Source organism: Molossus molossus, unplaced genomic scaffold (genome assembly GCF_014108415.1).
Source record: "Molossus molossus isolate mMolMol1 unplaced genomic scaffold, mMolMol1.p scaffold_m16_p_12, whole genome shotgun sequence".
Lineage (NCBI taxonomy): Eukaryota > Metazoa > Chordata > Mammalia > Chiroptera > Molossidae > Molossus > Molossus molossus.
Window position 1 is genome coordinate 94,449,111 of NW_023425347.1, and position 232,434 is coordinate 94,681,544.

The 232,434-nt window shown below is 47.3% G+C and overlaps 6 protein-coding genes and 1 non-coding gene across 9 annotated transcripts; 3 read left to right on the forward strand and 4 right to left on the reverse strand.

The window, feature by feature from the left end:
- Positions 1-17,335: 17,335 nt before the first annotated feature.
- FAM131C (family with sequence similarity 131 member C) lies at positions 17,336-28,976 on the forward strand. Its single transcript, XM_036256982.1, has 7 exons — positions 17,336-17,533; positions 24,494-24,606; positions 25,436-25,471; positions 25,740-25,830; positions 27,561-27,743; positions 28,005-28,115; positions 28,696-28,976. The coding sequence occupies exons 1-7, from the start codon at positions 17,512-17,514 to the stop codon at positions 28,974-28,976; spliced, it is 837 nt and encodes a 278-aa protein (XP_036112875.1). The 5' UTR covers positions 17,336-17,511.
- A 1,437-nt stretch (positions 28,977-30,413) lies between these two features.
- Positions 30,414-41,796, reverse strand: LOC118626406 (chloride channel protein ClC-Ka). 2 transcript variants are annotated; one of them, XM_036256072.1, is made up of 19 exons: positions 41,697-41,796; positions 40,930-41,058; positions 40,013-40,141; positions 39,281-39,420; positions 38,939-39,016; positions 38,777-38,855; positions 38,174-38,299; positions 37,866-37,950; positions 37,656-37,757; positions 36,951-37,035; positions 36,553-36,726; positions 36,143-36,212; positions 35,870-35,980; positions 35,342-35,555; positions 34,372-34,505; positions 32,103-32,191; positions 31,628-31,711; positions 30,817-30,903; positions 30,414-30,461 (listed from the first exon to the last, which is right to left on the reverse strand). In XM_036256072.1, exons 1-19 carry the CDS (start codon positions 41,794-41,796, stop codon positions 30,414-30,416), a joined length of 2,064 nt encoding a protein of 687 aa, XP_036111965.1. The 2 variants fall into 2 exon arrangements, with proteins under 2 accessions (XP_036111965.1, XP_036111966.1); XM_036256073.1 differs by lacking the exon at positions 40,013-40,141.
- A 5,025-nt stretch (positions 41,797-46,821) lies between these two features.
- On the forward strand, positions 46,822-50,627 carry HSPB7 (heat shock protein family B (small) member 7). Its single transcript, XM_036256435.1, has 3 exons — positions 46,822-47,085; positions 47,634-47,767; positions 49,001-50,627. The coding sequence occupies exons 1-3, from the start codon at positions 46,890-46,892 to the stop codon at positions 49,178-49,180; spliced, it is 510 nt and encodes a 169-aa protein (XP_036112328.1). The 5' UTR covers positions 46,822-46,889; the 3' UTR covers positions 49,181-50,627.
- Positions 50,628-56,479: 5,852 nt separating this feature from the next.
- Positions 56,480-59,219, reverse strand: LOC118626827 (steroid receptor associated and regulated protein). The gene is given in 3 exon segments (XM_036256836.1): positions 56,480-56,705; positions 56,707-56,905; positions 59,138-59,219. Coding segments are annotated over 3 exon segments (507 nt in total).
- Positions 59,220-65,142: 5,923 nt separating this feature from the next.
- On the forward strand, positions 65,143-97,441 carry ZBTB17 (zinc finger and BTB domain containing 17). 2 transcript variants are annotated; one of them, XM_036256487.1, is made up of 16 exons: positions 65,150-65,248; positions 75,918-75,980; positions 90,041-90,247; positions 91,908-92,096; positions 92,637-92,777; positions 93,077-93,202; positions 94,041-94,279; positions 94,367-94,509; positions 94,593-94,893; positions 95,241-95,328; positions 95,415-95,531; positions 95,615-95,735; positions 95,971-96,101; positions 96,420-96,629; positions 96,735-96,824; positions 96,907-97,441. In XM_036256487.1, the coding sequence occupies exons 3-16, from the start codon at positions 90,043-90,045 to the stop codon at positions 97,188-97,190; spliced, it is 2,385 nt and encodes a 794-aa protein (XP_036112380.1). In that variant the 5' UTR covers positions 65,150-65,248; positions 75,918-75,980; positions 90,041-90,042; the 3' UTR covers positions 97,191-97,441. The 2 variants fall into 2 exon arrangements, with proteins under 2 accessions (XP_036112379.1, XP_036112380.1); XM_036256486.1 differs by lacking the exon at positions 75,918-75,980 and having other exon boundaries at positions 65,143-65,248.
- Positions 97,442-98,600: 1,159 nt separating this feature from the next.
- SPEN (spen family transcriptional repressor) lies at positions 98,601-193,907 on the reverse strand. Its single transcript, XM_036256485.1, has 15 exons — positions 193,768-193,907; positions 169,213-169,533; positions 165,637-166,113; positions 130,928-131,088; positions 129,284-129,484; positions 125,297-125,448; positions 116,967-117,092; positions 116,525-116,638; positions 115,192-115,305; positions 114,081-114,181; positions 101,980-110,194; positions 101,056-101,559; positions 100,693-100,887; positions 100,199-100,357; positions 98,601-99,734 (listed from the first exon to the last, which is right to left on the reverse strand). Exons 1-15 carry the CDS (start codon positions 193,848-193,850, stop codon positions 99,603-99,605), a joined length of 11,055 nt encoding a protein of 3,684 aa, XP_036112378.1. The 5' UTR covers positions 193,851-193,907; the 3' UTR covers positions 98,601-99,602.
- Positions 146,949-147,055, reverse strand: LOC118627325. The gene has a single exon (XR_004959086.1). It is a non-coding gene; the product is annotated as a U6 spliceosomal RNA (small nuclear RNA).
- Positions 193,908-232,434: the final 38,527 nt, after the last annotated feature.

Genomic DNA, 232,434 nt, shown 5'->3' on the forward strand with positions numbered 1-232,434 from the left:
CCTCAGTGTGCCAGATCCATCCGGGCACTGGGGACCACCTGTGCACAACACCGAGGCTGCCCTGCCCCTCGAGGCGGGGGATAGACAGTTGGCGGCAACCCAGTGGGAGCGAGTTCGGGAGGGGAGAGCAGAGGGAGCCATGGGCACATTGCAAGGAGATCCGACGAGAGGAGACTTCCGGGGTGAAGTCAGATCCACGCTGAGGCTTGAAGGATGGGTAGCGATCACCCGGCAAACGGCGCTGGCGGGGAAGGGCGTTTGGGCAGCGTGAAGATCACCCGGGGAGGCACGGAGTGCAGCCGGGAAATAGAACGGGGTTCCCAGGGAGAAGGGGGCCAACGGGTGAACCTGGGAGGCAGGCCCAGCACCCCTGTCTGACTTGACGGGTTCTCCTCTTCCCGTCTCCCCTCCTAAAGGTGAGGCTCCGAGGAGAGGAGCCTGCACTCGAGGGCACGCGAACTCCCTTGACCTGCACTGAACAATTCCTTTCAGTAAAGGTCACCATCCTTGGCTGCCTCCAGCCTCAGCTTCACCTCCTTCCTCTCCTCCTTCCTGGGGCAGGACGGAGAGTGGCCACATCCCCTTTTTGCAGGAGAAGCAGGATGTGAGCTGAATAGAGCCACAGAGACTGTCTTTTGTGACGGCCCCTGCCAGAGTGACTGCCGCACAGGCCCCGAGGCCCTTCCTGCAGCGTCCTCACGTCCTCACCGTCCTGTTTGGCTTGGATGTGGTCCCTGGTCTAGGGAGTGGGGTGGGGTGGGGTGCAGAGGCACTGAGCCCTGAACCCTTAGAAACAGTCCCAAGAGATGCTGTCTACCCATCCAGGATTGTAGTGATGGGGGATATATAGGATCTCCGGCCTCTCACCTGCTCCCCAGGTCACCCCAATGTCAACCCTGAAAGGGGAAGATTGGTTAATCCTCAGGAAACCAGGAGTTGGGGGCTAGGGGCTAGATTTCTGTTCTGACCCCCGAGGAAGTTGGTAAGTCATTCTGCCTGGGGAAGGGTTCCTTTGATCCCTTATCCCACTCAGTCCCCCCCACCTTGTTGAACCAATGGATAAACTGAGGCTCAGTTCACATGGCAAATGAGAGAGGCAAGACCCGAACCCAGGTCTCCTGACTCCTGGCCCAGAGCTCATTCCTTCTTGGGCCCTGTCCATGCAGATGCCCGATGCCCAGCCATGGTGGCCGCGGGGGTTCGAGGCTCACGTTTGGGCTTGATTGACCAACGCCCCTGGACAAATGTGGTCTTCCACGTTTCGTCCCTGGGGCCGGCAGGTACTGCAGGAGTTAACCAGGGAGTTAACTGTTTTCCAGCCCAGGAGCCTGAAATTCAGCCTCCTGGGAGCGGAGGGAGACGAATGACTCCCCCCCAGTCACGCTCCAGCAGCGGCTGACACTCCCCTGGCCTGCGGCGGCGGGGGCATCAACAGAATGGGCTGAACAAAGCATGTCTTGTTCAGTTGTCCTAAGACTTTGCCCACACCTTCCAGACAGAGTCCCCCAGCCACACACCTGGACAAAGGTGGTTCATCGGTGCGAGGAGGGGGCGACACGCACCGTGGGCAGCGCGGGGCAGCTCAGTGAGCGGCCGTTAGGAGGGACTGCCCGGCGAGTGGGGGAGGGCTCAGGGAGTGGCGCTTTGCCCTGGGTCGGATGCCATTGTGAAGGGGGCGAATCTGTGATTGCCTATCTTCATTTTAATCTAAAAGGGAAGAAGGAATTGAAGGCAGAGCTGTGATTGGCAAAGAACCAGCCGTCACACATGTAGCCAGGACAGAGGGGCACGTGGCCATCTCTGTGGTTTGAACCCTGCTCATTGCTTCCCGGTGCTCAGACATGACCGCAGAGCGGTCTCGCTTTCTGTCCCGATCCATCTCGGTCATGGAGCGGCCTTGTCGGAGGCTGGTGATCTGTGGCGCTGCCTGTACTTCACAGGAGCACAAGCCTCGCTGAGGGCGCGAAGCCCTGGGAAGCTGGTCACGTCACACAGGGCGCCACGAGGGCACGTGTCCGCCGTGCCTTGTCTGTTGGTCCCAAGGCCGCAGAGGAAGCTCAGCTGAGGCAGGGAAGCCAAGAGGCTTCTGAGTCAGGCCTGGGTTCAAATCCTGACTCCGTGCATGCTCTTGGACAAGTCATTTCCCCGGCTGCCACTTGATCCACTCGACAAATGCCTAGCGTTCACTGGGGACTGGGCTCCTAGGGCAGGTGCCTGAACTCTCCTGGACTCTGTTAGCTCCTCTGGAAAATGGAAATAGTATCGCTGCCTAAGATAAATGAGTGCCTATCTCCCAGGATTGCTGACCTACACTTCCCAGGGGTCCCTGCCTCCCTGACCACCCCACCTTATGGCCCTTTATTAGCGGGGAAGCAGGAGGGTGCTGCCTGCTCTGGCGTGTGAACCCCCCGCCCACCTACCTAGAGGCCTGAGACCCCGGCTGGTCTCCAAGCTCATCTGCTGCTGTACAAAACACAAGGAGGTCCTGGGCCCTTTGGTTTACACTCTCAGCAGCTCCTGGGGCTGCACTACATGACACGGAAGGGAGGGAGCCCCAGATTGGAATTGCCCTGACCAAGGCAACCAAGCCCCTGACTCTGCCCAGGTACCAGCTCCACCACCGTGGCCGGGGTGCTGCCCATTCCCTGCCCCAAATCTGACCATCTGGACACTGTGGGTGCCCTCCCAGCACTGACATCCTGTGGTCCCCTGGCCTTTTCCAGAGCATTGGTGTCAATGTGATTACTGGGGCCTGAGGAGGCAGAGAGGGAGGGTGCCAGGGCTGTGGGGGTGGAGGAGGGCATGCACCATCCTGCTTTCTTCGGGCGTGGAGGAGGGGTGGTGACAGAGGAGGGTGTGAGGCCAGCACAGAAGGAAGTTGTGAGCCTACTGGAGGTGGCTCCATGGGCTTGGGTGGTGTGGTGGGGGGCTCCCGGCTGAGGGCTGTGTGGAGTGTGGCAGGACCCTCCCAGCCAGTGGGCACACATTCACGTGTGCATGTGTGGTGCCCTGCTTTTGTGGTGGGTCTCAGAAACAGTCTGGGTGTAGGGTTCCAACTGGCCTGGGTCATTTCCCAGTGGAGTGGCTCTGGCTGTGTGACTTTGGCCGAGCCACTGCCCTCTCTGAACCTCATCCGTCTACTCCACAAGCGTACCTTGAGCTCTTGCTGTGTGCCAGGCATTGAGCAGACAAGAGCACACCAGGCAGAGTCCCATCACTCATTCGACTGCTGGTCTAGCCTCCGTCGCCCCATCTTCAAAGTGGGGTGGCCAGCCCCATCCCCCAGATAATGTCTGTAAAGTGCAGGGCATCGGGTTAAGTGCTCCGTGGGAATTTGTTTTCTTCCTGCTGGGAACCTCGGAGCTGCACCCCTTCTCAGCTGGGGGGAACCAGAGCCACGAGGGCCTCCTTCGGGCACCACGCGCTCCCGGACGGCCTGGCTCTGCTGTGGAGTGGGCCCTGGGAATGAGTGGCAAAGGCATGTGGGTGGGGTGGATGAGATGGGGGCCTCGCATTCCAAGAACCCTGGCGCCTTCCCAGCAGCAGCCGAGAGAAGTCGAGGTGGGGGGGTTGTGGAGGACAAAGCTCCTCTGTGGGCCCCCTTCATTCACCCCCACACGCTCACCCAGTGGGCACAGGTGTGGGATGGAAACTCCTCCAACAAGTTAGGACACCCTCTTTGGCGGGCGGGGCTCATGGGGAGGGGGCAGGGGAAAGGGCAGAGGAGGTGGCTGCCAACTTCCCACTGGGCTGCTGTTTACACACATGCGATGAGCTGGCTCTTGGCTCCACTGGCTGCTCCCTCGGCCAGGAGAGGCCGGGGCTCCTGCCCGGCTCCTGGCTGCATCCAGTGCTCTGCTCCCGCTGGGTCTGGGCACAGGAGGGATAGTTGGGGAAGGATGACTGGACCCCTACTTAGAACCAGAAGCCTGCGTTCCCCTTCTGCCTGAGTTCTCTCTTGAGCCCCCAGCAACTCCTCTGGGCCAGAAAGAATAGTGCCCTGGAGAAGGGTTGGTGATCACTCTCTCTCTTCTTTTTTTTTTTTAAAGAGGGATTTCTTTTCTTTTCTCTCTTTTTCTTTCTTTGTTGATTTTAGAGAGAGAGAGAGGAAGGGAGAGGGAGAGAGAGAGAGAAACATCGATGAGAGAGAACATAGATTGGCCGCCTCCTGCATGCCCCCCACTGGGGATCGGGCCCACAACCTGGGCATGTGCCCTGACCGGGAATCGAACCGGCGACCTCTTGGTGCAGGGGTCGACGCTCAACCACTGAGCCACACTGGCTGGGCTATTTTTTATTATTATTTTCATTTTAATTCTCACCTGAGGATGTGTTTTTATTGATTTAAAGAGAAAGGAAAGGAGAGAGAGAGAGATCTGTTGCCTCCCGTATGTGCCCCGACCAGGGATCTAACCCACAACCTCTTGGTGTATGGGATGATGCTCCATCCAGCTGAGCCCCTGGCCAGGGGGGCAGCCTCTCTTACATCAGGGGCCTGGGGTGGGGTCTCAGTGAGGGGGCTGCCACCAGCCAGCCCAGACGCAGGTGGGGAGGAACAGGCTGTAGCTAAAGTGGGAAAGATCCACGTGAGACCCAAGCAAGTCGGGGTAGCCCAAGGAGGGATGCTAGAATCAGAAAGGGATGCCTACGAGGCAGGGGTGAGGAAGCAGACCAGGAGAGCTGGAGGAGGGGCTGGTCCTACCTCCCCACCTGCCCATTCCCTCCACGTCGCCAGCCATCACCGCAGAGAGAACCCCGGCTTGGGAGTTGTCCAGTCCAAATTGCAGGGTGATCATGGGCAAATCCCTTTCATCTCTCCGAGCCTCGGTTTCCTCTTCTGTATGGTGGGCAGAGGGCATTTACCTTCCGGGACCCATGTGAGACGACACTATGTCACACACAGCCTGCTGTGACAGGTCCCATTGGCCCTCGGAGGAATCCCCATGATAGTCCCATTTTCTAGACAAGGGAGACACGTGGTGAGCTGGGAAATATTCGTCCTCTGAGGGCCCCTTCCTCTCAGAGAGCAGAGGAGTGAGGCAGCTTGGGACGGTGGCCTGGGAGGGCGGCAGCTTCAGGAGGAGGGGCCCCGAGCTAAGCCCAGGGCTGCGCGGGCGCATCACGGGGCCTTCTTGCCACCAGGTGGGATGTTCCCATCCAGTCCCCTTCCGGAGTCTCATTTCCTTAGCAGTGGTCACAGCTGCACAGCTGTTCCTCTCATGACATTGATTGGCATCCAGGCCCCTGGCTGAGGTTCTGCACGGCACCAGCCACCCCAGGGCCCAGGGCCACCGTCAGACCTGGCCCAGTGGGACCAGCAGGGGACACCAGCTGGCGTTGGGGTGTCCAGAGAGAGAGGCTCTGTTCTGACCTAGGTCCAACCTCATTTTTGTTTTATGTTCAAAGAACAAGATGAATGGGATTTAATACACCTGTGTGACCCAGGTGAGGGGGCGCCAGGGCCCGGCCCCAGGCAGGCACTTCCAATTTCATCACTTCATTAAGCCTTGCTCCCCTCCCTCCTCTTCCAGGCCCCTGCTGCTGCCCCCCTGTGGCCCCTCTGGCTTCCAGCCTCCAGCCCAGCCCTTCCCAGCAGCCTGTCTGCCCACCGCCCACCCCTGTGCTGAACCCTTCAGCCCTGGCGGCTGCTCTAGCAGGCAGTCCACCCCCCCCCCACCAGCTCCCTGGCCCGAGTCAGGCCTGTGTCTAGAGGTGAGGGACAAGGTGGTCCCTGGTGAGCCCCAAGGAGGTCTGAGGCACAGAGACTCCGCCTTTCTGCACGCACCTTGGCTGGGCAGCCCAGCCCAGGACGAGGTCCCCAGCACCGGGTTGCCCACCCACATCCCTGTAAACCAGAGCTGATAGGCAGATGGGCAGCCTACACACCTCACCCCCAGGTGCCAAGGGTTCCCTTGGGCCCTGCTGCCTACCCGCATGCCCACTCCTACCCCGAGCTGCCTTGTGTTCCGTGTAGGGGGAGTGGTGACCTGACCAGCGGCCCCCTTGCAGGCAGGTTTGGGGCACAGGGCCCTGAGGCCACCTCCCAGCCCTCCCTCTCCAGGCAGGAGGTCTCCACCCTGGTGCCCACCCCACTGGCCCTGCCCTGGCGGCCCCAGCAGGTTGTTTTCCGGAGCTGGGCCTGGCTCAGCCTCCAGGGCCTGCGGGTCACGTAGCCAAACTTGTTCCTCCTCTCCCGCTGCCCTGCTGCTGAGCACAGCGGTTTCCTGCTGGGGAGAGCACAATGGGCCTGCCTCGAGGGACCCACCCTGGGGAGGCGCCAGGCCCGCTCTCTGAGGGCTGTGCTACTCCGATGGCCCACGCCCTCTCTGAGCCTTGGTTTCCCCAGAAGTAAGGAGGTAAGACAGGTCAGGTGAGGCCACTCTCCAATGATAACAGCAAATTTCCTTGAGCTCTAAGTACATAAAGGTGCAGCACCCCAGATCCTCACAGCCACCCATAAGGTTGGGACAGAGCCAGGCTAACAACCACAGTGGAGTCCCCCTTTCCCACCCAACATCCCGGAGCGTCTTCCTTCCCGACTCCCCGAGATCTGCTCCCCTCCCCACCCAGCCTCGAAGCCCCCTGTCTTCCCATCCTCCCTCCTCAGGAGGCCTGGGCTGCTGTCAATAGAGAAGTGTTCAAAGGTCCAAAGGAGACCAGAGGCACCTGGGCCGAGGTGGTCCGGGCCTGCAGCTGGAGGGGGGAGAGAGGAACTGGAAACGGGGAGTTAGAGGAACTGGGGACAGAGGCTGAGGTTGAAAGGGCCTGTGGGCTGGCCTGGGAGGGAGCCAGCCAGTTAAGGGTCAAGAATCAATCGATGAGCCCCTAGCAAGGGAACTTGAGGTCCTACAGAGGCTTGCTCCTGTCCCCCCACCTGTCTTTCCCTCTCCCACACCAATACCCTCAGCCCAACATTTGGATCAGGCTGTCCAATCCAAAGCCTGGAACCAGGCCTGACATGAACTGAGACTTCTGTGGTAGGGAGAGGGGTGGTGGCTACACTCTGCACAGTGACTCTTCCCCGGAGGCCCCTGCCTGGCTGCCCGGGTCAGGATCTGCATAGCTGTGTCCCAAAAAGGCAAGGGAGGGCCTTCCTCAGGGCAGGGCAGTTTTCCCCATGAGACCCAGGGGACAGCAGGGCCTGGGCTGCTTGCAGAGAGAGGACACTATGACTCCCTGGTGAGAGAAGTGACTACTGTCCCCAAAGACATGTCTCTCCACCTTGGGCTCAGTGTCCAAGCCTGGCAACACCCCTGATGTCAGCCCTCCAGGATCAGAAGGCTGGACCTCACCCCTGCTCAGCTACGACCTCCATCCTGCCCCCTACCAGAGAGTGTCACAGCGGCTGCTCAGAAACTCAGGGTCCCCAAAGGGACCAGTCCCAGCCAAGGCCCCAGTGACCCATCCTCGCCTCGTGTCTCCATCTGCTCACATGCAGAGCCCTGGTCACCCCTCACCCCTGCTCATGCTGTCCTAGGCAGATGGGTAGGGAATCCAGGCACTTGCTTCTGAGCCTCAGTTTCCTCATCTGCACAATGGTCCTCCCACCTCCTCGGCTGGTCAGCTGGTCATGAGGACCAAAAAGACAATATGCACAAGGGCCTTCACCCAGCGAGGTGCGGAACCCTAAGAATGTTTCTTTTCAGTTGGATTTTCTGTCTGTGCCCACCCACCCAACCCCCCTTTCCTGCACGTCTGATTTCCTTCTTTCCCCATACTTCCTGGATGGGGAAGTATCCCCATCCAGACAGGCCCGCCCCGAGCCACTTCCTCCTGCCCCTCCCGGACCCCTCCCCAGCATGCCTTCTGCCTTTCCCAGCAGGCCTCAGAGCCCAGCTGCTGGGCCTCCCCCAGCAGACACCTGCACTGGGTCTTCACCAGACCAGGGAGTCAGACCCTGGGAGTGTGTGGTGGGGGGTACGGCAGGGCTCTGGAACCTGCCTAGTTGACAGATGATATTTTATTGGTTTCAGGTATACAACCCAGTGAGACATGATATCACTTACTAAGCGATCATCCCAATAAATCTCGTCCCCATCTGACACCATGTGTAGTTATCACGTACCATTGATGATAAATACCGCGATGATATTCCCTGTGCTGTGCTTCACACCCCTGTGGCTGTTCTGTGACTACCAGCCATACCTCTCGGTCCCTTTACCTTCCACCCATGGGACCTGTGTGCTGAACCTGCTCCCCAGGGACTGGTGCCCACCACCCTCCCTGCTGGGATCGGGACGTTTCACCCTCCGGAGGGTCCTGGGGCCCTCGGTCAGCCCCACCCTGACCCCAAGCTGGAGAAAACACTTTCCCAGAGTGCTCATCGCCCCGCCCACCCACCCCACCCACTTCTCGGGCTGGGAAGGCAGAGTGGGCAGGGCAGGGCTGGGCAGGGCTGGGCAGGGCTGGGGAGATGAGCTGAGATGTGTTTGTTTTGGGGTTTTTCCTTTTGGGCTGGTTTTTCTAAACAAAGGCCTGGGTGATGGTGGGGACAGAGCCAGCCCAGCCCCTCATGGCGCTGGGGGGCTACAGTGAGGGGCATTTACACACCTCCCAGGGCCAGGCCTTGTCAGGAATCTCTGAAGCCCTGTGATGCAGGGCTATTTCCCCATTTTATTATTTTTTTTATTTTTATTTTTTTTTAGAGTGGGAGGGAGAGAGAGGAAGGGAGAGAGAGAAACATCGACGTGAAAGGAACACATCGAGTGGCTGCCACCCGCACGACCAACCAGGGCCGGGGACAAACTGCAACCGAAGTACGTGCCCTTAGCGGGAACCGAACCCGGGTCTCTCCGGACCGCAGGCCGACGCTCTAACCGCTGAGCCAAACCGGCCAGGGCTATTTCCCCATTTTAGAGAGGAGGAGACTGAGGCTCAGAGAGGCCCAGGGACGTGCCCGAGGGCACACAGCTGAAGAGGGGCCAAGAGGGGGTGACTCAGCAGAGCGTTTAATTTGGGGTACACCAGTTGCCTGACAACTCTCTCCTCCTCCAAACTCTCCCTCACCTCACTGAACCCCCCCCCAGTTCTGTGTTCCCCTACCCCAAACCTCTCAGCTGTGCATCTCCTCCTTTGTCTCCATCACCCTCCCCCAAAGTGGCAAGAAGTCGCCAACGTCCAAACCATTGACTCCAGGTCACTGAGGGGTCAGGCCCTATTCTAGAGGTGTTACCGCAGAGTAGCCAATGTAATCCTCAGACAGCTGTGAGGTGGAGGCTGTTATTATTCCAATGTTACAGGTAAGGAACATGAGGCCCCGGGGAAGTCACTGGACTATAGGTGGTAGAGTCAGAATTCGAACCCAGGCAGCCCGTACTCTTCACTTGTCCATGTTACCCCTCTGGCTCTCCAGCCCAGAACTCCGACCTGAACTGCAGGCTGGACATTCCTTCCTGATTTCCACGGACCCCCAGCAAGGAAGGGGTCCTCATCCCTGCCTGGCCCCCACCATAGCTCTCATCTGTGTTTAGGCCTATTTGCTCCATGTCTGGGAGCATGTGGGGTCCCGCTCATTCACAGCCATGTCCCCACACCCAGCACTGCAGGCTTGGCACACAGTAGGGCCTGGATGTGTGTCCTCCAGCTCAGGATCCAGCCTCAGCTTCTCCACAGTGTCCTCTGCTGGTCAGACAAAGCATTGCCCTGGGGCCTTTGGACCATCAGCCCATGCCCAAATCCCCATCACCCTAATAACCCCCTGGGTTTATAGAGCTCCTTTCTTCCAGGGACCTCAAAGCATTTTCCCATCTGTGATCTCCCTGGCCTGGGACCAGCCCAGCAGTGTGGGAGGGCCGGGCATTTCTCTCCCCATTTTACAGATCCACGCGGAGGCCCGAGAGGGGCGGGCGAGCCCCAGCGTGCCGGCAGGTCCGGAAGGAGTTGACAGGTCCATTTCTCCAGCCCTCTCGGTTACAGATGAACAAACAGAGGCCGAGAGGGGAACGGACTTGCCCGAATGAGTCCCGGGCTGGAACCCTAGTGTCCCAAATACAGTCGGGGCTTTCCCACGACATCGAGATCTCGGCCTGCAGCTCAGCAAGGCTTGGCCAAGTCCTTAAACATAACGAGCCTCTGTTGTCCTTTTTGTAAAAGGAACTTCCCTCCTGCCGGCCTCCCAAGGGACTCGAGATGGCGGACGTGGGAGCTATGAGGCCCTAGAGGTCAGGCGATGGGACCCAAACTGCAGATTTCAGCAGGACCCTCCCCCGGCCTGGTATAAATGCAACCCAGGAGGCCACTCCAGTCCAAGGCTTGCCTTCAGATGGGCCAGCATGTTGTCGGGGTCGCAGGAGCGGGTGGTGAGAAGAGACGGTGACCAGACTAACCCTGTCTCAGCTCCTGCTCTGTTATGTCCCTCCTGGCATTCCTCACACTTTGTTGATTCGTTTATTTATTCCAGTGATTTGCTAATATCTGTGCTCTCTGGGACTGACTTTAAGCCAGGTGTTGGCAAACTGTTTGCAAGGGGCCAGAGAATAAATCTTTTTTTAAAATTTATTTTTATTTTATTATTATTATTATTTTATTTATTTTTTATCAATTTGTTTTTGTTACAGATGTTTCTCCTTTTTCCCCCATTGACACCCTCCTCCCCATCCCCCCTGCCCCATCCCCAGCTTTGTTGTCTATGTTTGTTGGTCATACATACATGCACGTAAGTTCTGTGGTTTATCTCCTCCTCCCCCAACCCCCCTTCTCTGAGGCTTGTCAGTCTGTACCCCACCTCTATGTCTCTGGGTCAGTTTTGTTCATCAGTTTGTTTAGTTTATTATATTCCACAAATAAGTGAGATCATGTGATATTTGTCTTTCTCTGCTTGGCTTGTTTCGCTTAGTGTAATTCTCTCCAGGTCCTTCTATGCCATCTTAAAGGATAAGAGATCTTTCTTTCTTACAGCTTCATAGTGTTCCGTTGTGTACATATACCACAGCTTTTTTATCCACTCATCTACTGATGGACACTTGGGCTGTTTCCAGATCTTAGCTATTGTAAATAGCACTGCTATGAACATGGGGGTACATGTATTCTTTCTGATTGGTGTTTCAGGCTTCTTAGGGTATATTCCTGCAAGTAGGATCACTGAGTCAAATGGCAGTTCAATTTTTAACTTTTTTGAGGTAACACCATATTGTTTTCCATAGTGGCTGCACCAGTCTGCATTCCCACCAGCAGTGTACTGGAGTCCCCTTTTCTCCACACCCTCGCCTACACTTGTTGTTTGATGATTTGTTGATGGCGGCCATTCTGACAGGTGTGAATATTTTCATCTTTGAGGGCTACATTATTTCTGTTGAAATTATACAACTGTGTCATTGGAAGGCAAAGCAAACAAAGACAATAGGTGAACAAATGAGCATGGATATATTTTAATAAAGCTTTATTTACAAAAACATACTAGGGACTGAATTTGACCCTGGGTTCATAGTTTGCTGACACCTACTCTAACCTCCAAGACAGCTGGGACTTGTCTGGTTACTCCCAACCGTATGCCATTGTCTGGGCAGACAACACATTGCAGGTGCAGATTCGATCAATGTTTGATGAGTGAGGCAGGGATGAGGGCGTGAAACAGGGAAGACCTCTGTGGGTGGGACTCAAGGGACCGGTATGATGTGGCCTGACGGAGGGGGAGTCACAGCCAGCGCAAACAGCCAGAGACAGGAATGGGGAGGGTGCTGCCTGCCCCCAGGAGTGACCAGGCTCAGAATCACCCCCAGAAGTCAAGATAGAGGGGATGCTGGAGGGCTGAGGCTGCCCAGGTGTGGCCAGCACTTGGACCCCCCTGCTAGGGTTATTGACAGAATCAAACAGGATGGGACCATGCAGGGCTCAGCAGGCACATGGGAAGGTCTCCGCTGCCATAGTTATTATTGTTGTCATTTACCCAAACACCTGACACTGCCTCCCAAGCCCCTACTAATGGCCCCAATTGGGTCAGCAGGACTCTCCCCCACTGGGGGTGGGCCTAAGGTGAACAGGAGAAAGCCTGTCCCTCAAGGATCTGGGGGATGTCTGTCTAGTGCTGGGGACACCCCACCACCTGTTTGCTCACCAAGGTGGAAGCTTCTTCGGAGCAGGGACTCTTCACTCCCCAGTATCCCAGAGCCCAGAAGAGTGGCTGTGTCTCCTCCATCAAACCGAGGGCTCACCCTTCTGTCTCTCCCTTCCCCCCTAGTCCAGCTGGCTGCCTGCCACCCTCCTCCAGCTGGAAATGCCCACTCTCGAGTCTGGAGAGTGCGCACATTCTGAGTCCAGCCTGTGACTTTCTCAGGTTTCCCAGCAAGGCCCCAAGCCTCAGGCCCCAGCAACCACAGGCAGGGCCTGGCCTCCAGAGGGAGCACCTAGCCTCCGAGCCCTCCACGTAGAGCAGAGTCCCACTGGCTTGTCAGGTTTCAGTCCTGGCTCTGCTCTTAACTGGCCTTGGTCGCTTTCCAGGGTCAGTCTCCACATCTGTGGCAGGGGTCAGGACCAGGCGATGTTTAGCGCAGGATATTGCGAGCCCAGGTGGAGACTTTCTGCAAATCTGGATGGCTGCAGCCTTGTAGCTCACAACTTAGCAAGGAGATGACACCTTGGTGCTGGAAAAGGCTGCCCTGTACCCAGGCTGACACAGCCTATTCCAGAGCTCGAGGCTTGGGGACCAGATCACTGGCGGGGTTTCAATGCCCTCCCCCTTGGCTGGGCACCTCTGTGCAGGGCGCACAATGCCCAACCTTGAACCATGTGGCTGGGTCTGAGTGGGCAGCACGGGACTTTCTGGATCAAGTGGCCCAGGGAGAAAGGAAAAGGAAAGCAGTAAAGATGAGTGCTGTCTTGGGCTGCCCCCTGGTGGCCACATGCTGCATGACGCTCACGGCTCAGGAGAAGCATCTCGGGTGAAATCTTAAAGCTTTATCTGAGTCTATGTTTAGTCCTAGCAGGGGGCCTCCTTCCTGCCTGCAGACACCCAGCACCCAGGAATACCAGTCTCTGAACCCCGAGAAAGGGATTCTGTCCTGAAGAGCCACTGTGGACTAGGTCTGGCCAGGCATTTTAGAGATGAACTCAATGTACCTACTTACTCCCCGGGCTATAAGCTTCCCGAGGGCAGGGGCTGGTCTTAGCCCAGTGTCCCCAGTGTGTAGCACAATGGTTGTGTCTCCTCCATCAGACTGGGGCTTACCCTTCTGTCTGTCCCTTCCCCACCTAGTCCAGCTGGTCGCCTGTGAGGAACTCTGTCCTGTCACCCCACTCCAGCTGGAAGCCCACAGTCTTCTCAGACAACCAGGGAACTGGCCTGGGAACCCCATGGGGCATCGGCCCCACCTGAGAGTGATGGGAAGGAAGCTTGGTTTGCAAATGAGCAAACAGAGGGTGGAGCTTCCATTGCTCTTTACACAAAGACCAGATCCAAGTGGGGGCCCCGGGGAGCTGGCTCCTGCCACCTCCTCCCTGTGCTCCAGCCTTTGTGGCCCTGTGTTCTTCCTGGGGCTGAATCCTTCCTCCCACCTCCAGACCGCTGCTGTGCTGTTCTCTCTGCCAAGCCACACCCCACTTGTCCATCAGCTGTGAACCTTGTTATTGTCACTTCCCCTGGACGCTCCCTCCACACCCGCGGCCAGATCAAGTCCTTCCCTCCTACACCCTCCAGCGCTTCCCCAGTGCTTCTCGGGGCTGTGATTGTCCATTTTCCTGGGTTGTTACTGGCTGAATGCTTTTCTCCCCAGGGACCTTGTCTGGCTCATTCATGCTGTAATCTCAGCAATGCACAGTGCCAGATGGACAGCAGGTGATTAATAAGCATTTGCGGGATGAATGAAAGATTGATTCTGTTGGTCCAGGCTGTAACTGCTTTCCAGATGTGTGACCTCGGACCAGTCTCACTTTCTTGCATTCAGTCAACAAGTATTTATTGAGCATCTACTATGTATTGAGTCACAACCAGATGTGCCTGGCTCCCAATTCTGTTCTCCTTCTGCATACCCAGTTCTGCGTTTCTTTAGAAAGCCAGTGCTGAGGAGATGGTAGAGGCCCGGAGGTGGGCAACCCCAGTCTGAAGTCTCACCCTCTCCCACTGGCCCCCCAGATGTCATATACACCAGTCCCCTGGTGCCCCCACATCCTTGCCTCCATAACTGTGTGTATAAAGAGCCTCCCACCATCTCTGCCTGCCACATCACACTCAACTTTCCAAATGCCATTGCAGGTCGCCGTCATCTTGAAGCCATTTCCACAACCCTTGCCAGAAGCAACTCTCCATTGCACTTGGCTGGCATAGATGCTCCACAGTCTGCCGTAACCCGAGTTATTTATGCACATGGCTCCTCCACATTGCGTCGCACCCCCAGCCCCCCAGGACCGCCGGGCAGGGACTGAGTCTGATTCATCACTGGAACGGCTCCGTGGATTAATCTTTCCCCGGTCAGACACTGCAGCATCTGCTCTCCGCGCTCCAGTGCCCAGCTCGGGGATGGGCACTCAGGTCTAGTGAATGTCTGTCATTGAGTAGGAGAGTGGGGGAGATCACAGGACTGGGGGCTCTGGCTGGATCCCCAAAATCATGACAGGAGAATGGGATTTGGGATGTGAAGGACACAGCCTGTGCCCTCTCTCCGATCCCTTCACCCACCAGGGGTCCTCTCTCTCCTCTCCCCCATGGATGGGTGGGGCAAGGAGCATGCTGGGGGAGGGTAGTGGAAGGTCCCAGGGCAGATAGGCTATGGGCTGAGCTGGGAAAGGACAGCCTGCCCCGGGGAAGGACAACCACTCATCTTGGAGCTGTCTGGGAATCTGGGATTCGTCTGCTTCAGCAGAATTCCAAGGACCAAGAAGGTGAATGTGGGCGTCCAAGGGGGAGCTGCCCACCGTTGCATGGCCCAGTCTCAGGCCAGTGCCAGGGCTGGACTGACAGGCAGGAGACCTGGGTTCTAGTCTCCACTCTGCTACCAATTTGCTGTGTGACCTTGGGCAAGCCCCTACTCCTCTCTGAGCACCAGTCTGCAATGAGAGGACCGAGTCAGTGTGGAATTGACCAGCACGAATACCAGAGGCTGGGATAGGCAGAACCCCTCACCCCACCCCAGGGATATCTCTGAATTGGTGAGCAAGTGACTCTGGGAGGGGCCACTGCCCAGGTTCATCCACCCGTCTGTCTTAGGCTGACGGTGGCACAGTGGGCTTCCCAGCATCCTTTCTCTCCCCAGTGACCTGCCCCATCCTCTCTGTGGGGGTCCACTTCCCTGTGCCCCAGAGCCGCCAGGCTGCCAGCTGGGAGCATCAGCAGCTGTGACGGAGTGTCCTGTGTCATGGTGAGTCAGAGCTCTGCATCCCAGCCAGGTCCAGTCACTCCACAAAAGGAAGAAGAGAAAGGACACCTCTATCTCCCCAACTCTGGGCTACACAGGATGGACCGGAGCCTGGCCACAGGCAGACCCGTCTTTCCTCCTCCACCCACACGAGGGCAGCAGGCAGCTGGCCCTGTAAGGCACTGGGCTTCATGGTGGTTAGGACACACTGTCGTTCAGAGCTATCCTCCCCCAGGCCAGACTTGGGGGCAGGACTGGTCTGATGGGGTGGAGTATGAGGGTACCTGAGCACCCAACTGAATACAGTACTGACTCCAGGGCTAGCACATCTTTGTGTTCACACGGGCACATAGTAGGTGCTTCATAGATATCCATGAATTGGAGTTTCTTCAGGCTTCCTGTAGGTGTAGGGAAGATGGTGAGATAATAGATGATCGTACCTTGTTCACTGTCACTATTGTTTATTTTTTAGCCCTAAGTACCTAGTATGTGCCAGTCATCTTGCATATATTAATCCTTATAGCAATCCCAGGAAGTGAGATTTTTGCCCCCAGTTAATAGATGAAAACACTGAGGCTCAGGGAGGTGAAGCACCTTGCCCAAGGTCACACAGCTTGTGTGAACTGAGTCCACATTTATGCCAGGTCTGCTGACATCAGTGCCAGGGCAACTGTCCACCCGGACTTTACTCCAGAGAGGGCACCGGGCCTGGGGAAAGAGAAAAAGGTCAGCACCCACCCCCATCCCCCTCCCCTACCCCCTCCCTACCCCTGGAAGGTGCACCAGTTCAGATCCTGCCCCGTAGAGGCCTTTATTTATTTATTTATTTATTTATAATCCTCCCCTGAGAATATTTGTCTATTTAAGGGAGAAAGAGAGAGAAACATCGATGTGAGAGGGACACATCGCCTGTTGCCTCCCGCCTGACCCAACCAGGGCCTGGGACGAACAGCAACTGAGGTATGTGCCCTTTGCCAGAATCAAACCTGCAACTCATTGGTCCACGGGCGGATGCTCTAACTGCTGAGCCAAACCAGCCAGGGCCTGCAGAGGCCTTTAGCTCTGACCCATGCCCCTGCTTCAAACCTGACCCATCCTTTGAACTCTGCAGGGCTGTCACCAGGTTTTTTAAGGGAACCAGTGAACCTGGCTTCCTCACCTGCCTGTGTAAAAGGGACACGATGACACCTGCCCTTCCTGGTGCACAGGTAGGTGTAAGGATGCAGGGAGACAAAATATGGGAAAGAGTGCTTTGGCCACGGAAGAGCTGTGCACGAGGGGAGGTTTGCTAAGGAGCTGTGTGTGTGTGTGTGTGTGTGTGTGTGACTGTATAAACGTCAGTGCATGGCTGATAGTTTGTGGTGTGTGCTAGTGTGTGTACCAGTGTGTGGGTGTGCAAGGGTTCACATGTGTAAGTGTGTACACGTGTGAGTTTGTCCGTGTGTAGGCATGAGGATGTGCGTGATCAAAGTGGCCACTGTCGCTCATTAGACAGGAGACCAGGGCTGAGAAGACCTCGTGCCTGGGTTCTCATCGTCCTGGCTAAGCCCAGAGAGGCAGGTGCTGCCCTGTCCAGGCTCTGCGGGGGACCGGGTGCTGGAGTGATGCCACTAGAACTCTGTCCCCACACTCTGACCTCCACCCCGGGCCAGCATCCCTCACAGCTACGGGACCTCGGGCAAGGCGTCTAACTTCTGGGGGCCTCTCCTTCCCCTGCGAACCGGGCCTGTAACAGACTTGTTACTGCTCTCCGCCAGGTGTCTGGTCCTGGTTGTTAAAAGAACGCGTCCTAAATGCCGGAAATCTCCCCGCCCCCACCGCCCCCTTCCCTGACCTTCAGCCCCTGTCACCAGGTGGCGGGAGGCGGGGGCCAAGAGTACCCCCACCCGCGCTCCCCTGACCCCCAAGGCCCCGCCCCCGGCCCGGCGGCCGCCACAGGTGCGCGGGGCGCGGCCCGGGGCCCGAGGGGCGGGCCCCTCGCGCGGCTCTGCGCTCCGGCTCCGGCGCCCCGCCTCCCTCCGCGGTGCCGGCTGGAGCTGGCGCGGGAGGCGGCGGCGGCGGCGGGGACGACCCGGCGGAGAGGCGGCCGAGCTGACAGGAGCCCCGGCCCCTTCCCGCCCGCCCTGCAGCCGCGCCCGCGCCGCGCGTGAGCCCCAGGCCGCGGAGACATGAGCGCCCGGCGGCCCGACGCACCCAGGGCGCAGCGGCCCTGCCCCGCGGCCCCGTGATGGGCTCCTGCGTGTCGCGAGGTGAGGGGGCCGGTGGGGTTGGGGGCGCGGGGCCCCTCGCCGAGGACGCGCGCACAGTCCCTCGGGCCGCTCCAAGGAAACTGGAGAGTGGGGAGGGAGGGCGACCCGCCCCTCTGACCAGCGGCGCCCCACCCTACCCCGCCGGCCCGAGGAAACGCGGCACCCTGGGGGACGGGCCGCGGGAGGATGGGGTGCAGCGCGGAGAGAGCGCAGGGAGGTCACCAAGCCCAGCCCCGCTCGGAACCACACCCTGGCAGGTGGCCTGAAGCAGGGTCGCTTTCTTCCCGGCGCACGCGCGTGCACACACACACACACACACACACACACACACAGTCGTGTGTCTTGAGGGGCAAGAAGCTTCTGGGTGCTCCTGACTGTTCTGGAGGGACTTCGGGGTGGGGGTGGGGCACCAGGAGAACACTCTCCTTCCCATACACCCCCCCAAGATACAGGCCTTACTAACTCAACACCCCCAATTTCTGTCCCCTTATCCCATGCCCCTCTCAGAGCCCTTGAACCCCATTGGCAGCAAGGGGTTAATGATGGTGAACAGGTTATAAAGAAGGTTCTTCGTCCTCTACCCTCATCTTAACTCCCAATCCCCACCCCCATCCTTGGCCAGGGGGTGGGAAGGGACAGACAGCTGATGCTCCCAGTAATCCCTGGGCCTTCCTCTGCCTCTCAGCCTTAGAAGCCACCCCGAGCTGGCACCCTGGCTCTCCCCTCCTGTGCTCCCCCAGGTATCGGGAGCTGGAGTGAGCTGCTCTGGAGGGTGGCAGGTTGGTCTCTGGACAGGCTGCTGAGCAACACTTTAGTTGAGGTTTGCTGGTCTTCACCCAACAGTGGAAGGGGGTGGGGCTGGGTGGGGATGATTGGCCAAACTCACTGACCCCAACCACAGATCCTTGGGGGGCTGCCACCCCACCCATCACCCCCAGTAGCTTTTTCAGGTGCAGAGGGATAAACAGGCCTTAGGGAGGGGCTGGGCAAGCCCTAGGGGGGTGGGGGTGGGGAGATGTTGAGGAAGGAACACAACACCTCTCCCTTCATCCTGTGGCCTTCTGTGGCTCACTGGTCCATGTGGGACATTCAGGTAGGTGGCTCAGGATGTCTCGGGAGGGTGTCAGGACTGAGATCATGGGTGGGGGTGGGGCTGTGTGAGGTTCATTCACTTGTTCATTAAGCTAATAGTAGCATAACACCCACTGTGTGCGGGCAGCCCGGTGATGCACCTGCCCTCCTGACCCGCAGCTGGCTGGAGTGGGAGGGGGGTTTTAAGAGTGAGGAGTGCTTAGGTTTCTTTAGGGATGATGGGCTCTGTGTCTGTCCAGAAACCCCGCTCGGGGCAATCTCTGGGTGTTGGAGGATCTGGGACCTGGTGTTTCCTTGGTGTGTCTCTTCCCCATCTTGGCCATCCCATGTGAGGGGCTAGGGGCCTTGCTTGTGAGCTGTAGACCAGCTGAGTGCTGTTCAGAGGCTGGGAAGGAAGGGACACCTGCCAAGGTCACTCAGGGCAGTGCCAGGACTGGGGCCCAGGTCCTCAGACAAGGAATGAGGCCCGTCAGCCATTGTCTCAGACTCTGGGCGGTAGAACCACTGAGCGGAGACCACACGCCCCTCTAGTTGGCACTAATGCTGAATGCGTACAGCTCACCAGGTACTGGTTGGAACCTTTCAGGGACAACAAACTATTCAGTGGTATATACTCTCACTGTCCCCATTTTACAAATGGGGACACTGAGCAGAGGGGAGTTGAGTGACTCGCCCAGGAGCTGCAGATAAGGAATAGCAGAGGCATGTCCTAGCTAGTTTGGCTCAGCAGTTAGAGTGTTGCCCACGGACCGAAGGGTTGCAGGTTCGATTCCCGGTCTAGGGCATGTACCTGGGTTGCAGATTTGATCCCCGGTCCCAGTGGGGGTCGTGCAGGAGGCAACCAATTGATGTGTCTCTCACATTGATGTTTCTCTCTCTCTCCCCCTCTCCTTTCCACTCTGTCTAAAGAGCAGTGGAAGAATATCCTTGGGTGAGGATTTTTTTAAAAAGAAAGAAATAACGAGGCAGAGACAGGATTTGAACCCAGACAGGCTGACTCCGGAGCCTGGGCCCTTAGCCTCTGTACCGCACCGCCAGCCCCGGGCACCTGTCTGCCCCTTTCCAGCTGCGAGCTTCCATGGGTTTCTGAGCCTCCAGAACCTCGTGTCCACACTCACACCAACTGCTAACAATAGCGTCCTTGCTCCAAACGCTTCCCTGTGTCAGGGGTGCAGCCTGAAGCCAGGCCAGGGATTGGAGCCTCATGGTGGGACAGCCCCGGCCAAACACCACCCCCGGGGCACAGGCCGCGCGGGGACAGCTGTCTCCTTGCAGCCCAGGGCAGCAGTTAGCTTCTCTGAGCCAGGCCCGAGGGGTCAGGAGTGCAGGCTCTGAGCCAGCCAGCCTAACTCTGTGACCTCAGCCAGGTGCTTAACCTTGCTCGTGTATCTCAGTGTTCTCGTCTCTAAAATGGGATGACACCAGTGTTGCTGTCCTAGACTTGCTGGGAGGGGACTAAGTGACTTAGTTCATGCCAAGCACTCGGACCAGCACTTGTGCGTGTAGGCGACTACTTTCGTTTTGATTATTACCCTCCTGTGCAAACACCTAATCAGACCCTCTTACTGGGAAAGGGGGAGCTACAGAGGCTTCAAACCCCAGCCTTTTCATGGGCAAAGTTGGGGTGACAGGCACTTGAGGTGCTGAGGACGTGGGGAAGGTGATCGGCACCAGAGTAAGGCACAAATGCTGTTCCCAGGAGCTCTTTGGTGTTCATTATTTATTTTTAAGCCATTGTTTGCTGGGCGTTTCTCCTGAGCCAGGAGCCTTCATCCTCCTGACCTAGTTAGTCCTCCTTCAACCCTGGGAGGGGGGACGTAGGGCTCAGAGACGGGGAGAGTCTTACCGGAGGACACACAGCCAGGCCACGGAGAGGCAGGATTTGCCTCCAGGTCTGAGTGACCCCAGGCCTGAGCCCAGAACCCCTGCCCCCTCACATCCCCCACATGGAGAGAGGTGCTGAGCGCGTGCCCAGTGCCTAAAAAAAGCAACCCTCCGGAATAACTCAAGTGGTTAGCATCTGGTTCGGGCTTTGCTGCCTCCGCTGGTGAAGATCCATGTGGAGCAGAGGGGAGTTAATATCTGCTCCCCGCACCCTGATTCTCTCCAGTGCCCACCCATGGCCCTAGCACTAGAACCTCTCTGCCTGCCCCACCCTTTCCTCCAGACCAACCCATCGGTGTCCTGGCCCCACCCTGGGGGTCTCAAGGCACTGGGCACAGGGGGAGTGAGGGCAGAGAGCAGAAATTGAAGATGGAAGACTTTCTTCTGGGAGGTCAGACATCTGATCATATCTGGGAGAAGACAAGCCCTAAAGGGGCTGACCACAGCCACCCACAGTGCCCAATGCCCATGGAGTGATCCCCCATCCCCAGTTCTCCAGTCCTGGCTCCCTGGACCCTAGCGGTCAGCGAGCAGTCTGACGCTGAGCTCTGTGGGGAGACCAAGGAAGGAGTAGATGGGCCCTTGTCCTTTGGAGCTCACAGTCTGAGGAGGGAGACACAACCTTGCCCTCGAGTGGTCTAATGGGGGAAGCAGCACGTCATGCACGTGCACACACACACACACACACACACACACACACTTGGAGAAACGGCCTGAGGACCTCTCGGAGATCAGCACTGGTTAGTGGTTGGAGCACAAGCTTTGGAGGTGCGGACTGGCCCAGGTGTGAACCCCATCTCTGCCACTTACTAGCTGTTGAACTTGTAGAAGTGAGTTAACCTCTTTGAGTTTTAGTTTTTCCATCTGTAAAATGGGCCTAACAGTGTCCACTTTGCAGGGTTGTTGTGAGCTTTAAACAAGAGCTAGTGGATGAAACGGTCTAAGACAGTACCTGACACATAGTAGGTGTTTAATAAACAAGCAGCAAATCACTGCAGACCAGACTTTGCCCATTAAGGCTGCTGGTAAGGGAGTAGCTTAATACAGCTCAGGCTAATCTAGGCAGGCTGCCTGGAGGAGGTGAGGCTAGAGCAGTGTGCTCAAAGAGTTTGGGCCACAGGATGGCAGAGGAAGTAGAAAGGAACAGGGGTGTCTAGAAGGTCCTGGAGAGGATCCCATTGTCTCTCTATCCCTGGTTGGGCATGGAAAGGGCCCCCCTTGGGAAACTCTGAGCTGCACCAACTCACTGATAAAGGGACCACTGTGGCCCTGGTGACCTGTGAATAAATGTCCTGGGAGTAGGGGGCACTCTGTCTACTCAAGGCTGAGCCTCTGCCAAGCTCAGAGGGATGGCCTGCTGCCATGCAGTGACTCACCAGGCAGAGAGGCCAAGGGCTCACCCTGGGTGGCCTCCCTCTGCAGAGCCCCCCAAGCAAACTTTAGCACTGGGGACAGGACCAGAGGCGCGGTGATCTGTTCCTTGGTCCAGAAAGAGGATCTGAGGTCTGGCACAGGAGAGGGACAGAGCAGGTGTCGTTTATAGAGTGCATCCTGCGGCAGGTGCCCCATCCCCATGGTAACCCTTTCCGGAGGTATGCAGTATTCCCATTTCACAGGTGAGAACCCTGAGGCTCACAGGGGCTGTGTCATAAGCCCACAGCCCTGGGGCTGGCAGTGAAGAGCTGGGATTTAAACCCAGGGCAGGAACTGTGAAAGAAATGCCTTGCCCACTGTGTTCTCTTCAGAGCCAAGGCGAGCCTGGCACATGACAGCCAGGCAGTAGGCACCTGGGGAGGCGCTGGCTGGAGGGACTGCACCATGCACTCGGCTTCAGGGTCCTGAGCAGCTTAGCAAGGAAGCCAGCCGCTGCCCGAGGCGGGGCTTCTCAAGGGGCTTTGGACACAGGCTGCTGCTCAGTTACTGTGTGGTTTCAAGAGGACATTTACCTTCTCTGGGCTGCTGGGAAAGGGCAAGGTTCACCATGGGCCCTCCTGCCCTCCCTCTGGGGGAGATGGCAACCATGACGATTAATGGGATGGGACACAGAGCGCCAAAGAACAGCAAAAGGGACTAGGAAGCAGTGTGAGGAGTCTGAACACTTATGCTGCAGACTCACCAAAGAAACTTAAGCAGAGGAAACCAGGGTGGGAGCTTTGCAGCAGGAGGGGTTTAGGTTAGACACCAGGAGGAACCGCCTGGGTGGTTGGGCTCTAAAGATGAGGAGCTGGCATGGGGAGGCAGGAAGCACCCTTAGCAAGCAGAGGAGAGGCTTGTCTTCTGAAGGAGACATCTGCATGACACCCTTCTCCTTGAAGGATCAAAATGGTCCCCTCCAGGTTGCCATGGCAACCAGAGGCCTGTCACTTCTGTGGTCAGGGGAGGTTGGGGAGGAAGCAGGCCTGAGAAGGGGCCTCAGACCTTGAGGTGAGGGGAGTAGGGTGTAGGCTGAGAAAGGAAGGAGGTACCCCCACATACACAGCTCCCATGGGAGAGAGAGGTGCCCACAGGAGCTGTGGTTGGGGGCCCCTCAGGGAGCACCCCAGCCCCCACCCCACATGAAAAGCTGTGTTTTTCCAGTTGCCGGTGGTGACGTGGCTAAGGTCCCAGCTGGGGGAAGAACAGCCTGTGATTTCACCCTGGGCTGGTTCATTACCTGATGTCTCCATGGCAACGGGCCTGTGACCTCAGGGGGCCAAAGTCCTGAGGGGACAAGGCAGCTTTTGCAAAGGTGCCTGCCCCTCAACTGAGGTGGGGGCAGGAAGGCTGGGGAGGGGCTGGGAGCCAGGAGCCCTTCATGTCCGCCACCTCCTCCTTGACTGATGACCTTGTTCAAGTCTTGGCTCCTCCGGGCTGATGATATCACCTGCCGGCTTCCCGCATCTGCGCTCCCCTTCCTCCCCTTCCTCGCCAGGTCTGTGGCTGCAGCGTTCTGAGCCAGCTTCAGATGGTGGCCAGGGGCCCTAGGAACACCCCAGCACCTTTCCTTCGCGGAGCTCTCGGCTGGTGCTCTGGGTCAGCCTTGTGTTTGGGTGAGGGGCTTCGGGGCAGGTTCTTGCACCAGACTGGGGGCTCCCTGAGGGGCTTGCACAGCGTAGACAGGCAGTAGGTGGGTGCAGAGTGGGTGAAGGAGTGAATGGAGTCAGGGAAGGAGCAGGAATGCGGGCTGAGCCCTGAGCGGAAGAGGTGTCACAGCGAGAGGGCGACCCGGGACAGAGGGCAGAGCTGGAAGAGGTGTCACAGCGAGAGGGCGACCCGGGACAGAGGGCAGAGCCCCTGCGTGGAGGGCAGGGCCGGGACCCAGCTCTGGGGGAGCGGGGACAGGCCTTCATTCATCACAAGAGGGAGAGCAGATGGTGTGGGCAGAAGTGCAGGCAGGGCTTTGAGGTGCAGAGCATGGGGTGATGCCTTTGGAAGACTCTGGATCTCATCAAGGAATGGGGAGAAGCCAGCAGCAGGGGCGGGGGGGGGGGTAAGGTGGTCACCTGGCAGGAAGCAGACCCCGCAGGAATAAGAGAACCGTGGGAGGACCCTGGGCAGTGTCCTGTAAGAGGCGGGAGTGGGTACCGAGTGGTGCAGGTTAGGCAGAGGCCTGAGGGGCTCGAGGCGTCTCTGAAGGAACGCTCATAGGAAATGTCGGGGGGTCTTAGCTGTGCCAGGAGAGGAGGGAGGCTTACGGGGCTAGTGGAATGTGGGATACATGGATTGGAGGTCTCCCTGAGGTCTCCCTGAGGTCCACCCTGAGGTCCAAAAAATGCCAGAGTGTGGGTGCCAGACGTAGGGAACATGGCGTAGCAAGAGATGGACAAGTAATTCCCATCGAGAGGACCAAGCCGACTCCTCACCTGCTGTGGCTTTGAGTCTGTTTTCTACAGAATGACAAGGGGTGAGAAAGAGTTACGCCCACCTTTCAGCCTGCACCGAACAAGCTTGGCGAGCCGCAGAACACGGAGTTTTCTAAGTTCCTCCTGTCCGTCTTATTCCCAGATCTGTTCACGAGTGTCCACAAGGACTGCCCCATGCCCCAGGGCACAGACCCCCTGAGCCCGTTGCCCTCCGGCGGCCCACCCACCGTTCTTCCAGACTTTGTCACTGGCAAGGTAAACTGCTCACGCTTCCTCCCCACCTTCACCCCTGCCTACCTGGTTCCTACCCAGCGCCCTCCCCTCCCTGCCAAACTTGGCTGCTCCTTGTGGGGTCAGGGCCCCTAAGGTTTGGTGGTCAGCTGGACGAGGGTCTGAATCGGGCTGGGCATTCAGGGACCGGGCCAGGCTTGTTTAGAAGAGAGAGCTCCACCCTGAAGGGCTTCCTGACCCAAATCAACTCAACCTTGCAAATAACAAGTTTTGTTACCAGCCCACAAGACCCAAGCAGCCTGCACTGCCCGCTGGAGAGCACCAGGAATAGAATTCTTCTGTCTTGCCAGGGGCCTCACATCCTGGTGCACAGCGGTTGTGACTTGAACCTACCAGTTGATATAATTACCTTTTTTTTTTTTTTTAACCTTGAGCACATACCACATGCTAAGCATTGTGCTAGACCCTTTGCCCACATTATCTCATTTATGCGTCGCCACAACCGAGAGGTAAATGGCCTTGTCCCATTTTACAGAGGAAGAAACTGACGTTCTGAGATGTCACGTCGCTAGTCTAAGGGCACCCAGACAGAAGTGGCAGAGTCAAAACTCGAACCTAGGTCTGACCCCCCCACACACACACCCACTGCCTCCCCTGGCGGAGCTAGCATTGCCCCTACACACCCTTCTTCCTCTGCTCGCCAGGGCACAGCAGGGCACAGCCCAGGAGCAGTCAGACCTCACCCTCAGAGAGACCAGAAGGTGACCCGCACCTCCACCCGGGCTCCAGGATGCCTGGCATCTGCTGGCAATGTGCCAGGCCCTGCCTGATGCTCTTTCTCCTTTTATTTTAGGACAAACAGATGGATTTCTGTTGGGATCCTTGGCAGGTCAGTGTACTTCCCTCCCCCAGGGTGGCCACTGCCCCTCCTTCCGCTGGGCCCGGCGTGGGCACAGTCCTGCCGGCCCTGAGGGCGGGGCAGGGAGCAGTGGTGATGAAGTGGTAGGGTGGGGTGGTCCTCTGGGAGTTGGCAGGGTCGCCCTGGCCATGCCCACTGCCTAGCAGCCCTGGGGAGGGTGGACAGTGGGGATGGCAGGGGTGAGGGGACCTCCTTGGGCAGGTCTACCCCACCTGCTCACCCCTCTCCCCTCCTGCAGAGGTGCTTCCAAACCAATGGCTACCTGTCCGACTCCAGGTCCTGCTCCAGCAACTACAACGTGGCAGCCCTGGCCACCTCGTCCCTCGTGGGTAGGTGGCAGCTGCTCGCTCCTGCCCTGGGAGTTTGCACGGCCCACCCCAGACACGAGCTAGGTGTGAGGGGTGGGGACAAAGCTGCGGCTGGAGGCTTGTAGCCTCGTGGATTCACCATTTTCTAGACGCCAGGCTCCAAGAGCTGGGTTCCGCAGGGAGTGGTGACTGAGGTCCCCACGCCCAGGGTAGAGCCTCGGGGCCTCCAGCAGCTCTGAGGCGGTGGCCCCAGCCTCGGGGCCTCCAGCAGCTCTGAGGCGGTGGCCCCGTTTTTCAGATGTCTGCCTGGTGTGGTCTCCCCGCCTCTCTGCAGCAGGTGACACCTGCCCGTCAAGCCACCTTGCTGAGGGATTCTCTCAAGGGCAACCTGTAGCGGAGGGCAGCGGAGCAGGGCAGCGGAGCTCGGCAGAGTGGCGGCCGGGAAGGCGCGTCCTCCTGAGCCCGACCCACGGGAGCTCAGAGGCTTGAATTGCACCGCAGAGCTCATGGCACTGGGGAGTTGGCTGCCTTGATCTTATTCCACCTGTCACTGGCTGCCCCGGGGAGGACCCTGCCCCTCTGGGCATCGCTGGGTGAGGCAGCTGCCAGAGCTAAGGGCCAGTCTCCAGAGAAGGGTGCAGGAGTGAGCACCGGGGTGGGCACGCAGGCCAGGAAGGGAATCTTAGTGGGCCATCCCAGCACCTGCCCTTGTCTCCCACAGCACAACCTTCTGGACTCTTCTCAGAGGTCTTTTTGCTCACAACTTTGCTCAATACACCTTGGGCTAGCCTTTCATTAAATCCCTCCTCCCGCCCGGCACCCTGGTTAAAGGAGATGCTGAATCATTCTTGACAACCCTCTCTGTCAGCCGCCACATCCAACGGGTCTGCTCCTATGAACCCCTCCAGGGCCTCCTCCCCATCTGCCCAGCCCTCGTCCTGCCTCCTGCTGGATGCCTTCGGTGGCCCCTAAGGTCCCCGTCTCCACCCTTGGCCCCTAATCCCCTAATCAGGATGCTCTTCCCAAACTACCTGCCACTCTCCTGCTCATTACCCTGCTGTGGCTCCCCATGGCTATAAGGAGAACACCGGCGCCCTCCGACTGGCTCTCTCAGCCTCCAGCCTGGCCCCTGGCAGGCACACGAGCCTCTCCTGCTGGTCCTGGAGCCACAGGACTCCGCCACGCCTTCACCTTCTCATCTCTGAAATAGCCTCTGATTTGGCTTCAGAGCCCCACCTCCAGTCGCCCTCCTCCAGGAAGCCTTCTCTGCCTGCTGCGCCGGGCAGGCCTCGCCCTCAGCGGAGCTGGTGTGGCCTAGGCGCAGGGCGTGCTCTCAGAACCTGTTATTAACGGAAAAGGGGAGGGCTGGCTGGGTCTTGCGTGGTCGCTGAGCAGATCTTGGGCAGAAGGCTCTGAACTTGGTCAGAAGAGAGTGAGGGGTGTAGCAGGGCTAGGAAGGCAGCTCCGAGTGCACAGGAAGGTTGGCTGGGAGCAGGATGCTGGGAGGGTGTGGGGCAGGCAGGGAGTGAGCACAAGGCTTCGGCTGGGCGTGAGGAAGTGGATCGGTACCGGGCCTTGGTGGACACGGAGCTCTGAGGACGCAGAGCATGGGTTGGGTACAAGGCATTGAATGAATGTAGGGTACCGGCCACTGGATGGGCCTGAGCTGTCGGGGAGCCTGGGGTGTTGGGGTGGGGCTCTGAGCTGGGCCTTGTGTCGGACAGTCACTTGACTGCTCTCAATGTCCCCAGGGGTGGTGCAGAGCATCAAGGACCACATCACGAAGCCCACGGCCATGGCGCGAGGCCGCGTGGCCCACCTCATCGAGTGGAAGGGCTGGAGCGCCCAGCGGTCAGGCTGGGAGCCGCCCCCCGCTGAGGACGAGCATTACTGCTGCCTCCCAGACGAGCTCCGAGAGGCCCGCTTTGCTGCCGGTCAGTGAGGGGCAGGAGCTGGGAGACAGGCGCCGGCCAGGGCGCTGGTCCTCCGGGCACACTGTCAGCACAGGCGCATTGTCTGGGCAGGGAAAACCGTGCATGTGGTGACCAGGGCATTGGGTGGGCACTCTGGTCACCGGGGCCTGGATGGACAGCCCAGGTAAGCCCCAGGCTGCCAGGTACCAGGCCATCCGGGCACCACGGCACCCCTGCCCTCCACCGTGCCCTCTCTGAGCTGGGTCCCGCTGTCCCCCACAGGGGTCGCTGAGCAGTTTGCAATCACAGAGGCCACACTGAGCGCCTGGTCCTCGCTGGACAGTGAGGAGCTGCACCCCGAGAACAGCCCCCAGGACATCGTCCCGCTGCAGGGTACCGCCCGGGGCGCCAGGGCGGGTGGGTGGAGCGGAGCTGGCGCTGCACGTGGCCCTGTCACCAGATGCACTGTGACCTCAGACGAGCCCTTCCTTCCCTCAGCCTCAGTTTCTTTATCTGGAAAATGGGGCTGGTGGTCCTTGCCCTGCCCGTTGCCCGAGGAGTACCGCAAACATAGAAATAGTAGTGACGAGGGATCATGTGCACTGAGGGCTGCCGCGGGCCCCAGGGCTACTCCCGAGGGCCTCAGCAGCCTGGTGAACCCTCCCTGACTGGAAGGGAGGGCAGGCTCTGGGAATGCTGGTTGTCCCGGTTCTCGGAGTGCGGGGTTCGATACAGAGCCTGCTCTTAACTCCACGCCCCGTTGTCACCACGCCCTGTGGCTGCAAGAAAGAAACAAGAAAGAAACGGGGGCTCAGAGACTTGCAGCAACTTGCCTAAGGTCACACAGCTTGTCAGGGACAAAGCGGGATCTGGAAGCTGGTCTTCTGCCCCTTGCCCACACTCATACGCCAGCAGAGGGTGAGAAGTGGGGCCTGGACTCCAGCCCTTACCCCCACCCCCTTTGCTTCCCCAGACCTGGACAGCATCTACCTTCAGGACAGTCTTCTGAGTGGCCCCTCGCAGGATGACAGTCTTCTGGCCTTCTCCTCCCCTGGCCTCTCCCCTGACGGCTGGCCCTCACCGAAGGAGGCCCCTATCTCGGCTGCTGCCCCCCAGCCCCCCAGCCCTGAACAGCAGCATCGGCCCCGGCTGCCCAGGGGCCCAGGGCCCAAGGGTGGGGCCTGCCTGCAGGGCTCCTGCCCCTCAGTGGACAGCAGCTCCCTCTCGGAGGAGGACGAGGTGTTCTACAGCTGAGGCCCGCTCACACCGTGACCTCGCCTGGGGGCAGTTCAGGTGCTCCAGGACGTGGGGTCAGGCTGGGCCTCTCTGCACCCTTCAGAGCACACGGAGTGGGAGGGGGTGGGAGGCCAGCACCCCTGTGAACCACTCCGTGCCTCCGTGGACCTGCCCCCGCAGTGGGAGGCATAACCCCCTTCTCCCTTCTTGGCTCATGGGGACACCTTCCCCCACACGGTTTCTGCCCTCGGTGAGCTCAAGGACTAAGCAGACACCAGGGCAGGCTGCCCAGAGGAGCCAACAGCAGGCCCCCAGGCCGACAACCTTGAAAGGGCCTGGGAGACCCACTTGGAGTCGGGCCTGGGGACCCTGCCTGATCCCTCCCCTGTCCCTCCCCTCTCCCTCCGTGCTTCTGCCCCCCCTCAGAGGTGGGGCAGCCTCTCCTGGTAGCCAAGCATCTGTTCCAAAACTGTCATCACGAGGACACCTGTCTCCGTGAACGTCTGTCTGTCCCTCTCTCTGAACCCTGGTGCCCCTGCTCCCCACTCTTGCACCCTTCTTCCATGTCCCTGAAAGTTCTCTGAAGACATTAAAGTGGTGGGTTCACCCTTGATGAATTGGCCTGGTCTCTGCTGGGGGAGCCGTGTCCTTGGGGCTCCTGGGCCGAGGGGGTCTAGAGGGACTTAGCAGAGGGCTGCTACCTCTCAACACACACACAGCTGGTCAGTGTGCTGCCACCCAGCGGGGAGAGTCCTCGTAGCCGACGCCTGAGGTTCTGCAGACTCCCTGAGGAGCCGCACCGGGGACCCTGCTGTATCAGCTCTGCCTCAGCCAAGGAGGAGGCTGGGGCTGGGGTGAAGACAGCTGAGCCACGGGGTCCTGCTATGCGTGAGGATGAGCATCAGAAGACACAATGGAGGACCATTCCCCCCCAGACCTGCTTGCCAAAGGGGGGGGCATGAGGAGGAGTGGGAGCCCAGGAACCCAGGCTTGCAAAACCCATGTGACCACTAGCAGCCCCAAGAGCCAGGACAGGTCAGGAGCTGAGATGAGGAAGGAACCGAAGCTCTGGGAAATGGCTTTATTTTCCTCGGGAGCTGCCGGTTGGGCATCGGCCCACGAGGGGGTCTGTGACTGCCCTTGGTGACAGCCCACGGCAGTCTCTTCACTGGGGAGTTTGAAGAACAGGTGTCGAGTGCCCGCAGTGTATGGTTCTCTGCTGTCTTGCATTCTGAGCTCAGTCCACAGTGGGATGTGCCCTTCCAAGCACGTGGCACCTGTCCCACCCAGGACGTGACATGGTAAATGTGGAGCCCTCTTAGGTGCCTGCTTCACTGGGGAGCTGAGCTGGGCTGGAGGGGAGGGGTGTGTTGTGATGGGCAGAGGGGGGCAGGATGTGTGCCCCATCTCCTTCACTAGGGCAGCGGAGGTCCCTGTTCATCTTGCCAGGCTGGCTCACTTCGGGGCCGGTGGGTTTGTCAGGTTGGAAATTGCTTTTTTCAACTAAAACAGAGAGAAACGGGGGCTTTTGGAGGAAGGAGGTAGAGGAGGTTGAGAGTGGGGGGCCCCGGTGTTATTTGACTCCCCTAAGGATTGATTCTGGAGTGAATATTAGAGCCAGTGCTTCTCCAGGGCACCAACGGGATCGTTGAGGCCCAGAGACTGGCAGGGCTGGCCACTGGTCACAAAAGAAGGTAGGAGTATCCAGGCCAGTGGCCACAGTGAGCCAGGACATGGGGCTCATCAGGGTCCCATGAGGTCCCTCCAAGTTGGGACAGGAAGAAATTGGTGCTGTCCTCCTCCCCAGCCTGTTCGAGCGTGACTCCTCCACTCTGCTCCACCCTCAGGTCCCTGGTACCTCCACCCAAGACACGGTGCCCACGGCTCTGCCCCGAGACGTCACGCAGAGGGACTGAAGGTTCAGCAGCTCAAAGAGGTTGTGTGCCTGGAGGAGGGGTTGTTAGGAAATGCTGGAGGACAGGTAGCCCCCACACCATCCCTCTGGCTTAAATTTATCCCTAACCTGAAGGCTTTGAGCAGAGGTGGGGGAGCGATACCCACATCTCTATGTCTCCCACCCGGGAAGGGGTTGGTGGGCACCAAAGTGATGGTGGGTAGAAGACCAAGACCTGAGCCTGCAATGTCCAATATGACCACAAGGGGTCGCCAGAGTCCACACAAGGGACCAGTAGGGACAATCTATTATTCAGCATCACAGTGTCACAAAGGGTTTGGGACCACCCCCAAATCCCCAACCTGTTTCTTCCCATCCCTGACCCCATACTCCAGGCTCTGTGTTTGTGTGGGGGAGGAGGACGGGGTGGGTATCAGCATTCAAAGCAATTAAATAATTTTCCCAAGATCACACAGGGAGAACGTGGTGGATCTGAAATTGAAACCTATGTGTGCCTTGGGGCACAGACAATGTTAACCGCTGCCTCTCCTGCCCAGAGGCTTCTATTTGCAAGCCCTCCCACTTCCCTAGTCTCTGCATCATCCCATCAACTCTGGAAGTGGGGTTTGGAGAGGGCAGGAGCTGCTCTGCCCATTCTGCAAAGGAGGAACAGAGGGCCACTGTGTGTCTGGAAACAGGAGCCTGTTTCCCTCTGGGGCTCTTCCCCTCTGCCTCAGGGTCCCTGTCTGCCCCATGTTCGAATTCTCCCCATTACCTCGTGCAGGGAGGTCTCCGGAGACAGCTGCAGGGTCACTGGCTCCATGGGGCAGCCCCCCGCCAAGACGTCCTGGAGATACCTCTGGGGACAGGGCAAGGATTATGGGGACCTGGGCCAGCCCCCCCCCCTCTCCCAGGCTGCCCCTCTCTTATTTATTTATTTTTTAAGGTTTTTTTCCTTTATTGATTTTAGAGAGAGAGAAGGGGAGAAGGAGAGAGAGATAGAAACATCGATGAGAGAGAAGATCAATTGGCCGCCTCCTTCATGCCCCCCACTGGGGATTTGGCCCACAACCTGGGCATGTGCCCTGACTGGGAATCGTACTGGCAACCTCTTGGTGCATGGGTCAGTGCTCAACCACTGAGCCACACCGGCCGGACAGGCTGCCCCTCCTCTCCCACAGATCAGCTGGTCCCTCCGCTCACACCCTGCTGACTCCCCAATCCCCCTAATACCCCACATGAGTACCCACTTGGTGTCCTGGAGCCCAGGAAGGTGACTCAGACTGGAGGGCCTGTAGCAAGTGGGCCCTTTGCATGGTGCCCACCAGGATCTGAGACTCTGGGTAAATGGAGAGGAGAAAGAGAGGGAGAGAGCTGGTTATGAAGAAGGAATTTGCATTTCCTGGGCACCTACAATGTGACAATAACTGTGCTAGGTATTCTCATGTCTCTCAGGAACCTACAGCAGCCTATGGGACAGGAACTATTTTCACCCATTTTATAGATGAGGAAACTGAGGCTCAGCAGCACAGAGAGGTTAATTGTCTTGCCCAAGGTCACTCAGCTTTGGCATGGAGGTGTGGTAGCCACAAGAGGCTAATGCTACCAGGGGGCCAGGAGGGAGCTTGCTTACCCTGAGGTTCCCTATGTGGCAGAGCAGTTTGGGGACACCTGCGTGAAGATGTCTGTGCCCCAGTGTGGGTCTTGTCCCTCACTCCCCACAGGGAGATTCACCTCTGGCTCAGCCCAGTGAAGGCACGAGCCTGGGAGCCCACCATGTTCTGAGGTCCTGCTGTGCTGGGGGCTTGGCAAGTCTCACTGGACTATCACTGCAGTTGCAGGTCTTGAGGTGGCAGCCTGGTATTTTTCTTCTTATCCAGTAAAATAAAAACTTTACATCTAGACCTATCTGTGCTTCTCCTTTAAAAACAATTAGCCCAGCCGGTGTGGCTCAGTGGACTGAGTGTTGTCCCATGGACTGGGAGGTCCCGGTTCGATTCTGTCAGGGCACATGGGGTTGCGGGCTTGATCCCCAGTAGGGGGCGTGCGGAGGCAGCCAATGACTGTCTCTCACATTGATGTTTCTCTCTCTCTCTCTCCCTTCCTCTCTCTCTCAAAAACCAATAAAGACATATTTAAAAATAAATAAATAAAATAAAAACAAACAATTAAAGCTATTTCTTGAATGAGCAGCAGGGTCCCGCAGCCCGGGCCTGCGGGTCGGGAACTTTTTGCTTCCGGTGGCTCTAGGAGCAGCGTGGACTTGGTCTCGCAGGCCAATCCTGCCTTTGTTCCAGGAGCTGAAGCCTCTTGGGGGTCCTCCCCCTGCAAATGCGTTCAAGTGGGATACCCGACGTACTCTGTGGGGTAATGTTTAGGGTGTCCCACTTTTGGGGGGGGCTTGGCATTTGGGATGAGGACCTCTGACAACTCCGCGCTGTATTGACCCCCCTTTTTCAGCTGAGGAAACCGCAGCTCGCAGAGTGGTTCACCCCTGGCTCTGCTGCTCATGGGGCTCTGTGCCTCTCGGGGTGGTTTGCGGGTGGCGGGCACCCACATGGCTGTGCAGTTGCTCACTCCACAGGGTCCCTGCCCAAAGGACAAGTGAGGACCAAACCCCAGCTGTGCTCTGCTTCCGGGGGCACACCAGGTCGCACTTTCACAAAGGAGACGTAAAGGTTGGCAGTGGCCCTGAGTGGACACGGCTGTGCCCCCAGCGTACCCTTCCCACTCATACTGTACTGTCTGGTGGCAAATGATGCTCTAGCTAGATGCTTTCCCAAGATCCCACGTATGTGTTTTTTAACAAGGGCTGCTGTTCATTTTCCTTTAAAAGGATGTTTTTCTCATGACATCGGGGATTGTGGCGGGGACTCAGCGGGGAGTGTTTGAAGGGGAGACTGAGGGAAAGAGCCCTTCTTTTTTTTTTTTTATCCTCACCGGAGGATATTTTTCCATTTTTTGTTCAGGTAGAGTGGGAGGGGGAGAGAGGAAGGGAGAGAGAGAGAAACATCGACGTGAAGGGACACATCGAGTGGCTGCCACCCGCACGACCAACCAGGGCCGGGGACAAACTGCAACCAAAGTATGTGCCCTTAGCGGGAACCGAACCCTGGCCTCTCAGGACCGCAGGCCGACGCTCTAACCGCTGAGCCAAACTGGCCAGGGCGGAAAGAGCCCTTCTGAATGGCCCTGGCGGCGCCCCCCTCACCCTGGCCCTCCCCAAGCACAGCCTGGGTTCTAGAGTTCCAACATCTGTCCATGGAGAGCTCCCATCCCTCGTTTAAACATGGAAGCCACCCGAAGTAGGGTGGAACTAATCTCCATGTTAACGATGAGAGAACAGGCTCAGAGAGGGAAGTGATTTCCCCAAAGTCACACAGTTACCGAGCCCGGATTCAGATGGAGGTCTGACAGGTCCGACATCCTGCTTACCCCTTCCTGGGCCTGCCCCTGCTAAGGGGGAGGTGGAGGGACTGCACCTCCCCACTTGCCCCCCCACCCCCTCCTGATGAGCACCTGTGCTTTCCACCAGGGGGTACTGAGCCTTCTCGGTGGAGGTCAGGACCTTGGCCACCTCCTCCAGCGGCATGTCCTTAGCCAGCGTGGTGATGCCACAGTTCATGAAGTGCTCCACAATGACCCGGTGAGAGCTGGGGGCAGAGGGGTGCCCCGTCAGGTCCTGGAGTGGGCACGAGGCGGGTACCCCGGAGAGAGTTGTGCTGGCTCTTGAGTGTAGGCAGGGACTGAGAGGTTCCTGGGGTGAGCAACCCCCAGAGCCCCGAGGTGGAGGGGGACCTGGGGATGGGCTCACTATGGCCTGGCTCTGAATTCGCAGCACCTGGGACCCCTATTTCCCTCCAGACTAGATTTAGTCTATTTTGTTTAGAAGCCTTCCTTGGAGAATGTCATTTGGAGAAAAGTTTGATGGTGAAAAGGGGGGGAAAAAAAGCTTTAACGTTTGAAAAACACCCCATTTTCCAGATGGGGGAACTGTGGCCCAGAGCAAGGGGGCAGCTCGCGTGTGTTCGGAGCTGGGCCCGGACCCGGGACTCAGCCTCTCAGTCCTGCCTCTCAGCGGGCAGAGGCCACTCTGGTCCCGTCTGGTGGAGTGGGGACCTCAGCCTGCACCTCTTCCAGCAGAGCAGCCGTGGGGGGCGGGCAGGGACCTCCCAGGTCTGGGGCTGACTCTGTGTGACCTGGAGCAAGACAGGCACCTCTCCGAGGCCCCGTTTCCAACAAATGGGTGGTATCTGTCCTGCTGTGAAGACAGACTGATGGCCAGTAAGACACGAGGGCCCAGGAAGCCAAGGACTTGCCCAAGGTCAAGCAGGGAGCTGGGGAGACTAGAGACAAGGGAGCAGCTGTGTCGGCCCCGCCCATACCACCCAAGTCCAAGGTCCGCTGCAGTGAGGTACTGGGGGGAGCCCCACCCCAGCCCACCTGACACCATCTTCCTGTCAGTCAGCCTGAGGCAGGCGCCCGTCACCTGATTTTTCGGCCCCGGATCCACGGAAGATAGGGCAGCTTCTTGACAATGATGGTGCCGTCGTAGAAGGAGGGCTGGCAGCTCTGGGCGATGGCGTTGGCGGCCAGCACCGCCATCAGCACGGGCAGCGCGTGCACGATCTGGCCGGTCAGCTCAAAGGCCAGCAGCGCCGTGGAGATGGTGTGGGTCACGGCCCCCGAGAAGGCCGCAGCCCCTGCAGGGGGCAGAGCCAGGGCAGGGGGCTCAAGCCAGGGGCCTGCTTCATGCAGAGAGCAAGGCTGGTGTGCTATGGCCATGGGCTGGGGTGGGCGTGGCCACTGTGGGAGTGCCCCAGTGCCTGGGCTCGGTGACAGAAGAGCAGGGAGGGAGGGGAGGCGGGATCAGGGACAAGACAGGAGCGAGAGAGAGTGCTGGGGGCTCAGGGAAGGGTGGGAGCTCATTGGGGGGCTCAGTGACCATCCCCTGCCCTGCAGAACCACTGGCTGGTTCTCTAAGTCCAGCCCACTGGTGGGGAGCTGGCCCACTTACCTGCCAGGGCATAACCCCCAGGCATGATGGGGTTGATGACCCCTCCGGCCACGATGCCCTCAGGGAAGGCAACAGAGAGGGCCTCCCCTATGAGGCGTCCAGTAGCAGCTCCTAGCCACCGCAGACAGGGTGAGCTGGGCTGGGCCACCCCCACCACCCTCCGTCCTGGAGGACCAGCCTTAGTACCATCCTGGGAAGGGAGAGGGTGGACCAGGAGCCATGATCTGCCCCAATCACCCCAAACCTCTAAGACCCTCAGGACCCCACACTCACCGAAAATGAATATGGGCATAAAGTAGCCAGCAGGCATGGGGATCGTGGTGGCCAGGATCAGCATCCAGAACTGGGGGGGGGGACCCAGAGGGGCAGAGGCTAGAGGCAACTGGGCAAGCGTGGGCAAGGAGGGGGTGTCCAGGGAGAAAGGACGCCCAGGCTCATGCTCAGTGTTGGTGTCTGGTGTCAGAAAAGGAACCTCACTGTGACACAGTGCCTACTGTGTGCCAGAGGCTCACCTTCCTTCCTTCTCAGCCGTACCTTTGAGTAGGTACAATAAGGGTCCCATTTTAAAGACAAGGAAACCGAAGCTCAGGGAGCCCAGGTAGAAGACCCAGGCTTGTGCTGCCTGCACCTCCCACCCCACCCATGACTCTGAGCACACCCCTAGGGGCCCCCGGGGTGCCCACCTTCATAACTAGGAAGAAGGCAAGAGTCCCAAAGACGGTGAACCGTGGGTGGTACCACTCAAACCACAGGTTCTGGGGATCAGGCTCCGCGGGCCAGGGTGGGGACGAGTTCCGGGTCATCAGTGCCCACGAGTTGTTGTCAAACAGAGTGTCCAGGTGCTCTTTCATGGACAGCTGCAGCAGGGGTAGGTGGGAATTTGGCAGGAGGGGGCTGAGCAGCCATCCCTGCCACCCTGTCCCAGCCTGACCTGGCCTCCCCTCCTCTGTGCCATTTCCCACGGAGGGGGGAACTTGGAGCCTCCCCTTCTAGGTGTCATGGGGGTTAAGCGAGATGACAGGAACTAAGTGGGCAGCAACCGGGTTTCGCCACTCCCGCCGCCCCAGCTCAGGGCCCTTACCCGAGAAGCCATGAAGCGGCCCACGCCAGGGGGGTAGGTGATGGAGGCGAGAACCAAGGCCGCCAGGGCGGAGTACAGCGGCTTGCTGTGGGGGTGGGGGAGGAAAGCTCAGGCCCGCTCTGCCCTCTGCCCCCACCCCATGGCCCCACCATCCTGGGGGCTGGCACTGAGGCAGGATCAGGAGGAAGAGCAGCTGAAGCAGAGGCACAGGCCTGGCCCTCTCCAGAGCAAGAGGGTTTGGGGTCAGTCCACCAGGTGTCTGAAACAGGGCGGGGCTGAGCCCTGCTGGGGCCGCACAGAGCCCAGCCAGGCCGGGGTGGGCGGTGTATGGGCCCGTCGAGGGCTGACCTGAAGGGCCAATGCCAGGGGGCAGACAAGGTCTAGGAGGAGGGGGGCTCAGTAAGGGGCTTGGAGCTCATGGCAGTTGGGGGTTCAGTGAGGAAGTGAGGACTCAGGAGAGGTAGGGGTTACATGGAGGGGTTGCTAGCCCTATAAACAGGGGAGCAGTGACTGTGGGGACCTGGAGAGAGGTGTGATGAGGGAATGGGGGCTCCATAAGTGGGGTGTGGGCTAAAGAGGCTTGGGGGCTCAGTAGGAAGATGGGTGCCGTCAGGGGTGGGGCTCTCTATATGGAGGAGTTGTGGGCTCAGAAGGCTGAGCTCCTGGGAAGGGTCTCCCTGGGAGGTCGGCCCGGCCGGAGCCCACCTGGTAGCCAGCAGCTTGGAGGTGACAGGATTAGTCTTGACGAAGGTGAGGAATGTTCGCTGACAGAAGAGGTAAGCACAGCTCAGGATGCCACAGACGGCCCTGCGGGGAGGGCAGGTGAGTCCAGAGCCCCTCCCGGAACCAAGGGCAGCAGTCCAGGCCTGGGGGAGGCCCCATGTTGGGCTCCAGGGGCCCCGGGCACCCACTCACCCTAGCGCCACAAAAAAGAAGATCTCTGGCAGGTCGAAGGGGACGTCCACCGGGAAGCTGGTCTTGAAGAGGGAGGTGATGGTCCCTGGCAGGGAGGGGCGTGGGGGTCACTCCCACCCCAGCCCTGGCCCTGCCCCCTCCCAGCCTTGCCCTTTCCACCCCCAGGGCCCCCCACCATTCATGCCCAATACAGGGCAGCTCCCTCTTATCCTCCTAGGAGACGGGGGAATGGGAGCGGAAGAAAAGGGGAGAGGGAAGAAAAGACAGGAGGAAGGATGGGGGTGCCAGGTGACCCAGCGGGGACTCACCCTGCTCGCTGTTGAAGACCGCCAGGAGGCGGAACATGAAGGCCCCGCAGGTGGCGGCGAAGAAGCCCCTCCAGTAATCCCAGACGGAGAAGTGGGAAGACATCACCTCGATGCTGAACAGGACACCTGGGGGCGACACTGAGCTTAGGCAGAGCCCCACCTCCAGCCACCCGTGCCCTGACCCCCAGTCCTGCTCTCCGTGGCCCGGGGCAGGGCGGCCCTTCCCTCGGTCCTGCAGAAGCCGAAGCGCGGGGTGGCAGGGCGGGCGCTGGGCTGCCCGCGGAACATGCCCGGGCACCCTTCTCAGCCACCGCAACCCTCGCAACAGCCCTGGGGTGGGACTGTTGTGATCCCATTGCCCAGATGAGGAATAAGGTGACTCCCTGGTCCAGGGCCACGCGGAGAACTGGGTCTCACCGTCTGTCCAAGGCGACCTTGAAGCGCCCCCCTACACCGGCTTCCTCACCCCCACCCGAGCCGCAGGACTGCTGTAGGAACTCAGGCCCCTCAGTGGGCAGAGGAGGGAGCTGGCCAGTCTGGCCCCTCCGGGGGAGGGCTGCGGGGAGCCCCAGGGTGCGGGGCAGCCCGGGGAGAGGGTCTCACCGCTGAAGGGGGCTGCGAAGACGGTGGCCACGCCCACTGCCGCCGCCGCCACCAGCATCTCGTTCTGCTTGATCTTGTTCTGGGGAGAGCCGCAGCCCGGGCTCAGGATCGCCGCCTCCCCTCCCCCTCAGTCCTCCAAGGGGGCCTCCCCGGGCCCCTCACCTCAGATTCCCCGGTGGTCTTGGTGCGCACGCGGCCCAGGTAGGCAGCCATCATCACACACAGGTGCACAAAGGGGCCCTGCCGGGAGGGGGACACAGCTCACCTGGCTCCTCCCTCTCAGGGCTCAGGGTTGGGGCAGAGGGAACCTCACAGCGGGCTTGCCCCACCTCATTCACCTCTGCTGTCTCCCCAGCCCCTTTGTCACACTCTGGAGACCCCACCTGCCTCCTCCCCAAGACCGAGCCCCACAAGGCAGGCCTTGGCCTGAGTCCCATCTGACCCAGCTTTGGGGAGGAGACAGGGAAAAGGCAGAAGTGGGGGTGCTCTCAGGCCTGCTCATACCACTTTGCCCAGGAAGATGGTGCTGCCGCTGGCCAGGGTGCAGGTGAGGCCCACCACCTTGGCCCCGAAGTTCTTGATGTCCAGGTAGTCCTCCAAGACCACGCCAGACAAGATGGTCTTCAGCTCCGGGATCCCAGAGCCTTGGCAGCAGGAGGGACAATCTTTGCATTAAACTCAACACTCTACCCTGCAGTGTTTCTCACCACCCTCGGGTCAGGTCCTTTTAAACCCTAGGGATTAAGATTCCTAAACCCATTTTTCAGATGAGGAAGCTGAGGGTCAGAAGGGGGCTGTGAGTGGTGCGTATCCTTCCCGCTGGGCCTGGCAGATGGCTGTGAAGACCAGGGCGAGGGGGAGACCCAGGGTAGAATCTCAGGCCACCCTGGACGCTCCCCTGGAGTTCCCATCTGCTGACCTGGAGCTGAGGCAGAGCTGAGAGGCCCTGGGAGCTGTGCCCTCCCTCGGCCCCTCCCTAGGAATACCCTTGGCACCAGCCCTGCCGGGGAACCTGCCGCCAGGTCTCCCCTGTTACGGCCCAGAAAAGCTCTCAGAAAGGGACCAGAGCCATCAGCGATCGGTGTGACTTCTCGCGGTGTGAATTTGGGCAAGTGAAATGACTTCCCTGAGTCCTGCTTCCTGCCTCCACCATTAAAAGCCCGAGGGAGATGAGAAGGTTTGGGCCAGTGGGGAGGGACGCAAGGCGCACAGGCAAGTGGCGGCGACTGGGCTCACCTCCCGAGAAGGGTGTGATGCTCTGCGAGAAGCCCGAGGAGAAGGAGACCAGTGCCATGGGGTACACAGTCCAGGAGAGGTATCGAAGCAGGTGGCTATCGCCAATCTCCCGGTACAGCCACTTGTGTGCTGGGGACAGCCAGAATCAGGGACCACCCACAGACTCTGCAGCCCTCGGGTGCCCGCTTACTGACCAACAAACACAGGCTTGGAGCGGGGAGGCCCTGGCCACACAGGGAGTGGCAGATCCCCAAGAGGAGGCAGGAGCAGGATGCTGGGTCCCTACCCAGCTTTGCCACTCCCTGGCTGAGGGACCTTGGGCCAGCAACTCAACCTCTCAGAGCCTCTGTTTTCCTGTCTGTCAAATGGGCTAGTGATGGTACCTCCCTCTCAGGGTCATTGTGAGAAATAAGGGTGTAAAGCTCCCCAGACAATGTCTGGTGCAGAGCAGGTCCTCGTGGTGACACCTGAGCAAGTCTCCCAGAGAAGGTGTGTTACACCCTTCCGGCCCCACACCTCCTCCTCCAGGGAGCCCTCATGGTGGAGAGAGTTCTGCTGAGGCCTAGTGGTCTAGGCAAGTGCCCTCCCCCAGAGCTACCGAGTTGAGAGCAAGGAGGGAGGGAGGAGAGGGAGCCCAGTGGCAGGAAGAGGGGGACAGAGTTCTGACGACAGAAAAGCCTCTTGGGAACATTCTGGTTTCTCGCCTCACTGTGCAGTTGAGGAGACTGAGGCCCAGAGATGGGCAGGAACTTATCCAGGGTCACACAGCAAGTCAAGAGCAATGCTGGGACCAGACCCAGGCCTCCTCCTCATGGACCCCTCCCCCACCCCGCTGCACCTGGTGGTGCATCAGGCGTCCCCGAGAGCGTGCTCAGCAGCTGGGTCCAGAGCAGGCATGCGTGCCAGGGAGTGCTTACCTCGGACCACACGCCCCACCATGAAGCTCATGGTGTAGCTGATCAGGGCCATGAGCACCCCGAGGGTCATCAGGAAGTACCAGTCCTCACCCACACGGAACAGCCTCTGCTTCAGCCACTCCAAGCCTCCTGGCACAGGGGTACAGGGTCATGCCCAGAGCCAGGTGGGGCATGGACAGCCCCTTCCCTGGCAGCCTGCTGTTCAGGGCAGGCTGGGGCAGGTAGTCCAGTCCAGGGTCGCCTGGAGGGGGCTCTGCCTCACATGAGGGGCAGAGCGGGAAGGTGGCAGCACAGGGGGCCTTTGACAGGTCTACCCTCTCCCCACCCCTGCTCCGTATTGGGGTACTTATGGAAGCATGATCAAGGGGCAGGGGTGTGGAGGGGTGCTGGGAGCTACAGCTTTCTCTGGTATCGCCTCAAGGTCCATGGCTTAGCGAACACAAGCGTCCAGCAAGATCCTGTGTTATGCCAGGACCTGTGGGGCTGGTGTTGGGCCGGAGAGCACCCTCTGGGCCCCTAACAAGGCCCCTCACACGGTGATCAGGCCTCGGGACTGCATTCCCAAAAGGCAGAGGCAGGCGTCTAGCATGCCTGACCCACAGACAGATGGACAGACAGATCCCTTCCCTCCCTGCCACCAGGAGACTGGGCAGCGATGTCCAGGGCAAGCAAAAGGAGGGCTCTCAGGGGGTGGGAGAGGTGCAGCCTGCAGGGGGCGATGTCCCGAAGGGTCTTCCATGGGGAGAAGAAGGGGACCTAGCTCTCACCTCGGATGCCTCGGCGGATGCGGGGACACGGGCCCCACAGCTCCTGAAGGGTCACGGGGTCCCCCGAGGAGCCTTCACGCAGCCCTACCAGCTCCTCCATCTGGTCCCTGGAGCAACCACAGAACCGGACTCTCAGTGAGCTGCTCGGCGCCCTTACACTGCCCTTGGCCCTTCCAGTGTTGCCAGTTCCCAGATAGAAAGGAGAGGTGGCCTTTCCCTATGCGTGTGTGTGCATGTGTGTGCGTGTGTGCGCGCACCTGTAAAGCTATCAGGAGGGACATAGGCCCTGGCATGTCACTGAGGGTGTGCATGTGTGTGTAATGTGTGGGGTGGGGTGGGGGTTCCTATCTGTGCCCCTCCTGTGCAGCTGCAGATTGGTTAAAGCAGGTCCCCAAGTCTCAAGGCCCCCTTCCCCCTCCTGTGGCCACCGCTCCGACCCTCCCCGACATGTGTCTGCTTCCACCGCTCGGGACAGTCTCCTTGCCCAGTGAAGTCACTCCCACTGTGAGTCCCCCTGGACTGCTCTGACTCCTTGTGCCCCTCCCCAGCCCCCTCCCCCTCTGCTCAGACCACAAAGGCAGAAAACCACCAAGCCCATACGGAAGGTCGAAATGAGATGCTGGCTCCCTGGCCCCCACCCTCCTGCTCCTGCCCTGCTCGACCGGGCAAACTCCCTCCAAGTCCATCCTCAGCTCTGCCCCAGCAGCTCCTCACCTGTGGCCGGCTACCCTGCTGTGCTGCCAGGCTGCCCTTCTCCGACAGACCCCGTCGCCTGCAGCTCAGTGCACCTGCACAGGTGTATGTTCCACCAATCAACACCCCTCCCTCCCCCACCCCGCCCTGCCGGGGATTACTGTGGCCATTAAGAATGCCCTTGACAAACCAACTGGAACCGCCCAGGCCCACTGAGCCGCGCAGCCCGGAGCAGCCAGAAGGAGCCGGGAGCAGGGCTTCCCGACACCCACCAGAGCCGCAGAGCCTGCTGCAGGCGGGGTGGCCCTGGGCCCTGGTGGCAGACTTCATTCACACAGCAGGATGGCGAGGGTCATCTGGGGGGCTGAGGGTCAGGGCTGGGGATGGAAGGGGTTTGAAAAGGCAGAGAAGGAAGAGGGGAGGAAGGGCAGGGCAGAGGTGAGGGCACTGCCATCACCGCCCCTTTGCTGTGTGTCAACAACCCACACTCCGTGAGTGCTCACGGAGCCCGAGGGGGGCGGCATTATCCCCACATACAGAAATGGAGTCTCAGAGACGCAAGGCTGTGTGTCCAAGGTCACAGAGTCAAGCGGCGGAGCTGGGACTCCCCCGGGTAGCCTGGCTCCGAAGCCTGCACAGCGTCCGCGGTCCTGCCCTGAGCCCACCTCACTCAGAGGTGGCGAGGAGGCCAACAAGCTGAAGCAGAGGTGAGTCCCAGCGGCCAGGGCCTGGGAGGAACTTAGACTCGATCCTTGTGTCCAGCTCATCCAATCTCAGGAAAGTGCCTCTATCACAGCACTTCTGGGTACCCAGACTCTGTGGCACCCCAAACAGAGGGTAGGAGCCAGGATGGGGTATGGGAGTGGGGCATGGTAAGGGAATAAGCACACCTGGCTACGTCCAGGACTTTTTTTTTTTTTTTTTTTAATCCTCACCCGAGGACATTTTTCCATTTTTTGTTCAGGTAAAGTGGGGGGGAGAGAGAGGAACATCGATGTGAAGGGACACATCGAGTGGCTGCCACCCGCACAACAGACCAGGGCCGGGGACAAACTGCAACCTAGGTACGCGCCCTTAGCGGGAACCGAACCCGGGTCTCTCAGGACCGCAGGCCGACGCTCTAACCGCTGAGCCAAACCGGCCAGGGCCCAGGACTTTTAAGTCTAGAGCTCAGTTCACCCTCCCAGCGGACTGATTCAGGGACAGCATCACCATTTTGCAGATGATAAATGGAGGATCAGAGAGGTACGGTCACTTATCTAAAGTCACACAGCAGAGGCTGAACCCAGACCTGGACTGTGTGGCTTTTCCCCCACCTGGAGCTCCTCAAACTCCCGTGGCTGAATCAACCAGGGCAAGGTTTGGCTGCAAAGCAGAGGATTTTTGTCTGATGCCACTTTCGAGAGATTTGGGCAAGAGATCTGGGACAACTGCCTTCTCCCCCTCCCCTAAGAAAACCCCCTCCCCTCTGAAAATCATGATGACTCTTCAATGACTTGTTAAAATCCCGAGCCCCCAGCCATCCTCTGCCCCTAGGTGCCAGGCCAAGTCAATCCCAAATAGGGGCATGTGTGTGTGTTGTGTGGGATGTGGGGTGGGGCCCACCTTCACCTTGGCCACCCCAAACTGTTGACTGGCCACCCTATTGACATCCCAAACCCATCTCTGGCCTCCAGCCGCTGCTGGCTACAATCACACAGCCAGTATCACCAGTCAGCAGGCACGGGACGCCCACACCCTCACCCCCGACCTGTGAGCACCAGGAAACTGGGAAGAGGGCAGCAAGGAGGTGTGGTGCCCGTGGCAAGTCCCTCGCAAAGCCATTTCCCCCACATGCCAGTCCCTCAACTTCTCCCCCTTCGTCACTGAGCGCCAGCAGCAGGGAAGAGGAGAACAGGCTCGAAGCCTGAGCATCTCTGCCCCCTGCAACTGGTCCCCCACCACTCAGAACCTTGGTTTCCTCTTCTGCCCAACAAGGGTAGCCTGGGAGCTATGGGGGCAGGGGCCTCCCTGCCTCATTCATACCAGACTCCAGAACCTGGAACGGTGCCTTGCACATAGTAGGTGTTCAATAAGTAACTACTGAGTGCCCAGCTGGTGTGGCTCAGTGGTTGAGCGTCGACCCAGGCACCAAGAAGTCTCCAGTTCAATTCCCGGTCAGGGCACATGCCCAGGTTGTGGACCCAATCCCCAGTGGGGGGCATGCAGGAGGTGGCCGATTGATGATGTTCTCTCTCATCGATGTTCTCTCTCATCGATGTTTCTATCCCTCTCCCCCTCTCCCTTCCCCTCTCCCTAAAATCAATAAAGAAAAAAAACTTTTTTTAAATAACTGCTGAGTGGTTTCCAAACACTGGCCTGTGGGCTGGCTGTGTGGGGAGCTGATGGAAACAGACGCCCTCCCCAGAACCCTAAATTAGAATCTTGGGGTGCAGGGTAAGACTCTGTTTGTTCAAATGCCCCCGGTGGTTGGGATGCCCTGGCAGGTTTGGGAATCAAGCATCTGATCATCTCTGAAGCTCCTTCTATCCCTGTGAGCTGAAGGGAGAGCCAAGCCCAGAGACAGGGGAATGTCCTCGATGACCTTTCAGGGTCCCTCCTGGCCACTGAAGCCAGTGGATGCAGTATATGTGTGGGTGACGCCTAGGGGTGGGGGGGAGGGGAGGAGGCACGGTGGGCAGGGGTGGGGAATGAGGTCTGACTCCAGGAGCAGTGACTCAGGCCCTCAGCACCATGACAGTGTGTCTGCATTTAGCCACTGGCTCCTGTTTCCCTGGCGGGCGGCAGGCTTCTGGGCCCCCCCACCCCACCCCCACCCTCTTTCCATCTTGCCTCAGTGCTGGTAACTTCCTGGCAGCCCCCTGGGCCAGGATGGGTGCCATGGGACAGGCAAAGTCTCCACTGGGGCGACAGACCCCTCTTTCTCCAGCCAGTGCTTTGGCCCCACTTCAGGGACCAAGCACCAGAATTACCCCATAGATGGAACCACAAGAGTGCAGTTCTGTGGGAGCCAGAGAAAAGAGAAACAGTGTCCACCTTCAGGAGAGCCCAATCCAATGGGGACACAGGTGAACCCCTGCCCTGGAGGAACGGCCAGCCTGATAGACGAGGGGACAGCAAAGAAGTCATAGACACAGGAAGACCAGGTTACACTGCCAGGTGCTGGGGTGGGCATCGGGACAGGGCTGCAGCAGTCAGAGAGGCCTGCATGGGGGGGGAAGGCAGGATTGGAGAGGAGAGCTGGGCAGCAGCTAAGGACCCTCTCCCCTCCCGGAATGGCCTTTCCCTGCCCCACCCACGTCAGTCCTGGCTCTGCTGAACCGTGGGTGACAGACAGAGGCTTCTCGGGGTCTTCCGGGCCAGTGCATCTCCAAAAATGTATGTTCAGGTCGCCCGGCCCCCTAGAGGGCTTTGGACCAGATGTGTCTGGTTTGAATTCCAGTTCTGCCGCTCACCCAGTGCAAGCCCGCCCTCCCTGTGCGGCTGCTTCTCCGTCTATAAAATGGGAACGACGCCTCCTTCCAGAGCTGTGTGGGGGTCAAAGCCAGAGCTGGAATCATTGTCTTCCGGGACTCTGTCTCTCACGGACTCCTGCCCCTGCAGTCCCCGACGTCTCCTCTGAGCGGGAGGTCAAGCAGAGTTCCCAGAAATATAACCTCCTAGGTCTTTCAGGACAATTACCAAATTACCTGAGTTGGGGCCCAACTCCCAGCCCTGCCTCAGGCTGTTAGCTTTCTCCTCTTGGGGCCCGTAATGTTCCAGAGTGTGTATGGCAGGGAGGGGGTGCAAGCATGGAATCTGGGTCCCAGTGGGAGCTGGTAGGGGGACAGCTGCACATTCTACCCCCCCACCCCCAGTCCTCCTAAGAGATGCAGTAAACAGCATCTCCCCTGAGGGGAGGACCCCTCACCTCACACACTCTTGACCTCCTGACCAGGCATCTCGTGCTGTCCCCAGAGCTATGGCTTAGGCCCCTCTGCCCTGACCCTCCACCACCCAGCTCCCCTCTTTACCAAGGGCTGGAACTTTGGGGAGAGGGGACAGGAGCTAGAAAAGCTGCAGGGTTTGCAACCTGGTGGGGGAGGCACGGTCCTTGAGAGCCCCGGCTGGTGGGGAAGATGGAGACAGAACTGCCCCCCACAAGGGCCTGGGCACGGGGGTCTGAGTGGCAAGGGGACAGCTCTGGCCCGCTCCCCGCTGCGGTGCCGAGGCCCCAGGCTGGCGTTATGGGCCTGGAATGCCAGGCTATGAGCTCAGCCTCACGGGCCCGCGTGTGTTGGACTGTCAGCAGGACCGTCTCGCTGGAGAAGATTTCCAGCCCCCTCTGGGCCACAGCGAGGCCTAAATTTAGCTAGTAGACAAGGGGCTGGCCCCGAGCCCGGGACGGTCGGGCCTTATAAAGCACCGGCAGTCAGGGCCCTGCACGCTCCCCCGGAGCCTGCCGCCCACACCCTTTCTGTCCACCCCTGCCCGCCTGGCCAGGGCCCGGCTGCCCCGTGGATGAGCCACCGGACCTCCTCCAGCTTCAGAGCGGAGAGAAGCTTCCACTCCTCCTCCTCCTCCTCCTCCTCGTCCTCGTCCTCTGCAGCCCGAGCCCTCCCAGCCCAGGACCCACCCATGGAGAAGGCCTTGAGCATGTTTTCTGAGGATTTTGGCAGCTTCATGCGGCCCCACTCGGAGCCCCTGACCTTCCCAGGCAAGTGCTCGGGCTCTGAGCGAGCGGGAGACGCTCGGGGAGGGGACACCAGCTCCCAGCACCTCTGAAAGTTGCTGCGGTTGCTGAGCTGCCAGGAGCAGGTGCCTCATTGCTGCAGCTACATGTGGCCACTAGGACAGATGTGGCCACAGGGACAGATGTGGCCACGAGAATAGGCAGGCCTCCAAGGAACGGTTGTGACCAGGGGTCAGCCTATGGTGTCAGTGGCCACACAGGGCCTGTGGCCAGGTCCTTGCTGGAGCTCTGGAAGGCTGCGTGAGGTTGAGGGGTGGCATGCATCCTCCACTCCAGGTGTGGGTGGGATGCTACAGACAGTGACACACACACACACACACACACACACACACACGGCATCCTGCCGTGGAGAAGGCAGGCTGCAAGAGGTGAGGAGGGGTGGGCAGGGCGGTTAGGAGCAATAGGGAAGTTAGGCCTGGAGGGCCTCCCCTCTCCCCAGGAGAAGGAGCCAGAAACCTGAGTTCTGGGTGCGAGCCTGCTCTGTGCTCAGCTCACGGCAGCCCTCCCCACAGCCCGTTCTGGGGGGCCGGGCAACATCAAGACACTGGGAGATGCCTATGAGTTTGCAGTGGACGTGAGCGACTTCTCCCCTGAAGACATCATCGTCACCACGTCCAACAACCACATCGAGGTGCGAGCTGAGAAGGTGAGCCTGCCCACCCCACCCGGACCCCCGGTTCTGCACCTGTACACTCTGCCCTGTGTCCCCATTCCCATGTCCCCTCAATTCCCTAGGGCAAACTGGAGACCTTGCTCTTGTAGCTCATGGGCCTCGGGATCCCCGTCTCTGCCTCTCTCTGCCCCAGGACCTGTGTTTCAGGAGCCAGCGCGGCTGAGGGAGCCACAGGGGGGTGGGGGGGTGGAGCGATGCAGGCATGGGCACTGAGCGGTGAGGTGAGGGGGGGATGAGAGGAGGGAAACTGGTTGAGTGGGGAGAGATCTTCTGGCAGGCATGTGGGGGGCTCACCTGGGAGCTGTGGGAACAGCTCCCCCACTGACTCCCATCACGCCCTCTTCCCTCTGGAATCCTGAGGCCCAGCCCCCATCCTGGGACCCCTGATTTAGAGTCCCTGCAGTTCAGGATCATACACTCCAAACCCCACACCCCCTCTACCTATGGGTCTCAGGGTCACTGGGTCACGGGGGTCTCTGTTCCAGCTCCCAGGAGGCCTGCACCCTGGAGGAAGGTGTGGCCCAACCGGGGCAGGGATGCTGTGCCCCGTGGGCCACAACCCAGGTGCCCGTTAAAGGAGCGGGGCTGCCTGAGGCTTTGGCTAGATCCCCGGTGCCCGGCGCCCTCCCTGAGCACAGGATGCTAGATGCCTGGGCACCCTGTCAGAAGCCAGGACTGCGGGCACCAGGACCAGTGGGCAGCATGTTGTTAGCCCTGCCACCCCCACCAGTGACTCAGCCACCCGAGGCTCCTCTGAACACTATGTGCTGACCAAGCCGTGGGGGAAGGGCCGCCAGCCCAGCCCTGACTGTGGACACCCAGTGTGTCTGGGTGTCCCAGAGGGCCGGGCTCTGCCCTGTGCCACCTTCTCCTCATTGCTCAGGAGCCCGATTCTGCCACCAAACCTCCTCTGTTTCTGAGCCCCGGCCCCCCAAGCCTATTGCCTACCTGTTGGGACCTTTGGACTCATCTGAGCACCTCTGCACCTGTCCCTGCATAGCCCTCAGCTTGTGGCCGCCCTCATCCTAGCCAGACCCTCCCCCGGGCCTCCTCCACACCTCACAGCGGAACCCCACGTCGGGTGTGGGCCCAGCTGGGTTTAGACTGGGGCGAAGCTGGGCTTAGACTGGGGAGAAGGGCCTGTGGCTTGACATGAGCCACACAAGGGTGGGGGGCAGCCTGCCCTGACCCATCGCTCTCCCCCAGCTGGCAGCTGATGGCACGGTCATGAATACCTTCGCCCACAAGTGCCAGCTGCCGGAGGACGTGGACCCCACCTCGGTGACCTCGGCCCTGAGGGAGGACGGCAGCCTCACCATCCGGGCGCGGCGACACCCGCACACAGAGCATGTCCAACAGACCTTCCGGACAGAAATCAAAATCTGAGGGCCTCTCCCTTCCCCGGCCCTCCCCCGGCTCCCCCACCCCCACCCCCACTGGTCTGCCAGAGTTTTCCTAACCCCCTAATGACATCTTCCAGGACATCTCAACCCAAGTTCCAGCCCTGACACCCCAAGATCCCAACCAGGCCTTCTGCTCTGCCCAGGACAGGCCGGGCCCCCTTGCCTACCTGTGGCCCCAGATTCCAGATGTGGCCTTTTGCTCAATCTAGAACAGCAACTGGGGTGGGGAAAGGAAGATCCCAAGGAACCCCCTTGGGGAAGGGAGATGAGGAGAGGCAGGATCTCTGGGCAACTAATCTGCGGGACAGACAGGTGACCTGCGGAGTCTCTGCAGGGCAGGGGCGAGAAGGGGACCTGGGACCCCACTGGCCAAGGGCAGCAGGAGAGGCAGAAGGTGAGGCACAGGCAGATCTCCAGGGGGCCAGGGGGGCCAGAAGAAGACAGCCATAATGGAACCCTCCCCTTTTCCACTCTCTAAGCCCCAAACCAGCTGTCAGGCTGCCTGCCCACCTGGTGCCCCCATCCCGCCAGCTGTGCCAGGACAGGGCCACATTGTGTCTGTATACAGATGGGGTTTTTCCAATACAGCTGGTTCGTGATAAACCTTGTGAAACTCCTGCCATCTGTCACCTGCTCATGTCCCCAGGCAAAGCCAGGCTGAGGGCGGGGCTGGTCCTTCAACCACCCCACTGCTCCCCCAGGCCTGGCTCCTGGGGCGTCCCGAGCAGAGGTGGGGGAGAGAGCATGGTGGGGCTTTGGGTCTGAAGGTAGACCAGTGTCTTGCCGACCTTCCCCATGGCCAGTGGCCTGCTCCGTCCTTCCCCTCCAGTCTGTGCATCTAGGGTTCGGTGTGTGTACCACACAGCGGACACGCACCTGCCGCCCTTCAAATGCTAAGCATTACCATCGGCTGAGTCCAAGTTCGGAATTCTAAAATCAGATTGCAATTTCCTTTTTATCAACGGGGAAACTGAGTCTCTGAGCAGCTGAATGTCCAACTTGCTCACCAAAGGTTGGATTCCAACCCAGGAAGTCGGAAGCTGCTCTCAAAATGCCCCCCACCCCTCTGTGCCCTGGGAAGTAGTTCCCCTCTCTCTGCCTCCCTTGGCCTATGCCCCCTGCCCCCCATCTTTCTGCTGGAGACTGCCCCCAACCCAGTTCCCTCCGAGTCCCCAGGCCAGGGCAGGGACCTCCAGACAGCCTTCATTCTGGGGCGCCTCTGCTGCCCGCGGTGAGCCTGGCTCAGTCTCCACACACAAAAACTGGAGTAAGGGGCGGGGTGGTTCACAGTTAGTGGGGGCCCCCTGGGGCCAGCCTCTACTCTCTGTGCCCCGGTCTGTGTTCTGTAGGGTGGCCTCTCACCCCTACCATTCTGAGGCCCCCAGGGGATGACTGGGGGAGGGGGCACGGGAGGGTCCTGGCATTGTACCCTGCACACATAATAAAGGACAGAATCACAGACTTCTGGAGACCACCTGGCTGAAGTTCTCAAACTTGGGGTGGGTTTGGAGGCAGCTGGGGTGGGAAACCCCAGGATAAACAAACATGCCTTCCTTGAGATTTTGGGGTGGGGGTGATAGCTCAAGACCTTACAGAAATGTGGGTGTCCTTTGGCCCCCTTCCTTGACTCCCAGACCCGCCTGGGCAGGACTCGGAATTATTTCCGTGAAGAACCGTGCAGTGCCTTCTCTTCCAGCCGCCAGCAGCACCTGCTGCTATGGCCAGGCACTGTCAGGCGCAGGGACACCAGGGGTGGGTCCGCTGCACTGAGTCCTTGCCTTCCTGAAGCCTATCTTGTAGCAGATGCCCACTGGGGATCAGAGAGGCTGAGCGATTGGCCCAGGGTCACACAGGCCCTGGGGCAGAGCCAGACTGAAACTTGGCCGGGGTGTTGGCTAGTTCAGGGAGTCTGGCTGCTGTCTGGGGGGACCCCTCACACACACACACACACACACCCCACCAGGTGCCCCCGAAGTCGCCAGGCCCGGCCAGTGCCCAGTGCGCTGGAGCTGCAAGCACGAGGGAGGGAGGGTGGGCCGGTATTTCCAGCCGCTGTGACTCACCGATTCCACTGAGCTATTTGCAGCCCCAACACTCATCAGCCAGGGGTTTGGGGGAGGAGCGCGACCAGCCCCCACCCTTCCTCGACTCCCACACTCCCACCTGCTGGGGCAGGCTTACCTTGGCATCGGACCCCAGCCAAGGCCCCCCACCCTGGCCCTGGCTGGGAAAGGGATCAGCTCCCCACGTGGCTAATGGGGCCGAATACTTTCCACCCCCAACCCCCACACCCCAGCCGCCCCCTCCCCACACCGGGGTTTGGGAGATGAGGGTCGGGCAGAGGACAGAGCCCTCTGGGGACAGGACACGTCCAGACTGAGGAAGCCTTCCAGCCAAGGTGACCCTGTGGAGAGGAGGGTGGGAGGAGGGGCCAGCAGGCTCGCTCTCCTCGGCTCCGCCCCCGAGGCTCCAGCCGGCAGCAACGCTTTGTCTTCTAGGGCCCCCCACCCCTTCCAGGCTAAATATAGGCCTGGGGGGGGGCTGGGCCCCCACCTTGACAGAATAATTATAGCAGTCCCATTCATTGAGAGCCCAGAGTGTGCCAAGCACACTGCTCATTCCTACAACAGTCCTGCAAGGTGGGTACCAAGGAGGGCATGCAGGTTCAGAGAGGTCAAGCAACAGGCCCAAGGTCACCCAGCTTGGAAGTGGCATGGCTGGGATTTGAATCCTTGACTGTGGCTCTGGAAAGCCCTCTGCAGGGTCAGCCCAGATCTGTGACCCCCACCACCAGGGGTCCTACCAAGGCAACTCCCCCCCCCCTTCCTGGCATCCCGCAGAGGGCACTGCACATCTCACAGCTTTTGGAGTGGGCCTGGGCAGGGGCAGGGGAAGTTGAAAAGAAGGCACCACCCAGAGCGAGAGAACCGTGAGAAGGTCCAGGTTGGGTGTTGTCGGAGATCCTGAGGGGTGCGGAGGACCTAGGAGGACTTACTTTAAAGATCTATCCCAAGCCAAAAGCCTCCTCCTCCAGAAAGCCTTCCAGAGCTACCACTCAGAGTCACAGTCGGGCTCAAAGAACTCTAGATCCACACCTTGTTTTCTTTTTTTTTTTTTTAATCCTCACCCGAGGACATTTTTCCATTTTTTGTTCAGATAGAGTGGGAAGGAGAGAGAGAGAGAGAAACATCGATGTGAAAGGGACACATCGAGTGGCTGCCACCCGCACAACCCATCCAGGGCCGGGGACAAACTGCAACCGAGGTACATGCCCTTAGCGGGAACCGAACCCGGGTCTCTCTGGACCGCAGGCCGACTCTAACCACTGAGCAAAACCGGCTAGGGCCACACCTTGTTTTCAACAGAAATTCAAACTCACCTTAAAAGAGCACATGGGTCCTGACTGGTTTGGTTCATCGGCCGTTAGAGCATCAGCCTGCAGACCGAAGGGTCACAGGTTCAATTCTGGTCAAGGGCATGTACCTGGGTTAGAGGTTCCAACCCTGGCCCCTGTCACGGTCGTGTGGGAGGCAACAATCTATGTGTCTCTCTCACCTTGATGTTTCTCTCTCTCTCCCTCTCCCTCCCTTCCACTCTATCTAAAAAATATCAATGGAAATATATCCTTGGGTGAGGATTAACAGAATAATAATACTTTTTTTTTGCAAGAGCACATGGGAGGGGCAGACCCTGGGGCCTCACAGGCTTGGTTGGCCAGCCCTGTGGGATCAGGGAGGGGGAGGGCCTTGCCTAGGGTCACACAGCAAGTCAGTGGCAGAGATGGAATGAAGACCCAGACCTCCGGAACCTCAGGCCAGGGCTTTTCTACCAGACCAACTTCCCACTCACCTTTCCCCAGCCAGAGGTAAGCCCCATGTCCCACACTGCACCCCGCAGCGCCCCCTCCACCCATCCACCCCTCTATCTGCCTTGGGTCCCAGCTGTGCAAGGGCCGAAGCATAAGGCCTTATTCTGCCTTCTTGCTCCCAAGCCTGGCATGGGAAAAGAGCTAAGTAAATGTCTGTAGGATTTTTTTAAAGCTAACAAGCCTCAGTAAAGAGTGGAGGGTCAGCCCAGCTGGTGCAGCTCGGTAGTTAAGCGTCGACCCATGAACCAAGAGGTCGCAGGTTCAATGTCTGGTCAGGGCACATGCCCAGGTTGTGGACCTAATCCCCAGTGGGGGGCGTGCAGCAGGTGGCCAGTTGATGTTCTCTCTCATTGATGTTTCTCTCTCTCTCTCTTCCTCTAAAAATCAATAAAGAAAATTAAAAAAAAAAAGAGTAAGAGTGGAGTGGAGAGTCAGTTGCAAACACTGGAGCCACATGACCTGGGTTCAAATCTTAGTTCTACTGCTACTGCACTGTGTTATCTTGAACAAGTGCCTTAACCTCTCTGTGCTACAGTAAAATGGTGCTAATCGAGTTACTTTGTGATGCATGGAAAAGCTTTGGCACATGGTAGTGACATAGCGCACGTATGCCATGCACCGAAATGCCCAGTAGGGCTCAGATGCTGTTATTTCATACAGATTTGAACCCTGAGATCCCCAGTCTCACCCACATTATCCTTGGTGTCATCAAGTCCAAGACATGGGCTGGAGGGCCAGAGGAGCTGTCCCAGTACCTGGGGTCTTCTCCAGGAAAGGCGGGTAAGGGCAGAGCTGGAAGGTCCCCTGGCCCCCCCAGAACAGCCCGTCTGGCCCCAGGGTAGAGGTGCAGAGGGAAGCCTCCAAGCCTAACTTTCCTCATCCATAAACAAAGATCAGAGAGCACCCTCCCAAGGCAGCTGAGAGGAACCAGAGAGAGGTGATGTTTTAGAATAAGCTTGATAAATGCTAAGCTCTTGTTAAAATGTTTTCTGAACAAGGAAAACCAAGGTTCCACCCACTCTGGCTCTGCCCTCATACAAGACAGGGACCTGAGGGGCTTGGTGATTTGCATCAGTTCAGTGGGTGACCAAGGCAGGGGCCTCCAGGCGGGGGCGGGGGTTGCTTACAGTCAGCACAGCTGGCTTGGGGCTCAGTGCCAGCAGCCAGCCAGGCCTGTCCCCTCAGGGCCTGGGCCCAGAGATGGCCATCCAGGGGAGTCTGGACTACTAGTGCCTCCCCAAAGGGCACAAAGAGGGCTCCTGGTCCCAGGGAGCCAGAGAGGAGAGGGCAGGATAGTAAATGTTTTCCTTCCTTTCTCCCTCTCTCTCTCCCCCTCCCTCCATCCCTTCCTCTCTCTAAAAATCAATGGGAAAAAGTATCCTCAGGTGAGGATTAACTAAAAAAAGAAAAGAAAGTCAAGGGGTTTCTATGAGAAAGGGAGAGGAACAATTGCATCAGTAGAAGGAAGGCATTTCCATAGGTGCAGATATCACTGGTGTTAATTCCAAAAAAATGGTTTTCATTTTCAGTTGTAATCTCTGCTTTGTTGTCTGCAAACAGGTCTTTGGAGCATAAGGTTGCTTGAGACCCAGTCCAAAGGTTATTTTGCCTTATTTTAACATTGCAAAGGTTTGAGGAGCCGGGTAGTTCCTCTGGGATGGCAGCTCCGGCTCCATTTTAAAATGGCCTCGCTATTTTGTTATTTTATTATATTTTGTTATTTTATTTTATTTTATTTTATTTTAGTCCTGAATTAAGCGTGGCTGCCAATCTAGGGACACACTCACTTATTCACACTTTCACTCGGTGGTTCAGTAAAGTCTATCATTCATTGATTCATTCTCTCAACAGGTTCTCAGTATGGTCAGTTGTTAAAGCTCTGAGATCAAACTACTTCCATTTCCACCCTGGCTCTGCCACTTACTAGCTGTGTGACCTTGGACCAGTTGCTTAACCTACTAGAGCTTCAGTTTTCTCATCTGTAAAATGGGTTAGCACCTCGTAGGATTGTGGTGAAGAGAGTGAGCTATTCTCCTCCACCTGTGTGCCCCGTCTCAGTGAGGGCCCCACTCACCTGTTCAGTCCCCCAGACACTCCCTACCTGCTGCCAGGCCCTAGGCTGGGTCCTTGGAAAATGCTCCTTCTTCCTTCATTCACTCATTCAACAAATGTGAACGGAGAGCCTACAGCATAGTGCGGGGTTACGATGCTCTGACCACAGGTGTGTACTCACACTGGCTGGGGTTTGGATTTGAACTCTGCCTCTTTCTAGTTGATAACTTTGGGCAAATCACTTCATCTCTCTGTGTCTCAGTTTTCTCATCTGTAAAATGGCAATAAAAATCGAACCCACCTCACAGGGCTGGTGTGAAAGGAACTTGAGGTGGAGCGTGGTGCACATAAAAACATCAATAGTCATTACTCCGGATGAAAGGTTAGAATGAAAGTTTAGCTTCTGAAAACACAAACCCCACTGAGCCACTGGCGCCAGGGCTCTGGCTCCATCCATGCCCAGCAGGTTCCCACCTTGCCCAGCCTGGTGGGGACCAGGATGCCCTGTAGTCCGATGATAGGGCGACACCTGCTGGTGAAAAGTTAGATGTGCCGTTACAGGGCTCACTTTTCCTTGAGGGTCTCAAATTCCCTTTGCCAGTTGTCTTTGGACTCATCTAGTCCAGTGATTCTTAACAAGGAGAGGAGAGAGGAAGGGACCTATGTCATCCAGATTTTTAAAAAATCCTCACCTGAGGATATGTTTTTATTGCTTTTTAGAGAAAGAGAGAAACATCAACATGAGAAACATTGATTGGCTACCTCCCATATATGCTCCGAGAGGGGATCAAACCCACAACTTAGGAATGTGCCCTGACCGGGAATCAAACCCACAACCTCTTGGTGCACAGGACAGCGGTCTAACCAACTGAGCTACTGAGCCAGGGCTAGGGGAAATTTTATAAAATGTAGATCTGCTCATGTCACTCTCTGCTCACAATTTCTAGTGGTCTCCATCTCAGAATAAAATCAAAGACCTCATTGTGACCTGCGAGGCCTCACATGACTTGGCCCTGCCACTTCTCTGGCCCCTCTGTCTGTTCTCTGTGTTTGCTTTGCTAGAGAATAAGCACCTTCGTGGTGGAGACCCATCTGTCTTATCACTGTTCCATCCCAGCGTCTAGCTCAGAGCCTGGCACACAGTGAGTGCCCAATAAATATTATTTGGTTGTTTAACCCTTCTTCCCTCCCCTCCCCCATCCGGTCCCCCGACTCCAAGAACCCAAGCTCCAAGAAAGCTGTGGTACTTTTTCTGGCATTTTGCAGATCCTGGCAAAGAGGCAGTGGGTTCCGGGAACTGCAGCCCCCGGACACGTGAGCCTGGCATGCCAACCCCCTCCTCCCATGGTCAGGCTCTTCCAGTTAATCTCTCTGCCCACAGACACAGGAGGCGAAAGCCTTGAGTGAGTCCATGAGTGTTGCCCAAGCCAAAGACCTTGCAGGCACCAACTTCAAGGAGGTCCCGTTGGATTCAGGAACCTCCTGGGGGCACAGTGGGCTGACTGGGGAGGAAGCTGGGGTCACAGTCTCTCTGCAGGGTAGCAGGGTGCCCTTGGCCTGGGCAGTGTTCCCCATCCAGGGTGGCCTCCTGGGTCAGGTCAGGCTGGCTGTCCTCACAGAACAAGATATAGGTCTTCACTGGAGGGGTGACAGGTCCTAGGCGGGGTCTGAGAGCTTGGCGCGGCGCCAGGGGTGCTGCCAAGGAAAGCTGTTTCCCAGTAGCACAGTTGATAATGAAAGTTCAGTGGGCTGTGGGGATGGCCTTTTGATGGTGGGCCAGCTTCCCACCTAGAAGGAAGGAGAAGACCAAAGGTTTGTGTTAGCACAAGGGATGTGGTTCTGTTCATTCATTTGTTGATTCACTTGTTGATTCACTCCACAAGGTTTAACTGTGTGTCGGTTGACACACATAGATGGAAAGGGTGGGTCGGTCTAAGAGCAAGGACGTCAGCCTTAGACAGACCTGATTTTAAATCCTGTGTTCCCACCCTGGCTGGGCAGTGGTTAGAGCATTGTCCTTCGGACAGAAGGGTCATGGGTTTGATTCCGGTCAAGAGCACATACCTGGGTTGCAGGTTCAATCCCTGGCCCAGTCAGGGTCATGTGGGAGGCAACCAATTTATGTTTCTTTCTCTCTCTTTCTCTTCTTCCTTTCTTCCCTTCCACTTTTTCTTTTTTTTTATCCTCACTTGAGGACATTTTTTCTTTCTTTTTTTGTTCAGATAGAGTGGGAGGGAGAGAGAGAGAGAGAAACATCGACGTGAAAGGGACACATCGAGTGGCTGCCACCCGCATGACCAACCAGGGCCGGGGACAAACTGTAAGCGACGTACGCGCCCTTAGTGGGAACTGAACCCGGGTCTCTCTGGACCATGGGCCGACGCTCTAACCGCTGAGCCAAACCGGCCAGGGGCCCTAGGCTCTAACCGCTGAGCCAAACCGGCCAGGGGCCCTAGGCTCTAACCGCTGAGCCAAACCGGCCAGGGGCCCTAGGCTCTAACCGCTGAGCCGAACCGGCCAGGGGCCCTAGGCTCTAACCGCTGAGCCAAACCGGCCAGGGCCCCTGGCCGGTTTGGCTCAGCGGTTAGAGCGTTGGCCCATGGTCCATAGAGACCCGGGTTCAGTTCCCACTAAGGGCGCGTACCTCGCTTACAGTTTGTCCCCGGCCCTGGTTGGTCATGCGGGTGGCAGCCACTCGATGTGTCCCTTTCACGTTGATGTTTCTCTCTCTCTTTCTCTTCCTCTCTCTCCCTCCCACTCCATCTGAACAAAAAATGGAAAAATGTCTTCGGGCGAGGATTTAATTAATTAATTAATTAATTAATTAATTAAAAGCTACAGAAAAATTTCCTCGGGTGAGGATAACCAAAAAAAATAAATAAATAATGACCTGGCTGGTTTGGCTCAGCTGTTAGACTAGAGCATCGGCCCACAGACCAATGAGTTACGGGTTCGATTCCAGTCAAGGGCACATATCTTGGTTGCAGTTCAGTCCCTGACCCTGGTTGGGGTCGTGTGGGAGGCAACCAGTCGATGTGTCTCTCTCCCTCCCTCCCACTTTATCTGAAGATAAATAGAAAAATATCCTTGGGTGAGGATTAAAAATAAATAAATAAACAAACAAGTAAATAAATAAAATTTTAAAAATCCTGCTTCCCTCTATCAGCCATCCACATCCCAGGAGCAGAGACTAGACTGCTGCTTCAAGTGTCTCGTCTTTACTGTGCACACGACGGCCCGGGCATCTTGTCATCATGCAGATTCTGGTACAGTGGGGCTGGGGTGGGCCTGAGGTCCTCAGGGAGCACCACGCAGCTCTCCCCTTCCCTGCATAACACCAGAATCTCAGAGAACATCATCAGTGCCCAGTCCCCTCTGCCCTGAGGACCCTGCTCTGTCCTTCCCACCCACCTCAGAGCCCAGCGCGGGGGGAAGCAGCTATGAACTAGTCCGTCCATTTATCTGTGAAGCCAATGCAAGAGCAGGTTCTGAGCTAAAGCTGGTGCTCTTAAAAAAGCAACTTTCGAGTTACCCAAATCATAAATACATCCATTCTCTTAACTATGTGTTCTTCACCATAAACCGGTTCAGGAGGAAGCTTACGTTCTGTTAGGTTGGTTAATACAAGAAATAAAAGTGGCCCTGGTCGGTTTGGCTCAGCAGTTAGAGCATCGGCCTGCGGTTCAGAGAGACCCGGGTTCGGTTCCCACTAAGGGCACATACCTCAGTTGCAGTTTGTCCCCCGCACTGGTTGGGTCGTGTGGGAGGCAGCCACTCCATGTGTCCCTTTCACGTCAATGTTTCTCTCTCTCTCTTTTTCTCTCTTTCCCTCCCACTCTATCTGAACAAAAAATGGAAAAATGTCCTCAGGTGAGGATAAAGAAAGAAATAAAAGTGATGTCCACCCCTGGCTTAAAAATCCTGGCAGCCCCAAGGGAGGGTAGCTGTCCTCTGCCCTCACATCCCAGCCCATTCGGGAGGTCTTTCTTCAAGACTCAGGCGTTCTCTGCCACCTTTTACCTGAACTGGTGTCCAGATCTGGCTCGAGGACTACGATTTTGGGGCTGGCTCCCCAGTCCCTGGGGTCTTCTGATGAGGCCATGGCTGCTGCCATGGCCCTTGGTCTCGCCTGGTTGTGCATTGGCAGGAGGAACAGTTTTTGGCAGCCTCTTCCAGGATGTAATTCTCCATCCAAGGACCAGACCTTTTTTATTTGCAGGATCTGGATCCACTGAGTGACTTCCCTGGGAGCCACAGGAACTGGCCTGGGGGCAGTTAGGGGATTACTTTGATCCACAGGGTTATGTTGGCAGGCCCTCTACTAAACCAACGCCATTTCCTCCAATGTCAGCTGCTTCCTGATTTGGGACATGCCTTGGAACTTTCTCATCCAGGCCCGTTTCCCAAACCTCACTCATTTTCTGGCCGCGTTACCAGTTTTGTTTTGTTATGATTTTTCCTACCTAAGAATTTATGGAATGCTACTTATGTAACGTGCCCTTTGTCTGGGGGACTTAAACAACAAACGTTTATTTCTCATAGTTCTAGATGTTGGGAAGTCCAAGATCAAGTGTCTGCAGATTTGGTTTTTGGTGAAGACCTGCAAACTGGTTCATAGAAGCTGTCTTTTTTTTCTGGAACAAGGGGACTGTTTGGGGGGGTCTTTTCATAAGGGTTCCCACCTCATGATTTAATCACCTCCCAAAGACCCCCACCTCCTACTATCATCACACTGGGGGTTAGGTTTCAAAGTATGAATTTGGGGAGGACACAGTCTACAGCATCCTTTAAGCGAACCAACATGTTTTATTGAAAAAGAAAAATATTTTTAAGAGAAAATTGATATTGCTTCATTAAGTGGAAATACTATTACTACTATGAATAAGAAGTAACTATGTATGGTAGAAGGATGGCCACCCAAAGATGTCCATGCCCTAATCCCCAGAACCTATGAATATGTTACTTTACACAGCAAAAGGGACTTTTCAGGCATGATTAAGAGTATTCTGGGGAAAAAAAATCAGACTTCCGGTCAAGATGGCGGGTAGGTAAACGCGGTATCGCGTCCTCCCACAACCACATCAAAGTTACAACAAAACTACAGAACAACCATCATTCAAAACCGCCTGAAATCAAGATGAATGGAAGTCCTACAACTACGGAATTAAAGCAGCAGCCACATCCAGACCGGTAGGAGGGGCTGCGGCGCGAGGGGCGGAGGAGGCGGCAGCGGTGCGACGGGACAGGCTGGTCCCACACCCACGTGTGGCGGATAAAAATCAGGAGGCTCCCGCGGCTGAGAGGGTCCTCCCTGAGGACTGAGGGGTCCCCGTCCCACACCAGGTGCCCCGCTCAGGGTTCCAGTGCCAGGAAGAGAATCCCCATCATTTCTGGCTGGAAAACCAGCGGAAACTGAGGCTCAGGGAGGCTGAAGCGGCTGGAGCCCCAGGCAGCTCCTTAAAGGGCCCGCGCACGGACTTATCGGACTCGCTTCCTCTAAGCTTGGAGGGGAGGCAGCTCAAGGGGCGCCAGAGACAAACAGGGAAGAACTGAGCTGTTTGGCACTGGAGCGAGGGCTGGAGAGGGGGCTTTCGCGGGGACCAACGTGCTGTAAGAGACCTTTGTTCCTTTGGTGAGCCCTTCCCTGGGGCGGCAGACAGTCGCCATATCTGGGACTCCAGCAACCTGGCTCGCACTGGTAGCCCCGCCCTGGTGAATCCCTGAGGCCCCGCCCCGCCCAACTTTCAGCTCCACACAAGCTGTTGCCACTTGCTTAACCATAGGATTGGCCGGTCTCGGATCCTGCTTCAGGTTTTTCCTAAATTCTTTCAAACGAGCAGCATCTGGTCTCAGCGAGCCCCATACCTCTCATTAAGCAATACACTGAAACAAACACAGAGAGGCAGCCAAAATGAGGAGACAAAGAAACAGGTCCCAAATGAAAGAACAGAACAAAACCCCAATAAAAGAACTAAGCGAAATGGAGCTAAGCAACCTAACAGATACTGAGTTCAAAATACTGCTTATAAGGATACTCAATGAACTCAGTGAGAACCTCAGTGAACTTAGGGAGGGCCTCAAGAGCATAAAAAAGGACCAGTTAGAAATCATGGATACACAGTTAGAAGGAGGCATTAACTGAAATAAAGAATAATTTACACAGCTTCAATAATAGAGTACGTAAATCCAAGGAGCAAACCATCGATTTGGAATATAAGGAAGCAAAAAATGCCCAATCGGAACAGCAAAAAGAAAAAAGAATCCAAAAAAATGAGAATAGTGTAAGGAGCCTCTGGGACAACTTCAAGCGTGCCAACATTCGCATCTTGGGGGTGCCAGAAGGAGAAGAGTGAGAACAAGAAATCGAAAACCTGTTTGAAACAATAATGGCAGAAAACTTTCCTAACTTGGTGAAGGAAACAGACATACAAGTCCAGGAAGCACAGAGAGTCCCAAACAAGATGAACCCCAAGAGGCCCACACCAAGACACATCATCATCAAAATGCAAAAGGTTCAAGACAAAGAGAGAATCTTAAAAGTAGCAAGAGAAAAGCAGCTAGTTACCTACAAGGGAGTTCCCATTAGGCTGTCAGCTGATTTCTCAAAAGAAACTTTGCAGGCCAGAAGGGAGTGGCAAGAAATATTCAGAGTGATGAAAAGCAAGAACCTACAACCAAAATTACTCTATCCTGCAAAGCTGTCATTTAGAATCGATGGACATATAAAAACTTTCCCAGACCAGAAAAAGTTAAAGGAGTTCATCACTACCAAACCGTTATTATATGAAATGATGAAGGGTCTTTTTTTTTTTTTCCCTCACCCGAGGACATTTTTCCATTTTTTGTTCAGGTAGAGTGGGAGGGAGAGAGAGGAACAGAGAGAGAGAGAGAGAAACATCGATGTGAAAGGAACACATTGAGTGGCTGCCACCCGCACAACCGACCAGGGCCGGGGACAAACTGCAACCGAGATACATGCCCTTAGCGGGAACTGAACCCGGGTCTCTCAGGACCGTAGGCCGACGCTCTAACCGCTGAGCCAAACCAGCCAGGGCAATGAAGGGTCTTTTTGAAGAAAAAGATAAAATGTATGAACAAACAAAATGACAATGAATACATATCTATCAACAATGGAATCTACAAACAAAATGAACAGGCAGAACAGAAACATTCTCATAGATACAGAGAACATTTTGTTGGTTGCCGGTTGGGAGGGGGGTTGGGGGAATGGGTGAAAAAGGTGAAGGGATTAAGAAGCACAAATTCATTGCTAGACTGACAAACCTCAAAGGGAAAGGGGTTGGGGGGGGGCGGGAAATAAACCAAAGAACTTATATGCATAACCAATGGACACAGACAATAGTGTGGGAAAAGGTGGGAGGGGGGCGGGAGTGGGGAGGAAGGGGTCAATGGGGGAAAAATGTGGAACATCTGTAATACATTTTACATCCAACAATAAAGATTTGAAAAATAAAAAATAAAAAAAAGAGTATTCTGACTCTGGCCAGTGTGACTCAGTTGGTTATTCATTGCCCCATACACCTGAGAGGTCGCAGGTTCGATTCCTGGGCTGCAGGCTTGATCCCCAGTAGGGGTCTTGCAGGAGGCAGCCGATGGGTGGTTCTCTCTCCCCCTCTCCCTCTCTCTTTCTCTCTCTCTCTCTAAAATCAATAAAAACATTTTTTTTTAATCCTCACCCGAGGACATTTTTCCATTTTTTGTTCAGATAGAGTGGGAGGGAGAGAGAGGAAGAGAGAGAGAGAGAGAAACATTGATGTGAAAGGGACACATCGAGTGGCTGCCACCCACACAACCAACCAGGGCCGGGGACAAACTGCAACCCAGGTACGTGCCCTTAGCGAGAACCGAACCCGGGTCTCTCTGGACCGCAGGCCGATGCTCTAACCGCTGAGCAAAACAGGCCAGGGCTAAAATCAATACAAACATATTTTTAAAAAAGAATATATCACATCGTGTTCCAACCTTTTGGCTAAGATCAAGTGAAGAATATATCACCATAATAGAGCTCCGTGGATCTAGATGTGGGACTAGATGCCGGTTCCCAGGCACTACATGCTGGATTTGGCTGTCACCATCTCACAGATGCTTCTGAACACTCATGAAGCTGGAGACTGACCACCATGCCCTGCTGCAAATCGCATGGTCTTGCTTGCCAGGAGAAATCAGCTAATTTCAGCAGGCGGATGGCTACAGCCTCACTTCCACCTTCCAAATCTTACCAACTGGCAGAACCCATCTGTCTCTGGAATTCTAACTGCAACTGAGTCTGGGAAATAAAATTTGTACTTTGTAGATTCTGGAAGAAAAGGATGCTGAGTCCTGACTGACTACATCCAACACAGATGAACACAGGGGTAGGTTTGTATGCTTCATCTTGGGAAGACAAAATGGTTTCCTCAGACTTGCTATTATTTTCTTGCAAAAGAAAGGGTGAAGTCAACTGCTGCTGAGCTCTTTCGACTCTCTAAGTCATTGTGAAGAGAGGACCAGTGAGTTAGCAGGACTGACATTTCTGGAAGTCCCACTTAAGGCTGGCAGTCATGGATTTGCAGGGAACAGTGTATCCCATCAGGTACTTTCTCCAACTGTGCTTGGCTGTTTAGGTGCAGGCAAAGAGAAAAGAACTAGTGGATTAACCCAAACTCTTACCAAATCCAAGTGACAAAAAGTAAGGAAACAAAGGAGTTTAGGACAGTGGTATATAGAGCAAGAGCAGAGCAGACCTTTGACAATCCAACATGGAGTCACTGTCAGGCAGGACAGTTGTGTCAAGTGCTATGTCAAGATTGAGATAATGCCCTGGCCAGTCTGGCTCAGTGGTTGAGCGTCGGTCTGCGGACCAGAGAGTCCCAAGTTCGGTTCCCGCTAGGGGCATGTACCACAAAAAAAAAAAAAAAAAAAAAAAGACTGAGATAGTGGGATAAAATGGGACTACCTTTGGGAGGGGTGAGGAACACCCAAAATCACAAGTCTGGGCTCTTGGATAAGGACTCCATCTGGACACTGATCTGAGTGGGACTCCACCCTGGTGGACTATAAGAACTCAGAACTCCAACCACCCAGTGCTAGAGCCTGGCTGTACTACAGGTCATGCTCAGAGCCCTGCTGGACTTCCACTCCACCTGCTGCCTGCTGCCACTATAGCCGTCTGGCTTGAGACCCATGCCCGCCTCTTCACCTGCAGAGGCTGCCAGTGACAGCGACTTTGGGCTTGTGCTGGCTCAGCTCCCGTCTATCGCTCAAGCTCGCCCTCTCTGTGTAACCTGTATGTGACTCTATTGGCTTACTGGGGAGGTCTCCCCTAATAAACCTGGCATTGTGGAAAGACACAAACGTGTGAGTGACTCCTTCCGAGGATGCTCCCTTGCTCACGACAGTAGTGTCAAGAGTGCTGTTAAAATTAAAGATCATGGAAAATATACAGGCTCCCAAGTGAAAAAAGGAGGAAGCTCAGGAACTGTGAGAAAGTAGAGAAGTCAGTAGCCTGGAGATGCTGAAAGTTGGAGAGGCCAAAGAGACTGTTCAAATTGGCACCGTCACTCACACCCAGGCTAATCCTGGATATGACCTAAATAGGGATGGGAGGAAAGATTGGCTCAGAAGACAGAAAACCATAATCCGGGATCTGCAGCTTTGGAACCACACTAAATTCACAACTTCGCTCCACCACTTGTAAAATGCGTGACAGCGGGCAATTCATTTATCCTTTCTGTACCTGTGTTTTCTCTTCTCCAAAAGGGGGAGACTAGTTTAAAGTTGGTGAGAAGGTTTAATGAGCTATCACAGCGCCTGGCACACAGCACGCGCCGAGCCCGTAAAAACTGTTACTGTCATATTTGGAACAGAAGAGCAAGGAAAGGTTACAATGTAACAACTCCAAATGCAGAAGTGAACGTAGAACTTCTGGGCAGCCAGGCGCATGCGCGCGCCCGCAGTCCAGGTCTAGCGCGGGCGCTGTGCAGGCGGCGGAAGTCGCAGCCGGGAAGCCAGCGAGGTCGGTTCCGCCCGACTGTAACATGGCGGCGCCCTTTGTCTGCTCTGGAGTGCCGTCCCCGGCCTTCTCGCGGCCGTGATGCACCTCCCTCAGCGGTGGGGTCCGGGACATGGCAGGTGAGGGTCCGCAAGCGCCTGGGGCCGGGGAAGCAGCCGGGATCCTGGCGGAGGCGGCAGAGGATGGGGCGCGGCGGGACGCCGGAACGGTTGTGTGGGGGAGGGGAGGGAAATGGAATGGGAAGGGAACCGGGACCGAGGGGCCGCCGCGGGGCAGGGGGTGAGGGGCATCTGGGCGGAGTGCGCCGCTGGGGGGCGGGCGGGAAGTGGGTGGGCGGTCCGGCAGTCCGGCACGGGAGCGCGAGTCGCCTCCCGGGCTGGGTGACACCCCAGCTGGCAGCATCCCGCTTCCGCCGCCCAGCTGTTACCGCCCCTTGACCCGGTGCGCCGCAGCGGGGTGGGCGTTGTGCGGCCACGAGGTGGCGGGTGCCGGGTGCCGGGGCAGCTCACTTTCGCTGGCTGGGGTAGAGGGCAGGGGCTTGCCAGGGCCTATAGGAGGTTCTGGCAGAATTGGAGGCGACACTGCTCCTGTGTACAGTCATTTCATTCACTCATTCACTCGTTCATTCATTCCACGGACAGTGGTTCAGCACCAGCTGAGTTCTGAAGCTAGCGCCAATGATCCAAGACTGGCATAGTGGTTAAAAGTGAACCGGGGAGCCTGGCAGCTTGCCTTCCGTTTCTGTCCTTAAGCACGTTAGTCCTTCCTCTCAAAGGTGAGAGTTAAGACTAAGGAAGCAGGCTGTCGTCTGGTCCTGGGGTGAGGGGTGGGGCTTTTAAGTCTAGTTATGGAGTTTAAATTTTAGGTTAAGTCATTTAAGAACCAGATTTGTGGATTAGAAAGATCACTCTGGCTATGTGAAAAATGTATTAAAGGGAGTGACCCTGGAGATCTGTTAAGACTCTGCTAGAGTATTTCAGGTGAGAAATGAGGGTGGCCACCCCAGACCCAAAGTTATCTCATTTAACATTTATTGAGCACTTACTTTGGGCCAGGCTGTGTGCTCAGTGCTCTGCATTTGCCTGTGTGTGATGGATGAATGAAAGGGCAGCTCTTAAGGAAGCAGGTACCCCTTGGGTTCTCATTACATTTCCACCTGGGTGTCTCTGATTCAGGTAATGAGTGGGAGGAGGAGAGCCAAGCTGGAGTTTACCCAGACAAACTGTCAGAAAAGAGTAGACTGGGCTACTTGGAAGTCTGAGGTATGTCTGTGATACTCAAGGATGAAACAAACCAGCAGGTCAGTTTGTCCTCCTCAAGGTTCAGTGTGATTCAAATCACCCTTTCAAGATAGGTTTTTCTTTAAAATTATTCAAATGACAGAGTCCTAGTTTAGGGGCAAGTATTGTTACTGTTTTACCAACAAAGACCAGACTAAGTTAATCACTGGGCACTGCTCACACCTTGTTTTAATTAAGTACAATCATAAAATGCTCAAACAAAGCAATCCCAAAATATAGTAGCTGAAACAAAATAGGAATCTATTCCTTGCCCCTTATTAGTCTGGAAGTAGGCAGTCCAGAGCTGGTAGAGCAGCTACTCTGTTCTGTGAATCCAGGACCATGGTTCCACTGATCATAGGCTCTCCTCGCCCAAACCTAAGCTCCATTTCGTGATGTAAGCTGGCTGCTTCAGCTCCTGCCATCGTGTGTGCACTCCATTGGGCAGAAAGGAAAAGCCAGAGTGGGGAACACATGCTCATTCCTCTTATGGTTCTCATGTTTAAAGATAATATTTTTGTACAACATGTCCACAAAAAATAGCATCTGGTGTACAAAGAATGAACCATGCCCTGGCCAGTTTGGCTCAGCAGTTGAGTGTCGGCCTGTGGATCTGAGAGTCCCGGGTTTGGTTCCTGCTAGGGGCATGTACACAAAAAACAAACAAACAAACAAAAAAGAGTGAACCATGACTGTTCCAATACTGGAGGGCAAGCTGGCCGAGAGAACCTGCTCAGAGCCCTCTGTGACTGGGTTGCTGACTTTGGGGCTTGGGCCCAGCCTGAGGGGAAGTCCCCCTCATTGGTGGAAGAGGGCTGGGCACGCCTCCCAGGCCTCCAGCTCTCCAAGGCAGGCCAAATTGGCCTGGGTAGGTTATGTTGCTTGTGCCCTGAGAATACAAGCTTGTTTTGCATTTAGCATTTTCTGTGCCCAGCGTGTCAGACACTGTGCTAGGTGCTAGGGATGTGGACATCAGAAAGACTGGAGCTCTTGGTCATATGGATAATCACAGTACATGTAAGAAACACCACAGAGATCTGTTCAAAAGTGCGTAGTGGACAGAAGGGTGACTGGTGCTGGAATGCTCTACAGAGGTGGTGAAGATTTAGTGAACGACCTGTCTTGGATTGATAACTGTAAAGGTCCCCTCAGATAGAGACAACAGACTCTGGTGTTGGGTGTGAATCTGCTTCCCTGTTTAGTGACGCTGTGTCCATAGCTGGCGTTTTGAGGTTCGTTCCTTCATCACTGCACCTCCGTGTCTTCATCTGTAAAATAGGGATACCAATCTCTGCCTCATAGAATTGTTTTGAGAATTATGTGAGATCAGGCATGTAATTCACAAGATCTCATGTGCAAATGTTAGTTATCTCCTGCTGCACGGTGCATGATGTTTGAAGCCAGAGAGGCCAGTTAGGATTGCAGTCGAAGAAGGCCTAAACCTATGGAGAATCCAAGTTGCCATCCTCCCTCCAGGCACGGGTTATCCAGGTTGTACAAGGACTGCTCTAGGCCTCTCTGTCTTCCTCAGGTGTTCCACCACGCTTTCTAATTAAAGTTGCCAATCTGGCCCTGGCAAGTATGGCTCAGTTGGTTGGAGCTTCGTCCCGTACACCGGTGGCGGGTTTGATTCCTAGTCAGGACACATACCCAGATTTCAGGTTGGATCCCTGCTTGGGGAGCATGCGGGAAGCAACTGATCGATAGATGTTCTCTCTCTCTCTCTCTCTCTCTCTCAAATCAATTTAAAAAAATTAAAGTTGTCAATCTGTGGATTCCCAGAGACCATACCCTGAAAAGTCTGGTGAGTTGTACTTTGGAAGGGAAGGTTCCATTTCAAACTCAGGCTTCTAGGAAGCCTTCTCTGAGCCCTGCCCAGCCCCTACCCCAGCTGAGTTCAGGGCCCCTCCTCTGTGATTTCTTAGTATCCTCATATCATGATCATAGGTTTCCTTGTCTCTCTCCTTTCTAGATCCCCAGCATCTTGTAGGCAGGGACAGGGTCTGGTTTGCCCTGTAGTCCCATTGTGTAGCTCATTTCCAGGCACATAGCTGGTGCTCAGTATATCTTGTTGGATGGATGGATGATCGGCTTTGATTGGCTGAAGAGGAACTGGCAGTTGGGGCTGGAGGGAACTCCAGTGTGATGTGGGGTTGGCATGCTATTGATTGAAGGGAGAGGAGGACCTGGTGGTTTATTTGGTGTCTGGCTGTAATATGGGATATAGACAAGATAGTTTCTCTGCCTTTTCCCAGGAGAGCAGGGTTTCTCAAACCTTTACATTATTAACATTTGGGACAGGGTAAGTTTGTGGGGGCTGTCCTGTGCACTTTCGGATGTTTAGTAGCATCCTTGGCCTCTACACATAGATGCCAGTAGTACCTACCTAACTCCACCTGTGACAACCAAAAATGTTCCCAGACATTGCCAAACATCTCCTGGGGCAAAGTTTCCCTCAGCTAAGAACTGCTATAAAGGGTACTGGTTAGAAGCAAGAACTAAGTCAGACATACCTGGGCTTATACTCTTCCTTATGCTTACTATATATGTATGCCTTTGGCAAAGTACTAGACCTCTTCAAGCCTTAGTTATAAAAAGAGGTATTGATTACCTCACACATAACTCTGTTGGGTGGAATGACTGATGAGGCAGAGCATGTAGCATGCTGAGCTGAGTCCCTGACCCATTGTGATGTTTGTTAGGAGGGGAGGACCCTTGAGAGGGTCAAGAAAGAAAGTGTGTAGCAGTGAGGAGGAAAAAAAAATGTCTGAAAATAGGAATACAAAACTAGGTGGCCCCTTCTCTACTGGAATTTCCTGGAGGATGGTGCCTGCATGGATGGCATGGAGGTGCTCAGACGTGGGTCTGGCAGGGTGGCACATTGTTGGGTAATGGACACCTCAAAAGGGAGGGGCCCCCAACCTTAGAGAAAGTGAAAAACTCCAACTGTGTTATGTGCACAAAGCATATTGTCTCGGAGACCACGATCTACTTCTTTTGCTGGCCACACTTGTATTTTATTTGTAAGAGAACGTTTATTTAGTAGGTTCTAGAGGCAAAAGAAGGGGCCCTTGGAGCTTAGGAGAGAGAAAGGTGAAGGTAACGTGCCTGTGGGGAAGAGGGGAAGGGAAAGGTGCTGGCATGCGGGGGTGGAGGGGCCGAGCTGCTGTTCGCCACAGTTCTGAAATGATTGAAACAATACAGGTCAAAGAGTAACATTTCAGCCCTGGTGATTGCAGCCTTTGCTACACATGTGTGTGTGCCGAGTGTCAGCATAGGTACCTGGCACTCTGTACGGTCCTCCTGGGTATCAACAGCTTAACAGTCCAAGGACCAGTTAAGGTTGACCTCCATAATGTGATCACCACTGACACACCCAGAAAACCAGGGCTTGGGCGCTTGAATTTAGACCTGCTGGTTAGGAAATTGGAGAGAGAGCAGCCTTGAGCTTCAAAGGGAGGAAGCAGAGGGCATGGTTAGGATGGAGAGTTGTGGACTCACGTCTAAACTGCAGGGGCGCAGAGGTGGCAGTGCCAGCACAGTGGGAGCCAGGCCAGAAAGCGGCTTGGTGGATTCATTGTAACATCAAAAACACACTCCACTTCTGGTCTTTCAGACCTTTGAAAGGTCTGGCAGCAGAATCTGTCCTCCCCACCCCACCCTCAGCACTTCCTATACTGGAACTGTTCATCTAAGCAGTCCCTTTCCTGTCCTGAAGGCAAGCTCGGCTGCCCAGTGAGAAGCTGTGTCCTGGCCCAGAGGCGGGGCGGATGAAGCACTTCTCCTTTCAGTCTCTGGGCTGGGGGGCCGCCAGGGACTTCCCTGGTGTATAGTGATCAGTCCACCCTCTAAGCCAGCGCTTCGAAACATTGCTTACAGTCAGAAAGAACATTGCTCAAATTTGTAAAACTGTGTTTGTTAAATATTGAGTGGATACAAAGTATACAGTGTAAAATATAAGATACAATGAACAGGCTTGTACCTATCACTCAGTTTACAAAAAGGAATGTTACCCGACCTTTGGAATGCCCCTCCCTGATCCTGTTCCCCACCCCCAGGCAATCGCTGGATTTTGCTTTTGTCATTCTGTCGCTTTTCTTTGTAGTCTTACCACAGGTATTTGTATTGCTAAACAGTGTATTGTTTAATTTTGCAAGTTTTTGGACTTGATATAATCATGTTGCTTTCTTCAGTGACTTGAAGCTTTGACTTAACTTTGTTCTTGAGTTTAATCCACATTGCATGTAGTTGCATTTCATTTTCATTGATGAATTGTGTTCCATCCTATGAGAATTTACTGATCCGTTCCGTTGCTGATGGACATCTGGTTTGTTTCCAATATTTTGCTGAGACAAACAGTGTAGCTGTGAACATTTGTGAGACACGCATGTACAGCCTGTCCAGGCTACGCCCCTAGGTGTGGGACTGAATCAAAGGTGTGTGCATTTTCATTCTGACCAAATAATACCAAATTGTTTCCAAAGTGGTTTCCCCAATTTACACTTCAACTGACAGTTCTGTTTGCTTCACATCCTCCCAACAATGGTATTATCAGACTTTGCAGGGAGGTTCCAGTTGTTTCCTTCACACCTCTGTTGGTGGTGATCATGCCATGTGCCACTGCCCTTTGGAAACAGCGAGTCCACGATTTCTCTTGCCAATGAACTCCGGGTGCTTAGTATGGTGGAGCTTGTTATTAGCGAGGCTGGGTTTTCTCTGGGCACAGTCCTTTACCAGGGCTCACAGTTTCCTTACCGCTGGATGAAATGCCCCATCAGATTGGGAAATTACCATATCTGCACACGGGCTCTCTGATCAGTTACTTACATGCAAACATTATTTTTTCCCCGACCAGTGAATGCATTAAACCATTTGCATTGTATTGGCAAGCTGCTCTCCAGACAGGGTACTGTTCTCTGCTCCTGCTCAATCGGGAACTTGTCTTGGCCACAGAGGAAACAGGCAGTCTTCCCAGTTTTTGGTAGTCTGATACTGGAATTGGTATCTTGTGCTTATTTATATTTCTCTGACTATTAGTTAGGCGATGGTCTAACCAACTGAGCTGCCCAGCCAGGGGAAACATCTTTTTTTCTCTATAGAGTATACTCATTTCTAGTATTTCTTCTTTCGTGAATTGCTTGTTCATTTCTTTGACTCAGTTTTCTGTTGGGAAACTTTTTGTTGATTAATTTATAATAGCTCTGGTAAGATTTTCACTTACCATACAATTCGCCCTTTTACAGTATACAGTTCAGTGGATTTTAGTATATTCACAGAGTTGTGCAACCATCACCATATCTAATTTCAGAACATTTTCATTATCCCCAAAAGAAACCGACCACCCATTAGCAGTCACTCATTTGCCTGTCTCTACCAGCCCTAGACAACCACTTTCGATCTTTATGGATTTGCCTATTCTCGACATTTCATATAAATGGAATCATGCAGCTTGTCTTTTGTGACTGGTTTCTTTCACTTAGCCTAATATTTTCAAAGGTCATTCATGTTGTAGCATATATGAGCACTTTTTTATTGTCAAATAATATTCCATTGTATGGACATACCATATTTTATTCATTCACCAGTTGATGGAAATTTGGGTTGTTTCCACCTTTCAACTATTATGAATAATGATACTATGAAGCTGGCTGGTGTGGCCCAGTGGTTGAGCATCAACCTATGTACCAAGAGGTCGCTAGTTTGATTCCTAGTCAGGGCACATGCCCAGGTTGTGGGCCTGATCCCCAGTGGGGGCCATGTAGGAGGTGGCCAGTCGATGTTCTCTCTCATCGATGTTTCTACCTCTCTCTCTAAAATCAATAAAGAAAATTTATTGTAAAAAAATGCTACTATGACCATTTGTCTACAAGCTTTTGTGTGGATATACCTTCATTGTTGATTAATTTTTAAGAGCCTTTTGAATAGCCCTGGCCAGTTTGCTCAGTGGTTAGAGCGTTGACCCTCAGACCAAAGAGTCATGGGTTTGATTCTGGTCAAGGGCACATACCTCGGTTTCGGTTTGGTCCCAGCCCTGTCAGGGTTGTGCAGGAGGCAGCCAAGTGCTGTCCCTGTGTGTCTGTCTCTCTCTCTGTCTCTGTCTCTGCCTCTCTCAGGCTGCCGGCCTTAGGACCAGGAACCCAGCAGCACTGGGGGTGGTTTCTAAGTTTCTCTCTCGGAAGCTAAGCTCAATCTTCAAAGTGGCTGGCTGAGAAACCGCCAGGGCTGCAAGTCATCCACGAGAAGGCTTTCAGCAGCTTTGCTGATTCATCCTTGCTGCTGGTGGAGGGAATTTGAGGGCCAAGAGGTTGGCAGCACTGTTTCTTCAAGGGTGAGCTGGGGCTCAAGCCTCTCCTCCCAGGCTGCTCAAGCTGCCTTCTAGAGCAGCAGCCGGCTGAGTTGGAGAACCAGTGGAGACCGAGACATTGTTCTTGACCACTCTTTATCCGGCCTAATGGAAGTTTTTGAGATTCCCCCAAAATATTTCTCTAAAATATTCTCTTACTCGTTTTGCTTTCCCCAGTCAAGTTTTACAAAGTACTAACTTTGGTTCAATTCTGCTTGGAATAGTAACTATACAAGTTGATGTTCTTTTATGTGGTTTATATATATTTATATATAGCTCATAGTTGATGTTCATGTCCCAATATAGTTCATGATCATACTTGGAGATCTTAAGATTTTCAACATAGGGAAAGTTTTAAATGACAAAACAATGTGCTAAATGCTAGGTGAATAGCTCATTTTTTACCGTCAGTCACACAGTATCGGTTATGCTTCAAGGCATGCATTTGTAATCTGGCAGTCTTATTGATTACACCATGCACTCACCATTTGTTAACTCTTAACACTAGCAGGGCCCCTAGCAGTCACTAATCCTCATGAGGAAACAAACCCAGAAAAAGTCCCTTGAAAAAGTCCAAACGCACCCATCTCTAAGCGAGGGGTGTTCAACCAGTCTTTTCTTTTGGCTTGGATTGTTCATCTCAACTAGACTCATGCGGCAACTACCTCTTCTCTCTTGGGCTCCTTCAGAATCACCGTTCTTGGTAGAAAGCAGGTGGCTGGGCAGCAGGTCCAGAGCACCTACCTCTGCCTTGTGCTCTGGTTACTGAGTGGAGTCCGCATTGCAGTTTGCAGGGCCTTTTCCTGGTCTGTTTTCAGGCTGAAGCTTCATCTGTGATGGGTGCCTGGATGACCGATACGATTTTTACATCCATTTTTAGAAGATAGGGCGAGGATCAGAGCATTAGGTTCCCCCTCTCTTCACTAACTAATTCGTATTGCTGGCACGGGTAAACGTGTAATAATGGTGGTGGGCAACAGCAACTTTATGACGTGGAGACTTTTATTACCATCCCCATTTTACAGAAAGGAAACGGAGGTGCCGAGATTTAAGAAATCTTGCCCAAGGTACTTAACTGGCTTGGCTCCATTCCCAGACAGGAGTTTTAACTGGGCCCAGGGTGTCAGTGAGCTCCCTGAAGTCACCTGCAGAGGTGCCGTGTGACTCTCCCTGGGGAGGTCTTCAGCTTCACCCCAGTGTCGGAGGGTTCATCTCTGAAAAAAGCTACCAGCTGATCGTCTAGGGGATTTTCAGTTTTGTCCCCTTAAGGAATTTTTGCTCATAAAGTTTTCCCAAGTGACACATCTTTGTGGAAATTACCATAATTTTCCATTTCCCTTATGAGCTTTTCTTCCCCCCCTGTTGAGAAGTTTTTAGTCACCAAGTCTTGTGGAAAATGTCTTAAAGTTTTTATGGTAAATAGAAACAAAGGAGTTCTGACTCTGTGGACATTTTCTTCCTTTCTTTTCTCAGTTTTAATTTTTTAATAGATAATATTTACAAATGGGACTACCAGAAAGAGAAAGGATATACAATGAAAAGTGTAAGTCCTTCCCCCTTCCCCTCCTTGAAGGGGGTCCCCCTTACCAATATCTTGTACATCCCTCCAGATAATGGATGTCTTCTCTTCTTCTCTTCTCTTCTCTTCTCTTCTCTTCTCTTCTCTTCTCTTCTCTTCTCTTCTCTTCTCTTCTCTTCTCTTCTCATTGAGTTTTAGAGAAGAAGGAAGAGGGAGAGAGATAGAAACATTGATGAGAGAGAACATTGATTAGCCGCCTCCTGCATGCCCCCCACTGGGGACTGGGCCCACAACCTGGGCATGTGCCCTGACCAGGAATCGAACCACCAACCTCTTGGTGCAGGGGTCGACACTCGACCACTGAGCCACTCCAGCTGCGCAAGGATGTTTTCTTTTAAATATGAGTAAGAGGTAGGAATTCCAGCCTGGGTTTATGGTTTTGGACAAGCAGCATAGTCCAGCTTTCCTTAGGAAGGGTCAGGTACTAAGTATTAAGGGACTTTGAGGCACTTGAAACCTTCAGAGGACACAATAATATTTCGTGGGAGGGCCACTTGAACAGGCTGCTCAGAAAGATCCCTGTGTGTTAGATTCTGGGCACCAGCTAAATCCTCCCAATGCCAGCTAGTGGTGACATTGTCCCATTTTTCACTCCCGAGGGTCCAGCGCTGTGGGACTTCCTAACTAGTTTGTCTGCTTCTGAGCTCCCCTGTTCAGTCAGTTCTCCATACTCATGCAGCCAGAGTGACCTTCAGAAATGTGAGCCTAACCATGGCCCCCTCTTGCTTAGCCCCGCCACCCCTACCCCCACATGGCTCCGCCTGCTGAGGATGAACGTGTGGCCTGCTGGGCTGGGTCCTGGTGCCTGGCTCCTGCTGCATTCCTTTCTCATCAGAGGGAGCGGGAGAGTCTGGGCCTTTTGCCCTGGTGGAAGTCCTTGAGGGTGGGCGCTCAGACAGGCCTGGCCTGACTCCCAGTGGAGCTGCCGGCCCCAGCAGGGCCCTGCTTTGCGCTTGACTTCGAAGTACATATTTGATATACTACCCCTCAGCCCATCACATACAAAGATTAGATCCCCGGATTTGTTCATGTTTAACTCGAGTGTAGTCGGCCCTTGTTTATCGCAGTCAATCAGTTCCAGACTCTACCGCGATGAATGAATTTCCGCGAAGTAGGATTATTTATGTCCCTCGCCACTTCGCCCTTCAACTTTCCCAGCTTCACTCTACCGGTTTTTCAAACACTGGATCGTGGAAGCGCGAAGTGGCGAGGGACGGCTGTGGGCAGTTCTTCCAGGGCTTTGTGCCCCACGTCGCACAGCAGCAAAGGCCTAACAGCAGAAGTGTGAAGCCCGATGGGAACAAAGTCCATGCGCTTTTGTGTTACGTTGCATCAGGCTGGCGACTCCTTTGGTTTCCAGCCTCTGCCTTCCCCGGGCTTTGACCCACTGCCTTGTGGGAGAGGCGCTTCGCTGGTAAAGGGAGCTCACTTGGGATAACCTGCTTTGTCCTGTTTTCATTCATTCATTTTTTTCCCTTTTTGTTTAACTGTGTCTCCGTCACTGACTTGTGTTAGAGAAGTAATATTTCTATTTTTCCAGTATTTGTGCAATACTTCCTGTTATTGACCTTCTTTAATCCTCACAGGTGGTTTTCCTGTTTAATGGGTGAGCAATCTGGAACTCAGAGAAGCTTGCCTGAGGCACCCTGGTAAGACTGGAGTCAGGATTCAAATGCATGTTCTTTACATCCGAGCAGTTGGTCTTGTCCCCTCCTTAACCACACTCACTCCTGTGGAGATGCCGGTCCACCCCGTGGCTTCCATCCCCATCTCTGCTGCACTCCTCTCGGCTGTAATTGGCCAAAACAGAACTCTTGCTTCCCCCCACTAAATCTCTGCCCCCACCATCATTCTTCACTTCAGGAAAGATAAATGGCACCACCACGCGGCCAGTTTTTAAGGCGAAAGATTTTAGTGTCATCCTTGGCTCCCTTCTTGTTTGCGAAGCCCATGTACTTGATCCGTTAGGGATGCTGGCTCTGCCAGAACACACCCCTCGGCTGATGCCCTTCCTGCTCCCACCTTGGTGGAGGCCACTCCATCTCTCCCTTCTCTGCTGGTGCTCCTGGGCCCACTCTTGCCCCCTTGCGGTCACTCCCACGCTCTGCTCTCGGCTCTCCTCGGGCGTCCCAGTGCACTTGGAGGAAAGTTCAGAGCCGAACTTGCCTGTGACACCCCAGTGATCTCAGCACTGCTGCTGCCCACTTCAGCCGCCCTGTCTCCCCTCTAGGGGCACGCTGGCCCCTTCGCCAATGTCATGCCTGTCTCGGGGCCTTTGCATTTGCTCTTCCTGTGTCTGTAATGGGCCCTGGGCTTACAGTGGCATGGCTCACTCTTGCATTCATTCAGGTCTTTGCTTACATGTCACCTCAGACACGTCCTCCTGGGCCCTTCTCCTAAATATTTTTCCCCACATTTTTATTTTTCAATTACAATTTACTTTCAATATGATTTTGTTTTTTTTTTTGTTTGTTTGTTTTTTTTTTTATCCTCACCCGAGGACACTTTCATTCTCTGTTCAGATAGAGCAGGAGGCAGAGAGAGAGAGAGAGAGAAACATCGATGTGAAAGGGACACATCGAGTGGCTGCCACCCGCACGACCAACCAGGGCCGGGGACAAACTGCAACCGAGGTACATGCCCTTAGCGGGAACCGAACCCGGGCCTCTCCGGACCGCAGGCCAATGCTCTAACCGCTGAGCCAAACCGGCCAGGGCTCAATATGATTTTGTATTGGTGGCAGGTGTCTTTTCTTTTCTTTTCTTTTTTTATTCTTATAATTTTTTTTTTTTATCCTCACCGAGGACATTTTTCCATTTTTTATTCAGACAGAGCAGGAGGGAGAGAGAGGAAGAGAGAGAGAGAAACATCGACATGAAAGGGACACATCGACTGGCTGCCACCCACATATCCCAACCAGGGCCGGGGACAAACTGCAACCGAAGTACGTGCCCTTAGTGGGAACCGAACCCAGGTCTCTCTGGACCTCAGGCAGACGCTCTAACCGCTGAGCCAAACCGGCCAGGGCTCTTTTCTTAAATATTAAATAGCCTCTGCCTCTCGGTCTCCCGGCTTACGTTAGTTTTCTTCACAGAGCTTACTGCATGACGTTACATATTCTGTTGATTTATTACCTGTCTTCTCCACTAGGCTCAAAGCTCTAATTTAGCACCTAAGACAAGCACGGAATAAGCACTCACTAAATGCTTGTGACGTTCTTTAGTCTTTTCTCCCTGTGTGTTTTCTAATTTATAGGCTGAGAACCCCTAAAGGGGAATGCAGTAATTAGGAGTCACTGTGCAGCTGTATTACCACAGATTTTCTGTGTATTGCGGGAGATTTTTCATTTGTGTACATAGAATTGTTTCTTAAATAAATATAGATGCTATTGTGACTGATAGAATAAAATTTGTTTTTCATAGTGGTTTTTGTCTATTACTTTCTCAGTTAGTACCGGAAGTATAATTATAATTTCATAAGAGTCCACAAGATATTTTGACCTTGAGTGAATTAGACTCAATAAGGCCAGGAATCATCACTCTGTACCAGGCCTGTTCCCCAACCTGATTTGTGACTGTTTGAGAGCAAGGTCCTGGGGCAGGTGCTGTAAACAGCTGGAAAGAAGTAGTCCCACCAGGCAGCGAGTCTATTAAACTTGCTGGGGAGGCAGGCAACCTACCTGTGTCATTTCAGGCTGTTGAGGTGGGATTTGGGAGGATGTTGGGAGAATGATCAGACACCACACAAGTCCCACATGTTCTCTCTCTCTTTTTTTTTTATCCTCACCCGAGGACATTTTTCCATTTTTTGTTCAGATAGAGTGGGAGGGAGAGAGAGAAAGAGAGAGAGGGAGGGACACATCGACGCGAAACATCGACGTGAAAGGGACACATCGAGTGGCTGCCACCCACATGACCAACCAGGGCTGGGGACAAACTGCAACTGAGGTACGTGCCCTTAGCGGGAACCAAACCCGGGTCTCTCTGGACCTCAGGCCGATGTTCTAACCGCTGAGCCAAACTGGCCAGGGCCCACATGCCCTAATTTTGTCTTTTTGTTAGCAAGGCCCTTAATTTACCCTTTGTCACACTTCAAGAGTCCCCAGAGCAAGTACTGGCATAATGGAGTCTAAACTGGCCTGGACACGCAGGGATCAGGACAGTAGTTTCTTCAGGGACGCCAGCCTTCCCACTCAGACGGGTTCCTAGACCAGTGCGGTCTGTGGGGTCAGGGAAGGGGATGCCCGCTCCCTCTTCTGAAATGCAGTTAAATCTTAAATCTTAGACATAGTGAAACTCGTATAATTTGAAAAGCAAAGTCAGTGTCACAATTTAATTTTATATTTGGATTCTTTTTTTATATTTAAAAAAAAATCAAAAAATTTTTTTATTACACAGATATCAGTAAAGAAAATACTACCAAATTGTGACTGGTAGGATTATACAGACAGTAGCAATGACTTTCAGGGTGGGGGCTACTATGCAGTAGAAGATGAAGTCAGAGGCCCTGGCCAGATAGTTTGGTTGGTTAGCGCACCATCCTTTTTTTTTTGTGGTATATGCCCCTATCGGGACCCGAACCCAGAACTGTCTGGTCCGCAGGCCGATGCTCCAACTTCTGAGCCAAACCGGCCAGGGCTAGAGCATCATCTTTATATGCTAAGGTTATGGGTTCGATCCCTGATCAGGGCACATATGAGAATCAACGAATGAATGCATAAGTAAGTGGAACAGCCCCGCCAGTGTGACTCAGTGGTAGAGCGTTGACCCATGCACCAAAAGGTCACTGGTTCGATGCCCGGTCAGGGCACATGCCCAGGTTGTGGGCCCGATCCCCAGTGGGGGCCGTGCAGGAGAACCAGTTGATGTTCTCTCTCATCGATGTTTCTATCTCTCCCTCCCTCTTCCTTCCTCTCTCTCTAAAATCAATAAAGAAAAGTGGAACAACAAATCTTTCTCAAATCAATAAATTAAAAAAATGAAGTCAAAATTTGGGGCGGTTGGGAAGGGCTGAGTCAGGTTTGCATGTTTATCTAAAGGGGAAATTGATTTTAAAATCAATTTACTAAGTTTGAGAAACACAAGCTTAGTAGGAGAGCTGTGTTTTCCGGGCGAAGAGGAACGTGCTGGAAGGGCTGGAGTTGATACCTGCCTCGGCCACACTGCACTGAAGAGGGGAGGGTCGATTTCATGTTCGCAGGGCTGGCCTGCTGTGAACTTCCGCTTCCTTGGCCGGAGATGGTGTGGCTAAGCTGTATACAAGAGTCACCTGTATTTCTAGAAAATCAGGAAGTCTGAGCAACTGGAAGCCATGTTCCCTCTCACCTGCTTCAGGTTACACGAGACCCCTGGACAGGAGATGGCTGTGTGATGTCCAGGCCCGCAGCGGGGTGCAGCACGTTCTGGGGGCCGGGGACTGTTTGTCATGCGCAGCATCTCCTTGTGGTGGATGCGGTCATTCCCTAGCTGCATGCTTCCCTCTGTGTGCCAGTTCACAAAATGCCTGCCCTTGCGTGCTTGCTAATAACCCGGGTAATAAATATTTCATGTTTGACAAGTGCCCATTTGACTCTGAGATGGAGCGGGGCTCTGCGGACCCACAGAGTTCTGGGCAGGCGCTCCAGCCCTGCCCCGGGAACACCCGTGGGGTTTAACAGAACAGTTGTTCAGTATAAAGTGCTTCCCCGACAGAGAAAATCGCTCTGATTGATTCTTGCCCAGTGCCCCTCCCTTCACTCTCTCCCTCTCAGAATGTTAATTGGACTCTGGGATTTTTCCAGATTGCATTTAGAAGGAATAATGGGTTATGATTACAACTTCTTAACAAGGTCGAGTCACCAAATAGTTATTGAGTGCACCCAAGGTGCCCAGCATAAAAGGATATTTAGAAACTGTCTGATGCCGTCTTTGGCCTAAAACAAAATGAAAAACCCCCACTATAATCTGTGTCTCTGCTTCATGGTAACAATAGTCTGTGAGTGCTTACCCCGTGCCAGGCACTGTGGGTGCTTTGCTTACGTATCTAATTTCATCCTGGTACAGATGTGGGGAGTACTCCCATTGGCCCCATTTTGCCAGAGGAGAAACCTTTTTTTTAAGACATTTTTATAAGAATTTATTTGAGCCAAACTAAGGACATATGCTGGGGAGCAAGAACTCACATGCTGCCTGAGAGGGGCTTTGCTGGAGCTCACCCGCTAGCATGGCAGGTGGTGGAACCTGGGTTCAGCTCCCTCCTGGCTTGACCTCGAGATTTCGCTGCCCCCACAGTACTGAGCAGCCTCTCGGACCACTACATCTTAGAAGCAGCAGTGCAGAATTTGGTACCCAGAATAGCCATGTTCTTTTATTATTATTATTTTTTTAATCCTCACCTGAGGATATTTTTACATTTATCTTCAGACAGAGTGGAAGGGGGGAGAGAGAAACATTGATACGAGAGAGGCACATCGACTGGTTGCCTCCCACACGACCCCAACTGGGGCTGTGGACGAACTGCCACCGAGGTACGTGCCCTTGGCCGGAATCGAGCCCAGGACCCTTTCCATGTTTTTAGTTTTTCGGTGCTCGAGCAGTGCCATGCATGCCTGACACTGTGCTGCTCGGCACAGTGAAAAGAACCCTTAAATGCCATTTTATTGTTACTAGGGGATCTAGGTTGGATTGAGCAGAGTGGATTTTATGGCCCAAGGAGAAACCTTTCTTTTGTCAGCAGTGTGTTTACAGATGTTTGGGAACTGAAGGACAAATGAGGTGGCTAGTCCCCTCCTCTGCCTGAACCCTACTCCTCAGCCTCTGGGGTTTGCTCAGTTCCACTGAAACCTGAGGCCCCGGCCTCACACAGCCCGGTGACAGTGGCCTTGAGCGTGTTGGAAACAACCTCTGCGTGGATTGAGTGTGGCACCTGTGCTCACTTTCTCTTATTAAAAATTCTGTCAAGCCCTGGCCGGTTTGACTCAGCGGTTGGAGCATCGGCCTGCGGTCCAGAGAGACCCGGGTTCGGTTCCTGCTAAGGGCGCGTACCTCGGTTGCAGTTTGTCCCCGGCCCTGGTTGGGTCGTGCGGGTGGCAACCACTCGATGTGTCCCTTTCACGTTGATGTTTCTCCCCGCCCCCACCCCGCTCTATCTGAACAAAAAATGGAAAAATATCCTCGGGTGAGGATAAAAAAAAATTTTTGAGTCAAATTTTGAAAAATAGCCCCATACAGTATGTGAAATGTACATATTTGGTTTACATAATCAATCTAGGTATATCCAAGTAAAGAAAATTGCCCTGGCCGGTTTGGCTCATTGAGAGAGAGAGAAACATCAGTGGGAGAGACACACATTAATTGGTTGCCTCTGACATGCACCCTGACTGGGGTCAAACCTGCAAACCAGGCCCATGCCCTTGACCAGGAATCAAACCTATGACCCTTCGATGCCAGGGCTGTTACTCCTTCCTTTTTCTTTCCAGTTTATCATCTGTATCGGTTGTCTCTGCTGTAAGCAAGCCGCCTCCAAACTTTGTGGCTTAAACTGTCAGCAGTTTATTCTCCCAATTCTGTGGGCTGACTGGGCAGTTCTTTGGTTTTGCAAGGTGTTGAGGTCATTCATGTGACAGCATTCAGCTGGTGGCTGGGCCACTCAGATTCAGTTGGAAGCCATAGCGGTGCCATGGGCACCGACAGGGACGGGAGGCGTTGTTGGCGGCCAGCCTCGGAGACTGGTGCCTGCGCCGTCCGTGTTCGAATTGTTTAGCTGTGCCTGTGGGAACCACACTGCAGGGGCCTGAGGTCCCTCACTTTTTCATTCCCAATGCATTCCTTGCGAGGCAGGCCCAGGTTGTGTGTCCAGCCAGACCGCTTGTCATCAGGAGAATATTCCAACTCCGACACGGAGGCCTGGGCCATTAATCCAGAGAGAACCAGCAGCCCTGGTCATGGGGAAGGGGCCCTCGCAGGCAGAATCTGTTGGAAGGTCAGGCCTGTCTTGTGTGCCGGTTCAGGGTTTTTGTTTTCCGCGTCTGATGTGAGGACTTTGGGTTCGGTGGGCTGTGTGCTCTTGCTCTGTTTGTGTTTTCTGTAGTTCTAAGATCTTAGGACCTCACATGGAAGTGACTTTAAGGCCCACATTTATCATCCTTCAAGCGAGATGAAATAGGAGGGAGGGTTCCCACACCTGAGTGCTGGGCTGGTGGGAACAGTACAGTGATACCTCGGTTCTCGAACGCCTCGGATTTCGACCAAATCGGTATTCGACCAGGAGATTCGAGAAACTTTTGTCTTGGAATCCGAACAAATATTTGGAACTCGAACTTCCGAGATGAGCCGAGTGGAGCCGAATGGCGTTCATTCGGCCCAGCGCGCCTTGCTCGCGTCATCAGTGTGAGTGCAGAGAGAGAGTCACGCTTTACACTGAATTTAACCCTTAGACATACTGTACACTTTTATTTCTTGTTGAGACTTATGTTTTTCTACATATTATATACAAATTAGGCCAGTAAATAGGCATTTTCTGGGGCTTGGAACGAATTAATCCAGTTTCCATTATTTCCTATTGGGTTTCATTGCTTCGGTTCTCGAACAATTTGGTTCTCGACCGTCCTCCTGGAACGAATTATGTTCGAGAACCGAGGTATCACTGTACTTTGGTCGTGAGAAGCTGGCTGTTGACGTCATTGCGGTGTGTAGTCTGCTCAGACTGTGTGCGCTCAGGCAGGCGGCCCACTCGTAGCCCAGGCGAGTGCTCACTTTCCGGGACCCTCCCTCTAAGCTTGGCCAGACCTGGGTGAGTTCCTGTTGCCGTAGCCAGTAAAAGAGGAAACAGGAGACAGTTGGAGTCTCCTTTGCTGTGAGCATTCTAGAGCTTGTCACATAGGTTTGAAGGTGGGACGCTGCCTAGTTCTAGCTCAGCCGCTCTGAGGGAGGACCCAGCCAGCTGGCCCTCACCCGTTCAGCACATCATCCTGGGCTGCTGGAGCTGTCTCAGCAGGCCGCCGGCTGGTGTGGTGAGAGCTAGGGGACAGCCCCGCCGCTTGAGCCCGTGTGCTTACAGAGTCCATGGGGACTCGAACACATGTCTGTGGGCGACACCATTTAGAGCTCGGCAAGGTCCCCGCGGGCTGTGCTCACACTTCCCGAGGGGCCGATCACAGGCTTGGGCTCCGAGCGAATGTTTACGTGCTGCGTGGCGATTGAGAGGCTCAGCCTTTTTCTTTTTTCCTTCCTTTTTGTCCCTCTTCCTCGCTTCTCCTCCTTCCCTCTATCCTCTCCCCCTTTTCTCTCTTTGTTTTTGTCAGAACAGATGCTCTTAGGAATATTTGTCTGTGGGAACATCTTGGCAGGCTGCCTCGGAGGAATCCAGAGGCCTCTGGTTTTCTCCTACGACACCCACATATGGGGACTGGCCAGTTGTGGGCGGGCATCTTGCATCAGAAGAGTGGTAGTTACCGTTGGGTGGCAAACATGTGCAGGGCACACTGCTGCTCTCCTCTGCGTGGGGTGGGTGGGGGACTGGAGGTGCTGGGTCACCATCCCCCTCCCAGGGACCTTCACCAGCCTTCCTGCAAGGCCTCTGAAAATGAGAGCAACCCCCTCCGCCAGTGCGTCCAGCCCCAGGAGAGCTGGGCTCTGCTGCCCCTCCCTGGAAGGTCTGGGGTAGGTGGTAGCACAAGGCTTGTGCCAGCCTTGGGTCCCGGGCAAGGCCAGCCAACCACCTGACCTTTGGGCCGGAAGGCCCCTTTCACCCTGTTGGCCAGGAGTCTTCTCTCACCTTTTATCTCCCCAGCAAGCCAGGCCGCTTTCTCAGCAGGCTCCAGCCGAGTGGGCCAGGAGCAACTCTGTACCTTGCTGGGCGGTTCAGCTGAAGCTCGCTGGTTGTTTTTGAGCCTGGGAGATACTTCCCCCCAGCTCAGTTTTCGCGTTGGCTCCTGGTGCAGGTGAGGGAGCCAGGCCCACTGCCAGGAGGGAAGGTTTTGGACCTGACTGGCAAGTGCTGATTGAGGATTTGGCCCTTGTGGGCCTACTGGTTCCGCCCTTTCTGCACGAGGGTGGTATTTCACCTGGGGCTCCTGGAGACAGGGAGGGGCCTGGTGACCGGACCGAGGCTGCCCACAGAGAAGACGGCTCTGGGGATGATTGGACCCAGGCGTCTCCTTGCTACCTGCCTTCGGTGCACTCCCTTCAGGCCCCAGGCCCGCCTGAGTGTTTCACCCCGCGGGCTCAACACTGGTTCTTTTCCATGTTCTCCATTAACCTCTCTTTTAGCTTTTCCCTGCTCAGGGACAGAGTAGCCAGAATTCTCTCTTAAAATCCTTCAGGTTACAGATGGGAACTTGCTTCTTCCGGGGATTGAAGACCTAGAGAAGGATGTCCTTCACCAGTGGCGGCTTTCTCGGACTCCATGCTGCTGGGGGCTGGTTTCCCAGCGGCCGGTGGTTCATGCTGTTCCTTACCTCTTGGCTCCGGGCGCTCCTGGCTCTTCCCTGCTTGTACTCAGGAGCCCTAGCCACAGGCAGTTATGATATTACTGAGAGATCCGAGAAGCTGTGCCTCTGTCTGTGAGCTTGTAGAGGAGGCTGGGCCCAAAGGACAGTGCTGGGGATGTTGGGAGGGAGGGAAAGGGTGTTTCCGGGTCCCCAGCAGCAGCAGCTCTGAACTCACAGCTCAGAGGCTGGCACCCTGTGACACGTGGCCTGTTGCCACTGCCATGTTTCCCTTACTTGGTGGAGCCCTGCCCACCTGCCAGGTGACTTCCCCCAGCTCAGCAAATACATAGCCCGGCTTCTGTAAAGTTTCCAGACATCATGGGGTGGGTGGACTTGCTTTGACTCCTTCAAAGCTGATCTGTGCTGGTTAAGCCACGGGTAAAGGGCTGGGGGTGGGGCTTTTGTTGTGGCTCATCACAGCCAGACAGCCATACATGGTCACTGCAGCTCTCGGGCTGCGGCACGGTGACTCACCCCAGGGGCTGATGTAACGGGAACAGCAAAGCTAGTGGAGGGCTGCTGAAACCTGGGGCCAGGAGCCCCAAAGTGTTACTGTCACCTGCCCAGAAACAGCATGGGGCCGCTCTGAGCAGACCAGCCTCAGAAAAGAGGTCCGGGGAGCTGGAAGAAGAACCGCTGTCCCTTCTCAGATTCTGGGCCAGGGTGTGACAGCCTGGCCCTGGGGCATCTCTGTAATGTGGTCTCAGGAGTGCACAGGACTTTAGTTCGAAACTGGGTCTCTCTCGAAAGGAGGATCTGCTTATTTTCATCTAGAAAATGCTGGCCTTGAGGCAGACTGCTGTAATGTTTAGGGAGAGGAGCGCGAGCTTATTTAGTCACGGCTTGTGCAGTGCAGGGTCACTCGGCACCAGGCCGTGGAATTTCTCTGAGCGTTTTTACTGGAGACAGTTGTGGGATTTCCAGGCATTAAGTGAGGCCTTTCGCAGAGAAACTGCAGCCAGGCCAGCAGCTCGTGGGTCAGGGTCAGAGTTCATTTTTCTCCAGGGACAGCCTGGGGAGGTTTCTGGAGGCAGAGGACTTCCCAACTTTATGTAGTCCCCTGAGCCTGTGAATGAGCGAGAGAGACAGAGAGACTGGCCCAGAGGTACAGCAGGAAAGGGGCCGATTCCTGAAACTCTGAGTGATGAAATGTCTGCCTTCCTAGACGCATAGTTCACCTTGCAGGACAGAATGAGAAAACTTAGAACAAACTAGAAAGGTTTTCATAAAGCCAAGTGTATCTGATTGAAAGATATGCCCTTCATTCTAAGATTATGTCATACATTCTATTTTTTCCCTTTTAAACTTATCCTTATTGTTGAATGCATTACACATGTCCCCCACTTTTGCCTCCATTGACCCTCTCCTCCCTGCCCCCACCCCTCTCTTGCCTTCCGCACACTGTTGTCTGTGTTTATTGGTTATGCATATATCCATATAAGTTCTTTGGTTTATCTCTTCCTGCCCCCACCCCCTTCCCTTTGAAGTTTGTCAGTCTAACAACCAATTTGTACTTCTTTTTTTTCATCCTCACCCAAGGACATTTTTTTCATTTTTTGTTCAGATAGAGTGGAGGAAGAGAGAGAGAGAGAAACATCGATGTGAAAAGGACACATCAAGTGGCTGCCACCCGTATGACCCAATCAGGGCCAGGGACAAACCGCAACCGAGGTACGTGCCCTTAGCGGGAACCGAACCCGGGTCTCTCTGGACCGCAGGCCGATGCTCTAACCGCTGAGCCAAACCGGCCAGGGCCAATTTGTACTTCTTAATTCCTTCACCTTTTTCTCCCATCTTCCCAATACCCCTCCCATCTGGCAACCAACAAAAAGTTCTTTGAATCTATGAGTCTGTTTCTGTTCTGCTTGTTCATTTGGTTTGTAGATTCAATTGTTGATAGATATGTATTTATTGCCATTTTATTGTTCATATTTTTTATCTTCAAGAAGACCCTTCAACATTTCATATAATACTGATTTGATGGGGATGAACTCCTTTAGCTTTTTCTTGTCTGAGAAACTCTGTATATGTCCATTCAATTCTAAATGCTGGCTTTGCAGGATAGAGTAATCTTGGTTGTAGGTCCTTGCTCTTCATCACTTTGAATATTTCTTGCCACTCCCTCCTAACCTGCAAAGTTTCTTTTGCGAAATTGGCTGACAGTCTTATGGGAGCTTGCTTATAAGTAACTAACTGCTTTTCTCTTGCCTTTAAGATTCTCTCTTTGTCTTGAACCTTTTGCATTTTGATGATGATGTGTCTTGGTGTGGGCCTCTTGGGGTTCATCTTGTTTGGGACTCTCTGTGCTTCCTGGACTTGTATGTCTGTTTCCTTCACCAAGTTAGGGAAGTTTTCTGTCATCATTTTTTCAAGTAGGTTTTCAATTTCTTGCTCTCCCTCCTCCTTCTGGCACTCCCATGATGCGAATGTTGGCACAGAGGTTCCTTATACTATCCTCATTTTTTAAATTCTTTTTTCTTTTTGCTTTTTTGATTGGGTGTTTTTTGCTTCCTTATATTCCAAATCAATGGTTTGCTTCTTGGCTTTACCTATTCTACTATTGATTTCCTGTAAATTATTCTTTTTTACTTTATTTTTAATTTTCACCCGAGGATACTTTTTCATTGATTTTCAGATAGAGTGGGAGGGACAGAGAGAGAGAGAAACATTGATGTAAGAGAGACACACCGATTGGTTGCCTCCCGCACAACCCCAGCCAGGGCCAGGGATTGAACCTGCAACCGAGGTATGTGCCCTTGACCAGAATTGAACCCGCGACTCTTTGGTCTGTGGGCCGACACACCAACTGCTGAGCTAAACCAGCCAGGGCCCTGTAAATTATTCTTTATTTTAGTTAAGTGTATCCTTCACTTTTGACTGGTCCTTTCTTATGTTGTTGATGTTCTAAGTTCCTTGAGCATTCTTATAACCAGTGTTTTGAACTCTGCGTCTGATAGATTGCTTATCTCCGTTTCCTTTAGTTCTTTTCCTAGAGTTTTGTTCTTTCTTTCATTTGGGACATGTTTCTCTGTCTCCTCATTTTGACTGCTTCTCTGTGTTTTTTTCTGTGTATTAGGTAGAGTTGCTTGTCTCCTAGGCTTCGTATGGTGGCCTATTGTAGTAGGTGTCCTGTAGGTTCCAGTGGTACATCTTCCCTGGTCACCCCAGATGGACCCTCGAAGTGCACCTGTAGTGTGGACTGTACATCTTTCTTTTTCTTTTTAATCCTCACCCAAGGATATTTTTCTATTTATCTTCAGATAGGGTGGGAGGGAGAGAGAGAGAAACATCGATGTGAGAGGCACACATTGACTGGTTGACTCCTGCACAACCCCGACCAAGGCCGGGGATAAACCACAACTGAGGTACCTGCCCTTGGCTGGAATTGACCCTGTAACTCATTGGTCCCTGGCCAAGGTTCTACAGCTGAACCAAACTGGCCAGGGCTGGACTGTACACGTTTCTGTTGTAATTGAGTCTTTATTGCTGTTGGCCTGTCAATGGGAGGGATTTACTCAGGCTGATCAGCTGCAAGGACTGGCTGTGCAGGGGCCCACCACACACAGCAAGACTTACTTCAGCAGAGCTGTGGTACCCACCGAATCCACTCCTTGAGCGTGTCACTTGTGGAGGCGGTTGGGTGGTGGTGCTTTGATGTGGTCTGGTGCTGTTTACAGGGTGTGCTGGCTCTGGGGCAAGGTCAGCCACTGCCTGTGTTCTACCCGGGGCCACCTGGCATAAGCTACACAGTGATCTGCAGATGGCTGTTCTTGTGCTGGGCTTGGAGGTGCCCAGGCAAAGCCCAGCTGTGAACCAAGGCTGGCTGCTTCTACTGCCAGGCCTGGGGCCACTTAGTAAGAGGTATGGGGCTCGCTGAGACCAGATGCTGTTTGAGAGAATTTAGGAAGATCTGAAGCAGGATCCAAGACAGGCCAATCCTAAGGTAAAGCCATGGGAAACAGCTTGGTGGGCCCGAAAGTTGGGTGGGGCAGGGCCTCAGAGAATCACTAGGGCGGGGCAACCAGTGTGAGCCAGGTTGCTGGAGTCCCAGATATGGGGCTGTCTGCCGCCCCAGGGAAGGGCTCACCAAAGGAACAACTCCAGGAGAAAGCTGCCCCTCCAGCTCTTGACCTGAGGCCAAACAACTCAGTTCTTTCCTCATATGTCTCTGGCACCTTTCAAGGAGCTCAGAGGGAGTAAGTCTGAGTGAGTCTTCTCTGGCCCTTTAGGAGGAGCTGCCTGGGGCTCCCGCAGCTGCAGCCTCCTTCAGCCTCAGTTCTCGCTGGTTTTACAACCAGAGGTAATGGGGACTTTTTTTTTCCTGGCACTGGAACCCTGAGCAGGGCGCCTGGTGTGGGACAGGGACCCCTCAGTCGTCAGGGAGGACCTTTCCAGCCGAGGTGTCCTCCTGATTTTTATTTGCCACACATGGGTGTGGGACCAGCCCTCGTCCGCCTCCACCCCTCCTACCAGTCTCCAGGTGGCTGCTTCTTTAATTCCGTAGTTGTGGGACTTCCATTCATGTCGATTTCAGGCGGTTCTGAGTGCTGGTTGTTCTGTAGTTTAGTTTAATTCTGATGTGGTTGTGGGAGGACGCGATACCGCGTTTACCTATGTCATCATCTTGACTGGAAGTTATATGTTCTTTTTTGTATAAAAATGTTAAACTGCCCAGGCCGGTTCGGCTCAGCGGTTAGAACGTCAGCTGAGGACCAAAGGCTCACGGTTCAAGTCCCAGTCAAGAGCACGTACCTAGGTTGCAGGTTTGATCCCTGGCCCCGGTCAGGGTTGTGTGTGAGGCTGCCAATGATGTGTGGCTCTCTCACGTTGATGGTTCTTTCTCAAAAAAAAAAAATCAATGGAAAAATATCTTCGGGTGAGAATTTTTAAAAAAATTAAACTGACCCCATCTTTTTTGGGGGTCTTTGCTGACAGTAATCAGTGTTTTGTGTTTGTCTTTTTACTTTTTGATGATGTTACCTGGCAAGACACAAAGGTGGCTATTTCTTGTTGGTCCTGCGATGCTTTTTGGGTTTTGGAACTTCCCTGGCCAGTAAACCCAGGAATCTAGGAGCCACGGGTCAGTCTTGGCTTGCAAAGGGCATCTGGAGTCATTTGCCTTTCATGGACTTCAATTCCCCCCATCTCCCCACATCTCTCACCTGGGAGTTCGGGGCTGAGTGTTGGGGCTGCGTGGCACCCTTTCTCCTGCTGACACGAGGGCCCTTTGCTGCTCCCCAGCCATGGATTTCCCCCAGCACAGCCAGCACGTCTTGGAGCAGCTGAACCAGCAGCGACAGCTGGGGCTTTTGTGTGACTGCACTTTTGTGGTGGACGGTGTTGATTTCAAGGCCCATAAAGCAGTGCTGGCGGCCTGCAGCGAGTACTTCAAGATGCTCTTCGTGGACCAGAAGGACGTGGTGCACCTGGACATCAGTAACGCAGCAGGTACCCGCTGGGGCCAGGGCCAAGCTTGTTGAGGGCCAGAAGCTCTGGCAGGCCCTGTGCCCTGCCAGCCCCTCCTGACACAGCCCCTGCCCTCCTGGGAACAGCACCTTTAGGCTGTGGGGTGCGCCAGGCCCCCACACAGGACCCAGGAGTGTGTGGGTACCAAGTTCCTACCACACTGTGAGGGGCCTGTTTAGACTGAGAGCGGGTGGGGAGGGGGAGCTGGCGGGAAGGATACGTGAGCTCCACACCGCAGTAGCATAGGACGAGCTCGTCAGGAGGGACAGACAGCCAGTGGGCCCTGAGTCCCGAAACCCCATTCCAATGCTAATAACTGTGAGGAGGATGACAAGAACTGGGGCCAGGAGGGGGGTCAGGAAGGTCTTGGGATTGAAGAAGGAACTGGTCATAGATTTAGACTCCCAACTCAGAATGCTGTGACATGCTGTGAGAAGGTCGAGGCAAGGTCACGTTCCCCCATTTTATAGATGCAGAAACTGAGACCCAAAGAGGTCAGGTGACTGGCCTGGAAGTCAGCAAGAGAGTTTATGGCAGAGCCCCCGTGAGCCAGTGCTGACACACTCTGGTTGGAGTGTCCTCTGGCGGTGAAGTGTAGCGGCTGGGTGGAGAGTGTCCAGGGTGGGCATTTACACCGTCTGTCCCTCACACGGGGCAGGTGTTCACACCCCTGACCTCCATTGAACACTCTGTTCTCTGTGCAAGGTGGGCTTTCCCACCCTCGGTTCTCCATGTGGAGCAAGCCATCACACCTCTCCTTTCCGTGTAGGGGGGCGTTCACACCCTCTGTTCTCCGTGTGGGACGAGCCATCACACCTCTCCTTTCCGTGTAGGGGGGCGTTCACACCCTCTGTTCTCCATGTGGGACGAGCCATCACACCTCTCCTTTCCGTGTAGGGGGGCATTCACACCCTCTGTTCTCCATGTGGGGCGAGCCATCACACCTCTCCTTTCCGTGTAGGGGGGCGTTCACACCCTCTGTTCTCCATGTGGGACGAGCCATCACACCTCTCCTTTCCGTGTAGGTGGGCGTTCACACCCTCTGTTCTCCGTGTGGGGCGAGCCATCACACCTCTCCTTTCCGTGTAGGGGGGCGTTCACACCCTCTGTTCTCCGTGTGGGGCGAGCCATCACACCTCTCCTTTCCGTGTAGGGGGGCGTTCACACCCTCTGTTCTCCGTGTGGGGCGAGCCATCACACCTCTCCTTTCCGTGTAGGTGGGCGTTCACACCCTCTGTTCTCCGTGTGGGGCGAGCCATCACACCTCTCCTTTCCGTGTAGGGGGGCGTTCACACCCTCTGTTCTCCGTGTGGGGCGAGCCATCACACCTCTCCTTTCCGTGTAGGGGGGGCGTTCACACCCTCTGTTCTCCATGTGGGGCGAGCCATCACACCTCTCCTTTCCGTGTAGGGGGGCGTTCACACCCTCTGCCCTCTGTAGGTGGGCCTCTGTTTGGAGGCTGTTGTCTGTGCTGAGAGACCCAGCTGCCTGCCTCTGTGCCAGCACAGGAGGTGGGGAGAGGATGGCCTGCCACCTTGCTTTTTGCAGATCCCTGGACCCTGCCGCTGAGAGGAGCGGCTGGGCAGGCAGCTGGGGCCAGGCCTTGAGGCGAGTCTGTGATGGCTGTCTGTGTCCTTGGCAGGCCTGGGACAGGTGCTGGAGTTTATGTACACAGCCAAGCTAAGCCTGAGCTCTGAGAACGTGGACGATGTGCTGGCCGTGGCCAGCTTCCTGCAGATGCAGGACATCATCACGGCCTGCCACGCCCTCAAGTCACTCGCAGCGCCAGCCGCCAGCCCCGGGGAGAATATGGAGGCCTTGGCCCTGGAAGGTAAGATTACTGACGGGCTTTCCTGAGCAGGTAGCTTTTGATGAGGGCTCTGCCTCTGACTCTCTCTGTCACCTCTCTGGGTCTCAGTTTCCTGTTCTGGCCTTGTCTGCATTGTGGGCTGCTGGTGAGGATCAGCTGCAGTGAAGTCCGAGAAAGGCTTCTTGGAGGGGCCTTTTGCCCCCCCCCCCCCAGCTTCCCTTGTGCTTTGCTGCTGTGAACTGGGCGGTGGGCCTGGTTTCAGGCCTTTGCACACAGCTCGCTTCTCCTGCACTGTCCTGGGCCCGATCCCGGTGGACACAGAGAACCCGCTCCTCCCTAGGCGCTGGCCTCTGACCAACACTGCCCGGCCCGTCTGTGAGCCCATGGCTGTGGTGTTCTCGGGCAGCTTGGTGCACAGTAGATGCCCTGTGAACCATTTGTTGAATGACCAAACCAAGAAACCACTGCTTAGATGTACCCCCAGCGAATTCTGAGCAACCTCACCTCCCAGGTGGCGGGCACTTGATGGGAAACGGCAGGTCTGTCCTGTTCCATCTCTAGGAGGTGACAAGAGAGCCAAAGAGGAGAAGGTTGCTGCCACCACGCTGAGTGAGCTGGACCCTGCCATGGGCAGTCCACCCATGGGCCCAGGCAGGGAGCCCAAGGAGGAGCGAGGCGGTCAGGCCGAGAGCGCAGCCAACGGTGAGTCGTGGCCCGGAGGCCGACTGCCCCCCATCTCCCTGGGCCCAGTGCGCTGAGGGGCTTTCTTGGGAGGCTCCTGGGGCTGGGAGGTAGGGTGGCAGCCCTTGAGCTCACATTATCCAGAAGGAGGGCCCATTGTGGTTCTGGGGTGCATTTCTGCCAGAGCAGAGGCACAAGCAGCCTGAGCTTGGATGTGCTGGTCCTCCCGCCCCGCGATCGCGAGCCACAGCCAGTACGGGGCCTGGTCCCGCAGAGCCGTCAGCCCCGCGTCCAGGCTCAGCTAGCCTTCCCCACCCCAGGTGCAGAGCAGACGGAGAAGGCTGACGCCCCCCGGGAGCCCCCGCCGGTGGAGCCCAAGCCTGACCCCACCAGTGGCATGGCTGCTGCTGAGGCCGAGGCCGCCTTGTCGGAGAGCTCGGCGCAAGGTACTGCCACCCAGCCGGGGCCAGCCTCACTGTCACGTGGCCCTGTCACACGTTCCCCCGCAGGACCCTCCTCCTGCAGCTGATCCCCCAGCCATCCTCTCGCTTCGGTTTTTGGGCCATCTTTTCTCATTCTTTTTGTTTTTAATCCTTACCCCAGAATATTTTTCCATTTATGTTCAGATAGAGAGGGAGGAATTGAGAGAGAGAGAGAGAGAGAGAGAGAGAGACCCCGATGTGAGAGACATCGACTCGCTGCCTCCCGCACGACCCTACCCAGGGCCAGGGACTGAACCTCCACCAAGGTGCGTGCCCTTGACCAGAATCGAACCCGTGACTCTCTGGTCCGCGGGCCAACGCTCTAACCGCTGAGGCAGACCCACCAGGGCATCTTTCCTCTTTCCTGAATTTGGGCCTCAGTTTCTTGGTTGTGCACCTGGCCGTGCTGCCCGTCGGCGCGGAAGTGTCGCTGGCGCCGTGCCGGCTGTCTGCTCAGGCCGCACCACTGGGAGCCTCGCAGCCCACTGCGCCCTGCCTGCCGTGCAGCCTGCCAGGGACCCCGTGCACTGAGGCGCCTCCGTCCTCCACGCAGCGAATGTCCTGTCCGCACTCCCCCGGGGCTGCCCTCGCCAGTGCTGCACTATCTATCAGCAGTGCCCAGACATTACCAGGCTCTGCTAGGTGCCCAGGCAGAGAGGGGTGTATAGCGATGAGACCGCCCCAGGCTTGATGTGGCCAGGTGCCAGGTTGGCCTCCTGGCATTTGTCCAACTCTGAGGTCACAGCCTTCGGAAGCCCCTTCTGCCCACCGAGCCCCTCAGTGCCTGCCCTCCTCATCTCAGAAATGCAGGTGGAACCTGCTAGGAAAGGAGAAGAGCAAGAGGAGGAGGACACTATGCCTGCTGTGGTCAAGGAAGAGGGGCCGCAGCTGGACAAGGGTGACACCCCCGAGGAGAGCGAGGAGTCGGCCAGCACGGACTCGGGCCAGGAGCTGGGTGCTGAGGCCCGAGGCCTGCGCCCGAGCACCTACGGCGACCGCACTGAGTCCAAGGCCTATGGCTCCGTCATCCACAAATGCGAGGTGCAGCCACAGGTGGCACCGCCCGCCCTGCCCAGCCCCATCCTCCCGCCCAGCAGCCCCCTCACACCCGCTTCCCGCGCCCTGCAGGACTGTGGGAAGGAGTTCACGCACACGGGGAACTTCAAGCGGCACATCCGCATCCACACAGGCGAAAAGCCCTTCTCGTGCCGGGAGTGCAGCAAGGCCTTCTCCGACCCCGCCGCCTGCAAGGCCCACGAGAAGACGCACAGGTGCGGTGCCCCGCCAGCCTCGGCCCCGCCGGCTTGGCTCTGGTAGGACCGCAGCGACCCCTCCCCTCTCTTCTGCCCACCAGCCCGCTGAAGCCGTACGGCTGTGAGGAGTGTGGCAAGAGCTACCGGCTCATCAGCCTGCTGAACCTGCACAAGAAGCGGCACTCGGGCGAGGCGCGCTACCGCTGCGAGGACTGCGGCAAGCTCTTCACCACGTCGGGCAACCTCAAGCGGCACCAGCTGGTGCACAGCGGCGAGAAGCCCTACCAGTGCGACTACTGCGGCCGCTCCTTCTCTGACCCCACCTCCAAGATGCGACACCTGGAGACGCACGACACTGACAAGGAGCACAAGTGTCCTCACTGCGACAAGAAGTTCAACCAGGTGTGTGGGCACCGCCCGCCTGCGCTCTGCGGGTGGAGAGGGAGCTCCTGCCTCGGGCTGTGGCCCTGGACACACCCAGCTTAGTGGGGAAGTAGGTGTGACCTACCCGGGACAGAGCTCTCCCCGGGAAAGTGGGAAGGCAGGTGAAGTCAGGGTGGGGTTCAGACCAGAAAGAAGTGGGGTAGGGGTGGCTTCCCTCATTGCTAGGACCTGGAACATTCCATTGGCCTTGAGCAAAGATGGAGCCATCCGCGGGCCCCTGGGAGGACCCACAACCAGCCATTCCCTGGTAGAGGGGCCCAAGGCCACATCGTGTGGGCGGCCCTCCTGACTCCCGCCTGGCACAGGTGGGGAATCTGAAGGCCCACCTGAAGATCCACATCGCCGATGGGCCCCTTAAGTGCCGCGAGTGTGGGAAGCAGTTCACCACCTCAGGTAGGGCCAGGCCGCCTGGCTGCCACATGCCCTCCACTCCGCCGCCTCGTGGTGCCCTGCGCCAGGCCCTCCTTCTGTCTCCACAGGGAACCTGAAGCGGCACCTCCGGATCCACAGCGGGGAGAAGCCCTACGTGTGCATCCACTGCCAGCGGCAGTTCGCTGACCCCGGCGCCCTGCAGCGGCACGTCCGTATCCACACGGGTGGGTGAGCGAGCCTGGGGGCTGGGGCGCACGGCAAGGAGGAGAAGTAGGTGCCAACACCTTTTGCTGACCCCTCTCCCCAGGCGAGAAGCCGTGCCAGTGTGTGATATGCGGCAAAGCCTTCACCCAAGCCAGCTCCCTCATCGCCCACGTGCGCCAGCACACAGGGGAGAAGCCCTACGTCTGCGAGCGCTGCGGAAAGAGGTCCTGTCCCACTGCCCCGCCCATGCCCAGGGCACTATGGGGTCCTTGCAGTCTGCATGGTGAAGGGGTTCAGAAGACAAACTAGGGCTCAGTTGGGAACTGGGCCAACTGATGCCTGAGCCCAGGTGTAGGTCCAGGGGCTCCCCCGATCTAGGAGAGGCGGGAGGCCCAGCCGAGCTCTCCGGCCCCAGGCTCGGGCAGTTCAGTGCCAGCCCCTCCCTCTGCTGCCCTGCAGATTTGTCCAGTCCAGCCAGTTGGCCAATCACATTCGCCACCACGACAACATCCGCCCCCACAAGTGCAGCGTGTGCAGCAAGGCCTTCGTGAATGTGGGGGACCTGTCCAAGCACATCATCATCCACACTGGTGAGTGTGTGCCCACCTGCCCATCTGGCCTGTCCCACACCCTGCTCTTGCTGGGGGTGGTGGAAAGGGAGGTACCCCCAGATCACAGCCTGGGTGTTGGCATTTGCCAATAGGTGGCTTTGAAGGCAGTTCAAGTGAGGACCCCATTTTCTTAGAGCTTCCAGAAGGTGCAGGGGCCACTGGAGGCTCCTGTGCAGCTCTGGGTGCTGCCCCAGAGCACTTCCTACTGGAAAAGACAGGGCTGCTGGGGAAGCTGGAGGCCACTGAGGTCCTCCCCCCTCCCCCAATGGCAGGAGAGAACCTTGCCTCCCCCCCCAGGAGAGAAGCCTTACCTGTGTGACAAGTGCGGTCGAGGCTTCAACCGAGTGGACAACCTTCGTTCTCATGTGAAGACCGTGCACCAGGGCAAGGCAGGCATCAAAATCCTGGAGCCAGAGGAGGGTGGTGAGGTCAGCGTGGTCACTGTTGATGACATGGTTACGCTGGCCACCGAGGCACTGGCGGCAACAGCTGTCACCCAGCTCACAGGTGCGGGCTATGGGCAGCAGAGTGTGGTCACAGGCAGTTTGCCTCTGCGGTGACAGTGAAGGGGCAGGTGCCTCTGGCCTTAGACCCTGTTGATTCTGCCCACAGTGGTGCCAGTGGGAGCGGCAGTGACTGCTGATGAGACGGAAGTACTTAAAGCTGAAATCAGCAAAGCTGTGAAGCAAGTGCAGGAAGAAGGTGAGAGGGGCTGCCCAGGGTGTGAAAGCTGGTGGACCCCAAGGGTCCTTCCCATCCTGACTGTGGCCCTCACCTCCCACAGACCCCAACACTCATATCCTCTATGCCTGTGACTCCTGTGGGGACAAGTTCCTGGATGCCAACAGCCTGGCCCAGCATGTTCGGATCCACACAGCACAGGCATTGGTCATGTTCCAGACAGATGCGGACTTCTACCAGCAGTACGGGCCAGGCAGCACGTGGCCGGCCGGGCAGGTGTTGCAGGCCGGGGAACTGGTTTTCCGCCCTCGGGATGGGGCCGATGGCCAGCCTGCTCTGGCAGAGATGCCCCCAACAGCCCCAGAATGTCCACCACCTGCTGAGTGAGCAGGCATCCCTCCTCCTGACTGTTTATTTAAGGATGAGTGGCCCCATTCCCTAGAGAGAATAAATTTGATTATTTTCTAATGCTGCCTGCAGCTCCCTGTGGGGGTGGGGTGGGGAGCTGGCAGCTGTGGCTGATGCCACGAAGAACTGCTCCACCCAGCAGAGACCTGCTTCTTGGGAAAGCCAGGCTGTACCTTCTGTGGAATGGGACTGGAGCCCTGGGACCTGTCTAGAAGCAAGCTGGCTGCTTTGCCCATCAGTACAGGCAGCACTCTTGTGACGAGAGTGTAGCTACAGGTGCCCCAGCCCCTCTACCTCTTTGGAGGCTTCTTACCTGTTCACCTCGAGGACCCCACCATCCCTCTCTGCCATGGAGCTGTTGTGACCCTACTCCCCCTCTGCCTGGGGGTTGGAAGCTGGATCTGCTTACCAGGATCCAGGCACCCCAGAGCCCAGGTCAGGGGCCATTCAGCCAGAGCAGCAAGGTAGGCAGAGAGAACCAGGCCCAACAGGCCACAGGCCTGGTTCTGTTGAGTTTGGGGAAGCAGAAGGGTTCTACACTGACTTCACAGTACCCCTGGCCTGAGGATCATGACCAAGCCAGTATCTTTTAGGAATATTTACTTGCCTTGAATCAGTGGAGTCTCTCCCACCAGGTGAGAGCCTGGAGGCACAACGAGCAGCTAGGAGCTTTGATGGGGAGGTGGGAGACCGCGCTACTTAAACTAGAAGCCAAAGCAGCTGCCGGTGGAGCAGGGAAACATGAGATGCCTTCTCTGCCCCTTTTCCATACAGTTTGCCCCCAGCAGCTATAATCCCTTACTTTAAGATAGTAGCTTCTTGCACCAAAAGTTTAGGTCTGTTTGTTTGGAGGAGCCCCACGGACACTGCAAGTGAGACCACCAACGCTGCGGCTCATGTTCCAGTCCCTGCCCAGTTCTGTTTGTACTTCAGCTACAAGGGCAGCCTAGCCCACCACTCCATCCTCCTGTCAGGAACACCACTGCCAGGCTGTGCCACTGCTGCTGCAGGCCGGCAAGTGCCACACCCAGAGGAGGAAGGGCGAAGAGTCAAGACACCAACGCTTGCTTAAGATGTTGAGTGTGCACGGGGGTGGTTTTACATGTAGTGCCTTCCACATTCTCCAATCAGAACCGTGAAGTGTCACAGATATTTACACGGCATTGAAAGACAGTTCAAGTTCAATCTGTGACAACGATCTCTTTTGTACAAAATAGAATAATCCTTGGGAGGATTAAGCGCAGAAAGGAAAAAGGTCCCTTATACAGACTGAAAGGAAGCAATAGTGAGATGAGGACTAGCTCTTCCCATAAGCCAAGGACACTTACTTGGTCTTCCCACCCAAGTGACAATCACACCCACACTCGACATGTTTTGTATTTTTTAATAAAGTTTGTAATCCAATGGACACACAAAACTGCGCTGAGAAAAACAGTTTCATAAATTAATAAGTGTTAGGAAGTTGTGGGGAGAGGTCAAGGTCACATAGGAAGAGGGAAGCCAGTCGTTCTGTAGTTCTTTGTGTGTGAGACACTTCCAGACCGCGGGCAGGCCCGTGCTGTAACGAAGCGCACTTATACAAATGAGTGACAATACAAAGTCTGAGTATGAAAATAAGATTTTCTCTGAAAACACATTTTTTGGCACAGATTAAAAAAAATGTATGTCAGGGGAATTTGATTTTTTAAGTCAGTATTATATATATTTATATATATTATATATTTATATATACACACATACCAAGTTCTGCATATCCCACCAAGAGAGAAAATCCTTCTGTTTGCTCTTTCTCGATTGTAAGCTGTACATCCTGGGTGAATCAGATGGTGGTGGCAAGAGAATTAAGAAAGGTGACAGCCAAATGAGCAAGGGGAAGGGAGGGAGTGGGGACGAAACCCAATGAAATGTTCCTTGACCCCAAGGTTTCAGCAGCAGTTTGAAGTCCTGCATTGAGTCTGTGACGTGTGTTCACATACACCAAGACGTCCAGAGTGCCACAGTCTGTCTTCACTATGCAAAAGTCCAAGTCACTAATTTAGTGCAAAGGCAGTTCTGTTTTCTTGTTTCTTAAAAACAAACAAAAAAAATTAATTCCACTGCCCAGTTCCTTTTCTCCAAAAAGAGAAACCCAGCCCCAAGGTGTCTGCAAGTCCATCAGTTGGTGGTCTGTCCTTGGGCTAAATGTCTTGTAAACATACATAGTAGCAGCACCACTGCCCAGAAAGGTCTGTCCGCCTGAGCTGGGCGGGCAGGCAGGAGGGCGAGGCTGGCCGGCTGGCAGTGGAGTCTATCCATCTTCGGCAGCTTCCTCCTCCACTTGGCTGGGTTGTCCTGTTTGTTTTTTGCTGCAGAGCCTCAGGAAAATACACCAAACGGTGACCGACCAGTGGCTCACACAGAGGCAATGACAATCATGAGGTGGGGAGAAATGTTGGAGATGCTGGCAAGAAGGTCAGGGGCTAGACGGGACAGGTGACTCTCAGAGAACTCGCAGGGAGGGAAGATCTGCAGCACATAGGCAGGCTGGAGAAGGGGACAAGAGAGATAAGTGGACCCCCTGTGTTAACATCACCTAACCCACTGCCCTTCCTTTAAACGTATCTAACTGGAGGCCCAACAGAGAGAGCCAAGTTGAGTCAGTTTCCCAACCAGCTAATGTCTCCATGACTGCCAGAAGAAAGCTAAGTGTCAGAAAATGAATATGAACTAATTTCCTGTGAACCTCTTCTACATCGTTAAGCTCAAGAAAAACCTCTGCTGTTTCAGCTGTCCCTTAATTTTCTTCAGGGTGAGAAATAGTGGCCCCATGCATACAGTCTGCTGATTTCCTCTACCCAGAATGCCCTTTGCCCACCTCTTCTGAGAAACTCTTGGACCTGCTCTAGCTGGCACTAGTGGCCCATGCCACCAATTAGTCAAACTGCCCCATCAGCCCAGACCAGCCCCACCTGTGTGTGCACGGAGGAAGGGCACCGCATGGGGCTGACCTGATTGGAGCCAGGGTTAGGAACATTGATGATCCCTGCTGCCTGCTTGGCCTGCAGATAGGTGATGAAGGCAGCCTTGAGGGACTCGGTCTGGCTCACAACATCCTCTTGGTCACGGCCACAGGGCAGAGCCAGCAGCAGACAGTAATCTGTCTCCACCTGGGACAGAGACAGTTGTCAGTGATCAGGGGCCTCCGCATAAAACACACAGAGGCCTGTCCAACCCAGGGGATTTGGCTCCCATGTCCACAAAAGCTCCCACCTCTGAAATGACCTTAAAGTCCACCCTCAAATTTGTTGAGTGGAAAAAAAAAAAAAAAAGGCCTCGTGTTTAGAGGCATTTTACAATCCCAGGGATAGAACACGCCCATCGTCATCCACTCTAAGAATGTCATTGCTGCACCCCATGACAAGCCAGGGAGACAAGCAGCTGGGGGCCACCCACACCTTATATCCATGGGGTGGGACAGTTGCTCACCTGGGCCCCATCTTACCGTCATCCTTCGGGCAACCCCTTCTAGCTGTGAGGCCTCCAGCCGCATCCGCTGGGCAATCCTCAGGGGGGGTCCTCCTTCAGAAAGAGGCAGAGACCGATGGGCCAGGACGTTGTTGCCAGACACAAAGTGGAGCTGCACAGCAGCTGTGTCATTCTTCAGGGCCAGAAGGCCCTGCCACACGATGGGGTACTTCTGTTCATAGGGAAACAAACAAAGTGAGCTCATGGCTGGAGAGCAGAGCTATGCTGGATATGGCCCTAGGCAGCAGCTTGCTGGGCTAATTCAAGTGGGGATCTTAGGACACTTTAACACAGCACAAAGCTTGGAGGGCAGTAGTGGACAGACTGCTCCCAGGCTTACCTTCAGAAGCTGGACCATGTCCACAGGCCTCTGGGAAGTCAAGTGTGGAGAAGAATCTTGTTTGGGGGAGGGCTGGGCTTCAGTGTGCAGCAGAGCCAATCCTGGAGGGGTGCTAGGGCCAGAGGTTGTGGGGACAAACAATGGCTGCTTTGGGGCAGCCTGAGCAGGGAGAGGGCCTGGGAGGTCAGGCTTCATGGAGACAGACACAGGGGAAGGATAGGAGATCTGGCTTGTTTCTGCCTGGGTCCTTTGAACCTGGACATGAGGCTCAGCTGGTCTGTTTGCAGGTATGGTTGGGAGGCGAGGCTGCTCTACTCCTGTCTGGGTCCCCTTTGCCTCCTGGGAGACCTGAGGCATCTTGCTGCTTGGTGGCTGGCCTGGCTGGCTAAGCTGTGAGGGCTGTGTGGGCTGTACAGGCTGTGTGGGCTGGGCAGGCTGCTGGGCAGGCTGTGTAGACTGCACAGGTTTAGTGGGCTGCAAGGGCTCACCTTCAGGAGGGGGACCCTGGAGTTGGGCAGGAAGAAAAAGGGATAAGGTCAGAGTCTGTTATGCACAACACCCAGACACCAACCTACTGGCCCTGGGGCCCAGGCAGGATCAGCTGTGGGCATATCCTCTCCACTAGGCCCACGGAAGGGGCTTTAACCAGTTGGTGATGCTCAGGCATTCAGGATTGAGGGTCCTGGTAAGGGGAGCTAACATGCTCCCTCTCCCCCCACACATGCAGGCAGAAGACACCACTCTGCCTATTCCCACAAAGAGCTGCTTCCTGTGTCCCTAAGCTCCCTGTGCTGTGATCTGATCCCTTCATCCTGAAATTAAGGAAGTTTCTCTTTAAACCCACGGAAGAGTGACATACTTTAGAGACCACACTGGCACCTCAATCACTATTTGCATTGGAAGGCTGATTTGTGGTGCTCTCACCTGAGTGGGAGCCTTGGTCCGGGAAGGCAGGCCAATGGAGGCGGTGGCAGGAAACTGAGTGTGTGTGAGCTGAGCCGGGCCATGGTAGGTGCGGATGTCTCCGTATCTGTACTCCTGAAATAACTCTCCCCCACTGGAGTGTACAATCTGCACCCCGTGGGTCACCACCACAGGTGGGCTCAGAGGCAGCCCCTGGAGCTGGTTGCTGGGGGTGACTGTGAGGATTCGAGCCTCGCTGTGAGGGGTAGGGGCAGGGGCTGCTTTGGCATCTGTTGTCTTGGCAGCTTCTTTCCCTGGCTGCTGAGGGGCCTTGCTGGCTGGTGGAACCTTCACTACACCGTCTGCTGCCCGGGGCTGCTCACTGACTGCTGTCACATGGGGATGCACCATGATCCTCACATCCCGGGGCACAGTATACGGATGCAATCGATACTCAGACTGCATGACCAGCACTTCTGACTGCACGGGGGCTGCAGCTCGAGCAACAGGGAGGTGATAATGCACTTCTTCCTCTGGGGAGTGCTGGGAGGCCAGGGTGGACACACCCGCTGTGGCTGGCTGAGGTGTGCCTGCCCGCTGTGGGGCCCTGACCTCTATTTGCTGGGGCTGCAGGGGGGGCCGAGGAGAGTGAAGTGTCTCTGGCCGAATGCTGTAGGTAATGCTGGGCAGCGTAGGTGTGTTCATTCTCACTTCACCCTGGGATAGATGGCTAAGGGATACAGTCTGGGTGATGCTGTGGGGTGGCATGATGACAGACTGCTCTGGGTGTATGCTGGAGATGAACTGAGGCACAGGAATGCCTGCAGCCAGCATGACTGTGGCATTAGTGGAGAGCGCGGTGGATGTGGTGCTGCTGGGGTGGCATGCCCTTGGGAATGGGGATGGAGCAGGCCCACTGGGTCGAGGAGAATGTGCATCCGGCTTTGTGGCTGCCAAATGGGAGACAGTTCGATCTGTTGGGGTGCTGGGCCCTGAGGCGATGTGGTTTGCTTCTGCAGGCAGTTTGCTGGGCAGGGCAGGAGGGTGGTGGGGAGTGAGAGCAGACCCTAGATTAGCCGGCTGAAGGACCTTGGTCTCTATTTTGAGGGTGACAGGGTCAGCAAGCTTTTTGTTAGTGGTGACTATGCTTGGGGTAAGAACCAACTGGTTGTGAACCAGCACTGGGGATGTGTTTATGCCCTGGGTGAGAACCTTCACAGTGCCACCCTGGGTGACAGGTGTGGATACAGAGAGGTGAATGGGCTCAGGCTTCTCCAAGGACGGACGGTCGGCTTTAACAGATGAAATCACTGGAGATGCATTATATGTCTGGGCAGTTAGCACCAGAGTAGAATGGGTAGCCACATTTGCATAGCCTGAAGGAGCCTGAGGGCCTTTGGGCGGTGGCTGTGATGGTGCAACAGAATCAGGTTTGACCTGAGACTTGGATACCGACTGTTGAAATTCAATGTCCATGGCACTTGCTGGAGGGATCTGGCTAATCTTGGCGCTGATCCGCTGTGGACCTTCAGTCTTCTGTCCCGAATAGCTCAGGAGCACAACCCCTTCAGAAGTGTTCACACGCAGCCCAGTTCCAGAGCCTGAGTCTGCTGGACGCTCGTCAATCACAGACATAGACCCTGGGTGGAACCGACTGTTTTCATTAGTGTTCGATCTCTGCTTGCACTTTGCTGGTGGTGCAATCACAGCACCTGTCACAGTCACTGCACCTGTTGTTGTGGCAGTCACACCACCAGACGCAGCAGTCACTGCACCCGCTGTTACCGTCACTGCACCCGCTGTAGCGCTCACTGCACCTGCTGTAGCGCTAACTGCACCCGAAGTAGCATTCACCACGCCTGTGGCGGCATTCACTGTTCCCACAGTGGCATTCACAGGAGTGGTGAGAACATTCACTGGCCCCGTCAGAACATTCACTGGCCCCTTTAGAACATTGACGGGGCCAGCAGGAGTGTTCACCAAACCTTTCAGTGTTGTCACTGAGCCCTTCACAGGGCCTTTCAGGGTATTCACTGGGCCAGTCAGTGCATTCACTGGGACCAAGGAGACATTCACCAGGCCAGTAAGGGCGCTCACCAGGCCAGTCAAGGTTTGAGGAGCTGGTTTTGCCAGAGTTATCTTTTGCGAATTCTCCAAATCAATGCTGACAGGCATCCGGCTAATAACAGAAGTGATTTTGGGGGCAATGACCGGAGCCACCTTTTCTTTGTCAGTGGCTACTGGAACCTCTGAGGCCTGTGTGTCGGAGGCATTAGTTACTGGAGCTGCTGGTTTTTCTTCCAAAAGAGTCTTTTTAGATTCAACTGGAAGGGGCGGTGCCTCATGCAGACAAGGGGCGGCACTGACAGGTTCTGCAATGGCAGCTGTGACACTCGTCGAAGTGACGCCTGTAGCAGACACATATTTGGGGTCCATGAGAATCTTTCTCAGCGTACTGGAGCTGGTGTCAATGTCAGAGGCTTTTGTGTCTGGGGGAAGAGCTGGAGATGGGGTTGACTGAGCCTGAGGTTCCTCTTGCCTTGTGATCCATTCTGTCACCTTAGTAGGGGGACTCTGGTGTGGGATCCCCCCAGAGGTCACAGGGGGTGGGAGCTTTGCTACAGTTACAGAAGGAATTGTGGGGGTGGGTATGCTTGAATCACTGGGCGGGGTCACTGGATCACTTTCAATGATGGAATGCACCTTGAATCTGGCTTGGGGCTCATTGTCCACCAGTACTGGCTGTGAGGGAGGGAGAAGGTCTGGGAGCACAATCGTTTTGGTTGGAGTCTTTTCTTGAACAATGCTTTCTTGGGACAAATTTTCCCCAGATGGAGTCTCGCTTGGGTCAGAAGCACGTGTCTCCGAAGGAGTGGCCTGGGGCTTTTCACTCTGCTTTTCTTCCTGTGGAGTTTCTGAGGGTTGTGCCGTCGTCCCCTCATCTGTGGCAGGACTACTGCTTTGAACTTGGTTGGGTTCTGAGACATGGGTCTCTGTAGTAGCCCCTGTAGTAGCCCCCGTAGTAGCCCCTGTTTTCTTTGCATTCCGTTTGCGGCGCGATCGAGTTGTTTTCTGGCGCCCTTTGTCTTTCCGAGCAAGAGCAACTTCAGCTTCTTTTGTTCCCTTGGCTTCTGGCACTGGGTGGGAGATTTCGCTGCTATTCCCTCCAGCTTCTTTGGTATCTGCTGGGCCTGCTGAAGGATTAGGGACACTGACTGGTGGGCCAGAAGATTCTGTAGTAGCCTCAGTCTCCAAGATGCCAGATACAGCCTCATCGGTCTCAGGCTCCATTCCCTCCTCAGGAGTCTGCAGCTCTTGGGAATTGGGCTGCAGGTCTGTCTGAGATTCTGCAGGGTAAGGTGGAGGTGCTGGGAAGTTTTCTGGCTCTCCAGGAATGTCATTGATGATGGAGCCAATGGCTGCAGCCAGTTCTGTTTCACTTGCTTGGTGTGCAGGCTTGTCCCTGTCCTCTGGGGAGAGGCCCTCTGGTGCATTTGTGGCTGCTGCCTTGAAGGCCGTGGAGGTGGAGGTTTCAGTGAGCTTTTCAATGTTCTCCACGGCCTCCTCCAGCTCCATCTGCTTGGCTAACTGATTTGCTTCTGGGGATAACTTAGAGGCAGACAGGTCTTCCTTCTCTGGCTCCTTGTCTGGACCAGTTGGATCACTGTTCACCTGGGATGAAAGATCCTCCTTTGGGGGATTACCACTCTTCTCAGGGGAGACTGCCACAACCCCAGCTTCCTTCTCTATGGCCAGCCCTGCAGGGCCTGCAGCCCCAGTGGGACTGACACTGGCATCCACAGTTTTCAGATTTGCAGATTTGTCCACTGCTGACCTAGAGTTTCGAGATCTTCCTCTCTTTGACTTTGAGGTTTTTTCCGGGGCTGTTTTTTTCTCTACCACTTCCGCTGGGGATGTTTCAGGTGGATTTTTGTCTGTGCCAATTTCTTTTTTGTCACGTTTCTGTTCACTTCCTGCTTCCTCTTTATCAGCCTTAGATTTTGTGTTATTTTCTTTCACATTTACTTGGGGACTCGCCTCAGTGGTGGCCTCAGAACGTTCGGCATCAAGTTTAGGTTCATTTTTTCCCTTCTTCCCTTGTGGGCCACCAGCAGCTACTGATTTTTGGGACCTCGGGGATCTCCATCCTTCAGCTGGTTTAGGTGTTTCAACTGGATCTTTTGCCTCGGTCTCATCATCTTCTTCGGCTCGACGGCGTGTTTTTGGAGGCCTTCCCCTCCTAGGGGTAGTAGGAACTGCCACAGCCTCCTGAAGCTCCCGCTCCAATCTCTTTCTGGTCACTCTTGGTTGCTCGATGGGCTCCTTGACTGGAGAGCGGCTTTCATGATCGCCCATGGTTGCATAGACACTCCTGACATTCCGACGCCTTGTTCGGCTGAGGGGCAAACTTGGCTCAGGGTGTTCCATGTCCGTGGCTGCATTTTTAGAGGCAGTCCTTGTAATCTTCTCGGCCTCCATTTTCAACTCTAAGAGCTTCTGGGCTTCTCCCCGAGGAGAATTGGACCGCTTCAGTTTTTCCCGGTCTATCCTCTCACTCTTCCTTGTGACAGGCTTCTCAACAATACTTGTTGCAGCTGCCTGGATGGGGGTCTTAGAACGCTTACTTTTGTTTGGCTTTTTCTCTTTTGTAGCAACTGGAGGATCAACCTCTACATCTTCAGAAGCTTGAGACTGAACCTCAGGAACAACTTCAACTTTCTGATTTGCAATGGGCTCAACACTAGCAGCTGAATCTGGCTTTTCCATTTTGGGCTCGTCAGCTTCCTTAGGCTTCTGAGTCGGTTTTGAAAGTGGTTGGGTATTGTCAGGTTCTGGATCTCCACTGATCTCTACATGGGAAAATGAGGCCCCAGGAGTTGGAGGCTTGGCATCCAGATAAGGCAGCTGGTCAACTGATGAACTTTCTCCAACAACTAAAGGAGTCCTGGCAGCATCCTTCTCGGCATCCACTCCTGGGGACAAGTCTGCTTGTTTCGGTTCTTCCACAGCAATGGGAGCCACTTCAGATGCAGGTTTTGCTTCTTCTGAGACTGAGGCTGGCTCCAGGGTCTTCTCTTCTGTCACCGAAGGCAACTCTCCTGTTTTATCACCAACTGTCTTCTCTAGTGATGATGATGCTGACTCTGGAGTTACAACTATGACACAAGAAGGCCCAATTGAAGGTGGGGTTTTCAGTTCCGACTCTTTATTCTCAGAAGCAGATTCTGGGGTCTTGGGATGATCCTCTATTTCTTCCTGTTTTTCAGCCTCTTTGGGTTTTTGGTCTTTTTCTTTTTCTTTCTGTTGCATTCGTGTGAGTTCCATAAATCTACTATGGAAAAGAACCACTGGCTCTTGAATCAAATCAGTTGTGCTGTTCATTCCATCAGATGTCTGCCTCCCATATAATCTACCAGAAATGAAATCAGATTCCTCATCTTTTCTCTCTAGGTGCTGCAAGCGCTTGGAATCTTGTTCAAAGATTGAGCTGTGTAAAAAACGAGAAGCAAATAATTCTTGCCTTTCCTGTTCTTCTTCTTTATGATCATCTTTCTTATCATCCATTTTTCCTTCTGAATCAGTCCGAATTTTCTTCTTTTTCATGTACCAGGATGGAATAGGTCTTGGAGCAGAGTCAACCTTTTCTTTATCTTTGTTGTTTCGAAAATTAGCAAATCGAGAGTCCCAGTCAAGAAAAGACCAATTTTCTTCTCGAGATGAAGAGAGGGATTTAGCTCTTTCAAGCAAAGCTTTAGTGTCTGGGGTGATTGTCTTATCCAATGCAAAAGAATAAAATTTATTCCTTTCTAAAGAACTGGAGAGTCTTTCATCTCGCTCACGTAGTTTGTCTTCTCTGTCCCTCAATAAAAAAGATAATCGAGAACTTTCGTATAATGCAGATGCTCTGGGTGAGTGGGATTTGTGTTCACCATCTTCATCGGAATCAGAAGGCACCTCACCAGGTTCCAAGTCACGAACAGACCTCTTTCGAAGGCTGTCTCTCTTAATTATGCTGTTTGGGAAACTCACATCAAATCTGCTGGCATCTTGCTTCATTTGAGAGTCCCACCGATTTAGTTCATCTTCAGAATTCAAGACAGATAGCTTTATTTTGGCCATGTCTGCCATCTGTTCTCTCTTGCTGGAATCATAAGGATTAAATTTTAAGGATTCTTCTCTAACTGTTATATTAGAATAAGGGAGACCCTTTTCATCTACTTTAGGAGACCCTTTTACTGACATTAGCCTAGGAGAGCCTATGGGGTCATCTTCCTCAGGAAAGGAACCATGTCGGATACTGGGAGAACAACCAGTCCTTTCAGAATCTTCACTGATTTGGCGTGAACTTCTGTAATTCCTCTCTCTCTTGGTGCAGATATCAAAATCAACGTGATCCATCCTTCTCTTTTTGCTGGGAGGAGAGTCATCAGTGACATCTTGAGGGGGTTTACCTACCTCATGAACAAGGCTACGCCTTTCATAGTCATCTACATCTTTTTTAGGACTGCCAAACTTCTCAGACTTGGCTATTTCCATCTCCATCTGCTGTTTTCTACGACTCTGTTCCATTTGTTTTCGGTAACTCTGTGTGTAATCAATATCGATGCCAATTTTTTCTTCAGTATTTACTGAATGTGGTTTCTCTTGGCCTGATTTACATTCAAGTGCTTCATCACGAAGACTACTATAGTTTTTCCTTGTATCTTCTCTCTCTGGTCCTTGATCATCTAATAGCTGTGGCTGCTTAAGCTGTGGTTTTAAGGGAGTAGGTTTTTTTGACTGGATTTCTTGATTTTCCACAGATTCACCTACAGGTTCTCCCAGTCTTGCTTGTAGGTCTGAGATAGGCCTTGAGCCAGACCCAACAGAAACACTGACAAACTCCTGACAGTCTTTGGGGCTGGGAACAGCATTAAGTCTGTCTAGTTTGATTTTTTTAGATTCTCTTTTAAGAATTTCTTTCCTCACAGGCTTTCTCTCAGATTCCCCTTCCCTCAACAGAATGACATCTCTAGATGGCATGTCAGGCTGCTTTTTTAAAAGCATCCGAGCATCCTCCACCTCTGGACTACTTTTCTTGACTTCGGATTTTTGCCTTTCTGCTTTCAAATTGGAATCTGCAAAACGCCTTTTCCTTGCTTCGAGCTTCTCCAGATCCACAGCACTTACCCCATCAGCAGACTGCTCTGGTTTTAGGTGCTTCCTGGGTTTAAGCCTGCCTTCCTTATCTACCACTTCTATGTGGCTTGAAAGTGCCTTTTCCTTTGGCACTTTCATTCTGACAGATTCCAGTTTAGACATGTCAGATTTTACAGGCTCGATGTGAGAGACCTGAAGTTTCTGATCTAGGGCAGAAGACTTAACAGTGTCATTATCAAGCTTGGCTTTCAGCTTTTCCAAAGGAGTGTGGTCAATCACCTTCCCCTCTTTTTCTTTCACTCGAGTCAAAACCACACAAGGCATGAGATCCAAGCGGTTTTTTGCTGTTCCTTCTTTGTCAGCTTTCTCTCTGCTCAGTTTATTAGAACTCCTTGATTTTTCAGGGCTCTGTTCTCTTTCATTTTCTTGGTCTGTTTCTGAAGACTGAGAACTAGGGGAATGAACTTTTCCTTTTCGTTTCTGCTTGTCAGTTTTGTCCTTTTCCACTTTCTCCTTCCTTACTAAGCGTCTCTCTCTTTCCACTCTCTCAGGATCAAAAGTTCGTTCTTTTTCTGTCTTTTCAGTTTTTGTATAGCGTTCCAACCGAGATTTGTCAAGTTTATCATACCTTGGAGGGGAAAGTGAGCTACAGCTTCCACTCCGGTCTGAGGACCGGCTGTAAATCCTCCTCTCAGAATCACTTGGCAATCTATCTGACTGTGAGGGAGATGTTCCTGGACTCTGTGGGCGTCGCAAGTGCACTGGACTCTGACTGCGATCAATTGGCCTCCTCTCATGGTCTCTGTCCCGGTCAGAATCAAATCTTTCGCGTTCTCTTTCTCGTTCCCGTTGCCTGTAACTGTATTCCCGAATATCTTGTTCATAAGGATCACTTCTATAATCCCTGTATTCCCGAGGATCATCATAATATCGAGATTCATAATAGTCTCCCTGGTAAGTTTCCCATTCTGAATAAAATTCTCTCCCTCGAGCTGGATAGTCCCGTCTGGAATCCTCAGTGTATGTGCCTGGAGTACGAACATTTTCATAATATGTTCGATCTTGGCTGTAGTCATAAGATCCCCTTCGTTCCTCTCTGCAAAAAAACACACACAAAAAATATCAGTTCTTTTGTTTCCTCATCATTTATACATTAAATCATACATATAAGATTACAAAGTCCTGCTTCTAAAAATCCTTGCCATTTTTTAGTCATTAGTTAGTCCTATACTGTCCAATACTGTAGACACCAGCCACAAGTGGCTACTGAGAACTTGATATCTGGCTAGCCTCAATTGACATGTGAGTATAAAATATACACTGGAGCCCTGGCCGGTTTGGCTCAGCGGTTGGAGGGTCGGCCTGTGGACCAGAGAGTTCCGGGTTTGGTTCCCACTGGGGGCACGTACCAAAAAAAAAAAAAAAAAAAAAAATACACTGGATTAGGTAGATTTAATTTTTTTTTTAAAAAAAGAAACTGCAATAATTATTTTAGATTGATTATATACTGAAATGATACTATATTTTAGATATGTTGAGTTAAGTAAAATAAATTTCACTTATTCTTTTTACTTTTTTTTATCCTCACCCGAGGACATTTTTCCATTTTTTCTTCAGGTAGAGTGGGAGGGAGGGAGAAGGGGGGGGGCGGGGGAGAGAGAAACATTGACGTGAAAGGGACACATCGAGTGACTGCCACCTGCACGACCAACCAGGGCCGGGGACAAACTGCAACCGATGTACGCACCCCTAACGGAACCTGAACCCGAGTCTCTCTGGACCACAGGCCGACGCTCTAACCACTGAGCAAAACCGGCCAGGGCTCTTTTTACTTTTTAATGTGACTACTAGAAAATTTAAAACCACATTATGTTTCTATTGGACAGCAGTGGTTCAACCCTCTTTATTCCTTTAGTATTGGCTATCGTGACTTATATTAAGCACTAGTATTAAAGGGTATCACATCCCCATATTTCTAAGCCTTTCATAATTACTTTTCTGCCAAAAGATATTCTTACCACACAACTTGGGAAACAAATACACTATGTTCCTGACATAGTAAATATTTAAGGGAATAAATTAAATACTACTTTTAAACTGTAAGCGTTTATGAAAATAGGTCACCATTTGCATTCCTGAGCTGAACTATCATTAGAGGAAAAGCATTTTTTTTTCATTCTTTTATCAACTATTCAGTGAGATGACTTCCTTCCATTCTATGAGAAAAGTAAAGACCCTTAAGTTCTATTCAAGCATCCTCCCTCTCTGGACTACTTTTCTTGAACTTCTGATTTTCCAGCAGCACTGCCATCTGAAACCAAATGGGGCAAAACTGGGTCACAGTGAAGTCCCACACCCTCCTGCCTCCTACTCGGAGATAAACTCTATTCAACAGGGATTAAATAACCATGGGTAAGAACCAAAGAACAAAGCTGGAGCCAGATCATCAGTAAAAATGAGTGAATGCAAGTAATGATATATAAAAATTAACATCCACAAAATATTATCCAACCCTCACAAGACACTGTCCTTTGAAAAATATTTATTAAACACAAAGAAGATCTAAATGGATTTTTTATGTCTTAGGTACCAGTAGACCATCAACACTTCTCACTCAATTATGGGTAAGAATTCCTGTGAGCACTTAAAAGTATTAACAGTAACTTCAAACTGAACCAAAGATCAAGAACTTTTTTCTCTCTCTACAGATACACACATTCTGTCGCATATGTATGCGAACGGAGGCACACATACACACTACTGACAAAGAAGAACCTTGTATCAAGACTAATTTTCTGGAGGACTGTTGATTTTTGACCATTTGGAATGTGGATTCCAAACTACTAGTGAAAAAACATCAAAAAGGTTGAGCTTTGTCCTCAGGGGCTGGTGTAGGCTCAGCTGGTTAGGCACTGTCCCATGTATCAAAAGGTGGTGGGTATAATTCCCAGAAAGGGCACATGCCTGGGATGCGGGCTTGATGCCTGGCAGGGGGAGTACAGGAGGCAACTGATTGATGTTTCTTTCTCTCTTAAAAAAAAAAAAAAAGCCCTGACCGATTTTGCTCAGTGATTAGAACATCAGCCCACGGACCAATGAGTCACGGGTTCGATTCCGATCAAGGGCGAATACCTTGGTTTCGTTCGTCCCTGGCCTTGGTCGGGTCGTTCGGGAGGCAACCAGTCAATGTGGTTCTGTCATATTGATGTTTCTCTCCCTACCCCCCACCCTTCTACTCTATCTCATAAAAAAATTAAAAAAAAAAAAAAAATCAAGAAAAAAAGTTTTTTTTTAAAAAAAGGTTGAGGTGCCCTGGCTGGTTTGGCTCAGCAGTTAGAGCATTGGCCTGCGGACCAGAAAGTCCCGGGTTCAGTTCCCGCTAAGGGGCTCGTACCTCAGTTGTAGTTTGTCCCCGGCCCTGGCTGGGGTTGTGTGGGTGGCAACCACTCGATGTGTCTCTCTCACATCGATGTTTCTCTTTCTCCCTCCTGCTCTATCTGAAGATAAATGCAAAAATGTCCTTGGGTGAGGATTTAAAAAAAAAAAAAAAAGGTTTGAGCTTTTGGGAATTGCTGTGGGGGACATTTTTTATTTAAAAAACCTCACCAACTGAGGATCAAACCTTGCAGTCCTGGTATGTGCTCTGACTGGGACTCAAACCCACAGCCATTTTGGTGTACAGTACTATGCTCCAACCAACTGAACCACTGGCCGTTGGAGCATCGTACTGTATACCAAAATGGCTGTGGGTTTGATTCCCAGTCAGAGCACATACCAGGACTGCAAGGTTTGATCCTCAGTTGGTGAGCATATGAGAGGCAACTGATCAATATTTCTGTTTCACATCAATGTTTCTCTCTCTCTCCCTAAAATCAATAAAAAGACATATCCTCGGATGAGAATTAAAGACCTTACAAGTTATTCAATGAAAATGACTCAAAAAAATATACACCTTCCATGATTTAAATTAAAATGAAGTGGCAAAAAAAGAGAGTGCATTCAACAGGTTTCTGGCAGCCTGATCAAGATTTGGCTTCATCCTTGTCAAAAAGCCTTTTATATTTGAATTTGAATGTTTAAAGGCATTTTTCACACACAGGCTTTTTTGTTTGTTTGTTTAACACAAACAAAAGTGGAGAAATAGTGGTGATATTCCAGAAGACTTAATCTCCTAGATATGTTTGGACAAACAGCTTCATCATATGGATGATAATTTCTAATTTCAATGTGATCAGGTATTGAAGAATCTGGTGACATTGTGTTAAGATGTTTTAATATATTCAGTCTAAAAAAGAATCAATCAATCATCAGTTTGGGGGCAGTTTTAAGCTAACGTAAATGATGTGATTCAGACTGTGAGGTCTTAAATGATTCCAAACTGTATAGGTTCTTATAAGCAGCATGGAAAAAAAAATCAAATACTATATACCATGACTGACTGAAAAATTGAACAAGGGGAAAATAAGGTTTACTTTTTACATTGCCAAAGTTAGCAATTTATATGTTTTGGCTTACTGAGTCACAAAATATTTGAGAGATCTGAATTTAAAACAAAGCTCTTAATAGTGTTTTGAAAGTTGTTTTTTTTTTTAATTAACTGTATGAATACATGCATGTTGACAACCTGGATATTATCATTATTAAATATACTGGGCATTTAATAGTTTATAATGTACTTCAACATATTATTATATTCAATTTAAAACTGTATAGCAGAATGATCTATACATATAATGTGGCAAAACAGTGACTTTCAAACTGCAGGAGTAGTTATCTGGTTACCCCAAACTCCCATGAGCCACATGGAAACTGGCTTCATAAAAATAAACTTGTGTTTCTGTATGAAGGGATAGAAGGGAAGAGTTTTTCTGAAATAAAAGTAGAAATAAGGGATAAAAAATAAAATTTAATATCATCTAAATTTTATGTATTAGAAATTTTTAAAATCAAGCTATGCTGATTGATAGCTTTAAAATACATACCTTCTTTCCATTAACATTTCATAAAAGTCTCTGATATCTTGACCAGATTTTTCCATACAGTGATAAAATGCCAGTTGACTTTCCCGATTTGCAAAATCCACCTTAAAAAAAGAAAAAGAATAGCAGGTGTTTGTTTCAAGTTTCAGATTTGAATAAAAAGTGTTACCAAATTTTTTTTATTCTTCCCCAAATAGCCCTCTGTATAAATTTCAAGAAACAAAAACCTTTCTCAATTAAGAGAAAGAGCACTCATAACTGAAACTATATTGTTAATCTGAAATCTCTTAAATTCTATACAAATCTTGATAAAAAATTATAAAGTTCGAGAACCCAATCCTGAAGATGTGGGAAAAGCAAAATGGAAAACTGAAATAGTACCTAGCAGGATTCTAGGTTGTCAATTAAATAACCAGATCAACTAAATCCAGCAATTTCTGTTGTGCATACATTTGCTGGAACCATAGTTAGAACATAAAATAAACTACTGAAGAACATTTAAACTTTACTCATAGCTGGGCCTCAGAGTTACTAAAAAGCATAAAATACCCACCATCTATCAATATCACTTTTTTCTATCAATATCTGTTTCGAAAAGACTTATTTCAATCTAATCATCATAGCTATTAACATTTATAAATTCCTTCAAGCTATCATAAACAAAAGTTTTTAAACAAAACACCAGACAAAATATTTTGCTTTCAGTATTTACCCACTCTTTAGGAGAGGAGGAAAGAAGAAGAGAGGATCATTCAGGAAGTTAAACTGACTGACACTTCGAGCTCCTGGGTATGCAGATACCCACAGGTGACTGTGGGCCACCCTGCACCAAGAGTATACACATGACCATCAGGTACCCAGGATGAAGAGAAGTACAGTTTCTTGAATGACAGGATTTTTAGGGAATGTTCTATGCCTAATAGCTTAAAAGACTCTGTGCCCTCAGGTAGCCAAATATAAAAACTGTAATATCTTCCTTAAAAATTGAGGCCATACAAGGCATATCATGTAACCCACTCTCCTTGCTGGCCACCTAAAAAATGCCAGTAATTAAGAGGGCGGGATATGAATATGATTTTTTTTTTTTGCTTCTGTTTAAAGTCATTCTGCACACCTTAATTTTATTCCCACCGATTTTCCTCCCCTTGGTCTCTTTTACAGCTGCTTGTGCATATTCAATTTCATTGTATATAACCAGGGCCATGCCTTTTAAGCGGTCAAACACCACCTGTAAAAAACAACAAAGAGGGAGAGCCTCATTCACTAAACTTAGTGTCAGTTCCAACCAAATCCTAAGTCACAAGGACACTGCCACAAAAAAATATACCTACATACATTTTATTCTAGAAAAAATCTCAGGCTTTTCTTGATGATACATATTGTAGTGAAAACAATAAAATGTGCAGGGACTGTTTAGAATCATGGCTATTGTGGCTTGAAGTATATTATCCTTTATTTTGTTTTTCTGTACTTTACTTTATTTTCCATGTTGACTGAATACTGTACTATACAGTAAGTTTTCACTTAATGTTGTCAATAGATTCTGTGACTTTAAGCAAAATGACATATAATAAAACCAATTTTACCACAGGTTAATTGCTATAAATGAGTGTTAAGTTCCTACAGCATCTCATCAACATTGTAACAAAGTGACATTGAACAAAATGATGTTATCTGAGGACCTGCTATATTTAAGTAAGCATTATTCTAGTTTTGGCTCAAATAAATCAATACCCTTGGCAGAGAGAAAAAAATGTAAAGAGTACTGAATCAACAAAAAATGTTAGTGATTCTTGGTCATAAGTGGCACTTACCATCTTAAAGATGCTGGATTTTTATTTACACTAGCAGTCTTTAGTATGTGTATTTATCCAAACAACAAAAACTACATTTAAAGAAATGTCAAAATTATGCAACATGTCCACCACAGTATAAATCTGCTTCTAAGGTGTTAAAAGCTTTACCTTTACATGATGGAATGGGGCCAGAGACCCTTTTCCTGTTATGTTTGTGGGTGTGTTACATAAACATTGATTAGATGAATATTCTGTTGTGTGACTGCCCCTTTAAAGTTATCATTTTTTTAAAAATCAAGTCTAATTACATATTAGTGTAAACGTGAACAATTATATAATTAGACTAACTTTAATGTGATAAAATTATTAAAATCTCTAAGAAACATTCTATTTAACAGTATTATGCATAATAGCTTCAAAGTTAATCATCGCAGCTGGTTCAAAATAGTTTTTCAAAATACTCATATCATAAACTAACATAGATAAGATGCATATGCCCTTCTGAGCCAAATTTTGGGAAAGAGAATTTGAATGTATGAGTTATTAAACAGAAGAAAAAGTTAGCACTAGAAATTGAGACTAAAAGGACAGAATATCAAGAAAAGGGAGTCAGAACTACCTTTAAACTACATACCAGAACCTCCCACCTACCTTTATCACAGGCCCATATCGGCAGAAATGTCGTGTTAAATACTGATCCGACACATTTGCAGAAAGCCCATCTAACCACACGCAGTTTGTAGGCATGCTCTTTCCAAAACCCAGCTGAATATAAAAGGTAAAATTTGTCGTTAAAGTCACCAATTATTAAACTACAGAATTCTGAGAAAACCTGTCTTCTGTAGGAATCTTGTCAAATCAACATTTCAAGTGAAAATAATTTGGTTAAGTAAAAATTTACAAAAATAGTAATCCTGCCTAAATAAGAATCTTAATTCAGATTCTAAAACAACAGGATGAAGATGTAGAAGTGTACCACCCTTTATGGTTATCTAACTATATTGCTGAAATTTTAAATAATCAGACATATGCAATAAAACCTCCAAATCTTAAAAATTGTTAACAGTATAATAACTTTAGCAAATTCCTTTACCTTGAGGCGATTATTTCCAAGGTATTCCCCATCCATCTTCTTAATAGCCTTACAAACGCTGGCAATATCACAGTATTGCAAGAACGCATACTGAGGAACTCCGTTTACTTTTTTAATATCAATATCCTGAAAAGGCCAATGGATGCCACTTAGTGATACAAGAAAACAATCAGAAATTTATTTTCAACAAGAAAATAAATCAGAATAAACCAAGTCCATATGAGGTATATATTTTTCAAAATAGTCATATTACCAAAAATCATCTTCTCAGTTAAAATTGTACATCTTTATGAAACTGTAAACTGTCTACAAAACTATACAACAGCATTTGTAATCACTAACCATGAAATCTTTCTCATGTGAAGCTCTGAAGAAAAGCAACTGCACTGCACCTCAAAATTTGATATTTAAAAATCTACAACACCGCCCCAGCCAGTTTGGCTCAGTGGCTGAGCGTTGGCCTGCAGACCAGAGAGAACCAGGTTCGATTCCCACTAGGAACACGTACCACAAAAACAAACAAACAAACAAACAAACGACTAAGTTAAAAAAACAACAACTACAATACCTGCCTTAAAAAATATATAATAAAGGAAAGGCAGCTTATTTAATAAAAACCTAAAAAATAATTCCCTTCTACAGTATTTAAAGTCCTTACTAGGGACAAGCCATTTAAAATATAATATCTGGCCCAGCTGGTGTGGCGCAGTGGTTGAGTGTCAACCCATGAACCAAGAAATCGCCTGTTTAATTCCCACTCAGGGCACATGTCCAAGTTGTGGGCCTAATCCCCAGTGGGGGGCACGCAGGAGGCAGCCAATCGATGTGCTTTCTCATCGATGCTTCTTTCTCCCTCTCCCTTCCTCTCTCTAAAATCAATAAAGAAAAAAATTTTTTTATAAATATATAATATCTGTGTTGTGGGTGGGTGGATGAAGGGATTAAGCAAAAAAAGAAAAGAGAAAGAGAACTTACAGACATAGACAACAGTGTGGTGACTGCAGGGTTTAGGGGGTAGGTGGAGGTGGAAGAGAGCATAGAGGGAATAAATGGTGATAGAAAAAATAAAGTAAAAGCTAAAAAAATAGTAATATCTGAGAAGAGTAGGAATAACAAATATATCAAGTTTTCAAAAGTGATTTAAAATATGCAATTCTAAATTAGAAGACTCATTCTATCAGTGTATCTCACTGAAATAAGCCTGGAGGTGATAGATAAATATGTTAATAATCTCTCACATCCAGTATGAGTAGATATATAAATGCCTAAACTATTTTGTAAAAATGCATCAGAACACCATCCCTGGATTAAAGAAAAACTCTATAAAGGAACACCACCATCTCTTTGGAATGCTTGAAACCTGTAGTCACTCCTGACACTTGGTCCTGCCTAGTTAGAGGATGTGGTTAAAAAAACAAAAAAAACAAAACCTAGCTTACACAGGAGAAGGTCCAGAGAAACCAGACACTTGTAGGGCAAAACTCTGATGTAAACAATAATCACCTGAGCCATATTTGCAAAGTAAGTATTATAATTATCTAAGCCTCTTTAAGGGGCACAAGCCAATAATCAAAACATGAAATAGCAAAATGAATAATATATTTAAAAGTTGTTTGATGAGTTCTGTAAAAAAGTAATAATTTATAGTCAAATTGTTGTAAGTAATGGTAAACCCAAAACTCATCAAGTAACCTCAACTGCTGGCCTCCAGGCAAAAAGCTAGAGGATAACAGTACCTTTCCTGGGCTAGCAACTTTAACCAGGAAAGTAAGACTTGACTGTGGTGTTTAACGTGGGTCCTCCCTCGCTCATCTAAACACAGGAGAGGGAGCCACAAACAGCAGAACACCAACACCCAAGGGAAAACTTGACAGGCTCCAAAGTCCAAAGTGATAGCCAAAATGGTGAAACACAGAAACAGAAGCCAAATGAAAGAGCAAGAGACCTCCACCGAAGATGAGATCAATGTGGAACAATTAGGCATGTTAACAAAGCTAGAATTCAGAGCCATGATCTTGAGGAAGCTGAACAGCATGAGTAAGGACATAGGGACACTGAAAATAAGCCAACTGGAAATTAAAAACCATCAAGAAGAGATAAAAAATGACATATCAGAAATGAAAAACACATTGGAAGGTTTAAACAGCAGAGTAGAGGAAGCTGAGGACCGGATCAGTGAATTAGAAGACAGGGTAGAAAAAATCAACCAGTCAGAAAAACAAAAGGAAAAAACTATTAAAAAACAGGAAGACAGCTTAAGAGAACTGTGGGACAACTGGAAACATAATAATATTCGCATCATAGGAGTCCCTGAAGAAGAAGAAAATGAGAAAGGGATAGAGAATATATTAAAAAAAAAAATAGTGACAGAAAACTTTCCTAATTTGGTGAAGGAAGAAGGCATTCAAGTTCAAGAAGCACAGAGAGTCCCAAGTAAGAAGAACCCAAACAGGCCCACACCAAGACACATAGTAACTAAAATGCAACAAATTAAAGACAAAGAGAGAATCCTAAAAGCAGCAAGAGAGAAGCAACAGGTTACCTACAAAGGAAACCCCATAAGGCTCTCAGCTGACTTCTTACAGGAAACACTACAGGCCAGAAGGGAATGGCATGAAGTGATCAAAGTCATGAAAAACAAGAATCTGAATCCAAGACTACTCTACCCAGCAAGGCTATCATTCAAAATAGAAGGTCAAATAAAGAGCTTCCCAGACAAAAAAAGGCTAAGGGAATACATTAGCACCAAACCAGCACTGCAAGAAATGTTAAAAGGACTGCTGTAATTAGCAGTAGAAATGGGAAGAAAAATAGAACCACACTAAACAAAAATGGCAATAAATAAGCACATATCAATAATCACCTTAAATGGATTGAATGCTCCCATAAAAAGACACAGAGTAGCTGATTGGATAAGAAAGCATGACTCGCCCTGGCCAGTTTGGCTCAGCGGTTACAGCATTGGCCTGCGGTCCGGGGAGACCCGGGTTCAGTTCCCGCTAAGGGCATGTACCTCGGTTGCAGTTTGTCCCCGGCCCTGGTTGGTCGTGTGGGTGGCAGCCACTCGATGTGTCCCTTTCACATCGATGTTTCGCTCTCTCTCTCTCTTCCTCTCTCTCCCTCCCACTCTATCTGAACAAAAAATGGAAAAATGTCCTCGGGTGAGGATTAAAAAAAAAAAAAAGCAAGCATGACTCATCTATATGTTGTTTACAAGAGACCCACCTCACAACAAAAGACTCACATAGGTTGAAAGTGAAGGGATGGAAAAAAATTTTCCAAGCAAATGGAAAGCAAAAAAAAGCTGGGGTAGCAATTCTCATATCTGATAAAATAGATTTCAAAATGAAGACCATAACTAGAGACAAAGACGGCCACTACATAATATAGAAAGGATCTATCCAACAGGAAGATATAACCTTGATAAACATATATGCACCCAATATAGGAGCACCAAAATATATTAAAAATCTTCTGGAGGACTTCCAAGGAGAAATCGACAACAATACAATCATAGCAGGGGACTTCAACACCCCGTTGACAGCACTGGATAGATCCGCTAGGCAAAAAATTAGCAAGGAAACAGAGACTCTAGATGAAGCACTAGACCAAATGGATTTAATAGATATCTACAGAGAATTATACCCCAAAACTACAGAATACACATTCTTCTCAAGTGCACATGGGACATTCTCAAAGATAGACCACATGATAGGACACAAACTAAATCTCTACAAGTTCAAGAAGATTGAAATCATATCAAGCATCGTCTCAGATCACAATGGCATGAAACTAGAATCAACTGCAACAAGAACATGCAAAGACATTTCAACACATGGAGGCTAAATAGCATGTTATTAAACAATGAATGGGTCACTGAGGAGATCAAGGAAGAAATTAAAAACTTCCTGGAAACCAATGAAAATGAACACACAACAACACAAAATCTATGGGATGCAGCGAAAGCAGTTCTGAGAGGGAAGTTCATAGCACTACAGGCCTACCTCAAAAAACAAGAAAAATTTCTAATTGACTGTCTAACCTCACAACTTAAAGAATTAGAAAGCAAACAAAAAGAAAACCCCAGAGCAAGTAGAAGGAAGGAAATAGTAAAGATCAGAGCAGAAATAAATGACATAGAGACCAAAAAAACAATTCAAAGGATCAATGAAAAAAAGAGCTGGTTTTTCGAAAAGATAAACAAGATTGATGGACCCTTAGCTACACTCACCAAGAAACAAAGAGAGAGAACCCAAATACACAAAATCAGAAATGAAAGAGAAGTAACAACTGACACCACAGAAATACAAAAGATCGTTAACAACTACTATGAACAACTATATGGCAACAAATTCAACAATCTAAGCGAAATGGACAAATTTCTAGAAACACACAGTCTCCCAAAACTGGACCGGGAAGAGATAGAAAACTTGAACAGACCAATAACAACTACAGAAATTGAAGAGGTAATCAAGACTCTCCCAGCAAACAAAAGCCCAGGCCCAGATGGCTTCACAGGGGAGTTTTACCGAACATTCAAAAAAGAACTAACACCCATTCTCCTCAAACTATTTCAAAAACTTCAAGAGGAAGGAAGACTTCCAAACACGTTCTATGAGGCCAGCATAATTCTAATTCCAAAACCAGAAAAAGACACTACGAAGAAAGAAAACTACAGGCCAATATCCCTGATGAACATAGATGCCAAAATCCTGAACAAAATATTAGCAAATCGGATCCAGAAATACATAAAAAAAATTATTCACCATGACCAAGTGGGATTCATTCCAGGGATGCAAGGCTGGTACAATATTCGCAAATCAATAAATGTGATACACCACATAAATAAAATGAAGAATAAAAACCACATGATCATATCAATAGATGCTGAAAAAGCATTTGACAAAATCCAGCATCCATTTCTGATAAAAACGCTCAGCAATGTGGGAATAGAGGGATCATATCTCGACATAATAAAGGCCATATATGAAAGACCTACAGCCAACATCATACTCAATGGACAGAAACTAAAAACATTTCCATTAAGAACAGGAACAAGACAGGGATGTCCACTTTCGCCACTCTTATTTAACATTGTACTGGAAGTCTTAGCCACAGCAATCAGACATGAAGAAAAAATAAAAGGGATCCAAATTAAAAAGGAGGAAGTGAAACTGTCATTATTTGCAGATGACATGATATTATACATAGAAAACCCTAAAGACTCCATCAAAAATCTACTAGACTTAATAAATGAATTTGGCAAAGTAGCAGGATACAAAATTAACGTCAAGAAATCGACGGCATTCTTGTACACCAATGATGAACTCACAGAAAGAGAAACTGAAAAAACAATCCCATTTACCATCGCACCAAAAAAATTAAGATACCTAGGAATAAACTTAACCAAAGAAGTAAAGGACCTATTTGCAGAAAACTACAGGTCATTGGAAAAAGAAATAGAGGAAGATATAAAAAAGTGGAAGCACATACCCTGTTCATGGATTGGAAGAATTATCATCATTAAAATGTCCATCATTAAAATATCCAAAGCAATCTATAGATTCAATGCAATCCCCATCAAAATACCAACGACATATTTCATAGAACTAGAACAAATACTTCAAAAGTTCATATGGAACCAAAAAAGACCCCGAATAGCCACAGCAATCTTGAAAAAGAAGGACAAAGTAGGTGGAATCACAATACCAGATATCAGGTTGTACTACAAAGTGACTGTAACCAAAATAGCCTGGTACTGGCACAAGAACAGGCATATAGACCAGTGGAACAGAACTGAAAACCCAGAAATGGACCCAAGGCAATACGCTCAATTAATATTTGACAAAGGTGGCAAGAGCATACAGTGGAGTAAAGACAGCCTCTTTAATAAATGGTGTTGGGAAAATTGGACAGCTACATGCAAAAAAATGAAACTAGACCATCAACTTACACCATACACAAAAATAAACTCAAAATGGATAAAAGACTTAAATGTGACCCGTGAATCCATAAAAATTCTAGAAGAAAATGTAGGCAACAAAATTTCGAACATCATACGGAGCAGAATTTTCACTGATAAGGCAACAGAAACAAAGGAAAAAATGAACACATGGGACTACATCAAACTAAAAAGCTTCTGCACAGCAAAAGAAACAATCATCAAAATGGAAAGGCAACCCACTGTATGGGAGAACATCACTGCCAATGATGTATCAGATAAGGGGTTAATTTCCAATATATATAGAGTGCTCATACAACTCAACAAAAGGAAGACAAAGAACCCAATTAAAAAATGGGCAGAGGAGCTGAATAGACACCTCTCCAAACAGGACATACAAATGGCCAAGAGACATATGAAGAAATGCTCAACATCACTAATCATCAGAGAGATGCAAATTAAAACAACAATGAGGTATCACCTAACATCTGTCAGAATGGCCACCATCAACAAATCATCAAACAACAAGTGTTGGCGAGGGTGTGGAGAAAAGGGGACTCTAATACACTGCTGGTGGGAATGCAGACTGGTGCAGCTGCTATGGAAAACAATATGGTGTTACCTCAAAAAATTAAAAATTGAACTTCCATTTGACCCAGTGATCCCACTGCTAGGAATATACCCTAAGAAGCCTGAAACACCAATCAGGAAGAATATATGTACCTCCATGTTCATAGCAGCACTATTTACAATAGCTAAGATCTGGAAACAGCCCAAGTGTCCGTCAGTAGACGAATGGATAAAAAAGCAGTGGTACATATACACAATGGAGTACTATGCAGAGGTAAGAAAGAAAGATCTCTTATCCTTTGAGACGACATGGAGGGACCTGGAAAGTATTATCCTAAGTGAAATAAGCCAAGCAGAAAAAGACAAATACCACATGATCTCACTTATATATGGAATATAATGAACATAACAGTCTGAGGAATACGGTCTCACTTATATATGGAATATAATGAACATAACAGTCTGAGGAATACGGTAGACCCAGAAACATGAAAGTAGGGCACAGACTGACATCCCTCAGAAGAGGGGGTTGGGGGGTGGGAAGAGATAAACCACAGAACTTATATGCATGTATGCATGACCAATGGACATGGACAACTAAGCCGGGGACAGGGCGGGGGTGGGGTGGGGAGGGGGTGCCAATGGGGTAAAAAAGGCGAAATATCTGTAACAAAACAAAAAAATTGTACCTATTTTTCTGTCAGATCAGCCAAAAAATATATTTTTTGGTGGGCCACAGAATTTTAATAATTAGTTTATGGGTGCCATGAGATGAAAAAGGTTGAAAATTGCTGGTGTATAAGATAGATGGGTAGACAGACAAAAGGACATACACACATCTGAAAGATTATATCCCTATCCAAAACATTTTAAAACTCTCCAAAGTACAAATATATTAGAGCAATTTCTTTACTGTTATTAATATAAAGAAAGTCTAGTAAAGCAAGAAGTAATTGCCCTATTTTTTCAACCACAAAACAAAATAGTACATTCCAAGGGCTGTGACCAAAGCAATTTCACTATAAACTGGCTCAAGTTTTGAGTCACAGGGAACAGAAAAAACTTTCTACTCCTAAATCTAACTATGACTTGCATAATATAAAAAGTGATTCTAATTAAAATTTCAAAATAGAACTGAGTTTCCAGCATGACATTAGTAATCCCCAAGGCACTTTCTGATGAGCACTGTGGTAACACAATAATCATACACTAATCTGCTGCTTCTTTCTTACAAACATGTTTTCTCTTCTAGATCTCCCTTTCGATTCACAGGATTAGAGATGGCATTGAAACAGCACCCAATAGGAAAAGAAAGTTAGAAAAAATGGATAGGAAAATATATATGTAAACAAAATGAAGACATATATATTATATATTTTTACATACACATAAACACTCTACAATGGGTTTTGCTAGACATCTTTTAGCAGGAATTAAAAACACATAGGACAGCCCTGGCCAGTTTTGCTCAGCGGTTAGAGCGTCGGCCTGCGGTCTGGAGAGACCCGGGTTTGGTTCCCGCTAAGGGAATGTACCTCAATTGCAGTTTGTCCCCGGCCCTGGTTGGATCATGCGGGAGGTAGCTACTCGATGTGTCCCTTTCACGTCGATGTTTCTCTCTCTTCCTCCCTCTCTCCCTCCTGCTCTATCTTAACAAAAAATGAAAAATGTCCTCGGGTGAGGATAAAAAAAACACATAGGACAAATGAGAAAAACATTCATTACATCATCTAAATATCACCTTTCCAAATATAATCTACACTATACTTTGTCTTATAAAAAAGATCTAAAACTGTTTTTATTGTAAAAAGCAACATACCACAATTTCACCAAAGCGCTGGAAGATGTTGCGAAGGTCATGATAAGTAGTGGTTTTTTCAAGGTTGCCAATAAAGAGGGTTCTTGTTGCTTTGGGGTGAAATTCATCTATCCTTTCATCCAAAGGGCGAAATTCATTTTCACTTTCTGTTTCTATCAGTGGGATGGGGCAGAGTAAAAAGAGAAGACAGTGTTTTGATATGTATTTATATATTATGGGGAAAACTTACATGTAAGAAAGTAAATCTCTGAAACATTAGATTTTAGTACTCATACAATCTGAAAAATTATACACACCTTCAGAAATAGCTGCCTCTTGTTAACTCCAAAGCAAAAGAGGAATACAAAGGCTAATGAACTTGTCCCAAAAAGTAGGAGGAAGTAATACTTTGATCTTTAAAATAGAAGAGTGGACTGAATTTCAATTTGCTAAGGTGATTTGTTTAAAAACTAATTACTAACAGAAACAGATTTTAAACCCCAGCAAAAATGATAATTATTTTAGCCTAATCTTAGGTTCCAAAATTATGTAGCAGGCTCTCAATGTGGAGTATAAAACTATACATAAAACTCGGCTAAAAACAGTCCAGCTTCATTATTTACTTTCAACATTTTATAAAATATTCAGACTTTCATTTGTCACACTAATCTACATAACCCAAATGCCTGTCTAAATGCAGCAATTTTTAGATACAAGAATAATAGTTGTATGAAAACTAATTGAAGCAACACTTATGAAATAATCCTCTTTTGGTGTTGCACAGACCCTAATGACAACCAGAAAAAGACTAAATTAGTGTTAAGGTTTCTATTTCTCATTATTAAAAGCCCTGGTTTAATGTCTAATTCAATGACAGGCTTTCTTTGAAGCTCCATTTATTAACTTGGTCTAGGGCAGGGACATTCAATGTTTTGTTGATAATTAAAATGCAGCCTATATGTTCTCCCTTTTTAATGTAAAGCACAGCCATCCAAAAAGTTAGTAATAATCAACTTGACTGAAACAAAGTGTTTCCTGCCAATCACTGAACATTACCGATGATATCAAAAACAATATTGGTATTAAAAAGGCCCAACTTCCAAGTTGTTGAATGAACTCAGGTAGAATACATCTCACTCCTGATTCCAGTGATAGCTCTAATGGTTGTGCAACTTAACCTTACCAGTGTCATCAAAGAGTATGTACTTTCACAGAGTTAGACCCAGAAACTGCCAGGGCTCTTACACATGTCTCTCTCTACATTTCTGTCATGATCTCACAGGGGTATATCTCATTTCATGCTTGACTAGGTCTTCTTGAAACTATCTAACTAACTGAGGGCATGTATTCAGGAATATTTCAATTTAAAAGGGAGGAAAAAAATTAAAAAAGAAAAAATAATTCAGACACATCTTGAGGTCTGTACTGCAAAAGGCAGAATCAGAAAAATAAAGTATGATTTGCAACCATTAAAATCTGTAACAGTTTCCGCCCTGGCTGGTTTGACTCAGCGGTTCGAGCGTCAGCCTGCGGACCAGAGAGACCCGGATTCTGTTCCCGCTAAGGGCACGTACCTCGGTTGCAATTGCAGTTCATCCCTGGCCCCAGCTGGGGTCGTGTGGGTGGCAACCACTCGATGTGTCTCTCTCACATCGTTGTTCCTCCCTCTCTCTCTCTCTCTCTTCCTCCCCCCTCTCTCTCCCACTCTATCTGAAGATAAATGCAAAAATGTCCTCGGGTGACTGGGATGAGGATAAAAAAAAAATTCTGAGCTAGCCCCACCACTTGAAGATCAGAGGATCAGCTATCAATAATGGCCCTAAATTAGATCCTCACTACCTAGTTATTATATATGGCTTTAAAGACATATATAGATTATATGATATTCTAAATATTCCTCAAGTCAGTTCCTCAAAAATATATGACATTCTAAATATAGTTCCAAATGTGTTAAATAAGAATTGCTCTTGCCCAGCTGGTGTGGCTCAGTGGTTGAGCACTGACCCATGTACCAAGAGGTCACTGGTTTCATTCCAGGTCAGGGCACATGCCCAGGTGTGGGCCCAATCCCCAGTGGGGGTCATGCAGGAGGTGGCCAATCAATGTTCTCTCTCATCAATGTTTCTATTTCTCTCTTCCTCACCCCTTCCTCTCTCTCTAAATCAATAAAGAAAAAAAACTTTAGAAAAAAAGAATTGCTCTTAATTAGGGCAGTACATCTCAAACCTCACAGCAAGGTGGGAATATGAAGACATAACCTATAATTCCTTTGAAAAGATAATATTCACTCTAACACCTCTGTATCTATTTTAATACACAAATAGCATTCTTATCAGGGAAATTCTATTTTCTCCTATTAATTGCCAAATAAAATGAATATACCAAGAAAATGAGCTAAGTTTACCTTATAAATTCCCCTCAAAATCTTCAAGTTCAGTTGGCTCAGCCGAATAATGGGACTGTATAATTTTAACGTTTCTATTCACTCCTTTGCAAACTTACAAGTTGCCTTAAATTTGGCGTTCCCAAACTTGAGTATTTGGATTCTGAACCAGCAAGTTGGGGTACAGTCCAAGAGTCTGCGTTGTAAACAAGCACTGCAGCCTTGGCTGGTTTGGCTCAGCAGTTAGAGAGACAGCCAATCAACGTATCTCTCACATTGATGTTTTCTCTCTTTCTCTCTCTCTCACCCCCTCCCTCCCACTATATCTGAGGATAAATGGAAAAACATCCTTGGGTGAGGATTTAAAAAATAATAATAAAAAACAAACAAGCACTGCAGGTGATTCTAAACAGGAGAAATACTGGCCCAAAGCCATACCTGAGAAAAATTCCTGCCTTACCATAGGTCTTTCAGGTAGGTTCAAGCTAATAAAATGTCCCCTTGAAATTCTCAATGGGTTACACACAGAAAACTTAGACCTGCTTCTTTGTCATTATCTTTAAGGTGATGGAAGCTGGAATAACAGATCTAATTGTGTTGGGGATAATGGAAATAAAACAGGTCTAACTACTACCTCAAATCCATATAACAAGTAGTTTATTTTCTAATTTAATTCAGAATAATTCTGTTGTCATTCTCCTAGGAACTATTTCCTTATCTCAATCAAGATAATCCTTTTGGGAAGGCAGGATTTAGTTAACAGGGGCTAAATTCTGCCTTTCAGACTCCAGTTAAAAGTCAGCATTTCTTCCCTGACCAGATATCTCAGTTGGTTGGAGTGACATCCTGATATGCCCAGGTTTCAGGTTCAATCCCCAGTCAGGACACATACAAGAAGCAACCAATGAATGCATAAATAAGTGGAACAAGTTGATGTATTTCTCTCTCTTTCCCTTCCTCTCTCTCTAAAAATCAATAAATAAAAATTATTTTTAAAAGTCAGCATTTCTTGCCCTGGCCGGTTTGGCTCAGCGGTTGGAGCGTCAGCCTGCGGTCCTGAGAGACCCGGGTTCGGTTCCCGCTAAGGGCATGTACCTCGGTTGCAGTTTGTCCCCGGCCCTGGTCGGTCATGCGGGTGGCAGCCACTCGATGTGTTCCTTTCACATCGATGTTTCTCTCTCTCTGTTCCTCTCTCTCCCTCCCACTCTATCTGAACAAAAAATGGAAAAATGTCCTCGGGTGAGGATTAAAAAAAAAATCAATAAAAATATTTAAAAAAAAAAAAGTCAGCATTTCTTGCCCTGGTTGGTTTGGCTCAATGGTTGGAGCGTCAGCCTGCGGACCAGAGAGTCCCAGGTTTGGTTCCCGCTAGGGGCAGGTACTGCTTCCCCCCAAAAAAGGCAGCATTTCTCCTTTATAGAAACAGAACAATTTTACCCTCCCTAATTAAAACAACATAGTTTATTAAGCTGAACAATAAATGTAACCACTCTTTAAACAGTAGACACTGGAAGTATGTCAATAAATAGAGTGGCAATAGTGTCCACATTCAGGATACTTACTATGCTGCCCTTTCATGGGCTGGAATACAAATTACACTAAAACTCAGCTTTCTGGTCTCTTACCTGGCCCTATCCATGCTGTTACTTCAATTTGCATGCCAAAGAAAAGTTTTCCTTTTGATGCAGTCAATGCCTTTTCTTGGTCCTCTTGCTGCCGAAAGAATACCAGACCATATCTCTCTTCTGAAGCTCCATGTATTTGCACTGAAGTCACCTTTCCAAATTTCTTAAATTCATGGAAAAGGCCATCTTTAAGGCTTGTATCTAAATCCCCAAATAAAAACAAGTTGCTTATTTTTCTAATTTAGTTATTACAACTCAGTAAGTAAGCTACTAAATCATTAGCCTGATTTTTGACCTAAGTTTTGTTAGCATTAAAACATGTTTTCAAATAATATAACTCTAAATAGCACTTCAGGCTAATATACAATTCTGAAATAAACTGAGTATTAATGTTTTTAAAAAATCTGGAGTACACAGTATAAGGGGAGTTCACTTTGCTACTCCTATTTTTAGTTATGTTTAAAATTTTCATAATAAAAACTTTACATACATGCAAACATATATAAGACTTTTAAAGACTTCAGAAGGAAACCATACTTGTAGCTTTCCAAGCATCATGGCAATGATAAAAATGTGTGGAAAGTGGCATGTAACATCCTAAACAATTTTGAGGCCTTTTACAGATGAATCATACCATCTTGGGATCCTGTGTTAATTTGCTCCATTAAAAAATTTTTAATTATATTAAAAGACAAGCGAATTTTACCCCGATCCATTTCTAAATCACCAAGTAATCTAAATCAAAAGCTAATCAACATTTGTGTCTCAGTATCTCTATTCACAAACCTGGTATGTTAATTTTATAAGCTATTTTGATAAATAATTTAAGTAATCACTGAAATGCACTTAGTTAAGAAATACTTAGTTTGGTCCTTTTTAGGTTTGACCATGTTGTTTACATATGTAATATGCCTAATGTAGGAATAACAGTATATTATGGTCAATTGTCAATGAAAAATATCAGGAGTAAGGGAAAGACTACAGTATATATAGTCTTTTCACCACACTTTTCCTTTATTCATTATTTTCCTCATTTAAACACTTAATATTCTGAAATGGGTTTCCTATCATAATTTTATGTGCAAAGTTATTTCATATAACACAGGACTCCAGAGCGATATAATAAATCTAACTGAAAATAGTATTTCTACAATTTCATCATACCAAATTTCCCCAAATATAAAAATATTTAATCCAGAAAGTATATTTATTCAAAGATAAACCATCCTTTCTTTATATCATATGCATCAATCTTTATTATGTAAAGGCATATATGCATAATATATGTGTATACAATAACTACAAATAAAGTAACATGCAATCGTCAACCTAAACACTACATAAAGATATAATAATCACTTGCTTTTTCTTACATGGTATTAAATAGTAACAAACCACAAAAACAGTTGCTGTTGGGTGGCAGAGTGCGGGCATTGTGCAAAACAAAAAGAGAGAGAACTCGTGGACATGGACAATGGTGTGGTAATTGCAGGAGGTAGTGTGTGGAAGAGGGCATAGAGGGGGGAAAGGTGATGGAAAAAATAAAACAAAACAAAAAAACAAAGCTTCTTGTCACTACAAAGTATAGAATTGAAGTTGCTCGTTGCTCAGTCTCTCATTCCCCAACAGCAGCAGAATTTTTACCTGTAGAGCGTACTGGAAGATTCTGAACCTTGATCCCAAAACTTTTACGGGGTTCATCTTTTTCTAGAGATGAAAGCAACTGGGAAGTGGGTGCGGGAACTGCTGCAGATTGAACTGACCGGGCTGGAGAGTCATCACTTGAACTACTGCTAGAATCAGTGCTGCAGAAGGGCAAAAAAACTTTAGTGAAAAGACAAGCAAAATACTTGTAGCATATAAAACTTCTGTGAATCAACAAGTGGCAATAACTAAAAGGTCTAAATGTTAGGTCTGAGATTATAGGACCTTCTCCACATCTGTTTCATACTGTACCTTCAGAGATAGCAGAAGACAGCAAACAGGGGCCTGAGAATGTGGAGGCAAAAGTAACGATCTTTTACACTGCCACATGCCACCTAAAGACAAATGTTTCATTCTGTGCTAAATCTGAATACTTTTTTTCCAAATAAAATGAGACTAATAAACATAATTCACTTAAGGGTGATAATAATAATAATGGAATAATGGATATATGTTTTTATTTTAAAAGAGATATCAACTAAAATCTTAGCTTAAACATGCAACATGTATTCTTGGACAAGTCATTTAACCTCTTACTAAAGCCTCAGTTTATACATCTGTAACACAGAAATAATAATAGTATCTATCTCACAGGGTTAAGAATTAAATAAAATAACCCACAGGTTTACAGAGTCTGGAATATGACAAAATTCATTAAATGAAGTAGCACTGCTCTGTTACTATTACTACTACAACCACCTTATGGGTAAATTAATGTTTAGGAAAAATAAATATCCAAAACCATTTCCCAAGTAATATTAATTTCTTAAATATTTGAAGGTGTAATAAAAATATTATGTAAGTTACTTGAGTCTTACTAGTGTAGGCTCTTTGTGAATGAATAATGCAGGAAATGAGTCAATGAAATTGGATTACTCTCTTCAGTTTAATATAATCCTCAAATGGGGAGACAATTGAAAGACGAGAAAATATTACCTACATGGTCAGATCAAGAGAGAGATTTAAACAAGTTTATTATGCCTAAGAACTAAGTGATAAATGTAAAATTCTCTTAGTACTGGATGTGCAAGACTGCTATGGTTTTAAGTTCTTTTATACCCTTCTCAAATAGACTAATAAAAGTTGTTTACAGGTTTCTTAAATTTTGATTCATACTCACACCTCCCTGTTGTGGAAGCCATATCTCTATATAACTCTGGGAGGTTAATCTATATTAAGCACACTCACTAGAGGAAAGACCTGATAGTTTTTGTCATTTGCACTAAGATGATAAGATGACAGTTCTTGCCCTGGCTGGTTTGGCTCAGCGGTTAGAGTGTTGGCCCTCCGACCAAAGGGTCACGCATTTGATTCCAGGTCAAGGGCAAGTACCTGGGTTGCAAGTTCAATTCCTGGCCCCAGCCAGGTCATGCAGGAGGCAACCAATTGATGTGTCTCTCTCACATCAACGTCTCTCCCCACCCCCACTCTATCTAAAAAAAAATCAATGAAAAAATATCCTTGGATGAGGATTAACAACAACAACAAAGACTACAGCTTTCATATCCAAGACAATCTTTAAGTCAGTTCAATGAATAAATCCAACCTTAGAATCTGAGACAAATTTTGCTATTGCTTTTATTTTTTAATTATTATTTTTTAATCCTCACCCAAGGATATTTTTACATTTATCTTCAGACAGAGTGGGAGGGAGGGAGAGAGAGGGGGGAGAGAGTGAGAGTGAGAAAGAGAGAGATTGAGAGAGAGAGAGAGAGAAACATTGATGTGAGAGAGACACATCGATTGGTTGCCACCCACATAGCCCCAGAGGGGTTGGGGACAAACTGCAACCGAGGTACATGCCTTGGCCGGAATCAAACCTGTGACTCTTTTGTCCGCAAACCAACGCTCTAACTGCTGAGCCAAACCAGCCAGGGCTGTTTTTTTTTTTTTTTTAATAAAGAAGTAAATACTATAAGAAAAAGGGGTGTTATAACTTAAAACTCACACAGCATTTTTATTTAGCTTTTACCTGGCACAACAAAAATAAAAACTTCATGAGGTTATCAGATCTTCCTGCAGTTTGAAACATAGGGAAATAAACCTATGCCAGTGAGAGCCAAAAGGAGCTATGTGAGTTACAAAATAACAACTACTAGCGATACATGAATCCAGATAGAACAAGTTATCACTGCCAGGTCGCCTATAAATGATGGGGCTTCAATTTTCCCATCTATACAAAGAAAAATGTTTTTCTAAATTATTCAACATTAGCAGCATTACTCGTACTAAGTGAATAGAATGCTAATTTTCATTCAAATTAAGGGTTAACAAAATTAATCTTGTTTCAACACAGGAGAGAAATGTTTGTTATATGTATTAAGAAATACAAGATTATTCACAAGGCCACCAAATGACTACAGTATAGAATGTTATGTGATTTATCAACTTAATTCTACTTAATATAAGATAACCATTATGGAACATACTTTAATTACACTACCAATATTATATACATCAAAATTCCTTAGCAGTAGTGGGTAAAGAAGTAAACAAATATGGGCAAGAGCAGAATTTCTGGCTTTTGATATGATTAATGGGGCAACAAACACAAAGTTCACTAAAAGTTTGTATTATAGCGCTGGCCAGTTTGGCTCAGTGGTTAGAGTGTCGGCCTGTAGACCGAAAGGTCAAGGGTTTGAATCCTGATCAGGGGCACATACCTGGGTTGCAAGTTTGATTCCTGGCCTCGGTCAGGGTTATGCAGGAGACAACCAATCAATGTATCTCTCTTAAATCAATGTTTTCTCTCTCTCTCTCCTCCCTCCTTTCCACTCTATCTAAAAATCAATGGAAAAATATCCTTGGTTGAGGATTAACCCCCAAAAAAAGTCTGTATCATAAAAATATAGGAAGGTGATACAATAATGATTTTAAATTACAAAATAGTCATAGAAATTAGATTTGTTATAAACATCATCACAATCACGGTGAATTTCCTGCTACCACACCAATTTTGAAACAAGATATATAAGATTTAACTGGTAGAATTATCTGCTAACCAATCTAAAGTGATAACTAGAAAGGGGGAAAGGTTTTAAAATGAATTATCAAATGATAAAATGATACAACTTTTGAGCCCTGGCTGGGTAGCTCAGTTGGTTAGTGTCGTCCCAATATTCCAAGGTTGTGGGTTGGATCTCCGTCAGGGCACATACAAGAAACAATCAATGAATGCATAATCAAGTAGAATAGCAAATCAATGTTTCTCTCTCTCAAATCAATTGATAAATAATAAAATAATACAACTTTTGAGTTCACATTCTAATATGCTAACCTAAACTGCAATGTACAATTTCAGTATAGTTTATTAAATGTAATAGGGATTTTAAGACCCTAAATCAACATGGGAGCAGAAATTTAGACCCCCAAGTACTTTTTAGTCCTATTAAACTGACAGAAAGCCCAAATGCTCAGACTGTGTCAATTTTTATTTTTTAAATTCTTATTTCCATACACACTAAAGAATCACAATCAAAGTGTATGATCTGTAGGACAGTAAAACCTCGATATAATGAACTAATTTGGATGAGAGGGTGTCCATTAAAGCCAAATGTCCGTTATATAATAAAGTAGGTTTTCCAAATGTGTATGTTTAAAAATTGACAAATTAGTTTACCTGTTTGTTTGTTTTTTTATCCTCACCTGAGGACATTTTCCCATTTTTTTTGTTCAGGTAGAGTGGGAGGGAGAGAGAGGAACAGAGAGAGAGAGAGAAACATCGATGTGAAAGGAACACATCGAGTGGCTGCCACCCGCACGACCAACCAGGGCCGGGGACAAACTGCAACCGAGGTACGCGCCCTTAGCGGGAACTGAACCCCGGTCTCTCAGGACCTCAGGCCGACGCTCTAACCGCTGAGCCAAACCGGCCAGGGCGAGTTTACCTGTTTTAACTTATGTAGATACGTTAGCAAAATTACTATAGTGTTTTTTCCCAACATATGGCCTATTTGCTAAAATTTGTTAAAAATGACAGTGAATTCATAACAAAAAATAACCTGCTAATTTAATTATAAGCAAATCTTGGTTAAAAGCATTTTTAGATTAACAGGGTGCTGATTTTCACATATGACATACGGACTGAAGATTTGGTCGGTTACATCCAAAGTCTGTTAAGTCAAGGTCTGCAAAATCAAGGGTTTACTATATTTAGTTGTTTCTTAAAAGCTAAAGGTAGTTAATCAGAAGCTATTCCAACCTAACTTGTCTTAAAATAGTGATGATGGTGTAAGTAGACTTCAAATTTACCTGGCCACATCAATATTACATTTTCAATGTCAACTAAAAGTTCAAGAATTTGAAAGAAATATAATTTTAAAATATCTAGTTATACTTTACCCTAATCATGTAAGACAATTAAGGTTGAATTCCTTTTTTTTAAATCCTCACCTGAGATGTTTTTATTGATTTTAGAGGGAGAGAGACAAATATTAACATGAGAGAGAAATATCAATCAGTTGCCTCCCATATGGGCCCCAACCCGAGATCAAACTGGCAAGCTTTTGGTATACAGGATAACATTCCAACCAATGGAGCCAGCCAGCCAGGGCTGAATTATTTCTTACATGTGCTTATTTTTAATTAGGATTACTAAAAAAACTAAGAAGCAGATCTGATCAAAATGAGAGAAGAAACTGGTTGCATAACAATTCTTGATAATCAAACAGAATATGGGATGCCAGGATTTTCTTAAACACAGTTATGGTGTCAAATAATCAACTATTTCTGTTCCTACAGCCATTTTAAACACAGAACTACAATGAGCATTTTACTTTTTTTTTTTTAAATCCTCACCCGAGGACATTTTTGCATGTATCTCCTGATAGAGTGGGTGGGAGGGAGGAAGAGAGAGAGAAACATCGATGTGAGAGATACACATGGACTGGTTGCCACCCACATGACCCCTGCTGGGGCCAGAGACCAATCACAACTGAGGTACATACCCTTAGTGATAACTGAACCTGGGACTCTCTGGTCCGTGGGTCGACGCTCTAATCCCCGAGTCAAACTGGTCAGGGTGCGTGCATTTGACTCTTAACATGGAAAATGTCAAGGCACTAGGTATGCTATTTATAAGATAATTCAGGACTAAATTTGTTCATATATAATAACTGACTTCTACATCTGTATCCCTATATTATTTGTAAACATTTGATTATGATAAATTTGCATCTATGTTGGTTTTTTAAAGCTGGAAGATTGCCCGGCCAGTGTGGCTAAGTAGTTGGGTGTTGACCCTGCACCAAGAGGTTGCTGGTTCAATTCCTGGTTGGGGCACATGCCCAGGATGTGGGCCCGATTCCCAATGGGGGGCATGCAGGAGGTGGCCAATCGATGTTCTCTCTCATGGATGTTTCTATCTCTCTCCCTCTCCCTTCCTCTCTCTCTAAAGTCAATAAAGAAAAAAAAAGTTTTTTAAAATAAATAAATAAAGCTGGAAGATTGCCCTACCAATGTGGCTCAGTGGTTGAGCATCAACCCATGCACCAAGAGGTTGCCAATTTGATTCCAGGTCAGAGCACATGCCCAGGTTGTGGGCCCAATCCCAGTGGGGGCATGCAGGAAGCAGCTAATCGATGTTCTCTCTCATGGATGTTTCTCTCCCTCCCTCTCCCTTCTTCTCTCTCTAAAATCAATAAAGAAAAAAAAAAGCTGGAAAATTAAAAAGCAGTTAACTGCCCTGGCTGGTTTTGCTCAGTGGTTAGAGCATTGGCCCCTGGACCAGAGTCTCTTTGATTCCAGTCAAGGGCACATACCTTGGCTGCAGTTTGCCCCTGGCTCTGCAGGTCGTGCAGGAGGCAACCAGTCGATGTGCCTCTCGCACATCAATGTTTCTCTGGCTCCGTCTCTCTTTCTCTCTCTCCTTCCCTCCCACTCTAAGTGATGATAAACAGAAAAATATTCTCGAGTGAGGATTTAAAAAAAACAGCAGTTAACCAAATCAATTAGGGGAAAAAATCAGGTATAAATGAATTTTTAAAAAGGGAGCAATTAAAACAGTTAAGAGGCCCTGGCCAGTTTGGCTCAGCGGTTAGAGTGTCGGCCTGCGGTCCGGAGAGACCCGGGTTCGGTTCCCGCTAAGGGCATGTACTTCGGTTGCAGTTTGTCCCCGGCCCTGGTTGGTCGTGTGGGTGGCAGCCACTCGATGTGTCCCTTCACATCGATGTTTCTCAATCTCTCTCCCTTCCTCTCTCTCCCTCCCACTCTACCTGTACAAAAAATGGAAAAATATCCTCGGGTGAGGATAAAAAAAAACAAAACAAAAAAAAAAACAGTTAAGCGGACCCATTCGTTAAAAGCAGATATAACCTCAAGTAACAATTTGCCAACAACCTCTCTTCTCTTCCATCAGGTAGCTAATAATTTTTCTCTCTCTACATAATCAATATATAAGCTTGAGTCAAGAAGGAAAAGATGCAAAATGCAGATTTTCCATCAGGCTTGGGCAAATCAAAATATGCCCACTGCCTTTGGTGCTTCCATTAAATAAGGGGGAAAAATAATGTAATTTCCTAAATACAATGTATCCCCAGGTAAGAATCTCACTATATCCAAATTTTCAAGAGGATCCTATCTTTCTAGTGCAGTTCTCTAAATGTGGTCTAAGGACTTATGGGGGCCCCCACTCCTACAAAAATCTTTATAGGGGGTCTGTAAGGTCCTTCCTATTTCAATTACATGTTTGTGTAAAGTCAGACTTTCTGTGTAGACTTCACACACACACACACACACACACACACACACACACACTCATAGTTTGAATTACAGTAGTCATGATAAAACAATGGCACTCAGATCATTATCTTTTGTTTTAAAAAATAGTTATATATATGCCCTGGCTGGTGCAGCTCAGTTGGTTGGGCATGGTCCTGTGCACTGAAAAGTTGCTGGTTCGATTCCTCATCAGGGCACATGCCCAGCTTTCAGGCTCGATCCCCAGTAGGGGGTGTGCAGGAGGAAGCCAACTGATGTTCCACTCTCACATCCGTGTTTCTTTCTCTCTCTCTAAAAATCAGTACAGCCCTGGCCGGTTTGGCTCAGCAGTTAGAGCGCTGGCCTGCAGTCCGGAAAGACCTGGGTTCGGTTCCTGCTAAGGGCATGGTTCAGTTCCTGCTAAGGGCATGTACCTTGGTTGCAGTTTGTTCCCGGCCCTGGTTGGGTCGTGCAGGTGGCAGCCACTCGATGTATCCCTTTCAAGTCGATGTTTCTCTCTCTCCCCCCACCCCACTCTATCTAAACAAAAAATGGAAAAATGTCCTCGGGTGAGGATAAAAAAAAATGTAAATAAAAATCAATACAAGTATATATTTAAGATAGAGTGGGGGGGGGGAGAGAGAAAGAGAGAGAAACATCAATTGCCTCCCACATCACCCTGACCAGGGCAGGGGACAAACAACAACCGAGGCACGTGCCCTTGACCAGAATTGAACTCAAGACTCTTTGGTCCGCAGGCAGACACTCTACCGCTGAGCCAAACCAGCCAGGGTCAAACATTAAAATATATATATATATAGTTGTATCATACCAGCTGGAGATATAAAATTAAAATTGATTAGGGAGGTTCCTCCCTAGAGGCAGACAACATTTTGAAGTGGACAGCTATCCCAAGATCATGGATGAAGATCTTCATCTCCACATGAAATCTTTATTCCTTTTTCCTGTTCATTACTTGCTTTTACTCTGTTAATGCACAAGCTGACAATGCTCTTTAACTCTGGCAACTGTCATTAAATCTACCACTAAAACCACAGCTGCACACAACACAAGTCTCTAGAACTTCTTGCCAAGGTGGCTTTATATAATAGAATTGCTTTAGATTATTTATTGGCTAAACATGCCAGATGTCTGTGCCATAAGCAAATACCTCCTACTGTACCTGAATCAAAACCTTTGGTATTATAGCAAATATAAGAAATTAATGCCCTGGCCGGTTTGGCTCAGCGGTTAGAGCATCGGCCTGCGGTCTGGAGAGACCCGGGTTCGGTTCCCGCTAAGGGCACGTACTTCGGTTGCAGTTTGTCCCCGGCCCTGGTTGGTCGTGCGGTGGCAGCCACTCGATGTGTCCCTTCACGTCGATGTTTCTCTCTCTCTGTCTCTTCCTCTCTCTCTCCCTCCCACTCTATCTGTACAAAAAATGGAAAAATGTCCTTGGGTGAGGATAAAAAAAAATTAATGAACAAGTTGATACTCCTTCAGGTACATGCTTTGATTTATTTGATATCAAATGGTTTGGTTCACAGGGAACACTGACTAACGAGCATACTTCAGTCTCTTGGTATTATCCAACTGATAGTCATCACTATAGTCTCCTTGATGGGCTACATTCTCTCAAGGGTCATAAATTTGTGTTTGCAGCCATCAGCAATACATCACATGGTCTCACAGTGCTTGGAGAAACAAAAACAAGATAAACAGCAAAAACAATTCCTCCATGGACCTGACATCATAACTGAGTTTCATGACAAGACAAAAACTTCAACAACTTAACTAATAATGACCAAGAGCGGCACTAACGCCAATTTTTAATCAATCTCTGATGTATGAGAGGATGACCAAAAGGGAGTAGTTATTAAATTAACTAAACAAGGAGGCCATTAGACTGAGGTGGTTCTAATATCTTACCAGCCTATGTAAGCAAACTAAAACCTAAGCCAGTAAATGCCTCAAGGTTAAGAAATCAAACCTAAGAACAGGCAATCACAAACAAGGCAGCCACTTACGCTATAACCAATTAAATAACTTTCTTGCTTTGCTTCTACCTTTTTCTCTATAAGTCTTTCCCCTAGCTCCTATTGGTAGAGTGCTCCTAACCACTTCTGCTTTGGCACTGCCCAATTCAAATCAATTTTTGCTCAAATAAACTATAAAAAATTTAAAAAGAGTCATGCCAAATGAATTAAGTAAAAATTTCAAATTAATGCCCTGGCCGGTTTGGCTCAGCGGTTAGAGCGTCGTCGGCCCGCAGACCGAAGAGTCTCGGGTTTGATTCCAGTCAAGGGCATGTACCTTGGTTGCAGTTCCCAGCCCTGGTCAGGGTTATGCAGGAGGCAGCCAATTGATGTGTCTCTCTTTTTCTCTCTCTCCCCTCCCCACTCTATCTGAAGATGAAAACAAAAATTCAAATTAAAAAAATTATTAGACATAAATCCTTGGTTAAATTACTTCCTTTCTAAACCTTAATTTTCTTATATGTAAATTGTGATAACACCTACCACTTGTGAGGGGCTGTGGTGAGTTATGATTATAAAATGCTTAGCACTCTGCCTAGCATATCTAGCAAACATAAGAGGTCTTGCCCACACCTATTTCTGTTGAAGGCACCTTCTGCTCATCCTTGCCTGCCCCACCTTCGAGAAATTAACTCTAATGTTAAATTCCTGCTCTGTAGCTGTTCCTGACATCCACACTGCACCCTATAGCATTCACTGGTTTCTTAGCTGTATGTTCCTGAGCCTCATTTACTACAATGGCTATCTCAAATGACTTCATTCTGTACCATAACTATTCATTTGAAAGTCTAACACAGGACTCATGTTTGTAAACAAAGAGTCTAGTATGGTGCCGGATATGTAATGGATGTGCCTCCAAGAAATTACTGGCTTGAATTATGCAAGCAATTGAAACGAATGCCCAGAAAAATACACCAAGCTCAGTAAAATGAATACACTAAACTCAGTATTTAAGAGTGAAATGAAAATTTCTTTGTCACAAACTGCAAAGTCTTTCTTCTTTAATTTTTCAAGAAATATAATGGCTGTTCTAAGATTCTAGAACTGTAACTGACACATATTAATAACCAGATTGAAAAAATCACTGGTATCTATAAAAACAAAACTACTTCATGGATCCTATTATCTAGAACTTTGTGGAAGATGATTTAAGACAACAAAAGATAATTTCTAGGATGAAAGCAAAAGCACAATTAAAATATACACCCCCCCAAAAATTAATTAATTAATTGTCTAACACAATCCAGAGTCTTTGGATACACTATGCTCTTTCATTAATAAATCCTATCATTGGAATACCTACATCAGTGGCTCTCAATGGGGGTGATTTTAACCCCCCGCACCCCCACAAGGGACATGACATAAAAAAAATACCAAATAACTTTTTACACTATGTGCTTAGCCCACATCAACCTCAGGGTCAAAATACTTGTGAAACAAAACTGTTTTAGAATTTTAAACAAATGATGGGTGAAATAGACAGTAATGCTACTCTTATTCTAGTAAGATTTACATCAATAAAAAGTATTCCATTCATATTGAATGGTTTTTAACACAAAAGTTTTCTTTACTCTCAACCTAGGGATTTAGGGTAGTAGTTTAGTATCACAGATATTTCTTCAGCAAAGTACCATGTTTAGAAGAAATTAGTAAAACTTCTATTTTGCATAAAGAGCTTAATATGTTTTATAACTTGAAGACATTTTAAATTTACCTTAAAATAAATTATGATATAGCCCCAGCCGGGTAGCTCAGTTGGTTGAGCATCATCCTATACACCAAAAAAGTTTGGGGCTCAATTCCCAGTCAGGACACGTAACCAAACAGGTGCGGGTTTGATCACCAGTCAGGGTGTGTATGGGAGGAAACCAACTGATGTCTCACATTGATGTTTGTCTCTCTCTCAATCTCTTCCCCTGCCCAACCCCAGATGAAAAAATGGACCTTTAAACTTGAACAGACACTTCTCCAAAGATATACAAATGGCCAAAACGCACACAAAAAAAAGATGCTGAACATGACTAACTGTTAGGGAAATTCAAATCAAAATCACAATGAGATACCATTTCACACATAGAATGGCTATTATCAAAACACATTATATAACAAGTGTTGGCAAGGATGTAAAGAAATTAGATTCCTTGTGCATTGCTGGCAGGAAGGCAAAATGGAAACAATATGGTAGTTCCTCAAAAAATTAGAAGTACCATATGATTCAGTAATTCTAAATCTATTTCTGAGTTCATAACAAAAAGAACTGAAAGAAGGAACTCAAATAGACAGCTGTACACCCACACTTATAGCATGTTTAATAGCCAAAAGGTAGAAGCAACCTAAGTGGTCCATCAGCAGATAACTGCATAAACAAAATGTGGCATCGAGCCCTGGCAGGTGGTTAGAGCATCAGCCGCATACTGAAGGGTCATGGGTTTTATTCCTAGACAAGTTCATGTACCTGGGTTGCAGGTTCGATCCCTGACCCTTGTTGGGGACGCATGTAGGAGGCAACCAATCGATGTGTCTCTCTCACATCGATGTCTCCCACCCTTCCCCTTTCCACTCTCTCTAAAAATCAATGGAAAAAATATTAACATACAGTAAAATATTACTCAGCCTTGAAAAGAAGAAAATGCTGACATATGTTACAACTTGGATGAATCTTGAGTACATTATGCTAAGTGAAATAAGCCAATCATAAGAGGATAAATACTGCATGATTCAATTTATGAGGTAAGTAGAGTAGTCAAATCATAGAAGCAGAAAGTTGAATGCTGGCTGCCAGGGCTTTGGGGAGGAGAATGAAGGCTGGATACAGAGAGAGTGTCAGTTTGGAAAGATGAAAAGGTTCACTCTGGACGGTCTGGAGCATCGGCCTGTGGGCCACAGAGTCCTGGGTTCGGTTCCCGCTAGGGGCACGTACCAAAAAAAAGAAAGATGAAAAGGTTCTGGAGATGGATGGTAGTAATGGTTGCACAATAATGTGAATATACTTAAAGTCACTTAACTGTATACTTAAAAATGGTTAAAATGGTAAATTTTATGTTATTTTAACACATAGACAAAGATGACCTAAAAAGTAAAATATAAAATGAGCAATTCTTTTCTTTGTTTCTCAGAAGAAGGTGAGAGATTCCAATTCAGTCAATGTAAAAGGCTACCTACTACTTTCTTGTCACTAAGATTCTGCTGAATGAAAGGGTCTCTCAACCCCATTCATCTTAGTTTCTCAGAAATGAGTCACCTTTAATTGGTGATTCTGCAACTATTCCAAAAGAAATAGGAAAGCACTATAGGACTTAAGTGTATAAATGACAAATTAACTCTTTAGCGCCAAAGTTAATGAAAAGGTGTCTAAATTCTCCAAATTTAGTATACTTATTCAAAAAACCTACATTAATATATTAAACACAACAAATGCATTATTATAGAACCAATATTTTAACTTCTATTTTATTCTGGTTCAGAGATTTCTTCTATCATTAGAAACTACAAAGACTTCTAATGGGGAAAAAAGAGCTGATTTTTTTTTAAAAAAATGGCCCTGGCTAGTGCAGCTCAGTTGGCTGGGTATCGCCAGTCCTGTGCATTGAAAGGTTCGATTCCCAGTCAGGGCACATGCTCAGGTTTCAGGTTCTATCCCCTTTAGGGGTCACATAGGAGGAAGCCAATCGATGTTTCTCTCTCTCTTTCTAAAAGTCAATTATCTTAAAAATCATCATAATAATAATGGTTAACTGAATTAACAGAGTGAAACTGACAAAATAGAAAAGCTTTCTCTTATTAGACAAGGGTAGAGGCAGAAAAAAGAACCATAATCCATCAGTAATAATTTTTTTTCTTTTTATTGTCATCAGCTTTTATTGCTGATATACAAAATTAATAATTGATTTCTAAAAAGGATTTCTAAGTACAGTAGCAAATCTAAACTTCAGAAATTAACTTTTGCCCTAAAAGTTAGAGCATCAGCCCAGGGACCAAAAAGTTGCAGGTTCAATTCCCAGTCAACAGCATGTACCTCAGTTATGGGTTCAATTTCCAGCTCTGGTTGGGGCCATTCAGTAGGCAACCAATTGATGTGTCTCTTTTACATCAATGTTTCTCTCTCTTTCTCACTCCCTCCCAATCAAAAAAAAAAAACCACTAATTTTTCTTGACTTCTAGTTTCCATCTAGCTTTCCCCTATGAGCATGTGTAATTATCAAGCATGTCTAAATTTTAGACAGGTACTGGCTCTACTTTATAGGTAGGTAAGATGAAGAGAAAATAGGTTTATTGTTCATGGTCACTAAAGTGGTGATAAATTGAACCACAATAATTAAAATAGTTGGTTCTATTTCTCTTCCTATTCTCAAGTCCAATAGTTTACACAAATGAAAAAATAAATAAAATTATTGAAGACTTTTTTTTTTAATTTATTTTTTTGTTGCAGATATTTTATCTTTTTTACCCCACTGGCACCCACCTCCCCACCCCACCCCCGCCCCGTCCCCGGCTTAGTTGTCCATGTCCATTGGTCATGCATACATGCATATAAGTTCTGTGGTTTATCTCCCCCCACCCCCACACTCTCTTCTGAGGGATGTCAGTCTGTGCCCTACTTCCATGTTTCTGGGTCTACTGTATTCCTCAGACTGTTATGTTCATTATATTCCATATATAAGTGAGATCATGTGGTGTTTGTCTTTTTCTGCTTGGCTTATTTCACTTAGGATAATACTTTCCAGGTCCCTCCATGTCGTCTCAAAGGATAAGAGATCTTCCTTTCTTACTGCTGCATAGTACTCCATTGTGTATATGTACCACAGTTTTTTATCCATTCGTCTACTGATGGACACTTGGGCTGTTTCCAGATCTTAGCTATTGTAAATAGTTCTGCTATGAACATGGGGGTACATATACTTTTTAAAGGGTATCTTTTCTTTGACAAAAAAATAACCCTTTAAAATGGAGCTTAAATATGAGCATAAGAGGCTAATGCTCACAAAAGATCAAGTACAAGTAACTCTTTGGGATGCAATTAAAGCTGCAGTTAATGTTTTGTTTTTAATTTTTTTTTATTGATTTGAGAGAGAGAGGAAGGGAGAGGGAGAGAGAGATAGAAACATCAGTGACAGAGAACATCAATTGGCTGCCTCCTGCATGCACCCCCCTACTCCCCGGGGATCTGGCCCACAACCTGGGCACGTGCCCTGCCTGGGAATCAACCGGCGACCTCTTGGTGCATGGGTCGACACAACCACTGAGCCACACCAGCTGGGCTGTACTTAATGTTTTTAAATGTATTACTGTCTTTGAGTGAAGTTAAATAAACAGAATATGAAATAGTTAATCTACAGGATGACTGGCTAGATAATTAAAACTTACCCTCCAAAACCTGAAGGAATATCACTCAGTCTTAAAAAGAAAAAAGTTCTGGCATTTGCTACAATATGAATGAATCTTTAAAAGTTATGCTACATGAAAAAAGCCAAACACAAAAGGACAAATATTGTATGACTCCATTTATGAGGTATTTAGAAGAGTCAAGTTCACAGAGACAGAAAGTAGAAGGTATGGCTACCATAGACTGAGGGATAGAAGAATAGGAAGTTGTTTAATGAATATAGAGTGTCAGTCTGGGAAGATGAAAAAGTTCTGAAGATGGCTGGTGATGATAGTTACACAACAAAGTAAATGTACTTAATGTCACTGAACTGTACACTTAAAAACAGTTAAAATGGCCTGGCCACTGTAGCTCAGTGGACTGAGCGTCGTACCATGAACTGCGAGGTCCCAGTTTGATTCCCAGTCAAGGCACATGCCCGGATTGTGGACTAGATCCCCAGTGGGGGTCATGCAGAAGGCAGTCGATCGTTGTTTCTCTCTCACACTGATGTTTCTATCTCTCTTTCTTCCTCTCTAAATATAATCAATAAAAACTTTTTTTTTTAATCCTTACACAACGATATTTTTCCATTTATCTTCAGATAGATTGGGAGGCGGGGAGAGGCAGGGAGAGAGAGAAAAACATTAATGTGAGAGAGACACAATGACTAGTTGCCTCCCGAATGACCTCAACTAGGGCCAGGGACGAACCACAACTGGTGCCCTTGACCTGAATCAAACCCGTGACTCACTGGTCCTTGGACCAACACTCTAACTGCTGAACCAAACCAGCCACGGCTAAAATAGTCACTTTTATGATATATAGATTTTGCCACAATATTTTAAACAATGAAGCCTTACTAGTTTGTCATTAAAAAACACAATTCGGTGCCCAGCCAGTGTGGCTCAGTGGTTGAGCATCGACCCATGCACCAAGAGGTCACCGGTTCAATTCCCGGTCAGGGCACATGCCCGGATTGTGAGCCAAATCCCTGGTAGCGGGTGTGCAGGAGGCGGCTACCGATGTTTCTATCTGGCTCACCCTCTCTCTTCCTAAAATCAATAAAGAAAAAAATTTTGTAAACATAATTTGGTGGTTTCAAAACCTACTGTTCTAATAACAGCAGCAAAAATGAAAAGAGGCTATGCTCTTGCTAATCTATCACTAAAAATTATGAGGCTTATTTTCTGGTAGGCTTTATTGAGCCCTAAAATTCCCTTGTTAGCTTTAAGAATGATAAGATGAGACTTGGCCGGTCTGGCTCAGCGGTTGGAGCGTTGGCCTGCGGACCAGAGAGTCCCGGGTTCGGTTCCCGCTAGGGGCACATATCAAAAATAAATAAATAAATACGCCAAATCTAGAAAGCTACCACCATTTAAAAAAAAAAAGATGATAAACTAACAGAGACCTAGTCGCAAAGTGCTGCTTATCATTTTATTTTCAGATTTGGAGGTGGGGAGCAGATATGTGATCAGATTCTGCTATAGGCAGATTTGGTAAGTACAAAATTCATAGTGAAAAAATTATTTTTCTACATATTCTCACTGTGTCCAAAAGAACCTTGACCCAGAGTACTTCTATTTTTAATGTATTTATTTTTTACTTATTTATTTTTATCCTCACCCGAGGACATTTTTGCGTTTATCTTCAGATAGAGCGGGAAGGAGAGAGGGAGGAAGAGAAAGAAACATCTATGTGAGAGAGACACATCAAGTGGTTGCTACCTACACAACCCCAATCGGGGCCCGGGACAAACTGCAACCAAGGTACATGCCCTGAGCGGAAACCAAACCCGGGATTCTCTGGTCCGCGGGCCAATGCTCTAACTGCTGAGCCAAACCGGCCAGGGCAATGTACTTATTTTTTAAATATGGAACACTTCACGTATTTGAATGTCATCCTAGCATAAAGACCATGCTAATCTTCTCTGTATCATTCCATTTTTAGGATATGTGCTGCTGAAGCAAGCACAGCCCAGAGTACTATTAGTATAAATTCCAAAGAGTCTGGGCCCAGAGTCATTATATTCTTAGCAATCTCTTAAGATTCAGAAAACTTGCTACTCAAGTAACTCAAAGCAAAAAGCATCAAACATGCATGCTCCCTGAAAGTAATAAGCAGAAAAAAACATGTCTGCCTAAGGAACAAGAAATCCTTCTGTGTAGCAGCACAGCCTTTAGAACATTCATGGGATGCCTTACTCAAGGACAAACTAAGGAGAAAATTAAACTGTCATACAGTGAGATTTTTCATTCCCTTAACTGAACACAGTATGCAAAATCAGATATATTGCTTGTATGAACTAAAATGTTTCAAAAGGCTTAAACCAAGAAAGCATGCAGGTCAAGTGAAAACATGTTATTTTATTCCAATTATGTATAACTTCTATAGCCTATACCAAATCTACAAATAAATTTGAACTTCGGGTTTTCCCTTTTTCCAATTTAACTTTGGTGCTAATTCATCTTCTTGCTATCCAGAATTTTTAAAAAGTTTGCTATTTTCCACTTATGAACTCTCTATTAAGGAAGTACCAGACCCAAGAGGTTATAAGGACACTTAACTCCCTACAAAGAAGTCTAAAGCCATCTACTATTTAGTGACCTGTTTCTTTCTTTTTTTTTTTTTTTAATCCTCACCCGAGGACATTTTCCCATTTTTTTGTTCAGGTAGAGTGAGAGGGAGAGAGAGGAACAAAGAGAGAGAGAGAAACATCAATGTGAAAGGAACACATAGAGTGGCTGCCACCCGCACGACCGACCAGGGCCGGGGACAAACTGCAACCGAGGTACGCGCCCTTAGCGGAAACCGAACCCGGGTCTCTAAGGACCGCAGGTCGACGCTCTAACCGCTGAGCCAAACCGGCCAGGGCTGTTTCTTTCTTTATAAATTACTTCAAATTACTAAGAAACTCCAGCCTAAAATCCTTCTGCTTCAACAATTCCTCTACAGTTTCTTCCAGAGGAAACAAACACAAAGCTATAGTCCAAATGGCTATAACCACCATATGACACAGAACATTCACAAGGTAGTCTGATCCTCCTTTCACTATTGAAAATAACATTCAAAGAATCATAGACGTCCCCAGTTTTGGTTATAAAAATTATATCTAGCCCAGCTGGTGTGGCTCAGTGGTTGAGCATTGTCAACCCATGCACCAATCGCTGGTTCAATTCCCAGTCAGGGCACATGCCCAGGTTGTGGGCCCAATCCCCAGAGCGGGGCATCCAGGAGGTGGCCAATTGATGTTCTTTCTCATCGATGTTTCTATCTCTCTCTCCCTCTCACTCTAAAATCAATAAAGGAAAAAAATTTTAAATAAAAAGTACAGAGAAATTAACAAAAAAAGTGAAACTTAGTTCCAGGGTACTACACTTTAAACTTTAAAATCTATCTTTGCTGATGATTTAAAAAACAAACAAAAAGCCCACCTTCCCTTGTTCAGGATTACACCAATTCACCAAAGTTTTAACTTAATGGCATTAAGAAAAACTCAATGGTTATTAGCTAAGCAAAATTCTAAATATGTCCAACCTTATTTTATTGAGCTATGTATGTTTTCCCACCTGATTCGAGGGAATATACTTTACTACCCTCATTTTAGTGTATTATTTCTAAGCTCCTCTTCTACATCAAGGAAAGTTTTTAGAGTATGACTCTGAAATTCTTAGGAGAAATCAACTCTTAATTTTAAAATGCATTTCATGCCCAGCCAGGGTGGCTTAGAGGATTGAGCATCCTCCCACAGTCTGAGAGGTCCCAGGTTCGATTCCTGGTCAGGGCACATGCCTGGGTTTCAGGATCGATCTCCAATAGAGGGCATGCAGGAGGTAACCGACTGATGTTTCTTTCTTTTTTTTTTTTATCCTCACCCAAGGACATTTTTCAATTTTTTGTTCAGATAGAGAGGAAGAGAGAGAGAGAGAGAAACATCGATGTGCAAGGGACACATCGAGTGGCTGCCACCTGCACGACCCAACCAGGGCCGGGGACAAACTGCAACCGAGGTACGTGCCCTTCGCGGGAACCGAACCCGGGTCTCTGTGGACCGCAGGCCAACGTTCTAACCGCTGAGCCAAACCGGCCAAGGCTGATGTTTCTTTCTCATATCAATGTTTCTATCTCTCTCTCCAAAAAAAAAAAAAAATCAATGAAAACATTTTTCTTTTTTAAATACATTTCAGCCCAGCCAGTGTGGCTCACTTGTTGAATGCTGAACCATGCACCAAGAGGTCACCGGTTCAATTCCCAGTCAGGGCACATGCCCAGGCTGTGGGCCTGGTCCCCAGTGGGGAGCATGCAGGAGGTGGTAAATACATACTATATTGTCTACCGAGAAAGAGGAAGTTCACTTATCATACAAAGTGAATTTAGGAAGATGTTCTATAGACATGACTTTTATATAATTGCTAGTGGCAAACTGTAATAGCCTATAATTTAATGAATGACTAATAATTTAAGTAAATAAATTACCAGATGGTGCTCTTTCCATTTCTCACAGGAGAAGCAATCACAAAACTACCCTTTATAAAGGCAATCACTCAATTTGCTCTCTAAGACACAAATTTAAAATTAAAAAATTAAGAAGAGGATACCTGTAATAAAATTTGGGCTAATTCTGAGCTTCAGAAAATGCCAATGTTTAACTTATTTTAAAATAAAAATATCACATTATCCTTTATTTCTGTGCATAGACGATCCCTTGTTTTGTTGTTGTTGTTCAGATAGAGTGGGAGGGAGAGAGAGGAAGAGAGACAGAAACATCAATGTGAAAGCGACACATCGAGTGGCTGCCACCCGCACAGCCAACCAGGGCCAGGGACTAACTGCAACCAAGGTACGTAACCTTAGCGGGAACCAAACCCAGGTCTCTCTGGACCACAGGCCAACGCTCTAACCGCTGAGCCAAATTGGCCAGGGCAGATGATCCCTTGTTCAGGGCAAAGTGAAATTATACCATGGCTTCTGAGAATGACCACAGAAAGCCTCCAAGTGAAAACAACCCAAAAGGATAAAAGAGAAGAACATCACATGAACTGTTGAGTAAACATTTACCGTAAGTAAAAAATACTAACAGAGGTTTCAATCTCATACCAAAAGTTTAAAACATATGCAAGGCTATGGAATTTTACATTTTCTATATAACCCTGGCATTTAGAAAGACAAAAAATAAATGTACTCTTTTATTTGTAGATTTAATATTTTTTAGTGTCTTCTACGTGTTCTCTGATCAGGAATTAGGCCATGTTTAATCACATAAATCCCTTATTTCTCAAAGAGGTAAACTGAGTAAGAGGCTCATTGTGCACAAAGTAGCCATGAAACTAAAAATTTGTAACTGAAGCATAATATTGTTTGTTTTGTAATCCTCACCGGAGGATATTTTTCCATTGATTTTTAGGCAGAGTGAAAGGGAGGAAGAGAGGGATAGAGAGCGAGAGAGCGAGAGAGAGAAATACCGATGTGAGAGAGACATATCAACTGGTTGCCTCCCGCATGTGCCCTGACCAGGGCTGGGTATTAAACCTGCAACCCAGGTATGTGCCCTTGACCAGAAATCAAACCAAAAACCCTTTGGTCTAAGGGACGGCTTTCTAACCAGAGACACACTGGCCAGAGCTGTTTTTTTGTTTGTTTGTTTATTTGTTTGTTTGTTTGTTTTAGTTTGCTTCCAAGTCAAACAAATGCAATCTGGGATAGCATTTTTAATTTTAAAAATTGTTACTTAGGACTTTAATATGAATTACTGTTTGTAAATTTTTAAAGCAACATTTTAAAAAGTTACATCAAGTTTAAATTAGCCCTGGCCAGTGTGAGTAGGTTTGTGGAGCTTTGCCATACACCAAAATGTAGCTGTTTCAATTCTCAGTCAGGGCACATACCCAGGTTTTTGGTTTAATTCCGGTCAGGGTGTGTTCGGGAGGCAACCAATAGATGTTTCTCTCTCACATCGATGTTTCTCTCCCTTTCTCTCTCTCTCCCTTCCTATCTCTAAAATTAATTTTAAAATGTTTTAAATTTTAAAAATATTGAAATTCACAATATACCAGGTCACAAGATTACTCTAAATCTATTTTCATTCCTTCCCCCTATCAATCAAACCAAATACAACCCAAGTGTAAAGAAAGAAAAGGGATATGAGAGACATAGTTCCAGACTAACTGAACTAAAAGCAACGTTCCCAGGGAACTTTGGTAATTAATTAATAAAATAACATTTTGGTCAAATTCTTTGTCACCCAATGTAGACCATGTCCTGATGTACCCAAACAGTGGTATGGACGAAGCTGTTTTTCAAGCCTTCGGTACTAAAAGGCAGAAGATAAAAACTACAGTTAAAGCAAAGGAGTGACAATGGAAAGACAGCATCGGCCTGCGGTCCAGAGAGACCTGGGCTCGGTTCCCGCTAAGGGCATGTACCTCGGTTGCAGTTTGTCCCTAGCCCTGGTTGGGTCATGCAGGTGACAGCCACTCGATGTGTCCCTTTCACGTCGATGTTTCTCTCTCTCTCTCTCTCCCCCCCCGCTCTATTTGAACAAAAATAGAAAAATGTCCTCAGGTGAGGATAAAAAAATAATAATAATGGAAAGACATTGAAAATAATGAGAATTCACACCAGCTTCTAGTCTTCAGCATGCCTCTTCCCTAGGAACAAACCTGGGTTAACTGGCAGCCACTTCCAGCTGCTCCTCCCTGCAGGCTGCCCAGTCACAGCGCAGAAGTCTGGGCAGAAACTCTGGCAGAATAAGGAAGCCTCTGGGAGATGGCAAGCGGCCAACCCAAACTGGATGATTCCAGTTTAGGCTGGTTTGAGTCACAAACAAGCAGTTCCTAGCTTTCCCCACAATATTTAGACGCGCGGACTGCCCAGGCAGCACACAATGAACTCTCTTCATTTGCTCTCAGAGCTAAGTCTACCTTGTTCTCATTTCCCTAGTAGAAGATTTTAAATGAAAGCAGGGTTCCTAATACAGAGCAAATATGGGAGAGCCCAACACTTATTTCCAAAACTGATTGCCTATTCCATATAACCCTAACATTGACAACACCTACACCTCTAAGAAAGCCTTACTGAAATGCTATACTTGCAAAAAAGGAAAACCAAAAAGGAAACTGATTTATTTCTATATATCCATAATAGAAATTAAACCCACAAGAGCAATTGGAAGCAAACACTTCCACTTTCCATATGTAGAACAAAAAGCCTTATCTGGCTAATATGACCCCAAAAAGACAGAAGGTGGTGTGTAGCTTATTGCCCAATAACAAACTATACAGCAGCCTAGAAAGAAATGTGTTTCAAAAATGTAGGCTCTTGCCCTAGCGGGTTTGGCTCAGCAGTTTAAGTGTCGGCCTGTGAACCAAAAAGTTGAGGGTTCAATTCCGGTCAAGGGCACATATCTCGGTTGCAGTTCGGTCCCCAGCCCTGGTTGGGGTCATGCAGGAAGCAACCAAAATCAATGTGTGTCTCTCTCTCACATCAGTGTTTGCCACCACCACCACCCCACCCCCCCCCACCCCCCACCCCCCGCCCATCTGAAGATAAATGGAAAAATATCCTCAGGCAAAAATTTAAAACAAAAAAGTAGGCTCTGGCCCTGGCCAATTTCGCTCAGTGGTTAGAGCATCAGCCTTCGGACAAAAGGGTCTCGGGTTCAATTTCTGGTCAAGGGCATGTACCTGGGTTGCAGGTTCAATCCCCAACCCTGGTCAGGGTTGTGTGGGAGGCAACCAATCAATGTGTCTCTCTCACATTGATGTTTCGATGTTTCTCTCTTTCTCTCTCCCATCAAAGTTTCTCTCTCTCTCTCTCTCTCTCTCTCTCTGTCTCTCCCTCTCCCTCCCTCTCTTCCACTCTATCTAAAAAGTCAATGGAAAAATATCCTCAGGTGAAGATAAACAACAACAACAAATGTAGGCTCTGCTAGTGATTTCTGCAGTCTGCCTGCCACTGATGAGAGCTGAAAAGATATTAATAAAAATTAGTATTTGGTATACTTCTCTCCAAAGCACATACTGTTAAACAGTTATTCCACGCTCTGAAACAGCCCACAACTGCATTAAGGAAAGAAAGAACAGATGCTTATTTTGGGGGACAGTAATAGGTATATCATAAGGCAGCTACTCAAAGGGAGGTAAGACTTAATGTGCATTTTATTTATTTTTTATTTTTTTTATCCTCACCTGAGGACATTTTTCCATTTTTTGTTCAAGTAGAGTGGGAGGGAGGGAGGGAGGGAGGGAAAGAAACATCGATATGAAAGGGACACATCCAGCGGCTGCCACCTGCACGACCAACCAGGGCCGGGGACAAACTGCAACCGAGGCACACGCCCACAGCAGGAACCGAACCCCGGTCTCTCTGGACCGCAGGCGACGCTCTACACCACTGAGACAAACCGGTCAGGGCAACTTTTGGCTTCTTAAAGGCTTAGATAAGCCTTTACTGTTCCTCCTTGAAAGTCCTCTGAACGTTCGCAAGACATGGACTTCACTGGCCATCCCACCAAATCAATAAATATTTAATCATTAACTCTCAGATTTTAGTTTGCCTAGTGTATGTTTCAATGGTCTCTCAGCACAGTTATCTTCTTTCTCTTTACACACACAGAGTCCAAAATAATTCCCTTTTGATTTAAGTGATTCATCTCAAATGACAGACATAAACAGAGTAGCAAAGAGGAGAAAGGCTGGTATTATGTAATCAAACCAGTGTAATTAATTTCTACTCTCACTTTAATCCTATGCAGCTACAAACAGAAAAACAGGGGGAGAGGGGGTCATGGTTTATAATCACCAATTTCCCAAATATGATTTAGTATCACTTATAGCCCTGGATGGTTTGTTCAGTGGTTAGAGCATCGGCCTGCGGACCAGAGTCCCAGGATCAGTTCCTGCTAACGGCATGTACCTTGGTTGCAGTTTGTCCTCAGGCCCGGTTGGGGTAGTGTAAATGGCGACCACTCAATGTGTCTCTCTCACATCGATGTTTCTCTCTCTCTTTCTCAATCCTGCTCTGTCTGAAGATGGATGCAAAAATGTCCTCAGGTGAGGATTATTTATAAATAAATAAATAACACTTACAAATTTTTCTTCTGGTAAAAAAATGAGGGACTTCTGGTCAAGATGGCGGCGTAGGTAAATGCAGTATCACGTCCTCCCACAACCACATCAAAGTTACAACTAAACTACAGAACAACTATCATTCAGAACCGCCTGAAATCGAGCTGAATGGAAGTCCTACAACTATGGAATTAGAGAAGCCACATTGAGACTGGTAGGGGCAGAGGCGCGACTGGCTGATCCCTCACCCACACCTGGCGGATAAAAATTAGGAGGATTCCTAGGCTGGGAAGGTCCTCCCTGAGGACTGAGGGGTCCCTGTCCCACACCAGGCGCCCAGCTCAGGGTTGCAATGCCAGAAAGAGAAGTCCCCATTACTTCTGGCTGTAAAACCAGCGGAACTGAGGCTGAGGGAGGCTGAGGCTGCTGGAGCCCCAGGCAGCTCCTCTTAACGGACCCGTGCACAGACATACTCGGACTTGCACTCTCCAGTCTCCAGCATGGGGGAGGCGCTTAAAAGGCACCAGAAACATATGGGGAAGAACTGAGTTGTTTGGCATTGGGGTGAGGGCTGGAGAGGCAGCTTCATCCTGGACAGATGTGCTGTGTCAGAGGCCTTTGTTCCTTTGGTGAGCCCTTCCCTGGGGCGGCAAACAGCCGCCATACCTGGGACTCCAGCAACTTGGCTCATACTGGTAGCCCCGCCCTGGTGATTCCCTGAGGCCCCGCCCCACCCAACTTTCAGGCCCACCCAAGCTGTTGCCAGTTGCTTTACCACAGGATTGGCCTGTCTTGGATCCTGCTTCAGGTTTTCTTAAATTCTTTCAAACAAGCAGCATCTGGTCTCAGCTAGCCCCATACCTCTCGTTAAGTACTACATAGAAACAAACACAGGGAGGCAGCCAAAATGAGGAGGCAAAGAAACAAGTCCCAAATGAAAGAACAGAACAAAATTTCAGGAAAAGAACTAAGCGAAATGGAGATAAGCAAACTAACAGATGCAGAGTTCAAAACACTGCTTATAAGGATGCTCAATGAGCTTAGTGAGAACTTCAATTAACTTGTGAGAGCCTCAAGAGCATAAAAAAGGAGCAGTCAGAAATGAAGGATGTACAGTCAGAAATAAAGGAAGCACTAACTGAAATAAAGAATAATTTACACAGATTCAATAGTAGAGTAGGTAAAAGGCCAAGAAGCAAACAATCAATTGAGAATATAAAGCAGCAAAAAAACACCCAATCAGAACAGCAGAAAGAAAAAAGAATCCAAATAAATGAGGATAGTGTAAGGAGCCTCTGAGAGAACTTCAAGCGTACCAACATTCACATCTTGGGGGTGCCAGAAGGAGAAGAGAGAGAACAAGAAACTGAAAACCTATTTGAAACAATAATGACAGCAAACTTCTCTAACTTGGTGAAGGAAACAGACATACAAGTCCAGGAAGCACAGAGGGTCCCAAACAAGATAAACCCAAAAAGGCCCACATCATCATCAAAATGCAAACGGTTCAAGACAAAGAGAGAATCTTAAAAGCAGCAAGAGAAAAGCAGTTAGTTACCTACAAGGGAGTTCCCATAAGACTGTCAGCCAATTTCTCAAAAGAAACTTTGCAGGCCAGAAGGGAATGGAAAGAAATATTCAGAGTGATAAAAAGCAAGAACCTACAACCAAGATTACTCTATCCTGCAAAGCTGTCATTTAGAATAGATGGACATATAAAAAGTTTCCCAGACAAGAAAAAGCTAAAGGAATTCATCACCACCAAACCATTATTATATAAAAAAATTGAAGGGTCTTCTTGAAGAAAAAGATAAAAAAATATGAACAAACAAAATGGCAATAAATACATACCTATTGGCAACTGAATCAACAAACAAAATGAACAAGCAGAACAGAAACATTCTCATAGATTCAGAGAACATTTTGTTGGTTGTCAGATGAGAGGGGGGTAGGGAGAATGGGTGAAAAAGGTGCAGGGATCAAGAAGTACAAATTGGTTGTTAGACTGATAAACCTCAAAGGAAAGGGGTGTGGGAGATGGGAAGAAATAAACCATATACGCATACCCAATGGACACAGACAACAGTGTAGGGAAAGGCAGGAAGGGGACAGGAGTGGGGAGGAGGGGGTCAATAGGGGAAAAAGGAGGAACATCTGTAATACATTAAACAATAAAGTTAAAAAAAATGAATAATAACCATTTTGTCCCCACAAAATGTACCTGATAAGGAAGCATAGTACAACAAAATTATATCTCCAACCAAAACCAGAAATTATCTGCCTATTCATTATTATAGATAACTGTTAATAAAAATTCAGACAAATGTGTTTTATAATTAAACATCGTTAATAATCACCAAAAATAATATTTAATATTTTAAGAAATTTTTACTTATATGCATTTAAACTGTTGCCATATCTGACAATTTCCTAGAAAACTGTATAGCCAGTTAATAAAATGAGCATTCCTTCCTTTAATCAACATTCTAAATAAGCATACTTGTAAAATAAGAGAAATAAAGGTGTAATGTCAATATCACTTTGATGCACACAATGGCATCATTCCCAGTGGTTTCCCTCTCACCTTTTCAGCCCCATCATATTCTTTCACAAGGCTGCAAGATGACAGCAATTCTGAAAACTTTCCTACCTGAACTTAAAAGGAAATTCTCTCTCATAACTAAAACAAAAAAAGTCCTCCTCAAATCACAAAGAACATTTTAATAAAATTCCCCCTCTAGGAAACTATAATCTATTACACCTAGATTGTTCACAAAATAATTAGCAGAATTGGTCTTTATTAAAAAAATGCTTATTAGCCCTGGCCAGTTTTGCTCAGTGGTTGGAGCACTGGCCTGTGGACCATAGAGACGCAGGTTCAATTCTGGTCAAGAACATACACTTTGATTGTGGTTAGGTCCCCAGCCCCGGTCGGGGTCAAGTGGGAGGCAACCAGTTGATGTGTCTCACGTCGATGTTTCTCTCTCTCTCTCCCTCCCACCCTATCTGAAAATAAATGGAAAACATTTCCTCGGTTGAGGATTTTTTTTAAAAATGTTTATTAGATTAGAGACTTGCATGCTAACACTTTATTAGTTAAAAGGCTCATATTCCTTTTAACTATATCTGCTGTAAAAATCCAGAATTTGTTCACTATTCTAATTACTATTTATAATGCAGGCAAAATAATATCTTAACATTTCTAACAATAGTAAAAATGAGTAGGGTTGCAGACAATTTTTTATATAAGTTACTCGAAACATTAACCAATGTCACCCCAATAAATTTAATAATAAAGAAACAAATGAAATTTACAGCCCTGGCAAGGTAGTTCACTTGGTTAGAGCATTGTCCAGATACACCAAGGTTTTGGGTTCGATCTCCTGTCAGGGCACATACAAGAAGCAATCAATGAATGCATAAATAAGTGGAAAAACAAACAGATGTTTCGCTCTTAAATCAATAAATTTAAAAAAAAATTTTTTTTGGTAATCCTCACCCAAGGACATTTTTCCATTGATTTGAGGGGAGGGGACGACAGAGAGAGAGAGAGAGAGAGAGAGAAACACTGATGTAAGAGAGACACATCAATTGGTTGCCTCTGCACAACCCCAACTAGGGTGGAAATTGAACCTGAAACCCAGGTATATGCCCTTGACCAGAAGTCAAACCCAAGACCCTTTGATCTGAGGACCAAGGATCTAACTGCTGAGCCAAACAGGCTAGGGCTAAGTAAAATTTTTTTAAAAAGAAATATACAAAGAAGTTCTACAAATAATACCAGCAATAAGAAATATTTTTCATTTCCCTTTCAATAAAAAGTAAATTACTCTAGCTCTGGCTGGTCTGGCTCAGCGGTTAGAGCGTCAGCCCGCGGACCAGAGAGTCCTGGGTTCGGTTCCCGCTAAGGGCACGTACCTCAGTTGCAGTTTGTCCCCGGCCCCAGTTGGGGTCGTGTGGGTGGCAACCACTCCATGTGTCTCTCTCACATGGAAGTTTCTCTCTCTCTTCCTCTCTCCCTCCCACTCTATCTGAAGAAAAATACAAAAATATCCTCAGATGAGGATTTTTTTTTAAAAAGGTAAATTATTCTAATGCAAAGCTAATATATTGGACAAGAGAGGGGCATAAAGAATGCCATATATCTATAATTTTTAAAAAATCCTCACCAGAGGATATTTTTCTATTGATGTTGAGACAGCATGGGGGGAGGGGAGGCATCGATGTGAGAGAAATACATGTATGGGTTGCCTCCTGTATAATCAAGGTACGTGCCCTTGACCGGAAACTAACCCGAGACTCTTTGGTCTGAAGGCTGACACTCTAACCTCTGAGTCAAACTGGCCAGGGCAAGCATGCTATATCATGATACAGCATCAGAGTTGAAAAGTCTAATTGCTCAAAGTTCCACATGCTTCAGTGTTACTGTAAATAAGCACTACAAAGTCTATTTCATATGCCAGTTTTCCTGCCCTAGAATTGACTTTGTCTCTCTCTTCCCTGTACTGCCCTACAGTTTCTTCCTTGTTTATCTTCCAACTTATGACAATTGAAAAGAAATTCTAATAATGTAACAACTATACAAGGAAAAATTCTAAAAATTTCCTCAAATACATTATTTAAATAATCATATTCCAATTTTTAAAACCTATTAAAGAAGAAAAGTTGCTTTAAAAGTCTGATTTCTCTAAACAGGCATTAAATAAGCACAATTTAAGGCCACATGGTTTACTGAAAGCCAGAGACAATGAGAAGTCACCCACTACAGTTATTTTCATGTATTACTTACTGTATTCATTTTAAGAGTCTTCACCTAAATGCCTATTTTTGTGATTAGAAAGAATAAGTTTATACTTACTTGACATCTTCTTTTTCTTTGTTTTTTTTAAAGACCCAGTGAGCCATACCAGCCAGGCTTTTTTTTATTCTTTATTGATTTTAGAGAGGAAAGAAGGGAGAGGAAGAAATAGACTGAAACACAAATGAGAAAGAACATCGATTGGCTGCCTCCTGCATGCCCTCAACTGGGGATTTGGCCCACAACCTGGGTATGTGCCCTGACCAGGAATCAAACCAGTGACCTCTTGGGGCATGGGTCGATGCTCAACCACTGAGCCACACCTGCCGGGCGACATATTCTTCTTTAGCCAAACCAACAAGGTTCAAAGAAACAAAGAGGAAAAGGCTGACCAAAAGCCTTCCAAAATTTAAGGGGGCAGAAGATGAGTCTGCCTTAATAAAGTTGGGAAGATATACCTAACCATAGATACCCAGATTAATTTAAGTATATGGTAATTTTTATTTATTTTTTTTCGTTAATCCTCACTCAAGGATATTTTCCTATTGATTTTTAGATAGACTGGAAGAGCGGGGAGAGAGGGAAGGGAGGAGGAGGAGGAGGAGGAGGGGGGAGAGAGAGAGAGAGAGAGAGAGAGAGAGAGAGAAACATCCAAGTGAGAGAGACACATTGATTGGGCACCTCCTACTGGGGTTGGGGATTGAACCCGCAACCTAGGCACATTCCCTTGATGAAGAATTCCCTTGATGAAGAATTGAATATGAGACCCCTTAGTCCTCAGACCAAAGCTCCAACCACTGAGCCAAACTGGCCAGGGCAATTACTTGGTAACTCTTAATAGACAAATGTAGATTTTCTGTTTTGGATTAGCCTGTAGTCAATGTTTAATCCAAATTAGTTCTACACTTGGGGCTCCATACAACCTGCTACCGTATTCCATAAATTTGGCACACAAAAATAGCAGTATGGGTTAAATAAATGAATGGCTAAATGTAAACTCAAAAGTGAACTTTTACCTAAAAAGAGATTAAGGAAAGTAGTCTACTGAGGGGGAGGAGATGGAACAAGAAAAGGTTTTGGATTATCCAAATCTCAATTCCTTCACAGTACCCTTCCATTCAGCCCCACCCCCACCACCCATCATTCAGTGAAAGATTTATAGGGTGTAGAATCAAGGGCTAACTGCAGCTGCTATGGTGCCAGGAATCCTTTTCAACAATCTGAAGTCTATGGACCACTTTTTTTTCAAATATGTTTTTAATGATTTTTTTGGAGAAAGGGAGGGAGACAGAGAGAGAGAAACATTGATGGGCTGCCTCCCACACACCCTCTACTGGGGTTCCAGCCAGCACCTCAGACAGAGACAGTGCCCTGGCCAGGAAACAAACCAGCAACCTTTTGGTGCACAGAAAGATGCCCAACCAACTGGGACACACCAGCTGGGCCTTTTTTCTTTTTTTAAATATGATTTTTATTGATTTCAGAGAGAAGAAGAGACAGAGAGAGATAGAAACATTGATGAGAGTACCATGCATCGATCAGCTGCTTCCTGCACATCCCCTACTGGGGATAGAGCTGGGAAACTGGGCATGTGCTATGACAAGGAATAGAACCAGTGACCTCCTATTGCATGGGACTAACATTTATCCAACTGAGCCACACTGGCAGGGCTATGAACCACTTTTCAGAATAAGGTTTCTAAATGCATAAAGTGAAATAAACAGGAATTAAAAGGAAACCAATGACAGAATTATTAAAATATCTAAATTTTTGTGATATAGTAATATGCCTTTATTAACATTACGTAATAACACCTAACATTGACTTTAATAATTATACCCCAGTAATGATGAATATAAGCCCAATTTTGAGATATCTGCAATAAGTCACCTGTGAATTTTGACTGGTAACAAAGTAACTCATACTGTTAATACTACTGTTTTGTGTTGCCTACTTTCATAATGGGCAGCTAAGCTTAATTTCAGTTACAGGTTAGGGGAAAGATATACTTTTTCCCCCATCCAAGTTCAGAGACCCTACGATAGCCAATCATCTTTGGCTGTGATCAAAGTAAAAAACTAGGAAACAAAGCTCAGTTGAAACTACTTTGAGCCCTGGCCAGGTAGCTCAGCTGGTTAGAGCACCACCCTGATACACCAAGGTTGCTGGTTCAATTCCCAGTTAGGGCACATACAAGAAGCAACCAATGAGTGCATAGATGAGTAGAACCAACTGATGTTTCTCTTTCTCAAATCAATAAATTAAAAAATTTCTTATCTACTCTGAGATATTAGGAAAGTTTATAAACTAATTCAACAAATTCTTTAATTCTTTTGGCTTATATTAAAGAAAAGTCTTGCCCTGGCCGGTTTGACTCAGTGGTTGGAGCGTCGGCCTGCGGTACAGAGAGACCCGGGTTCGGTTCCCGCTAGGGGCGCATACCTCGGTTGCAGTTTGTCCCCGGCCCTGGTTGGTCGTTCAGGTGGCGGCCACTCGATGTGTCCCTTCACATCGATGTTTCTCTCTATCTCTCTTCCTCTCTCTCCCTCCCGCTCTATCTGAACAAAAGGTAGAAGAGTGTCCTCGGGTGAGGATAAAAAAAAAAAGTCTTACAACATGATGGAGGGGAGAAATCCAATGATAGAAAACTACAGAAAGAAAGTACATTCAACTTCAATCAAGGGCTTTTAAAATAAATGCTTTTGTAAAATTTATATATTTAAATTTTTCTGTTGAAAGAAAAAGCGACTCCCTAAATGACCATGACAGAAAGAGACATATAGCAACACTGGGCTACATAAAGCAGAGTTTATACCATGAAACCCCAGTTCTCACCAAATACTGTGAATAGTTTTACAGAAACAGTAGGTGTATCATTTATAAACACTTCACAACTAGACTGCCACTAATCCCATGTTAACTCATTTAAAATGCACTGCTAGGATTCTATTCACCAAAGCTGTAATAATTAAAGGGGGTGGTGGTGGTGGAGGGTGATTAATTTCCCAGTCAGTCATGCAGACAGAATAGAAACTTATTTCTACAGATAAAACCAAGCTATATTTTGTCTACTATAAGACGTTAATTTTAAACATTTTTTTTCTTTATTGATTTTAGAGAGAGAGGAAGAAAGTAGGGAGAGATAAAAACATCGATGAGAAAGAACATTGATTGGCCACCTCCTACATGCCCCCCACTGGGGATAAGGCCCACAACCTGGGCATGTGCTCTGACCCAGAACCAAACTGACAACCTCTTGGTGCACGGGTGGACACTCTACCACTGAGCCACACCAGCTGAGCTAAACATTTTTTTAAAGATCTCACTTGAGGTCCTGGCCGGTTTGGCTCAGTGGTTAGAGCGTCGGCCTTTGGTCCAGAGAGACCCGGGTTCGGTTCCCGCTAAGGGCATGTACCTCGGTTGCAGTTTGTCCCTGGCCCTGGTTGGATTGTGCGGGAGGCAGCCACTCAATGTGTCCCTTTCGCGTAGATGTTTCTCTCTCTCTCTCTTCCTCTCTTTCCCTCCCACTCTATCTGAACAAAAAATGGAAAAATGTCCTCAGGTGAGGATAAAAAAATAAATAAATAAAATAAAATAAAGATTTCACTCGAGGATATTTTTCCATTATCTTCAGATAGGGTGTGAGGGAGGGAGAGGGATGTGGGGGAAAGAGAGTGAGGGAGAGAGGTATCAATGTGAGAGAGACATATCAACTTGGTCGCCGGCCACACGACTCTGACCAGGACCAGGGATGAACCGCAACGGAGGCTCGTGCCTTGACTGGAATCAAACCCGAGACTCTTTGGTCCTCGGGCCAACAGTCCAACCGCTGAGCCAAACAGGCCAGGGCAATTTTATACATTTTTAAAGGACTTAGAATGTCAGTTTCACAATCATAAAGTTTTATTTTTATTTTTTAAAATATGTTTTCATTGATTTTTTTAGAGAAAGGAAGGGAAACAAATAGAAACATCAATCGGCTGCCTCCTGCACGCCCCCTACTGGAGGTTGAGCCCAAACCCCAGGTATGTCCTCTGACTGGGAATTGAACCTGGACCTCTCAGTCCAGGGGACAATGCTCAATCCACTGAGCCATAGTGGCCACAATCATAAAGTTTTAAAGATTACGAAAGGAATTTATTACTACCAAAAGGATATTGAACATTCCGATCTACGTGATCTCTCAAAATATTATACTTTGAAATCAATATAATTATATAGGAAAAGAGAACGTGATAAAAGGGAGGCTGAACCCAGGGATAATAGATATGCTCTTAACGCCAAAGAGTGTTACTTCTGTGTACTTGCTTTAATCACAATATAATGAGCAAATCTTTTAGCTATTTACATCAATTTTGCTTTATCCCTTGTGTTAACTAAGAATTGTATTTCAGTATTTCAATGATTTGTTGAACATGTACTCTGAGAAAGACAATATACTAGCTCTGCAGTATGCAAAAGGAAGACCTGGTCCTGTTGTTACAGGATAGTATTGAAAAGCCCATCATTAAAGTTCATTTTGGTTTTCATAAATCAACATAATCGGATTCTTAATAGTCTCTCCCATTTGTCCCTAATCAGGCACTCTCACAGTCCAAGTTTTCCTTCTCCAAGCTACTGAAATAGCATCCTAACCAGAATCTCTGTCTTTCCTAGTCTTTTCTAAAGCACAGATCTCAACAAGCTATCTCCCTTCTCAAAATCCTTCAACAGTTCATCTCTACATAAAGAACAAAACCCAAAATCATTACTGTGGTTAAGTCATTCTAAATTATCTGCTATTATTCTCAAAACAGTCTTCCATACCGACTTGTATCTCTTCAAGTTGTTCCTTCCACCCACAATGTTCCCATGTCTAGCCTAAAACTCCCTTCTCTTTTTGCTAAAGTCCAACATATCCTTTATAGTTCTAAATCATAAAAATGTCCAGATATAAGTATGAAACAGGTAACTGACAAAAGACGAAATATCCTATATGATTGTAATTTAGTCCCCATGCAAATGTTCTAGGCTCATCTTTCTGACTATAAATATTAAGAAAGAGGCACACAACTATTCTTATTATGTAAACAGGACATATCCAATTCATTATTATCACCTCTGGGTTCAAACTTTTGAGTCTACAATGCTAAGGACCAATTCCCAAAACAATGTAACTTCCCCACCCAAGTACAATGCTATCCTGAATGCCTTGTATCATATTTCTCCTCTAACTTCAACACCTCCACAGTCAGTTGGTTTTTCAGTAAGTTTTGATCCAATGAAATGAAGTGGCATCCCTTTTTAATGAGGTAGGTTTGGGGAAAATGACTAAAACTTAAGTATCTTAGACAATTTTATGTAGGAGAAAGAGGCATGAGAATATTTTATAATCCATTTAGAGTTCAAATGAAGCTTGTCAATCACTCATCAGAACAACATACCAAATGAAATCAAGAGACGGATTCTCATCCATGTCACAGAACTACAAAGCAAGAGCCAGTCCCAGCCAGCGCGGCTCAGTGGATTGAGCGTCGTCCCATGGACTGAGAGGTCCTAGTTCAGTTTCTGATCAGGGCACATGCCCACATTGCAGGCTCAATCCCCAGTGGGGGGCGTGCAGGAGTCGGCCAATCGATGTTCTCTCTCATCAATGTTTCTTATCTCTTTCTCCCTTCCCCTCTCTCTAAAATCAATAAAGAAAAAATAAATAAAAATACATACTATCTAAATTTAAAACTAGGATATCTAGGATTAACTGGTTGACTAACAATAACTGGAAATGGGAAATGTTCAGACTATCAACATTTGAAGTAGTAATAGTTAGCAATTATTAAAGACAGTTTTCATTTAACATATAATGGGTTTCAAGCTAAGCACTTTACATAATTTTTTTTTTTCATTTTAATCTTCACAGTAACTTTATAAAGCATGGTCTTATAAAAGATGAGAAAGCTGAGGTCTAAAGAGCTTAAATAACTTGTCCAAGATTATAAAAGTAGTCAACTACACCGTCCACCCAGATCTGTAATTTCAAAACCTGCATACCTAACCTCTAAGCTATTTCCTGTTAAGATTACCTATATTATTTTCATCTTTAAAATAAAATGTCTTTAAAAAACAATTCCCAACTAATGAAATCAGCTTACTCAGCCTTAGTGAACAGCCAAGTTACAGACTGCATTTAAAGAAAGCTTTTCTATTAGAGTTTATAAACTGGCTATCACTCTATGTTTAAATTAGTTTAAATGTGTTCTTAAATTGATATAGTCATTGATAATAAATGTGTCAACAACATTATTTCACCAATACACCTTTAACAAAACAGTTTTTACAAATTCTGAACCAGAATAACAGAAATGTTAGTACTATACACCTGGGAAATTAAAGGAAATACCACCACATTTTCAATGGCACAAGATCTGCTTCACACAGCTAAAGTTGCCACTTTTCTTCCTTTTTGGCAATTTTAATATTGAGCATCTGGAGGATGAAATAGTATTTACAAATCATCACTTAGCTTCAGGTACTTCACAAAATGGTTAATTCAATGGCCACACACTAGTCAGTTTCTTCACTCATTATATACATGATCCAAGATTACTCTCTTTAAAAATATTACTATTCTAAAAATCATCACCACCGATCAAGAATTTGTGACAATTTATTCAACAGCTGGTCTGTTATTTAAAAAAAAAAGTCTGTTAACCTACCTGTCACTGCTGGTACTACTGCTGCTGCTGATTGAATCACTACTGGAGGATCTACTCCTAGAGCCGCTGCCGCTAGGGGACCTGGTGAGTCTAGACGCTTGGCTAGCCAGCCTCTGAGGAGACTGATTTCTAGACTGGGATGAATGTGGAGACCGACTCCTGCTGTGCTGGTAATTCCGCTCTGGCCTTCTGCCTCGTACCTCCCGGGTAATATCATCCCTGTAGATATCCCTGTGTACCACACTGGGCAGTGTAAACTGCTCCCGGGCCCTAGGTTCGTATCGGGGGTCATGAGCATCAAAACGGTTTGGACTTCGACTCCGAGAAGAATAATAGAGCCCATGTTGTAAAGTCCGCTCGCGAGGATCTCTATAGTAATCCTGATCGTAATGTCTTGTCCGATCAAATCCTCCCGTCCCCCGTTCATGGTGTCCATAGGCACTATGTTCATAAGCACGCTCCCTGTTATCTGAAGCCCTGCATTTTAGGAGGGGGAAAAATATTTAATCAATCAGAAAGGGGCAAGCAAAACTAAAAGCAAGTCATGCAAACATTCACTTCAGCATTGTCTGTCTTTGCAACTGGTCATTTTCTAAACAGCATTAACCTACTTAGTAAGCAAACACTAACAAGCTTAACATTTTACCTGACTCCAAAACTTTTCACAGCTGAATAATCATTGTTTTAATTGAATATTGGACTTTCATGACTAGTGTTCTGCAAGTCAGTTACTCTTTTTATTAGGAATTTCCTGGTTTATATATAGAAATATACATATGCCATCTCCTTTAAATTTTAAGTTTAATGGAACAAGAAGAGACTGTCATTTTAATATGAAAGTTTTCTATACTTCCATCTCATTAAAATATACACCAAACTTTTATTTACTTAGCAAATTTATTTTAGGCAAAATTTCCATGATACATTTTAACATAGTCATGAAAACCCTACTGTGATATACGTCTCAGCTGTAGGAGGGCATTTTCAAAGTCCAGAAAAAAACTTTAAGTGTAACTTTTTCTCATTAACTTTCGACTTCTTAGGTAATTATAAAAACTACAAGATTATGTAAACTACTGTGCCTAAAAAATCATATTTAATAATAAAAATGGAACTTTAAAAACAAAAAAACAATTACTTAGGATATCAAAATATTGAGTTGCCACATACTATTCTATGGTAAATTTAACTAATTAAAGAATAAAGTTTATTTTATCTCCTTGTGCTATCAAATTCCATGTAATTTTTTAAATGCCCATTCCACGATTCAATTTAATATATGTACTTAATTGTTACAGGAAATGTGTTTACTTAGGTTTTATCTATACTCAAGTTGCCTATGATGAAATTAGGCAACTTTGGAAACTGTAAGATTCTCTAAGGTTGCTATTAGCAATGGTTCAACTTAAAAAAAAATTTCTGTAGGACATACCTGTCAACCTAAGAGTACAAAAACTGTTTCGTGTACAATTACACACATGCAATTGTTAGTATTTAAAACTAAGTCTAATCCTATAAAGAAATCTTAAATTCTCTACTTCGGTAGGAAAGCAGAACTCATTTCCTGAGTCCCTAAAAAGACCATTTCATTTGAATTTCAACTTAAGGTTGAGTTTCTTCTAAATGTTATCTTTGGAACTATCTTCTATCAAAAGAGATTAAGTAATCATGAAAGATATAGAAGAATTTGAATCTTTCCAATGAAGAATATCTGGCAAAAATCTTACAATACTATGTCCCCAATACATGCCTAGATTCCAAATCTTTCCACTAATCTTCATTTTCACCCACCATTTCACTTAGTAGCAAACATACCTTCCTATGCTGTTTTTGTTTTTTGTAATTATGAAAAGCAACTGGTATGACAAAAAATTCAATAACAACATCTTTCCTACTTAAATGTATTAAATGACTTTCTCCTCTTTTATTCACTACATTTCTGGAACTTGAATAGATGATTTCAATGTCTAACAAACAAGGGAGTTTCCTCTGACTTCGGAAAAAAATTCATAAATAATTCTATTAGTACCCTATCAAATACTAATCAATGAAAGCTGTTATTAATGATATAACAGAAGCAATAGGCAATAGTTCTAGGAGAATTACTGCTACAGCTGATATTTTATAACTATGCAAAGTTCTTATCCATTAGAAAGATACAGAAGGCAGGCACAAGAGCTAGCAGAGCTGAAATCTAATAGCTATACTTTGATTCTTCTATTAGTACTAAATATTTCTAGAGTTAGTGGGAAAAAAAGAGAGTTTGACTTGGGTTAGAATAGGGGCTAATATACACAGGTCAGAACATACCAACCTTTTCCAAGTGTGGAAACACGACCTATAATCCCAATTAAATCTAGGGAGAGAATTGTGAACATAACTTCCCCCATTTTGGCCCCTCTTACGGGGGTAATCCACCTTCTTAATGGGCAAGGGTGTCAAGTGATATTTAGATGAACCACAAGGAAAAAAATCTTAGTGATCAGATAAAATAATTCCACTGGAAGCAAGCAGTCCCAGACAAACTGTAACTCTCAAACCCCCAGACTTCTTTCTTGAAATAGCAGACAATTATAAATTGATCCACATTCATAAAAATTTCCAGCCCTAAGTATGAATCAGGCAGCTGACAAGAGGAAATATCTTCTATGATTCCACCAAATGAGGAAGGCACAGTTGCTTGCCAATAGTTCACCTTTGTAGCCATCCAGCACAGTCAAGTTTGATTGCTGTATCCACAACTGATCGTCACCATGTGTTCAAAGCTAAAGTAAGTACCTTTAACTGGGGAGCAACTTGCTTAAGAAAGGAAATAGTAATCCTCTTCTCCTGGGCTAATGGAATCTTGACTGCATGACATTCCATACATTCCAGAAATTAGAAAAGAATGGCTATATTCCAGGATTTAGCAACATCCATCATCTCAAACTTTCCCCATTCCATCAAGGAGTATAATTCCAACATGGAAATTGTGTAGATCCAAACTGGGAAAATCAAACATTGCCTTCATTCTTCTTCCTCCAAGTACACATTTCCAGGTTAAATTATTGTTTGTAGAATCCAAGCGGTTGAATCATTATGATCTGCTAGGTTTATGGTGACAATCCAATTCATTTGTACACTTTATGTAGTGAAAATTCAGCAGATATTAACTTCTAAAAGAATCTGTAGGCTCTAATATTCCAGAAATATTCCATACAGTATAACCACAAAATCTGTAGCCAAATAGCTCCATCAGGTAAAAGGGATATATCCAAGGAAGGCCTTAACATCATCCAAGAGAAGAAATAATTAATTCTAGAAGACAGGTAACTCCAAAAATGATGCTGCCATACAAAATCTTCCTTCCACCAATTTATATCTCGGGAGTAGATATCCAACCAGCTGCAGGAAATATCCTCTACGACTCCATAAGATACCAGCCACTGGGATAGAAATCACTTCCGTTTCCAACCCAAAATAGGAAACATTGAGAATGCCCAAAACTTTAAATCCATCTGGGGCCCCTAAATATGAGTTTCTGTTTCTCACCATATCAAATACAAAATACCTGCCTACAGAAACCTTGGAACTTACCCATCAAGTCTCCGCTCATAACGTCCTTCTCGTGCATGAAGTGATGGTGGGGGGCCATAAGCAGGTCCTCCACCACCTCCTCTGAACCCAGAAACCTCTCTACTACGAGATGTTATGGAAACTGTATCATCCAATCCCCGAGCAGCACTTGGAATGGTGCCTGGTTCATTATAATCCGTGCGTAGGTCTCTATCTCCCATTTTGTTGACTGAGTTGTGAGCTTTCTGTGCACTTTTGATGTCCACAAAATCCACAAAGGCAGCCACTCCTCCTTCAGATCCCCTCTTAGGGAGAATTTTGACACTTTCCACACGGCCATATCTGGAAAAAATAAAGTCAACATTATTGCTGCACATCAATAATTTTTAAAAAATAGTTTTTGAAAATGTGTTTCTTATTTTTAGATAATTCACATCATGTATGTATGGGGGAGGGGTTACAAAGTAACATTTTACATGGCTTTTACACTCACATTTTTCTTTCTTGGGACAAATATTTATAAATGTTTTTACCACATTATTTTATTACTCTCATTCTTTAAATATAATATTTACCAAACTACCTTTTACCTTTCTAGTACACTTAGCTGAAATAAATGTCTCAGAAGTTTTTAGGAAGTTGTGCATTCTAAAAAGGAATATTGAACCTAAGATTGATCAAAGTAATTTTGAAATCTTAAAAAAATTTTATTAAAAACTGTAATTAGACCTGGCCAGTTTGGCTCAGCTGTTAAAGAGTGTCAGCCCGTGGACCAGAAAGGCCTGGGTTCGGTTCCCGCTAAGGGAACGTACCTCGGTTTCAGTTTGTCCCCGGCCTGACTGGAGTGGTATGGGTGGCAGCCACTCAAAGTGTCTCTCTCACATTGATTTTTCTCTCTCTTCCTTCCCCTCTCCCTCCCACTCTATTTGAAGATAAATGCAAAAAAAGAAATGTCCTCAGGTGAGGATTTAAAAAAAAAGCTGTAACTGGCCCAGCTGGTATGACTCAGTGGATTGAGCATTGTCCCATGGACTGAGAGGTCCCAGTTTGATTACTGGTCAGGGCACATACCCAGGTTTCAGGCTCAATCCCCAGTGGAGGGCATGCAGGAGGCAGCCAATTGATGTTTCTCTCTCACATCGATGTATCTATCTCTCTCTCTAAATTAAAAAAAAGAACTCTGTAACTAAAAAAAGTTACTTCACATATTTCATTTTCATTTCATTCAGTAAGTGAAAATGATCTTACTGAAAAATAAGATGATTTCAAATATTCCTTACTTGAAGGCAAAATAACACCAAATATTTTGTGTGTCCATTTATAAATGACCATCTTATTCTTTTAATGTAATTTTTTACTACTTAATTTTCTTTTCCAGGGGGTTAAAAGAAAATGCTAAAATCTATAATTTAGGAATAATTAAAATTGTTTTTCATGTAAGTTAATACATCTAAGAAAATCTTTTGATAAACCATATATTCTCATTTTTATTCCAAAAAAAACTGTTTACTATGTGTGTAAAGAAAAATTTTAGGGCACCTTTATATATTTTGAAGCATATATATGTTATGTAAGAAATATAATTATTTGGAATAAAAAAATCATGAAAATTCTACAAATTTCAGTAGGAGTAAATTATATTTTATGTACTTGCAATTTGGCCTTTTAGAAAGCAGGCATAGCATTTTTAAATAGAGCACTCACTGGCTGACAATCAAAGACCATAATTTTACACTTCCCCTGAAGAAGCTGACATCATTATCAAAAAGCAGAACTTTTCGTTTTAGATCCTCTAGCATAATTTAAGTTATTACCTCTCATAGGGGAAACACAATAATAAAATCCAGTTTCAAAAGGCAACTGAACTAGAAGGAACACAATTATTTTGTGTAAATGAATTGATAAAAGGATCTTTTTAACTTGGGGGAAATAATGGCAGAAATTGAAATAGTTCTTTCCATACACATATTAAAAAATAACTTCAAGTGTATCTGACAAAGAACTTATATCTAGAATACAAGAAATCTTACAACTCACAAACTTTTTTTTTAAATGGGCAAAACACTTCAAAGGTATACAGATGGCAGATAAAGTACAGGAAAAGATGCTCAAAATCATTAGCTATTAGGAAAATACAAATCAAAACCAAGATGACATGCCACTTTATACCCAACGAGGATGGCTAGTATTTAAAGAAAAGAAAGAAAAGAACCACATTGGCAAGGATATGGAGAAATTTGAAACCATATATATAGCTGGTGGAACTATAAAATAGTACAGCCACTGTGGAAAGGGTTGGCATTTTCTCAAAAAGTTAAGCATAAAATTACCATATGACCCAGCAATTCCAATCACAGGCATATACTACCAAAGGAATTGAAAACTGGGGCTCAAACACATATGTGTAACACCATGTTCACAACAACGTTATTCACAGTTGCCAAAAGATGTAAACCCCAAGTGTCCATCAACAGATGAATGAACTAAATGTGGTATATACATACAATGAAATATTATATTAAGACATAAAAAGAAATAGTCTTTTTTTTTTTTCACTGATTTTTAGAGAGCGAGGAAGGTAGAGGGAGAGACACACGAATGTGAGAGGGGAATATCAACTGGCTGTCTCCTGCATGCCCCCTAATGGGGACCAAGCTTGCAAATGGGGCATGAGCCCTGACCAGAAATCAAACCAACAACCTCTCGGGGCATGGGATGACACCCAACCAACTAAGCCACAGAAATGAAGTGTTGTTGTTGTTTTTTAAATCCTCACCCGAGGATATTTTTCCATTTATTTTCAGATACTGTGAAAAGGAGAAAAAGAGAGAAATACCAATGTAAGAGAAATATTGGTTGCCTCCCTCACAATACTGACCAGGGTCAGGGGCCAAACTGCAACCAAATATATGTCCTTGATTGGAATCTAACCTGCAACTCTTTGGTTGGCAGGCCAACACTCTAACCACTGAACCAAACTGGCCAGGGCTAGAAATTAAGTTGTGATACATGCTACAACATGGATAAACCTTGAAAACATCATACTAAATTTTAAAAAGCCAGACACAAAAGGGCAGTTTATGATTTCACTTACAAGTTATCTAGAATAGGCAAATTCATAGAGATATGAAGTAGAATATAGGTTACCAGAAGCTGGCGGGTAGGGAGAAATGAGGAATTACTGCTTAAAGGGTATAGAGTTTCTGTATGAGATGAAAAATATTCTAGAAATAGATAGTAGTATTGGTTATATAACATTGTGAATGTATTTAATACGAATGACTTATATAATTAAAATCATTCTATTTTTTTTTTTTTTATCCTTACCCGAGGACATTTTTCCATTTTTTTTGTTCAGATAGAGCGGGAGGGAGAGAGAGGAAGAGAGAGAGAGAGAAACATCGACGTGAAGGGACACATCGAGTGGCTGCCACCCGCACGACCAACCAGGGCCGGGGACAAACTGCAACCAAGGTACGTGCCCCTAGCGGGAACCGAATCCGGGTCTCTCTGTACCGCAGGCCGACGCTACAACTGCTGAGCCAAACCGGCCAGGGCAAAATCATTCTATTTTTTAATGGATCATAAATATATCCATTACAACCACCAAAACTATCTGGAATAATGCAGTAACATCAACAATTATATTACCCTTTTATACAAAAAAATTTTATGAAAGAATTACTAATGTAGCAATCAATCCACTTATTATATTTAGACCAATAGATTGCTTTCCCCTCTATGTCAGATCTTTATTTTATTTTCTATACCTATGACTGGAAATGCTTCAAATATGCTAAAAGTCAGAATCAGATACTGAGACTGCAAAACTCCCACAATTTGGAAATAACCAAGTAAGATGACAATATGTCTCAATACAACTGTTAAAGTGTTATAACCCAAAGTTAAACTTCAGTTTTAACAATTATGAGCGATTTTCAACCTTTTCCATCTCATGGCACACAAACTAATTGCTAAAATTCTGCAGCGCACCAAAAAATGTACTTTTTGCTGATCTAACAAAAAAAAGGTATAATTCTGATTTATTCACACCAGATGGCTATTGTTGTGTTGTATAGTTGTCCTTTTCTTATTTGATAATCTAATAGAAAAAGAGGTCATTGCCCCTGACTAAATGGTCAGGTATTGTATGTTTTAAAAATTCTTGTGCAGCCGCCGGTTTGGCTCAGAGGTTAGAGCGTCAGCCGGCGGTCCTGAGAGACCCGGGTTTGGTTCCCGCTAAGGGCACATACCTCGGTTGCAGTTTGTCCCGAGTCCTGGTTGGGTCGTGTGGGTGGCAACCACTCGATGTGTCCCTTTCACGTCGATGTTTCTCTCTCTCTCTCTCTCTCCCTCCCACTCTATCCGAACACAAAATGGAAAAAATGTCCTCGGGTGAGGATTAAAAGAAGAAAATTCTTGTGCAGATTGAAAATTGCTGAGCTGGAATGACAAAAATAATTTGTTTTTCTTTATTGATTTGAGAGAGCAGAAGAGAGAGACAGAGAGACATCGACTGGCTGCCTTCTGTATGCCCCCCACTGGGGATCTGGCCCCCAACCTGGGCATGTACCCTGACTGGGAATCGAACCGGCGACCTCTTGGTGCATGGGTTGATACTCAGCCACTGAGCCACACCAGCTGGGCTAGAGATAAAATTGTAATTGCTAGTATGATAATAATAAATTAAAAGTTAATGGTTTTGCCCTGGCCAGTTTTGCTCAGTGGTTAGAGCGTCGGCCTGCGGTCCAGAGAGACTGGGGTTCGGTTCCCGCTAAGGGCATGTACCTTGGTTGTAGTTTGTCCCTGGCCCTAGTTGGGTCATGCAGGTGGCGGTCACTCAATGTGTTCCTTTCACATCGATGTTTCTCTCTCTCTCTCTCTTCCTCTCCCTCCCTCCCACTCTATCTGAACAAAAAATGAAAAAAATTATCTCAGGTGAGGATAAAAAAAAAAGTTGCCCTGGCCAGTTTTGCTCAGTGGTTAGAGCGTCAGCCTGCGGTCCGGAGAGGCCCAGGTTCGGTTCCTGCTAAGGGCACATACCTTGGCTGCAGTTTATCCCTGGCCCTGGTTGGTCGTGCGGGTGGTGCTCGATGTGTCCCTTTCACGTCGATGTTTCTCTCTCCCTCTCTCTTTTCCTCTCCCTCCCTCCCACTCTATCTGAACAAAAAATGGAAAAATGTCCTCGGGTGAGGATAAAAAAAAAAAAATTAATGGTTTTGCCCAGCCAGTGTGCTCAGTGGTTGAGCATCAACCCATGCACCAAGAGGTCGCTGGTTCAATTCCCAGTCAGGGAACATGCCCAGGTTGTGGGCCAAATCCCCAGTGGAGGGCATGCAGGAGGCGGCCAATCGATGTTCTCTCTCATTGATGTTTCTATCTCTCTCCCTCCCTCTCCCTTCATTGCTCTCTAAAAATCAATAAAGAAAAAAAAAAATTTTTTTTTAATTAGTTTTGCCTGGCTATTGTGGCTCAGTGGATTGAGCACTGTCCCGTGGACTGAGAAATCGGGTTCGATTCGTGGTCAGGGCTCATGCCCGGGTTGTGGGCTCAATTCCCCAGTAGGGGGTGTGCAGGAGGCAGCCAATAGATGTTTCTCTCTCTCATCAATGCTTCTCTCTCTCTCTCCCCCCCCTTCCTTTCTCTCTTAAAAAAAAAAAACAAAAAACAATGAAAACATAAAAAATAATTAAATGGATGAATTTTATCATGCAAATTATATCTCAATAAGTTAGTTATTAAAACAAAAAGACATATAACACTACCTGGTCACTGTCCTTTTTTTTTGGTTAATCCTCACCTGATATTTTTTCCATTGATTTTTACAGAGAATGGAAAGGAAGGGGGGGGCCTCAATATAATAGAGACACATTGATTAGGTGCCCCCCACATGTGCCCCAACCCAGCTGGGACTGAATCCAAAACCCAGGTATATGCCCTTGACTGGGAATCAAACCTGTGACCCTATGGTGCATGAGCAACGTTCTAACCACTGAGCCACACCAGCCAGGGCTGTCACTGTCCTTTATTACAAAAAGATTTTGTATTTCCTTTAGTCACAAGCATCTACATTATCTCAAAAATAAATAAACGATATGTCACATTTCCTGTAACTGGGCACATTTGGAAGACATCTTGTATTTCAAGTATGCCTGACTAGGAAGATAAGCCAGCCATTAATGATGACAGCCAAAACCTGCTTCTTCATTTTATGGTGATACAGAATTCTTTCAGAATATCTACTGTGAAATAAATGTATGTGTAAAATAGACTTATAAACTATTCTTAAGTAATTAACATATTCCTCTTTTAACCACTCTATCTTTTGAGTAAGTACAAATAATTCCTAAAGATGGCAAAAAAACAGACTCCAAATCCCAAAAGCCAGCTAAAGGCAGTCAACCACAGAGCCCTAGTCTCATTTTAGAAAAAGCTAATACCCCCTAAGATGTTTCTCTACTGGAGGGGTAGAAGGAGAGGCAGAAAAGGAAGAGAAGAGAAGAGAAATGATTTTTAATAGTTTGTTGATTTGTGTTATCTCTCTGCCCCTATAATATGTATATAATAGTTTGCTGTCTAATCAGGGATCCAGGAAAGACTTTCAGATGACATAAAATCCGTAAGTCCTAAAGGAAAAGTCCACACTCCTAAACAGCAAAATATAGTCAAAATTGGGGAAAAAATACTTGTAACACATGAAAATTAAATGATTTCTTAAATACACAAATGGTTCTTACAAATCATGGGAGACAAAGGCCCAAATAAAAAAAAGGCAAAATATTTGAATAGAAATTCTTTAAAAATACATACTTATACACAAATGGTAAATAAAACACTTGATAAAGCTGCTCAATTACACTTAAAATTCTGAAAATCTAAATTTTTTTTTTTTTTTTTTTTTTTTTTTTTTTTTTTTTTTTTTTTTTTTATCCTCACCCGAGGATATTTTTCCATTTTTTGTACAGATAGCGTCGGAGGGAGAGAGAGGAAGGGAGAGAGAGAGAGAGAAACATCGATGTGAAGGGACACATCGAGTGGCTGCCACCCGCACGACCAACCAGGGCCGGGGACAAACTGCAACCGAAGTACGTGCCCTTAGCGGGAACCGAACCCGGGTCTCTCCGGACCGCAGGCCGACGCTCCAACCGCTGAGCCAAACTGGCCAGGGCTGAAAATCTAAATTTTAAGAAAAGGTACCATATAACATAAAAACCTAAATTTCAGTAGTACTTAGGTTGTTAGCCAGAGTATAAGAAAATAGGTAGTTTTACAACACTGTGTGCATGAGCATAAATTAGAGACTTCTTAGAAAGACAAGCTAATCGAAACTAGTAAGAACTGAGTACACATCCCCAGAAATTCCATTCATAGGGATTTATCATGTGTGTATAATTATACATCTGCAAACAATGCGCAAGATTGCTTACTACAGCACTGCTTATAACAGTAAAAAAAAACAAAGGAACTGCCATTCCACTTTCCATCTCTCTGAATTTGACTGCACTAGGTACCTGGTATAACTAGAATCATATAATATTTGTCCTCCTGTGACTGCCTCATTTCATTTAGCATAATGTCTTCAAGGTTCATCAATGGTGTAGCATGTTTCAGAATTTCCTTTCTAAGGCTAAATAAATACTCCATTGTGTGCATTCTGGTTATCATACACCTAATAAGCACATTGTTTATGCATTTATGGGTCACGGACACCAGAGTCGCTTCCATGTTTTGGCTACTGTGAATAATGCTACTATAGAGTATAACAGATTACTTATTTATTTATTTTTATCCTCATGCGAGGACATTTTTCTATTTTTGTTCAGATAGAATGGGAGAGAGAGAGAAACATGGATGTGAAAGGGACAAGGGACACATTGAGTGGCTGTCTCCCGCACAACCCCAACCAGGGCACAATCCCAACCAGGATGGGGGAGGAATCACAACTGAGATATGTGCCGTCGACCAGAATCAAACCCACGACTCATTGGTCCGCGAGCCTACGCTCTAACCACTGCGCCAAACCAGCCAGGGTTAGATTACTTTTTTTTTTTTTTATCCTCACCCGAGGATATTTTTCCATTTTTTGTACAGATAGAGTGGGAGGGAGAGAGAGGAAGGGAGAGAGAGAGAGAAACATCGACGTGAAGGGACACATTGAGTGGCTGCCACCCGCACGACCAACCAGGGCCGGGGACAAACTGCAACCGAGGTACGTGCCCTTAGCGGGAACCGAACCCAGGTCTCTCCAGACCGCAGGCCGACGCTCTAACCGCTGAGCCAAACTGGCCAGGGCTAGATTACTTTTTTATATAAAAATAAAAACTGTCTGGCCGGTGTGGCTCAGTGGTTGAGCATCGACCCATGCACCAAGAGGTTGCCAGTTCAATTCCCAGTCAGGACACATGCCAAGGTTGTGGGCCAGATCCCCAGTGGGGGGCATGCAGGAGGTGGCCTATCAATGTTCTCTCTCATTGGTGTTTCTCTCTCTCTCCCTCTCACTTCCTCTCTCTAAAATCAATAAAAGGGGGAAAAATTTTTTTTAAATAAAAACTACTTATTACTCTGGCCAGCTGGCTTGGTTGGTTGGTTGGTTGGAACATCATCCCATACACCAAAAGGTTTCAGGTTCAATCCCGGGTCAGAACACATACGGGAGACAACAGATCGCTGTTTCTCACATGGATATTTCTCTCTTTCTCTTTCTTTTTCTCTCTCTCTCCCCCACTCCCCTCTTCCTTCTTTTCCCTATAAAATCAATAAAAAACATATCCTCAAGTGAGATAAAAAAAAACAAACAAAACACAACTACTTATTGGTTCTAATTAAAAAGGGTTTAATAAGGCCTGGTCAGTGTGACTCTGTGGATTGAGCGACGTCCCATAGACTGAGAGCTCCCGGTTCAATTCCTGGTCCGGGCACACTCCCACGTTTCGGCCTCGATCCCTAGTAGGGGGCATGCAGGAAGCTGCCAGTCAATGTATCTCTCTCAAATCAATGTTTCTCCCCCCCCCTTCCATTCTATCTAAAAATCAATGGATAAATACGGGTGAGCATTAACAAAAAAGAAAAAGGGTTTAAGAAAACTTGAAGACTTACTTTAGATAATAAATGTACTCATTTTAGTTAATAAATATGTTAATGAAGAGTTAAAGTGTCATATTTTATATACAGCATCACACAGAAACTGAATTTCAGGAGCTCTCTATAAACTTAAGATTTTCACAAATCTTGTTTTCTTTGATTAAAGCTAGGCCCACCTATATAATAAAAGTTAATAATCCAGCCGGTGTGGCTAAGTGGTTGAGTGTCGACCCATGCACCAGGAAGTTGCCGGTTTGATTCCTGGTCAGGACACATGCCCAGGTTGTGGGCCTGATCCCCAGTGGGGGGCAGGCAGGAGGCAGCCAATCCATGTTCTTTCGCATCAGTGTTTCAATCTATTTCTCCCTCTCCCTTCTTCCCTCTCTAAAATCAATAAAGAAAAAATATTATTTTTAAAAGTTAATATTAATTATGGCATTTAATTCTAACTATGGATGTACTCGAAATTCACTTCATTGAAAGAATTCAAGCTGACCAAAAGGAATAACCTTAAAATAAAAAAAATTCTGCCCTGGCTGGTGTGGCTCAGTGATTAGAGCATCGGCCTGCGGTCCAGAGAGACCCGGGTTGGATTCCCACAAAGGGCACGTGACTCAGTTGCGGTTTGTCCCAGGCCCTGGTTGGGTCGTGCAGGTGGCAACCACTCGATGTGTCCCTTTCATGTCGATATTTCTCTCTCTCCCTCCCACTCTATCTGAACAAAAAATGAGAAAATGTCCTCGAGTGAGGATTTAAAAAAAAAAAAAAAAAGGTTATTGGTAATTTTAACTTTTCATTTCAACGTTTTTATGTCAAAACTAAAATCAGTACTTAAATACACTGCTGGCATTCTATTTTTTCCCCCTTTATTGATTTGAGAGAGAAAGAGAAAGGGAGGAGAGAGACAGAAACATCGATGGGAGAGGACATTGACTGGCTTCCTCCTCCTGCATGCCCTCCACTGGGGATTTGGCCTACAACCTGGGCATGTGCCCCGATCGGAATTGAACCAGTGACCTCAGTGCATGGTGCTCAACCAGTGAGCCACACTAGTCGGGCTGGCATTCTATTCTTAACCTAAGGGTTTGTCTAAATCAATGGCTCTTAACCTTTTATGCCACAGACTGCTATGACAGTCTGGTGAAACCTAAAAACCCTTTGTTGGAATATTAATAAAATAAAATGTACAGAATTACAAGAAAACTAATTATGTTGAAATGCAATTATCAAAATGTTTTAAAATAGGGTCGTGGCCAGGTAGTTCAGTTGGTTAGAGTGTTGTCCTGATATGCCAAGGTTGTGGGTTCCATCCCCAGTCAGGACACATACAAGAATCAACCAATGAGTGCATAAGTAAGTGAAATTACAAACCGATCTCTCTGTCTCTCTAATCAACAAACAAAATTTTATTTATTTTTATTTTTTTTATCTTCATTTGAGGACATTTTTCCATTTATCTTGAGATAGAGCAGGAGGGAGAGAGGGAGGCAGAGAGAGAGAGAGAAAGAAACATTGATGTGAGAGAGACACATCAAGTGGCTGCCACCCACATGACCCCAACGGGGGCCACAGACAAACTGCAACCGAGGTACGTGCCCCCTTAGTGGGAACCAAACTGGGGCCTCTCTGGTCCACAGGCTGATGCTCTAACCGCTGAGCCAAACCAGCCAGGGCAACAAATAGAATTTTAAAAAATATTTTAAAATAGGTCCACTTATGAACTTCAGGAAATACAGATGACAAAAGGTAATGTTAATATATTACAGGTCAATAATGTAATCAGCAAAACCCACACTATGAGAAACTCTACAGAACAATCAACCCGATTCCCAACGCATTAAGTTGTAAGGAGAAAGAAAGATTAAAACCTATAGATTTAAAAAGTCCAAATGTCTATCAATAAATAAACAAACAATTCTGGTATCCTGACTGCTGCTGCTGGTGGTGGTGGTGGTGGTGGTGGTTGTTTCAAGGATACCCGCATTTATTCTGTTTGTTTAGTGTAGCTTTATTTCATTTATTATATTACTAATTATTACTATTTATATTATATTATTTATTTATTTTTAATCCTCACCCAAGGACATGCTTAGAGAAAGGAAAGGGGAGAGAGAGAAACATTGACATGAGAAACACCAACTGGTTGCCTTTTCTCTGCACCCCAACCGGGGATCGAATCAGCAACCCAGGTATGTGCCCTGATTGGGAATGGAACTGACAATTTGTTGGTGCACAGGATGACGCTCAACCAACTGAGCCACTCCGACTGGGCAGATATTTGCATCTCTTAAAACTCAACAAATTAGCCCTGGCCAGCTTGACTCAGTGGTTGGAGCATCAGAACAGAGAGTCCTGGGTTCGGTTCCAGCTAGGGGCACATACCAAAAAAAAAAAAAATCAACAAATTCTAACTTAAAATAGGTATATTTTATTGTATGCAAATTATACCTCAATAAAAACTTTAATATGTATACAGGGTGGGGCAAAAGTAGGTTTACAGTTGTGAGTATGTGAAACAGAGTTTATTCTTGTATGATTATTTATTCATTATTGTATTATTTTTCATACGAACCACTGTAAACCTACTTTTGCCCACCCCTGTATGTATCACCAATTACAATTTGTGCACCTTATTTAGAGACTGAGTGTTTTTTTGAAAGATTCTTAAACAATTATAAACTTGAATACTGACTGGGTATTTAAAATAGAGATACACCACAGTATTGTGGTACATCTTTAAAAAGTGCTTATCAGCCCAGCCAGTGGGCTCAATGGGTTGAGCGTCGTCTCATGGACTGAGAAGTCTCAGTTCAAATCCTGGTCAGAGCACATGTCCGGATTGCAGGCTCAATCCCTAGTATGGGGTGTGCAGGAGGCAGCTGACTGATGTTTCTCTCTCGCACTGAAGTTTCTATCTCTCTCTCCCTTCCTCTCTCTCTAAAGAAAATCAATGAGAACATTTAAAATAACACCTTGGCCCTGGCCGGTTTGGCTCAGCGGTTAGAGCGTCCGCCTGCGGTCCGGAGAGACCCGGGTTCGGTTCCGGCTAAGGGCATGTACCTCGGTTGCAGTTTGTCCCCGGCCCTGGTTGGTCGTGCGGGTGGCAGCGACTCAATGTGTCCCTTTCACATCGATGTTTCCCTCTCTCTCTCTCTCCCTCTCTCCCTCCCACTCTGTCTGTACAAAAAATGGAAAAATGTCCTCAGATGAGGATTAAAAAAAATAAATAAATAAAATAAAATAACACCTTGGATGAGGGCCAAGAGTAGTATAGAGGGAGGAAAAAAAGAAAAGTTGAGTGCAGCCACTATAGAAAACAATATGGACTCCTCAAAATATTATAAATAGAACTACCGTATAATCCAGCAATCCCCCTTCTAGTATCCAAACAAAACAAAAACACTACTTCAAAATATACATGCATCCCATGTTAATTCACTGCACCATTATTTACAATAGCCAAGATAGGAAAACAACCTAAGTGTCCATCTACTTAGAATGGTAAAAATGTGACACACAAAGGAATATTATTCAGTCATAAAAAAAAAAAAAAGGGAATCTTGCTATTTGTGAACACATGAATGAAACTTGAGGGCATTATGCTAAGTGTATAAGTCAGACAGAGAGAAACAAATATCATAGGATCTCACTTATATTTGAAATCTTAAAAAAAAAATAAACACCTGGCCAGTGTGGCTCAGCAGTTGAGCATCAAACCATGCATCAAGAGGTTGTCAGTTAGATTCCCCGTCAGGGCATATGCCCAAGTTGTGGACCAAATCCCCATGGGGGGCATGCAGGAGGTGGCCAGTCGATGATCTCTCTCATGGATGTTTCTATCTCTCTCTTCCTCTCCCTTCCTCTCTCTCTAAAAATCAATTAAAAAAAAAGAAATTAAAAAAAAAAAAAAACTCACAGAACAGATTGAAGATGGGGGTGGGAGGTGAAATAGGTGAAAGGGGGTCAAAAGGTACAAACTTCCAGTTATACAATCCATAAGTCACAGGGATGCAATATAATAGCATGGTGACTGTAGTTAATTATACTGTATTGCACATCTAAAAGTTGCTGAGAATAAATCTTAAAAGTCCTCGTAAGAAGAAAAAAAATTTTTTGTAAGTATGTATGGTGATCACTCAAGATACACAAATACCTAATCATGTTGTACAACTGAAGCTAACAGAATGTTATATGTCTATTATATGCCAACATAAAAAATAAATTTAAAAAAGTAAAGAAGCCCTGGCCAGTTTGGCTCAGCGGTTAAAGCGTCAGCCGGTGGACCAAAGAGTCATAGGCTCAATTCCAGTAAGGGCACGTGCCTCAGTTGATGTTTGGCCCCCAGCCCTGGTTGGGATTGTTTAGGAGTTGATACATGTCTCTCTCTCTTATCAATGTCTCTCTCTCTTATCAATGTCTCTCTCTCTCTCTCTGTTTTTCTCTCTCTCTCCTCCCTCCTTCTCTATCTGAAGATAAATGGAAAAATATCCTTTGGTGAGAATTAAAGTAAAGAAAAGAAATAAGGTTGAGATCGGTAAGGTTTTGGGGGAGAAAGGGCCAGGGAAAAATTTTGCTGAGATACCACACAAAGTGAATGACTGAAACCCATATAAATGAAGCAATGATGATTCCTAATATTATTTCTAAGAAACAAACTCTCTTTTCACTACCCCCTCCTTCTATGTGACTCAGCATATAATAAAGCTCACAATGATCCAGTAATTAAGCCCACATCACAACAGTCAGTGGTAGAAGTAGAACCAAAACTAAAATTTTAAAAGTGGCGTAGCTCTTATCTGCTTAAAAATGGCACCAGAGGTAGGTGATCATTTATCTACAATTTGTCTCCTATGAGAAAAATAATTGAAGGCAGAATATGCAAATCACTTCAGGTCTCACCTTCCTTTCCTTGTCTGCCCTCCCCCCCCCCCCAAAATGTTGGTTTCCAAACAAGAATAGTTGAGAGGGTGAGGATTTGATATAGTGGCAACAATATATAGTGGACAATATGCTCAGAGGTGGCAGAGGTGGGGCAGGCAGAGTGGTTGGGATTTTAGTTACACTGAGAACGTAACTGAGTGAGCAAATGAGTAAATATATTGAGAATAATGGGAGTCAGGATTCTCAATCCGAGAAGGGATTTACAAACATGGAAATAGGAAAGTTAGAAAGAATCTTCATGTATTGAAACGTGAACCCTGAGTTTTTAAATATATAATACAGAAGTATATGTATTGTGCATATATATAAAAAGATAGCCCTGGCCAGTTTGGCTCAGCGGTTAGAGTGTCGGCCTGCGGTCCTGAGAGACCCGGGTTCGGTTCCCGCTAAGGGCATGTACCTCGGTTGCAGTTTGTCCCCGGACCTGGTTGGTCGTGTGGGTGGCAGCCACTCGATGTGTTCCTTTCACATCGATGTTTCTCTCTCTCTCTCTCTCTGTTCCTCTCTCTCCCTCCCACTCTACCTGAACAAAAAATGGAAAAATGTCCTCGGGTGAGGATTAAAAAAAAAAAAAAAAGATATACACACAAGTGCGTACATATATCTTAGCTCTATAGCAAAGAGTAAATCAAGCACCTAGATTTTGGTTTGTAAATACCATCCTACAATAAAAGGAACCAGGACTCCTTAGAAAAAAATGCTGATTCCAGAACTGGGGCAGGGAAAGCACAAGATGAGCCTATATTGTGCCATAAATAAAGAAATGCTTCAAGAATGACAGGGAAACCTCAAAAGGTCACAGCAGCCAGTTTAAAAAAATTCCCTCCCACTGGTTAAAATCTAGGATGATTTGCATTTCAAAATAAATAAGGCCTGGACTAAATCCCCTTGTAAAAAATAGAAATCACCCTGGCCAGGTAGCACAGTTGGTTAGAGTATCATCCTGATATACTAAGGGTTGCAGGTTTGATCTCCAGTTAGGGCACATACAAACAACCAATCAATGAGAGCATGGATTGGTGGAACAAGTTATAGTTTCTCTCTCTCTCTCTCTCTCTAAAATCAATCAATGAATCAATCAGAAATAAATAAAAGCCCTGGGTGGTGTGGCTCAGTTGGTTGGAGTGTTGTCCTGTGCACCAAAAGGTCAAGGGTTCAATTCCCAGTCAGGGCATATGCCCAGGTTGTGGGTTTGATACCAGTATGGGCGTGTGAAGGAGATAGCCGATTGATGTCTCTCTCCCTTTCCCCCCTCCCTTCCTCTCTCCTTAAAATCAATAAAAACATATTCTCAGGTAAGGATTTAAAAAGTAGCCTGGCCAGTGTGGCTCAGTGGATTGAATGTCATCCCATGGACTGAAAGGTCCTTGTTCGATTCCTAGTCAGGGCATGTGCCCAGGATTCAGACTCAATCCTCAGTAAGGGGTGTGCAGGAGGTGGTCAATCAATGTTTTTCACATCAACATGTCTATCTCTCCTTCCTCTCTAAAAAAAAATTAATAAAAGAACATTTAAAAAAATGAAAGAAAAAATAGAAATCTTGAGATTTCTTATCTACAGTAGAATAAATGCGGAAGGAATCACAGTAAGAGACAATCATTTGACAATAACAGGTAAATCAGGCAAGACTTATCAATGCATGTTAAAGCTGGTGGGTGTAGGCTTAATGACAGGAGAGACTAGTAGTGTAATATTAAACTATTTCCCCATAAAATGCTAATCAAATCAAAGGGGAAAATGGTGAAGACATGAACTTGACTAATTAATTCAAGTTAACATTACCAGTAGTAAGATGTATCGATATTATTTGCCTCCTTATATGATACTCTGAGATGGGCACAGAACCACTTCTGTGGTATTCCAATGCATGACCTGATCTAGTCATGAGGTAATACTAGACAGACCCAGGTGGAGGATCATCCTGCAGAATGAAAGACCTATGCTCTTTAAGACTATCAGGCACATACAGGAGAATTAGGGTAAGAATGAAAAACTGTCCCAGACTGATGAAACTCAACACGTGGTACTGCCTAAGATCCTAGCCAAAAAGGAAAAAGAGACACTGTTGGAAGGGCTGGCATCATTTAAATGGGATCTATGGATTGGGTAGTAGTGTAGTTCCTGACTAGAAAGACTATGGTGCAATGCAGGCGAGGGTCTTTGTTTTGAGGAGGTACGCATTAGAAATTTTAAGGGTAACAAGACACCAAGCCTGAAAAAGACAAGACAGAATACTGGAGCAAATGTGACAAAATGTTAGCAATGAGGAATTTTGGTGAAGGAGATGTGGGATTCTTTGTACTAATTCCTAGACTATTTCAAAATTAATGTTAGAGAAAAAAATAACGCAGGAAGGAGAGAAGTGGGTCTATCAAGGTGTGAAAAGGCCTTTATTCTGGTGTAGCAAATGCATCTTTTCAAAGAAGACTTCCTCATCATCCCTACCACCATTACTCTCCATCCTCTCCTTGTTTTATTTTCATAATGAAGGATCAATCATGGTTGATGGTTGCTGGGACTGAATGATGGGTACACGGTATTTACTATTTTTCTAAGTTGGTGAATTCCCCAAAGTAGAATTTTAAAAATATATCTACAACACTTATCAGTCATATAATAATATATGGATATGCATCTTTACTAGTGCATTAAAGTATCTAGCAGTAGGTCTAAAAGTTACTGTAATTTCCAAGTTGTGATGAGCATAAATAAGATCTGGAACTGTAATGTGAAATATGAAAATACATCTGGATTTGTGTTGATAATGAAATCACAAGTACTACTCACACTATCAGTTGGTACTACCACGATACCACTATCTTTTTATTTCACCCACTTTTTTTCCCCCCTCACCCGAGGACACTTTTGCATTTATGTTCAAATACAGTGTGTGTGGGGGAACATCGACGAGAGAGAGAGAGACACATCGAATGGTTGCCACCCACACGACCCCAACCAGGCCGGGAACAAACCGCAACCGAGGTACATGCCCTTAACGGGAACCAAACCTGGGACTCTCTAGTCGGCAGGCCAATGCTCTAACTACTGAGCCAAACTGGCCAGGGCTCCCCCACTTCTTTTTATTGTTGAAAGTATTATAGATGTCCCCCTTTTTTCCCCATTAACCCCCTCCCCTCATTCCTGCTTCCACCCTCTAAGATGCTATGTTATAATAGAAGGAAACACTAAATTCTGATAACAGATCAATGAAAATAATAATATATATTTTCCTATCCAGGTTTAAGTACCTCCTCCTAAACTCTGGTCTAAATGGCAATAGCTTTCCTTGAATATTCTAACATCTTTTGATATCATAAAGTGATAAACTTCTTTATCTTTATTTTAATCCAAGGTGACTTTATTATTATTTTTCTTTTATTGATTTTAGAAACAGAGGGAAGAATGAAGAGGGAGAGAGAGACAGAAACATTGATGAAAACATGACTAGCTAGCTGCCTTTTACATGACCCGCACTGGGGATTTGGCCCACAACCTGGGGATGTGCTGATTGGGAATCAAACCGGTTGACCTCTTGGTGCATGAGTTGACGCTCAAACACTGAGCCACACTGGCCAGGCCCAGGCTGACTTTTAAATAATCTTGAATGCAAAAGAGCCTTTACTGCAGAGAGCATTTTTTTTTTAATTAGTGGTTGAGACAAAATCTACCACTACCAATTTATTAATTTATAAAAGACGCAAATCACTATACACCAAATGTAGTTTTGTAAAATACAAAATGTTTTTAAGAGAACAAATGTCCTAGTTTTTATATCAAAGGAAAAAAAGGATGGGATAGAGGTTTAAGAATAATCACTTTGAGCCCTGGCCAGTTTGGCTCAGCGGTTAGAGCATTGGTACGCAGACCAGAGTCCCGGGTTCGGTTCCTGCTAAGGTCATGTACCTCCGTTGCAGTTTGTCCCTGGCCCTGGTAGTGGTTGTGTGGGTGGCAACCACTCAATGTCTCTCTCACATCGATGTTTCTCTTTCTTCCTCCCTCTCTCCCTCCCATTCTATCTGAGGATAAATTATTAAGTCAATTATTTTTTTGAGTCAATTATTAAGAAATCAAAAAAACTACAAATGTATTATATGTAAAAGTACATATACTGTGTGTAAAGATGATAGAAATGTAACAAAGTCAATATATGGTATAATGAAAAAAATCATTCCATTTGTCGATGTTCTCAAGTAACCCCAACTCAGTATCTACATAGACACAAAGACATATACATACCCCGAGTTTAATGCTGTAATGAAAACCTAGCACCAGCCCAGCCGTGGCTCAGTGGTTGAGCATGACCCATGCACCAAGAGGTCACCAGTTCAATTCCTGGTCAGGGCACATGCCTAGGTTGTGGGCCCAATCCCCAGTGGGGGCATGCAGGAGGCGGCCAGTTGATGTCCTCTCTCATTGATGTTTCTATCCCTCTCTCCCTCTCCCTTCCTCTCTCTCTAAAATCAATAAAGAAAAAAAAAATTTTTTAAACAAAAACAAAAAACCTAGCACCAGGTACATAGGACAAGACAAGCAATAACGGTTTCCCGTTTGAATTTTCCCACAAATATTCCTAAATGGAAAGAATTGGAGCAGTCCACTATATAATAAATACTTTTAAATATGCTAGATTTCAATTCATCTTGATACTCAAAATGAAATCTTAAGTAATCAAATCTAAGAATTCACTACATTTAAGTTAGTTTTATAGAGACATTCCATTGTGAGCTTTTTTAGATGTTTACAATTTTCAACTTGGCAGACAGAAGACACACATAAAAGGGAAAAATCTGAATATTGCAATACTTTAAAAAAATTGTTTTTCTTTATTGATTTTAGAGAGAAATGAAAGGAGGAGACAGAAACATCCATGAGAACATTGACCAGCCACCCCCACACCACGCCCCCCACTGGGGATTTGGCCCACAACCCAGGCATGTGCCCTGATCCAAAACTGAACTGATGCCCTCCCAGTGGATGCATGGATCAATGCTCAATGCTCAATCACTGAGCAACACCAGCCAAGCTGAATATTGCAATACTTTAAAATTACACAAAGAATATACTGCAAAGCATATCCCACACACTAAAACCAGCTAGATATCGCACAAAATTTATACCGTTTCTAATAAAATGATTAAACATTCTAACTGATTTCCACAATAGCGTATGCTATTCTCATTCAAATTATGAGTAGCTGTAAGGCAAATAGTAATAATAAATTGAACATAAAAATAAAGAAAACAAATAGTAAAGGTTAGAAATGTAACTATAGAAAAATGTTACTATATTTAGTCTCCTGGTTCACCAGGTTAATACATGCCTATATCCAGGTGCCCAACATTTATTCCAAGTAATTCAACAGCGAAATTTAGGAGCCCAGCTTTTATAAAACTGAAGGTATTTTCCAACTACAATGTTTACTATAAATACTGTGTACTAGTTAACTACAGATCAAACACTACAGATTCTTTCTTAAAAGTAAAAGCAGCCCTGGCTGGTTTGGCTCAGCGGTTAGAGCGTCAGCCTGCGGTCCACAGACACCCAGGTTCGGTTCCCGCTAAGGGCATGTACCTTGGCTGCAGTTTGTCCCCGGCCCTGGGTGGCGGCCACTCGATGTGTCCCTTTCACATCGATGTTTCTCTCTCTTCCTCTCTCTCCTTCCCGCTCTATCTGAGTAAAAAATGGAAAAATGTCCTCGGGTGAGGATGGAAAAAAAAAAATTTAAAAAAAAAAAAAGTAAAAGCAGAGCCCTGGCTGGTTTGAAACAGCAGTTAAACCAAAGAGTTGAGGGTTCGATTCCGGTCAAGGGCACGTACCTCGGTTGCAGTTCAGTCCCCGGTCCAGGTCAGGGTAGCTCAGGAAGCAACCAGTGGATGTGTCTCTTTCACATGGATGTGTGCCCCCCCCATCCCCACACCTCTCTCTCTCTCTCTCTCTCCCTCCCTCCCTCCCTCCCATTCTGTCTGAAAATAAATGGAAAAAAATCCTCTGGTGAGGATTAAAAAAAAAAGTAAAACCAGAGCAATACATAGTCTCCAATTAAATATGCTAGTTTGCACAAAGTATTTCAGATATTTTTTTGATTTAAGCAAAATTTCAACCTAAGCAGAAAGTGAGACTTACAATATGTTAAAGAACTTTCACATTACTGCTATCTTTACAATTTCTAAATAAATATTCTCAAAGCATTAGTACTAACAGAGGATTAAAAACTGTCTCATGCCCAGCCAGTGTGGCTCAGTGGTTGAGCATCGACCCATGTACCAAGAGGTCTCCGGTTCAATTCCAGGTCAGGGCACATGACCAGGTTGTGGGCCCAATTCCAGGTGTGGGGCATGCAGGAGGCAGCCAATCTATGTTCTCTCTCATTGATGTTTCTATCTCTCTCTCCCTCTCTCTCTAAAATCAATAAAGAAAAAAATTTTAAATAAATAAATGTCTCATAATCAAGCTTGAAATCTATTCATAAGCATACTAAACAATACAATGCTCAAACAATCAAGAGTCTTACAATAAAGGTAGTTGGGAAAAGGAGCCTCTAACACAAGTCAAACACTATCATTCTTCCTGGCACTGAGCCTTATGTTTTCCTCCAATTTGCCTGCCAAGGGCATTCTACTGAGAAAATAAAATAACATTTCAAGCATTCTGTATTTATTTTTTAATGCTATTTTTCAAGATAACTCTAATTTTTTAAAAATGCATTGCTAAAATGTACAGAAGCCTACCATGAAAACATTCAAAATTATAACATTCAAAACCATAGGTTTCAAAACATAGAAACTGGCTGGGCTCAAAAGAAATGATGTGGCAATGATGTAGGCTACTGTGAGTCAATTTTGTTTAAGTCTAAAAATATCTCTGGTTACAGAGTATGTAAGGACAAGAAAATTCTTCCATAATAGTTTATATTGTGTTCCAGAAGCAAAGATATCCAAATACATGTAACACATAAGGTATATTCCAGTTATTTAAACTTAGGAAAACACCATGATAAGACATTAAAAATTAGCAAAAACAAAATACATTTTTTTACATAGCTCTCATTCTTTGACAAAATTTTTGCACAAACTGCTACCTTGTTCAACCTCTGCATAATCTTTAACCTATTCTCTAAACTGGGGGATGGATGGAAAGAACCTAAGTATGTGATTTACGTAAAAATCTGAAAATAAGATATAGACAATTTTATATTCTTTGAAAGGTTCTATTCATTTGTTCATTCAAATTCAGGGAGTTGCCTTTGCACACACCTCTCTCTCTCTCTCTCTTACAACTAAAAGACAGCAAGCAATTGTTGTATAACTCCTCCCTTCCCCCCTTCAACCCAGCTAACATACAAAGGAAAGGACTTTCTCTATTGTGTAAATCCAGTCCCTGAAATGGATCTTTGTTAACTAAAATCTGATTCAGAAATAGTCGCCATTTAATTTTTTTCAACCGGCATAGTGAAAGCTGTAAAGGTAATGAAAACAATAGATGTATTCTTATTGCAAGAAGGTAAAGCCAAATTTTGAAAATGCTCTGATTACATTTTAAAGGTTTGGTCTTTCTCTGGCACAGAGGGGAAAAGCCAAATCAGCATCCTTCCCTCAATCTATTTTCTACCAAAAACACCAATCAAAATATAAATAATAAAAAAATTGGCTCTGACCTTCTACCCCACCCCCACTCCCAAAATGCTTCTAAAACTGGCCCTGCTCCCAAAACTGTCTGGTTTAAACTTTTTTTTTTTTTTAATCCAAACACTTACTACAAAAGCCTAATCACTGTTACCAGAATATTAATTTTGAAAACGTTTTAAATAATGTATTCCCAGTGTACACCCCTTAATCCAATAAAACAGTTATTAGTTAATGCTGTAATCAACTAGGGAAAAGGGTAAAAGTAGGCAGTATGACCTCAGCTTTAATTTAGGTATTGTATGTTTTTCTCATTCGGATTTCTAGAAGACATCACAAGTGAATATCCTTACATTTTCTTGCAGAGCTAACAATCTGGTACAAGTACATTTTTATCCCTTTCACTTAAATTATTCAGATTTGGTTGCCCTCCCTGTAACAATCACACGTTTTACAAAACATTTTCTACAACAGAGATAAAAGGCCATGAATTCCTCCAAACAAGGTCCATTTAGCTCCACAGCTGGATCAGCAAAAACATTTCTTGTTCATGTTTAAGGATAAACAAGAAACCAGAAAGAGAGATTACCTGTTGGGGGTGGGGGTGGGAAAGAGAGGATGGGAACTGGAAATCCCAGTGTCCGGGGTTATGCTCTTTAAACCCGTAAGAATGTACAGAAAGAACTACGTAAATGTGTTTAAAATTTTTTAAAGTTGCTTTTAAAATAAAGGAGTTTCAAGGATACACGGTCTGCTTAGCTTTAAGACAACCTGCTTTTATCCGTAGCATCTGCTTTAACTCTGCGAACGGTAAAATACTCCTTTCAATGCAGTCGTGAGAAATGTGCTAGCTATTCCCTCTTTAATACAGCAACGTTCCTCCAGACTGCCGCTTTTCAAGGCAGCTCGCATCCTCTGCCTCCTCCTCCCCTCTGTGCATTCTGAGATCTGCTCTGCCGATTCCCACATAAAGTGGGTCCTGGCCGCCATTTTAGAAAGTCATTCACACAAGCTGGACCGTAGCACCATCGAGTTAAAACCTTCCAAAATTCCCTTGAATGATTTCCTCTTTCCTCTCCCTAACATCTCATCTTGCAGGGGGGCCATACTTCCCGAGATAGTCAAGCAATGTCTCTAGAATCTGCATATAATGCAAAATGACACGTCTGGCCACAGAACACCGAGGAGCAAAGTGACTGCTGCAATGCACGTGTTTGCACGTCGGTGCATACAAATTTCCCAGGCAAAGAGAACGTCCACAAGGAGATAAAGTGGCCACCTCTAAGTGGCTTTTCCAATCCAATAACCTACACCTAAACTATTTTTCTACCAAAACAGTGATGGGGGGGGGGGGAAGGGGGTGGAGCAGCTCCAGGGAAAGTTCCCATCAGCTTCTCAATGGAGCCCGAGGTCTCTTTCTTTATCACTAGCGACAGAGGCGAGCTTTCGCTCGCGGCCTTCCCCTCGCCTGGTTTCCCAGCACAGCATAGTAAACACCCGGAGAGTCCCTGGAAGCGCGCCTCCCCCAGCCCTGCTGAGGACAGCAGGTTATGAATGGCCTCACTATTCCCGGCTCCTTTTCACACGCGGACACGCGCAGAAGCGCGCTCCAGAGGTGAAGATTTAATACCCCGGTAACAGCAACCACCAACAGAATCAATGGTCCTCCATTTAAGAGAGCGGAGCTCTGCTGTCGCTGCTTCCATTTCCTTCAGCAGGCTGCTCCAGAGCAAGCAACGCAATCTGTTTTCCCATGGTGACTCACTAAGAAGGGCGCTCCATAATTTCCTCCACTGACTAGAGAGTAAGAGGAATTAAGAGTAAAACAAACTTAAAACCTTTCGGTAATTCTGGAGGACAATCACAGATGTGCTGCAGTCCTTCTCAATGTGCACCAAGTGTGCGTGAATCGTCATTTTCGGTATTTTATAGTGAAGACTGTTATGGTGCACATACATTTCACAAAGAGAACGCCAAACACCACTGAACAAGTAAGTGTCGAGAACACTTATTCCAACATTCCATAGACAAAACAAAATATTCTGGGAAGTTGTGCTGCTGTTTTCTAAGCCACGTCTTCCAAATCGGAAAGGCTTGCGTTTCCCTAAGCCTTGGTGAGAGAATCCTGGTGGGAGGGAAACACGTCCCTTCAAAGGCGGCTCGCTGGTGGCACCGCCGGCGCGGCCGCGCAAGCAGGGGTCCCGGGCTCCCGAGCTCGCGTGAGGCGGGGACCTGGCCACTTCAGGTGGACCGGCCACTGCACGCACTCGTCCCCAGCAGCCTCATCAGCGACCCAGAGGCTCAAGGAGGGGAGGCGAAAGAGCCGAAGCGGGCGCACCAACTAATTTTCAGACACCGTCCTCTACTCAACCCCGCGACACAGAAACTGCGCGCTGGACACCTTCCGGGAGGTCCCTAGAATCGAGCGTCTCCCCAGGTCCGAGGTGTTCCGACGCCACCCACCAAGGTTTTGTGTGGAACCTGCCCCTGCGCACCAGCCCCTCTCCGGGTCCGACATTTCCGCGCGCCCGCAGGCTCGGCGGCAGACCTGCTGCGGAACTCCGGAGTCGGCCGGAGGCACTGGCGACGCGGGCAGGGTTCGAGGCCGCTCGGAGCCCGGGCAGCGGCAGGAAAGGACGCGACCCACCGCTGCCTCGCCAGCCTGAGGGCACCTTCCCGCAGCCGGCTTCGCGGAGGCCGAGCGACAGCCTCCTCCTTATTGGGAAGGGAGAGGGCAGCAGCCGCGCCCGCTCCGCCGAGGCCCAACGCCGCGACGCCGGCCGAGGCGGCCAGGCATCCGCGCGACCCCGCACCCGTCGGTGGGTCCCGCCCGGGTCCCCTCACCAGTTCCGCGCACGAGGAGGGGCCGGCAACGGGCCGGAGCGGGCAGCGGCGCCCGAGGAGAGCGCGGCCCGGGCCTCGTGTCACTCACCGTTTGAAATGCTCGATGATCTTCTCTTCCCGCACATTCTCCGGTAAGTTGCCCACCCAGAGGTGCCTGGTTTCCCGGACCATGCTGGGCGGTGTGCCGGCGACCGCTGATGCGGGTTCTCCCTCGCCGGCTTCGTGTGAGCCCGTCAGCGCCGGGAGGCGGGCGCCGAGGCGGCGGCGGCGGCGGCTGCGGCGGTGGCGTCGGCAGCGGCGGCGGCTCCTCCGGCTCCCCCCCGTGCAGAGACCATCCCTCTCCCCCAGGTTCTGACTCTCCGGGCTCGCTGCTCCGCTCTGCCGCCACCACACACCCGAAGCCGACCCTCGCGCTCCGGCGGCGCATGCGCCCGGGAGGCGGCGGGCGGGGGAGTGGGGAGGAGGGGCGAGCGGGACCCGGGCGGCAGCGACTACGGCGGAGCTGGCGCTGTGGCAGCCGGACGCTTCCCACCGGCGCGCGCGGCCCGCCTCCTTACCGCGGGCGCGCGCGCGTCCGCCCGCCTGCAGAGGCCGAGACACTGAGTTCCTCTCAGCCGGCGCGCAGGCGCGCGGGGGAGGAAAGAATGCTCGCGCGCTCGGTCCCGATGCGCAAGCGCGCAGGCGCGTGGGTAGACAGCCGCGGGGCGGGCGCTGTCAGTCAGGCCCTGCGCGCCTCCCCTGCAGAAGCATAGGCGGTCTCCAGCCCCTGGAGCCGAAGTCCCAGGCGCCGGCCTGGGGAAAGAAAAGACAGAAAGGGGGTTGGTTTTGACAGGACAAGGTATCAGAGCGCCTGCCAAGGCCTCTCTCCTAGGAGAAGCCCGGACACCTTCCCCTGCTCACCCTTTGGCCAGCTCCTGACGGTTTCCAGGCACTTGAATCCCCGCCTGCTTGGGAAAGTGTCAGAACAAGGCCGCCCTTCTCACCGCCCAGTTAAGCAATGACGACTTCAGAAATCCATCCCTCCCAAGAAACATTAGCTCGTAACGTTAAGCAACTTTCTTTTATATAGGGTCTTGAGAAACTTTTTGCAAGATCTTCTTGCTGATCATTATGGTATACTAGGAATAAAACTGAAATGAGACGGTTACATGTCTAATATTGTTCCCCTCAGAGGATTTACTATAATATTTAAGCAGAGTCAGGGATTGGACCTCTGGCCTTTCCAGGCCAAAGGTCTTTTAAACCCTACAGTTGAACTTTTATACAAAGGCTAGTTTACAGAACCATGGGGAAAACAGACAAAATTAAGATACTGTATTGGGTTCAGAAAAGTGGAATTGTTTAGAACAGTCAACAACTCAGTTTTCTTTTCCCTTTTTTATCTACATAGATAAAAGAGCAAAGGTGTGTGGTGCTTCCAGTACAGACCATATTTTAAACATTTGTTCTCATTCACTATCTCCTTAAATACAAGCCAACTTATCAAACTGGAATTGGAAAATATGGTCACCATAATTAACAGCACTAATATATGTGCATAATTAAATGTTTCTTTTCTTCCACAGGCAGCGAAGCACCAAGTAGTTTTTTTTGTTTTCCCTTATAGTCTTTTTTAAGTATTTTAATGATTGTGTCAGTCTGACAGTCACATCAGTTTTTCTTGTATTTAGTTTAATAGTCTACATTGTACTTAATAAATGATCCTCAGTAAGTCTGATCAATTGAGATTCTCTTTCCTCCTCTCTCAGTACTTTCAGAAGCCAAGCAAGACCCCAGCTTACACAGCTGAAACAATTACAGTACAAAATGTGTAACCTTATCATCCTTTAAAATGCTTTTTGGAATTTTTGACAAATTACATCTAAAAATTCTAGATTCTGAGCCAGGTAATTTAACTAGTTTGTTTTCTATACTATATTCCTGGCTTATGTTTACCTTATCTATTTCACACACCTTTTTTGTTGTTGTTATTGTTGTTAATCCTCAACTGAAGATATTTTTTTTTCCATTGATTTTAGATGGAGTGGAAGGGAGGGAGAGAGAGGGGGAGAGAGAGAAACATCAATTGGTTGCCTCCCACATGACCCTGACTGGGGCTGGGGATCAGATCTACAACCCAGGTACATGCCCTTGACCTGAATCAAACCCATAACCCTTTGGTCCTGAGGCCAATGCTCTAACCACTAGGCCAAACCAGCCAGGGTGACACGCTTTTTTTTTTTTTTTCTCTTAATTGTTTTGAGAACTTTAGAAAGAGGCAGAAACAGAAAGAGGTGGTCTGGAAGAGTTAGAAACTGAAAAAGCACCACCACAATAGTGGCACTCATTCATAGTTTAGTTAAGATATTTAGTGCTGCCCCAGAGGCTGACCTTGTCTTCACGAAAATCAGTTATTAAATGAAATGGATAATTTTGTTCTTGAAAATATTATGGAATTGACTCCTCAGTAAAAGTAAAAACAAATTGCCCTGACCGATGTTGTTCAGTGGTTAGAGTGTCAGCCCCTGAACCAAAGGTTTGGGGGTTCAATTCCTGGTTAAGGACTATGTCTCTCTCTTCTCTCTCTCACTGTCTCTCTACACCCCCCCATCCCCCCACCCCCACCTCTAAAAATCAATAGAAAACAATATCCTTGGGTGAGGATTAACAACATAAAAAAAAAAAAAAAAAAACTAAAACAAATCAACCTACATTCCAATGTAGGATTAGACATTTACATTTGGCCATTTCTCTGTCTCAACAACTATTGTATAAGGAGTGTCAGGCCAGCACACAATTACCTAAACTCAAGAACTATGAATTATATAGTTCTGTATATCTGTATACATGGCTGCAATTAGGGTTGAACTGAAGTGCATTTTTCCATGAGACATAAATTTCTTTTTTAAATTTTTATGTATTCATTTTAGAGCAGGGTGGGGGGGGGAGAGAGAGAGAAACATGGATTTGTTGTTGCAGTTATTTATGCATTCGTTGATTGATTCTTGTATGTGCTCTGACTAGGGATGGAACCAGAAACCTTGGCACACCAGAGAATTCTCTAACCAACTGAGTTATCCAACCAGGGCAGCATGAATTTCAATATAAGCAACCACAATATGAAACACAGTTGAAAATATGATATAAATTACTCATTTAAAACCATGATAGCCTCTGAATTAGCTGAAACCACTTGGGAAAGACCAAAATGTCACCATGAAGAACACCCAGCTCAATTGCATTAAAAGGGGCAACTGGCCGGTTTGGCTCAGTGGTTGGAGTGTCGGCTATGGACCAGAGAGTCCCAGGTTCGGTTCTCGCTAGGGGCACATACCAAAAAAAAAGGGGGGGGGGAGCAACTAACAAAGAGAATTCAGAAAACATATATTGCAGTTAGAGAAATAGAGGGTGCGTCTCACCTTGAAGGTTCTCACCTTGAATGCAGTCTTCACTTAAAATCATGCTGAAAAGAAATTCGAGGGCCGGAAAAAAGGGAGAGTCTTTTAGAAACAAAATCAATCAGAGAGACTAGTTAGAATAATAGTTAAATATGGTATTTTGTTTCTGTCTATGACTCCCACAGAACAATAAAAAGATAAGCTAGCCCTGGCCGGTTTGGCTCAGTGGTTGGAACATCAGCCTGCGGTCCCGAGAGACCCGGGTTCAGTTCCCACTGGGGGCACGTGCCTCGGTTTTGGTTTGTCCCTGGCCCTGGTTGGGTCGTGTGGGTGGCAGCCATAAAAAAAAAATTATATATATATATAATTATATATATATATGCTAGAACAAAATAAAAACTAATCAAGAATTTTTTTTTTTATTCTCACCCGAGGACATTTTTCGATATTTTGTTCAGACAGAGTGGGAGGGAGGGAGAGAGAGAGAAACATCGATGTGAAAGGGACACATCAAGTGGTTGCCACCCACATGACCCAACCAGGGCCGGGGACAAACTGTAACCGAGGTACGTGCCCTTAGTGGGAACCGAACCCGGGTCTCTTCGGACCACAGGCCGACGCTCTAACCGCTGAGCAAAACTGTCCAGGGCTATAATTTTTTTTATACATAAGAAAGTATTTATACTATTTTTCTCCGTGGCACAAGAATAAGGGGACAGTAATTGAAAATTAAAAACAATGAGCTTACCCACTAAAATTTCTTCTTAAGTGTAATTATTTTAGATTAGCCCAAAGATCTTGTTATAGCAGGGCTGTTTCCCCATGTAAAATACTTAATTTTTATAACTTAATTTGAAATGGGCAGAGTTGTTTACAAATACTTTCAAACTGCCCTGGCCAGTTTGGCTCAGTGGTTGGAGAGTCGGCCTGTGGACTAGAGAGTCCCAGGTTCAGATACTGCTAAGGGCACATACCAAAAAAAAACAAAACAAAACAAATACTTTCAAACCCTCACATTTTGGGAAGCAGAGGAAGAGAAATTATGCTGTAAGCTTACTAACATACAAATTGTTAAGCAAAGCTGAGTTAAAGTTCTTCCAAAGACCTTTAGAGATCACCAAATGTCAAAAAGATAAGAAACAAATGTCAAATTAAAATAATACCATTTCTCATCTTAACAGATTTATCAAAACACTGAGAAACAGTCTGTTTAACAATATAAAGGCTAGCAAAATCCCATTAAACATCATCTGATAGCACCTCATACTCATATTCTTTTAAAGTGTTAACTTCAGCCCTGGCCGGTTTGGCTCAGCGGTTAGAGCGTTGGCCTGCGGTCCTGAGAGACCCGGGTTCGGTTCCCGCTAAGGGCACGTACCTCGGTTGCAGTTTGTCCCTGGCCCTGGTTGGTCGTGCGGGTGGCAGCCACTCGATGTGTTCCTTTCACATCGATGTTTCTCTCTCTCTCTCTCGGTTCCTCTCTCTCCCTCCCACTCTACCTGAACAAAAAATGGAAAAATGTCCTCGGGTGAGGATAAAAAAATAAATAAATAAAAATAAATAAAGTGTTAACTTCAGCCCTGGCCGGTTTGGCTGAGCGGTTAGAGCATTGGCCTGCGGTCCAGAGAGACTCGGGTTTGGTTCCCCCTAAGGGCAAGTACCTTGGTTACAGTTTGTCCCCGGCCCTGGTTGGGTGGTGTGGGTGGCAACCACTCGATGTGTCCCTTTCACATCGATCTCTCTCTCTCTCCCTCCCACTCTATCTGAACAAAAAATGGGGGAAAAAATGAGCTAGGGTGAGGACAAAAATAAAAAAATAAAGTGTCAACTTCAGCTATGGCCGGTTTGGCTCAGCGGTTGGAGCATCAGGCTGCGGACAAGAGGGTCCTGGGTTCGGTTTCCGCTAGAGGCACGCACTAACCATAAATAAATAAGCAAACAGATAGATAAAGTGTTAACTTCATCAAAATACCTGTTTTCAGAATTAGGGGCACCAGAATAGCAACCAAAGCATTCATTTTAGTTTCTTTGGTTTTAAAAATCTGATATACACTTCTCAAAAAAGAATACTCAGTTTATAAAATGTCAACAGCCTAAATAAACATCCAGATTATTTAATAAGTAAAATAAGTTTTAATTATTTTCTGTTCAAATTTTAATGTGCTACTATAATGTCAAAAAAATAATACTCTAATATTTTTATAGCAGATTCATTTGAAGGGAAAATAGCTCACATACAAATGTTGGGTCAAATGAGTAATACAGGTAGGAATTCTATCCATCTCTATAAAGGATAATATTTGTGGGTTAGTGGGTTAAAAGAAATGTCCATGCTCCTTATTGATTCTTTTTTTTTTTTTATCCTTACCCGAGGACATTTTTTCATTTTTTGTTCAGATAGAGTGGGAGGGAGAGAGAGGAAGAGAGAGAGAGAAACATCGACGTGAAAGGTACACATTGAGTGGCTGCCACCCGCACAACCCAACCAGGGCCGGGGACAAACTGCAAACGAGATACATGCCCTTAGTGGACATCGAACCTGGGTCTCTCTGGACCGCAGGCCGATACTCTAACCGCTGAGCCAAACTGGCCAGGGCTCCTTACTGATTCTTTAATCACAATAAACATTACCTGACCTTGAATTTTGGGAGATACTGAAAAACACTAACCGTGGGAATGAAAAACAGTATAATGGAAGTAGCTCTGAGTTAAGAATCAAAAATTCCAGTTTCACTTTTGTCACTGGTTATATGGCCAGGCAAATCAATTAAATCCTCAAATTCTTAATATCCTTTTCTGTAAAATGAGGATAAAAAAATCTGTTTTCTCTACCTAGTATGGTTGCTAGAAGTACTGAATGAGATAATATATATATAAGTATTTGGAAGTAACACCATAAAAATATTATGAATACTATTAAGTTGACTACTAATTTCATATTAATATCAAAAGTAAGCATCAGCCCTGGCTAATTTGGCTCAGCGGTTGGAGCATCGGCCTGCGGACCAGAGAATCCCGGGTTCGGTTCCCTCTAGGGGCACGTACCAAAAAAAAAAAAGTAAGCATCAGTTGAAATTAAAAACATACCATTATCAATTTATAACATTTTCACAATTATAACCATGTCTATGGTCAAATCAGTATGCAATGATTGCATGTCAAGTACATAGTTCCTTGCATTTTTGCTTACTTCTATTGCAAAGCTCTTAATAACAAAAGTTACTAGTACATCTTAATAACAAGGTTATAAATTATATGCCCTTTGTACAGCCTCAAATCAAGTGTTTGATTTTCTCAGTGCTCTTCATTTTTATTGGCAATATACCAGGAAGCACTGGGAAAGCTTTTTATATATTTCTGACCTTGTTACAAAAAATATTTGCAAGGGCAGAATTTCTTCATAAGCATTTATTTATTTTTGTATGTTTTCAGTAGAAAGGCAACCCACTGTTATTCTCTGATTTCTTTTTTTATCCTCACCCAAGGACATTTTTTTTTTAGCCTTTTTTCTTTTTTTGTATATGCCCCTAGCGGGAACCGAACCCAGGACTCTCTGGTCTGCAGGCCAACGCTCCAACTGCTGAGCCAAACCGGCCAGGGCCTGAGGAGATTTTTTTTGCATTTATCTGAAGATAGAGCAGGAGGGAGAGAGGGGGGAAGAGAGAGAGAGAGATAAACATGGATTTGAGAGAGACACATCAACTGGTTGCCACCCACACAGCCCCGGAGCAGGGGACAAACTGCAACCGAGGTACGTGCCCTTAGTGGGAACCGAATGGGGACTCTGGTCCGCGGGCCAAAGCTCTAACCGCTGAGTCAAACCAGCCAGGGCTCTGATTTTTTAATTTATTTTAAAAATTAATAATTGAGTCCGGCCAGTGTGGCTCAGTGGTTGAGCACTGACCCATGCATCAAGAGGTCACCGGTTCAATTCTAGGTCGGGACACATGCCCAGGTTGTGGGCCCGATCCCCAGTGGGAGGCATACAGGAGGCGGCCAATCCATGTTCACTCATCATTGATGTTTCTATCTTTCTCTTCCTCTCACTTCCTCTCTCTCTAAAATCAATAAAGGAAAAAAAAAATTTTTAATGCAAAAATAAAAAAATTAATAATTGAGGCTCATTGAAACAGATAAGAAAGTAGGGTGTGAGCTCTTTTTTCATCTATGATAAATGGATGTTGAAGTGAATTTCCTCATTTGAGTATTAAAGATAATTCAGAAAGATGACATTAAAGCAGAGCCATTTGCAAAAGAGAATTAAAGTAGATGTGTTTTTAATCAGGTCTTATTTTCAGACTGTGAGGAGCTCCTGTAGTTAGTATGCTAGATGTAATCAAAGAATTCAGTCATGTGTAATGGAAGCCCAGTTGGGGAAAGCATTCTAGCCTCAGACTCAGGCTTTGAATGCTAACCTACCCAATAGAGCAAATAAATTAATATCGCCATTTAAACAGGAGGACAGAATAATTACCAAATATTGAACAAGAATTTGGTTACAGATCAAGTCCCAAGCAACTAAAATTAAACTGTTTCATGAGAAAACATACGTAAAATATTAACACTTGTTTATAAAGGCATCATATGAAAACAATATTAACTAATCCTAAGATGATCAACACCTCACCCTAGCTGGGTAGCTCAATTGATTGGAGTATCATCTGATACACCAAAATTTCGGGTTTAATCCCAGTCAGGGCACATACAAGAATCAACCAATGAATGTGTCAATGAGTGAAGCAGCAAATAGATGATTCTCTGTTTCTTTCTCTCTCAAATCGTTAAATAATTTTTTTTATCCTCACCCGAGGACACTTTTTTGCATTTATCTTCAGATAGAGTGGGAGGGAGAGAAGGAGGAAGAGAGAGAGAAACATCCATGTAAGAGAGACACATCGACTGGTTGCTACCCACCTAACCCCAACCAGGGCCAGGGACGAACTGCAACCGAAGTACATGCCCCTAGCGGGAACCAAAGCAGGGACTCTCTGGTCCACAGGCTGATGCTCTAATCGCTGAGTCAAACTGGTCAGGGCAATAAATAATTTTTAAAATAATAATAAATAAATAATAAAGTGATCAAAGTGCCTACCACATGAGAACTCAACAATACTAACAAATTCCTATTATTAATGTTTTTTAAAATAACAAAATAAAACCAACATTATTATTCCCAGAGTGTTTGACATCTTGCTAGTTCTGAGGGTCAAGTGATGAACCAGACCCAGTCTATTAATACATTTATTTTGATATAGCAGGTTCACTCTGATTAAATTATATGTACATAAATAATCAGAATGCCAATCGGTTGAACAATATCAGCTAATTATTCCTTTTCTAAATCATTCTTTCAGCAAGCTGACTCTTCATAATCTACTTTTCTGTTCAACCCTCTAAATTACATGTTGTTTTTAGTTTTCCAGAAATGAATATAATCACTGATATTTTCATTTTAAAAATTGTTGTTTTTCCATTTCTCTGGAAAGTTGCTAAAAGTTACATTTTTCCCTCTGTGAGGAAATACTGCTAATATATAAAATTATTAATATAATTTACTAATGTTTATGAAATTGAATAAAAAATAGAGTGGAAGAATATTTGCAAATACTAATCATGGTTATACCTATGTGGTAAAATATAGATTTTTTTTTTTTAGTTGATTTTTACAGAGAGGAAGGGAGAGAAAGAGAAACACAAATGGGAGAGAGAAACATGGATTGGTTGACTCCTGTATGAACCTGTACACACTGGGATCGAACCCACAACCTGGGTATGTGCCCTGACCGGGAATCGAACCTGCAGCCCTTTGGTGTATGAGACGATGTTCCTACCAACTGAGCCACACCAGCCAGGGAGAACATAGATTTTTTTAGTTTTTATTCATTATTATTTTCTAAGCTTGCCCTGGCCAGCTTGGCTCAGTGGTTAAAGCGTTGACCTATGGTCCAGAGAGATCCAGGTTCGGTTCCCGCTAAGGGCACGTACCTCGGTTACAGTTTGTCCCCGGCCCTGGTTGGGTCTTGCGGGGCAGCCACTCGATGTGTCCCTTTCACATTGATGTTTCTCTCTCTCTAAAAAATATATATATTTTTTTTTTCTAAGCTTTTTTTTTAACATGTATTACTTTAATAATTAGAAAAAGTTATGATAAAGTGACTTTTGGAAGTCAGCATCTGGGTTACTTTAGTTAAGGGTTCCTTTGAAATGTTGATATTTGACTACATTAAATCAACACATTTATGTTAACAGATGCCATGTGAACAAAATATTATTCTCTATGTTAACTCAGAGATTTCACTGAACCTTTTAAAACTCTACTGCTAATCCTCGTGAGAAAAAACTTAACCTCTTCACCCTAAGTGATATACATTAGCCAAAACACCTCAGATTATAACTTTTAAACATCAGGAAGCAGAATATAAATATAAATCAAGTCTACTGATTAATTCAGAGAAGACTATCAAAGTACACTTAATGGAATCTCAAAAACAATAATACCAAATAAAATGTGTTTGGTAACTTATTTCATATGTATTGAAATTTTCAGATTTAGAATTTTAAGCTCCCCTACCGCTCCTCTCAAAGATCTGGCTCTAGTTTGAAGTAGAAAATGCAAACAAAAAATTATTTATGTACTCATTAGAAATGTTTTAAAACTGTGTCCATTTTAATTCAGTTCTCGCTGTTTAATAGTAATGCTTTTTTAAATCACATAACTGCCTCCGTGGGCATTAATCTTCAGGATAGTAATGTTTGCTAATTTTATTTTATTTTATTTTTTTTTGTGGTACGTGCCTCTAGCAGGAACCAAACCCGGGAATCTCTGGTCCGCAGGCTGACGCTCAACTGCTGAGCCAAACTGGCCAGAGCAATGTTTGCTAATTTTATATAATATTCCATAATTAGACACTTGAAACCTTGCTTAAAATAAAACGACATTCTATTTGAAGACTAACTAGGATATGATGAATTAAATACTGGTACTATATTTGCTTTAAACAGTTAAATGTCAGTATTTCAATAGAGGAGATAGAGTTTTTTTGAGACCATATACCAAAAAGGGTTGGGAACCATCCCTTACATTATTTTGAAAATACTTTGGCTGAAAAGAGAGACTGCCACAAGATAACTCTCTATAAAGATACTAGATTAGCCTCGCCAGTTTGACTCAGCGTTTGAGCCTCAGCCTGTGGACCAGAGAGTCCCGGGTTCAGTTCCCGCTAGGGGCATGTACCATGAAAAAAAAAAAAAGATGCTAGATTAATTTAAAATGGTTTTTCTAAGAAAACAGAGCCAGCAACAGTCATAACTAAAGATTTCACTGTATAATGTTAGCTGGTGGGAGGAGCATGGCGAGATGAACTAAGGAAAAGGGTTTGTTTTCCCCACTTCCACAAGATAAACACACACTCAAGCATAAACCTTTTACTGAGAGAGAGAAAAATTCACCTGGAAAAGTGGCTTTAAATCAGGATACGTTTGTCCTTCATAATTTTCAGCTTAGTTTCCCTTAAGATCAGTTTCCAGAGTCTATTAGACAGCATATAAGAACTCTGATTGTATGCCTATTCAAAATTCTAAAACGTACATACTCAATATTTTCTTTCCCTTAATTAGTAGTGTTAGCCTTGCTGTTGGAATTTTGACTTTAAAGACTGTCGTTTACCATAATTTGTTAAGACAATCTGTAACAAATTCTGCGAATTCAAGGAATAGTTGATCTGATCCTTTCCAAGCCCCAGTTTATAGCCTTGTTAGCAGGGGGAGAATTCTATTGCTTACTAGTACTTCAATAGCTTCTAGATCGCTTTTTATATACTAAAGTTCCTGTTGAATCTAGCACCAACTCAAAATTCCCACCAGGAAGAAAGATCTCCCTTCCTTAGGAACCACTGAGTGGCTCCGCCCAGAGTGATGACCTGGGCTGACCTCGGAGTCGCCGCGGTCACTGGTGCTTTCGCACCTGGGGGCAAGTGGGCACCGCCAAACAACTTGAGAGACAAAATGCGGCACGCGACTATCAAATCCCAAATCGCAACTGCCACGTCACTCTTTAGGAGCCCCCAGGGTGCTTTCTTCGCAAACAACCTCCCTTTTAAACCTCACTTCTATTTAGATTTGAAGGTACATTACATGCCAATGAATATAGGAAAGCAGTCACTCCAGGGAAACGAAGGAAATTTAAAAGGAAGGGTGGCAAGGAAACAAAGCTCAGACCGGGAAAATGGCCAGTGTCCATGCCCTAGCAAAGAACCCTAACCTGCTGTGTTTCAAAAACGGGGTTGGATGGCAGTGGATTACATGGCAAAGTAAAGAGTTTTGGGGGGCGGAAGGGGCTTATGTGAACTCACAACCCTGGCAATAATTTCCACCACACTCCTTAAAGAAGAAAGGGGGGAAAGGGCACCATAAAAAGAGGAAACAAGATTATTGTGGTTACCACTCTTCAAACTCAATTCTGCTAAGGGAGACAGAGCTGTCGCCAAGACCCTTTCTTTGTCTGCATCCACACACGGAGGACAAACCGAGCGGCCAGCCCCGCCAACCCGAGCAGAGGACCGAGGGCAGGGTTCCAAAAAAGGGCACCTTTATTTTGACCTAGTGGAAGAACTGCAGGCACCGCCACATGGGCAGGAGCCCTGCCACCACGCAGTCCTTCTGCCAGGGATGTTTCCCGGGTGTGGGGACATGCTCCACACTCCAGATACACAATCCAGGCAGGAGCCATTCCAAACATGGCGCAGGGAACAGTGGAAGGGGGCTAACGCGACACTGTCCAACCTCAGCTCTGAGGCACAAAGGGAAGGCTAATCTCCATGAAACCCGCGGGAAAATTAATAACCCCTCAAGAAGCGGCAGAATCCGGCGAGTGGGGGGAGGAGGAAACAGTGAGTAGCTAACAACGGAGACGCTCAGACGCACTTCTTATCAAAGACGCTGCCGCAAACTCTAGAAATACGAAGAGGAACCAACGCGCAGGCGTGCGGAGAAACGACTCGGGCACTTGGAGCCCGCCCCTCCCCGCTTCTCTCAAAGGCCGGGGGAGTTGCCCCAATGCGGTTGCGCAAAGATGGAACGTTGGGGGAAGGGAGAAAAAAACCTGTTCCCTTCATTGTGACAGAACCGCCCCGCCCATCACGGCGAGCGCGCACGCGCGCGCACGTACCACTCTCACACTCGCACACGCGCGCGAAGCTAGCCGCCCACTCCCTGGCGCATGCTCTGGGAAGGAGGCGGTCGTGGAGTTTGCAGCCTTTTGCTGCGTTTCTCTGACAAGTTTCTAGAAAGACGGAGCCCTGGGGAAGCTGGGGGATGGGGAGCGCATGGAAGCAGCATTTGAAGGAAAGAAAGCGAAAATCCAAAGTACACAGCCACCGCCCTGCCTTCGGCCACCAAGCCACGGTCAAAGCAAAATCCAAGCCCACCAAGACCCTGGCCAGAGGGAAAACCATGGGGACCTCAGCAGCTGCTCTTTCGTCTGTCCTACCCAGCCCCAGGGCCCTCAGCACAGGGAGAGGACGGGCGGGGTGGGTGCGGTGAAAGGCCTAAAACGATCACTGGAGGACTGCGAGGTGGAGGAAAGCCGGCATCTGCCCTCTGGAGCTGCTGGGGCGCTCCTAGGCCACTGGGGCTCCCGCTGCGCTCTCCAGTGTGGGCTCAGGGCGTTAGGATTCCACGTGGCTGCGGAAGTACTGATCTGGGGGCTCTCCGACCCCGTTTCCTTTCCCCTCACTTGGGTAGACTATTTGATCCCTCTTTCCCATATTTGGTGATCTGGAGCTGAAACCGCGACTGTCGGGATCCTAAAGGGGCACTTCTTTTCTGCCCCATCGGGCACGCAGAGGTGGTGTGGCAGGACTTCTGCGCTCAGTTCTTTACTTTTACCCTTTTCGGAAGCGCCTCCTGGACGGGACTTTGGAAGAGCAAAGGCAACGCCCGCACAAAGGCGCCGCCGGATTGTGGACTGCAGGGGCTGGCCTGGGAAGGCTGAGTATGGCCGCGGGGCCGCGAGGCACTGAGGGGGCCGCTCTACAGCCACCAAAAGGAAGCTCGGGCTGGCACAGCAACGCTGGGGGAAGGGGATCTGGCGCCTGTTTTGTCTGGGTTAGCGCCCGCTTGTGACCATGCTCGGCTGCCATTTTGTGGCGTGGCCGCCATTTCGCGCCGCGGAGGGGGCAGGGCGGTGGGGGAGGGTGCGCGACGGCGCCTGGCTCTCCCCCTCCCTGGGCGCGCCGACGAGTGCGTCCCCTTTGTTCTTGGCGTCTGGGCTGGAGGCTCGGGGCTCGGGGCTCACCCCCCTCCAGGTGTGCTCGTTGAACCCGGAAAAGCTGTAGAGAGGCGTGCACGGAGCTCTAAGCCCTTCCAAAGTGGGGTTTTTCCCCCCCGCCCCGCCCTTGCTATGCGAAAGGAATACATTTTATGAGGGAGTGCTCGGAACCCGCCGTGGGAAGCTGGAATTTCACCCTGAGCAGGAGGGCGCTTTCTGGAGCCCCGTGCTGGTGGGAGCCGCAGAGCCCTTTGCCTCCCCTGCCCTGGGCCATGATGGCGCTCAGCACAGAAGTTACACTAAGCAGCCTCGCCCGCGGGAGGCCCGACAAAGGTGCTAAACACTGGTGTAACCTAGAGGTCGGTCTCTTAAAAAAAAAAGTGTCTTTGAAGTGCTGTCAGCGTAGGAGAACCGAGGCGGTGGCTGTTCATTGGCTGGCTGCGAAGCACGCACTGCGCCACTATTTTCAGATAAGGTTTTTATAGCCCATTATATCTGAGCCATAAACTGGAACAATGGTTGAGAATATCTCATTTCTGTCTGTCTGAGCACGAATTCCATTTAACTTTTTTAAAGTAAAATCTCTGTTACGTGCCTCCCCGCGTCATCTCAAAACCTGAAAGAGCTTTTGTTTTGCTGATTTCGGGGGAGATGTTTAAATGTGAATCTTGGCATTTTAATGTTAACTTGGTGGTTCGGATCAACAAAGCCAGGAAATTCAAGAGTAATGCTGCTAAATTTGTCTTCCAGCTTTGCTTTTTGTGCAAGGTATTTTAAGTTGCTGGGGCTTTTTTTTTTTAAGTTTGTTTTTCTTCACAGCAGCATGAGTTCATAACCGGGCCAGCCTTTTGTGTGTGGTTTTTTGGGGGAGAAGGAGGGCCTTACTGTATATAATTATAGGAGGTTGGTTGTCTGTTTCAGTAATGGGGGTTGGTCCCGCTCATAATGATAGGATTAAAATGTAAAAATATTTGTTGTTGAGGGCATAGATCAAGGTTTAAAGGCTTCTTGATGAAACGTCTGAGGAGTGACTGTTATAGAGTCCAAATTTTGTTTCAGTCCCAATTTGACTAAAAGCTGCATAGTTTTAATTTTTACCCTCAAGATTTTATAAAGCACAATACTGTACATTCTTTTACTGGTGAGAGCTTGTGAAATGTGTTAAGTATTTTTAAATGCTTTTTTTTGCCTGCACAACCAAAACTACATAGCGTGAAACTATTATATTGGGAAATTCGGATATGTTACCCTAATGCAGACAAAAGATTATGCCCCGAATCAGCCAAGCACTTGAAATTCAGAGGATTGCACTACCATCTTTCACTCGATATAGGTGGAGAAGGATCTGTTTAAACAATCCTAATTACCAGAGTTTGTTTTATTTATAAAATGCATACTTAATTCACACCTTTATTATATATAACACAAAGAAACACACCTTTTTTGCAAAAAATGTTTGCAATTTGTATTTTCTTAAGAGTAGGTAGTATTTTGCACAGTTCACCTCTCCCTTACAACCAGTGCAGTACATTTGCAAAACAGTTGAACAGAAATTTTTATTTTTTAAATCCTCACCAGAGGACATTTTTTCTATTTATCTTCAGATAAAGTGCAAGGGAGAAAGAGAGAAACATTGATGTGAGAAAGACACATCGATTGGTTGCCTTGCGGATGACCCCGACCAGGGCTAGAGACCAAACCGCAACTGAGGTTTGTGCCCTGAGACTCTTTGGTCCTTGGTAGTACTTTCTAACCACTGAGCCAAACTGGCCAGGGTGTGAACAGAAATTTGTAAATAACCGACCTCCCCCATCCTAATGTTGACCTTAAAACATTTTCCAACTTCCAGGCCAAAAGCCCAAACACTTAAACAGGTGGACTTTAGATGTGCAGAAAGCCATGTTCAAATAAACAGATTTTGAAATAACCACAATCTCAGATTTGTCCCAGAAGTGAAAATGCTTTTGTATGTGTAGTCCTAGGTCTCTTCAGTTAGTCAGGCCAGGCAGGACTGATGATTTTCAAGATTAGCAATCCATTGTTCCTGTAGTTCTTATTTCTAAAACTGATCGATTAATTTGTACCAGTTTGTGTTCCCTGAAAGCGGTTAGGCGTTAACAAAAACCTTTTATTATCACCATATCCTTAAGGCATCCAGTGTAGAATAGAAGTGGTATGTGCTAGGCCCCTTTGGCTCATGCCTTTGATTTCTTTTTTCTTTCTTTTTTCATACTGCTTTTTGTTTTTTTGTTTGTTTTTTGCCCCTAGAGGGAACCGAACCTAGGACTCTCTGGTCCGCAGGACAGGATGTCGCTCCAACCGCTGAGCCAAACTGGCCAGGGCTCATATTGCCTTTGATTTTGTTTGTTTAGTTTTCTGGTGTTTCATGAAGCTTGTATGTACCTTTTCCAAACACTATATAGAAAATAATAAATATCTCTATCCATTGTTCCAAGAAAGGATAGCTTTTCATGCCAAACTCTGGACTAAGGAGGGAATGATAACTTTTTCCTGGTAAAGATAAATGAGCTCCTTTAGAGAATTTAGTAATATGGGAAGTCCTTCAAAACCTTTTTGGCAGTCGCCAAACACTCCCACATGCTGTAATAGTCTTTGCCCCTTGGAGCCAAACTCAGAAGTCCAGCACTTCAGAAGTACTGGGATTCAAAGAACAAATCCTCGCAGCCAATGGAATGTTTCTTAAAAAAATAGAAACATCTATAAAAATAAAAAATACTCCTGGAACAACTCAACATTTGTTTGTCTTGCCAGCGTACAAATGGTCTACCCTAAAACAAAATTTCATCCTGACAGTGTGCAGATTATGTGAAACCTGCAGATTTATCATTTTGACATCATAGTTTAAATGGCTTAGGTAGTCAGTACATCAGGAAAACTTCTAAAAGTCAAGATCTTTATTTAACAAATAGTTTTTGAGCATCAACCTTGGCCAAGTCTTTTTTTTTTTTTTTCTTTTCTAGGAAAGTGAATTTTTTTTTTAAAGAACTTTAAATTTTAATTTTTGATTACAGTTTACATTCAGTATTATTTTGTATTAGTTTCACGTGTTTAGCTTATGCCAGATTTTATTCCAATATTTGGGATAGATTACTGAAAAAAAAAAAAAAATTCCTGTTCTCATGGAGTTTATCTGGTGGGAAGTGGGGGGCAGGGAGGTTATGGGAGGGGGAGAAGAGACAATAAATATAACAAAAAGGAAATTAATAGCAGTAAGTGCTATGTTGAAAATACAGAGGAGAGCCCTGGCCAGTTTGGCTCAGCGGTTAGAGCATCGGCCTGCGGTCCGGAGAGACCTGGGTTCGGTTCCCGCTAAGGGCACGTACTTCGGTTGCAGTTTGTCCCCGGCCCTGGTTGGTCGTGCGGGTGGCAGCCACTCGATGTTTCTCTCTCTCTCCCTCCCACTCTATCTGTACAAAAAATGGAAAAATATCCTCGGGTGAGGATTAAAAAAAAAAGAAATACAGAGGAGAGATGAAACATGTTGCAGTATGATCAGGGTAAGCCTCATTAAGAAGATATTTGGGCCCTGGCTGGTTTTGCTCAGTGGTTAGAGTGTCAGCCCGCAGACCAGAGAGACCCAGCTTCGGCTCCCACTAAGGGCACGTACCTCTGTTGCAGTTTGTCCCCGGCCCCAGTTGGGGTTGTGTGGGTGGTAGCCAGTCAGTGTGTCTCGCTCACATCGATGTTTCTCTCTCCTTCCCTCCCTCTCTCCTTCCCACTCTATCTGAAATGCAAAAATATTCTTGGGTGAGGATTAAATAAATAAATAAAACAAAACAAAAAGAAGAAGATATTTAGCCCTGGCTGGTTTGGCTTAGTGGTTAGAGCATCGGCAAGCAGACCAAAGAGTCACGGGTTCGATTCCCATCAAGGGCATGTACCTGGGTTTCATTTGTCCCTGGCTCTGGTCAAGGTTGTATGGGAGGCAGCGGTCAGTGTCTCTCTCTCACATCGATATTTCTCTCTCCCCTCTCCCTCCCTCCGTCCCTCCCTCCCTACCTGAAGATAAATGGGGGGGAAAAAATATCCTTGGGTGAGGATTAAAAAAAAAGGATATTTGAAGCCTGGTCAGTGTGACCCAGGGAAATGAGCATCATCCCATGCACCAAGAGGTCTCGGTTCAGCCCTGGCCATTTTGGCTCAGCGGTTGGAGCGACGTCCTGCGGACCAGAGAGTCCTAGGTTCGGTTCTCTCTAGGGGCATGTACCTCGGTTGCAGTTTGTCCCCAGTCCTGGTTGGGTTGTGCGGGTAGCAGCCACTCGATGTGTCCCTTTCAAGTGGATGTTTCTCTCTCTCTCTCTCCCTCCCACTCTATCTGAACAAAAAATGGAAAAATGTCCTCAGGTGAGGATAAAAAAAAAAAGGTCTCCGTTCAATTTCCAGTCGAGATACTTGTGGCGTTGCGGGCTTTTATCCCAATGGGGGGCATGTGGGAAGCAGCCAATTGATGTCTCTATCTCTCCCTCTCCCTCCCTCTCTAAAAATTAGAATGCAGACTGGTGAAGCCACTATGGAAAACAATATGGTGTTTCCTCAAAAAATTAAAAGTTGATGCTCAGCCAGCATGGCTCCATGGATTGAGTGTCCTCCCATGGACTGAGAGGTCCTGGTTTGATTCCCGGACAGGGCACATGCCCGGGTTGCTGCCCAGTGCCCGGTGTGGGGCCTGTAGGAGGCGCCGATTGATGTTTGTCTCTTATATTGATGTTTCTCTCTCTCTCTCTCCCTTCCTCTCTTTCGAAAAAAAAATTTTTTAATTGAGCTGCCATTTGACCCAGTGATTCCACCTCTATGAGTATATCCTAAGTAGTCCGAAACACCAATCTGAAAGAATATATGCGCACCTATGTTCATAGCAGCACTATTTGCAATAGCTAAGATCTGGAAACAGCCCAAGTGTCCATCAGTAGATGAATGGATAAAAAAGCTGTGGTACAGCCTGGCCAGTTTTTCTCAGCAGTTAGAGCATCAGCCCTCAGACCAGAGAGTCCCAGGTTCGGTTCTCACTAAGGGCACGTACTTCGGTTGCACTTTGTCGCCCGCCCCTGGTTGGGGTTGCGTGGGTGGCAACCAGTCACTGTGTCTCTCTCACATTGATATTTCTCTCTCCTTCGTACCTCTCTCCTGCTCTCTTTGAAGATACATGCAAAAATGTCCTTGGGGAGGATAAAAAAAAAGTTGTGGTACATACAATGGAATACCATGTAGTCATAAGGAAGATCTATTACCCTTTGAGACAACATGGAGGGACCTGGAGAGTATTATGCTAAACTAAATGAACCAGTCAGAGAAAGACAAATATCACATGATCTCACTTATTTGTGGAATATAATGAACAAAATAGATTGAGACATGGAAGTAGGGAACAGACTAACAAACCTCAGAGGGTCGGGGGCGGGAGAGTGGGAAGAGATAAGCCAAAGAACTAATATGCATGTGTGCATAAGGAATGAACACAGACAACAGTACAGTGAGGGTGGGGGTTGGTGGATGGGAGCAGTGAGGAGGGTGTCGGGGAAAAAGGGACATCTGTAACAATAAATTTAATTTTAAAAAATAATTTAAAAAAAAAAGATATTTGAAGACTTGAAGGAGCTAAGGGAGCAAAGTGTATATTTAGGAAAGAGGTGCCAGGGAGAAGGAACAGCAAGTGCAAAGGTCCACAGATTGGTGCGCGACTGGCACATGAAAACTCACAAGGAAACCAGTGTGGCTGAACCGGAATGAGCAGGGGGAAGAGTATAGAAGATAATGAACGTCAGGTAAGGGAATAGGAGTCAGAGCTATAGAAACTGGTAGGCCATAATTGGCATGGAGGTACAAATTACTTTGGTTTTGAGAGATTAAGAAATGAAGAGTCCAGGGATAGAAGCAGGAGCCCAATGAAGGAGGCGGTTTCAGTAATCCAGATGAAAAATAAGGTGGCTTCCATGGCCTTGGCCAGAATGGCTCAGTAGGCCTTGGTCAGCACACTGGAGGGTCGCTGGTTTGATTCTGGGTTGCAGGTTTGATCCATGGGCCTGGTTAGGTCTGCGAATGGGAGGTAGCCAGTACATGTGTCTCTCTCATATAGATGTTTCTCTTCTTTCTCCCCCCTCCCTTCCACTATCTAAATATCAATGGAAAAAATATCCTCCAGTGAGGATTAACAACAAAGAAAGATAGCTTCCATGACTAAGAGATCTGGATATATTTTGAAAGTAAATCCAAGAGAACTTTGCGGTGGATTGAGCAAAGAGTTGATAAAAAGAGGAGCCAAGGATGAGCCCAAGGTTTTGACCTGGGTAACCAGAAGATTGAGTTGTACTCAACAATAACAAACACTGGATAGAACAATACTCCAGCATAATATCAGGAGTTCAATTTGAGATATTTATTAAATATTCAAGTGGATATATTTATTAGATATTCATTGGATAGGCTGTTAGATTTGAGTCTTGAGTTTAGGAGGAAGTACTAAAGATACATATTTTTTTATACAATCTGTCATTTTTTTTTTTTTGGTATGTGCCCCTAGCAGGAACCGAACCCGGGACTCTGGTCCGCAGGCTGACGCTCCAACTGCTGAGCCAAACCAGCCAGGGCATATGTCATTTTTATGGAGAGAGAGAGAGAGTGTGTGTGTGTGGTCAGTATATAAACGTCCGAAACTGAGTGAGATCACCAAAGGAGTTAAGTATAGATATAGAAGGAGAGAACCAGGAAAGCCCTGAGTCACTTCACACTTAAAAGTTCTCAAAAGTCAAGAACTTGCAAAGCAACAGATGGAGCAAACCAGTTAGGTAGGAGGAAAACCAAGTAGTGCCTCCAAGGCAAGTGATGAACATGTTTGAAGGAGGAGGGAGTGACTAACTGGAATGCTACTGAGAGGTTAAGATGAGGCCTGAGAATTGGCTGTTGGAGCAACATGGAGGTCATTGGTGACTTTGACAAGAGCAGTTTTGGTGGAGCAGTGAGGGCAAAAGCTTGATTGGACCGGGTTGAAGAAAAAAATTAGTCTTTGGAAAAGTGGAGTTGGAGGAGAAAGTTGGAGGGACCTAGTAGAAAGTACCTTCAGTTTTAAAAAGTTCCTGGATCAGCCCTGGCCAGGTAGCTCAGTTGGTTAGAGCATCATCTAGACACGCCAAGGTTGCGGGTTTGATCCCAAGTCAGGGCACATACAGGAATTAACCAATGAATGCTTGAGTGGATGGAGCAACAAATCAGTGTTTCTCCCCACCCCTTCCTCTCTCTCTAAAATAAATATTTTTTTTAAAATTTTAAAATTTTCTGGCCCTGGCTGGTTTGGCTCAGCAGTTAGAGCGTGGGCCCGGGGACCAGAGAGTCCCGGTTCGGTTTCTGCTAAGAGCACATACCTTGGTTGCAGTTTGTCCTCAGCCCCAGTTGGTGTTGTGTGAGTGGCAACCAGTCGGTGTGTCTCTCTCACATCAATGTTTCTCTCTCTCTCCCTTCCCCCCCCTCTCCTTCCTGCTCTATCTGAGGATAAATGCAAAAATGTCCTCAGGTGAGGATAAAAAAAAAAAGAACAAGAACAAGAAGAAAGATACAAAAAGGAGAAACATCTGTAACAAAAAGAAATTAATAAAAATTAGAAAGAAAAAAAAAGATGCATGTTTTCTATAAAAATAAAAAAGATTTAAAAAACTTCTGGCCCTGGCTGGTTTGGCTCAGCGGTTAGAGCGTCAGCCTGCGGTCCAGAGAGACTCTGGTTCGGTTCCTGCTAAGGGCACGTACCTTGGTTGCAGTTTGTCCCCGGCCCTGGTTGGGTCGTGCGGGTGGCGGCCGCTAGCTGTGTCCCTTTCACGTCAATGTTTCTCTCTCTCTCTCTCCCTCCCACTCTATCTGGACAAAAAATGGAAAAATGTCCTCGGGTAAGGATAAAAAAAAAAAAAAAAATCTAGATCACTGCAAGAATCAAGAACTCAAAATCTTTAGGCTTCTGGAAGAATTGTTACACCCTCAGGATATGGTCTGCTTCTAGCCTTGTAACTGTTCCATAATGACATGAATAATATATGATTTCTTTGGAAAATAATACTACCTATAAAATCTGCAAATTCTGAACTTGGAATTTGGTCAGTACTTGAATAATTTGGTCAGTAGGACAAAGAATCTAGCACAAAGATTTTCCTGGAATTTAAATAACCCTCAATGCTCACCAGTGGTCTGAGGTGATTCAGCTAGTCCTGCAGTGCAACAAAGCAGACTTTGCCCTGGTTTCTCAAATGTATACCTCAATAATCACTAAGGACTTTGCAGCTTTTGTTGGACTTCCTGTAATAGTATTAGAAAAATGGGACCTGGCCAGGTAGTTCAGTTGGTTAGAGTGCTATCCCCATTCGCCAAGGTTACGGGTTTGATCTCCAATCAGGGCACATACAAGAATCAATAAATGGATGCTGCATAAGTGGTACAACAAATCTCTCTCTCTCAAATCAATAAAAAATTTAAAAAATATATAATGATGGCAGACAGACTCCATCACAAGAAAGGCAATACCCTAAGAGTGAAGTGCCTGGATGTTTCCTTTTAACAGGTTTTTGTCACTTGTCACTGTCAGCCTGTCTCTAGTGCCACCAACCCCCAGTGAGCAGCAGTTAACTAGTTTGCCTTTGTACTTCATTTGAAAATGTACTTATCACCCTGGGTTCAAGTTTCACCTCTGAATCCTATGTACTGATATAGAAGGTAAAGTTTTTCAATTGTATTACTTTATTCCTTATGGAGCATGTGATAAAATACAGATAGAAAGTATTATGTGCATTTTATTCTGAGTAGTTGTTGAAACAATCTTTATTTAGAAATATTTACAATTTGGTCCGGTCAGTGTGGCTCAGTGGATTGAGCATTGTCCCATGGACTCAGAAGTCCCAGTTTGATTCCTGATCAGGGCACATGCCTGAGTTGCGGTCTTGATCCCCAGTAGGGGGTGTGCAGGAGGCAGCATATCGATGTTTCTCTCTCACATTGATGTTTCTCTCTCTCCCTTCCTCTCTATCTAAAAAAATCAATAAAACAAACCCCAAAAAAACATATTATGAAATATTTACTATTTGGATGAAGCCTAGCATATTAAGTTTATATATTCTAATGTAGTTAAGTTTATATATTCTAATTACTCATGAAATGTTGTTCTCTCTGGTTTATTTTAGAGTAGTCTTCAACTGTTCTTCCCTTGTCCCAGTAATCACTATACTTTCATCAGTTACTCTTTCGTACTGGTAGTGATTCATTTGGGGATTGAGGAAGACTGTCTCCCTAGCATGGAATATCGGAAGTCCAGGAGACTGCTGCATCTTGCTTTGTGGGACTTTTCACACACCTCCTGAGAATCAGATATGTAGAACTTAAAATATAGCTGAGAAACAAAAGACCTTTTTCTTAACAAGCCAGTTAGCTGACTTGAAATGTATTTCTGATGGTATGAGTGCATCAATTACTGGTGAGGATATGTGATGAAAATTTTACTTCCTTGAGAGGTCCAAGAATTATATATATATATAAAATAAAATTATATACATACATATACATATACATATATATCCTCACCCAAGGATATTGCTTTTTAGATAGAGTGGAAGGGAGGGAGGGAGAGAGAGAAACATTAATGTGAGAGAGACACATCGATTGACTGCCTACCACATGATCCTGACCAGGGCTGAGGATCGAATCTGCAACCCAGGTATGTGCCCTTGACCGGGAATCAAACCTGTGACCCTTCGGTCCACAGCCTGATGCTCTAACCACTGAGCAAAACTTACCAGGGCAAGAATGCTATCTATCTATCTATCTATCTATCTATCTATCTATCTATCTATAGATATAGATATATAAATATATATATATTTTTATCCTCACCCAAGGACATTTTTTGCATTTATCTTTAGATAGAGCAGGAGGGAGGAAGAGAGAGAAACATCGATGTGAGAGAGACACATCTGACTGATTGCCACCCACACAACCCCAACCAGGGCCAGGGACAAACTGCAACTGAGGTACGTGCCCTTAGCGGGAACTGAACCTGGGTCTCTCTGGTCCATGGGCCAATGCTCTAACCACTGAGTAAAACTGGCCAGGGCAAGAATGCTATATATTTTTAAAAAGATATCTCCTTTCTTACTTTAAAAAAGTAAGTGTAGCCCCACTGGTGTGGCTCTCTGGTTGAGCATCGACCCATGCACCAAGAGGTCACCAGTTTGATACCTGGTCAGGGCACATGTCTAGGTTGTGAGCCAAATCCCCAGTGCGGGGTGTGCAGGAGGCGGCCAATCGATGTTCTCTCTCATTGATGTTTCTCTCTCTCCCTCTCTCTTCCTCTTTCTCTAAAATCAATAAGAAGGAAAAAAAATTTTTTTAATAAATTAATTAAAAAAAAGAGAAAGTGTAGCATACATTATACTGGATTTGTACAAATTGAAATTATTTATACAAATATGCTGAATGCTTGTAACCATAGGTTATAGTTCTGCTTTTTGGAGAATATAGAACTAGTTTTGTTTATTTGTTTGTTTGATTGTTTTTGGTGAGAAGTCCTCTAAATGTTTGAACTTACTTATCTTTATATGAAACATCCCTGGTTCATTTGTTCAATAAATTTTAATTGACTTTTAAATTAGACAGTGGGAGTAGTCTGCTGCTAAAGGACAGCATAAACATGTAATGATAGCCGGGAATGCGTAAGTGCCTGGGGAAATGGGATTGAGGGAACTTTGTTTTTTAGGTGGAAGAAATTAAAATTCTTTTTCACGATATTGCTGACACAGTAGAGAATTAATGTAGGTGGGAGGGTTGACTGGATCCATGTCTTGGACTAGGAGAGAGGGGTTGGGTATGTGAAGGAATTGGCTTTAGAAAGGACATCAAATTGTTATTAGTGGAAGTGAAGTTCTTGGGTGGCCATGAGGAAATGAATTTCCTGAGGCCCCCATGGGAAGATGGGATTTCATGGAAAGCTTTATTAATAATGTAAAATTAGCCCTGGCCGGTTTGGCTCAGCGGTTAGAGCATCGGCCTGCGGTCCCGAGAGACCCGGGTTTGGTTCCCGCTAAGGGCATGTACCTCGGTTGCAGTTTGTCCCCGGCCCTGGTTGGTCGTGCAGGTGGCAGCCACTCGATGTGTCCCTTTCACATCAATGTTTCTCTCTCTCTCTCTCTCTCTCTCTCTCTCTCTCTCTCCCTCCCTCCCTCCCTCCCTCCCTCCCTCCCTCCCTCCCACTCTACCTGAACAAAAAAATGGAAAAAAGTGTCCTCGGGGAGGATAAAAAATAATAATAATAATAATAATGTAAAATTAGCCCTGGCCAGTTTGGCTCAGCAGTTGGAGCGTCAGCCTGCAGACCAGAGAGTCCCGGGTTCAGTTTCTGCTAGGGGCATGTACAAAAAAAAAAAAAAAAAAAAGTAAAATTAAGGGAGTTCTCCTCCAAGGTCCCATCTCTGTCCATACCACCATAGAAAAACTAATATCCACAATTGGGCATTGTGGTTTCCATTGAAACACAATTTTTCTCCCTATAATTACCCTCATTTTCATCAAGGAGACTGCATTAAGTCCAGTTTTAATTTTTAATTTGGACTGATTATTTGCATAAACACAACAAGAACAGCAATTGTCCCTGGCCAGTTTTGCTCAGCGGTTAGAGCACTGACCTGCAAACTCAACGGTCACGGGTTCAATTCCTGGCTGAGGGCATGTAGCTGGGTTGCAGGTTTGGTCCCCATCCCTGGTTGGGGTTGTGCAGGAGGTTACCAATTGATGTGTGTCTCTTTCACATTGATGTCTCCCCCCCCCCCGCCCCTTCCACTCTATCTAAAAAATAAATGGAAAAATCCTCAGGTGAGGATTTAAAAAAAAAGAAAAAGAAAAAGAATAGCAGTTGATCAAATTGAGCACATAGGCTCTTTAAAATTTGCTTTGCTGGAATTTTCACAATGAAGCTTTAGTCAGCCCCTCAGGGCAAAGGAGCCAAGCCACAGTTGCTGTCAAGCTTTGCCTGCAATACCTATAGGTTTGGGTAAATTCCTCAAGCCCTTGAGGTTCCCAAAAATGTCTTGAGGTTTTTTTTTTTCCTTGCCATCTTTTAGGAAAGCAACCTTCATTCCTAACCTGGAAAGACTGCCATGAACCATGTGACCAAGTACCAGGCCATGTCTGAAGTGGGCTTTTATTAGTTTTGAAAGTCAATCTCAATTTCTTAAGGCTTTCTTTTTTTTTTTTTTTTTATCCTCACCCGAGGATATTTTTCCATTTTTTGTACAGATAGAGTGGGAGGGAGAGAGAGGAAGGGAGAGAGAGAGAGAAACATCGACGTGAAGGGACACATCGAGTGGCTGCCACCCGCACAACCAACCAGGGCTGGGGACAAACTGCAACCGAAGTACGTGCCCTTAGCGGGAACCGAACCCGGGTCTCTCCGGACCGCAGGCCGACGCTTTAACTGCTGAGCCAAACTGGCCAGGGCCAATTTCTTAAGGCTTTCTGGTGACATCCAGAATCCGGGTATGTCTCTCTCAGACATGACATTCCAGTCAAAGTCTTGATTAATAAAACCGCAGTTTCCAGTTGTGGTTTTATTGGGTTTATGCAAAGAAGCATATTGCCATGACTCATTCATTAATAATTGCCAAATTCTGGAGGGATCAGGTAGGGAGAAAAATATAAAACAAAAGGAAAATTCTTGTCCTTTTAACACAATGAAAAGAACCAAATAGTATCTCTGTATTAGATAGCTAAAAGTAGGCAATGAACATTCCCTAGATTGGCAAACATATTCCATAATTTCCAGAAACATAGGCTTCTTTTTTATTTTTTTCTTTATTGATTTTAGAGAGAGAAGAAGGAAGAGAAAGAGAGGGAAACATCAATGAGAGAGAACATCGATGTTGCCTCATGCATACCCCGCACTGGGGATCAGGCCCACAACCTGGGCATGAGTCCTGTACAGGAGTCAAACTGGTGACCTCTTGGTGCATGGGTTGATGCTCAGTCACTGTGCCCCACCAGCTGGGCCCCACAGGGTTGTTTTGAAGATTCATGAAATGACGGGATAGATGTAAAAGTGCCTTATAATCTGAGGAAAACTATTTAAATCTAAGGTGTTCGTGTTAGGGAGAATAGAATAAAGTCCACTGAGTTTTTTTTTTTTTTAACTCCTGAAATGAGAAATATAATATAAATATGGAAACAGAGTCATTATTAGTTGGATTTTTTTTCCTAAGAGGACTATAGGACCTAAAGAGTCTGTCAACTAATTTGAAACTCAAGGATGGAATACAACATAAAATGGGATTTGAGGTAATAAGCCATGTAGTGTTACACAACTGACAAAAGTATATAAAAGCCAGAAAAACACCTGGCTGGTGTGGTTCAGTGGACTGAGCATCATCCCAGGGACTGAGAGGTCCCAGTTCAATTCCTGGTCAGGGCACATGCCTGGGTTGCTGGCTTGATCCCCAGTAGGGGGCATGCGGGAGACAACCAATTGATGCTTCTCTCTCACATCGATATTTCTATCTCTCCCTTCCTCTCTAAAAAAAAAAAAAAAAAAAAAATCAATAAAACATATATATTTTTTAAAAGCCAGAAAACCAAAACTAAGTCAATTAGCTCTATGTATATGTCATAAACTAAATTCCAGGTTACATTTATAATATTGGGTACAAGAGTGTTATATTACCTCTCTTCTTTTCTTTCTTCCTTTTTTTCTTTGTTAGATTATTATTTCTTTTTTTTTTTTTTAATTATTATTATTATCCTCACCCGAGGACATTTTTCCATTTTTTGTTCAGGTAGAGTGGGAGGGAGAGAGAGGAAGAGAGAGAGAGGGAAGCATCGATGTGAAAGGGACACATTGAGTGGCTGCCACCCGCACGACCAACCAGGGCCGGGGACAAACTGCAACCGAGGTACATGCCCTGAGCGGGAACCGAACCCGGGTCTCTCAGGACCGCAGGTCGGCGCTCTAACTGCTGAGCCAAACCGGCCAGGGCAGATTATTATTTCTAAATCAAATACAGTATTGGTGTTGTGGATTTGCTTTTCTAGGTAACTAGAATGACGTTTCAATTTATTTATATAAATGTATTTATTTCTGCTGAGGATTTCTTAACATACCCCAAATACAATGGACTTTGTTCATAATAAATCTACATGGTCTTCCCACAAATTTTAGAATTGATCTAGACCAAAGTTCTGGCTGAAAAAAATAACTAAGAAAAACAAAATCCCATTCAGTGCATTTCCATTTTCTTAGCATTCCAGGGACTAAAGTAAGTTATATAGTTAATTGCTGGAGTTTGAAAGCAATTTCCAGTATGCTGAGGTTTTATTCCTAGGAGAAACCTTTATCTTTGGTCCTGATGGAATACCTACAAGAAGTGAATCCACTCACTCATGTCATCCTTTTCAATTTTTCATCATTATCACTGGCAATTAGATATTACATAATTAACCAAGGTCATAGAGGAGGATTCAGTGGAGCAATAGAGGATTAAATTTAGAAATTAGACATTAGGAGCTCACTGGGATTCCCGTAAGTGTTTTAAAGTGCTGCAGTATGGGGATGCTTAATTAGGCAACTAGCCTAGTTCCTGCTGTTACCCAGCACCAGGACTTTTAGGATTACTTAGGAAAAATACTCAGATCTCAGAAAATCTCAGAAGTCAAGTTCAAGCTGAGGAAAGACATTTGCTGAGTAATGCAACTCAGTCCCCTTCCTTGTAAAGCCGGAAATGCCATATGTGTTTTTCTAATTAGCCCCACCAGATTTCTTCTAGGTGTGATTACGTGTCTTGAAGCTAACCATTCTGCCTAGGGGAATTTATGCGTTCTCAGTGAAATTTCTCTACACCATCTGATGTGATAGTCTGCCTATACCGGTTTCCTGTGGCCCAGTTCTAGGTCACAGTGAAGAATTGTACCACCTGGTCTTAACCTACCCCCCCCACCCCACAACTGCCTCAATAAACAACAGTGGTGACACCCACAAAATACTGCCTTCGCACTAACACCAATCCATCTTGCATCTTGCACAGGGCACCTTTTAATCTGAAGGATCTCAAAGCCCATTGCAAACATTAATTATACTTTGTAAATAACCTCATTAATAGTAGGCTGCAAGCTCCACTAGCCCCATTTTATTATTAGACATCCCAATACGAAAAGATGGAACCCCTTTCTCCAGCCCACACAGAACAAGGACAAATCTGGGTCATGAGCACAGCTCTGTTCACCTACTTAAGGCTGTCCTTAGGGCTCTAGGAGAACTAATTTCTTCTCCATCTTCTCCCAACATTCAGAAAATAGGTGGGTTTCTGTGGTTGTTGTTTTAAAGGTGTGGGTATGCCTGGCTGGAGTGGCTCAGAGGATTGAGCATCCATCCCATGGACTGAAAGGTCTCGGTTCAGTTCCAGGTCAGGGCACATACCTGGGTTGCAGGCTCCATCCCCAGATGGGAATGTATAGGTGGCAGCTGGTTGATGTATCTCTCTCACATTGATGTTTCTATCTCTTTCCCTTTCTCTCTCTAAAAAATAAATAAAAACATATTTTTTTTAAAAAGGTGTGGGTATTTCTGTTTTGTTTTTAATATTGAAATTTGCTAGCTTTATCGCTCTCATCTGTTAATGAAGGGACTCAATTGCTGCTCAGACTCTCCTCAAGCTTTTTTTTCTTTAGAGAGACAGGAAGTGAGAAAGATAGAAACATCCATGAGAGAGAACATCAATTGGCTGACTCCTGCATGCCCCCCACTGGGGATTTGGCCCACAATCTGGGCCTGTGTCATGACTGGGAATTGGACTGACAATTGGTGCGTGGGTCGAGGCTCAACTACTGAACCAAATGGGCAGACAGGTGTGGGTACTTCTGTCTGAAATGATCACCTTTCATTTGCTGCTGATTTGTCTTCTGTACCTTCCATTCTAGCTAGATGTGGAGATTCTTTGTGCTTGAATTCACCTTTGGCATCCATAAAAATAAAAACTGAAAGTGTCTTACATCAGCACTAGTGTGTATGCATATCATCAAAACAACAAAAGCACCCTGGAGCTTTTGGCTCAGCAGTTAGAGTGTCGGCCCATGGACCAGAGAGTCCTGGGTTCGGTTCCCTCCAGGAGTGCGTACCTCGGTTGCAGCTTGTCCCTGGCCCCATGGGGTTGTGTGGGTGGCAACCAGTCGATGTGTCTCTCTCACATCGATGTTTCTCTCTCTTTGTCCCTCTCCTTCCTGCTCTATCTGAAGATAAAATGCAAAAATGACATCAGGTGAGGATATAAACAACAATAACAACAACAACAAAAGCAATTCAGGCCCAGTGTTCCTCTTGGGAGCTTGCGGGCCTTTCTGGTCCCCATTCTCTTCCCCCTCCAGGTCCTTTACCTTTACCTTTCTCTCTCCTAAGCCTGGGCCCCTTCTTTTGCCTCTGTAACTTGTTTCTTGAGCTCATTTCTAACACAACTCACTACTTCTATCTCAGTGACTTTCTAAATAAACTTTCTCTTATTTAAAAAAAAAAAAAGCAATTCAGGCCCTTTTTTCTTTTTCTTTTTTTAGGACAGGACAATGTCTATTGATTCTATTTTGGTCGTCTCTGTGGTAAGAGATTACACTCTGGAGTCGCCTGAGTCAGTGCTGCCCTCTGGAGGTGACTGACTTAGCAGCCCATACTAAAACCTAGATTAGGTTTGTGTGAGAATGAGTGGAGATAAAGCCGATTAAAGGCTCAGATGTCATTGTCATGACACCCTGAGAAGCTTCTGTTTACCTGCTTTTATGCAATAGTGTAGTGACAAAGCACCAACAGTACCACAGAGTTCTCACTGCAACGGTTGGCTGACTGATCTCAGGACATTTTCTCTCTGTCCTTCAGTTCCCCAATAGGATGGGAGCTGCTGGTCCAGTCCAGGGTTCAGCCAACTTTTCCTCTAAGAGGCCAGGTAATACTATTTTGGCCTTGGTGGGCCATGTCGTTTCTATGGCAACTGCTCAACTTGGCTGCTGTAGCTCAAAAGCAGCCACAGACAAAATGTAATAAGTGAGTGTGGAGGTTTTCCAACAAAATTTTATTACAGACACTGCATTTTGAATTTCATAAAATAGTCATATGTCATGAAGCATTATTCTTCTATCAATTTTTTTAAACCATTAAAAATGTAAAAGCCAATTTTGGCTCCCAGATTATAGAAGAAGGAAAAAACAATGAGCTAAGAGCCAGATATGGCCGAGAGCTGAAGTTTGTTGACTTCTGGGATAGACAATCTCAGAGAGCACTTCTAACGTAATCCTCTACATTTTTTTTTCCTTTATTGATTTTAGAGAGAGGAAGGGAAAGGGAGAGAGAGATAGAAACATCGATGAGAGAGAACATCGATTGGCTGCCTCCTGCACACCCCCCACTGGGGATCGGGCCCACAACCTGGGCATGTGCCCTGACTGGGAATCAGTTGATGGGTCAATGCTCAACCACTGAGCCACACCGGTTGGGTAATCCTCTACAATTTTAAAAGTTGACTTAACTGCCCTGGCCGGTTTGGCTCAGCTGTTAGAGCATTGGCCTGCAGTCCAGAGAGACCTGGGTTCGGTTCCCACTAAGGGCATGTACTTCGGTTGCAGTTTGTCCCCGGCCCTGGTTGGGTCGTGCGGGTGGCAGCCACTCGATGTGTCCCTTTCACATCGATGTTTCTCCCTCTCTCTCTTCCTCTCTTTCCCTCCCGCTCTATCTGAATAAAATTTTTTAAAAAGTTGACTTAACTGTAAATCCTTTTCATTTCTTTTTCTTGGTGGGTGACCCAGTACCTGCTTATCCAGTGTGATATGAGGGACATTAGAAGATACTTTGCCCTGGCCAATGTGGCTCAGTTGATTGGGCATTGTCCCATGCACTGAAAGGTTGCTGGTTCCATTCCTGGTCGAGGCACATGCCCAGGTTGTGGGCTCAATCCCTGGTAGAAGTGTGTGTGTGCAGAAGGCAGCAGGTTGGTGTTTTGCTATCACATCAATGTTTCTCTCTCTCTCTCTCCCTCTCTCTCTAAAAATCAATGAAAAAATCTCTAATAGCCCTGACCAGTTTGGTTCGCCTGTGGACCAATGAGTTCCGCATTTGATTTGGGTCAAGGGTACGTATCTCAGTTGCAGTTGGTCCCCGGCCCTGGTCAGGGTCTTGCAGGAGGCAACCAGTAGATGTTTCCCTCTCATGTTGCTGTTTCTCTCTCTCTCCCTCCCTCCCATTCTATCTGAAGAGAAATAGAAAAATATCCGTGGGTGAGGATTAAAAAAAAAATCTCTAAAAAAAAAAAGAGAGAGACCTTGCCCCCACAAACATGTTTGTCAACTTCACACTGGTCAACCTCAAATACTAGCAAATCTACTACCGAAACTGCCCTGTCCCTGACTGTCCAAGCCACAAGTGGTACTAAATACTTGAAACGATTTTGAAGACTTAGTACCAAAAAAATGTTAACTATTTCATGAATATTTTGTATTGATTATATGTTTTAATATTTTGATCTATTGAATTAGATATATTTAATTTAATTTGTCCTTCTTAATTTTTAAAATGTGGCTTCTAGAAAATTTTAAATTGGCTCACAGTATATTCCTGTTGGATAGGGCTGCTCCAGAGGATTACTTGTTTCACTGATTTAAGATTTGTCCTTCATTCAAAGGCGGTATTCCTTTTTTTAATTAATTAATTAATTTATTTTTTATCCTCACCCGAGGACATTTTTCCATTTTTTGTACAGATAGAGTGGGAGGGAGAGAGAGGAAGAGAGAGAGAGGGAAGCATCGATGTGAAAGGGACACATCGAGTGGCTGCCACCCGCACGACCAACCAGGGCCGGGGACAAACCGCAACCGAGGTACATGCCCTTAGCGGGAACCGAACCCGGGTCTCTCCGGACCGCAGGCGGACGCTCTAACCGCTGAGCCAAACCGGCCAGGGCAAAGGCGGTATTCCTTTTAATAAAAATTAAATTTAGATCAATATCTGATCTAAAATTTACCTTCCTCTTATTTTAATAACAGTGATCTCCAAAATCTCTTCCCTTTACTATATTTTCGCAATATTCTTGTGACAGAAAGTTGAGCATGGATTTTGAGAGGAATAGAGGTCCCAGAAATTGTGCATGTCTGGAAATGGAAGGTAGGGAGTAGAGATATGACTAAGTACATAAAGTTGGGGTGAGATAGGACAGGAAGGAGCAAGTTTTTCCCCACTCATGAGCTATTTAGAGTTCTGGTCTCCATGTCTTGGGGTTCCCATGACTGTCTTCTCTAAGGAATGAGCACTCTATTGGAGCTCAGGGAAAGTGGGTTTCGGCCTAGACTGTAGCTTACTGTATAAGGGATCGGTTTCTTCTACAATGTGAGGATATAAGCTATCCTGCGTACCTCATAGAACTGAGAACGTGTACGAGAGTGCTTGTGAGCTCTGCAGTGCCCCAGAATGCAGCATTCAGAATGTAACATTTGCCTTGTTGGATTAGCTGCCTCTAGACCCACGGATGCACAAGCTACACACTCTTCAGCTAGAGTATTGCTGCTGCTGCCCTGATCAGCAGTTACAGACCAAGGACCTATCTTTGCTTGAGCGACAGCTGGTTCAAACCTTCTAACTTTAGTTGTCCCAGGTCATGTAGACTTATTAAGTCATACCTGTCTGATAGTTCCAAGGGAGTGCCTCAGTGGGTTAAACCCACATACCTCATACCTTACCCAGCTGAAAAACAGTCACCATACCTTGCAATGGTAATTCAAATACGCAGTGCTTATTCCCGCCACAGGACTTTGTCTTTGCTATTTCCTCGGTCTGCAATGAATGCTTTGCCTCAAGGTTTGCACATGGACGATTTCTTGACATTGGTCAGATCTCAAACAGCACTTCCTCAGGCCTTTTGTGACCATCAAGAACCTCCCCCTCATTACCCTGTATCTTTCCCTTGCTCTATTTATTTTTCCCTTGTACTTATCTCTTATTTTCTTGTTTTTTACTACATCTCCCACTGAAATGTACGCTTCAGTGCCTAGAAGAAGGTCTGGCAATAGGCACCCAGTACAACGAGTCTCCCCAGTCTTCTCTCTCTCACCTTTGCCACCTCCCTACTCCAGCTGGACCAACTTCAGTGCTACCCCAGTGAGCGTTTGTACCTGACGTAGGGCCAGGGCCTCCTTAGGGTGCCCAGTCACTACTTCTGTGACCATTCTACATGCATTTTCAATTATCCATTTGTTTGATGCTATATTAGTTAGAACAGTTAGGAAAAACAGAAAACAGTCTAAGTAATTCAAATAGAAGTGGGTGTTTTGTAGACAGTTGATTGCAAAAGGGTTGAAAAGGCTCAAGGAGCAAAAGGAAGACTGAATCCAAAAGCCCCCTCTTGTCATGATGCTGATGGGCCATCGTGGGTCAGGTTTCCACCTTACTTCAGTGGATCCTGCCCTGGAACAAAGAACAGCCCATAGAACCAGCCAGTTTCGGCTTCAAGAGGAAGTCACTTGACTGACACCAAATAGAATTTCAGAATTACTTCAGGACTGAAATTCTGATTTATGTTTGTATCTGCCCCAAAGATGCACTCAATAAATGGTTATTGCATTGAATTCCTAGTCTCAGCTGTTGTTTTCTGTTACCACTTCCCACGATGTATTTTCTCTTCCCTTCCCCACTTCTAGTCCTACTCACCCCTGCAGCGCCACCTCTGAGACTCACCTCCAAGAAAGCATCCCTCTCCAGCCCCCACGGGTCTCTGAGGTCTTACAGCATTTTCTTCGATGTCACTCGTTTTGGCCTTTTTTTCTGCACATGTTCATGTTGTTCGTGTCTTATCTCCCTAACTAGATCATACAGTTTGAGAGGGCAGGAAGTCTTCCACATAGAACTTTACACTTAGAGGGGATCTTCTTTATTTTTAATTTTTTTCTTTATTGATTTTTAGAAAGAGAGGAAGAGGGAGGGAGAGAAAGATAGAAACATCGATGAGAGAGAACATCGACTGGCCACCTCCTGTATTCCTCCCACTGGGGGTTTGGCCCACAACCTGGGCATGTGCCCTGACCAGGAATCCAACCAGCGACCTCTTGGTGCATGGGTCGATGCTCAACCTCTGAGCCACACCAGCCGGGCTTGGAGGGGATCTTAGTGTTTATCTAGTCCAACTTCTCTTCTAATGCCTGAATCTCATTGACCACATCTCTGACAACTTCTGATTTGGTCTCTTGAAGACCTCCAGTTGTGGGCTCTCCTTCCCTAAAGAAATCTGGCTCAGTGTAGGAATATAAGATGCTCAAGGTCGTTGAATTCGTGCTCCTTCTCCCTTAAGACTGAGTCAGTCCTTGGCTGGGGGTGGGATGCAGAAGAGGGAGAACACTGAGGAATGAACAACTTTTTGGCTAAAAATGTTGGGGAATGTTTCCAATGAGCTCTCCAGGGTGTAATTCATGTGTTGTGATTCAGCTCTTGCCCAATGTTATTTAGGGTAAGGGAATTATAAAACTTAAGCTCAGTCCTGGCTGGTTTGGCTCAGCAGTTAGAGCATCAGCCCTCAAACCAAAGGGTCTCTGGTTCAATTCCCAGTCAAGGGCACGTACCTAGGTTGCAAGTTCCATCTCTGGCCCCAGTTGGGGGTTGTATGGGAGGCAACTGATCGATGTGTCTCTCTTACATCGGTGTTTGTCTCTCTCTCCCTCCCTCCCTTCCACTTTCTCTAAAAAGCAAAGGAAAAATATCCTTCGGTGAGGATTAACCAAAAAAAAAAAAATCTTTTCCCCCCACTCCCTTAGGAAAGACCATGGAGAGTAATCATTTGGGATGACATTCATATAGAGGGCTAGACAGACATCCAGTAGAGGAAACATTTGACAGGAGCTTTGCGGCTTATAAAGCCCCTTCCAGGATTCAGCTCATTAGAACTTTTTGGTGGAAGCAGCATTACACTAACTTTGTGAAGGACACTGAGACCTACAGTGCGGCCTTAGGGCAGCAGAGCCAGTGCTCAAACTCAGGTCTTCAGGGTTCAAAGGGTCTAGTGTTTTTTCTGTTTTCACTAAGGTAGATAGTCTTTCATCTGGGGAGGGGGGGGGCACCACTGTAGATGTTGTTTAAGGGTTGAAGGTGTCCCTGGAGAAAGAATCAGGGTCATCAACCAGGATGGATGAAATTCCCCAGATGCTAGGAATCCTGGATAAATGTCAGGGGCCAACCAAATACTTCTGCAGTCTTCCCCTCTTCAACAGAGAAGTAAATAAACTCCTCCAATTCCCTCTGTGCCTGTGCTGTGAAGTGTTTACCTACATGCCAGGACTGGCCAGTGGGTCCAACAAGTGTTCTTCCTGGGTGGCAGGATTTCAGGGGCTCCTCCAGGGTGATGCTGGCCTCCTCCTCCACATCCCCTCCCCCTCAGTGGCTGCTGGCTCAACTGAAATGTCACAACTAGAGTTTCTTTCCTCTTGCTTTAAGTGTGATCCCTGGTGAGTTAAAAAGATACCTTGGGAGTGATATTGTTTTAACACCATTAGCAACCACAAATCTGAGTGAATGAGTTTCAGGGCTTTTCCTGAGAGTAGTGTTTTGTTTTGTTTTTCATGGGGAAAAAAATCAAACATATTATATGAGCAATAAATGTTAACTGCAGAGAGAGAAGCCTCACTGGTAGATCAGGAAAGAGTCCCGGAGCAGATCTGTGCCAATAGGAAGCACGGCTTGTGAGTCGCGTGGCATTGCTGACAGGGAGCAAAGGACGTGGTGGGAGGAGGTACTGGGATAATCCGTGACCCATTGGGAAAGAAATGCAATGGATCTTATCTCACTACACTCGAAAAAAATCAATCTAGATATTAAGTGTGAAAGCAAAACTCAGAAAAATATGGATGATTGTGCCCGGCCGGTGTGGCTCAGTGGTTGAGCGTCGACCCCTGCACCAAGAGGTTTCCGGTTCGATTCCCGGTCAGGGCACGTGCCCAGGTTGTGGGCCCGATCCCCAGTGGGGGGTGTGCAGGAGGCGGCCAGTCGATGTTCTCTCTCATTGATATTTCTATCTCTCTCTCTAAAATCAATAAAGACAAAAAAAAAATAAAAATAAAAATATGGATGATTGTTACGAGCTCAGGGTAAAGGGTATCTTAAGATTTTTAAAAATGCAGACCATAAAGGAAAGAATCGATACATTCGTTCCATCAAAACTAATCAAAGGATACCCTAAAACAAATATTCTCAACTCTGGCTGCACATGTGAATCACTTGAGGGGTTTTTAAAGAATCCTAGAACCCCATGCCCTCTGGGAACCAGTCCTGGGCACAGCCACACCCCTAACATTTGCATGGGTACAAGTGAAGATTCACATACCTAGGCCAAAATATTTAAACACTGCAAATCGATTGTTAAAACATTTTAATTAGCTAATATATATGCATGTATGCATGGACATGGACAACAAAGCTGGGGACAGGGAGTGGGAGGGGGGAATCAGTGTGGGAAAAAGGAGAAACATCTCTAACAAAAATAAATTAATTGCCCTGGCCGGTTTGGCTCAGCGGTTAGAGCGTCGGCCCGTGGTCCAGAGAGACCCGAGTTCGGTTCCCGCTAAGGGCACATACCTCGGTTGCAGTTTGTCCCCAACCCTGGTTGGTCGTGCAGGTGGCAGCTACTCGATGTGTCCCTTTCACGTCAGTGGTTCTCTCTCTCTCCCACACTATCTGAACAAAAAAAGAAAAAATGTCCTTCGGTGAGGATAAAAAATTAAATTAAATTAAATTAAATAAATAAATTAAAAAATATAAAAAAATAAAATACTAAGGAAGGTAAAAAAAATTAATTAGCTACTAAAATGTTTTTCTCTCCTCCCATTTGGACAAATACACCTTTATAACAACTTGGAAAGTCAAGTTCAAATGTATAATTCTTAGATCCTTTGGAGATCCAAACTAGAGGTGGCAGTTCAAGCAGCATTGGTCTTTGTCCTCCCCCTCTCCCCTTTTTTTTATTATTTTAGATTTTTTTTTTTAGTTTTTATCCTTACCTGAAAACATTTTTGCATTTATTTTCAGATAGAGCGGGAGGGAGAGAGAGAGAGAAAAACATCGACATGAGAGAGACTCATCGAGTGGCCACCACCCACACAACCCCAACCAGGGCCAGGGACAAACCTCAACTGAGGTACACGCCCTTAGCAGGAACCGAACCTGGGCTGCTCTGGTTTGCGCGCTGATGCTCTAACCAATGAGCCAAACTGGCCAGGGCCCCCCCCACCCCCTTTTTTTTTTTACTTAGAAGGAAGAGGGAGAGAGAGAGAAACATCAATGTAAGAGAGACACATCGAGTGGTTGCCACCCACATGACCCAAACTGGGGCTGGGGACAAACTGCAACCAAGGTACATGCCCTTAGCAGGAACCGAACCCGGGACTCACTAGTCCACAGGCCGACGCTCTAACCACTGAGCAAAACCGGCCAGGTGAGGAAGCTCTTTTTAAAAAAATAAATATGTTTTTATTGATTTTAGAAAGAGAGGAAGGGAGTGGGAATGGGAGAGAGATTGAAACATCGATGAGAGAGAAACATCAATCAGCTGCCTCCTGCATGGTCCCCACTGGGGATTGACCCCCACAATCCGGGCATGTTCTCTGACCAGGAATGGAACCGGTGACCTGTTGGTGCATGGGATGATGCTTAACTAACTGAGCCACACTGGACGGGCTGTTATTGTTAACTTTTTATGGATGTTCATACATACAGATGTATGTATAGAAAAGCACACTAATTAACCTGGCTGGGTAACTCAGCTGGTTTGAGTGTTGTCCTGATATGCCAAGATTGCAGGTTTGATCTCTGGTCAGGGCACATTCCCAGGTTGTGGGCCCGATCCCCCGGGGGGGGGGGGGTGGCATGCAGGAGGCGGCCAATCGATGTTCTCTCTCATCGATGTTTCCATCTCTCTTTCTCCCTTCCTCTCTCTCTAAGATCAATAAAGAAAAAAAAAAAAAGAAGCAACCAATGAATGCATGGATAGATGGAATAACAAATTGATGTTTCTCTGTCTCAAATCAATAGATACAAATAAAAAAAGAAAGAAAAGCACACAAATTAAAGTTATACAGCTTG

Excerpts from the sequence above, each read along its gene's own strand:
- HSPB7 (XM_036256435.1), top strand. The coding sequence starts at position 46,890 with ATGAGCCACCGGACCTCCTCCAGCTTCAGAGCGGAGAGAAGCTTCCAC. Across the intron at positions 47,086-47,633 it reads GGAGCCCCTGACCTTCCCAG|CCCGTTCTGGGGGGCCGGGC; the intron begins GCAAGTGCTCGG and ends CCCTCCCCACAG. Across the intron at positions 47,768-49,000 it reads TCGAGGTGCGAGCTGAGAAG|CTGGCAGCTGATGGCACGGT; the intron begins GTGAGCCTGCCC and ends GCTCTCCCCCAG.
- LOC118626406 (XM_036256072.1), bottom strand. The coding sequence starts at position 41,796 with ATGGAGGAGCTGGTAGGGCTGCGTGAAGGCTCCTCGGGGGACCCCGTG. Across the intron at positions 36,727-36,950 it reads GCCGCTTCATGGCTTCTCGG|CTGTCCATGAAAGAGCACCT; the intron begins GTAAGGGCCCTG and ends CCCCTGCTGCAG. Across the intron at positions 36,213-36,552 it reads CCTTCTTCCTAGTTATGAAG|TTCTGGATGCTGATCCTGGC; the intron begins GTGGGCACCCCG and ends CCCCCCCCCCAG.
- SPEN (XM_036256485.1), bottom strand. The coding sequence starts at position 193,850 with ATGGTCCGGGAAACCAGGCACCTCTGGGTGGGCAACTTACCGGAGAAT. Across the intron at positions 166,114-169,212 it reads TATGAGCGGAGACTTGATGG|GGCTTCAGATAACAGGGAGC; the intron begins GTAAGTTCCAAG and ends CCTAAAATGCAG. Across the intron at positions 99,735-100,198 it reads CTAACCCTGGCTCCAATCAG|CCTGCCTATGTGCTGCAGAT; the intron begins GTCAGCCCCATG and ends CCCCTTCTCCAG.
- ZBTB17 (XM_036256486.1), top strand. Across the intron at positions 96,102-96,419 it reads GCACATCATCATCCACACTG|GAGAGAAGCCTTACCTGTGT; the intron begins GTGAGTGTGTGC and ends CTCCCCCCCCAG. Across the intron at positions 96,630-96,734 it reads AGCTGTCACCCAGCTCACAG|TGGTGCCAGTGGGAGCGGCA; the intron begins GTGCGGGCTATG and ends TTCTGCCCACAG.
- FAM131C (XM_036256982.1), top strand. The coding sequence starts at position 17,512 with ATGGGCTCCTGCGTGTCGCGAG. Across the intron at positions 17,534-24,493 it reads GGGCTCCTGCGTGTCGCGAG|ATCTGTTCACGAGTGTCCAC; the intron begins GTGAGGGGGCCG and ends TCTTATTCCCAG. Across the intron at positions 24,607-25,435 it reads CAGACTTTGTCACTGGCAAG|GACAAACAGATGGATTTCTG; the intron begins GTAAACTGCTCA and ends CTTTTATTTTAG.